Source organism: Melanostigma gelatinosum (assembly GCF_949748355.1).
Source record: "Melanostigma gelatinosum genome assembly, chromosome: 8".
NCBI classification, from domain to species: Eukaryota; Metazoa; Chordata; class Actinopteri; order Perciformes; family Zoarcidae; genus Melanostigma; species Melanostigma gelatinosum.
The window spans coordinates 10,265,456-10,553,392 of record NC_136641.1 but is presented as its reverse complement, the minus strand read 5'-3'; the positions used below and the strand labels follow the sequence as shown (position 1 = coordinate 10,553,392).

General features: G+C 43.1%; 11 protein-coding genes across 16 annotated transcripts; 1 reads left to right on the top strand and 10 right to left on the bottom strand.

The window, feature by feature from the left end:
* Window positions 1-51,936: 51,936 nt before the first annotated feature.
* On the bottom strand, window positions 51,937-61,808 carry LOC306780443 (acylamino-acid-releasing enzyme). Its single transcript, XM_079272828.1, has 21 exons — window positions 61,498-61,808; window positions 59,566-59,701; window positions 58,774-58,849; window positions 58,610-58,685; window positions 58,371-58,483; window positions 58,015-58,149; window positions 57,758-57,849; window positions 57,322-57,359; window positions 57,103-57,224; window positions 56,946-57,006; window positions 56,323-56,417; window positions 55,760-55,811; window positions 54,760-54,860; window positions 54,466-54,595; window positions 54,255-54,338; window positions 54,073-54,153; window positions 53,617-53,705; window positions 53,234-53,427; window positions 53,041-53,143; window positions 52,492-52,598; window positions 51,937-52,313 (listed from the first exon to the last, which is right to left on the bottom strand). The coding sequence occupies exons 1-21, from the start codon at window positions 61,613-61,615 to the stop codon at window positions 52,214-52,216; spliced, it is 2,103 nt and encodes a 700-aa protein (XP_079128954.1). The 5' UTR covers window positions 61,616-61,808; the 3' UTR covers window positions 51,937-52,213.
* An 838-nt stretch (window positions 61,809-62,646) lies between these two features.
* On the bottom strand, window positions 62,647-65,507 carry LOC306780880 (uncharacterized protein). The gene is made up of 2 exons (XM_079273397.1): window positions 64,819-65,507; window positions 62,647-63,906 (listed from the first exon to the last, which is right to left on the bottom strand). The coding sequence occupies exons 1-2, from the start codon at window positions 65,009-65,011 to the stop codon at window positions 62,915-62,917; spliced, it is 1,185 nt and encodes a 394-aa protein (XP_079129523.1). The 5' UTR covers window positions 65,012-65,507; the 3' UTR covers window positions 62,647-62,914.
* Window positions 65,508-66,720: 1,213 nt separating this feature from the next.
* Window positions 66,721-77,336, bottom strand: ifrd2 (interferon-related developmental regulator 2). 2 transcript variants are annotated; one of them, XM_079273270.1, is made up of 13 exons: window positions 76,717-77,336; window positions 75,544-75,600; window positions 72,795-72,911; window positions 72,269-72,353; window positions 72,009-72,133; window positions 71,726-71,883; window positions 69,978-70,031; window positions 69,503-69,681; window positions 69,273-69,381; window positions 69,002-69,136; window positions 68,753-68,881; window positions 68,399-68,491; window positions 66,721-68,208 (listed from the first exon to the last, which is right to left on the bottom strand). In XM_079273270.1, exons 1-13 carry the CDS (start codon window positions 76,757-76,759, stop codon window positions 68,128-68,130), a joined length of 1,365 nt encoding a protein of 454 aa, XP_079129396.1. In that variant the 5' UTR covers window positions 76,760-77,336; the 3' UTR covers window positions 66,721-68,127. The 2 variants fall into 2 exon arrangements, with proteins under 2 accessions (XP_079129396.1, XP_079129397.1); XM_079273271.1 differs by lacking the exon at window positions 75,544-75,600.
* Window positions 77,337-79,523: 2,187 nt separating this feature from the next.
* On the bottom strand, window positions 79,524-86,907 carry amt (aminomethyltransferase). The gene is made up of 9 exons (XM_079273437.1): window positions 86,722-86,907; window positions 85,059-85,226; window positions 84,749-84,829; window positions 84,153-84,284; window positions 83,972-84,050; window positions 83,307-83,452; window positions 82,105-82,285; window positions 81,762-81,917; window positions 79,524-81,232 (listed from the first exon to the last, which is right to left on the bottom strand). The coding sequence occupies exons 1-9, from the start codon at window positions 86,845-86,847 to the stop codon at window positions 81,057-81,059; spliced, it is 1,245 nt and encodes a 414-aa protein (XP_079129563.1). The 5' UTR covers window positions 86,848-86,907; the 3' UTR covers window positions 79,524-81,056.
* Window positions 86,908-88,566: 1,659 nt separating this feature from the next.
* Window positions 88,567-91,556, top strand: LOC306780475 (uncharacterized protein). Of its 2 annotated transcripts, XM_079272868.1 has the most exons (5): window positions 88,567-88,838; window positions 89,312-89,365; window positions 89,557-89,860; window positions 90,709-90,927; window positions 91,025-91,556. In XM_079272868.1, the coding sequence occupies exons 3-5, from the start codon at window positions 89,731-89,733 to the stop codon at window positions 91,159-91,161; spliced, it is 486 nt and encodes a 161-aa protein (XP_079128994.1). In that variant the 5' UTR covers window positions 88,567-88,838; window positions 89,312-89,365; window positions 89,557-89,730; the 3' UTR covers window positions 91,162-91,556. The 2 variants fall into 2 exon arrangements, with proteins under 2 accessions (XP_079128994.1, XP_079128993.1); XM_079272867.1 differs by lacking the exon at window positions 89,312-89,365.
* Window positions 91,557-91,638: 82 nt separating this feature from the next.
* On the bottom strand, window positions 91,639-94,411 carry hyal3 (hyaluronidase 3; the record flags this gene model as incomplete). Its single annotated transcript, XM_079273245.1, has 6 exons — window positions 91,639-91,949; window positions 92,045-92,134; window positions 92,224-92,350; window positions 92,513-92,660; window positions 92,847-93,282; window positions 94,163-94,411. 6 exons carry the CDS (start codon window positions 94,409-94,411, stop codon window positions 91,647-91,649), a joined length of 1,353 nt encoding a protein of 450 aa, XP_079129371.1. The 3' UTR covers window positions 91,639-91,646.
* Window positions 94,412-94,730: 319 nt separating this feature from the next.
* On the bottom strand, window positions 94,731-100,730 carry naa80 (N-alpha-acetyltransferase 80, NatH catalytic subunit). The gene is made up of 2 exons (XM_079273309.1): window positions 100,704-100,730; window positions 94,731-96,608 (listed from the first exon to the last, which is right to left on the bottom strand). Exon 2 carries the CDS (start codon window positions 96,593-96,595, stop codon window positions 95,600-95,602), a length of 996 nt encoding a protein of 331 aa, XP_079129435.1. The 5' UTR covers window positions 96,596-96,608; window positions 100,704-100,730; the 3' UTR covers window positions 94,731-95,599.
* A 377-nt stretch (window positions 100,731-101,107) lies between these two features.
* prkar2aa (protein kinase, cAMP-dependent, regulatory, type II, alpha A) lies at window positions 101,108-135,643 on the bottom strand. Of its 2 annotated transcripts, none has more exons than XM_079273005.1 (11): window positions 135,027-135,643; window positions 133,895-134,175; window positions 109,201-109,236; window positions 106,638-106,774; window positions 105,592-105,698; window positions 104,934-105,075; window positions 104,282-104,383; window positions 103,796-103,870; window positions 103,612-103,677; window positions 103,006-103,144; window positions 101,108-102,273 (listed from the first exon to the last, which is right to left on the bottom strand). In XM_079273005.1, the coding sequence occupies exons 2-11, from the start codon at window positions 134,136-134,138 to the stop codon at window positions 102,149-102,151; spliced, it is 1,173 nt and encodes a 390-aa protein (XP_079129131.1). In that variant the 5' UTR covers window positions 134,139-134,175; window positions 135,027-135,643; the 3' UTR covers window positions 101,108-102,148. The 2 variants fall into 2 exon arrangements, with proteins under 2 accessions (XP_079129131.1, XP_079129132.1); XM_079273006.1 differs by having other exon boundaries at window positions 133,895-134,171.
* Window positions 135,644-138,104: 2,461 nt separating this feature from the next.
* On the bottom strand, window positions 138,105-169,861 carry mgll (monoglyceride lipase). 3 transcript variants are annotated; one of them, XM_079273841.1, is made up of 8 exons: window positions 169,751-169,861; window positions 168,031-168,166; window positions 155,576-155,682; window positions 151,882-152,018; window positions 146,102-146,212; window positions 145,506-145,595; window positions 144,824-145,039; window positions 138,105-143,845 (listed from the first exon to the last, which is right to left on the bottom strand). In XM_079273841.1, exons 2-8 carry the CDS (start codon window positions 168,156-168,158, stop codon window positions 143,714-143,716), a joined length of 921 nt encoding a protein of 306 aa, XP_079129967.1. In that variant the 5' UTR covers window positions 168,159-168,166; window positions 169,751-169,861; the 3' UTR covers window positions 138,105-143,713. The 3 variants fall into 3 exon arrangements, with proteins under 3 accessions (XP_079129967.1, XP_079129968.1, XP_079129966.1); XM_079273842.1 differs by lacking the exon at window positions 169,751-169,861 and adding an exon at window positions 168,810-168,934; XM_079273840.1 differs by lacking the exon at window positions 169,751-169,861 and having other exon boundaries at window positions 168,031-168,242.
* Window positions 169,862-173,245: 3,384 nt separating this feature from the next.
* On the bottom strand, window positions 173,246-188,532 carry slc26a6.2 (solute carrier family 26 member 6, tandem duplicate 2; the record flags this gene model as incomplete). The annotated part of the gene is made up of 19 exons (XM_079274320.1): window positions 173,246-173,379; window positions 175,887-176,014; window positions 176,842-176,896; window positions 177,454-177,600; window positions 177,861-177,974; window positions 180,634-180,726; window positions 181,031-181,100; window positions 181,278-181,384; window positions 182,499-182,594; window positions 183,030-183,107; window positions 183,966-184,079; window positions 184,164-184,311; window positions 184,446-184,528; window positions 184,649-184,801; window positions 185,207-185,371; window positions 185,761-185,936; window positions 187,285-187,395; window positions 188,003-188,142; window positions 188,405-188,532. The coding sequence occupies 19 exons, from the start codon at window positions 188,530-188,532 to the stop codon at window positions 173,356-173,358; spliced, it is 2,130 nt and encodes a 709-aa protein (XP_079130446.1). The 3' UTR covers window positions 173,246-173,355.
* A 4,139-nt stretch (window positions 188,533-192,671) lies between these two features.
* Window positions 192,672-211,154, bottom strand: slc26a6.1 (solute carrier family 26 member 6, tandem duplicate 1; the record flags this gene model as incomplete). The annotated part of the gene is given in 19 exon segments (XM_079273081.1): window positions 192,672-192,701; window positions 193,018-193,142; window positions 193,403-193,457; window positions 194,528-194,698; window positions 202,032-202,121; window positions 204,001-204,070; window positions 204,530-204,636; window positions 204,785-204,880; window positions 205,135-205,212; window positions 205,413-205,526; window positions 206,264-206,280; window positions 206,283-206,416; window positions 206,999-207,084; window positions 208,290-208,442; window positions 209,219-209,383; window positions 209,959-210,107; window positions 210,211-210,321; window positions 210,721-210,860; window positions 211,009-211,154. Coding segments are annotated over 19 exon segments (2,037 nt in total).
* Window positions 211,155-287,937: the final 76,783 nt, after the last annotated feature.

The following is a 287,937-nucleotide window of genomic DNA, read 5'->3' as shown; positions in this document are numbered from 1 at the left end:
TTGTGCAACACATTAAAGATGGAACTTTGAATGCTTATGTACTTCTTTTTTTAAATTTCAGTCACATTTATATACCATGGTCCCTTTCTAGGCAAACTGATATGAAGCCGTTTAATGTCTTTATGAATGTTCAAAGCCTCAATTATGACTAGTAAGCTGAATGGATGATGCATTTGTTTATCGACAAGCCAGCAGAAACTTTCATTGAAGATTTCACACAAATTAAAAATAAGAATCATGACAAAAGACAAATCAATATGCGAAAGGGACACGATCAAATCTTTTCAGGGCTATTAAAGGCAGCGTGGATCTTTTCTTATTTGTAGTTTAAACACAAGTTCATTCCTTTGTCCTCTTCTCTCTTTCTCTCAACTCGTCCTCCCAAAGCAGCACTCCTGCCCATATAAATATTTCACATCCCAAACTTAAAAAGGTCTGGTACTTTACACTTCAAAGACCCCAGTGTATGCATCACTCCCTCATACACACACGCCTACACACACAAAAATGAAAACCTGTACGCTTGATAATGCACACGGACACGGTATATTTGCAGCACCGCACCAGACTCATATACTCACACATACAAACACACATTAACAGGTATACAAGCAGAAAGAAATACAACACATTTGCAAGCACACAGAGGTGGATTTGCACACACACACACACACACACACACACACACACACACACGCACACACACACACTGCTGTGCACTGCAGGCCCCGGACTGACCAGGAAGAGGTTCTGGCAGATACACACACCTCATTAATGATTTATGTCATGAGGATGAGAAGAGAGGAGCTGATAGATTCTGCCCTCCAAAACACTCCGATAGCTTCCTGCTTGACCAAAACACAGATACTGTGGAGGCTCTCATGTATATTCATGTTAATATCAAAAGAGGCTAAAAATGAATCGGCAAGTATTCGTTAACATAATTCTCTTCTGCATTTAAAAACACAATTCATTTTTAAAAAAGGCATTTTTGACCAAAGGAAAGCAAAAAATAGATTTGGAGAAGCTGTTTTGTACGTGAATACTGCCTCAGAAAGATAATTCAACGGACAATTTATATTTAGAACTCTGGGAGTGACATGGGGGGCCCAAACTGTTTAAAAACGATGTATTTTCTCTGTGCCTCTCTTAAAATCTTAAAAAGATGAACACTGAAAAAAGCTCATCACTACAGCAGCCGTGAACAAGAAAAAGTCTGATTGACCATGAAATATTATTTCAGTAACTTTGAGACTCAAAGTCAAGCAGGATTATTTTAGGTTCAACATATTGGTGAAAATTGAGATTTGAGTGACACACTCTTTTGAATCATTTCATTTTCAAGGCCGGTGTGAACCAAATCCATTTTACTGTGTACTCTTCTCTCCCATGGTCTGTAAAAATGTATTTGAATGTGTGCACGTGTGTTCACACATCAAGCAGGTGCCTATAATAACAGTCAAGCAGCCATCTGTCAGAGCCTTTGTAGGCAGATAGAATGAACCAGAACTCAGTGGTGTGTTAGATTCATCAAAGCCTGCCAACACTGGTCCTAAAAACCATTTTACTGCTTTGGAGAGCACACAGCTGCGGTGATTGAAAAACCACCTGTGTGTGTGTGTGTGTGTGTGTGTGTGTGTGTGTGTGTGTGTGTGTGTGTGTGTGTGTGTGTGTGTGTGTGTGTGTGTGTGTGTGTGTGTGTGTGTGTGTGTGTGTGTGTGTGTGTACAGCCCTCTGTGAATGACAGGTGGCAACAGGAAAGTATGCGTGCGCGTAGACTTGGACATTTTTACTTTTTTTAAAGTGAGTCTTGTGGTTAGACTATGTGCTTGTGTGTGTGATGCTGTATGTTGTATGTGAGCCTATGTGCCTCCACTGTTGTCCTGCAGTCTGTGGAATTGCCTGGCTGGGAAACCCATGACTTTCTGACATTTGAGCCTGCAGCAATCTGTCCCTCTCCCCCTCTCTCTCCCCCTCTCTCTCTCTCTCTCTCTCTCTCTCTCTGATCCATGAAAACAGACTGAGAGAGAGAGAGAAATGAAAATGAAAGAATGAGAACGAGAGAGAGAGAAAGAGAGAGAGAAATTAAAGAATGAGAACGAGAGAGAGAGAAATGAAAGAATGAGAAGGAGAGAGAGAAGGACAAAGTGTTTCCTGTGTTCTGGGCGACTCTCCCAGGATTTAGGGTCAACCAAGATCCAGAACCAACCGCCAGTGATCCACAGCACAGCACTGAAAGATAATGACACTTAAGGGAAAACACACTGGCATCGAACATTAAGTCCAAAGTGAGCTGAGCGACTGTTGAGAGCTGAATGGCATTGGTATCTTATGGCTCTTTTTGACGAGACTGAAGAGCCTCCAGGAATTACTGACAGTAACAAATTAAAGGGAAAACCTAAATAAATTGAATGCAGGTTAGATTCCTGAATTTAAAAAAAATGTTTCTTTGGTGGAAAGGGGTTATTTGGTATCTTCAATAATTACATTGTTTTTGGGAACGTGCTGGAGGAAAATATTTTCACTGCATATTTCTCACTCCCATTTAAAGGGAGGACAGGAGTCCTGAAGCGTCCGACGGTAAACACACTTGGCCGAGCATCCTTCACTCCCTCCATAGCTCACCGCACAGGGCCCCTCTAATTAGATGAACTGCCTGTCCAAACACTGAAATCAGTTGCTTGTAGTATCTGAACTCCACCCTTCCCCTGTCCTCAGCTCCTCTCCCCTCAATCCCCTATCCATCTTCATTGCACTCTCTTCAATTATCTCCTCAGCTCGCCCTGTAACCCCTTATTTCCCTTAAGAAGACCTTCTCAACAGAGCTGTCACCAAGTTATTTCAGCAACTGCCCTGCAACATATGTTTACGTTCATGTGACAAACGGCTGGTGTAGGAAACGAAGGAAGACGATGTTGTTATTGGGTGACAAAGTCCATGCGGGGAGGAGGTCAGGGTGTTCGGATGGGACAACAAAGCATCAGACTTTTAACAAATGACGTGGTTCGGCATTCAATGTGGAGGACTCGTACGTCATACATCCGTATCCTTATATGCTGTCTGAGTAACCAAAAAAACGAAAAGACAGAATCAGCAGCACACTTTAACATTTTCAAACTCTTGCCATACTTTTCCATTGCTATAAGTTGAGTTGACCACCCCAGGAGCGATTTATGAAACTCAAATCCAATGTTTTCAAAATAAATCTTGGTTGTCACCGCACACACAACAACTCTTTTGGTGATTGCGTATGTTCAACTGCAACAGATTGACTTGCAGGTCAGAGATATTTCCACGTTGGTTATCTCTTGTTCCTTCCAGACCTGGTATACTGGACAGGCCGGCGCTGTACACCTCTTTATCTCCTCCATGCCCTCACACATTTATCCATCATTGTCACTGAATGTCTTCTTCCTTCTTCTACTTACTCTTTGTCTCCCTCAGTCCATCTCCATCTGTATTTGTTTTCCCTTATCCACTCGTCTTTCTGTTTTGTGCTGCCTTCAAATGGAACTTTTGAGGTTGTACAAAAGTCCAAGAGGTATCAAAGCTGTTGCGAAAAAATGTCCCCTTACGGGATTAATAAAGCAAGTTTTCTATTCAAATGTATTGCAAAGACAATTTAAATCAACTGCTGTTGTATGTGTTACATGTATTCATTTGAGGATTGTCACAGCCTGCTTATCAGTCCGCACACATCTGATGTTTTCATCTGCTGCCTGTTTAAGTCACGTGCTTGATTTAATCGCTACGTCTGTTTCCATTGCACCAATTTTCTGTATTTTCACTCAGGTTTCCTGTATGCAAGTTGCAATTGTTCATAAAAATAGATGGATGGAAACACAGCAAGAATCTGTTCTCTCTTTCGCTTTTCTTTTCTTATCCCTTCCTTTTAAATATATTCGTTTCAATGATATATTGGTTGGGCACTGAATTTAAAACTTTAAAAACTGAGTATTTCAATTTGAACACTGCTTTTGTGTTGAAATAATAAATAATAAAGATGCAGGAAATGAGCATTTTAGGCACATAATGTCTGTGTTTGTCGCAGCAGATGCAATGAAGTCAAGAGTGGACCAAACTAAATTGCATAATTATTCAGCCTTTTCAAAGATGAAAGCACAACTTTAGGTTTAACCATCAACTTAAGTACTCATTTCAAGTATTTTTGATATTTCATTTGCCCAGTGTACAACTTCCTGCCACTTAGAAAACATGGCATCATAGCATTACAATTGACACTAGAGGGAGAGAGCCATAGTTTGCAGCCTATAGGGCCACTGACCAAGTATCGGTATTGAACAAGTATGTTTGTTATGTTTGTGTGTTTAGCTCCTACTTCCATTTTCTATCAGCTGTTAATAATGTAAACAGTTCCCCAAGCAGCCAATGAGGGATGTGCATGCTTTCCCTCATTAAACAATGGCAACACAGATGTTTTCAACAACCACTTGAGAACACCCCACCGAAACAATCATCTAATTACGATTTTAACAGAAGACCAATAAGGACAGAGGTGTGATAGTTTGGAGAAATCTGAAACGCTTTAAAGGTCAGGGTGTCCCCCTCTGGAAAGAGAGCAGCTTGTTAGTATCCATGTGTGATTTGGAGCATTTCTTACAACGTTGTGTCCTAAAACTAATCATTTGGAAGCTTTTCAAAGGAGGGAAGCTAATTCCCCATCATGTGTGTGTGTGTGTGTGTGTGTGTGTGTGGGTGTGTGTGTGTGTGTGTGTGTGTGTGTGTGTGTGTGTGTGTGTGTGTGCGTGTGTGTGTGTGTGTGCGTGCGCATCTCCAGCTCTTGTCAGGAAGTTCGGCTATCTGTTGCTGTATTATTACTTCCTGTGTGAGGCCATTTTGACCTTTTCAGAGGCCGAGTGCTGAAGCTGTTCTGCATGTTAGTGTATGTATACATGTATCTGCCCTGCATACCACACACACACACACAGAGACACACAGAGCTGTTATGCCAAGACAGACAGATAAGCATGGCGCTAGCAGACCAAATACACTTCCACTGCGCCGTGGGAAACAAGAGTGTGTGTTGAACTCCATGTGTGTGTGAGCCCATGCGTCTTTATTTTCCACTGTCCAACCAAATTGTCTTTGTCTGTGCTTTTTATTATAAATCATCACCTACTTCCCATCTTTTCTCTCAATGCTTCACCTCTTTTCACAAGTGAATTATGTGTCAATTTGCCTGTATGTGTGTATTTTTCAGTGTTACTCAAGGACACTTAGACGCTGATAAGTGGCCCGCCACAACAGCCCCACACCTAAACCTTGAGAGCAGTCAGTCCCATCAGTAACCGATAGACACACCCACTCACACACACAACACACATGTCTGTCTTTCTATACTTGTGAGGACATAATGAATTCCCTAGCCTCTTACCCTGACATAAACCTCATTCTGATCTTTAAAACCAAGTCTGAGCCCTCAAACAGCCCTTTGAAGATCAGCCGAAATGTCCTCACTCCCGAGGTCTAAAACTCACACTGGTCCTCACAAATATAGATAACGCAAGGAACATTTAAGGAAGTAAACGCTTATTATGGCAATATATACTGTGTATATATATATATATATATAAACTGTTTTTCAAAGCATTATTTGAGACACAAACGATGGGACAGCAGTTTATATAATTTGCACACGTATGTCAAATGGTAACTAGTTAATCTGACTAACACAATAAAGTGCATAAACACACTAAGGTGACACTCTGCTTTCTCTTTACCTCTCGTTGTTTCCAACTAATTCACCCTTTTCTTCCTTTTTAATTCTCTTCCTCTTCATCAAGCCACTGTCCTTGGCTTTTTTCTTTACCTCTCTTTTCTCATAACACATTCCCCTTCATTCTCTCTCTCTCTCTCTCTCTCTCTCTGTCCTGTCCTTGGCTCTCGTCCCACGCTCTCTGTTCAATCTGTTCCTATTATCATCCTTGGCTTTCTTACCGGTATATCCGTCTGCCTTCCCTACTTTATCTCCATATACAACCCGCCATGCACACTGAGAGTGCACTGTGCGCTTTTTTACTGCAGGTACAAAGGGTGTGTATTTTTATGTGTGTGCACATATGTAGGTAGGCTACACATTATTGGGGGGGGGGGGGGGGACAGAGAAAGGAAGAAGCATGAATATGTGAGAGAGCAGGGATTATATTTGTGCAAGTATATATCGACATATAATATATAGATATATAAAAACTGTTTTGTTTTTTAAAATAAATCCTCATTTAACTACTAGCAAATCAAAAGCTCTTTATCATATTACTCAGGATTTTGGAAATATTCTTGAATTTAGACGGCTGCAGTACAGAGGCAAGTAGGGCATCAACCCTACTGAATTAACCCAGTACCAAGTAGTATCAGAACTTCTGCAGTCAAACAATACCTGCAAATAATGCCCATATCTGCTGAACTGTTATCTCCAAACACACATTTGATAGGATTAAGGATCGACAGCTTAAAAGGCCAGATGAAGATAGCAATGCTTTTGCTGGCAATCATTTTGTTGTTGTTGTTTGCGTTTTTAAACACCGTGGTAGATTCCTTTAAGTGCAGGTCTTCTTTAAAATTCCACTTCTAATAGCAGTGTTTCAGTTTTCAGTGCTATCAATTTTGGACGGTAATATTGATATGCTTGTAGGTGGTTGTTAATTATTGGCCGCTGCTATCAACTTAGTATAATACCATTACACAGCTAAATAGAGCGGGTTGTATCGTAGAAGGTGTAGATTGTTAGTAATATGACACAATGCATATTGATTTTGTGTCATAAACATTGTTTATTGTCCCAGCAGATAATTAAACATTAACACTGATGTTGCCCAAATACCATTCATTTTCATTTGAACGCTTAAGGGGTGTATAATTCAGGGAACTCAGTTACCAGTAAATTAAGCTCCACTATCCGTTCCTTCGCTCCAGTTCTGCCTGGTCTCTCTCTCTGGAAGTTGAACCATCCTAAACTCCGAATACAGCTGCAAAGAGCTGTGCATTTTCAGAAGAGCGATATAGTCCTCCCCCTTCTCACGGCTGCAGTCGTGTTCACAGAAGTGGAAGCAAAAGGGGATTGAATAGGAAAGCAATGGTAATGATGGGAACATTCTGTGATGTTGGAGGATGCGGGAAGGTTCAAACAAAAGACTGAGGACACATGGAAGCATAGGGAACTAAATATGGGAAGTTAAGCAAATGAAAGGAGTGATGTGTATTATGTGTAGCATCCCGAAATGAAATGTATACATCCCAGGCTAAAAAGTGAATGATGAATAGAACTGAAGAGGGATTGAAATAATCCCCAAAAAACACAAACAAAGGGGGGAAATGAGGGAGCAGCTGGATGTAGGATATGGGAGTGCTGCAGGGAGAGGAGAGGATGGAGGGATAGAGCGCCTAAGTGCTCGAGGGAGAGGAGGAAGGTAAATGATGGGTGGGAGGGTGCATGGATAGAGGCAAAAGGTAGGCTGAATAGGGTTTTATGGAGGATGAGAAAACTTGAATATGTGCAGAGGGGATAAGAAAGTGACCTCGAGGGGAGAGAATTGGTGCCAGATGGATCAGATGAGAGATTGAAACGGTAGAAGAGATGGAAAGCGGAGAGACAGATAGATAGTGGTACTGGGGATAGACATCACCATTGTTCAAGACTGGGAACTTGTGCCAAACATGATTAAAGACTTGGCCAAAAGAAACCTTAAGCACAGGTAAAACCCTTCACTGAAGTCTGCACGCTCAAGGGATGAGTGGGCGGGTTAGTATAGGATCAAGAGAGAAAGCGAGAGGGGAGGAGGAAGTGAGGGGGGAGCAAGATGAGGAGGAAGGTGAGGATCCCCTTAGGTGGCTAAATAGGCTTATGTAAGGGCACCGCAGAGAGATACGAGAGTCATGGCCGTTTAAATGCACACGCATATATACACGCAAGACCAGTGACTAGCTGGTCAGCGTCCCAGACATCGCCCATGAGTATATATACTGTATGTACTCAGAGACTCAGACAAAGGCCAGGATTTGCAGACACCCTTTCTGTAAACACAAACAGAAATGCTGATACAGAGACATGGTGGAGGAATAGAATATAAATCAATCGCATGATAATAGCAAAACAAGCAGATAAACTGGACGAGGTTCCCATGCATGGATTAACCACAAACCTCAAGGTTTATATGACGAATGAGCGGCCAAAGATTACAACTCAGACAACTCGGTTAAGCACAATGTGATCAATTTTGTTAATGAGAAGCCTATTTATTATTTTTTACTGTTACAACATGCAGCTGATGTCATGCAACACAAGTTATGAGCATCAAAAACCAGAGCAGACAGTATGTATGAGGTATCATGCCATGTTTGAATGTTTGCTAAAAAAGAAAGATTTGTCTCAAAGCTAAAACTTGAATTTCATTAATGTCAAAATCTCATTTCCTCTTCTGTCATTTTAAAGGGGTCCTTTGCCAAATGTTTTCTAACTATCCTTACCTCATTTCCTCATCAGCACACCGGAGGTGAGAGGCGAGACAGAGCTACTGTTAAATGGTTCATGCTGTCATGAAACCGGCACACCTGCAGCAAGGAGACGGGCGCAGGTGCAGCCAGTAAGAGTGAGATTTAACAATAGGTCTTCTCAAGTCTTCTCGCCGACTTCTACGGTTGGAGTATACTGGCAAAGCTAACACACCTAAGTCTTACAAGTTAATACTGAGATGATCTTAAATGGCTTGAGGATAAAGCATGTGGAGCTGAATTGAAGTCAGCCTTGCCAAGACATTCTCCCTCCCTCCTTCAAATTTCACCGCTTGGTCATTGGCCCTTGGATCGACACACTAGGTACCCCTCTGGAGTTGGTTTTCAACCTGTCAATATACGCTTGTTACATTCATATGTCCTTTCAAACTTCAATCTTCCGAAGTCAGTTAGGTTAAGTCAACGAAATCTCTTATTGTGTGACGAACGACTCCTGAACTCAGGTGATTAACGACTGACAAAATGTCAACATTCACGATAAGATTCGCTCAGAAAACGAACGCTCAACGTTCCTAAATGTAAGGCCTGTGTTTGCTTGAGGCCAATCTCAACATGTTTTGCCCACAGACTTTATATAGGAAGCGGATGTAGTCACCATGATGTCACCCATTGGTTTTTCGACTACGGTTTTAAAGCATCGTGTTCACCATTTTTACTGTAGCCATCTTGATTTGTTTTGTACTTGAAAGGAGGAAATTAAGCACAACCGATCAATTCAGTGGGTGACTGAAAATCGTAATCATTTTACAAGTAACTTTCATGAACTGAAAACACACTGTGAAAGGGTAAAAGTTGTCAGATGGGATGCTGAAGAAGACTTTAATCTCCAGATTGTGACCTTAAAGTAATGTTTACAATGTTTACGAAGTTAAAAAGCTGACTTATTTTTCCAACTGCTCACTATTACAAGGAGTTTAAGATTAAGGCACTTCTGGATTGGCTCCACTTCTCAGAACTGGAGCCTGTTGCTTGGTTTCGTCCCTCTAGTGGTACGAATCTAAGAACAACAAAGTTGTCTCTCCATTTTTTTTATCCATCCAATACATTTCTTCACTGAAGTGTGGCAGTACTGGCTCACAGGGACACTAGCATGGAGGTCGACTTTTAGTCTTCAGTGACAATAAGAAGCAAACATTTTGTTTGACCGTAGGATGGAAACACACAGCTGATTCAATATGATTTCATTAAAAACTGTTTATTCGGTTAAGTGGCAGCTGCAAACCAGTGACCGCGGTGAAATACCAAGAGAAAGTTTCCATCACAGAAACAAGAAACATCAACATGTTTTCCACATCAAAAGCTCTTTTTCAAACACACACAGCCACATGAACAGCAGAGCTCCCACAGAGTAAAAAAAAGCCATAACAGGAGTGAGTGATGTCATTGTTCATGTGTATCAGAGCATGTCATCCATTTATTCATTAACAACTACGATCTTAAAATGGTCCTCGTGAATTATATGAGAAGCAAAGGCAGCTAGATCACGATAAGCAAAATATCAGACACTTTTTCTTATTTATTTTTCTCTTTCTCAAACACACACCCACACAATCCCTGTATTTACCATCTCAAAATACCTGCAGATAAAAAAAGATTATAGAGGACCTTAACAAAGACACAAAGAACTTGTGTCATCGTGCCACACGTAGCAGTGAGCTCATTCTTTTATTGAACTAGACGCACACGACTGACATGTCAACTGGTGATACACAATAGGGAGAGGGAGAGAGAGAGGGAGGAAGTTACAATGTCTGACCTTTCATTTTGGACAGCACATCCTGTATTTGTGAACGTGAAGAGTGTTACCTACAAAACAAATGTCAGAGTCATAAAGAGACACGCCTTGGAACTGGTGTCTTCTCACCTGAACCGCAGCATTGATCACTTATGACAAACCTCGTAAATATCTCAAAAAGCAATACAGCTGCACCAGTCATTAGTCAGAGCCACCCACTTCATTCTTGACCCATGAGACTCTGTCGTTTCTATTGCGTGTCCTCAGCAATTGGAGGGAACAATGATTCATTGAAGGAAGTCAAGTGTCTTTCTGTTTTTAGTCTCGCTGCAACTCACTTCACGCTTGTTCTATATTCCAATGTATACTCCTTCATCTCTATGATTCGCTCAAGGTCACCTCTTTCCCTGCCTGCAGCCCTTCAGGGAGAAAGAGCTGTGTGTGTGTGTACATAAGAGGGTGTTTTCAAATCAACCATAGCTTGGAAAATGCAAACAGTCAGTGTGTGTGTGTGTGTGTGTGTGTGTGTGTGTGTGCGTGTGCGTGTGGGTGTGGGTGTGTCCTCATGCACGTGTGCCATATGATGCTCACCACATAAAGGCAAGGCAAGGCAAGGCAAGGCAAGTTTATTTGTACAGCACATTTCAACAACAAGGTAATTCAAAGTGCTTCACATGAAACCATTAAAAGCATCAAAACATAAGGCAAAAGAAAAGGAGATTTAAAAACAATTAAGAACATTCATTGCATTAAAACATATTTTTTTTTAAACTAAGAAATAAAATACAGTAGTAAAATGCAGAAATGCAGGAAATTGATTAATATATGAATTGAATGTGGTTCAATTAAAGGCAGCAGCAAACAGAAAAGTCTTCAATCTTGATTTAAATGAGCTGAGGGTCTCAGCAGACCTGCAGCTTTCTGGGACTTTGTTCCAGATATGTGGAGCAGAAAAACTGAACGCTGCTTCTCCATGTTTAGTTCTGACTCTGGGAACAGAAAGTAGACCGGTCCCAGACGACCTGAGGGGTCGGGATGGTTCATAAGGTAGCAGCAGATCAGAGATGTATTTTGGCCCTAAACCATTCAGTGCTTTGTAAACCAACAGTAGGATTTTAAAGTCAATTCTTTGTTGGACAGGAAGCCAGTGCAAAGACCTAAGAACTGGAGTGATGTGATCCACCCTCCTGGTCTTAGTGAGGACTCGAGCTGCAGCGTTCTGAATCAGCTGCAGCTTTCTGACGGACATTTTACAGAGACCTGTAAACACACCGTTACAGTAGTCCAGTCTGCTGAAGATAAATGCGTGGACAAGTTTTTCCAAATCCTGTTGAGACATAAGTCCTCTAATCCTTGATATATTCTTCAGGTGATAGTAGGCTGATTTTGTAATTGTCTTGATATGGCTGTTCAGGTTGAGGTCTGAATCCATAACTACACCTAGATTTCTGGCTTGGTTTGTGGGTTTTAACATCAGTGACTGAAGCTGAGCGGTGATTTTCAATTGTTCGTCCTTGGTACCGAAAACAATTACTTCTGTTTTATCTTTGTTTAATTGAAGAAAATTCTGGCACATCCAGTTGTTGATTTGTTCAATGCAGTTACCCAGCCCTTGTATGGGATTATAGTCCCCTGGTGACATAGTTATGTAGATTTGTGTGTCGTCTGCATAATTATGATAACACACTTTGTTGTTTTCCATAATCTGAGCTAGTGGAAGCATGTAGATGTTGAACAGAAGAGGCCCCAGTATTGAACCTTGGGGAACACCACATGTCATTTTAGTCAGCTCTGATGTGTAATCAGCTACAGACACAAAGTATTCTCGGTCCTTCAAGTAGGATTCAAACCAGGTAAGTGCTGTGCCAGAGAGTCCCACCCAGATTTTTAGTCTTTCTAGGAGTATGGCATGGTCGACCGTGTCGAATGCAGCACTGAGATCCAGTAACACTGAGACTGAACTTCTGCCATTGTCTATGTTTCAGTGGATGTCGTTGAAAACCTTAACAAGAGCAGTTTCAGTACTGTGGTGCTGTCGAAAGTCTGACTGGAAAACATCAAAGCAGTTATTTACGGCCAAGAAGTTGGTCAGCTGTTGGAAAACCGCTTTTCAATTATTTTACTTAAAAATGGGAGGTTTGATATTGGCCGATAATTTTTTATCGTTGCGGAGTCTAAACTAGCCTTCTTTAGGAGCGGTTTAATAACTGCAGTTTTTAGGGCTTGTGGGAAGACACCTGAGAGAAGGGATGTGTTTACAATTTGTAAAAGATCAGTGGTCATGCATTTTTGAAAAAGTGTGTTGGTAGAATATCCAAGCAGCAGGAGGATGACTTCAGATGTTGTATAATGTCTTCTAGGCTTCTACAGTCGATTGAATGAAATTGTGTCATGATATTTGAATCGATGTTATTCAGAGATCGGGACAACACATATCCTGTGGTTGGTGTGGAGGCACTGACTGCTTGTCTAATTTTCTGAATTTTGTCAGTAAAAAAGGAGGCAAATTGATTGCATGCCCAGGTGGATTGGAGCTCAGCAGCTACCGACACTGGAGGGTTTGTTAGCCTATCGACGGTAGCAAATAAGGCGCGTGTATTGTTCTTGTTTTTGGTTATGATGTCAGAGAAGAATGACTGCCTTGCATTTCTAAGTTCCAAATTATAATTGCGAAGTCTCTCTTTATAGATGTCACAGTGAACCTGGAGATTAGTTTTTCGCCACCTGCGCTCAGCTTTCCGACACTCTCGTTTCTCTATTCTGACCAGCGTAGCATTTCTCCAAGGAGATCTTTGCTTACCCGAGACAACCTTCACTTTAGTGGGTACAATGGCATCAATAATATGTTTTACTTTAAAATTGAAGCCATCTACAAGCTCATTGACTGAGAGGCAAGATAGGGCTGGTGTGGAGGAGAACTTCTGAATAAATAGTTCACTGGTGTTTTCAGAGATGTAACGCTTTGTCACAACCTTGGTTTGGACATTTGTGTGCAAGGAGATTGCACTCTCAAAGAAAACACAGAAATGGTCAGAGAGTGCAACATCAGTCACAGCAACCTTGGAAATGTTTACACCTTTGGTGATGATTAGGTCCAGAGTGTACCCCCTGTTGTGGGTGGGTCCTGTCACATGCTGAGTCAGATCATAGTTATCAAGGACACCACATAGTTCGATAGACTCTCTGTCCTGGGGATTATCAACATGGATATTAAAGTCACCAACAATAACAACACAGTCAAAATCAATACAGATTACAGACAGCAGTTCAGTAAACTCATCAAAGAAGGTTGCACAGTATTTAGGCGGTCTGTAAATGTTTAGGAATAAAGCTTGAGTGGAATTCAGAGCCACATATTCAAAAGAACTAAAATGACCAAAGGGCATCTGCTTGCATTGAAGAGAATCATTCAATAAAACAGCAACTCCACCTCCTTTCTTATGTGCTCTTGTTTCACTCATGAAACTGAAGTTGTGAGGTGTTGATTCAATAAGAACAGCTGCACTGTTATCTTGATTTAACCAAGTTTCAGTTAAAAACAAAATGTCCAGTTTGTGCCTAACAATAAAATCATTGATTCAAAATGTTTTTCCTGACAGAGACCTGACATTTAATAAAGCTAAGTTTAATGTGGTTAAAGCTTTCTTTGCCCAATTTATTTGGACAGGCTGACGAGGAATGTATGCTAAGTTTGATAAGTTTGCATGTTTACTATTGTTTCTTTGCAGCCTCACCTTTCTTTTTCTATAAACTTGCAAGACAGGAATTGAAGCGGCTAGCTGCATACAGGGCCCCGACTTTTCCTGGAGAGAGTCATTGGTATCATTAGCCTTGTAGCCTGGACCCAGAAGATATCAATTATTTCCTTTATCAGGTAGGGGAGACAGAGGATGGTTGTGGAACCGTCGAGGAGTGGGGCGAGGAGTTTGTTTGGTTCCAGCAATGACCAGCTCTTTCATGTGGTCAGTGAACTCCAGGTGGGGGGAGGATGGGGAGAGTGTGAGAGAGGAAAGGGACCTGGATGGAATTTGGGGGGTGGAAGTAGGTGCTGGGGAGGGAGGTAAAGACTCCTCGTCTAGGAAGGGTGGGGAAAGTGGGAAATCGGAGGCGGTCCCTGATGATGAGGTTGGAGACTCCTCCTTTTGGCTGTCGTTAGGCGGGGGCATCCTTCCCGTAAGGTCTCCATGGCGATGCTGTGTGGTTATCTCTTGTTTAGACTCCTCTTGTGTCTTGTCCTTGGCAGTAGGGACAGACGGGTGACGCAGGGAGAAAAACAGGTTAGAGGTAAACAGTTTTACCCCTGACTTATTCAAGCAAACTCCATGCGCTGTAAAAAGATGTCTGCGCTCCCAGAAAAGGTAGAAATTGTTGATAAAATGTACTGAATGGTCAGTACATGCAGTTGACAGCCAGTCGTTCAGTGCAAACAGCCTGCTGAATCCTTCATCTCCTCCTCTGACTGGTGGAAGAGGGCCACTGATGAACACCTCAGCCTTGACAGAGCTGACTGTGTTTAACAGATCAATAAAGTCTCGCTTCAGAACTTCAGACTGTTGTTTCACAATATCACAGCTTCCTTTTAAAATGTAAAAGCAGCTTTTAATTCTAAAGCCCAATTCCAGATGACAGTTTTGCAACTGTTTAACAAGACCCCATAACAATAATTTCCTTTCGGGGTTTGACAGGCCTGAAAATGTGATCCAGGTCCAACCAGAACACCAACACCCCTTGTATGATCCTGTAGAGCAGCCTACTGCTTTTAATGAGCCCTAACCAACATCTGGAGTTCCCAATAATGTCATAGTTGTGCATTTTTTTTGACTCTCTCAATATGGTAAGTTCATCAAGTAAGCGTTGCAGCCCACATGCAGGGTCGATCAGCACAGGAAGTACATGGAGAGCTGCAGGAAGTAAGAAAAATGTACTCGGTTCTTGAGCAGCAAAGGCCTTGGTTCTATTCTTCAATAAAAGATCTAAGAGGACAGTACAGCTGAAATGTCATTTCGTAAAAGAACTGAACTCAGAAGTAATGACTCTGGCAACACAGTGACGGAAGGATTTCTTTACTTGCCAAGGTAATTGCTACAAAATATTCCAACAGAGTAGGAAAATGAGCAGCCAGACTGTAAACAACTAAGCTAAAGGTTACAGTTTAACCAAGAAGTTTTGTGATGTTTGGTTAATACTTTGGAAATGTACATTCCTCAATACTCAACCTTATGTTTGATATTTGTTTTGTGTGATTATGTTGCTGCTGATGTACCACTAGCTTGTCGATGCTTACGACAGAACATGTTGTTTGTCCATGCTTTGACAAAAAAAAGCATTTTCTGATCTACGAGCTTAAGCTTAAGTTTAAGCGGCCCAAATCCAGTTTGATGTCAAGTGGAAACCATTTTGCTTGAATGTAAAAGTTGAAACAGAAATGCCTTGAGATGGGTAGGTCTTCTAATGGTTGCAGACTGCATTCAACTAAAAATAAATGGAAAAAAAACTTCACTCAGGCTCAAACTGTTTTCCAAATTTAGATTGCCTGGTTCCGATAATTGACAATTTCAGTGGCAAGCACTGAACCCAAACTGAAGAATTGCACGTTTCATTATCTGACATCTCTTTTGTACTTTACTTTCCCAAAGGCTTTTATGTATGCATACTGTATGCCTCTCCTCCATCTGTGCTACTCCCTTCAACTCCCTGTTTAAAAATGTACTCCTGCTTCCCTCCCTGTGTCGTCCTTTCATCTGCTCCTGCGGTTTTCCTACAATTCCTCCATCTGTTCCACTTCCTCTATTCTAGCAGGTGAAAAGGTCTGTGACCCCATAGCATAGTAAACCCTCACTGTGACCTTCAGATCATCCCTCACACGCACAGCCTTCTCCCTCATCTCATCATTAGCCTCCCAACATTAGCCTGTCCATCCTCGCCTCCTCCTGTTATTACATTTTGTTTTTTGCATAGTATCCTTTCTTCTTCAAACTATACTGTTGCTTTCTCCCCTGCGTCCTTATATTAGCACTTGCCTTTCCCTCCCTCGGCTTACATTCTTTTTTTCTTTTTTCTTTGCACTGTACTTCCTAATCTCTTCACTATTTCTAAATAAAATAAATCCTGTGTTTTGAACCATGCTGCCTTTATTATCACAACATGGTAATGGAGTTTAGGTCACCCTTAATGACACTAAAAGTCTCTAGATTGCTGAAATTGAAATAAGCATTGCTATTGTTCTGCATCTAGCCTTGCAGATGCTGGTATCATGCTAGTTAAGAGAACAGAACATTAAAATCATTTATTATGTGGCAAAAAAGACAGTGATTGTCTTCGTTGGAAATGTAAAGAACATATTCAAGAAAGTTGAACTTTGTGTATTTATTAAAACCCAGATGAAGCACAAATACATTGGAACATCACTGTAAGGCTTAACAGAGTGTAACGCATGCTATAAATCTGCACAGACAGGAAATCCTCCCACTGTTGCTACCTGTCTCCCACTGACACTGACAAATGTAGAGTAAACAGGCGCAGACCTGTTCGGATGGCCTTGTAGAATACCTGACTCTGTGAGACGACCGTAACTCTCGCCCTCGCCGGCTGCAGTATGGTGCTATTACACGCTCTGCTGGTTTTTAGTTGGACATCTAGAATTGTTCCACAGTCAGCAGCTTCAGCCAAACCTCCTATTATTCGTCTATGTAGTACTTTTCACAAAGCTTTGCAAGAAAACACATTAATCTAAGTTTAACACAACATTAACTTTTCAACTCTTTACATTTGCTCTTTACATTTCTCATGATGCAAATTCAAAAAATGCACCACTGGAATGCACTACTGTTTATGTTTTGTTTGGTTTGTTTGTCATGTGTTTGTTCAGTTAAATATGGGTAACAATTGAATTTCATTGCGCATCCCTGTGTTGCATAATGATCTTACACATCAATCACAAGTGACATGCTATTATTTGAATCAAAGACATCATTTAATTTGGGCTGCACATCATGTTTGGGATGTAGTCGTGTATTCCATCTTCATGCTTTTCTTGGATCTTTATTTTAAACCTGTTGAACTCATTCCTTGTTTTCTTCTCTGGTTCTGTCCTTTTGGTTTATGTCACTCTTTCCACTTGTTTCTCCCTTTTTCCTTCTTCAGAGTGAGGCTAGACAGAACACGGTGAGGCCGCTAGGCGCCACTTGCCACAATTTGCAGTTTTTGGGAGGATCAATCGTGCTGTGAATCCACATGCTGTTTACTTTGTTTAAGTTAAAAAAAAAAAAAAAAGAGATCAGCTTAGAGGATGCATATGAATGTACAGTATCAGCAAGACATGAATAAGCTTTATTTAGATGAGTTGCCAGGTGTGATTGATTCATTCAACCTTGATCGTCCTCTGTTCAGGTCATTGTTTATTTCAACGGTGCCTCAGGGCAAAGTTAGTTTTTTGCTCAAGGCACAGCAGACATTCATGTCTCTGGTCTGTGCTACTGTATGGTTGCAAGTACACTGAATAACTGAGTGCAGATTTTAGCTATAATTAGGTGTGGAATGGACCTAATTCTGGAACACAGTATACCTTGAACAAACTAGCATGGTAGAGGAAGTGAGACTGGAATCAACTTTTCCCCGCCATCGCACACTGGCTAGCATAGTGCTAACTACTCCTGGAACATGAATTAGCTCTCTGCCTTTACTTTCCTTATTTCTCTTCTGTCCCAGTCCAATTGGCCCCTGCATGATTTTCTGTCTCTGAGTCAACTTCCCACATGTCTTCCTCATCACATTGTTTTCATAGTTAGCCTGCAAAAACAGTGAGAAGAGAAATACAGACATGACTTCACACTCCTCTCACCTTCTCCACTTGTTTTTCTTCTTCCTTCCAGCCCTTGTTTGTTGCAGGGCAAGGTTCCCAGTGATGGGAGTTACTGTGGAATAAGGTGCCAGGTTTGAGTCACTGAATCCTATTCATTATGTCAGAAAAATATCTGCAGAATTCAGTCTCCTATCAACTAAAACATTTGAATTTTGACACGTTTCACATGTTTGTTTTGAGCTTCGGTAGGTTAAACTGTTGACGCTGCCATTTATAGTTTCCCCTGCTTTTTATTCTTTGTGTCCTTGTGCAGCACTGATGTGTTTTTAACAGTCAATGTGTTCCCTAATTCTCAAACTCTCTCTCCATTCGTCTCCATATGGCGGCATCTCTGTGTTTTAACCATGAACTTGCCCTGTGACGACCCCCCACCCCACCCGCCCACACACGGTTAAAGCGGATGTTTACCTGCTCCAGCCATTAACAATAATGACAAAAAGTCACCATCCCTCTTTCTCCATTGTTTCTTTTTTCCATTTCCCTCTCACGCTTTCATTCTTTGTCTTCCCAAACTCCTCTTTCTGTTTGACCGGTGACTGTTAACAGCAGTGAGTCATCTGTAGCTGGGGATGTACAGTTCAGAGGCTAAAAGTAGCTCTTAAACTGGCTGAGTTAGGAGAAACTGCAAGAACATAAGGACATGCAGTTCAAAATATAGGACCAGGAGGTTTTGGTGAAAGAGTAATTCACTCATCAATTTAGCACATCAGAAGCAGTCCAGAGGACTCCCAAAGTCACTATACCTCATTACAATCAGTCAAATGCTGCAGGTTATTTGTCTCATTTTATCAGTTTTGAAAAAAATACAAAATAAATAACTTTCAAAAGTAGTTTCATATATGAAGTCTGTGATACAATTGAAGATTTAATTAGTTTACTTCACATTCTTTTTTTTATTTTTTATTTTTGCAATTTTAATCTTGACCGTTTTTAAAGTTTCTATTTGATTTAATTTGATTTATTTCACTTGTAACATTTGCAAAGAGAAACAAATATGCCTTGAAATTTTAAAATCCTTCAAACATAGTACTGTTTGTTGTGCTTATATGAAGTCTTGCACAAAGTCCTGAGTGCACACATACATGCAGCCAGACTCATCCATTACATGATGACTGAATATTTTATGCAATGCAAGTTCAGTCATGCATACGTCCATGCATGCATTCAGACAACTGAACAACGGCCCTCGGTAAAAACCGGCAAACAAGCTATCTCATGTCCCAATCAACCTGTCTAGACTCTGGTGCCTGTTTGCTTCTCTTGTATCATTTTTCATCCCTTAATCCATTTGCCTTTCTTTTCTGCCATGAGGGCAACTTCCTCACTGTGTCACCCTCACCCTTTATCCCAATTTGCTTTTTTTCGCTTTCCTCTCTTCTCCTAGATCGCTTGGTCATTACACCTCTAACCTCACTGTTACTCCTTTAACCCTCCCACCAGTCTGTCCTCCAGCTGTATAGATTAGCGTCTTTGAAAAACTCATTTTGATTTCAGTTCTATACGGTCAGTTCTATCCGTCGTTCAGGCCCCAACCTGCTGAACGTTCAATGACGCGTATGTCTCCGTCTCTCTACCTCCTCCACATCCAACGACACTGCTATATTTGTGCTGCATCTAGAGCAGACATAAATTAATGATTACATTACATCAATACACTGGAGAGACAAATACGTGTTTGACAGCCCATGATTTTAATCCTTTAAAAAGATGCATCTCTTTAAGGCCCTGTTTTCACTGAGGCTTTAAAACTGAACTACATATCACTCGCTGTGTTACTGCTCGTATAACCGCAGACGAGTTCAGACAAAACAACAATATTTTGTTAAAATCCTAAAGTTCTTTTTTCCTGGTTTTAAAATGTTTTGCAGCAGTTATAAAGGCTCAGTAAACCCGGCCTTCTTTTATCTCACGACATCCACCTTGAACACGGCACAAGAGCACTAATACATGCATGAGCAGGTCCGTGTACAACACGCACACACATGCCATTCAGTGTTAACAGCCCATGAAATGACCCGTGCAGGTGTAGAAATTAACACCCATTGACCACACATACATTGTTGTGTCTGAAGCCCAGAAAGCACTGAATGGTGTGTTGTCTTTGAGTAGAAAGGCAAGAATCCACTAATGAACAGTTAACGTCTATGATGAAGTGATTAATGTCCCTCTCTCTTCAAGGGAATTTGTCTTTCTTCATCCATTCAGTCAAGGTTTTAAGATGTATGTGTTCCCTTTGACTTCCAGTCTGTGTGACAGTTTGGTTCAGATTCTGCTCTATGACCGGGTCAAAAAATGGTTCGTTTAAATCATTATGAGAAATATGCAACATTGTACTTACTTACCCCAAAACCATGTATTACTTAGTAACATGTTACAGTCATGTGATTGGGCTTAGTTTTGTTTCAATAATGAGTAGATAAAGAGCCGCATGGTTGGACCAAAACTAAGCTAAAGAAGGTGAATATTGGACTTGCTTTCATCAAGTGACCAGAAACACAACTCCAAATGAATGACAAGAAATGATTTGATGATCCGCATGTATGTCAAGTCAATTATGTTGATCAAAAAATCAGATTTCCATCACGGATCGGTCGAGGCTTGGGTTATCTTTTATGGAAATAAGTGATCTTCTGTGGCAGCAGTGAAACAGCTGACAGAAGAAACCTTTGTCTGGTGCTGAGATGTAAGGCTTTCAAAAAGCTTCTATTTACTTCACTTTATTAAATGAATATATAGATTGCACAAGAGAGTTGCTATATTAACCTCCTCTGGCGTATGTGAACATCTAGCCTAATTTTTGCTTACGGTCCTGATCCCAAAAAAATTCACCAAAGCTCCACAGTCACCAATGTCTCAGTGAAAGCTCTTTGGACTGAAGCAATGGAGGACAATGTGACCTTATGTGCCCCCTACAGCAGGCTAAATGGTTCTGAAGAAGTCTTTGAATGATCTTCCCACTCAGACGGCCTCTGAAGTGAAAACATCAGACAGCCAAAGAGCCAACTAACTCATCCATTTTTCACTTCGGAAGCAATTTCAAATATGTGATTTGTCAGGATCTATTGTCGACTGTGTGGTCTGTAACCCTCCAGTTACTTAGGGGAGGTCTGACCCCGAGTTCCTGCTCTCACCCCTAAAACACACACCCCCTGCTTCTCCTTTATCACCTACTGTTTTCTTCCTCTCTGTTGCCGCTTACACCTCTCCGCTCTCTCTTTTCTGGGTTCAGACGGCCGTTCTGCTCTGATTGCGTTTCCTTTCCAAACAAACAGCGGCCATTTTCTTTCTCTTTCTTGTCGATTTTGAAAAGAAACTTTTCCTTTTTGTGGCGCACGCACAGTGTGCGTGTGTGAGCAAGAGAGAGCAGTGAACCTTAAACGACTCACAATATGTCAAATTAATGAAAGCTACACCTGCTTGTATTCATGTGTTGGTAAAAAAAACATATACAATAACAAACTACAGCTTTATTATACGTGTTTTTATACTGTTCAACGATTTCAATAGGCGTTCCCGAAACATCTTTCTTTTCTTCTTCCGAGAATGTCTCTGCCTAAATACCGTCAGCTGGCAAGTTAAGACACCTCTTTGAGCTCTCCTCAATTTTGGCAGAAATAGGAGTGATTCCTTACCTCAAAACATTTTATGAAAATAAGAGTTGTTAAGAATCTAGAAATTTGAATGTGATCATTTTGAATATCCAGGGGACGTCACGGCACACAAAGCTGAAAGCTATAGAAACAAACTGTGTGTGTGAGAATGTGTGCACCTTCACAAAAACTCAACAAACATTTTGAAGAAGCAAAGTGAAGCCAGATTGTAGGAATTAAGTATGAGAGGAATCATTACGTATAATTATATAAATAAACGCATAATGATGGACTTTTCCATATGCACTTTTCAATTGTAAAATATATAAGCCAACCTAAATCTCACATCAAATTCCTCATCAGCACATTTCCCACTCCCGGAGTGCATTTTCAAATGATATCTCAGGATGGGGGATACCAATGTGTACATGTTGTACACAAAAATGTAGTGTGGATTCTCTGCAAAGTTTAATAAATGACGTCCCTGATGTCGCAAGCAAAAACCACACACACACACACACACACACACACACACACACTGTGGCAAGCTGAATTGTTTAAAATGCATCGCTCCGTATGAGTTTAAATAAAGGTCAGGCTCTTCCAGCAGAGTCAGCGCTTTCTCGCTCTCACACACAGCACACTGCGTAATGGGGACGGAGTGGACAGGCCTTTCTGTGTAAACGAGTGTCAGGGAGCACTTTACATCAAGATTCATGTCACGTTGTTTTTCCTCCTATATTTATGTCTCTCTGACTCTGACAGCTTGTTGTATGCAGCGGCCTGCTGGTCCAGCAAGATGGGAGCAGCACAGAGGGATTTGATTAGAACTAAATGTATCTATACAGTGCAGCAGCTCAGATAAATCAGTGTGGTTGGTAAAGACGGTTTAAATCAAACGGGGGCAGCTGCAGTTTCCACAGAGGCTTTCATAAACATAAGAGGGTGTTTTCAAATCAACCATAGCTTGGAGAATGCAAACTGTGTGTGTGTGTGTGTGTGTGTGTGTGTGTGTGTGTGTGTGTGTGTGTGTGTGTGTGTGTGTGTGTGTGTGTGTGTGTGTGTGTGTGTGTGAAGTGGTAATTGCGTCCAGCATTTACACTATGTAGTTATTATAATCTTTATTATACCGTCTTCCCTACGATGTTCAGCTCTTTGTGGATAGTTATGCTGCGACTTTGTTCTTGGCATTTATTTGATGCTTTTAATGGTTTTATGTGAAGCACTTTGAATTACCTTGTTGTTGAAATGTGCTATACAAATAAACTTGCCTTGCCTTATACTTTTTAAAATATCAACATCTCACAAATGTTTACATGTAAGTCAATGGTTGCAGGTTCGATTGATGTCTACGACGAATGCTGAAACTACTGTTGCCCTACTACTACTACAACCCTGTCTGCTACTCACTACAGCTGTGTTCAGTGGTATTTTTAAATGATCACTGTTTCAAAGTAATATTTCATTCAGACCTATTTCTCTCTGTCTAAAACCGCACATGATTGGACCATTATTCAGGGCTTAGAAATGTTCCACATATTTCAAACATTATGGGTTTATTCTACTTTTATATGCATACACACACACATACTCATAAAAACACATCTTACACACCTCAACTCATTTAAGGGACTTAATGAATTACTACAAGCTACTTTAAGTGTGTTACCAGTGGGTTCAGTGGGGCAGATAGTACATTTTCTCTTAAATATGTTCATGTCGACTATTTTCTTGGAGTACTCGATAATTCAATCACTTTGCTAAAAAAGTATAACCCCCATGAAGTTCAGGCTTTATTACAGAATTCTTCGAATAAACTGCAAACGTTTGAGCTAAATGTATATTAAGGTGTATAATTAAACACAGAAATACCCACATTGGAGGATTAAAAAACGATTAATTGGCAGAAAAATGACTGGCAACTGATTATAGCTTACTTGCCAAGTATCTATCACCCCACGTATTATTGTTGTGTTTCGCGTTCGATAGATGTAAGTCTTTTACTGTGGGTGGTCCTCTTTTCTGTGTTTATTCCCTCACAGTGGCTGTCACCTCTGATGTTAAATATGCCGTAATTCCTCTTCTGTTTTGTACAAAACAATGTTGGGGGCTGCACAAAAATAATTGCTGTATCATTTTTCCTTACGAAGATCTACCAATGTTTGACAATGCATATTTGAAACCGGAGTGACATTTTATATCGTTGTGCTACAGGGCATTTAACAGCAAAACAGACACATTTATATGAAGAGTTGAGCAGATTTTCACTTAAACTGCAAAGCCCAAACCACATCACTCCATTCCTCCACTGCAGAAAAAAACACCTTATTCCTCCCAATTTAATTGCGACGATATGACCTCTTCTGCTTTTCTCTGCTTTATACCCTGAGCTTCATGGCGTACAGTCTTTATGTATGTAACGAGAGAGGGGGATGGAGGCAGGGAAGGAGCGATGGATATAAGGAGACGGTAGTCAATAAAGAAAGTTTGAGGTAAACCGGTTAAGGGGAGTAATTCAGTAGGAGAAGATGCAAACACAAACCAAAATACCTCATAACTGTTATCTAGTACAAACTGTCACTGAATTCAGTTTTCATAAAACAGTATGTCCCTGCAATTCATCACAACAAACATTCTAGCCCTGCATGCTTCTACATGTGTAAGTGAACACGCTGTGGCTTGTGTGCGTGTATATGTGTGTTTACGTGAAGGCACGAGCATATCTGTGCATGTGTATACATGTGAGGGAGTGTGTCCCCCCCCCCCCCCCCCCCCATCATCGATGACCCTCAGATGCATCCTCTTACTCATTCAACTTATTTCATCACGGAATGAGCTGAGCTGAGCCCACGAGGCTCGATAAACCTTTCACCACTGACAGGACTATGAATCTCACTGTGATGGAGAAGGTTGAACATGATTGATAACAGCCGGTACACTCACTGAAAAGCTGTGTGTAACTTAGTAGGCAACAGCTAACTAAAGAGTTTTGGCACTTGATTTATTGATGTGTTGATGTATTTATTAATTGCCTTTTGACTATTTTTTATTTTACTTTTTTAAATTCAAGAAAAAACAGAAAGTTTAGTCCAGTTTTTGTCCGTTTATTTGCGTTTTAATTTACGTGTTATTATTATTAGGGCCCGAGCACCGAAGAAGTCGGGCAAAGGCCCGATTGAAAGGTATACTGTTGCATTACAACAGCTACCTGTGTGCTCCACTACAGAGCAAACTATTATTCAGAAGCTGAATTCACTCTTAAATACTGTTTATTGTCTTGGTTTAGGTCGGGAGAAGAAGCTTAAACATCTTAATATTTCAATCAGGAGAGACAAGTCAGATAAAGAAAAGATAATTGGGTGTTATTAACAGATGATACGTGATGATAAAGTCTTGACAGACTCTTTGGCACTTGGACTCAAGGGGCGTCTGCCCTGAGCAGCAGCAAGATAAATCCCCCTGTGGGGTTCAGACACTGGTGGTGATGGTGGCTGATGAGGCTGGTAGAATGATGAGTTGATGAAGATGATGGATCTGCGAAGATTAGGCGGAGATGGGGAGGTGGACGGGTGTGTAATAGCAGCATGAACATACTGAAGGTAGAGAGACAATCATATTTAAAAAAGACAGCAGCAATATGATAGGCTGACAATGTAATTGTGTTGGATGGAGAGACCAGCTGATAAACAGCTGATATCGTGATTGACAGCCTCAAACAATGAAAACATGGAAATTATGAGTGAGCATGCGTGAGGAGTGAATGTCAGATGTATACAAGCCTGAGCTGACAGGAGAATAGTCTTACTGACTGAACTTACGCTAGAGCTTCATTTATTTAGCGAAAAGTCTCTTTTCATTTTTTTTTTACATTGATGAAATGAACACTGTATATTGAAAATCTCACTGTGGTTCCATGCTGTTTAAGAAGCCATCTTTTCCGAAAGCAATTCCAATGTCAGAGATATGTGATATAATCAAGTTTACATTCAGCATACTTATAAGGCATTTCAGTATATAAGATATGTTACTGTTCTAGGGTATGTTTTAATTTTGACAGCTCTATAAGTCTATCAATAATAATGAATGAATCATGATGAACCAACATTCATGACCAACAATAAGTCTGTGTATGAAGTTAGAAAATGTGTGAACGACAGTAAGAATAGAACCAGGAAAAGCAACAACAAAGACGAATGCCACGTTTGTGTCACGGACACTTAATAGTATAGGATGTTTTAGGTTGACTGTGGATCCATTTACACTTTATTACACATGCCAATCGTCAAACAAATCTTTAATGTCACATTTACAACCATCATGAAACAAAGGAGCTAGAAACAGGATCTGGGAAATCTTCCACAATGGAGCTTTCAACAGCATGACTGATAAAAGAAAACAGATCCGTTTACACTGTATTCAGGCCAGATGCCAATCACTGATGAAATTAAGAAACCTCTAGTGTGGAAAACTTGAAAGAAAGGTTGCAAATGCAAACATTAGGCTGGTCCTCAGATTTCAGAAGATTGAGTTGGCGTCTTTACTTGAAATGTAATAACTCAATGGAATTGATGTAAGAATGCAGAGGCTATGTAAACACAGTACACTGTGGATACAATTACATGTCGGGAATATATTCATCATCCATCTTTGATTTTCTTGACTTGTGTAAGTATAGCACAATACAATTTTGAAACTATAGCTGCCTGCAATTATGAAGCAGCTATGGATTGTCATCAATGTATCTAAATATGATCTATTTAGTCACATTAACTGCGATCTCTGTTCCATAGAGATATAGATCAAGTATTGACTTTGATTGGAAAAACGAGAAGAAATGTTTTTTTTATGTTCGATTATTTCAGTGTTTCAAAAAGCATGCGATGCCTGCTTTTGATATGTTTGGGTGCTAAACAACAAAACACACCTTTTTGTGGTCACTGTTTTCTATCCACAATATATTGTGAATTATTTTATTAAATTAAACCTGCATTTTCTAGTATTAGTTGCATTTGTACAGGATTATAAAAAATATAAGGATCACACATCATTTAAAGTATTTTAATATTTCTCTCAAATGATATAGTCTCTCACATCACCATTGTTTTTACAAAATGTATTTTCGGATATTGATTAAAAACTAAGTTCTGAGTAGTTAATGGTGTAGTAGTGACAAGACTATCGGCTCACCTGGACAAGTAGAGGCCTGTTTGGTCGACAGGAAGGGAAGAACTGGGCTGAAATTACCTGTGAGCTAATCTTGCCCCAGGGCAGCACGGTCAAAACTTACTTCACGTGGACCGAGCGCATGGAGGGGTAAGAAGTGGTAGCGGGTGTAACGGTAAAACAAAACAAATGTATAAACAGTTTGAAGACACCATTGACATTTGACTACGTGATTCATCCTGCAGTGTCAAAAATATTTGATGCTCAAGTTGAACACACTCGAACATAATCCCGATACATTTCTTAAATACATACAGTAGGTTTGTTTAGATGTAAGATCATGAAGCATAATTAAATGTTATGAAAAATATGTTGCAAAGAATACTAGCTGTAGCTTCTTGTATAGTACTTAAAAGCTAAAATTGGGAGCTAACAATTTGTTTCTGTTTACCAAGATGCTGAAAATAATATGCCATGCTCTTAATTTACGTGTAGTTCGTGAAATGAACCTGTCATTTGGCAGTCAGTATAAATGGTCAGGGGTTAAAGGTCAAAGGCTAAGGGTTAGGGGCCAGGGAGCAGGGAGCAGGGCAGTAAAGAGAGATATCTGCACAGGCACGCCTTTCCACCTCCAGGGCCTGATATCATGTTTATTCTGTAAACAAAGACATGGCATGTGAAGGAGGCAGATAATACACAATAGTGTTACACAATGCCCAGACACACACTAAACATCAAGGGACAACATGACAAAAAAAGCACCTGACACTCACACGTAGTGTGTTTGGGGATTATTTAGTCTGCTCTCTTGCAGCACAACACTGACCCTGACTACTTCTCTTACTTACATACATCTTACCCTTACATCTTTTTGTGAAAAAATACTTCAAAATTGAAAAAGGAGAAAATTGGGTTCAATTAATTGATTCGTTTCCAGGCATTGAAAACTTACAGTAGACGAGGTCCTGTATTAGAAACCAGAGGACGGGAGGAAAATCAAGCAAACGTGACAAATGAAATAACTTTATAAAGTCAACAGAACTGCTCAACTCAACGAAACAGAACCTAGTTTGAAGCAACACAGTGAGTGCTCCTGTGACCAAGAGACAAGTGCCTTCATCTCCTAATTATATACTCTATGCTGGCCAGTCCATAGTTGATTGCAAGGGAGAGACCACATTCCTCTTCTTTAGAAAGGTGTGGTTTAGATGTAGTGGCCCCTAAGAACACCCCTCTGGCTGTAGTATCTTTTAATATACAAACAAATCATAGTATAGTACATCGAAGAAAGTCATGGCATAGTATGTCAAAAAGATTCATAGTGTGTCAAAAAGAGTCCTAAAAATGTTATAATATAGAAACTCAAAAAAGTAAGAGTATAGTATGTTGAAGAATGGCATATTATTGTACGTCGAAAAAGTAATGTAAAAGCCATAGTATAGCATGTCGAAAAAGTCACAGTACAGCATGTCGATGAAAATAATAAAAAACATAGTATAGAATGCCTAAAGAAGCCACAGTATAGCATGTCAGAAAAAAAGTAATTAAAAAGTCAATACAAATTTAAATTTCAAAGTAAAGTTTGGCATTTTTAAAACATCATAATAAACTATGGCATGAAGTAAAAAAAATGTCATTGTATAGTATGTCATAAAAACATGTACGTATCAAAAGAATGTTATAGTGCGATATATGCCATAATAAATGTCAAGCTATTTGTCATTAAAAATGACAGTGTAGTAATTAATTTAAAATTTACTAAAATATGTCATATCATAAAACCATGTAATACCATAAAAAAATCTTAAATGTCAAAACATAAAAGTCATTAAATGTAATGAAAAATATAGTATCATATGCCATATGAAATATAATATCTAATGTAAAAAGCCATAAAAATGTTAATATAATAGTATGTCATAAGACAAGTCATTGTATGGATGCAATATGTCATAAAAATTGTCATAAAATATAAAAGTGCAGTCTAACATAAAAATGTGCTTTAAAAAAAATGTTTTAGTGTAGTATGTCATAGAAATGTCACAAAATGTCATAAAAGAAGACACAGTATAGTATGTAGTTACCAAAGTGCTGCCACGGGCCATTGGTAAAACAGTTCATGCACATCATTTCAATACTTCCACTTTCAATAGCTTAAATGTAACATGGGTTACGGGTCTGTTAGGGTCTGTTAGGTAGGAAAAAGCTACCAATTGCATGGCAACTAGTGGCACCGCGCAAGTGTCTCAGGGATATGTTTTGTCCTCAATGCGTGTGCTGTTAGCTAAAGTTGAACAACTCTGCAGTTTCATGTGGAAGTGAGATGTAAAATATAGGGTTTTTTTTAAAGATGTGTGGACTTTTCCTGTGCGGCCAGCAATCGTATGCTGGCTCCCTAAAATGTCTGTATGTGGATCCCTGATCTCGGCTTTTTGTTTCAAAATGCTACAAAATGGTCCGTTTAGCTGTTAAGTTTCAAAAATTGTACAAGTTACAAATCATTGTTGGAAAATACAATTTTTACGAGTGATAATAACACTCTGGTGAAGGTCTGATTATGTTTAGGCCTCAATTACTAATAATTACTACGGCCACCAGAGGACATTGTTACTTGAATCCAAACATGTCATTTTGGGGAACCCGCTGAAAAGACTGATGCTGTTGTTCTTCTTGGTGGTTTCTTGATTTTATGAGCTCCTACGTATTTTTACTTTTCACGTTTGTTGGTTGTGTCTCATAAAACTGGATTACGCAACCTAATTAGCCCTTGTTATCTATCTTAACGTTGTAATGTTATGAATTAGGACTAATACCAAACCTGCAACAACATACTATCAGGGTTAACATTGAGGTAAATGATAGGTTTCGGTATGTGCAGGTAAGGAATAAAGGTTAGGTTGGCATATCAACATGATTTATCGGAGAGTGGGTGTGTGTATTCATCAAGGTGCGGCAAACTGCATACTTCACCCTCAGAGCACACAAACCACAAGCTGGCCCACCTCCACATGGTAGAAGTCACTGCCAACACTTCCCTGTTACTCCAAACACAGCTGTGAACACACCAACACACATATGCAGAGTAACCTGGCAGAGCAAACACACCTTAGTGACGAAACGTACCAAACTCAGATCTGGTGCTCACACACAGCAATCGTGCCTGGTCCACCGGAAACACATGTTAGCCAAACTGAAAGGAGAAAGGGATCGTACCACATAGAAAAGGATTATTTGTTGGTTGAAAATCGTTCACGTCTCAAATAATCCCAAGTGTTTAAATTCTACTGAGCCCTTTGAAAGACTTGGGCATGAATGTGTGTGTTTGAGAGAAATACTTGCCACTTTGATCCAACTCCTAATCAAGCTCTGCTGGAGGTTTCGTACCTTGCGTCCCAAGACTGACCGATGGCACACAAGGTCAGCGTGCAGCCAGAGTGTGGGCCGATCCAATCAGAGGAGAGTACATCAGGGGGGCAACAAGGTGGCCAGAGGACAAGAGGGGGAGCAGGAGGAGGTGCATTTGCTCCGAAAAAGCCTTCACAAACTCTCATGATGAGCGTAATCGGATTTTGGGGAGCTGAGTGGGATTTTGCCCCAAGAAAGTGTCTTATTATTATTATTAGGATTTCTTTGTTTAGCGGATGCCCTGATCTCCGGCCTGAATTAGGGGGATTATTCCTTTATTCCATACTCCCACCCATAATGCTTGGAATCTGTTTCCTCAGTAATTAGGTCTAAGTGTCCTTGTTTCGTTTGCCACAGTAACTACAGTATTGTTAGCAAACTATATTTTAGTCATGTGGATATTGCACTGATTATACATGATTCAGTACACACTTTATAATTCTATTTACCCCAGAAATGTGTTTTAGGAAAAATATCTTTGCCAGAAATTATAGACACAATGACACCAACTCCAACTCAAAAACTGAAATGCTATTCAAACACACATTGTAGCGTTTTTAGGACTTTAACTCTTATAAGTTTAGGCAGTGCCAGACTGAGATAATGATTCAGGTTCCATACAGATTCACAACAGACCAGGTATACTGTAACCGTTGTGTTAAAATATCTTTAAAGTTTATGCCAGGAACATATCTTTTGTTTTAAAAATGCATCAAAAACCTGCATCCAAAATAGTTGATAACAGGAGAGCCAAGACTTAGTTGATTGCACCTCCGTAATTACGTGTACTAACTCCTAACTGGCCGGTACGGGCCGTAAGTGCACAACTGCTTTAGTTTAGAAAGCTAGGGATGACGAATCCACATTTGCACGCAATACTTGACATTTGCTTTAAAGTATTATTCCTGATCTGTTTTTCATCAACACTGTCTCAATAGGGCAGTGCGTAGTGTGTGTGCACCCGAGAGCGAGAGAGAGAGAGAGAGAGAGAGAGAGAGAGAGAGAGAGAGAGAGAGAGAGAGAGAGAGAGAGAGAGAGAGAGAGAGAGAGAGAGAGCGATGGGGTAGGTGATATTATGACATGCAATAAAGGGCCTCTCTCCGCACGTTAGTCTGTCATTTTGCACTTTCCCTGCAGGGCGTTTCTTCTTGAAATGCACTCCCTCTCTTCTTTTGTCTGTGTCTCGTTTTCTTTTTCTCCTGCTATATCTGTTTTTGTCTCCACACCGCTCCGCCACACAATTTACCAATTAATTTCATTGCATTGCATTTTTAACACTGGCCTTACACTCCGGTGCTCCCAAAGGGTAGGCTTGGTCTGAGTTGAGGACTTGGGACATGTGTGTTAAATATCGGGGCATGACACTTGTGTGATGTGCAACACAATTAATCAATTCCACCTATGCAACCAGCTCTGCTATGCTTGGTAAACTGATTTTTCAAATTGGAATTAATCAAAAAGGAATTTGAAATGAATGTCATCTCATGGTGACATTGGGTATGGGCCGGTTTTCATCTGTTCTCCAGACCACAGAGAGGGAAGGAGGGAAAGAGAGAAATTGTTTTTCGTGGGCAAATAAAAGCCGTTTAAGTGCGTTATCGCTTGTCTCATTGTCTCTGAATCCCAAGGACAAACTGTGGCAGGCAAACGAGCCTGGTCACAGTCTGCCAGCTTAAGCCTTGTTCACCCTGTAATGACTTCGGATTCAACATCCATCTCCAGCCACACCAAGGGGAACACACACACACACACACACACACACACCTTTAACAGCCTGAATGTCCCTCTCCTTCTGGAACAACATACACATAAACATGGACAATGTGCGCCCTTCCACAAATGTGACCATTAGTCTCCAGGTGGTTTTCAGTCCGAATGTGTTGATGCTAGTCGAGCAAGGACATGGTAAAGACACACTGCAGCCGCTGTTTTGTCTTTCTATCACATTCCTCTTCCCTCCACTACTTTTTCTTTCTTCACCTCTCATCTCTCTTGCTTTCATGATCCAACACTTGTCCCACTGCCTCCCTCATCTCTCGTGAGGATGTACTGCTGCTTCAAATATACACGGAGAGAGTGTCTTTATGACAGAAAGGTGGTCGGTTTGATTTCTGCAGTGGACAGTTGCAGCCTAAAAGCCTCTTCATGCAAGATTTGAAACCTTGATCTAATGTTTGTTGCTTTGGATATGCATGTAATAGCCCAAATGTATACTCTTTTTGAACCTACTGCTTGTCTTTTTAATCTCTAAAGCTAACACTTTACATCCTTCCTGTGGTTTACACCAGCTTGGCTCACTGCCATTAGAAATACCTGTCCTCACTGACATACTGGTCCACAAGCAGTTTCTGATGCAGTTGCCAAATGCACAGTCACACAACTGCTACACCATTGGACTTCTAACCATTTCTATCCACACTAGCAGCTCTGCTTCCGGAATGGAAATGTTGGTTGTTATTAATCATTACATTTTATGAAGCAAATGGAACCAGCTAATCTAACTCTGATACACAGCTTCCACCCACCAAATACACACACGCAAAGTGCCCTCACGTGAAACCAACCGCAACACAAACAAGGTGTGCAATATGCTACAAATGGAGAAGATAAAGTGGAGCTGAGCGACGGCGGAAAGTCTCTTTTCCTGACTTGGCAGGTGCTCCAACTCGGTACAAAGAGCATCTGTCACTCCACCGGAAAATAACAGGGTAAACTATAGAAAATGACTGTATACAGTCCAGCCACAGAGCTGACACAAAAACAGGCAGGTATCCAGCAACCTGGCACACACTGACATCTGAGCTCAGCAGGCGGATGCAAATTCACACACACATTCAAGATGTACAGCTTTCACGTGGTTGCGAAAAGGTGGAGATAAGGCAGAGAGAGAACCGTTTCCTTAATCAAGCTTAGTGCATCTGTCAACGATGCTGTGAACACACAGAGAGGCCCCTCAGAGTGTGTGTGTGTGTGTGTGTGTGTGTGTGTCTCACCCCTCCATCGACACGACACAAAGTGAAAATAAGGACACGTGTGCTATAGCCTGTTAAAGTCTGACTTTACAGGAAGGACTGGAATGGAGCATCTGTTAATGGTGCTAGATCTTACATGAAAGCCTTTTTGTAGTTATTATTAAGTTTGTTAAGAATATTTTTTAACTACAATTTGTTTTTCTATTTGCCATGATCTAAATGCACACGTAGTTGTTTACAGAAAACACACACACACACCGACAGGTTTCTCTTGACACACGGTCGGATGCAGACAGAGATGGTGCAGTTGTTTGATGTGGAAATCAAAGAGTTCTGAAAAGTAGCAAACACATAAAATGCATTAAACTGTCATGTTAGTGTATGTTTAAAAACGAGATCTATCAAAGTGTGATTGAAGGCAGACATGAATGGCTAATTACACAGAGAATTACACAGAGAATAGAGTAGCTCAGAACTGAAATCACGGATCAAGATAAAACAGAAATGCTTTCAACTTCAGCCGGTTACAGAAGCTTGTTTGTGTCCCTTGGTTCAAATAATGAATGCAGCCAAAAGCCAAAGGATGGGAGTCAAAACAAATATTAAAACACATATTTCAAATGCGTAGCCAGCAAACTATATTGAATGTCTAAATAATTCCTGGATGAAAAAGTGCACAAGTTGTTTTGCTGTGGTTGGAGCTGCAGTGTTGTAATCAGCATGTGGGCCAACATCCTGATTACAGTCCAGCATCGCATTCCACTTCTGCTACAGTCAGCTGTGATTAGCATGTGGGTAAGCCTGCAGGGTGTGTGCGTGTATCTCTCTGTGTGCACCTGCCCTTCAGCTTCTGTTTGTAAATGTGGGCATACTGACCTTTTTTGTATCTATATGATTGTCATTCTGCGACTTTGTGATGAAAATACACATCTGCAAACCACAAAATGAACTGAATACACGCAAATGCATTTGTTCTCCTTTTTTCAGCTGTTCCAATTGTCACAGCGGACCATCTGTTTTCATCTAGTTGGCCTTGACCGATCTGGTATGGAAATCTGATATTTTTTTATTATCCGCATATTTGATAGGTTTTACGGCGGATGCCGTTCCTCACATCATGCTGGTGCTGGTGTTGAGCTCTGTGTGGATGTGGGTTAAGGGATTACCTGCATTACCTCGACCCGATTCTTATCACCTGCTCTACGCAATCTCCGTGACTGACAAGATGAATGATGCACTTCAGCACAGTATCTGCATACCACAGCAACACCAGGGCCACTGTTGGAGGGAAGGTAAAAACGTTCAGGGGGCCCCAATTTGATGGGGTCCCTCTCAGAATCTTCTTTTCATCATTTTGGTCATCACTCCCAGTTGACCCAGATTGTAAAAAAAAAAAAAATGTATGTGCAAACATTGGTGACTTTTTGATGAAATGTGTTCAAAACATAAAAACAGATTTGGGAGTGCAAGATTTGGAAAGTGAAGTCCGACTTCTTCTACACTCTTGCACATTTTTTTTCCTCTGTTGGGATGATGTGATTGTGGTTCACAGCTATCGTAGTCCAGGCTTATGCAAGGCAAGGCAAGGCAAGGCAAGGCAAGGCAAGTTTATTTGTACAGCACATTTCAACAACAAGGTAATTCAAAGTGCTTCACATAAAACCATTAAAAGCATCAAAACATAAGGCAAAAGAAAAGGAGATTTAAAAACAATTAAAGAAACAGTGTAAGAAATAAAATTCAGTAGTAAAATGCAGAAATGCAGGAAATTGATTAATATATGAATTGAATGTGGTTCAATTAAAGGCAGCAGCAAACAGAAAAGTCTTCAATCTTGATTTAAATGAGCTGAGGGTCTCAGCAGACCTGCAGCTTTCTGGGACTTTGTTCCAAATATGTGGAGCAGAACAACTGAACGCTGCTTCTCCATGTTTAGTTCTGACTCTGGGAACAGAAAGTAGACCGGTCCCAGACGACCTGAGGGGTCGGGATGGTTCATAAGGTAGCAGCAGATCAGAGATGTATTTTGGCCCTAAACCATTCAGTGCTTTGTAAACCAACAGTAGGATTTTAAAGTCAATTCTTTGTTGGACAGGAAGCCAGTGCAAAGACCTAAGAACTGGAGTGATGTGATCCACCCTCCTGGTCTTAGTGAGGACTCGAGCTGCAGCGTTCTGAATCAGCTGCAGCTTTCTGACGGACATTTTACAGAGACCTGTAAACACACCGTTACAGTAGTCCAGTCTGCTGAAGATAAATGCATGGACAAGTTTTTCCAAATCCTGTTGAGACATAAGTCCTCTAATCCTTGATATATTCTTCAGGTGATAGTAGGCTGATTTTGTAATTGCCTTGATATGGCTGTTCAGGTTGAGGTCTGAATCCATAACTACACCTAGATTTCTGGCTTGGTTTGTGGGTTTTAACATCAGTGACTGAAGCTGAGCGGTGATTTTCAATTGTTCGTCCTTGGTACCGAAAACAATTACTTCTGTTTTATCTTTGTTTAATTGAAGAAAATTCTGGCACATCCAGTTGTTGATTTGTTCAATGCAGTTACCCAGCCCTTGTATGGGATTATAGTCCCCTGGTGACATAGTTATGTAGATTTGTGTGTCGTCTGCATAATTATGATAACACACTTTGTTGCTTTCCGTAATCTGAGCTAGTGGAAGCATGTAGATGTTGAACAGAAGAGGCCCCAGTATTGAACCTTGGGGCTTGTCATCTGCAGATAAAGGTCATGGGGGAATACAAGGAAGTGAATTGTGGGGGACGGTGTGGGAAGGAGGCGGTCAAAGGGAGAAAGCTAAGCAAGAGGAGTACAAGAGCAATGTCACTCAATTAAATTGAGAGGGAAAGGACATAGTGAGAGCACGATTTGTAGGAGGAGGGACAGAGAAACTGACACATACATCTGCAGCCTTTTAGATAATAAGCTGAGAGGCGAATGGAGAAAATGAAGAGTGAAGACTTTTCACTTAACCCCTCAGTTAATCTGTCCTCACCTAGAAATGGCTGCCTCTTCTGTCATTCAATCTCATCACAGCTCCAGGCCTCTCACTCAAACACTGCTCTCTTGCTGTCTATCACTTTATCTTCTTTCGCTTTCTTCCCTCATCCATCCATCCATCCATCCAATGGGCCTCCTTCCCTCCACCTCTGGTCACCGTCCAATGGGGTGTGGGATGAGAGGCAGGTTCTGGCAGGCCCTCTCACCTCCAGGCCTCGGTCTAAAAACATGATCACATATGAGGGATGAGTCACTTCACTAAGGCTTTGCACTTGTGTCATAAATCTCTAATCAACCATGTCTGGCTACATCCTGGAGGTCTACAGGTGGATTTGTTTTGTGCAAAGACTTAACCACGAGAAGAAGAAACTGTGTTCATTTTTTAAAAACTTTTTCTTGTGTCCTCTGTGACAGGTTACACACAACTCCAAGACAAAACATTGGAGAAGCACAAGGTCCATCTTCATCAGTAAATTCCAAACTGAGGAGGAGAAAATTATTTGAACAAGATGCTGGTACTTTAGAAGTACCAGTGGGAGCACTTTGGAATATCCATAATTGTCAATTGTCACAAAATATTCCACCGATTTGTTTTAAATCCCCACACATCAAGACAATTGATTCACACACACAACGCACACACACAAACAGGCAGGCATATGAGGTACTTGTATTAAGTAATGCAGAAAAATGTATGAAACTATACGAGCACCCACACAGACACACAGAAAAACACTCACACAGCTGTGTTATTCAGCTGTGTGCCCCACAGCTTCTCAGAAGGCTGGTTCTTCAGAAACCTCAGAGCTGTAATGCACTTCGGAGTAATAACTGTCACTTCTGTTGGAGCACGGAATTGATAAATAACCTGGTATGTGCAGTGTAATTACGTTTGTGTAAACGAATCTCGGTACATCTAGGTAAGTTCTCTTTTTTTTAGTATGCTGAGACACATTTTATATTTCATGTCATACTTTTTTCTGTTTCCTCTGAGCCTAGAAATCCTGACATGACAATTAAAGGAGAACTGATTTTTTATTTGCTCATAAATTTGAAATGCTAATCACAAACAGTTTACATGTGTCATGATTGAACTGGTAATGATCTCATCCGTCTTGCCTATTAAGTATCCATATGATTCTACACTAAAGTACACACATGCTTTAGCGCTGCCATCGGGCGACAATGTGCCCCTGCCCAACGGCATTTCATTGGCTCTTTAATGTATGCTGTTACGGTACCGGTGCTTGGAGCAGATAAAAAAATCGTTTACATTGAACAAAACAATTAGCACCCCTATTCAGTGCTACTATTGAGGCATATCACATTATAAAGGTGTGTTCTTCATTCTTCATGTAGAAAACCACAAGAAGCAGACCCGGCAGGCACTGGCATGAATGGACGTGTGTATAGAAGTGGTGTAAACCGTGTTCGTGAGCTGTAAATCTCTTCACGCCTCACGGACCTGACAGAGGAAGGAAAGGTGTGATGGATGGAGCGAGGACTGGAAGAAGAGATGGGAGGATAAGGTCATGGGTTCCAGAAACAACAGTTTGGGGAAAGAAACAGCTGACTCTGGGGCAAAAAGTGGAAGCAGGGTATTTTGATGATGGTGGAAAAGCAGATTTGGGAAGGCAATTTGTGAATGTCCAGTGTTGACAGAGTGCAGGTCATTTCAGATGACACATGGCATTTTGAATGTTTGGAAAGACTAATGGTTGAGGGTTTTGAGGCTGTTGTTGTTATTCCATATTTTACCCAAAATATTTATGTTATAAAACATCTGCTACAGTGAACACAGTAAATAAGACAACAGAGATGAGTCATAGGAATCTGAAATAAAATACATTTTATCGATCTATTTTTTTTTTCTCTTGAAGACAAATAACCGACTTGAATAGAGTAAAGCAGATGTTTACAAACTGTTAGTGCACCCTGGGGAGGCACGGGAGAGTTAAGGAAGGGGTGCGCAGTGAAAGACGTGAGGCAAAGATACTGGTTAAGGTGAAAGTGACAGGTGCACGCAGGTGCACTAGAAGCAATGAGAAGTTATTGTTGTTTGGCCTGTTGATTTGGCTGCTTATCAATGCCCAACTGCCTCAACTTGCATAAAAAAATCTGAACTGTCAAATCTGAACAAACAGGCATGATACACACTAGAATAGATTCAGTGTGACTTATATTTCCAAAGGTTATCGTTATTTCTTATGTCATGAAACTTGTAAAGGTTCAGTTAAGGCTCCACAATCTAGGCACATTTTAATAACAAAAATGTTTGGATATGTTTCTATTTGCCAAAGTTTAATCTGCAACAAATTGCAAAAATACCCTTCAAAAGCAGATGACTATAAACACACACACACGCACACAATGAAACCACTACAAAGACTTTGGCTGGAGCAGCTGATTGACACACAACTCCTGTTATTTAATGTGAAACAAGCATCCATCTGCTGAGAATATTACAAACAAGCTGCAGGAAAGGCTGCTTCAGGGGATATTATCTCTTTTTATGTTCCTCATTTGTCTCCCTTTCTTTCTGTCTCTTTTTGAAACTCACACACAGAGGCTGATACCTTAATAAACACAGAAAACAGGAGGATTTCACTCTCAGGACAGAGAGTACTGGACAGATTTCGCTCTGGGCCTGAGGACCGTTCAGAAACATGGACCAGTGCTCCAGAAGAATGTGCCAGGAATCGAAAAAAATAATATCATCATCCTTAAATGCCCCGAAGTATTCAACTGTGGACTGGTTTAGGAGAAAATATTCTTCGAGCATCTTGTTTCCATGTGTTTCTTGTGAATATATTCCTTGGGCAGAGGCACATGTTTAACTGCAAAAGTCTCAATATTTTCATGTTTTCCTTTTACATGAGTCCTATTGTTTTGACCCTTGCTCTTATTATTGTTAACTGCTTATTGTGGTATGTAAAGTACTTTGAGGACTGAACTTTTGAGTAAAGTAGAAGGCACAAGTTAGCAGATGTGACAACAGCACATACAAGCACAAATTTAACCTATAAATGTGGGTGAAATAATAATCTAGAAGGGACAAACAACATTGAAAAGGACAAAGAGACTTGAGCAGATTGATAATTCTCAATGATACGTCTTTGTAGTGCGATACTATATTAATCTGTCCTGTATCAATATGTATTTCCCATTACAGCTGACACCCTGAGCAGTGCTGCAAGGTATTAACAAGTGAGCATGTTGCAGGAGAAATGAGAGACCATCCATCCATCTGCAACACATATTAGCATTAAACCCAACCATATGTTCTGTGGAAGGATGTTTCTATTGACCATTAAGTCCTTTTCCGTGCACATTCATTCAGAAAGAATGCCACAGCTGCTGTTTTCTGGATTACTGTTATCCACTTTGTTACAATGAAACCTCATAAATCACACTATTCCTGTGAGATAAGCAATAAAGTAGTGTCATAAGAATTCAAAATACATTGATTTGCTCAGATACTTATGAAATCCCCCGACTTTCCATATTTGGATCGCAAAACTCAATGATATCTCATCAATTCCACGACCTCCAAGATACTTGCTTATTTGCAAATAAAGTAATTCTTTAGATAAAGCGCATGTCGCAAATATCACAATCAATATAGCAACTATAGCATGTATGCATGCGAGTGTGCCTGTGAAAAAGCAGAGTGTATTTTACCGTGTTTGCCAAGCATGACGGGCACCTTCACTGAATCCCAAGACAGATGAAACTCACACCAAAATGCTGATGACACGAGGCCTGCCGTGGCAGCTGGCAGGGGCCCATCACGACCTCTACTCATTGAGGAAAAACAACCCCAGGGTCTGCTCATCTCCATGTAGAGTTTCACCTGACACATGGAGAACAGTAACGCTACACCGACTACAAACACAATTGAAAGCTTGTTCAGACATGAAAGAATAAAATCACGCACGTGCATGTAAAGCCACACGATAAAATGGAACTTTATGAATGCCAAAGGAGAAATTGGGTTGTGCATTACATTAAACACACACACGTCCACGGCCATATTTTCTCCTTTTTAGTTCAGGAGGCTGAACCCTCAGGAGTTTGGCAAAGAAAGATCAGTGCTAATATCTTCTTGCTGACTCAGACGGCTCAGAGGCATACAGGCTAGAAATAAACACTCAATAGACAGAAGAAGGCTTGGGACTCTCAAAATGTGACTAAAAACATCAGTGTCTCTGTAGAGACACCTCTTACAGTATGTTTGAGGATGTCCTGCCAGTGCATGGGAAAGAACGGCAATGTCAGTCTAACTGTCCACACATCAATGGTATCTCATCAAATACTGGCCAATGAATACTCATCGTTCCCTATTCACAGTGGATGATTTTTTAATCATTTGGTGACCTCTGACCTTTCATCTTGTGCCACCATCAGGTATATGCCCAAAGTGTTTTTTTAAACTGCAATGTTATTTAATTTATGAAATCTTACTTATTCCAATACTTGAACAAGATGAGATTGCAGATACAAAAACAATCAAACCTTACAATTAATGTCTACTGAATGAAAAGATGGCAGTGTGTTGCTAGCAGCATAATTATCCACATATTAGGGCAACTGACCGCCCTTATGACACTTGTAGTCCAATAGCATAGCACTAGTTACATACTTCCTTACACACACACACACACACACACACACACACACACACACACACACACACACACACACCGAGCTTTCTTTATCCCCAGTGCCCTGCCACTTCTATTCAATCAAGACCTCAATCAGTGAAACCAATTAACTCAGCGATCTCTCTGACTAAAACCCCAAACTATGCTATCCATCATTTCACCAGTCTGTTTTTTGGACCACACAAGGAATTTACACGAATAAAGAGCCACACAAAAGCACACATCAGTGTTGTCAACATCAGCAACTGCTTTCCTTGCTCTTGGGTCAAGGCCATTAGATCGGACCACCCTGCTGACTGAACTACCATTCAAACCTTCACTGAAACTAAATCCAGCAGAGGCCACTACACAGAAACTGCCCTTTCTCAATCCCACTAGCATGTCAAAAATGTGTGTGTGTGTGTGTGTGTGTTGAATTAATAAAAAATAAATATTATGTGTTTATGCACCCGTATGTGTGTCTACATTTCGTATGAGCTGTACAACATCCATGTTTGTCTGAACAGACCCTTGTTAACATGGATGTGTGTGGGAATTTTAAAATGTGTCTACAGTAAGTGCCTGTGCAGTGTGTAAGTGTGTGTATTTGTGTTCAGTGTCTGTATTCAGCAGTGTGTTCGTGCGTGTGTGTGTGTGTGTGTGTCCTTAGTTTTTCCCTGACTCAGCGGTTTGAGCGATCCAGAGATCAAAGTGTGCAGAGTTAGTCGAACGCTGCAGTGAAGTTTCAGCAGCTGATGAATAAACATGAGGAGGGACATTTATGCAACGCACACGTACACACATCCCTTTTAAGAAGAGCGGACAATAAACACTGCTGCTGTGCATGTGCCGCCTGCTGAATCTTGATGCACACACATACACTGTACAGGGTCAACATACATTCATTAAGTGCACACTTCTATAGATTGTTCAACCTTTTATCAAAAACAAAGTAAGACCAAAAACAGGGCACACATACTGTAGACACATAATAGTGGTGTGCCTATGTATGTGTGTGTGTGTGTGCGTGTGTGTGTGTGTGTGTGTGTGTGTGTGTGTGTGTGTGTGTGTGTGTGTGTGTGTGTGTGTGTGTGTGTGTGTGTGTGCTTCAGTAAGTGGGACTTAGCTCCTGCCTGTTTGCCTTTTTGCAGAGAGGGCAACAGGGTAATCCTGCGGTTATGAAACACACACACACACACACACACGTTCACACAATGTTCTCACACTCCCTCACTGTTTGAGACCCACCCAACATACAAAATGAAGGCACAAACACACAGTGACGGACCCACATGAATGCATATGCAGCTTTTGGCAAACAGTCCACTGATGGATAAAGTGTTATGGACTTCAGCATCAACTCCTGCCAGACTAAACAATAGAGATAACGTGCTACAGGGTAGAAAACGAGAGGGAAGAAAATGTTTGCGACAGACAGGAGCAAGTAAAAATCTCGTTCAAAGCTGATTAATGGTAATTAGCAAGTCTGAAATAAAGCAAAGATGACTTAACATCTAGTGTTGCATTAGTGAAGTGGCTCGTTGCCCAGTCAAATATTTGAGAGTGACAAAACACAGACTTTCACCCAGGAGAACGCTGTTAGTGTCCTCTGTGAAACCAAAAGTTAAAGTTGACTTTTTGATTGTTACATGACTTTAAGAAAGTCTGCATGGGCAGTTGTTTTTTATGTACGTTGTAGTGGTTGTTATGGTTATTCCGTTGTTACAATATTATTTTAACACAAACCATGATCTTATTTCTGACCTTAACCAAGTAGTTGTGTTGCCTAAACCTAATCAATCAACAAACACAGGACATTCACCCAGGAGAGCTGAGTTTGTGTCCCGTGTGAAACCAAAAGCAAACTTTGACTTCATGCCGTTAAGTAACGTTGTCATGCTTCTTACATAACATTTTGTAAGAAAGTCTGAAAAAGGCGGTTGTTCTTGATTTACACAAGTTACGGTTGTTACGTTATGTTGTTACGTTACAATTTGAACACAAACCATGATCTTCAAATTCTGTCCTTGGGATGGCAGCCATGTTTGATAACTTTCTTTGTAGAATTAAGTTCATCACTTAGAGTCATTTACATGTGTGGTTTAATTATTTCAATTAAAATGTACACTGCATTTAGTACAATGAAGGTTCTGTAAATGTGTGACATTAAAAAGTTTCGATTGAATGTTACACTTTGCTAATGGTGCCCCAAACATGTTCACTGTCTTTGTTCAGCAGTGTGTGTCAGGATTTAAATCCTTGTTCCCAGAGACTCTCTGAGCAAAGCACTGACCTAACATCAAATATGTAAGTAGGTTAAATCATAAACACAGCAGCAAACAGCAATTATATGTATTTACATTTTATTCTCATATCCATTGCGTAGTTAAAGACGTTAAATTATATACATCGCATACTACTCACAATGGTACACACACACACACAGTGTGAATCACTGAGCAGTGTAATGACAGGTGTGCACGGCAGCATCCCTATTGGTTTGACTAATGAAAGAGCATCCCATCTCTTACCAATGAATTATGCATCACACGTATTACAAAATGCTCCACTGCATAGATTATTAATACAAACACACACACACACTCTGCATACATGTGTAGACAGACACACACATACATTGCTGACACAAACATGAAAAATGCTGAAATTAACTAAAAACTCTAAATGGTAAGAAAAAGCATGTGCAAACAATAAAAACATTTTTTTTTTAATGTGCTTATTAATGAAGGTTTTGATTTTAAATAATGTTGATTTCAGCTCAAAATAAATACTCGAGTGTAACTGACTGTATGAATAAATAAGTCCATGGTCGGAGAACGATAGAGTTAAGTTTCCTCATATGTCAATAAAGGCCTGAGGAGACCTGTGGAAGATGTGTGTGTTTTCATGTGGAGAGCCTGACCTGTGGTGAGTCCCAGCATGCTTTACGTTGTACATTAAGCAAGAGCTTAACGGCGAGGCCATTACCTGCTGACAGAAGTACAATCAGAGAATACCTGAAATGATTTGTGTGAAAAGAGACGACGCTTTAAGTACTCGCACAGATAACATCAGACAAACAAACTGCCCGTCGGTGTCTCTGCTCGTCATTCTTTTAGGTTCTCGGAGGGGAAAGCAGCCAATGGACTACATTCGTCTTCAATTCAATAGAAAATTAGGCGAGATGCAACAACAACACATTCTAATAAAAGCTAGCTGAGCTAAGCTAATGCATGGAGGACTGTGGTTATCTTTCACTTGCAATTGGTGAGAATGAGTGTAGGCTTGATGCAGGCTGTCAAACAAACTACAAGATGTTCTGCTAGATGTTAGCCACCAGCCTTTTAGTTGCTTATCTCATCAACCGAGATAGTGGACTGTGTTTTAGTACAGGGGTGAGCGCAGGGAGATACTGCCAGAAGTATGGCAATTAGTTCATCTCCAGGACTTCCTTTAAACCAAGTGATGGAGGGAAAAGAAAAACAGTTTGAAGCCTCACAGCGGTCAGCTATACGTGCAGCATGTAAGACAATCTGAATTCTACTAAGAGCAGCTTCATCTGCACATCTGTCGTGAAGTATTTTCACGAGTGTATTGGGACACATTTATCAGCTTCCAGAAGTTTTAACAGATGGCCAATGTGGGTTGAGTTTCAGAAAGACTTTGAAGCGACATCGTTATGAAAGACTTTGAGCGGAGAAAACAAATAACTATCTAAGCTATGTAGTGAATGCTTTCTGTTTGTGATAAAGAAAGGAAAGAGAGGAAATATCTGCTCAGGCTTTATTTACCATGTTATTTGTAGATAGAAACTAACCATTCACATATCATAAGCAGTCATAATTCATTAAGTTGCCAAATAAACCGATTACTTTGTCAAATACGTACAGTGTGAAAAGTGTCAAGCAAGTCCATGAATGAGGACTAGCTACTAGAGCGATTCAATACAACCCCTCAATGAGCTCAATCAAGCTACACTTTGTACTTGCACTTTGCTTTAGGCAACTATCTGCTGGTAAGGAAACTATATTTCAAACCTTATTATAGCATGTATTCCGTTGGCTCAGATGGTGCAGTAGTGTGTGATAGGAGAACACGTTGTATGCAGCAGGCAGTGACTTTACTGAATTTCTGGGATTCTGGCAAAAATATACATGTGATGTGATGTAAGTGTGCTGCCGAATGCATGGTTACAGTTCAATCGAGCATACTTTCAACCAAAACATGCCAAAAGAACTAGTATAGATTTTTTTATATTAGCATTTCCCCCAAATAAGTTCACTACTAAAAAGGTAAGTCATTTTCATAACAATGGGATATACAGTGCTACAGTGACAGAGAGGTAAGCCAGGCCCAAAGTGAGTATGAGTGGTTACATGTTTCGAGAAAGTTAATGTTTTTTAATTATCTGACAGCAGCATCAGAGGGTCAGAGCCTGCTTTGAGTTCAGGGAATCCATTAAAACTTGAGCAATAGGGAAGCTGAAGAGTTAACTTTTTTACAGTTTACCGGTGTTATGATATCTGAACGTGGCAGGAGCGTGGAAGACTTCACCACAGATGAGTAAGAAAGTGTACACGATGCATGTTTGAGTGATGAGGTGACAACTTTATTAAAAAGAAGGTTAAAAGCAAATAACAATTGTCACAAAAACACAAGTTCATACATGATTGAAAGATCTTTCAAGACGTGTTTGTATTTTTAAAGTTTGTGTAGTCCTTGCAATGCTCAGGGAGACTTGACAACTTCAGGAGCCATGAAAAACACTCATGGCTGTTGTTGTGAATTCTTGACATTGACATTTTGGAGAAGTAGCCTGTGGAGTCGTGGCAGTAGTGTTTGGGAGCATCATACATAATACAGTGAATGAACTTGACAGCACAGCAGACAAATGAATGACAGTGTCGAAATATGTCAAGAGGAATTCATTACATTTAAGAAAGATTTGGTCAATTCCAATGTAATATGGCACCTACTATGAAAAAAATCATATGAAATGGGTATTTAGCCATTTATGTAGAGATTGTGTAATTACATCACAAATTGAATGTACACCAACCCTAATATCAATGAAGTTGGGTTCAATTTGACTGATTCCCATTTTGCTCATTGACTTTATTTATTGTATTCTCTTCTCAGAGATTGTTCTTTGTGAGTTTTTTCAATGCAGCATAAGCTGCTAGAAGCTAAATAAAAGATGAGCTGAGAAACAACTCAAAACAAAACAAATAGAGGCAGAGGCCCAAAAGTTATTACTTCTGGAGTCAAGCTACAAAAACACTAGCTTCTCTGATTCCCATCATGCAATAGTGACCCTCTCCCTGGTACAAACCCATGTTTCAAAACACCCCCTCAGGTTGTAAAATAGGCTCCCTGTTATTAATTTGATGTCCGAGATAATTATTGGAGACATAATTGTTTTCTCAAACTTTATTCAGCTCCCTCCAGAGAGCCACAAGCAAGTAAACCGATCCATATGTGTGTATTCAGGGGGGTGCCCCATTAATTCTACTACCGACAACTCACTGAACTACTGTGAACTACTGTGAACTACTGTGAACAGCAAATATCAGCAAAATCAGGTGAAAGAATGTTGCATATAAACAAACACGGCTCTACATTTGATTATAGCACATTCTCTAAACTAGCAGGTCCTTTACACATCTAACCACAACAACAAACAGGAGCAGCAACAATCACTTCAAGAGATTTAACTATATCAACTGGATGAGGGGCTTGCAGCTGTCCTGTCCTTTTTGGGTGTATGTTGTTCTCCACAAAAGAGCGCCACGCTAAAATCATAATCGACAACTATAGGAGCCAAGAAATCCCCTCCTCATATTATCCTGCATGGCACCAGTACAAAAGTAGCTGAGGACGCAGCATGGGAATATGGAGATAGATAAACACGGGGAAAAAGGATGATGGAGGTGAGCCAAGAAGAGACGAAAGAGGCGTGTGTGTTTTCATGATCTGTGGAGTACTGTAGACTGAGATTGTACAGTAGACAGTGCAGCAATAGGAACCTATGATGATGAATACATTAGCTGCTCAACATGGTTTAAGAAGATTTAAGGTCACATTGAGGGACTCATCACTGCAAGTGATTTTTCTCTATTATAAGACAAGTTTCCATCCAATTTCTGTGTCAATTTTAAGCAAACCAGCAACGGAAAGGGAGAATGAATGTTTTATGTGCAAATATTGCAAGTTGACTTAATGTTTATTGTTTAGAAATCGTGATGGAAATATGGCATTGATGTTTTCTTTACATATTAATTTGAGAAACATTACTGTCTTACTGTAACCCAGATGAAAATGCAATACAGCGAAAGTTATATTTTGTTTGGATTTACTTTCACCGGGGATCGGTAGGTATTCGGGTATTTTTAAGTGAAAATTGAAAATGTGCATAAAATCATCCTGGAATCCTAAAAGCATTATTATCTGAAAAACAAGGGAATAATTATTGCACTGCAGTCTATTATTCCATCAAACCAATTTGTTTGAAGAAAAGATCACACCGCTAGAATCAAGAGAAATGACACATGATTCCAAATTTATGAAATAAATTGATTTCTTTCGATTGGAAATGGGTAGAAATGATGTCGCCATACAAAAAAAAGGACTGAAAAGGTGTGTATTGTATCATACATGCACACATCAGCAAATCTCTACGGAACCCCAAAGCAAACACAAATCAGACCCCAAAGCATAGAGCACCCTCATAACCACCAACACACCCCACCTCCCTCACTACATAGACAATAGCTCAACCTGTTATAGACAACAAACCCAAAGCCATCATTGTCCCAACCAGCTGCGTTGTAAACCCATCTGAATCCTAGAGACAAACCCACGGTTCTGCTGTGCTTCATCAGCATTCAACAAAGTAAACAGCAGGGGAAGATTTACCACAATAAAAAAGAGATAGCTGAAGTGACAGAAAGTTAGAGAAGGAATGGGTGAGAGAGAAATAATGACATGGGAAAAAGGTGAAAGGTCGCGGCACACGTAGCGCTGACATAACGGAACTCACCGTCCTTTCCTGAGCGGGGCCCTCGCCGTTCAAACAACTTTCAACAGTCAAAGGGAGACGCAAAATGCTGCTTCCCCCCATTAAGACCTGTGTTCACAGGCTTGTGAATGAACCCTGTGTACACGAACAAATGCTGTTTCGTGGTAAAAACAGGGACACAAAGAAAATAACGAGGATGGAGGGCATTCAGAGGAGGGGGGGGGGCAAGTGGACAACGCAACTAGAAACAAGAGGCTAAGGGCCACCTTTTAAAAGAATCATGGGAAGTCAGGCTGTAAGGGATCATTTTGACGACCGCATCTTTTCAAAAACACAGTCGTGAACACACACCCTGCGTCCACAAGTGAAGGTCATGGCTCAGAGGAGTGGATGGGAAGAGGGGAAAATCCCACTTAACCATGCAGATGTTTACTCTAAATCAACCTCCATCAAACTGCTTCTAAGTCTTCAGATTCAGATAAAAATCAATTCTGTTTACAGTTGCAACGTTGTTTTCTATGTCTTGTCTGCAACACAGCAGGAAGATCAAATCTAGTGCTGTAGCCTGCTGTGTTCAGTGGAGTCATCTTAAATGCTTTTAGCATATTTAGGAAATATGCTTTTTTGCTTTCTTGCAATAATTAAATAAGCTCTTGTGATTGGACAATACATAGCTTAGCACAAAGACTGGAAACAGGGGTAACCGGCTAGCCTGCCTCTGTTCAAAGGTAACAGAATCCTCCTACCAGCTCCTCTAAAGCCTTTGTGGAGTTTTGTCATCGCAGACAGACAGACAGACACTCCAGGACGTTAGTGCACACAGCCATATCAGATAACCAGTGGTGTATAGTAACAAAGTAGAAATACTTCCTCACTGTACTTAAGTCGTTTTTTTTGGATATCTGTACTTTACTTTACTACTTATATTTCTGTTGACTTTTACTTCACTACATTTTGCAAAGAAAAGTGATACTTTGACTCCGATACATTTCCCCTGAAACCTTCGTTACTCGCTACAAAATCAAATCTATCTTTAGAAACAAAATGAATCATGAGAGCAGCGTTGGGGACTTAGTTGTTTCCTGTGAAGATGGAAGTTTATTTTGAAAAGACAGTATGCATGTAACAAGCGGAAACAGACTCATGTTGCTGGACTTTTGCAGGAAAAACGCAGGAAAAATGAGGAAAAACTTTTCGTAAGATATCAATAAAACGGGGATGAATTTATATCATTGTATAAAGAGAGTGCCATGAGAAGATCAATCTCATGTCTGTAAGTTAAATCAGCTATAATCACTCTTTTAAAGTGATTAGTGACTCGTCTAAAACATTTTAAAAAGGAATAACTTCAATAGAATCATTCTATACACTGTAGTTTATTTACATTCTAACACAATGTAAAGAAGCTACATTCTAATACAATGTAGCTTCTTTACATTCTATTAGAATGTAAAGAATACATTCTAACACAATGTAAAGAAGCTACATTCTAATACAATGTAGCTTCTTTACATTCTATTAGAATGTAAAGAATACATTCTAATACAATGTAGCTTCTTTACCTTCTAATACAATGTAAAGAAGCTACATTCTAATACAATGTAGCTTATTTACAGCTAAGCTAAGCGGCTAGCTTCATATTTAGCATACAAACATGAGAGCGGTATTAATCTTCTCATCTAACTCTCGGCAAGTGTGTTTTTCAAAATCTCAAAATGTTTCTTTCAGGCAAACAGTTTGATCCAAATCATCTACCAGACTGCCCAAATATCTTTTTAGGGGTATTCATAGTGCTGCATAGTAGAGATGCACAGATACTGATATTGACCCGATACCGACTCAGAAAGCTGGATCAGGTATCTGTGCCAACAGGGCGATCTGGCATCGGACACCATTATTATTATTACACATAAAGGAATAATCTCAGTGACTTCCACACAGTGAGGCATACAGCTTTCACATTAAACACTGGCATTGCATCGGTACTCAGTCGATACAGATAGAGGTATCTGAAAAAGTTGGACCGGCGCATCCCTACTACATATCATATTTTGGTGATCTTCTAATCAACATCAGGACAGTTTCCACTTGTATGAAAAAATTAAAAGATAATTTGCACATTGCCATAACATTTTCCAAGCAAATTCATATTCCTTCCGGTTGCATGTTCCATGAGCTTCCCTCTCAAGCACCATCCTCAGGCCAAAATGTCTTCTGATAGGATTCGTCATGAAATGTGCTGAGTAAACGCATGCTGCCTTGGGAATGACGCCTTCGCTCACTGATGTCCGTTTTGTAGGACAATGTAACCTCCTATAAGTGTATTCATCTATTTTCCATGGTCCTCTGCTGTGCTGTTCTGTACTTTTCTGCTGTTGAGGGGAAGCACCAGAACAAACCAAGTCCAAAAGACTCTTTGTCCCCCAGCGTCAGAAAACACACTTGCACTCTTTCCTCCCTTTGTCTGTCTACCTCCTACATACACCCAGCATGAGCATGAGTCTTTCCCCTGTCTTCAGCTTTCAACAATGCTTCATCTCTGTGCCCCGGCCCACACACCAGAATACCACAGCGTGGCGCCGTGAACTTCTCCCTCTATCTGGCTCGTTCATTGTTTGGAACACCCGGTCGCCTCTGTCTCACTCCTCTTTCCTTTATCTGTCGCTTCCTCATCAACAGTCTCTCTCTCTCTCTCTCTCCATCCTTTTATCCCTCCATCTCTTAAATTGGTGACCTCACCCAACAACACCCACATTAGAGTGACTTCATCGGGCAGCAGCAGCTGCAGTCAAGGCCGCAGAGCAGAGTGTTGGTGTATGGGGACAATTAACACCGCCGCTGTGTCTGGGACACCAGGGTGAGACTGCTGAGAGGGAAACTTCTGGAAGATGTCAACCACCTCAGGCTCTCATCTCGGGCACGTACTCCTTCAGAATCCGCATCTGCGAATTTAATTTGTCGTCAGCATCAACTGAAGAAATGCCCACTTGAGTTGTCTGAGAGGTGAGAGTGGTGGGACTGTTCACGGCACTATCAAGTCTCAACATGGCCACCACAGATAACATTTTGTCCATATTCTTTGTTTTGTGGAAATAAAGCTTTGAGTTCTGGAGTTTGCATGGAGGTTGGTTTGCTGATTGGTAGAGAATAAAAAAAGTGCCAAATGGAGGAAAATCGAGAGCGACAGGAAGAGATTGCTCTGTCGGATCTTGTCTGTGACTGTTAACTTGTCTGAAGGGTTACAGCAGATTATTTGTTTGGGCAGTCCTGGGAGGAAGGTGGTCAAGAGCCTAAATGAAAGGCTCCAGATGAGGTTTCGCGCGGTTTGGGTGTTTTACAGCTCTGCAGTGGGCCTTTGTGGTTACTTCAGATGTCAAATTTTAAACGTGACTGTATACGTTATATGCATCACTTTGAGCTCAGGGTTTTTTCCCTGTTTCCTTTTTTGGAAAAATCAAGAGCGAGTGATGATAAGGCCGAGGCTGAGTAACTGATTGGCCACTACGAGGATCTCACTTGCATGGAACGGAGATATACGGTACTCATTTTAACGTGTATAAATTGATCTTTTGCCGACTGATTCACCCATATACATTTAATTTTGTTAAAGATATCTAAAACAGCCATATACAAATCATAGAGCTGGTATGATAAAAGTTAATCATGAATGGAAAAAAGGAAAACTGTTTGGACAGATAGAGACTGCCATCTGCTGGACATTGTACAAATTACATTTATGGTAGAATATCTTTGCCAGCCTGCTCTGTCTACATATTCTGTATATATTATACATCTGCAGAAAGATATTGTAAGACTGCAGACTTGACTCAATGTAAACAGGCTTAAAATCTAAGTAGGGATCTTGGGAGATGAGGGAGGAGTAATATAACATTTGTTTTATCATTGTGGGGAAAAAAATGAATCACTAATAGCTCGGGACCGTTTTTAGTATCACGAAAAGTATCACTGAGTAACCAAACATGACTCTAGGCATCAATACAGGTTCATAAGATATTTATTACATGCTTTGATTTGAAAACGTTTTTTACAAAATACATGATGAGTACATCATCACATGTACTGTAGATCAGTGGACATTTCTTTGTTGTCAAAAAGGCATCGGTATGTTCAAGATTGTCAACTGCTCCGATAGTAAACTAATTTATCCAGAACTCCTTCAGCAAAGCTTCATCACAGTTTGTGCATGTGTGTGTATGTGTGTGTGTGTGTGTGTGTGTGTGTGTGTGGGTGTGTGTGTGTGTGCCTTCATGCATCCGTGTGTGTTCAGAGATGCTGGTGCAGCCACAGCACTGTGTTGAGGAAGCAGTCGGCCTGCGTGTCCACTCTGGACAGAGAATGCCCGTCTTCTGGAAACCACAACAATCTGGATGGACAAACAGAACGATGCTGAGAGAAATCTGTTTTAATAATCACAATCTTTGTCTTGATGAGAGTGAGGGGTGGGGGGTGGGGGAATGACAAGAGTGCCTGCCCTGTCTGTTGCCTTGATCAGATTGTCCAGGTTTGTTTATTAAGTGCATTTGATGTTTGCGCTGCTGTACCTGACAGGTGAAGCTCTGCTCTTCAGTGCTTTATAGAGCTCCAGACCCTGGTGGGGAGACACTCGCCTGTCTCTGGCCCCCAGCATCAGTAACACTGGAACCTTGATCTGCAAACAAACACACAGAGATAAACACACCGCCATGAAACCAAGTGTGTGTCAGTAGAGCGCGGATCTCCTTCCAGGTCTGTCTGTAACAACATCTGCTGTATTGTTTGATTGAATGAATACAAACTACAATTGTCTAACCGACTCCAGACCGCAAGCGTATCATATGGATTTTTAACTTGCATGTCTCATGCAACAGCTTTGCTCTCATTGTGATCATTGCAGCTGTCTGCACCGGCTTCGTGTCTCAGCTTTGTCTCAAGGGCGTAACCGCGATCTGAAGCGCTTTAAGCGTCAGGTCTATTCTTTACAATACGTGCGCGTATCCTCCAAAGCCTCCGGCTGGCGGAGATAATAACTTCTGGTTTAAGAGTGTGTTGGTTATTATCTCACCAGTACGTTATGATTAAATCACTGTATTTAAAGTTGGTGTGTGTCTGACCTGAGCAGCATGTGTGATGGGTGACTTCTCTAACATGGTAGCCAGGGCTTCAGCAGTGGGTATCTGGTCATACGAGTACTGAAACCCCACACTGGTGTAACGCCTGAGGACACAGAGAGAGGATGAAAACATTAAAGTGGTTAGGATGTGTTGCAGTGGAGCTAAAGCTCATGTGTGTGTGTGTGTGTCTTACCAGTCTACTATGTCACTGGTGCCCAATAAAGTAGCAGCATTAATGACAGGGTTCCTGGCCGCGCACACTCTGTAGAACTCAGGGTACTGACCGACCAGATGACAAGACAGGAAACCACCGTGAGAACCACCGATCACAGCCAACCGATCGGGGTCGAGGGCGATGTCTCTCTGCAGCGCAGTAAGCACGGCGGTCTGGGCAAAGACAAATCATTTTCAATTCCAGGGCGACAATGACCTTTTTTATGGATATACACATGACTGACAAAAAAACAAAGTTTGTCAGCCTTCTACCTGCCAGCAATCTCTCCAGTCCGCGATATTCTTCTTACATACTAATTGGTTTGCCTACCTCACTCCATCCAGGACTGTGTAAGTCAGTACCTGCACATCTTTTACATCTTGGCTTCCGATCTGACCGATCAAGGATAGAATGCTGTCCTGGCCGAACCCCGTGGATCCACGATAGTTCACTAGATAGAGAGACAGAAAGAGGGAGAGAGAGAGGACGTCTTAATGAGAAAGAGACATGGAAAAGCCTTTGATCATGTGGATTGAGCAGAATTTCTGTTTATGTTTTTTACTGATTTTCATTAAAGTAAAAATAGATTTTCTTTTAAAAAGGGGATAAGTTTAAACTGTTTTACATACCCTCACACAAAGACGACACAGGTCACTTTTAGAGCAAAGTGTCCATCTCCATTTCAAGTGTAAGTATGCCGGTGTTTGTGCTTGTGTGAGTGTGTGTGTGTGTGTGTGTGTGTGTGTGCGTGTGTGTGTGTGTGTGCGTGTGTGTGTGTGTGTGTGTGTGTGCATGTGAGAGGAACAGAGGGATCTCACCCATGAGCACAGCAAAGCCGAGTTTAGCCAGTCCAGCTGTGGTGCAGTTCCACTCTGCTGGGAACTGGGAGTGAGGGCCACCTGGAGGAGCAAACAAACATTAAAATAAAACCATAATATAAATCAAGCAAAATGTTTCCATCCTGGAAAAGAGAAGTCAACAAACATAAGTAAACACAGACCGTGGATGAAGACGACCAGAGGTATCTCGGCTTCATTGGGGCGACGAGACGGTTTAACCAAGACAGCCCCGAAGTCTAAACCAGCTGATGAGACAGAGGAGAGAGAGACATCATCGCGAGGTTCATATTAACAGAGTGACTGATCTTCATCATTTTGACCCACTGTTTGTGTGTGTGTGTGTGTGTGTGTGTGTGTGTGTCTCATGCTCACAGTGTGTGTTGTCCTCCTCTGGTGGAGGTGTAACATCTAGAACTGTCCAGTGGAAGTCAAAGGTCATCATGGGCTGCTGCAGAGTTTGCCAGGTCACAGCCTCACCTGCTGAAGGGAGGAAACCCACCCTCTGCAAGCAAACACACACACACACACACACACACACACACACACACACACACAATCACACACCATTAAACAAAATATATCAATACATTTTCATCTGAATGATCTTGTTTAACAATGCAGTAAACTGTATTGTAGCATGATACTTGTGTTGACGTGCAGTCTGACCAGAGTGGGCGGTGTGTTAGGGCTGGAGCAGCAGACGACCATCAGGTCCTTCTGGACGGTCAGCAGCTTCCAGCAGCCATAAGCTGGAAGATCAGAGAGACCTGCAGAGACAGAGGCAGGCAACAACAGAGATGGGAGTAAAGACAGAAAAATAAGTGATGAAGACACAGAACACAGCAGAGGCACAATAGATGGAACGTGACAAAGAGATAAAGATCCGGTCAAAGTTCTTAAAGGGATTTTGAACTGATGTACCCGTATTAAATGGAACGCGTATTTATTGATGATATTATGTCCAGCAGTATATCCAAATCACAGATGTAGACGGCATGCAGGAGATGCATTTGAAATAAAATGATTTCACTTTGAATCGTTAAATTGTCTTAATTGTAAGTCTACTTTACCAGCAACATTATGCTCTTGCAAACTTACATCTGAGCACTTCTTAAAATTTAGATCCCGGGAAAAACTATTGTCGTTACTGCTGTGATGAAATGCAGTAATCCATTAATTGTATTTGTCGTTCATTTCGTGTCATCTTTGGCGCTCAGAGCATGCTCCAGTGGGGTTTCTGCAACTTTTGACTCATATTTTGAAAATCCTCGATACTATTTTGGTGACAACATTACACCTGTTGGTTTTGTCGTACCTTCCTGTTTTCCTGATGATGAAGATACAAAGGTGGAGGAGGAGGGACAGGAAGAAGAGGAGGAGGAGAGTGAGAGTCAGAATAAGGGGGAGGAACTGGAAGTGAAGGAAAAAGACATGGGGGAGGTGGAAGAAGAGGGGAGTATGAGGAGGACACGATGACAGAGTAGAGAGAGGAGCAGCGGGAGGAGGAGGAGGAAAATGAAAACGAAGAAGAGCAGGAAATGGGGAAGGAAGAGGAGGACAACAGGACAAAGGAGGAGGTGAAAGCAGAGGAGAGGATGAGGAGGAGGAGGAGGAGAAGGGAAAAGAAGAGAGGGAGGAGGAGGTGGAGGAGAGGATGGACTCTTACTATCAGAGAGGGAGGTAACTTTGTTTGATCTTCTGTCGACCATAAAGAGATCCTGAGAGAGAGAGAGAGAGAGAGAGAGACAGAGAGAGACAGAGAGAGAGACAGAGAGAGAGAGAGAGAGAGAGAGAGAGAGAGAGAGAGAGAGAGAGAGACAGAGAGAGAGAGAGAGAGAGACAGAGAGAGAGAGAGAGAGAGAGAGAAGGTGAGTTATGGAAAGTATGTATACGAGGTTGGGATGAACACAAAATAATAAAATAATATGTTAACAAAAGGTCAGGAAGTGTAGGTATTTTAATTTAAAGGAATAATTTGACAATTTGGGAAATAATCTCATTTGTTTTGGGGACGAAAGTTAAAGACTGCCGACTGAGTTAAAGACTGATACCACTCGACTGTCTGAGTTGATTAGCTGGCCTAGCTCTGCTCAAGGTTAAGAAAATCACTCACTCATCAACACAAACTGGGATTTTTACATTTTGGCTTGTGTACCGATGACACAAATCAGATAAAGCCTGTTGATTCGTGATTGGAGTCAAAGTATTCCTTACATATGAGGTGTTTACCTTCCAGTTTCTTCGGGCGCTGCTGAACACCACTCTCTGACCGTCTGCAGACCAGCAGCAGGGTGGCAGAGCTTCATACACACCTGCAAACTCACCTGAAACAAAGTGACATGGATAGACTTCATGTTTTACCTTTGATTTTGTTATATTTTTAAATGCTGGTCTTCCATCGAGCACTCCATCACTCCCCACATCAGCTCTTTTATCCTGCTTTGTTAAGGGCTTCACACAATTTATGCATTTCTGTTGGACGTGCCACATCAAGCAAACATAGACAGTAACTGAAACACTGCACATTTAGCAGGTCTTCATCATAATGAACATCTTAATTGAGCATGCTAACATTAGCTAAGCACAGCTGACATTGATGGGGACGTCATTACTTTTGCCCGATGTCTGCACAAGATGAAGAATCTGAGGGTGACCAAAGCTGCTGCAAGTCAAGCTGAGGGAGGCATGAATGTGTGTAATAAATATCCAATAGTTACTGAGACATTTCACTCAAAACCTCAACTGTCAACCTCATGGTGGCCCGAGAGGAAGAGAGGATCACCAAAGTCAGCAGGAACATGAACGTTTGAACCGCCATTGCCACACCGCTAGTGTTACAGTATGTAACCTACCAGGCTGTGGTGTGTTGACAACGTCCAACAGGGTGGACGTCCTCCCGCTCCTCAGGTCCAACTGTGGAGGAGTAACAGTCACTGTTAACAGAACGAAAACAAATACACACACATCGACACGGATACACACACACACACACACACACACACAGTGTACCTGCTGCAGACTGAGGCACTGATTGTGAGGTCCAAACACTCGACCCTGCAGGTAGATCAGCGTGGACCCGTCTGGACTGAGCCGGGGACAGGACACTGACAAGTTGTCCCCAGACAGACACTCTGGTTTGGAGGGAGGAGGAAAGTTCAGTCATCGAAGGAGCAGAGAGAGTGTGTGAGCGTGATTCATTAACAAAGACACAGAGACGAATGTGCTCACCGCAGTTTCCACCCAGGTCCAGCTTGAATAACGCTGACCTGGAACAGAATCATAAGAGTGAGAGACATGAAATGAAACTGTTGAGTGTGACCCCTGCTGTACAAAAACTTTATTCTGACACTTCTTCTTCAACTTAATGTTGAACATTGTTACTGCTCAATCACTGCTGTTCTCCATTTTCCTTTTCAGTTTGGATTCAGCACATCTCACACATAACAAGATGACCTCCCCTGCTACCAACATACTGTAACAATAACAACAATGATTGACTGATATTTTTCTTTTTTCCTTTTGTACTTATCCAAATCAAAACTTGTGATTTTTGGATATGGAGATAAACTTCACTCCACATAGTTTTTGTTTATTTCGGTGCTAAAGTCGCTGTTGTTTTTCATGCTGACTCTGGCTGAATCAGAAGACAAAGCATCAGTCTGACCTGCGGTTGGAGCAGAACCGCAGTCCGAGTCTGAAAGGTTCGTGGTACCAACCGGCAAGAAACACAGACAGACTGCCGGGAGCCCACAGAGCCTGGAGGACAGCACGCAAACACACACACAGTGTTATGAAAGACGCCATTTACACTTCGAACCAAAGGTCCAATGAATTCACACTTGACCTGCACACACTAGCGGTCCAAAAACATAAAGATCCTGTGGTGTCAGATGAAGTAGCTGAAAGCCTCTCTGTCCTCACCTGTCCAGGTGAGACATCACGCGGGACGCCCTGCAGGACGCTGACGGAGCCGCTCTGCAGATTCACCACACAGATCACCGGGACGCTCTTATTGGTCAGAGACTCACCCCAGTCTTCACAGTACACGCTCCTGTCCTGTTAGGGCACAATAACACACACAGACAAATAAGTGGCTTGCACACATTAACATGTTCCTGTGTAGTTAACAACATTAATGTGATTTGCTTCTCTTTGTTTTTGGCTGAAGAATTTATTCTACAAAATGTTCTATCCTTCTGATGTATTTACAATCTGCATGTTATTGATTTGAATGCACATAAAGAGCATAATCCATCTGGTGCAGGTGTGTGTAATACCTTCCTGCATGCAGATTCCCCATCATGTGTTTCTATTGATGTGTTCTTAATCTTCTCAGCTACATACAGCAGTTTGTTCTCACACTCCGACCATGACAGACAGCCAAACTGGGCTGGAAACGGATGATGCGACAGTTATGCTTTGGTATTTTTTTGGGTGGTGATGCATCAGATGTCTTTCTTGTCGGAGGAAACAAGAACCGACGCGTGTAAAAGAAAACGTGAAACGTCCGTCTCACCGTCGTCGTACACTCTGCCGTGTTTGTTGAGAGCAGTCAGGTTGAGGCACTTGCTGAGGCCGTGGCGGTCCCATATCTGAACAGCAACAACCAAAAACAACAACGGTCCGTCAAAATGCTCGATCGTTGATCTCACAGAGGATGCTGAGCTCTGCTTTTCTCACCTCGAGGAGCTGGTGGCCACTTGTTTCCCTGATAACGGCCCTCAGGCCTTGAATGGGAGAGAGTCCACTCAGCACCCTGAAGAGCAGGAGAGAAAGGAAAACTCTCGATCCAAGAGGAACTCAACAACAGGCTGAAAAGCAATGCTTCACTGGATTCTCTGGTTAAAAGTTTAGTTGTTTTACTTTGTTGCACCTGTAACTACACAGTGATGCCCCGCCTCCTCACGACTGCAGCAAGGTGAGAGGTTAAAGCAAAGACATGACTCAACCCCAAAATGGCCAGCAGGTTTTTTGCCAATTATCTAATATGTCCTGACAATATAAGTGCAGATGGTCTGAAAGAATGAATGGTGGGACATTTAATATTATTTTACAAAATTCAATAAATGAAAACCGTAAATGTGCAGATGTAGGTGCGGTACTTTCGTCATCAATGACAAATATGACCAAATTTTCATATGTGATGCTGCTCAGATATTCAAGCAGCAGCAGAGACAACAATATTATGAAGAAGTATTACATTTAAAGTTGAAACAAATCTGCCTTTACTCAACAAATGCCAACAAAAAAGATCTTAGTGAAATCTCAATGGGTTTTAGGGTTTAAATTTACAAAACATGAGCTTCCTGTTGAATGCAAGGGTCATTCACTTTCTTTCTCATAGTATTTTGTGAGTGCGCGCGTGTGTGTGTGTGTGTGTGTGTGTGTGTGTGTGTGTGTGTGTGTGTGTGTGTGTGTGTGTGTGTGTGTGTGTGTGTGTGTGTGTGTGTGTGTGTGTGTGTGTGTACTCACTCTCCAGACACAGGTACACAGGGTCCCGGTGGAAGGACAGTCCTGATGCTCTTGTGGTCGTTGCAGTCTGTGATCAGAGTCCACTGCTGCGAGTAGCGAAGTCTTGAGCCTCGGACCAGGTCGCTCTGACTCCACTCTGAGTGTGAACGCGGTGAGAAGTTTTCCAAGATGGGTTGAAAAAAAAAAAAAAAAAAAAAAAAAAAAAGATTTGATTATGTTTATTGTTCAACTTTAAAATGCCAAAGACATATTATTGCACCTCTGTAATAACTGGAGGATGCTCGCAAAAAGTATTTTCTGCCCTAACATTATGTAATGTTGATGTTATGAGAATGAGAAGCTCCACTTGTGTTCTGGATCCAATCTAATCTGATCTTGTTGGGTCTTCCAGCTGTCTCCGTACTCATCACATAAATCATTAACTCCTTAACCTCTGCTTCAGACCCCTGAACACTCAAACTGGCTTCCAGGGAAACAGATGGTTTACTCTGTAAACCCTTTTCAACCCTTATGACAAAGATCACTGTCGTCAGTAGCAGGGTGCCTTTGACAGCAGGTGGTCACGAAATGCTGGCGGTCGTAGTCATTCCCACAGGGACGTTTCTTTTCCTACTGGCTGGTTGAAATCTAAGAAAGTGAGGGTTTCTTTCATTGCTTACATAATGCACCAGCTGATTTAGGTCAGCATGCTGATAAGAGGAGAGAGGAGATGTCGAGATAACTACAGGCCAGACTGTGTTCCTCTTGTGCCGACATCAATCTAAAATGTCAGCTTTTGCACACAAGATAGCTTTTGAGAAAACTGGCATTCAGCTTGATATCTATGAGCTCGTGAACTTTCCTCAAGTGCAACCATCAGGACATCACTGGTAAGGCTCAAAGACGAGTGAAATCATCATATTGCCTTGTCTGCCAAACAACAGCAGGTCTGATAGGGATGGATGAGTATTTACATGAAACAGAGGAATAGATTCTTACAGCTATGGTGTAATTATACAGCATTCAAAGGAGGTATGTTCCTACCTACAAATAAATATTGCATATCGCGCAGCATACAAACCTAATTCAGACCGTGAATTCGAAAAGCTAGATAGTTTGCCCATATTTTCTCTTTGTGTGTGACTCTGAGGGGAAGTTCAACCTGTGATAGCGTCATGCTTCAAGAGGACAGTTTTTCTTTCATCATAGTCTCTGTTTAAAACAGTATATCACTGTTTTTCATTTACATTACTGCAGATCATTTTCCAAATAATCCCGTGTGGTTTCAGGTTTCTGAATGAGTCTTTTCTTATTTTTTGGGGGGGGGTTCCATTAATTTCCAAACAGTAAAAAACAAATCAGCAGACATTTGTAATCCATCCCACTCAAGTGCCACCATGTTTGGTAATACGGTTTCCACTGTTGCCTCACAACAACAGCAAAACTCACAAACATTAGTGCAAACCATAGGTGCAAACACACCAGGTGAGAGTGAGAGTGAGAGAGAGGGGTACACCTACAGCTCATGCAGCAATGCCAACACAGCAGCAATATTTGTCAGCTGTTAGAATATAACCAAGAAGACTGTCAGGATTCTTGCAATGACCATTTGCACTGTAAATAAACATAACCTACTGTACAGAACACACCTTTAAATCGGCTACATTTAACAAAAATAAATGTTGCAATAGTTACACAGTTCTTATTTGTACTCATATGCTGTAGCTGCCATGTCCACTTCAGTTATATGTATGTAGTATATCTTTAAGAGTTTCAGAAAAACGTATTTGTATTTATACTTCTCATAATAATGTTGTAATGTTACACCCCTCTGTTCACGCATTTCTGTATGCTAGTTTTATTTTTTGTCTTTCTTTATGTTCTTTCTTTATGTTCCCCATGCCAATAAAGCTTATTAGAATTGAATTGAAAGAGGGAGAGAGAGAGACACACCTGCAGTCACGGTGTATGTCCGGAGCTCCGGGAGCTGCTCTTCTCTCACATGGGCAGAAACAGGCGCAGGGAAACGGCTGACCTCTCCGTACACCCCGGTGACCTGTCCGGGCTCCATTTGGGTCCGCTGCCGTAGACGCGCACTGAGCTCACATTAAATCACCAACCTACCACACGAGCAGCTCGGACAAGCGCAACCTCGTGCATCAAGCAGAAAAGTTAAACCGTTAGCAGCTGCTCGGAGGGTTAAAATAGTCGCGTGGCTCAGTTTACAGAAGTTGCGTTCATGAATGTGTCCACAATACAAAAACACGACGGTGTTTGCACTTTGCTCTACCAGCGCCTCCATGTTGAAATCACGAACGGACGATACCACTTTGGCTCCATTTGGAGGGGTGTAGTAGAGAACGCTGACCACACGGGGGCAGCGGTCGATCACACCGATGAACTGGTTAATAGTAATACTAACACAAATTCAAATGTCATGATAGTTTACTTCTTGAGAAATGAATAACCAGCAATTCAGCATGTTTATATAAGTCGCTCCTGCTCATTTGTACTGTACGTTTTCTCCTCTGTGGACTACAGAATCTGCAGGGTGGTGGAGCCTCCTGCACATAGATTTACAAAGGCTGCATCTCCATTGACAGATTAACTAACAAGCTAAATATATTACATTCTAATTACCAGGTATATTCTGAATAATATATATATATATATATATATTCATATTAAAGTGCCTATATGGTGCGTACGCCAACAACCCAGTCATGAGCAAAAACATATTTTCCAAGCAAAGAATATAGATAGAATTCAATTTGATTTCAAAAGACAATTCAATTATACAAACATAGCACAAAAAGTAAGGAAATTTGTGTTTGGTAGATTATTTCTTTGTTGTAACAATGCTTCTTGTCAATAAATCTTATACTGTTGGAAAGCCTGTTTATTTCCCTTTCAAATTGTGCCACATTTGTAAGGAAAATGCAATTGTGGGATGAGCAGCAGAGCCGAGTATCTGGGTTGAGCCCATGAAAAATTTGCCAAATCTCTGCCAATGCCAAACAGCTTATTCTGCCACTGACTCTCATTTGGTGTTGTTTGGTGGATTGGATGATTTAAGTCTGAAGAAACAAGACATATTGGCAATTTAACAATTTATTAATTTCAACAAAGCATGGATCTCTCACAGCGATCAAGGTTTATTGTGTCACTAATCGCAAGCGGAGGCTAATTGTGTGTGAGGACAGGGCTTTGAGGGAAACAATTCAAAATCTGAACATGGAATCAATAAGCAACACTCTCAAATTAAAACATGCTTTTGAATAAAGATGGGATAAAAAGCACCAGAGTTCTTCCCCCTGTGTTATGTGCCATGTGGTGTGTCAGATTTACCTTTTGTATACAAACAGAACCACTAAAGCTGGTTGTCTTTTGTATGTTTAATCAAGTGTACCTTCAGAGCTGACTTGTCCCGAAATTTGTTATCACAAACTGAGCAACTGAAAGGTTTCTCTCCAGTGTGGATTCTCATGTGTGTCTGTAAAGATGAACTCTGGTTAAAAGATTTCTTACAAACTGAGCAGCTGTAAGGTTTCTCTCCTGTGTGGATTCTTATGTGCTTCTGTAAATTTGAACGCTGGTTAAAAGATCTCTGACAAACCGAGCAGGTGAAAGGTTTCTCTCCTGTGTGGATTCTCATGTGTTTCTGTAAATCTCCATTACAAATGAAACCTTTCTCACACACTGAGCAGCTGTAAAGTTTTTCTCCTGTGTGGCCTTTCATGTGTCTCTTTAAAACTCCCTTACAAGTAAAACATTTCTCACACACTGAGCAGCTGTAAGGTCTTTCTCCTGTGTGGATTCTCATGTGTTGCTTCAGATCTGCAATCTTGACAGTTGTTTTCCCACAATCAGAGCATTTAAAACGTTTCTCACCAGCACTACATGTTGAATCACTGACGGAAACTTCATCAGGTGTCAAAGAGTTTAAACCTGACTGAGGTTCTCTGGTCCCCTTCCAATCATAACTGTTATCAGTGACAAAATAGTCTCCAGTCTTCTCATCAGTATCTGGTCCTTGATGTCTATCTGGATCTGAGTTAGTGTATGGTTCTGGTCCTCCACAGTCCTCTCCATCAGCTTCTGTCTCCATCTGTTCAGTTTGTCTTTCATGAAGCTGTGAGGACTGAGCCTCCTCTTCATCATCTTCACTCTTCACAAGAGTGAATGAGAACTTGACATCAGCCTCCTCCAGTCCTTGAAGCTGCTCACCCTCCTGAGTGGTCCAGAGTTCCTCCGGTTCCTCTTTAATGTGTGGGGGCTCTGGGTCCTCCTGGTCCAGACTGGAGCTCCACTCCTGCTGCTCAGAGGGAACCTCTTCCTTTACCACAAACAGCTGCTGGACCTCTGCAGGGAAACAGAAATCACAGAGACGTTACAAAGAAATGTTAGTATTGAGCAAATAGTCTCCTGAACATACTTTTTTTTCCCTGCCATCAATCCCTCTTACACTCCCTGTGCACAGTTACCAAGCAGACATAACGACGCAAATTGTAAAGACACAACACACAAGCAGCAATGAGGTCATCAATAGTCACATGGCAAAAAAGTCAACTGTGGGCAGTTATAGTTGACTAATGTACATAAACCTGCCAACAGTGGCTAGAACCTTCAGAAGCAGCCACAATATAACCGTGGACGTGCATCATAGGTGCACTCCGTTTCTAAACCAACAGCACGCCACCTTGGTAGTCCGCCGTAGAGAACATCCATGTAAAGATGATGAAACTGAAATGTGACAACAACAATGACACAATCTGAACTAATAAACGTTGTCTAGAGACTGCTCTCAGGAACCTATAGGTCAAGGTTGAACCCCACCACCCCCTCCTAGACACACACACACACACACACACACACACACACGATGATTTGTTGCTTTTAGGTGGTATGCTTGTAATTGCTTGATATATGTTTGTTGATTTATAATCAGTACTGTTTTCTGTGATGATTTTGTGTATATGTGTTGTGATAATAGCTGGATGTTATCAATGGAACCAGATAATATAATCATTTAATCAACTCGTATGTGACCATGAACATATGAACCATTTTAGAATTCAACAAGCTGCAAAAACCATGTGGTGTTATCAAAGAGAACAAACTGAAATGTTTTCTGTCATATAGAAGCTGAGAGAACAGATCAGAAGAAGAGAAACATTCATTGTAACCGAATCTCACTCCAAACTAACTTATAAAGTTAGCAGCCGTAGCGTAAACAGTGTTTGATAACTGAGAGAATAAACAAAGTGAACCAACCTGCTCTTTGTTTCCGGACTACAGGGTTGAAAACAGCGTCCAGTAGTTTCCGTTGTCGCTCGTTCTCCTCTTTTGTACGATAAAGTTTCTCCTCGTACTCTGCTACCGTTCTTTCAAACAGACCAAATATATCTTCAGCAGCTGCAGTTAGTCGCTGGTTGACTAGCGATCTCAGCATTTGGACTTGAGACATGTTCACTAAATCACAGAAACGTTTCCTCCAGACAAACTAACCTCGAAACCTTGTTTGGCCACTCTGATCTGCGCAGTGTTTCTTAGTTATGTTCGGGTCCGCCCACCTCCTGCTAGCATGCTAACTTCATTAGCTCCGTAGGACACCAGCAGACAATCCGGACGTTTTAAATTAAGCGAAACAACACAGAGTCCACTCGGTTCAAAGCATTTGTACTTTAGACATTTTCACACAACGACAGAAACACTGTTTACTCTCCATTAAACTCTGACTAGCGCTGTGTTGCTAACTTCCGGTCCCCGTCGGTCTGTTTCCATCGAGCATGCTAAGCTAACTTCAATAGCTTTGTAGGCTACCGGGAGATGAGTCAGAGGAAAAACATCCAGGAAAAAGGTGAAGGGCTAAGAGCCCATTCAGACATGTTTATCCAGACATACAGATGGAGCTAACTGATACTTTCTCCAGCAACGCCGAGATCCTCCTGGTGTCACTGGCACCGCAGTCGCTCGTCTGTAAGCGTCAAGTTAGGTGTCACAACAGCGGCACGCGAGCAGCTCGTCAACTGTGTGAGCGACAGGTCAGCTGCCGTAAATCAGTTTATCATAGTATGGATTTTACATTATACATTTCACTTCAGAATATATATAATGTACCAGCCTTTTTTAAATTTAATTAAATGTGTTTTAGATTTTTTAACATGTTATACTGTCACTATGTTACTTTGAGGAAACTACACTGTGTAGAGACTAAAGCACAACACTGGTGTTATTTTTCCACCAGAAATGATTGTCATCAGTGAAGTTCCCATGGTCGGAGAGAGGACTGAATCCATCAGTTTGAGTCGATTCAATTTTCTTCAATAAATTGTCAAACTCACAAAGACAGTGGCTGTTAAAAGTCCTGCCTTTCCCATAACGGATACAAATTAGTGTTTAGCGCCGCTGTTGCGACACTGACCTGACTGACGCTTGCCACTGTCAGTGGTCACACTCGCTGTCTCTCGAGATCTGAGTGTCTGCTAACTATCGCATTTGTATGAGGGAGTGTTAGTTTGAAACATTTCAGAACTTAATATTCAAATCAACATTTACAATCTATGGCAGAGTAGAATCTGCAAGCTGTGGAAGCTAAATTCACAGCAATGAGCTGTTCCAATTTGTATCTTTGCTCGACTATCTGACAGACCATAAACGACAAGAATTTATTGTGTCCACTCACCGGTTTTATTATTTAAGTATGTTTAACATTCACCATCATTCTTAAATCTGTCAAACTCCTGCTTTTTGTTAAAAAAATCTTTGTCCAAATTTACAGCTTGTCATGTCTGTGCATCAAGCAAACTTTGACTTTTTCTTTAGGTTGTCATAATAGTAAAATCGCATTACTTTCCATCTTAAGATAATAATACAATTACCGGTAAGTTCAATATTTGCATGAACATTTAATTTCCCAACTGATAAGTAATTACACTTGTTTAAAGTACTGTTTGTCTGTGCACTTTATTTTGTATTTTAATATCTATTTTTTGCACTGTGTTGATTGTTTGTTGTGCACCATCCACCATGTCAAATTCCTTGTATGTGCAACATAATCTGGTGAAATAAACAGTTCTGATTCTGAATTCACCAAATTCCAGTCTTTCCAGGACAGAAACAACCACCATCTCCTCACACAACGACATTTGTTGACATTACAAAAGACAAAAGAAACATGCTTAAATAATCTTTATTTCATTTGATCCATCTTCTGTCCATGTGCCGTAACACCGGAACCCCTGATGAGTCCGTTTGGTGCTGCTGTAGCATGTCCAGGGGGTCAGACCTGCTTCAACAGCACAAACTGTGAAAGCTGATGAGGTTTTCACCAAGGTACTGAAATTCCCAGGCAACTGTTAAGTGTCATTTTTAAATTAAGTATAACCAAAAACAGCTGAACCACCATTACAAACAAACCCGTTCAACATGTGAACAGCAGCTTTGGTTAGTGGCCTGTATGTATTTACTGCTCAGAGGAAAGAAATCATTAAAATGTATCTAATGATTCAAGTACACATCTTACCACAAATCCCTATGCAGTCTATCTGCAATGCATGCACATGATAGATTGTACGAGTCACCCACTTGCATTAAAAAATATACATGACAAAAATTCCCCATTCATTGGTGTCCGGAAACAGTTCTTCGCATTTTTAAAGTTTCTTAAAAATCAAACAGTACTGCTCTTATAATAAATTACAATTATCCACCAGAAATAGTTAAAACGTTTTCTCCTCTCAAAAAATATCAATACAAATATGACATTACCTTCCTTAATCAGGCATCTTTTGTTTGTGTTTTGTATGCGTTTTATTTCATGATGTTAATTTAAAAAATAATTAAAACACTCTCTCTCACACACACACACGTTCTTTTAGGTCACATTGTTTGTAAAGTCAGTTTCTGGTTTTGGCAGTTGGAAGTAGCCACTCTGGGTGTAAAGACAAGAGGGTGAACGAGGGAATAATGAGGAACATTTAGCCGACAGTGGAGAAGAGTTTTCCAGAATGTCACCGTGGCTGTTTGTGCCTTTTTGTCACAGAAGTTTATGCTCGAACATTAAACTGCCCTTAACATTAAGCTTCCCTTAAGTGAACCAGATTCAAGGATATTAATCAATTTCCTGCATTTCTGCATTTTACTTCTTACACTCCTTTTTTGTGTTTTAAATGACTATTTTTAATGTTTCTTAATTGTTTTAAAATCTCCTTTTTTGCCTTGTGTTTTGATGTTTTTAAATGGTTTTATGTGAAGCACTTTGAATTGCCTTGTTGTTGAAATGTGCTGTACAAATGAACTTGCCTTGCCCAGTATTTGTGAAATATGATGATTGGAAAATGGATGGTTAAAAAAGGCGAACGGCTGCGAGGAGGAATAGTGAAATTGCCTTCAACAGTGGGAGCTAATAATATAAATGTTGGCCATCTTGAATCTCGAGAATTAGTTTAAAAGTAAGGAGCATGAGTGAAAAGCCCCGTTGAGGGTTTGTTGAGTCTTTATGTCAGCTGAAGTGTTGAAGGCATCATTATAGCTCAAGGAGTTCCTTGCATACCATCCAGTCGGTCCATCCCCATCCTTCTCTCACATGACGTCGGCCCGTTTGTCCCGGACTTTGTTCCTCTGTTTCGTCCTGGCCTTGAAGGCAGCAGAGTTGAAAAGATGCTGTTGAAGAAGAAGACTAACAGATGAGCGCAACAATGTTTTTCTTCTCAAGCTGTAATCACACTGGATGCCTTTCTATATTTTGCGCCACGTGTAGCTGAACAAGGATGCAGCATAAATGCAAAACTGAAAATTGCAATGACACACTCCGGGGTTAGGTTGTTGCAGTGAGCAGAAGAGATGCCGTTACCTTCTCAAATCTAGAGATCTTGTTGGCTTTGACCGCGGCGTCCAGGATGAGGGGCGGGCCGAGGCCAAAGATGTCTCTCAGTAGTGGGTTGAACTGCACCACAACAAAAAAACAAAAACACTGAAATTAAGTATTGTGTCCAACTGTGAAACTATTGATTTTGCCGTTTTGTGTTTATGTAATGGCGAGACCTTCAACAGTCAAAAAACAATTGTGGGGAAGCAAATGAGTGGATCAAGATGACAGCTTTGAAAATCTCCTATTCACCTTCAACAGCCTCTAAAATATGGAGAACGTAATGGAGTAAACTGTGTAAAGTCATCTTGCCTACCAAGGACCAGTGTGTTTGCTGACCTGTAGATGGTGTCTGACTCCGGACTCCAGGATCTCTTTGAAGGCATCGTAGATTCGTCTCCTCATCCAGCTGTCGATGTAAACGCTCTCCACTCCAAACCTGATCGTCTCCTCGGTGAAGTCCTCGCTCTGCAGGAGCAGAGAGGAAACATCACAAAGTCACACAACTGGAAATCTTAGGAACCATTTTATTAATACAGAAGTAGAATCATTCACTACAAATATCATCGTTGCAGCTATGAAACAAACCTCGATGTAATGTAGCACGTCTCTGAAGACGGAGCGCTGTTTCCGCCGGTCGTTCTTGGCTCGATGCTTATTGCTGTCTGTGGCTAAACTCTTCAGACATTCACACATACTTTCACTGTCCTCCACCTCAAAGTCCTACACACAAGAGACACAATTGTAGCATAGAAATCTCATATTAAGACCAGAAATACAACAGCTATGGGTTTAATGGTAAAAGAAAGGTACTCAATTGTGTGTGTGTGTGTGTGTGTGTGTGTGTGCGCGTGTTCACCTCGTCTATATCTCGTCTGAGCTCCACCAGCAGGGCGATGGTCTCTCCCACTGTTATCCTGTAGTTGACGTCACTGCTCTGCAGACACGCCTGCAGTTTGGGGAGGTGACTACAGAGAGGGCAAGAGAGGGAGAGAACCGCTGTTGGGATTTATCAAAATGTCACAACCACCAAACTAAAACAGAGCTAAACTGACGCAGAACAGTTTGGACACAGTTTGTTCCACTCACAGGTCAAGCAGCACAGCCAGTCGAGACGCAGGACAGAGGGTGACCAGCAGCGACCAGGCCTGCAGGGCGGCGTTGTGTAGGGCTGGACTGCCGGGTTTGGGTGTGGGCAGCGTCCCCTCTCTGTTGGGGTAAGACGCTGTGAACACGCTCTCCAGCAGGGGCAACGACTTGATCAAGTCCTGGAGAGGTTCAGTGGAGATGTTGAGGGGAAGAAGGCAGAGAAATGAGGGACGAGAAGACGAGCTGTTGATGTATAACAAACACTATTGATCAATACCACTATTGCATTATCCCAGATAATAGAGCACATTTGATAGGATTTTATCTGGGAGATTTTGCAGAAGGCTTTTGTTGCATGATATATTGTAGTGTGTGGAGGTAACAACAGGTTAACAGAACTATGTGCACCACTAGCAGTCAAACAAGAGTAATGAGATCATGATGGATTCAGCCTTTGAGAGCAAGTTGTTCTCACCTCTCCTTCTTCAGAGGTAGAGACATAACAGCACACCCCCAGAGCTCTGGCACACTGATGGAGAAAAATGAAAGTCAAATAACCAGACATTTACTCAAACAAGGACAAAGAGCGAAGCAGGGATTACCCAGATGCTAAGCTTGCAACATCAAAGCTCATATGACCATTGCAATAGAGTTGCTACCATGATCCTAATGCAATTTGTTATTCAAATAGCCTCGTCAACCCTGAAGTTCTTATGGTTTGTTAATGTTTTGCCTCAACAGACTACAACAATGGCAGGAAGAGTGAGGTCAGCTGGGTGGAAGAAGTGCTTTTCAGAAGTTGCACTGAATCAACTAGTACAGGGGTGGGCAAACTTTTTGGCTCGGGGGCCACATTGAGTTTTAAAATTTGACAGACGGGCCGGGCCAGTAGCAGATGAATGGAGTGTTTGTGCGAACTAACATAAATTACAAGTAAAAGCCATGTCCTAAAAAGTAACTTGCATTTAATTTCAGTGGGGACAGTGTTGTTGGTCACCCTTTTCAACCAGTGCGTCAACGTTTGGTGTCAGTTTGGTTGTGGCAATTCTCAGAACAGATCTGAGGTGTTCATCAGTTAACTGGGATCTTACACGGTATTTTTTTATTGCATAAATGCATATTTTATCAGGCACTTCCTTATTTAAGCAGTCATTTTTGACACAGAGTTTTTTGTGTAAAGGTTAATGACTGTGGTCTTTTTAGCAGTTTGATTCTTTGAAGGGATCATACACATCACTGGTCTGCAGGATCCTGACCAGCGGTGAACAGCTGTTTGTGTGGAGTGTCTTCCGTTTCTTCCTGTTTCATTCACCTACATTCCCCTGGGTCCTAAGCCCCTCCCTGTACAGATTCTTATCACCCTCTTTGCACCAATGTACATTTATAACAAATACCACGCATATGACACAGTAATCAGTGTTGCATATGTGTCAAACTCTATCGGTGCATCTCCAGTCTGTCTTTGTTCATCCTGCATCGCTCTGTTCTGTTCTTTAATGTAACGTTACTGGAGTGACGGAGCCTCTCCCAGCTGTTAGCAGACTGTTGTGCTAGCAGGCTCGCAAGCGAGCTGTACCGAGCATGCAGTTCGGCGGTGAAATTTTAGAAATGTACAATTATTAGTGTTATAAATTGTTTATGTGTCAGACTGTTGTGTGCTCTGGTGTTTTTCTCTGTTAAAGAGCGTTAGTTGTGGGTTGTTAATTGTTGTGTTATAAAGTTATGACCACTAGAGTTAAGACCTACTAGAGTTCCCTCTCAATACATATAAGACAACTAGCGCTGACAGCGGAAAAGAATACATTTAGCTGCCTGTTGAAAGCAGACAGCAGTTGTTTCGGCTGTGCACCGGTATAATGGTGTGTGAAGAATTCATACCATACCGGAAATAAAAAAACGGTATACTGCCCAGCCCCAGTCTTTATTATACTTTGGGCAATTTTGTACCAATATCTGACGGGCCGGATTAAAAGGCCCAACGGGCCGTAGTTTGCCCATGCCTGAACTAGTCGCTTAACCAGATGTTTTTGGCTTTGTTATTGTCACATTGCCGAGTTTTCAGCTGCAGTCCGTGTAACTCATTTAGGATCCAGCATTTGCACATGGCGTGCATATGTGCGAGCCGACGTGCGTTTCAGGTTCTATTTTCTGCTCGTCTTGTCATGTTTTTCCACGAGTTTCTGGAAATGAAAGATATCAGAGAATGTTTATGTGATGACTCACACTCTGGCGGACTGCTACGCTGGCACTGTTGTCAATTAGAATTGCGGTGAAGATGGGGCGAAGCATCTTGAAGCCCTCCTCTGCCTCGTCTCCACCCCCCAGCTGGATACAGAGCAGGGTGAAGACCGTGGCCGCCGCTGCCTGCTCCTCCACGCCACCTAAAAAAGGGAAAAGAAGGGTTTTTTAATCTGTTAAACTGCAGTTGTTTTTGACTGCGTTGCTGTTCCACCTTGGGAGACAGAGGATGAAATGTTGTATGCACTAGCAGGTTATTTCCCCTTACCCTTTTTAAGGCTCCTTTCCAGGCAGTCGCTGATGGTGAGGCGTCTCTCTGTCAGGAAGTCATACAGCACTCTGGAGGAGAAGGCCTGTCGCAACGACTCCAGACCTGCTAGACGCGTCTTAGCGCTGAGAGACCGAGCGACAGAGAGAGGGGACCATGTGTTAACATCTCTCACAGTCTGGTGTTGCAGCATCACGTTGCATGTCTTTCTGTTCATTCCTGACATTTCCTATTTCTAATGACAAAGAAACAACACTCGCCTCTTATCCATCAGGTTGTCTATGCACTGCTTTAGTTTGTCATCTGTCTCTTCCTGGGCCGTCAGCTCATCCACCTGCTCCCCTCCTGTGTTGGGCAAGTCAACACACAGGGTTTGGTTAACTGTATTCAACTGTAATGCTTCGATTTAGGGTCATGCGAGTTTTACTGTCCCAACACCAAAGAATGTGCGTTAGTGGAGAGCGGGGCCCTCCTTCAGTCAGAAGATCGTGGTTCGATCCCCGGCTCGTTGCATGTCGATGTGTCCTTGAGCAAGAGACTCAACCCCAAAATTGCTCCCGTAGCTGTTCCTACGGTGAGCGAATGTGATAGAATCTGAATATTAAGTCGCTTTGGATAAAAGCGTCTGCTAAACAACTGTAATGTAATGTAATGAATATGCTATTAGGAAGCGAAATGTAGTAATATGTTGGCTGTGTTCATTTCCTTTCGTGTATGTAAGCAGTACCATGGCCATCATCAAAAAATAAATAAACGTGTATGTATTATCTGCATTTATGTACAAACCTACGGCCTCTTCCACCACAGAAGTGCATTCGCTGGCACTGCTGCAGTGGCTGAGAATATCAGACGTCGGCTCGTCATCGCTGGCACCGGACTCTCCCTTCACCCCGTTTCTAACACCTGGAGACAGAAGAAGAGACGGAGGGGGAAACAGTGAGGCGAGGGGATAATAAGGGAGAGAGGACAAAATAGCAGAAACACTTTACACTAGAATGCCGTCACATAGAAGACAGACGTCTTCTATGTAGCATCGAACCACCTACTGAGAAACTACAAAGTGTCTACACAAGACTGACTGGACTCCACCGACGATGCTATATTTAAACTTTACTATATTTAAACATGACTCGTATCTGGGGAAGCTACACCTCTGCAGTTTGCAGGGTCTGATTATCACGGTGTTAATAATCAGGATAATCAGAAGGATATTCTATGTGTTTATTGATACTGGGCGGTAATTTGTGTTGTTATTGTTTCCACACAGCTCCGCCCCTGTGTGTGTGTGTGTAGTATGTCAGTTCGTTACACCGAGTCTGAGCCCAACACGGGGTAAGAGCCAGGCAGGCTAAGCTAAGCTAAGCAGGGTTCCTGCTGGCTCAGGACTTTCTACTGTGGGGGGGATTACTGGAGACCAGAGAGGCAATTCACTTATTCATTCATTCAGTGTGTACAATCCAGAATGGTCAGACTGTGTGTGCGTGTGTGTGTGTGTGTTCAGGTCAACCAGGACAGTCGAGGTCACTTTGAGTGTTGCAGCAATGCCACGTGGAAGTTGTAGTTGCAATTTACTTTCCCCATGAAAAACATTATCAGACAATAGCAACAGGCTCGACGCTAAATATACTGTAACTATGACAACTAGCAACATTTTGTCTGATATTATTCAGCTAAATCCATCTGTGCTCATGACAAGTCCAGAGAAGAGTTCAAAATGAGTGACTGGAAGCAGGACTACGTTTGAGCTCATAACGTGTAAACTGAGAAGACTCAATTGTCGTTGTCCGACTTGCTATTCTGGTTTTTCTTTTAATTATAAAAGTTAAGCATCCAGGGTGGAAGATGTTTTCAGCCACAAGACAAATACAGCTGAATGTCTGCTGTGTGTGACTAATTTACCACAATGCACTTTAATGTATTCTTCTGAAAACGCTATTGCGAGGAAAATAGTGACCGTAGCAGTAAAAACTGATTAAACCTGTTTGAACAATGAAGCTTTAACTCCTTCACACGTTACTGTTGGCTGCTGCTTTTGAAACATTTTACAAATGAGCTGACTGGATAATTAAATCAATGCCAGACCTGTGCTGCACTGTAATGACACAATAGTTGCGGTCCAATTAATAGCTACCGTTTGACTCACGTCAGCATATTACACTGGTTGTAAGTTAGCGTGTACTTCTGAACTGGATAACCAGCTTTTCATTGCCAGAAGATAAACCTAAATGCAGCCCTGACAACCCTGCCTTCCTTACGTAATATTCTGATTCCTGCAGCCGCTCTCTTTCACATCGCTACCGTTGGCAGAGGAGAGAACACAGGTGCGGGCCTGTATCAGTCATTTATTTCCCAGTCATCATCCTTGACCCACCGGCGGCTCAACAGGTCACTTTAAAGCTACGCAAACACACAGCTACATGGCTTCCCACGCAGACCTGCCCACACACAGCACAGTTATGATAAGCGTGAGCTCCCTGCCACGACTCACGCGTCGCCTCCGCTTTGCTACTTCCTGCTTACATAGCAATCACCGAGGAAGAGGATCTGCTGACGGACCCAAATCCCAAGTCCAAGCCAAAGGGGTGAGCTGGAGGTAGTTTGAGTCCCTTGGCCGTGGCCTTGTAGTACAAGCTGGGATACTAAATTAACCTGTGATCTCTCTACAAGCTGTTACCGAACGACAACTTCGCAAGTGCAACATCAGATACTGTCCAATTTGCCATCTGTAGAGATTTGTGGAAACTTGCAGATTTGAACTCGTAATCAACCAATCAATGAAACGTCACTTGTACAAGTATTAAAAACGAAATAAACACAAGGCAGCAGTAAGGCAATGTGGGATGGGGAAGCCACAAAGAATAATGACGACACAATAACAAAACAAACCAACTCCTCAGTGTATCGTGCAGTGAGGCCATTTGAAAACAGTGTCAAGAATGTCACACTGGCACGATATGCACATAATGTATTCACATAAGAGAGAGAGAGAGAGAACCAAGTCACTCCAGGAAGCAACGACTGCATGAATCCAAACTTTTCTGGTGAGAAAAAGAGGTTGGCTGATCGGAGAGATTTCAACCACAACGGTGCGATGGGTGCACACTCGGACTTAAGCAAAGTATACGGTGCCGATGCAAGACTAGATGAAAGCAGCCAATCGTAAGTGTGGGTAAACTTTCTTTACAGTCATGTGCCGTTTGTGTTTTAAACAGCCATCAAAAGCATGATGGTGGGGGAGGGCGTGTTCAAGCATGACATGCACGGTGACTTAAGAAACTCAAGCAATGAAGGGATTGCAAACCCACAAAGAGGCCGTGAGTAAGTCAACCAGTCAGTCAGTAAAGTGAGCAGCCAGGGCAGGTAATGTATGAGGAGGGTGAAGTTTAAACATGTCAGTGCAGCTGGAAAAACAACACGGGGAGTTTAGCACGAGAGAGGCCAGTGGGTTTACGGCATGCACTGTAGTGACGTTCAAGAGCGCCTGGACAAGCCTTAAGCGGGACGCGAAGCTGGGGTCAAGTGTCAGAGGAGTTACCTTTCGGCGAGGCTTTAGCCGACAGCTGCAGCTGAAGAACCTCCTGACGAAGAGAGCCTGGAGATGGCGTATGGACGATGAATGGATGGGTAAAGGGTGTATAGAGTGGCGCAAGAATGGTGGACGGAATGAATGCAAAGATAGGTCAAATGCAGGGATGACCATGACGGGGTAGAAAACATCAGAAGTGAGCACCATTTCCCTGGAACTTTGCATGAGAAAATACTGATGCATAATTAACAATGTTGAAAACTCAGAAGGCTTGAATCATACAATTGACACAGATGTGCAAATACTACTTATCGTAGTCAATGTCTGTTATAGTTCCCAATGAGTCTATTTTTAATCTGTAAAGCAATTAGCAGAAATCTATATCTCTCGAAACTGTATATGAGAGTTAGCGCGTGCGTGTATTTCCCGGGTTACGTAACTCCACGCAACGTGAGGAGGCTGTCACTGTTGGCTTTATATACATCCATGTCTGTAACACCCTTACAGGCGCATGCATGCATGGTCCGCAACACTACTGTACAACGATTGAAACGTGCAACTGTGTATTCCGAGCTGCAATTTAACTGCACGAAAACGAACTCGAATCATGTGCAATTAAAGACCCTGTTGTTGCACACATTGGTCCTCTTCATCGCAGTTTCTCCAAAGTTACGTTACCTGTACTAAGCAGCACATGGCTGCTAAAAATAACCTACAGTTAACTTTAACCCGGCAAGTGTAGCTTTAGCAAATCAGGGCCCTGAACGCTGGCAGATATTATCGGTTAACCGTAAACGAATCACACTTTCTTCAGCTCTTCAACGATGTTTTAACTTATTGTATAAACACAGTATAGTGAGTGGCTTCAACATAAATGTCACAAACACAAGCTTAGCTAACGTTACATCACTATGAGCCACATGGCAGTCTGGAAAACCTATTTAAGTCAAGTGGCTAAAGTTAGAGGAGCAACCAGCTGTGACGTTATCGCTGTTTTTAAATCATGCCACGTGGAAAAGATACCCAGACCAGTAATGTAACTGTTACAGCTAACGTTAGGTTAGTGTGGCTTAACGAGAAAGGTGTTGCATACAAGCTTTACAGCGAGCATTAGCACTTCAATCGTAAATGCCATATTCAGGCATTACATTCTTGGTGAGTTAGCATGGCTGATACACTTACCCGGCTTGCTGGAGCCACGTTTCCCTTTTTTACTCCGTGGCATTTTGAGTCGCGCTTCGATCCAGTTCACAACAAAGCTAGCAGAGGTTAGCTCGCGAAAGTTAGCCTGCTTTCAGTCAAACTGTGAAGTCTACTCCTCACAGATTTGACAGTAGGTGTGAAAGTGGCAGCAGCAGCGGGCTGTGTGTTCTCCGTGGTTTATCTTGACAGCTAGGTACATTTCACAGAATTACACCCTCTCTCACACTTTTGTTGACACTTCGGCTAACGTTGGCTAGCGTCCTTCACGAGCACCAACCACCGAGCACGCTCAGCAAACTCCCCGCTTTCTCCAGTGTTGGAATAAAAAAATGGCGAAAAAGTCACTTTCTTCAACAGTTTTCACGATGTATTATCTGTGATGGTCCCCCGCTAATCTATACCTAATACCAGGTTGGGAGAGTGAGTAATTGCCAAAGTGTTTGGGACGGAGTTTCGAGCACGTTGCTGTCGCCAAGCCCACCATCTTCCTCTCAGTAACTACTGATCAAACCGGCTGCCGGGGTTGCCAGTTTAGTTTTGCTAGCATCCCCCGTTTCCAGTGTTTAAACCGCAAAACTAACCCCATATGTGATGCATGAAGCAGGTTTCTAGATGAATGTGAGTTCAGTGATTAGTCTTATTCTGAGAGATGACCACATTTGAGTGAGTTAAGTCAGAATTCTGGGTAAATATATATATAGTAGAAAATCAAAAATAACTCATACTGTTGAAATATATATATATATATATAAAAGAATAGTGAATAAAACAATACTCTGAGATAGATTTGTAAATATAATATTAACTATTTGTGAAGCACCTTTCATGCAAGCAATGCAGCCCAAAGTGCTTTTAAACAAAGGGGGATAGACATAGAATTAATATAAACGAAAAAGTAAATAAATTCAGTGGAGGTCATTTGAGATTTATTAAACCGAAACTCTACAATTTGGAACCAGGCAGAAAACTGCCCTGGAAAAAACAAAGTGTGGTGCTGTGAGGGTTCTCATAACACACACCACAGTCCTTGCTTCTAAATCTACCACCCACTGAAAATAATGATAAAAAGTAACGTAGAAAATATAAAAAATCGGTGTAAATCACAACACTGACATCAAGTCTGCATTTTGAGCGTTTTTTGGTCATTGCTCTACCCCAAACCCATATACGCCACAATTTGATCTTTGGGAAAGTCAAAATTGTGAGACAAATGATGAGACACTCAGGGCTCTAATCTTGTTCCATATCCGTGGGCCAATTTTTTTGCCAGACTGACTGACCACCAATGTTCCCTCTAAGCTGCGCGCTTGAGCAATCGCGCACTGCTCGCACATTCTCAGCGCACAAGAAAATCTATGCAGCGCATAAAATAAAATTCAACATAAACGTATTAATTAATATCTAATATTAGTCCTAATCTTATCTAATCAATTAAACCAATAATAATAATAATAATTTTGTTTTCTGTACTATTTTGCAACGTAACTCAGTGAGTGACAGGTGTCCAGCCAATGATACGATTCGGTTCACTTACGCTACGCAGCCAATCATAGCATTGACACTATTGCCCTGCCCATTCACGCCGTGCAGGTTAGCTAGCTAACAACAGTGCGGCGGAGTTACGAGACGCAAATGCTAACCCCTTATCATGGCGAAACGAACGGGCAGCGACACATCCACTCACCAAGCCATTGGAAAAAAGAAATGTGGTTCTTTTAAGATGGAATGGCTGTCGGAGTATGTTCAAATAGAAGAACAAGCGGTGAAACTGGGTGAGATTTCTTCTTTTTCGAGGGGGAAGGGTCTACTCTGCAAAACATGCAGCGAAGCTAAAGTAGCAAATGAGTTTTCCGAGGGAAAAATGTGGACTGAATGGAAGTTGGACTACCTCAAGCGTCACATTCAGCAGAAAAAACTAAAAATAAAATCAAAACAACATCCAGAAATCGTCTTGAAGTGGCACATTTGGACCAGCTGATGCGCATAAAGTCAAAGCAAGAAGCAGACGAAGCCATCAACCTGGACAAAGTGTACAACCATTGGAGAAGTGAGAAGGACAGACGTGAAAAATAAGGTAAAATTTAAGTCAGATTTGTGCATATTCTAGTGACATTTATTAAGATGTTTTACTTATGGATATTAATCATTAAATTATGTTACTATTAGATAATTTATGGGTAGTAGAAATGATAATAAAAAACTGAGTAATTACATATTTTACAGACAGAGTTACAGGAATTTACACTGTATCACAAGCTACAGCACACGTCATTGTGCAAAATGTGAATGTTTTAATGTGAACAAAATGTTATGTCTGAAAGGTGTATATGTATCATTTCTTCCAGAACAGGACCCTCACACAGGCCAAAGCAAGACTCTTCCCATGGCCAAAGCAAGACTCTTCCCATGGCCAAGCAGGACTCTCACATAAAACATACTACACATCTCATGAACAACAAGATTTTTGTCTTTTTCCTTTAAAGTTTGTCAAATCACTTATATTAAAAGTAAACTAGTGAAAATTGCTGCTGTAATTTGATTATTTTAATAAGCCATGTAACTTGCTATGATCCAAGGTTTTGAACAGGTGTGATACTGGTGTGTGGCCACAGCGTACTCTGATCAGAGCACATCTGATGTTGCTCACAGTGGTCCTCAGTGTGCTCAGGGAGCTTGTGTGTATGCCCAGACACATGAAAAATTAGAGGGAACATTGCTGACCACAGTAATGTGAAGAAGTGTCTTGTATTTAAAAAAAATGCTATTGTATTTTTAAATCAGTCCATTCAAGGCAAGGCAAGTTTATTTGTATAGCACATTTCAACAACAAGGTAATTCAAAGTGCTTCACATAAAACCATTAAAAGCATCAAAACATAAGGCAAAAGAAAAGGAGATTTAAAAACAATTAAATTCAGTCAAATCTGAGAGTGGGTCACAAGAAATGTTAAATAAATTTGTGCTTAACAGACAAAAGATATTTTTTATTCAAATAAACAGCTCCACAAAATGTTTACATGAACATTCAATTCAACTTTCAAATCAACAGTGACACAAAAGGTGCGCCTTACAGAGATGACAAAAAAACAAACCTATAAATCAGTAGTATTGTTTTTATATTAAGTATGTTGTCATTTTAACAAAATAATACATTCAGAGCTCAACAGAAAGTCCAAAGACAATGAAATTACATTTCATTCGGTGCCAGACAGAACACACATAATCACAATTAACATATTTTCCAATTATTTCAAGTTATCATTGTGCCACATGTAGCATAAACCTCTCTTTCAGGTTCATCACATTATGATAAAATAAGAAAGGTTTTATTTGATGTGGTTTATGACCAAATCAACAGAGCAAACTACAACTCCCTCAATTTCCCGCCAAACAAGAACTCCGTGAGAAAATCTCCCAATTAAAACAAAAATGCCAATTTCACAAACTAGAACTGACACGTTTGTGTTAATTGGTATATTTCAAAAAGATGGTTTGTGTTGGAAGGATTAGTAGCTGACCCTGTTTGACCTCCGTCGACCAAGCTGTTTACGACCGACAACAAACATGAACAGAAAGTTGACTCTGTGGGATTCGGAAGGCCTTGACAAAATGCAGACATGCAGTGATTTAACATCAGAAGGACCATTTGGAATCTCTTAGTTTTGGTTCAGTGGAAAAAAAGTAAATAATGTCCCGTTTCATTAGCTAAATTTATATACGACAACAAAAAAGTGAATTAAATCATTGTGTTTCATGGATCCAGTCTCAATGGTTCTGTTCTTACTTGAATCAGTTTAACCTGCTGTCCGCTTAGAAAGCATTAAAAGAAAAAACAGAAATTGGTCTACAACTAATATTAACAGAGCATCTAAGCCCATGACATCATACATTCTCTGACTCAACAATGCTGTTTGCAATTGATTTCATGCGCACGCATCCATATGTGAAACCGTGTTACTGGATGATGTATTTCTTTTTTTTTTGGAAAAAGGAGCAGGTAGCATACTAGCTGTGTGTAGAGTGACAGCCTGCTGTTAGAAATGTTTACACTTTAGCGTCTCAAAGACAAACTATAATGCATTTAATGTGCCACACAATGAAAGTGTCTGATCACATCAGAGCAGCACACATACTGTATCGTATAAAAGTTTAGCATTTTTTGGATTATCTCCTCTCAGAGGACTCATCAATGAAGACGTTCAGTCTTACACTGGTGTTGTAAGGGGACGGCATTGGTACATCTGGACAGAGTGCAGGAATGGTCCAGTGTCAGTATATGTACTGTGTACGTGTGTGTGTGTGTGTGTGTGTGTGTCCCTCCTATCCAGAATAGTAGTTGGTGGGGACAAAGGGCATCTTGCTGACGGAGGCGGGCACTGCTTTTTTCCTGACCTCGACCTGGATGGCTGTTCCGTTTTTAGCGAATGCCGCATCCACGTAACCCATGGCAACATTCTTTTTTAGGCAGGGAGACGGGCAGCCGCTGGTCACTTCACCTAAATAAAAGAAGAGGTCACACTTTGGAAATTTCTGTCTGAATCCCTTTCTGGCCAATCGATACTCGATCTTTGGCTGCTTACACATTACATTTCACTCGCTCATTCATTACGCCGCTATTTTGTTTTCAATATTAATATACATCACAACATGTGAAAATATGTTACAAAAACTGATTACTAGAATTGATATGCATTACATTGATATGGTACGTTTTGTATGATTCAAATTAAATTAGAAATATTAAAGAGACAATGTGTGGAATTTCAAATTGCGAACCCTAGTGGTAGTACCATGAAAGATACAATGCCTGTAAAAATTCTACACAATGTGGCTTCAACATAGACTCTATTTTGTGTCAGTGATAGTGCTGCGTGTTATTTTAAAACAATACTTAGCTTAAATTCTGTTCATTTTATTTCACGTCTACTCCAGCAATGATTTCCTTTCACCCGTGTTGGGCCACTCTTTAATTGAAATACCCAAGCTCCCTCATGTAAACCACTTCCGCCGTGTTTGCTTTCTGACCTATGACCTTTCCATCAGGGCTGAGTATGGGTGTGTGTTGCCTGACGGGGGGGCCGGTGGACACCAGGCCGACTCTCTTCCTCGCCGTCTTGGCTTTGATCTGGGGCACAATGATGTCAGCGCCGGGGAAATCCTTGGTCTGACGCCGACGCTTTCCTGCGCGTAAGAAGACAAAGCAACAGAGTGAACACGCAGAAGTAAAGTACTGAATGTAGTCGCTAACTGTGTCTCTCTGCCGTTTTGTGTTGAGCAGGTAGTGTAGAGTGGGTTTTTAGGGCCTCTTCACTGAACGTGAACGTTAAATCTTCATGCAAATATTTTGTAACGAAAACAGAAATCTTACCTATGGTCCACACTAGGCTGCCCTCCACAGGTGTGGTGGTCTCATCTATGTCATTCCCATAGAGACAAAGCCCCGCCTCCAGCCGTAGACTGTCCCTGGCGCCCAAACCACACAGCTTCACCTCGCCGTTAGCCAGCAGCTTCTCCGTCAGCTCCACCACTCTGGACTGAGGGACGGAGATCTGGAACACAGAGACACAGACAGATTGTAGAGATGGGTCTCCATCCAAGGAGTTTTAACTGGAAACAGCATTTTAACGCATCAATATTTGATGCGTTAAAATTAAATATATTAAATATTCAATAAATTAAATATTAAACATTAAATATATATATAAAACAGATGATGGATACAAGAAATGACATAGTGCATAGTTGTTTTACTATGCTGAGTAATTAATTAGGATCTTATTTTTACAGACCTCAAAATGTTCATGGAGTAAAAACAGAGTGAAAGATGAGTTGTGTGAAAGGAAAAAAATGAGACAAAGAGAAACAAACTCCCACATTCCCTCTGTTAGCCATCGAGAGACCCGCCCACATCCATCCTGAGATCTACAGAGGTCCAGCAGAGAGGGTGAAAACAGATAAATCCACGTAGTGAACCATTCATCTGGAAGCAGGCTGCAGGGTCTTCCAAACTGAATATCTAAAGAGCGTTAACAAATTAAATATCAAGATGATTATCGAGTGACAACAAATTGGAATTGAAACAAAACTGAACACACGACTGAGACTTGAGGTCTGTGTTTTGCGAGACGTTACGCATCATGTGCTCGGGCAAGTTAATCGTGGTTCAACTATCAGATTCACAGAAACACTTCTTCTGAACAGTTTCATCTTGTGTTTTCTTAGAAATAAAGTGATTCCTCTTACGAGAACAATTACACACAGAAAGAGGAAAAAGTGTACGTACACAACACATGTATTATTGTTTATTATCCTGTGACTGGGCTTTGTGGATAGCAATGTCTTTCTATTGGTACATTAGTGTGTCTGCTGCTCCATCAGTTTGGTTCAGACTGAAATATAAGAGAAAGTAGCGGCTTCATTATCTCCGCCAGGCGTTAGTCTGGAGGGAGATCATGCGTTCGGACAGGTGTGCATATCTTTCTGGAGACCTGCAATCACTGAGTGCACTTTTATAGATATTTATATATTTTTTTAAGTGTAGGAAGGAAGCAAAGAGAAAGAGATGCTGACCTCCACCCCGTCTTCTCCGGTATATCCGCAGCGAGTGACCCTGCAGCCAGGAATACCAAACACAGTGGCCACGGTGGAGTTCATGAAGGTCAGCTTAGAGAGGTCCTCCTTTAGCCCCTCCTGGAGCACCTGAGCCATGGATGGACCTGACAACACACAACACAACTGATGAACTATCTACATATACCACGGCATGGAGAGTCCGACACAGAGGAGGTCAACAAGCCAGAAAATAAAACAGCAATTAACAAAAGATTCAGTGTGGGGCAAAGAAAGAAAGTGAGATAATATTACTGTAACTGGGAGGAGAGGAATTAAATAGTAGTGAAATCCAGATAGAGGCAAGGGATATCTCAAAGAAAGAAGAGTCATTGAGTTATTGTGAAACTACTCTAATTTCTCTGAATAATATAAAATAACACGAACAGTTTGATGGTTGGTTAGTTGTTGATAACAAAGACGAAGAATACTACCAGCTTGGCACTATTGTGAGTTCAGGGAGTTCCTTCTGTTATAGGTTCCTTGAATAAAAACGAGAAGCAGGGCAGAAATGAGGAATGATGGGCTGACATGCGGGAGGGAAAAGACAGAAAGAGAGGAAGGACAGACACAAACAACAAAATAAGAGGTGTAGGAAAGTAAAGGAGTGAGGAAGAAGAGTTTACCTTGCAGAGCAATCAGCGCCTCATCGAGGAACTCCAGATCCACATCGAAACCTTCAGCTTTGAACTCTGCCAGCCTGGCCTACAGGCAAAACACACACACACACACACACACACACCTTCTATCAGTCTACCACACCCCAGACCCGTATGTCTACTACACACACTCTCTGTCTGCTCTTACCTTCATATGAGCCGAGTCCTTGTCGGAGCAGCCAGCGTTGGAGACGACGTAGAGGTAGCCCCGGTCCGTCCTTGTCACAATGAGGTCGTCAATAATCCCTCCTTTCTCAGTGGTGAAGAGGGACAACGTGCCCTGAGGGGTGAGGGGGAAAAGATGAGCGGGTGAATGTGTTACCTATGCAAGGCCCTGTTCACAATAGATGTGTCTTAGATGATCCAATCACAAAGCTGGTTATTTCCCAGAAGTTGGCACTAGCTATTCAAAATAACCAAAATGTGGAAAATGGTACAAAACGGTGTGATCATTCAGATAAAAATGCATTTTCCTCCACAACCAGTTTCAGTGAATGTTATAGACTTATTTATTATCACATGTACTCTCTCTTGCGACCCAAAGTAGAGCCACAAGGAGAGTAACACCAAACTTATATTCATCAGTCGGCCAGACCCACTCCAAATAAATGCTAATGTATCTGTTGAATGTATAAATAGCCAACTGTTAACAAACAAGTCCCCCACATACCAACTTAAAAAGGTGAGAATATGTCTAAAAAGTGTGTTTTTGTAGGTTCAACATGAAACAATCCTTCATCTCACTTGGTTGTCCTTGAGTTCCGCGATATCTGCAACTACGAGAGACTCCATGAACTTCACCCTGTCTTTGCCGTGGACTTTGGTCTGAGAGAAAAAACAGAAAAAGGACATTTTCAAACACAGCAATGAGATCTTTTCTTTTTCCGGTTGGTTGCTTCGTGGATCAAAACAAGTCTAATTGACAAAGTGCTGCATTTTACGATGATGATGTGTACTCTGTGACGTGCGAGTTTGTACACAGGTGTATATCTGTGTACCTGGGTTCAGGAGTGTACTGTATGTATTCGTGCGTGTTCGTTTACGCTGATCTCACCTGCAGCATGTGGCTGACATCAAAGATGGAGCAGTGCTCTCTGGTGTGCATGTGTGAGGCGATGTGACTGTCTTTGTATTGGACAGGCATACTCCAGCCTGCAAACTCCACCATCTTCCCCCCCCGCTCCCTGTGGAAGTCAAACAGCGGAGTCTTCTTCAAGGCGGCCTGGTGGGGAAATGAAACGCTATGCTGAGTGAACCGGAGAATAGAAACATATGGAATGCAGTATACGTACGTTTTGATGTATTCATTATAATACAAAATGGCATCAAAAAATGCATCTCAAGGGTGCTGTAATTTGGATATTTTAGTGTTTTGAAAAATGACATTGTATTTGTACTTAATTGTTTTATGGTATTTTTCAATGTAATGACAATCCAACCACTGGAACATATTGTATCACAATCCCAAGAGGATGCATACACTTGTCAAATGGTAGCGTGGCAGGTCAGTTGTTTCTACACACCCGTGTTCTGTTCTTTTGTGCACTGCCTTCTGACCTATGAACCCGCCGGTGAGGGGGGCTTATCAGCGCAGCAGCAGAAGTGCATTATGGGCAAGAGTGTGTCGGCACTTTACAGAACACTCAATTGTTTTTTTTTACGAAACTGTTCAAGTCCAAAGTCAGCTGTTAATTTAAGTGAACAAAGGAGAGGTGGTTGTTCTGGTTGTAATGCGCACAAACACGAACACACACACACACACACACACCTACAATTAATGAACTATAGATAACGGATGGCCACATGGTTAGGAGAGGGACTTTAGTCTTTTTACCCCTTTTTGCTTTGTGCAACACTCAAAGATATGCTGACTGGGGCTTTATAAAAAAAAAAGGATATAAAATTTAGAACTTGTATTTTGCGTAATTTTACTGATAATTTCATTCATCACCTCCTCAGTGATGTCATGAGTGCATTGCTGAACGATTGAATGAATGATCGTGGGTAAGTTCACACTTCAAAGCCCCACATTTAGTCAGCAGAGACAGCGCTCACAGCACTGTGGAGTCAGTCACTCGTGGTTTAAATAAAATAAAATCCTGTTGTGCAGCACAGTGAAGTGAAGCAGACAGAGGGAGGGAGGATGGCAGTCTGCCGGGACAGATGCACATTATGTCTGCATGAAACCACTGCTGCTGTCATTATTGTAATGTAGCAACACTAAAAGGAGGATTCCTGGACTGACGTTCAAATGTAACGGCTCTAACATAGTCTCCATGAACTACATTTTAGATATCATCCAGGAAATAAAACAATATGGCATAAAGCATTCTCTTAATTCATATTAAACCTACTACTGAGAACAATTAACACAGCATATGTCTACAACCTTTATATCTTATGATAAGACAAGTAATTAAGTAATTAATGCTATTTTAGGCTGCCTTGAAACATCTGGCCGGGGACAGCAGATGGAAAATGGATGCAGATGGAAATTAGCCTCTGGCTCACTTACAGTGTAACTGTTGATTAGTGTGCATTGTCCCTGAAAAATAAATAAATAAACACGTTGCACCACTGTGCCCAAATGATACTATTGATGTCCTCGTCCAGTCAGAAAACTGTGCCAAAGCTGCTTCATCCAAAGAGACGCACGAGCACTTTGGACAAGTTGTCGCTTGTTTTGCCGTGCGGCGCATACTTCACGGTGCACTTACGTCTCCGCTGGAAGCGTGCCTCTTCCCCGCATGTCCAGCAGCAGCCGCCCGCAGAAAACCATCCCTGGAAGCCCGCAGCACGAGCCCCGAACCCCCGACGCCGACCAGCAACCGAGCCCACATCATGCCTCCTGTTTCCCCCGCTGAGGTCTCACGCGCGCGCCCGTCTGACTGGCAACACTTCCGCTGTTCCACTAAACTCTCACTTTGGGATTCCTGCTCGCGTTCTGGCAAAAATACACGAAGCGGTAGCGATTGGCGGAAGGAGCAAAGACTTGTGGGATGTGTAGTTGATGAGTCTCACCTGCAGGAGTTCAAAGTTTGATGGCTCGCCTCTTATCAAGCAGCTAAGATAATACAGAAATAATGCTTTGCTTGGAGGCATAATTCCCCTTTTGCTTTTTGACCACGGATAAGATTATATGGATTATCTATAAGAGCCTTGTTAATCGGCTAAAGTAGTATAGTGTCGTGTTTTTTCAGAAAGCTTGATTATTTTAAAGTGGATCCCATAAACGTGACACTGTTTATGGCTTGTTAATTGAGAGTACTGTTTTTAAACGTGTTGCTTTGTTAAAGCTAGTATTAGACAGTTATTCATGTGGCTTGTGAGGGACAAACCTGATTAACTTCAGCCGAAAACTGACCAGGTGTACACCATGTGGTCCAAATATAGTCTGGACCACATATGCAGATTCAGCACCAAATAATGGAACAAGAATAAGACAACACATCTGTGACTTTGCACAAATCCAATGGAGGGAGTTCATTGGTCCACATGTCCCACAGGAGACAAAAAGGATTTATACGACCAGTAGGCCGTTTGATCGCCATAGTGTCTTTGACAGGACATTTAGTTATACTGTAATTTATGTGTCTTGTATAATTTTATTGAAATGCAATTGTTCTTAAAGGATGTGATATAAATGTAAGATGTGAAGAGTTAGAAGACCATCTCAGTTACCATTCTTCCACTGATTTTCTCCTTTTGAGGGCAGTGCTCAGGGCTGGAAAACAGGGCAAACTGCAAACTAACAAATTCCAAATCCTGGAGGGTTTTAAATGGCTTGTGCCTTAGATCACAGAGCCAACAGGATCCTCACACACAGCTGTTTTTTATTGTAGTTTTTTTAAATGTTGTTTTTTTAGAGGCCTCTCCATGTTGTTCTGTGCATACTTTACACCCCTTTATGTACTTCAGCAGCATTCATGTTTAAGATTAAAGCAGATATTCGACCATAAGTCTCCATTATGCTCATTCTACATATTTAATTTACTAATTTTATCTTAATCAAGTGGAAATCATACATCCAAGAGTTGGATTTTGCCAATTGTTATTTTCTTATTTACATACTGTGGAAATCAAGACATTTAATCTCATCTGTCGTTATTTTAAGTTCCCGAAAGCATAAGAGTTGTCTTTGCCCAGATAAAGTTATTTGAATGATATTTGTCCATGTGAGTTTTTATGAGTTTGTGTGTGTGTGTGTTTATCCTTTTGTACCCCATCATGCCCTCCATCCAGGTCATTGAGTCATCCTTTGGCCTGAGAGACTAATAATACCCCCATGCCTGCTGCTATTTTACGCCTGGAGGGCCAGCAGTGTTGGGCGTGTGTGTGAGCATGTTGGGGGTGGGGGTAATATGGCTGAGAAGACTTGCTCTCTCTCTCGCTCTCGCTCTCTCTCTCTCTCTACATTTATCTAGCTCACTCTACCTCTTTAGCAGGGCAGCTAAATCTGAACATGGACACAACCAAACATACTCAGTCGGAGGGGGTGGCACTGTGGCGTCCTACAGTTGCTCAGTGACACACACACACACACACACACACATTCATGAGGAGCGAGACCCTGAGGTGAAACCTGGAGGTTCCCTTTTGCTTTCATACATCAAGGACTTTATTGGAAACTCTTAATTTGAGTTTGTTTGGATTACTTTAGTCACTGTGTGGATATTCAATGTATCTCATTGCTGCTCCTGTGGGTGCGCACACATGTTTTGGTCATCGGGTGTCTGAGTGTGAGGGGACTGGGTGAACAAGAAGAACGACATACTGACAAGAATAAACAAGCAGACATAAACCCAACGCAGCTCTCATTTCGTGGAGACAGACGGTAAGTGGGAAGAGAAGAACAGTCTCTAGACCTATCTTATAAGGTTGTAAGGTAAATCAGGTAGTCAGGCAGTTAATCATCCACTCATTTATTCAGTTAGTTGTTAGATAGGTCCTGTACTGTCCTTTGATCCTTGATTCAAATACCAGCAACATCGTGCCTTTATGGGTTTGATCACCAGCTATTAATAGGTCTGATGAATCAGCTATTCCCATCACCCGTTTGTTTTGTCTTCAAATAGAAACCAAGTTGTTCTGTTTTGTTGCCCTCTCACGTGATACGTCCTTACATGCCGACCCACTGCTCTGTTTTTATTTTAACAAAAGAATATCCTTGAATTATTTCCCTCTTTTCTCTTCCACTTTCAGAAGCAACCATATTCGCACCTCTAGTAATTGGCAACATGGTATTTGAGATTTAGTTGGCATGAAACTAAATCAAAATAGGACAAACAATTCCATTTTCTAATGCAGGGCAAGAAAATGCAGACAAAAAGCATCGGCAGTAGCTGCTGTGTCTCCTATGAAGTAAGCAAGAAGTATTTAGTATTTAATGGTTCCAAATTTAAAATAGTACCAACATCAAAATAATGTTATTTTGTGTAGCTGACATTCCAATTACTAACGATATCCCAACAAAGTCAAAAGCCAGTTAAGTTATTCAGAGCCCAATTCCCTCACACACCATCTTAGTGGATGTTTTAATTTCTTTTTTTTAGGTGTTTCCTCTCATGGCATTCGGAAGCTAATACTGTGGAAAGCTGCATGGCACACTTTAGGAAGATTAAATAGCCTCCAGATATATTCCCTGGAAAGAAGGCGTTGACCAGTGGAGTGCCATCTTGAACCTTCTGGCAGTCGAACCATCTGTCCATCCCTCAAGAGGAGGCGAGATGTCGAGGCCTCCGTCCTCCCAGACGACCCCTCAGTTCCACAGGGTCAGCGACAGAGATCTCACCGAGATCGAGCTACATTCTGTGGATTCTATCAACGATCTCCACCGAACACACCCCGAACTCAAAGGTACAAACACACCCCCAACTCAAAGGTACAAACACACCCCCAACTCAAAGGTACAAACACACTCCGAACTCAAAGGTACAAACACAACCCCAACTCAAAGGTACAAACACACCCCCAACTCAAAGGTACAAACACACTCCGAACTCAAAGGTACAAACACACCCCCAACTCAAAGGTACAAACACACCCCCAACTCAAAGGTACAAACACACCCCGAACTCAAAGGTACAAACACACCCCCAACTCAAAGGTACAAACACACCCCCAACTCAAAGGTACAAACACACCCCGAACTCAAAGGTACAAACACACCCCCAACTCAAAGGTACAAACACACCCCCAACTCAAAGGTACAAACACACCCCCAACTCAAAGGTACAAACACACCCCCAACTCAAAGGTACAAACACACCCCGAACTCAAAGGTACAAACACACCCCCAACTCAAAGGTACAAACACACCCCCAACTCAAAGGTACAAACACACCCCGAACGCAGCCACAAAGATGCACACGCACTCTGAACACAGACGACAAAAAGATAGACACACACCCCGAACTCAACCACAAAGGTATACGCAAACTATGGACACAGCCAGAAAGGTACACACACACCTGATGCAGCCACAAAGGTATGCACACACACCCCGAAAGCAGCCCCCTGAATGCAGCCGCAAAGGTACACTCACACCCCCCAAACGCAGGCACAAAGGTACACACACACAAACAAACGCATCAAACACAGCCACACCGGCCCCCCAAAAAGGCCGCCAAGAAGGTCAACGCACACTTCGAACCAGCTACAAAAGTACAAACACACTGACATTGATCCGCTGTCTATGATTTCAGGGATGAGGCCTCCTCGTCCTGCTTACTCGCCCTCCTCGAATGGGAATCTCTACACAAGCGACACGACAACTGTCAATGAAAGAGGCCGTCCGATCAGCAGTAAATGGCAGAGTCGTCTACAGGATATGTTAACGCCCAGTTCATCGCATGCCTACGCTATGGGCTGTGCTATCATCACTCTGCTTCTGCTGACAGTGTTACTCATCTTCTACTTTTTGGGTGAGATACCGTATTCATTCGTTTCCCCTGATATCTCCTGGATATTTTGTATCTAACCCTCAATAGAGAAGCTGACAGTTTGTCTTTTTGCCTCCAGTCCAGCAGGGCGGCGCAGTCCGGACGCTGACTGAGGCAGTGAAGGAGAAAGAGGCCTCAGCTACACAGCTGTCACTGCTGATCCAGGAACTGCAGGCATTGAGACACAACCTGACAGCCATGAGAGGCGGGACATAAGAAAACTTTGACTTTCAATTGATTTGTCCTAAATGTTATCTGTGTTTCAAACTGGTAACTGAGGAACCCATTTAAGGTTTCTGAAAACATTTCCACTCTCTCCGGCCCTGGTAACTGTGTGTAAAGGAGCATATCTCATGACATTACATTCAATTAGACACATTGTAGTATTTAGCAAACTGATGATTCAGCATTATTGCTCATAATCATGTGTCAAGTGTTGCCATTGTGTCACAGAAATCTGATTCTAGTTTGTGCTGTCAGTCATTCTACACCACTGAGAAGGTAACATGTGTAACAACACACAGTAACAATTATTAAAATCCCATTTTCATGCATATTTCATATTACGAATTGTTTTTTGAAATTCTTTAAATGATGCAAATTAAACACAATTCACGAATCCATTTGTTTTAATTGATTTTTTTACATTACGACTTTACATTAGCGACCGCACCTTGACAGTAAAGTTTGGGTTATGTGCTCTACTGTCTGTCTTCGTCCTCCTCTTGACATTCCTGCCCGGTCCAGCCCGGGTAGCACTGACACATGAAGTGGTTGTGAAAGTGTTTGCCGTTGAAGGAGCCAGTGAGGACGTTGATTTCATCAGAGTCAGAGGTCATGGCCGGACTGGAGCCGACCATGTGACTAGAGCCGGGGCGTCGCCTGGCGCAGCGGCCATTGTCGCGGCAAAGTTGGAGGCTGCAGCGCTTCATGTCGGACCTCAGTGATTGGACGAAGGGACCCAGGACAGTGTGTATGTAGTCCCTGAGAAGGCTGCACTGATGCTGGACGGTGGGAGAAGTTGAGAGGGTTACACACACATACACACACACACACACACACACACACACATCAATAACATTATTCTAACAATACTGACCTTGGATTTGGCAAATTTCAGCTCTCCCCACAGCACCACGCCGGCAGCTCCAAGCGCCGCACTCTCCCCCAATGTGTGCACCAGGTCTGTCTGCACACACACACACACACACACACACACACTTGCAATTGGTATATGTGTGTGTGTGAGTGTGCATGATTTTATGAGTTGCAACCTACCTTATTAAGAAAAGTGAGAGAGTGTGTGAACGCTAGCCTGGCATAGGGAAGGACTGGTGTGGCCCGTCTGGTATCATTGCCATGGCGCCAAACCGACGCCACCCTCAAAGCCTCCAGCAGTCTGTGTCTGAGTGACGAATGAATGAAGAGCGTCCATCAGTAACTCCTTTAACTCCTGTGTGCAGCGCATTTAGTTGACAGTGGTTTTCATGGAGGTTGAGGCTGTTTCTGTGGCCGAAGCGGGTTTGATGCGGGTGAACATTTCCTCATGCGTTTCAGTCTTCTGTACCTGACCATCAGAGCTGCATCCGGGGATCCTGCCAGCCTTTGCGGCAGGTAGACGCTGGGATAGAGAGCAGTGGACCGACGCCACAGCCAGGACAGACGGTCATTTTGGTCCTTGTTCCCCCGCTGGCAGCGTCCGGTGTAGCTTTTATCTGAGCACACGTGTGAAACAAGACACAAGCTCAGTTTTTATCATCAGTTATAAAAGACTTAAACTTTATGTTTGGAAATTGTATGAATGTTATAAAAAATGGTATAATATGGAATACCTTTTGGTCAAAACGTAAAAGAGATATATAGAGACCATGGAGGTCAAGACCCGTCAGTGTTCGTCCTACCTGTCTTTCTCTTCTGCTTATTAAAGCAGGCAGGAAAACCATAAAACCCCCAGAATCCCTTGGGGTGAACTCTGACCGCCGCCTCCAGCGTCTCCCCCATGAACCTTCGGGCGCTCTCCTCAAACCTTTGCCTTGCCAACGTAGTCGTTGCCCTCTCTGACAACTCCGGTCTCTCCTGTCTCACCAGCAGCTTGGACTGCCTCCGGTACTCCATCTTGGTTCCAAAGTTTCTCTCCCACAATGGCCGCCACTCTTCCCAGTCGATGACGGCTACACCGGTGAAGTTTGGCCGCAGCAACCCGGACATCTGCGTCATTGCAAGAGAAAGGTGGGCTGAGAGGTCGCTGAGCTGCGGTATCCCTCCGTTCACCTTCCCGCCGTCCCGTGAGAGGTACGGATATTTCCCCAGGCGGTCCCGGTAGAAGATGGTCATTTTCTGGAAAATGTAAAGGAGACAAAATGCTCATTTTCAAGTTTATACCTATAATTCTACCAGAACATGTTTATATGCTTTAATGTTCAAAAAACACTTTTTTCTTCAAACTGTCTGTCTGAATATACCTAATATCACCCTCTCTCTGAAACGCTCCATTTTAGAACCTGTCTCTTTAAGGCTCCCAAAATATGGCACACCTTTGCAAAGGTAGTTCTCAAACCTTGGGTGGAGGTACTCAGACGGAGCCGGTGTTATTACTAAGGAGTCTGTGTGACAGAGGAAGGGGAGCCAAATCTGAATCGCTTGTTGAATCAGATGGTTTCTGATGGAATACATCAGTACACACTCCAGATACCCAAATGTAGGTACACAAGCACTGATAACGTGTTTTCATGATATGTCCCCTTTAATCATTTTTGGAAACTATTACAACACTCTGCAGCACTACAATGCTTTTAGCCTCTTTTAGCTTGTTGTTTTGGTTTCAGCACCCTTCCCAAGCCTGTTTCTAACAGCAGCAGGCAAACACAGATCTGATGAAGCCACTTTACACTTCCTGTCAAGCGTCAAACATTAGAGACTAGTTACTGAATTTAGCAACACATATACCGGTAGCTAAGCCTGATCATTTTTCTAAGGAGTTAGTTGGAACAAAAGTAGAGTGGATAATGAAATACTGGTGGACGGAGACACCTGTGTATAAAAGGCAATGCTATTTGTTAACTCGTAAGCCATAAACAAAGAAGGGTGATAACTTATTTGGCTGTGTAATTGTCCCAAAATATACTGTAAATATATGGCTTTTATTTATTTTTTACTGCGATCAGTAAAGTATCACATCCCGTTGGTGACACTGCACTCCACCACTCAGGTCAGTCACCTGTCCCTGGAAGCGCTGCTGTCTGTTCTCCACGATGTCAAAGTGTCCGAGGTCCAGACGGACGTTGAAGCGCTTGTGACACCGAGCCGTGGGCATGTTCCACACCACAACGAAGGGCCGGCCCTGCAGGACGGGGCCTGCTGCGGCCACGGCCGGCAGGGGGGCGTGGGGGAGGACAACTCCTCCCATGCAGGAGAGGGGAGAGAGGAAGAGGAGGAGGAAGGGGAGAGGGAGGTGAGACAGAACCATGGCTGCTCACCCACTGACGTGTGCCGTCCTTCCTGACAGGAGAGAAATGGGCCGTGAGGTTTACGGATGAGGAAGATCTTGGTGTTGGAAATAGACTGAAAATCTAACACACAACAGCTTCTTTGTGCTCTGAGATCATTCTAACATCCTGTAAAGCCTTTGTTTGAATATTACAATCCCGACAGGCAATAACATGGAAAAACAAAGACAAATGAATATGTTAAGAAAAGCTCTTTATTCACAGAATGTTTCACAATTGAAAAGCTTTATAAGATCAGTTTTTTGAATGTAAAACATCTTCAGAGCTTTAAGACGTCAGTTCTCTGGCACTTAAATAAGGCACATTCACAACAGACATTACAGCAGCGTGTCATAACTTAATGGCAGCAGATATAAACTGGATTTAGGGAATATTTCCCAAAAGCAGAGCTGCTCAAAGGGCAAAAGCAACGTTTGGTTGTTTGGATGAGCCAAAAATGTTTTTTTTCAAATTACCTTCACTGAGCTTTCACAGTTAACCTGTACATCCAAACAAACACAGTCCTTGTCCTAATCCCCTCATTCATCTCAAAAGTCTTACTGCTGGACAGAGGATGTTTCCTTCTTCCACGAAAAGTCAATTCTCAGTGCATGAGACCTGGAGGATCTCATCTCACTTCTATAAGTTGCCTTTTGGACCAGAATTGGTTTCCTACCTAGATGTGATGTCACAAACTCCTCTTGAACATCTCAAACTAAGATGTAAAGGTGAGCGCAGCAGATGGATATGAAAGCAGCCGTCTAGTGTCAAACTGAGCTCTACATCGCTCTGCACAGTGAAGCCAAAACATCCAAGTAAAGGGAATATTAAATGGTGGGGGACTTGAACCATTGGCAATTTGCTGAAGTAAGCAAAGTTCCACCTGTTTTACAACCTGGGTCTTATTTTCTCAGTGCTGGCCAACATTCTGTATGTAAACTAGTTATTTGGAAAAACAAGAGTTGAGTGTACCCAGACTTCAACCAAGATTCAGGGTTATTTTGCATTTCTTTGTTTTTTTAAAACATTTCTGTCTTTCCTCCATTACTCGTTTTGTGTGTCAGAGACCATTGATGGTACGTGTGCTTACTGTCCTTGTACGTGTGTTTCTGTCTTTTGATGTGCGCACACATGTAATGCGAGGAAATGACTTCCCAAGTGTGTCTTTGTCAAATGTCTTTGTGCATCCAATAGATGGGAACTCCTTTGGCGTCTCTGTAGGGAGTCTCAGTCAGAGTCTGAACTACAAGCTGCACCGCAGACTGAGGAGGCGGAGGAGGAGGAGGAGGGAGGATGGAAGGTGGTGGAGGGAGAGGAGGAGGAGGTGATGGAGGGAGAGGAGGAGGTAGTGGAGGGAGAGGAGGGATGGAAGGAGGTGGAGGGAGAGGAGGAGGAGGAGGGATGGAAGGAGGTGGTGGGGGTGGAGGATGTAAACTAGAAGGTGGAGGAGACCCCACAACACAAGCACCTCCTTGTGGTACCTGAGCATTCATCTTTGTCCGTGTTTGTGTCTTTGTGTTCGCCTCTTCTTCTTCTTCACTCTGTATTCTGGATAACCTCAAAAGCATCTCCATGGGAACAAACGCCGCCATGCCGCCTGCGTTCTGAACCGGCATCGACAGCACGTAGCCGAGGTGGGAGTAGAAGTGCTGCTTGTCGTGGGTCGTCAGGCACAGGCGCTTGAACCCTCGGCTTTCGGCGTAGCGCTCGGCCTCCTCCATCAGAGTCCGGCCGTAGCCCTTCCCCCGCTCGGCGTCGGACACCACCACCGACTCCACGAACAGGCTGCTGCTGCGACCCACGACCTGGGACAGACGGGCGTGGCCGAGCAGCCGCTCCGTCTCTCCGCGGCCGCGCAGGAGGACCAGGCAGACGGGGAACTCTGGGCAGGACTTCTGGAGGGAGTGGACCCGGGCGGCCTGGCTCCTCTGCCACTCGGAGTTGACCAGGTCGGCGCAGGAGGCCAGCAGGTCCGGACGCCGGTGGATCGGAACCGCACAGATTCTCTCTGGTCGTTCAGAGTCGGTGTGCAGCTTCTCTTTAACTTCTCCATCCATTGCTGGGACCTCACGGACTTTCTCAACATGCTGTGTCGGACGGCGTGACGTTGAGACGGGGTGCAGGTCGACGCCCAGCTCGCCATCGGTCTCCGGTTTGGAAATCATCGATGTTAGTGACCTGTGGCGATCAGGGCGTAACTAAAGTCAGTCTTCATTCAACTCCTGCGGCTCAGTGTAAAATATAGACGTTAGAATTGGTTTGGAACGTGCGGCTCCTCAACTCTGTGGTTAGTCTGATCACAGTCTGAGCCAGGAAGAGGTCTGGCGCTACATGGACACTCAGCCTGACATTTTTAGCTCAGTTCAGCTGTAAGAAGAGACGCATGCATGAGGATAAAACTAGAGAGTTGATCTCCCTCTAATCTCCGTCTATACTCCCTGTTTCCACCGCAACCTTTACTGTCCTCTTGTTTCTGTGAAAGACTGCTCGGGTGTTGGGAGTTGTGTGCCTTGCTCATAGACAGCGGTGGATACAGATCAAGGGGTCAGTGTTCAGGAGTGACTCATTCACTTCCATGCAGGTCTGGTTAGAGAACAGAGGGACCTTCAGTCACCATGCAATTGAGCTCTGAAGTAGAGCTGCAGCCATTCACTTCATTACAGAATAATCTGACGATTCATTTACAAATTCACATCGTTAAATTGCTCGTTTTGTCCGACTAACAGTTAAAAACCCAAAAAGGTATTCGGTCAAACATTGTTTAAGACTAGGAACGAATAGATTCTTGGCCTTTCCTCTTTGAAACTAAATGACTTCAATGATCATTATAATCACTTAAAAGATGAAGTAACAAATTATTGCTGAGCAACTTTGTTGCCATCGACCAATCGTTTCAGCTCTACTCCAAAGGTCGGGACTGACAGAGGACTTCCTGAGTGATTTTCTTTTCAATCGTTCATAACACACCGGGTGCATGACCATTAAACATTTTTGGCATTTTGGCAACATTTATCATCCACAGTGAGCATGAAAGTGTCCTTTGAGCTAACCGATACTAAAGCTGAGCCTGAGTGCAGCTAACACTGAGAAAGGGAAGTTGAGTGTAGGATGTCCCGCTCTGAAATAGAGGAGGACATCTTGAATTTTTTTTGAAGTCTTTTTTTTTTTTACACCCAACAATGTTTTCTGGTGTGTAAAGAAAATGACAGCCTGACCAGGCCGCTAGCATGGCTCTTCCATGCAGATGTGCGAGGGAGCATGACTGCCTTCGTCTATGTATGTGTATGTGTGTGTGTGTGTGTGTGTGTGCTGATTCATTAATGTCCACCTACAGCTTCCCTCTGCTGTTGACCACAGCTGTTTTAAGGACCAACTTCAACATAAAGTCACACCTTTTTTTTCTCACACTGCATGTTTCAACAGTGCGAATGTGAACATGACATATATGTTACAATTCAGCCTCAGCAGAATTACTTGATGACTGACCGCATTGATAATCGCAGGTATGATGCGCAGATGTGTTTGTGTCGAGCTTTTAATCCCCCTCATGCAGTAACAACTGTAGTCGTCCTTTGATTATACTGTAACTGCTGCCTGTAGCATCATGGTAGCTTTGACTGAGCGGGTATAACTGCGGATGGAAAGCTGATAATAATCAACAATAACGGTGAAAATGAAACCTTCCTTACACACGAGTGGTGAACATAAAATACTGTATCACACTTGTTTTTATGCGTATTTGAGATGTGTCATCGAGCCGAGTTATCAGCCTGAATGGGGAAGTATTTTATGGTAACACATCTTACCACACAGTTTCTTGAGCAAGCTGATCTGGAGTGCAGTGACGACATCCATAAATGTTCTGTTTTTTTTTTTTTTTGCTAATTATTCAGGCATTCATGGTCTCACGCTATGCCCCCATAATCTAATATCATGTCATGTTATTAGAGCATGGTGTCAAACGTTGGCTTTTTGATCATACATCGCAAAGGCGCCATTAACTCTGTTTACGAGTACAGTTCTTTGTGCTTTTTCACGAGTCTGAAACTGTATTAAGCCTTAACAACAGTTGAAGAGGCAGAAGCACAGAGTTGAGTTCATCAGTGAACTGAAGGAGGAGTTTCTCTATTTTCAGTCTGTGAATCCTCAAAGACAAAAACAATACAAATGTAAAATGTTCCCTGGGATTCATGTTGGTATTGCAGAAATAAAAACAAAGTAAAAAAACTCACCCAGAGAGAACAGCTGAAGCCAAACGCCTGCCTGTGAGCTATGAACCTGGTACTGCCTACTACTGCAAGTCAATGCACAGTCTCCAAAAAAAGGATGTTGAAAAGATGCAACAGGAAACTGACAGTTGACAGATAAACACAAATGACACGATGACCTCAATAACTTCTCATTTCCCTTTGAGATGATGACCATCACTATGAATATGAGACTTCAGATAGACTGGTTACACATGAGCTTTTCCTACTGTGACATGACTACAGCGCAAAAGGCATTTTTAAGCTTCCGCTACACTTAAGGACTATTGAGCAAGGCATCAGATGTCAATAAAACAGTAATGTTACAAACAACATATAGTGCATGACACATTTAGCTCTCATTTTGTGGTGTTTCCAATTTAACGTATGTACCTCTCCAGGTAGCCTTGTTATGCCAACATGAAGCTCCTCGCTCACCTTCTGTAGGATCGTAGAGGATGTTTTATTCCAATTAAACATATGTTAAGCTTTTCTGATTCAAGAAAGTTAAAGACAGACATAACCGTGTGTGTGTACATATATGTGTATGTTATACATAGTACTACATGACGATAGATTTTGAACTGTCACTAGATGTGCAATCCAATGATGTGTTTAAAAGTAATGTTATTGTTTTACAAGAGAGGAAGCCCCGCACTGAAGCAGGGCATCAAAAAATTAGTTTATACTCTTAATGTTCCTCTCCACGGAAATCTTTAGTAAAAGGCGAAAGATTTATGCGATCTGAAGAGAAACGAGAGTGTACTGAAGAACGAACGACAGAGTGCAGCATGCCTATCCCCGTCATACCTTCCTCTGTTAGGTTTCATTCATAAAAGTTTATTTGTAAATAACATTAAAAGCCTACAGGACCACAGAACAAAGTGTTTGTATGATCTGGCAACTGCATCGCTGCATTGTGAGTGAAATATAAGTGTAAATAGTTTAGATTATACGGTAACTGCTACGAGCACGCAATGCATTATGGGAACATGGCGGCCACGGTCACGCCCCTACCTTATGAACATGTTTTCTTTAGTTTAAGATTAAAGATTTATCATGAATACGATTGTAATTGGGGGACGTCTAAACGAATTTGGGATGTGAAGCTTTTAGTTACACCGAGTAGTTTCGCTACTTTCCTCAATTTTTTGCTAAAACTGTGCGCCGGGACGATCAAAGATCAAATGTATCAAGAGTATTAGCCTGTGCGCCGGGACGTTAAACACTCCAAAGATGAAATGTATCAAGAGAGTAATCGCCTTCCGTTCAGACTTAACAAAAATACATTTAAAAGTTGTATGTTTCAAACATAATCCATTTATTTGCCATGAACATTGCGTGACCGCATATTCTGAATGAATCACATTTTACTCAGTACGTTTTGTAGTCAGCTATTTCTTAAAAAACGGGATAGAATATATCCGTATTGTTCATGATCCAGATGACCCTCGTAGCCTTCCGTCAGCATCTTTGGTTTCCAAATAACTTATTTGTTAGAAAACACACTGTAGCCGTGTGTGCAGTAAAATAAAAGTATGTGGTATCGTTACACACAAATCCCATATTTATATGAACTGTAACACACCGAACGTAAGGTAAGTAATAACACCTGGTAGCCTCAAACAGGAGGACCTGTGTTTTCGTTCCCGAAAGTAAAAACTAACTCAAAGCCTTATAAAATGTTTGTGTGGACAATAACAGGCTAATTCTATTATTTGAGGTGTAGTGACTTGGCCTGCGGCCTAACGTTGGTCAGAAAACAAAAAAAAAAACGACGAGCGTTTTATTTTGGACAGACTTCAGTCCACCGCCTCCCTTCTTTGCGTCCACTTCCATGTAGGTAAGACTACACACAGACAGTTGGAAGTCAGAGCTGCATGCTAGCTAACTCGTTAGCTTACTTTTAGCTTTGCATGCAGTGCAGTGACTTGTGTTAGATATTAGGAGGAACCGCACGTTCACTTGTTCATCAGCGAACAAAACTCTTCATTCTGGTTCGTTTCTCACCACACTGTAACGTTACCTACATCTTTAGTCTCGCGGCTCGTCGTCGGCGCTCGTCCCCTCAAGAGTGCTCGTGTTTGACAGACAGCTGATCTGCGGTCGGCTGTAATTTGTTGCAACGCCGGACAACAGCTGATAACAGTCAGTGGTGTCTGCTCCACGGTCAGTTTCAAACGGTACGTGAATGCTGCCTTTTCTGTAACAGGAGATGTTGCAGGTGCTGTTACTGGTCTAAAGGGACATGTACGCCACCCTGCGGATGGGAGTGGTATTACATCAGATACAGCTAAACCTATTACTCGTACTAGGTATATCATAATGCATTACAACAATCATGCAGTAAATACCAACAGTTACCACATTCTCAGGTTGTTAGTCAAGTTTCAGAAGAAATTCAACAAAGAGGCAAGACTTAACAAAATTTGCTTTATTTTTTTTCAGTTTTTTTATCCAGGACAACTCATTCAAGGATAAAGGAGAAATAAGCACTAATGTTTTTTTATTAGAATTTTTTTTTCTGTTTTTACATTTTGTCAGAGATGGATGGTGAATTTGAACAGAACTGGTCAAAGTAAAACAAAAAATAATAAATGAATATATAATAATACATTAATAATTAATTCAATACAATGAAGTGAGGCATCAATGATAGAACAACAATGGCCCAGAAAACGTCGGGTTTTTATTGTTTTCACTGCTTCTTCTGTGGTACTGCAATAATCACCAGCACTAACTCAACTCAATCAACAACAGTAGAGGAAGAAATGGAGCACGCTCACAAAGTTCTGCACCCCGGCCTCCCAAAGAGGAAACACTTTTTTTAAATTTAAATAATATTTTATCAAAGCTTCCGTTTTTTTTATCTTCATAAAACATTTCTAAAACTTATCTGTTCTCTTTAAACTTCTCTCTTTTTTTGCATTTTGATTAATTTTCCTTTTCAGAGATTTTAAAAGTTTTTTGTCTCCATTTTACCACAATGTGTCCGTTTTTGCAAGTGTGGTTGCCTGTATGTTTTTGAGAAGCTGTATGTGTACCTGTGTGTGTGTGTTGATGTGTCCTTTGCTAAGGCTTTGTTTAAATTGTGTGTAATCTCATGTGAACACAAAGCCTGCACATATGACACCTGTGTGTATTGTATGCCCTTACACTGCGCTACCTGTATTATGGACATTGCAGCGAAGACATTCATACTGAGAGGTTGAAGCTGGCTCAAGCAATGAGGTGTATGGCCTTTAGCTTGCTCCGTCTGTCTGTGTGTGAGCCTATTAATGAGCGTGTTGAACTAAAATGTGCACGAGGATGAGCAGACTGAGTGAAGTGGGCGTCTCAGTGCCTGCATAAGTGTCGATGCTTATTATGAGTCTGTATAGCCACTGCACGATATGAGAAAGGACATATGTCGGTGTGTGTGTGTGTGTGTGTGCGCGTGTAATAGAAGGCACGGAGGGTGGTGTCGGAGGTTCAGTCTCTCAGGTCCATGCTGGAGCCGAACAGGGCCACCAGCTGCTCCTCATAGTGGGCGATGTTCCTCTTCATGATCTCCTTACAGGAACCCAGGAGGCGCTCAAAGGCCTGAATGTCTATTACTGCGCAGATAGAGGATGAGACAAGAGAGATGTCAGGTGTGTCTGTGGCGAGACATCTCAGGTACTAAAACACAGCCCAGTCCTTACACAGCATACACAAAAAAACATCCGTTTTGCAGCTGTTCAAGGCAGGCTGTTAGTACGGTACACAGAAGGTGCGCTGGACAACAACACAGACAGGTAGGTGAGCGTACCGACAGGAAGAGCGTGGGGAGAAAATATGGGAGCAAAAAGGGAGATGACTGAGAACTACATCTATGACAAAAATAACAAATAAAGCGGTGTAATTAGCGACAGAGAAACACAGCTCAACAGCTGTTAAAGAATCCTGTGTTCATTTTGAGAAGTGAAGAGCTGTAGAGCCTGAAGTAGTGCCTCCACTTTAAACTATTACTGAACAGCCTTTAATCAACAGAGTACAAGGTGACGACAGACAAAAAACGGGAATTAATCAGAACTAAAATGCCACTTCATATCTCATGACAAACCACTTGTGACAGAGCAATTAGTAGGAAATGAAAACCACAGACTTTGTTGTGAGGTTGAGTGGTTTAAATAATGCTTATTAGATGAAAGTGTCATTTGATTATGATCACATGAAATGTTCTTTTCGATGCAGGTGTCACGTTCCCTCATGTCGATGGAAACAGAGCTGCTTTAAACGCACATCTGAGCAGCATTAGCCAGGATGCGGACAGACGAAGCGGGTGAAGCGGGTGTATTTGGTCTTACCCACACACTTGACATTGCCCACTGCGTAGGCCGAGGCGGCCCGGGGCTTGTTGGTGACCAAGGCCAGCTCCCCGAAGTAGTGACCCCTGCTACAGCGCGTTAGCTCCACCTCCACATTGTCTGCATGGTCTGCCTTCGTCTGCAGGGAAGAGAGGATTAAAAGGTTAGGAACCACTGAGCACCGCACCGCTCTCCCCACCCACCCAGAGGGAAGCACTCATTCCCATCCTCATTCCAACTGTTGCCGGGCAAAACCAGGAAACACGTTTGTACTCTGGTGGTCTCTACCGGGGAGAGCGGGGGGTCGGAATGCTCGGCAAGGAAACTTCTTGGTGGGAGAAAAATAACCAGATTTGATATATCGGTGCATATTCCTGTACCTATAAAAACATTTTTAGAATGGTTATCAGCCAAGAGTGGCTGAATCTTTTCTTTGTTTTTTTTACAGCTGGAAATATGTATGGTAGAGGCAGTAGAGGAACATGTATTCCACTATCAGGTCTCTGAGGGACACACGGGCAAATGAATTCACCCTAGCGGCAAAAAAGTTAATTGAACTGCATGCACAGCGGTGAAACAGAGAGACGACTGTGAGGAGCATCTTACTTTACTCTTCATCATGATCTTGACCTCCCCAGATTCTACTATATAGAAGCATTCAGCCTTGTCTCCCTGAGGAGAGAGAAAGAAGAGCATCAACACATTTAAATGGTAGTTATGTACCGTATGTTGAAATCCTTAATATTTCATTGCTGTATGAAACCACATCAGCTTTTTTCCCATGTCGTACCTGTGTGATGATGCGCTCACCGTCAGGGAACTGCTTCGATCCTAAAACATCCACAATCTTCATCCTCTCGTTAGCCTGCGCCAAAAAAGAGAGCGAGAGGAGACAGGAAGGGTTAGGGAAGAAAAATAAAATGATTAACGTAGGGAGCAGAGAGAATTGTTTCATTGACTATGCAGGCAGATTACAGCCATGTAAACTCCTCTTCATCAGACTTCCTCCTCTCATACTGTGCTCTTGCCCATCTGGACCATTCACTCCACTTGATGGTTCAACAAAGGGTCTGTGACTGTTCATCAAGCAGTGTTGTACACGTTTAGCCGTCATCTGAACTAAATATACAGAATGTTATTCAGTGTAGAACAGAGCTTCTGCCTTCATTAACTGGCTGATATTTAGCTGTTAGCTAGACGTCTAGCTTCACAGGTGATGCTGTTGCATCCGCTGTGTAGCGGGACTCTGAAAAAGAGCCTGTGAAGGAGAACTCACCTCCAGTGACTTGAGTAAAGGCACGGACTCGATGAAGGTCTCGTACACCCTCCTCTTCTTTGCATTGTTCTTCACGATGAGTCTACGAAACGTGGCACGGTCCTAAGGGAAAAAACAAAGGCGAGTAAACAAACACCTCCCGGAGGCAGACGGACGGACGGAGGCTCTCCGACCGCTGTGACTGCTGCTGGTCCTTCCTGTCCTCGGCCACAAGGAGGCGCTGCAGCAGCACGGACCGTCGGAGCAGAGCCCGGCTCCATTCACAGATAACAGGACTCCATTCTTAACATGTCTGAGCGTCACGGCTCAATGAGCTGTAGCTGGTGACTGTACCGAACCTGCTCACAATGCAATCCTGAGAAGACAACTCGAGGGACAAACAATTCAAGACGGAGCTTTTTTTAAGATTCACAAAAGGTGACGCCTGCTTTCTAAATATACTGATAAGAGAGAAATAAAAATATGTGACTGAGTACTTCCAGTCTGCTAATTGGATCATGTATGATTTACAAACAATTAAAGAAACTCCGGGTAATTAGGCAGTTTACTTTGACATAAAAGTGTGTTTTATATTGGGGGCATTCTTGCAGTATTTTGTGTCGCATTCAAATCTACAAATTCTGTGTCTCTGCAGGTTTGTCTCCGTTCTTACCAGTCCCCATAGCGCCCCCTCCTCGGTGGCGACGATGGTGGCTGCGCGTGGCGTGTTGTACATGAGTGCCAGCTCCCCGAAGCTGCCCTTATTGTCATACTGACCCACCGTTGTTCCCGTTACCATGATGTCATACACCCCCCTGGAGACAGAGAGAGGAGAGAGGCAGAGAGAGGTAGGGAAGGAGACAAATGAAGGAAGCAGGGAATAAAAAAAAAAAGACAGAAATACAAAAGGCAACATGGAAGAACAATGAACTAGAATGACTTTTGATTTCTGCAAATGAGCCAAAAGAGGTGATCAGTGTTTTGTTCATCGACCTACTGACTGGTTGAAACAGACGTCTAATTACAGCTCATCCGTGGCCTCTGGGCAGGACCCTGTGTTGGTTTGGCAGACGGAGCGAGCTAATGGTTTGTGTTGTGTGCATATTTCTATTACAGTAGATGCTTTTCACACATTTGAAAACTGTGACGATATGTACAGCGGAGAGCAATTCAGCCCATATGCGAACGCTGCTGTATGTACAGCGTCAAAAAGTTTGTCATCACGGTTGTGTATGTTTCTGATAGTGATTCTCTCTCTCCCCGGTGCAGCTTTGACACGAGCCAACCTGTAAAGACCAGCGACACGGGCCGGCTGTTTGACGACCTCCTACCTCTCTATGACGTAGAAGTTGTCTCCGTCGTCGCCCTGGTCGATGACGTGGTCGAGGGGCTGAACCCGTAACTCAAACATGGCGTCCAGCACCTGCGAGAACTGCTCCTGGACGGGAGACAGAGAGGGAGGACGTCATGCACAAATGACACGAAGGAAGAAGGAGCTACAGTGGAAATGCGTGTCTGGAGTTCAACTCGCAGCTCAAAATGGCATCTAGCTCATGCGAGTGCTGCTCCTGAGCGAGAGCAAAGTTAATTATCCCCGAAGGGGAAAGTACACAAGAGAAAGAAGAGGGGACGTTTTCTTCATATCATGCGCATGTTTGTGCAATGTCAGTAAAATATGGTTGTCACTCGGGGTTTAAGTTCATCGTAATGACATAGATTCATCATAGTAGAGTGCTACATGGCTCACAATGGAAACAGAAATAGGTTTTAAAAAATATCAAATTCATTTAAGCCAAAACAAACGGGGAAAGATCAGACATGTGATTTTTGGAATTGCTTTTTGCCAAGCAGGCCAGACAATCCATGTCCAAATATAGTAGGTTAAAGCCCAGTGGTTGTGTTACACCAACAAACAACAAGCACATCATAAGAACATAGTAACACAGGCTTCTATGACTTTAGAGGCAATAAGACGAGCAGAGTCTGTACCGGGTCTGTACTTCAAGTACCCGACCCGTACATTTCTTTGTCCCTTTTCTCTACTGTTCATTTAGTGAACTGCATTTATATCTTTTACTAAATTGTCTTTGTATTATGTAATGTCTCATCTGAGCTGCCATAAGAGCAGATGCTTTTATGTGTAGTTCCTGAGGAGAGTAATGTGCTGACCAGGAGGGAAAAAACCCTTTAAGTAGATCCAATGCAACACATCTACTGTTAATATTATTACTGTAATGAAAACCTGAATCAATGAATGGAGAAACTTAATGAATGCAGATGGTGTCACACATGACACAAGCAGTCACTGAAGCTGTAAGCTGGTCATGCGTTGGTGTGTGTGTACGTGTATCTCTTCGTGTGTGTGTGTGTGTGTTACCTGTTCTAGTGTTTTAAACAGTAGGATGTCTCGGCAGGACTCTTGCAGTCTGAGGCGCTGCTCGTCTGTTTTCGGGTGAACCACTCTGGGCTCCGTGTCCTCGTCGTCGTCGTCTGGGTTGAATGCCTCCGCACACACTGGAGGGAGGACATGTAAACCCACTTCACACATTGCACCAACATGTCCTGTTTGATTACACTGCAATTAGACTGAGCAAACACTGCAGGTTAGAGAGTTTTCTACAGACAACATATAGCAACAATATCTATCTATCTATCTCACACACACACACACACGGCCTAAAAGGAGGAGGGAGGAGATCATTACTGCAGGACACAGAGGGAGCCCAGAAGTGAGGAAATGACACGCCATGTTTCCCCACACTGGCTGACAGACACTGATGAGGTCACTTCAAAGTGTCACTATGTGTCCGTGTTTCTCCAAACTGTGTCGCGACACACTACAGCCCTCACATGACATTTAGCACAAAACACCTGGAAGTCTGTGTGAATGCGTGTGTGTGTGTCTCATCTCTCAGCATTCACACCAGTCATGTTTGGAGCAGTTCGGCCTCTGGAGTCGCAGCGCGGTAACTCCTTTAGTTCCGCTCGATCAGGCCGGTAGACACAACGGAGCAAATAAATAGCTGTTAAAATTTGAGCCTCTGCACTCGGTCAACCAGAATGCGATGCGGTTAATTAAGCGTGAGAACATGATCTGAACCGAGGACAAGAAGACACCCAAAACACAAGGCTTTTATGAGTGTCAGGACACCGATGTTGGCATAAATAATCAGCTTGGTGTGTTCTTCATTAAAATGTAAGATAAGGCAGAGAGCAGGTCCATCATGCTGAGCTTAAGTTGCAGGACTCAGATGTGTTTTGTTTCCTCCGAGCTGCCAAAGCCTCCATCTATCCCTGGCAGGATGACAGGACACACGAAAACACCTGCCAATACACACTACTTGTGAGCCTGTGTGTGCTTTGTTTACAAGTTCACTTGTAACAGGGCAACGTGATCAAAGGGAATGCAAATATTCTATCAAGTCATCATTTCCACCCTGTTGTCAGGCCAAGGTAAGTAAACTGTGGCTTCATGTTTCTTGTGTGAGACAACACAGACTCCTAATAGCGTTGAAGCCGTCCTCCTTCCTGAATGTAGAGAGCACGTGTCCGTGTACTTTCACATGAGGACTGTGAAACAGATCACTGAAGCCACATCACAGGTTCAGCTCTCCCATAGCCTCTCATCTACAAATTCACTGACTGCTTTTCTACAACTCTTAAAAGGCTTTCAGAGTTATTCTGTGGATACGCACTTCTCTCTCTTAAGCCAAGGAAAGGCACAGGACTGAAGACATCTGTGATCACCGGGGTAAATAACTGAACTTTAATATTGAATTTATGCAATATTAGAGATAAACCTTCTGTGATGAAAGCTCTAGCTCGTATAGAAATAAGCAGATTTACTGATTGTTTTCTCAATAGAAAATGTATTGTCTGAAATAATGAAGCAAGTAAACAACAGCAGTGTAAAGCTGCCCGTTAAAAGTTCAGTTAGAAAGTAAAGAACCGCCGTCAACCATAAGGCAGTCCAGCATAGTACCACTACAGACACACATTACAATGATCTGATTTACAAAACTTGGATCTTGGATTACATTACAATGTACGAGGACCTCTTGGTTTCAGCTAAGTGTGTCATTGTTTTTCATTTAAGCTTTAATGAGCCTTCTTTCCTTGGGAGAAGTTTAAATGTGTCGACCTCAGAAAACACCACACTCACACACACACACACACACCTGTAAAAACCTACTTTGTACGACTGGCAAACTGAATAAGGAGGTTTGTAGTCACATCTCTGGGAAACATGATGAGCACCATGTTTACGCTCAGTCTTTGTTGTTGTATTAACACGATGTCTTCTTAAGGATCATCATGTCTGACAACATTACCTCTACAGAGAAGGTCTACGTGTACCACACAAAGACACTTTGTTGACCACATCATAAAGCAAAGACCTCTATACATACAGATGGATGTTACATCTACAAAACGGTCCAACAACTTGTACATATTAACAGCACGGAGTCCACACCTTTACGACACCGTGGTACAGACAGCAGGGTCAACAGTGACGGTAGGACAGAAGTAAAGATAAACATCAGCAGACACACCCAGAGCCTAATCAAAGTGCAGTGCTCTGTGACGACTGACGACATTCAATTACTCATGTGTAAACACTAGACGGGTACGAGGAAGCGTGAGAAAACAGAACGCGCCGTACACACAAGACCACAGGCGCCGAGAGAGAAACAGTCACACAGAACCCCAAACCCTGTGTTTTTAAATCCAAGAGATAACGCGAATACACTCATTATCGAAACATCAGACAAACCGGTGAGTCTACTACTAGCCTCAACGTGCGCGACACGCATAACAACGCTGACGCTGAGCCACCGTGGCAGTGATGTGTGCAGTGTCGTCCCTGGTGTGGATTACACTGAGGGGACATGACGTCAAACATATGCATGAACACAGACATGCTGGGGAGCATTCCTTACCCGACACTCTCCTGTTGAATCTGCTGGGTGGTGGAGCTATGGAGAGAGAGAGAGAGGTGACATTAACAGCATTGTTTTTACATAATGACATTTAATACGATTCTGTGACCACCATTATCTATGAACAGACGGTGTACAAAACAATAACTGTTGCGAAAAAAGGAAGAAAAAGGCAGACAGTGAGTCAGAGAGAAAAATACAGAGTCAAACAGATAAAGGCAACAAGAGGGGAAGCGATAAAAAGTAGGACACAAAGATGTAGGCAGACAAAACAGAGACGGAGCACAATCACTCGGTGAGAAAACAGGAGCTGAGAGAGAAACTGAGAACCAGTATTTTCAGAAAGTGCATGTTTTCTTCACACACATGGATGCTGCTGTGAGCCGTGGCTACAGCCTCCAGCGTGACACACAGTACCTCTAACACATGGCAGCGGCACATTTTCATGACTGCAAAGTGAAAAACTACTAAAACAAAAACATGATCAAACTCAGCAGCATTGATCACACAATGACAGATATGAGCAGATTTACAAATAACTTAATACGAGTCCTCATAGCTGTGTGGATAAGAAATAATGTGTTAGGAGACAGAACGGTTGAAAGGGTAATGGCAGTTATGGTAATATCAAATCTGTTACACTGTGGCTCCACTACACCATGTCTTAAACAGCTCCCATTAAATATAATCAGTCAGTCCGTCTGAACCACAGATTCACGGTTTGGTTGCGTTTTGTCTGTGCCAGTGTAGCCGGCCTCAAGCAGCTGCAATGCACATGTCACAGATGCTTCAAAACACAAACATTAGCACTCAGATATTATTTGAGATAATAATCTCTTTAAGTTGACCCACGAGAACGCTATGTGGCTCTTACATTAAGCCAGAGGAGGTCATACACTGATGTGACATCCAAATGTGACATGAGCTAGGGATGAATAGCATATAGCTTAAATGTATCATCTAGTTATGACCAACGTTTGCAACAACATTGAACCAAAACACAGGAGAAACATCCAGTGCAAGGCAGAGGATGCTTCCTGGAATATGTGTCAACAGGAGCTGTAATCATGTTTAATTTCTGGTCACGATTTCACTCGACGCTCAGCGGTATTCATCAGAGTAGCAGCAGCCTGGAAGGACACCGCTGGATATGAATATGCATCAGGGATACTAAAGTGGCATGACGGGAGAGAGAGAACTGTGTGCACGAGAGAGAAACTGCACACGTGCGAGTGTGTTTGTACAGTATGTGTGGTTGCACAGTCAACGCAGTGCGTGTCTGCATTCTGTGTGCATGTATTCCGGCCTTTGGCAGCGCTTGGAAAGTATCCTGATCTTGTGAATGTGTGTTAATGTACAAAGAGCAAAGAGACTGAGGTCAGGGTCCTAAACACCTGCTTTCTAACACTGGGCTGTTACTAGCCAGCATGGTCACACCTCATATGCCCCCCCCCCCCAATCTCTTACACACACACACACACAGGGTGTCCATTGCTATCTTATTACCATCCAGTCAGAGCCTATTAGATGTAGACTGTGAAGACGGGAGCCGGGGGGGGGGGGGGGGGGGAACTCTCACATACACACCACTTTCCTCTGGTCACATGGGGAGTTTAACACTCTGCTCTCCGTGGAGATCACGCTTTGCATCACTCAACACAGATCAAGCAACAGGATGATCTCGACCACAGCTGCAATGACATTTGCGCGGTCTGCAAGGGAATTTATTTTACTGTTCTTTTAAAGGACCTAAAAAAAAAACCTGGTTGTACAGAATTACACACTGCATCTCAGCTCTATTTTTAAGCACGAGTTAACGATCACATACTTAACGCACATTCAAACTTGTTTACCTCTTCTCTCATTCTGCTCGACCACATATTAGCCTTGTTGACACACTCATCTACAACATGGTAACTGCCCAGCCGAAGCGCACCAAACAGCAGCTCAACTTGGCAGATTATTTGGATGGCAGGTATAAAACATACTTTAGCTTGTCAGTTGTTGGCAAATCCAAAAAGTTCACTGTTTACATGCTTTACTGTCTCTAAATCACAAAGGCTCTGCTCTCTCTCCAACAGTCTATTCATCAGTATCATGCAAATATGCATCTGTAAGCCAAGTCTCAGGGCAGAACCTATAGACCTCAAATTTTAACAATTGCTTTTTAAGTATCGAAAGTAACCTCCAAACCGTGTTTGGTTGCCTGCCAACAAGACTGGCAGACACATCTACTAGCCACAGCCAAACTGGAGTGTGAAATGAGGCAACAGAGTCAGTTCTTTGAGTCTTCTTCTCCCTTTAGCTCTTGCTTCTACTTTAACCTCATCCCAGCAGTGTAGTCCACACCGCGGCAGTGCAACCAGAAATGCCTCTGCCCATTACAACCACAAGGCAACTGTTCTTTGTCCAACAGCAACTTCACAAGCCGCTACAACACAAACGCACGTTTAGATATCGTTCATCAGCGTGATTCTTCATGTGCATATAGAAGATCACAGTCTGTCCACCCTTAAGCAATAGTAACAGACTCCAATGAGCTCTATTCTCTCCCCTCTGTCCCCCCCCCCCCCGTCATTTATTGTATAGCTCGCCCCCTCAGCTGTCTCGAAGGAACAGACCTTCCTCCCCTGTACTGCTCCCAAAGTTTCATGACTCCTCTCCCTGCCTCCATCTTCTCTTTCTCCCAGAGTCTGGTTTCTTTCTTTATCTCCTTAACCTCAAGACACAGATTGGCCCTTTGAAGTTGGTTGTTTAGGGATTGTTAAAGCAGACAGACAACACGAGGGACTGTGACATTTTTTATTTCAATGTCTTAATCAGTTTATGACCAAGATGAAAGTAAAACAGTAAAAAAAAGGTCATCATCATTGTCATCGTCAAATCAAGCGCTTCCTAAACTAATAGGCAGCCACCAGGGGGCCATCGAGATGTTCTGGTTTCACTTTCATTAAAAATCTCCTAACAGTAGCACCACGTGAAATTGATAGTTCTCTGGTGATTTCATTTTGGGTAAATAGTTTAGCTACAAGTTCATTTTGCTTCTAGGAGATGCTCTGTAAATGAGGAAGGACCAGTCTTACTCTAATGCAGGGATTCCCAAAGTGGGGTGCGCGCACCCCTGGGGGTGCGCGAGCTGCCTCTAGGGGGTGCGTGAGAGGAAAAATGTAATGGCGGTGCAGTCCTGTCTCCTAAAAATTACGTTCCCCCAAAACTAAAATGCATTCTCAATTACGTTTTACCACGAACGTATTTTCTCCCTGATTACGTTTGTGTTTGACGTACAAATACGCTTCTCATCAACATATCTTTACCATACTCTAGTCTTTATGTTTCTGTGATCTGCCTCGCCTCTACCCCGCCACCCACAAGTTATTGACCCGCGGCCTGTTCCGAGGGCTGACAGACCCGACGATCGGGTGCCTCACGGCGGGGGCGGCTGGAGACCTCGCGTCCCGGCGCCAACGAGTGAGCGCCGCCACTCGGAACCATAAAACCAAGTCCCGGATTTCACCCGGGGGACATTCTGGAGGTATTGTGACCGGGTGATGTGCCTCGTTGCTGGGGAGGTATGAGCCGAGAGTGGCGGGGTGTTATGGAGGTTTATATTACAACTCGGTGTTGTTCCCGTGCGTGGATGAGCGCATTTCTGCCGGAGACAGGCGGCGTGTTGTGGTCGTATTCTGACCGCGTAATAGGGAGAAGGAGAGGCGGTGGTGGAGAGGGAACAATGTTAAAGAGATGGTGGAATGTATGATTGGAGAGAGAGAAGCGAAAAGGTTGGACGTGATCCCGGTGTCCAACAACACTGTCGCGCGCATCGATGCTTTGTCCGAAGACATCCTGGCTACATTGGTCGGTCGCGTGAAGAAGAGTGAGTTTTACTCTCTGCAAGTAGACGAGCCTACAGATGTGGCCAATCTGGCCAATCGTCCGTTACCTTCGTAACGTTACGTCCGTTACCTTTTCGAAGGCACGGTGCAGGAAGAGTTTTTGTGTTTTTATCTCGTAAACAAACGCCACGCGCGAGCAAACTGTTCTCTCATTAGTCCAATTTTTATGCGTCTCTGTTGCTTTTTTTTTTTTAAGGTGTGTGTGTGTGTGTGTGGCGGGGGGGGGGGGGGGGGGGGGGTTGGGGGTGCGTGAACCCGGTCGGGATGTAGAAGGGGGTGCGTGGCCTAAAAAGTTTGGGAACCGCTGCTCTAATGCAAAGATGTGTACACCAGCAGGAATGTAGAACAGCACAGATGTGAAATGTAAAATTCAAATCAGAATGTGAAATTTAAATATTTTGTCCGTATAATGACTTAATTGTGATAAGTAATGATGATCTAAATAATGGTGACAATCATTTCGGCCATTATCTTACTCTACACTCATGCCAGCCCAGCCAAGCTGTGTGGTGCCAAAATATTAAACACCAGACTATTGTGTCTGGTAAATAACTATATGTTCACATGTTTTCAAGGCCAATGAGATGCAGCTAGAGCCTCAGCGACCAAATCACACCTGTGGACCTGACCCTGACCTTTCACCTCCCTGTATGGACAGAAAGAACACTAAAATACAGAAGAGCTGGGCTGATATGACTAAAAACTACACAGCAACATCCTTTAACATCACTGAACAGTTCAGTTTTTCTGCTCCACATATCTGGAACAAAGTCCCAGAAAGCTGCAGGTCTGCTGAGACCCTCAGCTCCTTTAAATCAAGATTGAAGACTTTTCTGTTTGCTGCTGCCTTTAATTGAACCCCATTCAATTAATATATTAATACATTTTATGCATTTTACTACTGCATTTTATTTCTTACTGTTTAATGTTTGTTTTTATTGTTTCAATGAATGTTGTTTTTAAATCTCCTTTTGCCTTATGTTTTGATGCTTTTAATGGTTTTATGTGAAGCACTTTGAATTACCTTGTTGAAATGTGCTGTACAAATAAACTTGCCTTGCCTTAAACCTTCCACTCATTAGTCATCAGCCATCTATTCCCTGGTGCTTATGACTGCCGTTCTAACTTGAACATCTCTTCATCTTTCACAGTAGACATTCTTTCACACAGTGATTATTTCATCCACCTCTTCCCATGACACCGATGTATCCACTCTAACATCTTCCAGTTTCTGCTTGTGGAAAGCCATAGGTAGTATATTGGTGGATGCACTACAATGCAAACAGTGTAGTTCGCAGTGAAACGGATCACAGTACAAATAGGAGGAGGGGGGGGGAGAGAACATCAGGGCCTGTGGCACCGGCCATGAACTACAAGGTCAGGTCCCGGTTTGTGGCTGGGCGGGGCTTCCGGTCCCTCTCTCCTCTCATTGGCTGTCATCACTCAAAGAGAATATGGGCTTGAGGAAAAGCAGCACGCTGTTTAGTGTGACTAATTAATTATCTCGAAAGCAGAAAATGGATTTCTTACACATACATGACATTATAGAAAAATACATTCATCCCTTATACAGCTTTAGAAAATGGCGAGCAGCAATGAGAGTGTACACAATGTGAGAAGAGTGGAATGAAACATGCAACACCGGTGTACTTTAAAGAGGTTTCCACAGGTGGTGTTAGGGCTGGGCGATAAATCGATTTAATCGATTAATTCGAATGTGTGCTTTAAGGCGATGTGTTTTATTGAAAATCGAGAAAATCGCCCCCACCCCTTTTTCCCGTAGTAGAGTGCGCGCGCATTGTTTACAAACTAAAACAATGGCGGCCAGCAGCTTCACTGCTGCCGCCGCCACCTCACAAAAACAACCCAGCATTTTGGAGACATTCACCAACTGTACTCCGCATGAGAAGAAGAGTGCCCGGTGGAAAGCCATCACGGATGCAGTCGCGATGTATATCGCAAAAGATATGGTGCCCATATACACCGTGGAAAAGCCGGGGTTTATTCACCGTCTCAAAGCTTTGGACCCCAGGTACGTGCTACCAAGCCGTAAACATTTTTCTGACGTTGCCTTGCCTCGGCTGTACAATAGTACACGCCAAAGGATCTCTGCGGAGCTGGAGGGGATGTCATTCTACTCCGCAACAACTGACCTGTGGTCCAGCAGGTTGACCCAGACACCGATCCACTTGACTGGTGGAAGCGTCACCAACTTAACTTTCCAAGGCTAAGTACTTTAGCAAAGAAATACCTCTCTGTGCCAGCTACAAGTGCCCCCTCTGAGAGGCTTTTCAGTGTGTGGGGGGGGCATTGTTACATGCCACCGTGCATGCCTGAAGCCAGAGGTAGTAGACAGGCTTGTCTTCCTGGCAAAAAATATTTAGAAAAAACATGCACTACTGTTTAATACTGTTGGTTATGTTGTGAATGCACTTGATTTTGTTTACATGCACTTATTTACTGTGCAAAATATGTTATGTTGATGTTAGATCAGATGTTGCACTTTTGAAAATGTGAATGTTAAAGGGTCATATACATTTTATTTCATGCTGTGTTTGTATCAGTGTATTCAGTTAGAAAAGCTTACTGTAAAAAGTTACATTTGCACAGTTGTTTACAATGGAAGGCTACTATTTAATGCCATTTAATGTTATGTTTAATTTAATTTTATATTTAAATGATTCAGGCAAACAAAAGAGTGACCAAATACTTTTTGTATACTACAGGCACCTTTCTACAATGTTCAGGTTTTGTTTGCACTTTATTTTTATCAACCTACTTGGGAAAATCATCACAAAATAAAAGAAAAAATTGTTTTCAACAGCTTCTGTCATCTGCAAAAAATTTTGGGGGAAAAAAATCGATTTAAATCGTGAATCGGATTTTTTGTAAAAAAATCGGAGATTTTTTTTTTAGGCCATATCGCCCAGCCCTAGGTGGTGTTATCATGATTTCTGTGAGTGATCATTTAATTTCCACTCCCCTAATTCCACCTTTTTAGTTTCCTTCAACAAAGTCCCCTATTCCCCCTAAAACTCTATTATTCGCAGCATAACCACCTCCCAGGAGGACACATTCCAAACTGCTTAAAATGATTTGCTGTGATCCACGTCAAACCCATGAACAGGGTCAGATCTCTGCAGCAAAGAGGCACAGAGACCAACAGAAATGCATGCACACACACCAGGGAGCACTGATTTGACTGAATGGAGTTGTTTTTTTGGAGGCCGTTTTAAACCAAACGCAGAAATAAACTGTCTTGATCAACGCGTGTTCAGTCCCAGTGTTGAAGCCCATTTGAAATGAATCATGGATCGTCTCTATCAGGCACATAAAACGCAGTTGTCTGTCAAGAGCAAGTGGATGTAATAAAAGTGTGTGTGTGTGTGTGTCGATGTGGGGGCTGTAAGTCTGAGTGTGCAACGTGTGAAGCGCTCTCCCTTCAGTCATGTGGCTGGGGGAGGGGGTGGTAGTGATAGTGGCTGTATCAAGTGTACGGCTGAAGTTGCCTTGGAAACCTAACACAAAGAAGATATCATCGCCATAACAACGCTACCCCCCCCCCCCCCCACCTTCGGCCACCATCCAGCCCCTTCTCCTCTACCCAGCTAACAAGTGGCTGAGCATCCCCCCCCCACGTTCTCCTATATGTACACCCACTCACTGCCATAACAGCATTAACAGATGGAGAGAAAGGGGAGGACAGAGAAGGGAGGACAGAGGGACAAACAGAGAGACAGACCAGAAGGGGTGAGAGGGGACAGAAGGAAATAAAGAGATTAGTTATGTGTTGAGGAAGCAGATAAACAAGGTAATAACAGGACTATTGCATGTGCTCCCATTACTGGTGATTCAGACAAATAATGAAGAGAAGCAAACAAACAGAGAGAAAATAAATCATTGAGCGAGAGGAAGAGATCAAGCCCCCCCCCCCTCCCTAAGTGAATTAGGGGGGGAAAAAAGGAACCATTCCTCAGTCCTTGCCTGGTGTTTTCCATTGATTTCTCTTACAGCCAGTCTCAGTGTGTGAGTGTCTGTCAATACACCAGCCAGTGAGCTGACTGATGCATCTTAAATCTTTCCACTTTTGCGTTCACAAAATGGCCAGAGTGGTGGAACTGGTAAGATGGATGAGACTGAGGGGAACACATGACAGAGATGTCCAGCGACACGTTTAGTGAGGATTAAATGAAGCCGAACTCAAAAGTGCAGAAGCGACGGCTGGCTTTCAAGTGGGCGAGTTCAAGGTAAACTATATAAACTATGTTGTGAACAGGTCTGTTATCTGTCCGTCCACCTGTTGCTGCTCACACCTCCTGGTTTCCCTCTCACCACTCACTGCTTCCTTGAATAGAAACGGTGAAATGCAGGATAATGTTTGGCTTTTAAAAAGGCTTTGGAAGAGAGTCAACCACCATTTGGAGCCTCTCGTCTGTTCGACAGAGAGTAAAACAGGGACGGGGTTGGATCAGGTTTGGGGGATGGGTGTGCTGTCGCTGGTTTTTCAGAACTGAAAATAGTCGCTTCTACTTGGACAGTGCCCGACAATTCATTTGTTGCGTTAAAATGCAAAAGATTAAGCTGTTTGACTTCTTAATTCTTATTCTTTCAATACCCATGGACGCTCTTGAGAGAACAATTCATTTTAGACTGCAGATATAATAAAACACAAGCCTGTGAGGAGTGGAGGCACAGTGACATTTCTGTCACCTAACTGGCCAATTTGTGTCCGTTTTGAGCAGCATCAGACAAAGTTCTCCGTTATTGTTCTCTCATCTTTGATTCTCAGACAGTCTGGGGCACCGTGACAACTTCAATCCACTGAGGTTTGTGCAAAACGTTTACAACAATTCTTAATTTTATACCTTTTCAGTTCGTCCAGGTAGCATAACTATGATTCATAGCAAAGTGTTGAATAAGAATAACAATCCACTCAATCATTTTTTATTTATTTTTTAAAATCAGTTTTAAAAAAAAAAGTTTAAAAAAGTAGCTGGTTAGAGTTCTACAAATGTAAAGCTTTGATTGTCTTCCTTTAATATGATTAAACTAAATGTATACTTTGGGAGTTTTGGGCCTGCTGCTGAGATGCATGCAAGGGCCTCCCTTCCTCCATCTATGCCCCTTCGCTCCGTATTTCCCCAACATTTCTCTTCCTCAATAGCAGCCCTCGCCATCTGTTTCTCCATCACTTCTCCTCTCAAGGCCTGATTGATAACAGCAGGGTCATATACTGTATGGAGCTTCCCTCACGTGGTGCCTCTCCTACAGAACTAGCAGCTTCAGACATCACACACACGCGGGCCAACAGTGAGGCAGGCAGAGAACACACACACACACACACACACACACACACACACACACACACACACACACACACACACACACACACACACACACACACACACACACACACACACACACACACACACACACACACACACACACACACACACACACACACACACACACAGAGAGTTTGATAGCAGACTCAATACAAGTACATCAGCCTCCTACTGCACACCCACATAGAAGTCCCTCCAGAATCAGGGGAGAGATGGAAAAAAAGTGGGCAGGGACCGAGATTAAACAAGGTCCGCTTCCTTCTAGCAAAAGCCTCGACGGCTACAGGAGCTTGGATAACAGGGATGTGGAATGGGGCACTGCATTTGATGAATTTACTGTTGATCAGGCCACAAATCTCTTAATTTCTACCGCCAGATAATCAGACCATTAACACAGATTTTGGAATGTGCTGATGGCTTCATTTCCAGTAAAGGAGAGAACAGGCTTGTGCTCTGCTGTGATTGTAAATGCAACACAGTGGTTACGGAAAACTAAAAACGAGTCGGGGTATCCAATTAGAGGGCATAAACATCATTGTTTTTAATGACTTAGATTAGTACCAAACAGTCGACTCTATCTCAGATTTGTCTTTGAAAAATTAGGGCTCATTTAAAACAGTAGATGGCGCTTTGAGCACTTTTCAACCATGAAATGCTGATTTCTTTATAAATTTGGAAAGAAATGTCAATATTAACAGCAGCATTGATGCCTTTCATCCCATTACCTTCATATAATGTATTGTCCAAGTGTGCAGTTACTCTTTAACCTTAATAAACTGAAATTACACTGTAAAAAAGTTGACTTAAGACTAAAACAATCCCAGACCGGACAATGCCGTGGCAGCAACCTGTCAATCACAAGTTAGCCCCGCCCTAAAGCATACCCTGCTTTATCGTCTATGCTACTCTAAATGGGACCATAATGCTTCCGCATTGGCTTGACTTTTCAGACCCGGAGCTTTACATTGCAAATAGTTGTTTGATGCTATATCAATACTGTACCTTCTCCCTACTGGGAGCCACTGTTTATCAACATGATCAGTTATCAATACATCCTTCATCTTTCCATCTTTTTCCTTCTGCCCGGTTTCATCTCTCCCCCGAGCAGAAAGGAACAAACATAAATCCTACCCTGCGTGTCCTCCTCCGCAGAGAGGATGTACATAGTCCGGCTCTATATGTCGATGCATGCTGAAGTGCTGACCTCAGCAGCAGCAACCCCAGCTTTCACCCCATTATCGGGCTCATGTGGAAATCGAATCACATAATGCCCGCACTACATTAGCTATATCAATTCGCACACAATTACACACGCAGGTCTCTAACATGCAGTATTTGTAGAGAGACACAGACAACATAGGAGGTACGCGCACACACACACACGCGCGCATGCTTTCTTTAAAAAGGAAACATTTGCCCGGAGACAGATTTCACATGTATTACATAACTGATATATTTTACTGAATAATTACAATGTATGTGTGGCAGCACAGCACAGGTGAATCATTTGAGCAGAAACCATCTCAAGAGTGCCGCGAAAAGTTGCCGTTAGAGATTGCTTTGCTTGTGGCTCAACAGACGGTGGATTATGAACCTGGTGAAAGCCTCCGTGTCATTCCTGGTATAATGTGCAGTGCAGGTATCGGGTCTGCTGACGTATCACGTCTGCTGTGAGTCATGTTAGAGTCAAATTATTGGTGTCAAGCAGCATGTCAATTATTGCCTCCAGCAAATTGGAGCCTTACCAAAAAGGGCTTGAGCACACCCTCCAGATACTGAATGTTAAAACTGTATTACGGACAACACCAATCAGGATCATGTTCTGCGTTGGAATTGTCATTTATCATAATCACAGGGAGTTGATGAAAGTCATCAGTGCTGGCTGGTTTCATGCCCCGTGGCTGTTTCTCCTCATATGAGAGTCAGCTGGGAAACGACACATCATTGAAGTAGGTTGTTGAGAAACACTACATGGTACTGTGGGTGGCGGTCGAGTATTGGTCACAGAGAGCTTGTGACATTTTTCCTACCGGTTCAAATCGTAAAAACAAGCATCACGGCAGCTCCCTTTGAGCAAAGCACGAAGCACAGATGAGCTCGTCGAAGCTCTGGTTGGTTGACAACTTCATATCAAATGTTGTGAAGTGGTCGGCTTGGCATCAGCTGTTCACACATTAACAAAATACAGACGGTTGTTTTGTTAGCTAGAGGGCTGCATAAGAAGAAAACTTCCATGAATCAATAATCCGGGCTCTAATATTTGACAGATGTTTCAGGAGATAGCAGATATTTTACAACTGCAAACTTGTGCCCCAGAGAGAAGAAACTGCACCTCTCCATTTCTGTTCTATAGACAGCCAACAGGATGACCTGGTAGCGTCAATTACACATTTAAATGTAATTGTTTATACCTTACACTCCCTCTCCTGTACTGTCACTTAAATGAATAGGAGTGGAGATCTCTCCCTCCCTCCCTGTGACTGAGCCTGTAAGCAGAAGCAAAGCATGATATGGAGCGTAAACACGAGGAGAACAGACATACGAGCTCCCGGGGCCAATCTACAGTTTTCTCGGCTCTGTGATTTATGGTTGTGAGAACTTGTTTGAATGTTGAATTTATTACACAGAAGTTGCAAACAAACAAGAGATATGAGGCTACACGATATTAACAACACTCTGTACTCCCAAGTCTAACCGGGGTCCATTAGAGTACTCAAATAACAGCTCGTCTCTCTGATGGAACCTCAATTTATTCATCTCTTTTCTTGGCTTTTCCATCATGCTGCACTTTCCTGCCAAACAATGCTTTTACGACACATATATATCTTTCTCTTTGCGTTGCAGCAGCTTCCTTTCCCTCTTCATTTGTCCCTTTCCTCTCTTTCTCATGTGTGCGCTCTCATTTGCTGTAGCCATTGTGCATCTTTCTGTCCTCTGGTCGAGCCCGTCTCATTCTTTTCTCTTCATCCCTGCCAGGAAAGCGGTTACTCTCGTCATTTCTCGCAGCCTATACCCTCCTCTTCCTATGTCATCAAGCTGCAACAGTTATTCTCACGCTCGGCACCGTTTCCCACCATGCGATTCCCTTCTCGCTCTCTTTACCTTCCCCATTATCTAACTCTGTCCTTTTCCCTCCCACAAAAACTCTGTTGTTCCATCTCTATCCCCTCATATTGGACTCTCCCCCTTTCCCAGTGTCTCCCCCTCTGCAGCACTCTCCAGAAGACTTAAGTCCTTAAAAGGAAGTAGGCCCGTCCTGCTTGTCGCCGCGCTGAAAATATCACAAGAACTTCATTATAAAGAGGGCAGTGAAGCAGCTTAAAGGACTTTTACACCAGGGGAAGAACACTCCAGTATTTCTAGTGTCTATAATCAACTGATGACTTTACAGAACAACTTGTTTGTTTGTGTCCATAGCACCATGCAATTCTTAAAGCTCAGGTTGGTAATCTTGAGAAACTAGAAAGAGAACGCTCGATGAAAAAAATGATCCAATCAAAAAACCCAGTCCGGTGTTGCCAACTCTTATCAGGCCTCTGTGCAAAGCCACTCACACAAACTGATCATTATGAACATAAACAACAAACATGGCTGCTGTTAGTACAGCTGTCAGGCTAGCAGTTTGAGTTAGACTCCGGTGACGTGCACAGAGTGCACGGAGGCAGGCTTCAATCCACACTACAGCAGTGGAGCAGCTACCATTTCATGCATTGGTAGCAGCAGTAATGGCAGTCCACACATATGCTATTTTTTATTGAAGTATCTGAGAGCATCATGATAAAATGCTTCTTTAGTATCTGTGGAAATCCCCCCATGACCCCGATGGTCTTAATACTATATGCATTAAGTTACACAGGCCACCAGCAGTTGCAGTGAAAGAAGCAGAAGTGACTCGTTTACAAATAGTGGTAATATTCTTCAAATACTGGACAAGTCAAAAAAAGACAGGACACAGACAAGCTACGCCGCATGGACGCAAGACTAAACAGCTAAACAGGGGGGGGGGGGCAGTAAAAAGTGTCCCGCGGGTAGGAGAGCGCAACACGCTCTCATCAAACCACGAGAGTGTAACGTAAACAAGGCCGATCTGCTCTGTAAGACATGACCATTTACAGTCACAAAAGAACTCCAAACCTCCACATTCTCCAGCCTGTGTTTAGAGTCGGGCCATTAAATGCAAAACCATCTCACTCGGACCTTGTGGATACCGCTTGCAGTGCCATGGAAACTAAGAACGTATGCTTACTTTAAATCTGACCATAACAGTGATGTCTATGTCGTGTTAATGAGGTTTCAAGTAATGCCGGCTAGTACAAGAGGAAAGGCGGTTAATACAATATACAACCTAAAACGCACGGACAGAAAAAGTCTCTCTCTCCCCCCCCCCCCTCTCTGACAGACAGTAAACAGTGCAGCTGCCCTTTAAGAAGATAAATAACAGAGGGTTACACAAACACTCATTATCAGAACTGCAATACAAAGACAGTAATATGAAAATGTGTCATATCAAGGCTATGCACATACACTGATAAAGATACTTGTTAAAGAGGGGGGGGGGCTGTGAACTACTAGTAACCTCCCAACCTTCTTTATCTGAATGATGAAGCGAGGCCGCTGACTATCACGGTCGCTTCCGCCAGCGAACGGCTGAGAGCCGTTTCAAGGCCAGTGGTTACTATGGTGACCATGGTCGTGGCAGTTTAGGGCCCTGTTGATGTTAAACCCACAATCTATGCCGCGTTAAAATTAATCTTTCTTTGAAAGGTAGGGTTCTTTAGCGTCTTCCTTTGTACTAGATTTAGTGTTATGTAACAACGAAAGAAATTAAAACAATGATAGATAGATAGATAGATAAGACCGACGCAACAAAACGCGTTACTGTGACCTGTTTTCACCAGCTCTTCTTGTGTCAGGTAGAAAAGGATAATAAAAAGCAATGCTAGGTAACCAACTAGTCCCGGCACCCTCGGTCAATTCTCTTATCTCACATTGCTGCCTTGGGAAATGCTGACAAACAAGAACTGTTGTTGGCAATGTTCCCTCTAAGCTGCGCGCTTGAGCAATCGCGCACTGCTCGCACATTCTCAGCGCACAAGAAAATCTATGCAGCGCATAAAATAAAATTCAACATAAACGTATTAATTAATATCTAATATTAGTCCTAATCTTATCTAATCAATTAAACCAATAATAATAATAATAATTTTGTTTTCTGTACTATTTTGCAACGTAACTCAGTGAGTGACAGGTGTCCAGCCAATGATACGATTCGGTTCACTTACGCTACGCAGCCAATCATAGCATTGACACTATTGCCCTGCCCATTCACGCCGTGCAGGTTAGCTAGCTAACAACAGTGCGGCGGAGTTACGAGACGCAAATGCTAACCCCTTATCATGGCGAAACGAACGGGCAGCGACACATCCACTCACCAAGCCATTGGAAAAAAGAAATGTGGTTCTTTTAAGATGGAATGGCTGTCGGAGTATGTTCAAATAGAAGAACAAGCGGTGAAACTGGGTGAGATTTCTTCTTTTTCGAGGGGGAAGGGTCTACTCTGCAAAACATGCAGCGAAGCTAAAGTAGCAAATGAGTTTTCCGAGGGAAAAATGTGGACTGAATGGAAGTTGGACTACCTCAAGCGTCACATTCAGCAGAAAAAACTAAAAATAAAATCAAAACAACATCCAGAAATCGTCTTGAAGTGGCACATTTGGACCAGCTGATGCGCATAAAGTCAAAGCAAGAAGCAGACGAAGCCATCAACCTGGACAAAGTGTACAACCATTGGAGAAGTGAGAAGGACAGACGTGAAAAATAAGGTAAAATTTAAGTCAGATTTGTGCATATTCTAGTGACATTTATTAAGATGTTTTACTTATGGATATTAATCATTAAATTATGTTACTATTAGATAATTTATGGGTAGTAGAAATGATAATAAAAAACTGAGTAATTACATATTTTACAGACAGAGTTACAGGAATTTACACTGTATCACAAGCTACAGCACACGTCATTGTGCAAAATGTGAATGTTTTAATGTGAACAAAATGTTATGTCTGAAAGGTGTATATGTATCATTTCTTCCAGAACAGGACCCTCACACAGGCCAAAGCAAGACTCTTCCCATGGCCAAAGCAAGACTCTTCCCATGGCCAAGCAGGACTCTCACATAAAACATACTACACATCTCATGAACAACAAGATTTTTGTCTTTTTCCTTTAAAGTTTGTCAAATCACTTATATTAAAAGTAAACTAGTGAAAATTGCTGCTGTAATTTGATTATTTTAATAAGCCATGTAACTTGCTATGATCCAAGGTTTTGAACAGGTGTGATACTGGTGTGTGGCCACAGCGTACTCTGATCAGAGCACATCTGATGTTGCTCACAGTGGTCCTCAGTGTGCTCAGGGAGCTTGTGTGTATGCCCAGACACATGAAAAATTAGAGGGAACATTGGTTGTTGGTAACCATCTACTCTCGCCAGTGTTGAGTAACCGACCATTGTTTCATTGAAAAACATCTTGTGGCCTGAGAGCAGGATAGAGCTGACCGATGTTTGAATCCAATCACGGACTGTATTTACATTGCCTTCAACGTAAATCTAAAATCACCTTATTTGTAAGCGGTATACATGTATATTGCTTCCATTCATGTTCATTCTCATCGTGAGCATAGCCTCAACGTATCCACATTACAACATCTCAGTTTAAATTGTTCTACTCTGGCTTACTCTTAATACAAATATGCAACACACTACTCACAGACCCCTTAAAAAAAACATACGTGTGCATGAGTATATTCAACCGGTAGATCGTTAGCAAAGATGGTTGAGGAAGGACAGTATTTGGAAAATGGCTCCACTGAAAGCATTTCTGTAGAGACGTATAAAGAGGAAGGAGTGCTTGTAAAAGGACAAAACCGGGGGACATCTTTGGCATGCATTGTAAAACAGTTATATTGCCGGATGTGTGACAAAATGCTGTGAAACCACCACCACACAATCATAGTTCAGACAATGAATCTGAAACATCACTGTAGCTTGTGATAATGAAACCGAATAATGACCTGTATTAAATGACGCCGTTCCTCAAACAGGGTGTAAAGGAAAAAGCTTCTCAGGAAGGACCGAGGATTCTAAACTCTTCAGAACCCCAGTTACAGTCCTCAGACTCGAACATGGAGCCGCTCTCACAACGTTGATTGCTGGAGGACCGATTCCCAGATCCTCATCCTGTAATGTGAGCACTCTCGGCCCAGCTCCTCCTCCTCGTCATCAGTCGTACTCTGCATGGTGTTTCTTGTCTTTTTCAGTTCCCTCTACTTCTCTCTGCCTAACGTTGTTCCTATCCTGTGTCCTCCCCTCTGAACTCCCACTTCTCTCCTGGGAGAAACATCAATACATGGGCACACAGCCAGTATGAGCACTGTACCAGTATTATACCAGCCCAAGGTTACTTTTTGAGACATTATTATTGTGGAATTATCTAACTATTATCTCCTGCATCTGCATGCAGTAAACAAATAAGCACCAAGATACAAATTGCAATATGTCTATGTTGTAAGTTATACTGAGACCCTCCCATGTCCCTCATGTTCTGTCACTCCCTCTCTCAGCACGGAGAGGAACAGGGGTCACTTTGGGGCCACGGCCTTCGAGTGTTTCTCTTTAAACATCACCAACATGAAGGCTTTGATGAAAAACCTTAAATCTCAGAGCTGCAGATCTCCATCTGAATGTCGCATTGGAAGCATATTTTCTTTACAATTAATAGTTCTCCTCAAATCATTTGCACTCTGATCCCTCACAGTTTAGTAATGATTCATCTTACAATGCAGTCTGAGGTGAGAGGTACATTCACAATACCAACATAAAAGGAGAAAGTGTAACAAATCATCTAATGCAGATGATTGAGTAGGAGGTGAACACATTTACATAAACGTTTGGGTTATAGTCATTAAGGAAACTGGTTCGAGGCAGTGGTCTGTGTGTGTTGGAGCAAGAGGGGTCTGTGAACTCCAAAAAGGAGCAGCAGAAGCGGACGCATAGCCACTGGCTAAAGGCCTGCCCACCCCCTCCATTTCCTCATTGTTCTGCAGTGCCACTAAAGATAGCTTGAGGGCAGAGAATGAGGAACTACCAAAGTTCAAACAATCAGTAAATGCGAGCGAGCCAGATTGTACCACAGCCTCATCTGTCTTTTCTCCTCTCTCATGATGGGCTTCGTCTTTCTGTTTTGTCTATTTCAATTAGTGTTTTCATGTTCTTCCTCTCTTCCGGTTTTGTCTCTCTGTTCTGTTCTCTTGCAAAGGAAGACCATCTTTCCCCTTATTGCATTCTAACAGGCTCCCTAATGACAAACAAACAAAAACACGTCGCTCCGTTTGTGTCCTTTAGTGGATGCACAGACACGTCTCCTTACATGGCAATTAGATAAAAGGCAGCTAGAGAGCGACAGACTGTCAATTACCGTTCACGGCAATGTCACGAGAACACGCGGCTCGATGTCACACAATAATTCCATCTGGTCAGTCTTCAAGGAACGCGAGTGTGTCCAGTAAGCCAGAGCACGGACCGATCGGTGACGACACACAGAAGCGACAGTTTGTTCAAAACAACCACGGCGGCTCCTAAAGAGGTACAGTAAGTGTAAATGCTGCGATAGGATCAGAACTGGAGAGAATGGAATTCAGGACTTTTTTCAACAGAAAAGAGGTTTTCACTCTTCTCTCGACTCCCTTCGGTAAGAGTGCGATTGACAGATGGTTCGTTCCAATCCCCTGCCACGTATTTTTTTGAAAGTGCCTGCTCTACTTCAGACAGCTTCCAGTGATGACTTCTCGGGTGGTTCTGTGTAACAAACCATCTGGCGGGTCAGGTTCGACGTTCAATGCCTCACTTGCACACGATTTAAGGACATGTCTTTGTGACTTGCTAAACTGCTACGTTGCACTGGTTCAAGTTGTTTCGCTTTATCTCCAGTATCTCAGTGGCACAATACAAAATGAGTCTCTCGCCATCACTGTTAATGTTTTCAAACACACTCCTTACTTCAATAAACTGATATAGACAAAGGAAGGGATACAACGATTTGTGTTCACAGAAACATAAGATGTAGAAAAATACAGGAGAAAAAGATAGAAGGACAACTAGGGAGGTGGAGAAACAGGTATATAGACGTGTAGAGAGATATGGCTACAGAGAGATTCAAAGAAAGAGCCTCAAAAAGATAAGAAAGGCAGAGGAGGATAATAGCAGGCGGGTTGGCAGGAAGGCAGACAAACCAGCAGACTGGCTTTCAGAGGAAGGATCGTGATTCGTGTACTTTGTGAAGCAGAGGATAAGTGTAAGGGAAACACACAAACACACAGTAAGACATAGAACCAGTTCAGCTAACAGACATACAGGTAAGGCAGAGATAAAGACAGTCAGTACCCTTGAAAAGACAAGGCAGGAGGACAGACAGGTACTGTATTCAAAACAGACCGACTTGCATGAGCCGTCTGGGGGCTTTTCCACTTAATGCTGTCAGTCAGCCAGTCCGGCAGCTCTCTGTAGGGACGCTAGGCTGCATTAGATTTGCCTGCAGGCTAAAAGCACACTGGACACACTACAGCCTGCTAATCGGGTCACCTGTTGCACAACACTGAACTGAGACCAGCTACACACACACACGCCTATACCAATATACACACGCCTCATTTTGATAGGCCTTTTTCACGGCAGCCATTTAGACATGAAATTGCAGGGTAAACACAGGTGTGATTGATGGTCCCATTCTATTTAGTGTCCCAGGTATTACAGTGGGCCTGCATGCACAACAACAGGGCCCGGCCCCAACTAAATGGAACAGAGCAATCATTTATTTTTTTCAATCACACGTGTGTTTACCCTGCAATTACATGTGAGAATGGCCGCTGTGAAAAGCACACACGCACTTCTTACTGACTATCGTTATCCGCTAATATTTAGTAAAATATGCGATCAGGACATCCGCATTCATGCGTTTCTAGTCGCCGATCTCTGATGATGCTACATTGTAAACAATGTGTTTGAATTGACAGGAAGCTGATGTGTTCAAATGTAATCTCGTAGAATGTAGTGTTGGTGAGGAACTTGAATAAATCCAGTTGTTTGAAAGAGATGTTTCCACAACATAAATAGATATTAGAGATGAATTATGACCCGTTTAACTTCCCAACACCAGCTCTAGGCAGCGTGTAACACATCATTAAAACCACTCATGACAAGATTTCTTTTAATCAATACAAATTACAAACTTAATAATAGTCTGGAGCCTTGTAGACCAGCTGCTATAATCAAACAACAAAGGGATCCGTGTCTGTCAATACAGTTCATCAATGCTCGGCAATTAGTATCGGCGGAAAGAAAACGTGATCGGGGATCTCTAAAAGTTATATTTGCGCTACTAAACAGCCTAATCGTTACTGTATTGGAGAGCTCAAATGAGCGAGAGAAAGGATGAGGGGAAAGAGCGAAAGGTAAAGTGAGGGACAAAGAGAGGAAGTCAGGCCGACAGGAACAAAGTAAGAGTGCACAACAACGAGGAGGAGGAGACAGAGTGAGGGAGGAGACACAAAGGTCAGAATCTCACCACGATGTGCGTGATCAGGCCTCGAGAAACAATAACCCTCAGGGCTCAACAATAACTAAACATATTTGTCTAATCCACACACAAGCTGTGGTTGTCTCTGACATTCAGACTGAGGGTGTGTGGGGAACGATTTTAGCTTCAAACTTACTTTGACTTACTTGAAAGAACGAGTGAAAACAACTGGTGACACACAATCTCTCACCAGAAGAATGCTACACATCAACTCCACAGAAACTGAACTTAAGGTGTACACCCCTAGTTTATACTGCATTTCAGGCCTTCAACAGAGTTCAGACATTTTTTAAACTTCTCCAGGACTCCCAGACATCCCGCCATGTATCATGGCCACTTTCAAGGTTATAGGTAAAGGCTTTGGTTGTATTCACCAAGCATCGGAGCAGTTTGTCATAACTGTAGACCGTCAGTTCAAAACAAAAACCAAACCATCTGGGGAAAATGGGCGCTTACTGGTGCGATGAAAATGAAACACCGTCTTGTGTTGATGTTATGAGTCTTCCCAAGACCTCTGTTTCAAAATACCAGCGCTCACATAATTAACACACACACGGAATATTTAGAAAATACCAACATGTGCTTTTCAGGAAGAAGAAATAACACTCCTCCAAACAGATTGCAGCATTTAAGAGGTAAATGTAAAAATCTGTGGTAAATGCTGCACTGTTCAGGATGAATAGGAGCTAAGCCTAGAGTCTGTTATGTGACAAAGCTGTGTGTTATGCTCCGTTGATAGCATTAGCAGATTTTTCTTCTTTAAAAGACTCCTGTGGACATCATTTATTGATATCCTCTGCTTTATCCCTGCTGTCGTTCTCATACAAACACGTGTAATTCATTTCTATTATCTCTGGGACTCATCAGCTCCTCGATGCATCTTTTAATAAAAAGTCACACTTAATTCAGTCACGGAGGCCTCCATTCATCCCCTTCTGGTTCTCTCGGTGAACGTGCACTGACAGACTGAAACTAGACAGGCCAGCTCCAAAGAAAAATAACGTGCACGGAAGACGTCCTTTGTCTTGCACCTTTTTTGTTTTTTTGCATAAAGCGTGTACTTTCTTTCATCTACCACCGCCTTTTGTAACTCCAGTGAACGCTGAGTAAAATGGAAAGATCACACATTTCCCCTGGATTCACAAGGTAACTTTAGCTGCACTTTACAGAAAAGAAGAGCTCTGAACTAAAGGTACATCTCAATCAGACAATATACACTTTCTGTACTGAAGCTCAGCCTCAACATATAAAGGGTTACTTGCAAATCTTCAGCCAAACATCACAAGGTATGATGGAGGTACAACAGAGGTACAACAGTTTCTATCCAAAACAACCGTGCCCCCCCCCCTTGTTAAGCAGTTTAGGTCTGTGTAGTGATCCTGTTGTGGATTACGGCAGCAGCAGTTTACAAAGCATGTAGAATACGAAGTCATGCTTTAGGTGTACTGTACAGTCCATGAGTACATTACCAGCTTCCTCACTCATTTACATTACAGGTGTTTAACTATCACACATACACAGCGATCTTCCTGCAGCACAAATTAAAAGGTAAAGAGCACACTGGTGAATCATTGTAACTGTAAGTAGCAGAATAACAAAAAGAGCGTCAAGTAGTTTAAAACAGATGCAGATCATTTCCATGTTACACTGCTGACGCTCTCTAGATTTTTTAAAATAAAATACCGTCTTCCTCATCATAGGTCCAATAAAACTTATTCTCTCATACAGAGAGCTGTTCTATGCCTTCTCAGCTGAATATATATATTTCTTAATAAAGAGGTCAAAACTCAAAATGAATCACTGGCATACTGATAGTGGATCACCCACCGCCTGATAAAAGCAGCGTTATGTTTTCATGTTTTCATAAAAGTGGGAAAATGACTTTTCAAACCTCTGAGAGTGAATCAAAGTACGGCTTCGGCGAATGTGCTCAATACTGGCACTAGAACTCTGACACAACATGGTGAATATAATACGTTACTATATAAAGTATTATATTTCAAACTAAATATAATGTCCAAGTTGAGCCAAACCAGTGGAGTCGTGATTACATAATCAGAGTCCTAAAGCACTAGGTCACCTCATACAACTGTACTTCTGACACGCTTGCATTGAGGCACACCCTTTGTATTCTAGCATTAGTGGTTCCGATACTGTCAATGTATTGACTTATTGTCTGTGGTTGGTTCAGTGACGTAAGTGTTGTATCTAATACAATCAGAGTGGATGTTTGTGACCTTTGGAAACAATGAATATCCAACACTCTTCTGCTATCCCGAGTTCAGAGAGTATTTTGGTGTTTTTTTTTTCACGAGACCAAATTGATTTGGAGCATGTGCTGTTGAACTACAGTAGCAGCACTATAATTTATAACTATGGGCTACAACAGTGGTCAGGGAAGAGCACATGCCGTCTTTCATTATACAGGCCTGTGTTGTTCCCGTCAGAAACGAGTGTCCCCTGGGGGCCCTGTATAGAAGCCCGGCTAGATAATCTACTGTCATGGATGTCATGTGTGTGACCCACAGCATCCAGGCAAAAGCATGAAAATGCCAGCTCCCTGTTCATCCACCTTGGAAAAACACAACAACTGATCGCCAACCAAAATGTACGAGGAAGAATTGCTTCACCAGGCTGTAATTTGAACGGGCCGTGAAATCAAGTCATAAACATCAGTTTGCCTAGACATTCACACACTGACACAGCATGTGCACACACACACACACTGCTCCCTCAGCTGAGGTCACAGCTGTCAGACAGCGGCGAAACCCCACTTGTGTGCGCACAGAAACACAAACTGTAATCCCCTTTTTACCCTGAGCCAGCTTGTAACAATCTCCGAGGTTGGCCAATGGGGCATGATAAATATGGTTAACCTATAAATGCAACAAACTAGGACGAGAGACAAAGTTTAGACAGAAAAACACTGCCCACGTCGTGGGACATAAATCTGAAGGATTCCTTTTTTTACTTCACTTAGCACCTGGATGTTCCAGTGCTTTAGTATCTACACTAGCAGGAGAGAAACCATGCGAGACATAATCATACTTTGGAAGCATGTAGATTTCCACACACATAAGCCTTTAAGGCCAATTCATACTTTCTGCGTCTGCTAGGTTCCGCTTTGGTCTACGTGACGTAAATGTCCTCATCCGGCCCCAGAGTCTGCGCGAACCCTATGTGGATGTCTGTGTGCAGCCGAACATTTAGGACCGTGCACCCTCTACGCACGCCAACAGCGAGCTTGCTGGTTCGTTCCACAGTCCAGTCCAGGTGGTGGCATATGTACCCCGAGCTGGCTTGCCAAAGAGAAGATGATAACAAAGTGGATGCTTGTTGTGCAAAGATCCACCGTTACCAACATTTATATAATCTGCCTATGAAGGAACACAAAGGCAGCCAAATGGCGTTGAACTCCTGGTAAACACGAGTATGGTCTATTACCGCTATGAACTGGAATAGAGTGTGGATCGAGAAATACGCACGAGTGGCAGGCCAGACCGACGCTGATCCTCATTTGTTGTATGAACGGAACCGCATGCGCGACCGGTACAAGTCGCCAGCTGTCCGCGGAATACAGGAAGTATGTCCAATGCTTTGACCGTCATTGGCTACTTGCACATCAGTGAATTGGATTAGATACACCTACGATAGGTTCACAGATCCTCGCAGCTGATCACAACAAACGATGAACTCATTGAGAAAACAGAACCTCCATTCACAAGGTAACAGCCCTTGGCTCCACAGCACACGGATGTGATCTAGGCCACGCTCTCAGCAGCACAGAGGGCTATGGAGCAGCTTACATCTTCTGCCAGTCTCTCTCTCTCACACACACACACACACACACACACACACACACACACACACACACACACACACACACACACACACACACACACACACACACACACACACACACACACACACACACACACACACACACACACACACACACACACACACACACACACACACACACACACACACACACACACCTTCTGCTGAAGGTAACGCACTGTGTGGGACCTTGATATTTAGAGGTGCAAAGGACAGTTCATGAACTCTTAAATTTAAAGGTGTACATTGCAGGTAAGAAAATACTTTTCTTGGAAATATGTGCATCTACTTAATTGAATTGAAACTCTACTTTGATTGTGAAGTTGTAGGCTACATGTGGGCCTATTTCAGTTTTCTGGCAGTATGTATTTAACATTCAGAGCATATCCAATCATTTAAATGGTACAAGTAACAACTTATCATATTCAAATTGCAAAGTGGTAAATAAAAGCCGTTGACCAACAGTCATTGTAAAACATCAGGAACTATAATTATATGTGGGATGCCTCTTGTTATATTGCAATGCTTGCTGGAATGCAATATAAGAGCTTTTCAATTCAACTTAAGTGAAAAGACAAGTGTGGAAAGCCTCTTTCAGTTTCTGCAATGATTTGAAGGGAAAGCTATATTTAATATACGAGATCTTTTAAGGTGTTGAAGCTTTGTGGTTCGAATAATCAACGGTCAGACATAATGTACTATTTTAGATCCTAACAGCCAGATAGATGATCAGAGTGGAGGAGCCCTAAATTAGATGGGTGACAGATGAGGGCTCTTGCTGAACTCTGCTCAGTGAGATCTTCTGGGTTCAAGTATAAGTAAGTATGGCCGGCCTCACACACTCTCAGAAATCAGTTCCTCAGGGGGGGGATGAGATAGATTCTGACTACATCAGTGACAAGGCCTCAAGCCTCACCTTTACTTTCTCTCTGCCACTCTCCAACGCAACAAGTGACAATCACGACAACAAAACATCCACTTACGCTCAAAGTCAGAATCATCGTCGTCGTCATCTCCGTTGGACTCAGTTTGCATCGGCTCCCCATCAAACACGACTCCTTTCCCCAGCTTGACGCCGGCACCGGCCCCATCCTGGCTTCTGGTGTCCTGCAAACGGGTGAAGTACTGTACTGCAAAATCCACCAGGTCCGACGGCCTTTGTCGCAGCACCTCCACAGTGTAGCCCTGCAGCAGTTCTGTCAACCCCACCGGTATCTCAATACTCATGGCTGTGTGTGGCGCGGTGGCGGCGTTTGCTATCTATCTACAGAAGGAGGGAAAAGGAGTAAGAATTTGTTTTGGTTAAGAGTCATACCTGTGTTTCAGTACTGGGCTGTGATGTCATTAAGGATAACTTCATGAACGAACAGCAGACTTTGACTTTTATGCCAGAGCCCTGTGTGCCCTGTGAATGTAAAGTGGATAATGACAGCTCTGCATGGCAACTGGAATGCACTGCTACAGCCTGAGTAACTAAAGGAAAAAAAACCATCAAGTTTGACAACTTAACAGATACTACACCACCACTACAGGTAGTGTAATGACGTGCGTAAAGGGTGGCTGTGACATTGTCACTGAGCGGCCACTTTATCTAGGATTGAACACACGGTTCACACAGCTGCACCAAACAGATATGCGCTTAGCATTTGAGACAGATAACCAGAGAGGCATTCGCTGGGTTTCGGTAACATTAACTTAACTACTTAAACTGAAGCGTAAACGTGGGGTTGGTGGCCAGCTGAAACCGGCTAGCAAAGCAGCTAATTAGCTAATATTCATTCAAACTGGTTTTCCTGCGCTGTTCCATCCACAGGTAGAGACTTAACGTACCTATCCAAATTGGCTAACAAGTAATGACTGCAGCCAACGTGGAGTAGCTGCTGTTCAAGCGCAGTCTCGCTTTAAACCCATCGAGTGTTAGCTCTCTTGCTAGCTAGTGTGCCACCTTCAAGGGAGCCTTAACCGTTAGCTGACGCTGTATCATGGCGCACTGGCTGAATGAGCTAAGCCACAGATAAGAGGCTGGCTGGATAACCGGGGCCATGCAAGCACAGCAAGTTGTACGGAACCGGTAATCCGTTTAGTAAGCTAACGTAACGTTACCGTGTCACTTACAAACTAGCCAGTCCCCTCCTTCTTGGTGTCTTCCTTGTTTTCTCTTATTTCGTCTCTTCTTTTTAGCCAGTCTCTTTGCCAGCGTAGCGGCCGGATCCCTCCACAGAAGACACTTGTCCAACAGTAAAGCCAGCAATGTTACGTTGGCGTCGCCTAGCTTAACGTTGAGATGTTTTAGCTTTGCCAGCTAGCTGCAAAGCGATGCTGGCTAAGTTGAGAGGAGAAAGCACTCGACTTCACCGCTGCAGCCTCTTCTTACGACGTCCACGCACTCGGTGAGGGTGGGACTTGATGTGGCGGTACGGAGAGCAGCCTAGCTGACAGGCTAACCGGCTGAGTTGCTAACTACTTGTTAGCAAGTGCCTGTTTTCCTTCGGCAACTACCGTAATGACACCACTCACTTGGAGTAACAAGTCAGCTGCTGCAGACAGGTGACCAATCCTAAACTCAGCATTTGCTGCGTAGCGCCACACCGCGGTTAATTAAGTGCAACCCGAAGTGCCGACGAAAACAAATTTCTAACGTTATTCCAGCAGTGTGGCGGCTTATCGCAACAGGATAAGCATGCAAAAAAATAACAAAACACACGTTTCCTCCCTCCCGGTGAGGCACTCCACAGCTCTTCACGCACGAATGAACCTCTGCCTCCAGCAAGCGTGAGGAGGCGTGGTTACTGAGTGAGCCGAAAGCGTTTGACATTGATTGACAGAAAGCCCGCCCAATGATAATACAAGTTTAGAATACCCCAGCCAATTGGATATAATCATCTAACTATAGGCGGGATTCAGGGCAGAACCGTATTTATACACTCAGCATTGGACCACACCCACAATCATGGCGTGACAATTTGGTAGAGACTATTAATATTAGATCATAAAAAATATAACAAATTCCAGCCAACGTGTCTGGATCTGTAAAGACTGTGAGAAGATGTGTTTTAATTTTAATTCATTTTCCAAGAGAACAGTCCTACATAGAGAAAATGCTCAACTTTGTTGCACTTTAATCTGAGGAACCCATCAATCCAACACAAATGTTGCTTCTAAAGTGTGTGTTCAAAACATATAGATCAGACAGCTTCATACAGTTGCAAGTCTGCAACAGAATGCTTCTCTTGAAAGGTATAAATCCTCTTGTATTAGGTGTAAAACAAGTCCTCAGATTCTCTTCTGTCCCAGTTCCCTTCCTTGCCCTCATCCCTCACTAATTCCCTTGTCTAACTGCCATTCATCTCTCATCCTTTTCCTCCTTACAGACTTCCAAGGCTCTTCGTAGGTCTGTTCGGATAAGACAGCACTCTTTGCTCTTATCCTCTGAATGCATATAGGCTACTGTATCAAATCTTCATGTAACCCTCTAAATTGCATTTAATCTGAATAAATCAATCAATCCCGTTTTTTTTTTTTTTTTGTCTATTTTTGTACACACCGCTTCAGTGCATTACTAATGAGTATTCTTGTTTCCCCTTCCATCTGCTGCCCTTACTTATTTGTTTGGTCTACAGTCAGTTTTCCCCTGCAGAACTGAGACAGGCGAAGTGGAGCAGGGGTTGCTGATGGTGGATCTACAGGTACCTATTCTGAGAGGCTTCCTAAGCACCACCACAGACCATGTAGCATCTCCTCTCTTCCATTTCCATTCCTTAGCTGTCACAGAGGTAAAGCCGTTGCCATGGCCACAGCAAGCCCGGATTTAATTCCTCGAGCCAGTTTCTGATTGGTTTAGGTATTTCCAGATCTCCAGGCTCCCTTTGCTGGGAGAATAACCTTTGGAAATAACACATTCTTAAAATATGTATTGTTGATGTTTTCACAGAGTTTGCAACCAATTCCAAACTGTGTTTTTTTTGCAAAAACAGATCAAACTCCTCAAAATATATCACATCATCAATATGACATTTCTCAGTCCCACAGGGATATGGTGGAGGTTGTATTACACTGCTGAAATCAATTAGCTTGTGAACCTTACTGTTTTCAGTGTTTGTACAAGAGTCCCAAAGTTCACCCAGAGTTTTGAAAAGTCCCAAAACCAAATAAAATATAAAATATAAATTATTGTATTTAAAATCTTCAGCCAAAGCCTTCGCTCATTCATGCCTTGCATGTGTGCACTGATCTGGAGACAGCTCAAACTCTACATTCATACAACTGAGGCTGTCTTCAATGAGTTATGTGATGCAATACCGCCACCTAATGGCTGATGTGTGCTTTTAATCTCCCGAACAACCAGGTCACCTGCTGGCACGATTTGAACCATATGAGCAGCGTTGTCCTGCATCGTTCTTGGGGTATACTGACCCGTGTCACATTCAACTTCACTCTGCTGCATGCATTTCATTTTGTAAATTAACTTTTCAAACTTCATGTTGCAGCAGGAGGTAAATCCTTCACTAGATGGTCTGCATCCAATGATTGGTCCCAAAAATGATGCCAGTAATAATAGTTTCCTCTATGAATACTTGAGATATTTTCTTGGAATTAGGGTGAAAACACAACAAAATGACGAACAAAAAGTTTCTCCCACCTGATGCTCTTTCCTTCTTATAAAGTGATTAAAACGTTGTCCAAATATGATTTTTTAATAAACTGAACTATCAAACTAAACATTTGCCTTCTCACTGAATCCATCATGAAGAGAAGCTGTAAAAGTATTCCAGTCAGACTGCACAGTTAAACAGTCATAAAGTTTATTCTGTATGAGTGTGGACATCATAGAATATCCAAGAAGTTCAGTGATTCAGAAGTACTTTGATTATTACATTTTATACACAATATGTTGACACACTTGACTAAAATAGTCTAATGCTGATACTCTACTTGTTATGACGGGTGTATGATTCTGACAATATTTAATACATAAATCTGAGTTCAATTAAAGGTTATACTGGCCTTAGAGCTGTAGAACACAAAAGTTGAGTTTGTTTTGTTTTGTTTATTTGACAATTTATTTTAAAAAGACACTTACATGTATTTACTTGCAACACCAATGTACATGCTCGATGAAAAGAACATCAGGGATAACTCAAAAAGGTCACGGGACTTATTACCATCATTGTCCTCGTAGTTAGAGAGGTTTGTGTGCGTGTGTGTGTGCGCGCGTGTGTGTACGCCTACCTGCCCGTGCAGACAGTGGAGTACGCCATTAGCGGCGTTAAAAACCTTGATATACAAAAATATACAGTTGATACTTGAGTATTAGCTCAGCTTTTCAAATAGTGTCATCCAATATTTAGTACACTGTTAAAACAAGCAATGCATTAATGTACAAGAAAGACTCAAGCCTGTGATGCTTCAACGTAACGTTGTGGTCAACGATGTCCAGTTGACTTCATACTTTGTCAACGCATGATCATATTCAAGTTTGATTAGCATCATTTCCCATAACATAATTAAAATGTAGAACTATTTTCTCATCATTTATTCTGTATGTTTTTATGGGATGATTAACATATTGCTTATCCTAACAATTCACACTTCATTGCCCTCCATTGACAATTAAAATATAGATCTTTACCAGTATACCAGTAACTAAGGCCAGGATTTTTGGTTCACGAATATTACGACACCCGACAAAAGTGCAGAGTAACTGCACAGTACAAGTAACAACAAACCGTGTTGAAGTTTGTCTCCAGTTCTGCCACATATACAGGAGCCAACTGGGACTATTTTGGTGTCTTGAGTACAGCACATTTGCATTATTTTACAAATCCTTGTGTCATTGTCATGTAATGGACGGAACTTCCTGTTTTCAATTGGGAGGTGTTTATGAGCTGCATCTCAGCCTGTGCTGAAAGATTTTGGACCGACACACCGGTAAATAGAAAGAGAGAGACAGGAAGACTATAAGCAGACAGACACAATTACCGAAACAGAAACAGATGTGACAACCAGACAAGCAGAGCAACAGAGACGCTCATCTGCTTAACGCAGCCCTGTGCAGTTTATCCATATCAAAACACACAATTGTCACAGTAATAAGGCACAAACAACACGAGACCACAATCCAAAAATAGACGTACGATACGTATTCCCATAAAAATCTTTTAATTGTGTGTAACGCTGAAACATGCTGCTGTTGGACGAAAACCTGATACCTGCAATTTAGTCCTCAAACATTTTGACCAAATTGTCTTTAATCTAAGAAGTAACACAAGATGTTATGAATGCAGAGCGCTACATTAAGTTGCTCACTCATGTACATATCATTTAAACATGTTTTAATAGGAGATGCCTTAAGATTAAAGAGAAAGTTAATTTCCCGAAAAAAGCTAATTTGGGATAAAAAGTACAACATTTTCCCAAACCGGTAGCAATTACACCCTGTTGTTAAGATCTTGTTCTGAAACATTTTGAAATCAGACGGTTTGAACATGTATAGTTGTGTGACACACAGCACAAAGACACTTCAACACAGTAGTAAAATCATATCAGACACATCGTCATACATTTTTGGGACTGCTGTACATAGATACAACCTTGAACCAGTTTCCATCTCAAAAAGTATTATGGAGCTTCATGTAACCGAGCATCAACAGTAGAAATGACAGGATATGACTGGTTTATGGTATAAAAGTGCCTTGTCACGATGCGTAATCAATATTTAGTAGCCTATACACAAAATTAAATCCTATAAATACTCTAAAGATAAATAAAGAATTTGAAAAATACATCAGGGGCTTGTTTTTTGTACTTCCATCTAGTATTGTTAGAGATACTATTCTATTGTACAGTGTATTACAGTTACGTTCAGTAATCAAGCAGTCTGACCTCTAGAAGTAAATCAAATCAATCAGCAAGATTTGAATGAGGTTTTTGCTCCAAAATGCAATAACCATTTTAAAATGGCATCTGCATTTTCAAATGAAATATTTTTAATGACCCGTGTGTAATTTAAGTTCCTAGGGGAGGAAATGGTGACAACAACTTGGATCATCTGTATAATGTTCATGCATTTACAGCATTTTGGAGAAGACTTCTTCAAGTCTTGCTGTCCACTCGAGCACCGACGCTAGACTTCATTCGTGCAAACTCTCCACTGAATATTTCCAGTGCACTTTAATCTCATAATATTAAAGAAAGACTGGCTTGTGACCTTCAGTCCTCCACTCCATCATACATAGAACAGCTATTTTCTTAGAAACAGTCATAAAGTTGAGATCAAAATAAAAAGCACAGACCCCATTCACAAACATGTCAGCAAAGCTGCAGCCAAATTAGTTTCCCCCTGAACATTAACTTCTGTCCTAAATAAAAACGATATTAACAGTCGATTGGATTATTACATATTAACAGAGCAATGCTTCTGTACATGGCTATCTCTCAGTATGGCAGACCTGCATACACCTCATGCGCGTACAAGTCCACACACCAGTAGAAAAGGACATTGGAATGACCAGGGGAGGCTTACAGTAAATGCCTTTGCACAACATGAGGGTTGTGTCAGGGATCACACACACACACACACACACACACACACACACCTTTAAGGAATGAATAGGAGTGAACTGAAAAGTAAAGAAAAGTGGTGGATTCCTCTTTAATTTCACTTATAGTGCTTTGTACACCACTTTTGAATCAAGGTGGGGCATAGATGGAGGAAAAAATACACAAAAACATTTTGGCCTTAATATTGCAAAGAAATCATTCTTTGCAAAAATGCAAATAGTGTATTTTCAGTATAAACAGCAGACCAGCCTGATTTGAATTCAGTGTGTGTGTGTAGCAGCTCTTGTTACACTCAAAACGTCAAACTCCATGGTTACTGACAGCTTCTCTCTCTTACTCCAGCTCCGTCCACCCCCATAGCCAACGATATCAGTAATATGCACTCGTGTAGTCTGACAGGTGGAGCTTTTTAAATTGACTGAGTCCATTGTGCAGCCTGAATCCCACTGGGACTGTGCAGCCTTTGTGTGTGCCGTGCCTGCTGCAGCTCAATCAGGAGTAGATTGTGTTTGAAGTGATGTGATACGAGGTTGAGGTTAACGGCTGGACTCCCACTGGGACCGATGAACACATTACATCTCAATCTATGTCTGCACCCAAGGTAATGTAACCTGATATTTGGTCTGATGCACTTACATCCTCAACCTATTATCTGATGCATTTTACCTAATCTGTCAAACACTTTGCTTTGTCTAGAAAACGTACACTATAAATCTGCCAGGTGTTCATTTTTTCTCTCGTTTTCCAACGCAACTCCGTGGTTTCAACACCAACAACAGAAAACAATTTGCAAATATCAGAGACATCCATCCGAACCGTTTTTCATATTCAGCGGACATTGGGTGAAGGCAGGGTGCACCCTGGACAGGTCACCGAACTGGCACATGGAGACCCTCCCTACACGGGTCCCTTTGAACTCTGTCTTTGGACTGAGGGAGGAAACCGGAGAACCTGGAAAAAAACCCACGCTGACAACATTCAAACTGAAGGACCGTCCAGCCATGGGATCAGACCCAGGCCCCTCTTGCCCCCGACTCAGAAACGTCAAGTTTTTGCGTCCCTGAAGGAATTCAGCGAGTTTGTTGCAGCATTAAGCCGAGCAGGGTCAGTGGCAGGTTAAGCAACGTGTTCCCTGTTAAACAAGTGTCAGTTCTCCGGCCAAAAGATTGACCACTAGGGACTGATAGAACAAGATGTTCGAATAAGCAGTAGAACAAGGGGCTCTGTGATGGACAGAACAAAGAGCGCTGCTCACCACAGAGACTTAAAAAAAAAAAACTGGGTGACACAGGGTGAGATAGGGAGAGACAGAGGGAGGTAATAGAGAATTAAAAAAGAAAAAGAGACTGAGCAGGCATGAAGCCAAAGATTCTTGTAGTGATCACCGTGGTTACACCATGTTCCCCTACACTCTCTCCATGAGGCCCTTTGAACTCTGTGATAAAGAACAAAAAAACAAACTCCACAGTCGAGTCTCTTTCCAAGAACTGCACACTCGATGTTTTTTAGGACATGTTTGAACGGCCACAGAATGTTTGATCCCTCTCCGTGTTCGATGTCGGGGGTGGACGAACTTTTAAAACTCTTGACTCGTGCAGCTGAAACTTTCTTATGCAATGCCTGCTAATTACAGTCTACCTGACAATATAAAATGGCGAGCTCAGTGTGTGTCGGTCTATCGTATAATTAACGGCTACCAGAAATATAGGCTACTGAGACATTATTGCTGTGGTTTCGTTGAAAAGCTATTTGACGCCAGGGCTGACTTTTAGTTCTGAAGTGACAGGTTTATACTTTGGGAACATAGAAAATAGATTGAGAAATATTAGCTTGACCACTGCTTTAGCCACTCGCACTGTAGATGGGATTCAGAGGTAACTTACAGCACACTATTCCTGTTACTACCTACAAGGCATAAAGTCTATCTTTTAAATTATTTGGATTTTTTAAGTTTTCAAATCAAATCAATCATATCCTATACATCGAATGTCTTTAAAAAAAAAAAGAAGAAAAAAATCACATTTGTTTTGGGCGGCGCCGAGCACAGAATGCAGCGAGGATGCTACAGCGTGACATACAGCAGGCGTATGTTGCATGTCCATGTTACGTAAAGGAGATTTGGATAAAATTGTCTACCAAATGACAGATGCTGTTGAACAGAGGAGATCCACTGTTTTGTCCATGAAGTTATAGCCGCAGAGGTCACACACACACACACAGAGAGAGAGAGAGAGAGAGCGAGAGCGAGAGCGAGAGCGAGAGAGAGCGAGAGCGAGAGCGAGAGAGAGAGCGAGCGAGCGAGCGCGAGTGAGCGAGCGAGAGCAGCTTTACCTTATTAATCTACCACCTCGTCATGTCCATATACACCATTAAGGCTCACTGAAAGAACGATAGTACTTTCCATGGAGAGTGGTTGTGTCCATTGGTAACTCAGTCAATAAATGGAGGTGGTGGGGACGTAATGCAATACATCCGTGCCAAAGAATCGGGAGATGCGGAAGTCAGGAGAAGAGAGGATTTGTTATAGACTCACAGTCACATGTGCTTACAGAATAAGTTTATAAGTTACTATACAAGTGTCAAAAGACGCTATCAAAACAGTCTCCATCAAATCTGTTTTGTATCCACTGATGTTGCGTGTTACTCATACACTGGTGACAGTAGAGCTACGCGAGGACCGACCTCTGACCAGTCTCCTCAGGGTGGATGAGCAAAGAGGAAATGTGCCTGTGCAGATTAATAATGTACAACATCAGGTTTGCCATTACTTCTTAAACTTGTGTATAAATGTGGAGGAAACTTCATTATTGCACGTTGAACCCCAGCACACTGTAGCTTACATTTTAATTAACTTGAGCTGCACCCCAGTGAGGTCCAATGGAGATGATCACATGGTTGCCAAATAAGCCCGCTGACTGTAATACATGACACATCCCTGTTCAAATGCTTTGCAGGGAAACTGACCTTCAATAAGACGTGGTTTCTGACCCCATCATCCAATTTAAATCAGAGTAACTTCGTTTGAGGTCGACATATTTAGTTGTGTACAGTTTGTGCCCAGAGGATAAAGTCATTACGCTTTTTATACAGAGATAATAAAGTCTATATGCCCAAATGTATTACCCAGCCCAGAGAGTGTAGTAGTTGTAGTGTTGTTTTGCATGACTGGAAAGTGAGCAGGCCTCTTGGAATGAGGTTGGCAGTTCCCTTGGAGCCCTGACCGGTTTGTCAAAGTCCCGATTCTAGGAGCCTTGCGGTTGTGGCGATGTCGTAGCGGGGAGGCGCTCTGTGATCCAGCCGGTCACCTCCTTCAGCACGGACTCGGCCACCTCTGGGAGGTCGTGGTGAAGGCAGTGGTAGCCTCCCTCGAAGACCTGAACAGGAGCGAGAGAGCCAAGAGAGATGACTTGTTTGAAATCTAAGTAATTTGGTGAACACGCGAGTCTCCGGCCTATTTTAAATTAACTGCAGCGCAATGTCAGTCAGAGACAAATTCATCACGCTGAGCTCAACCTTCAAAGAAATACTGTGAAGGTAAATAAACAGATTATTTTCTGTGATAAACCAATTTCCTGATACTAATTGTTCAGGCATTTAATACATCAATTATTTCTTTGATGAGAAACGTGATAAAGCAGATCCCTGCACCTCATGAACACCACCTGATTCAATAGACAAGAAGAAGATCCACAAAGATAAGAAGTGAGCAGGACCTCTCTTTTCACCTCTCAGTTTTATTTTTTTGTCCATGAAATGAATAACTACGTAAGAAAAAAAAAATGTGTTAACATAAATGCACATACTTCTGCAAATGACGAAGAATCTAAATAGCCTCTAGTGTGTCTGTCAGTGAACGCACCCTGATGGAGTCAGCCAGGTGTGTGAGTAAACGTTTTTGCTGAACGGTTTCATTGAATAATGCACTTTATTTTTTATTAAACTTATATATACACACACACACACACACACATATACATACATACATACATACACACACACAACTGCCAGCACAGCTTAGTTTAGGCATCGACCTTCATCCCAAAAGCTGAATTTACTGAACCGGGATTTCATGTATCAAAGGCAGCAGTTAACATTTCTACACAACTTGAAGTTGTACTTTCTGTATCAGTCATAAAAGCATGAACTGTTTTGTTAACTGTAGCAACCTCCCATACAGCCAATACAAGTGGCAATTGGGTGATCCATGAAATGAAGCTACTGGATACAAGTTTGTGTGAGTGTGATTATTTCATTTTCAGTGGCAGTCCCACTGGAAAAAATAATTTGAAATAAAAGAAAACAGTTTTTCCAAATCATTTCCATACCATTTTCTGTAAGCAACCCATCCTCACCTTGATTTTCTTGTCTGAGGCCGGAGCGTTGTCGTACATCATCTTGGAGCCTCTGATGTCGCAGAGCTTGTCGTCGTCGCCGTGGAGGAGCAGGAAGGGCCAGCTGATGGACGGGATCTCCCTCTCGATGTGCGCCGCCGCCCCCATCAGCTGCATGGCGAACGACACCCGCATGCCACCGTGGAAGTTCAGCTCATCGGCGGCATACATCTCCACCTGGCAGGAGAGAGAGACAGATGACAAAGGGTCATGGGGCAAAGTGGACAACACTCGAGTTTATTACGCTTAAGCATCTATATCGAACAAGCACGATAAACCAAATATGGAGGAAAGTGCCTCCATGGGAGAAAACAGGGCCATGAAAGTAAGAAGGATTCTGGGAAAAACCATGAATGTTGGAAAATTGGAGTAAGGATTATTAATAAATGGGGGGCTTTTATGGACATAAAAATAAGAGTTACAGAAAGCAAATGTGACACGCTACATTAGTTTAAATCACAGTTGAGCAGACGGCACACCCCGTTTTTCTTACATCAAACATGAATACTTCCATATGGTCCATACATACACACACCCCCCCCCCCCCCTTGAGACCTGGTTAATTTATTTTCCGCGAGGCCCTTCCCTGATATTTCAATGACGGATAACACCGCTCTCCCGCACACCAACATGCGTCTCTCACCTGCTTCTTGTCCCGTGAGATCCATTTGGAATCGATGGAGCCAAGAGTGATGCTCGGCAGCATGTGGTTTAGGACCTTCGCCATAAAAACCTGCAAACAGCGAAAAACAAAACACAGAGCGTTCCAGTTTATTCTCACACATCAACACCTCCCTGGTGGATGTGTCTATCCCTCTCTATTATTATTTCTCTCACCATCTGACTAGTGTTACAAAGACATACAGTGATGAACATTTTCAGTATGCACTGTATAATCCACCCGTTTGCATGGAAAATAAAAGCCCTCTTCTCCTTCCATGCAGATCGTCTTTGGCCTTGACACTTGGACACACTTGTATCTGTGAGATTCAGAAAGAGACAACTACTGCTGCTCAAGTGGCACTCACACCGATTCTCACCTTTGAAACACACACAAATAATAAAATGTAGTATTATAGTAATCCCCCACAGCAGAGTGCTGAGTGGAGTAAGACTAAAGACTCCTGGGTAAACTGTGTACTTGACAGAATAAAGTGACTCAATTATGAAGGAAAGAGCAGAGGAAACGAGAGCGCAAAGGTTAGAGGATAGAAGAGTGGACGAGCGATTGTGTGGTACCTTGAACGGAGTGGCCGAGTCTGGGTTCATCTGGACCATCGGAGCTATCAGAACCACTCCGGCAAAGTCAGCGGGCCTCTCACAGGCCGTCAGGATGGAGATCGCACCACCCTGAGTAGGAAAAAGCACAGAATGTACATCTTGTAAATTAACTGGGAATTAAATTGATGCGATATCTCTGAATGGGAGGAACATATAAAAGTTTTCAGTTAGTTTGAAACTTGTTTTTCTGTCAATTTGAATGCTTTATTTTTAAAGGTGTGATGGTCTTCAAAGCAGGAGGCATGAGTCAGAGGCGAGGTGCAGACGAACCAGGTGTTTTTCATACATCGACAACAAGGCTGAGCTCTCTGAGAGGAAGCTCTACAAAACACAGCAAGTCATCAATACACACACACAACACAGAAAATCACTCATTCCTTGTCGCAGTTAATTTATACAAATCAATACAAACACCTGTGTTTCAAGTAATCAATGCAATCAATGCCATGTGTTATAAAGAAAGCAATATTTCAAGTTTAAAGCCAAAGAAGTGTGTGAAGAACCTGATGCTGATTACTTGGTTGTGTTGGTTGGTTTCAATAAACATGAGTCATCCACACATCTAGAAAGTGCTCCATCATGTAGATTTCACTTCAGTGGCTCCATGTCACAAGCTGTTTGATGTCCGTTGGTTTTTGTGCCGTGTGGTAACAGCTCAAGTCATGTGACCTGATCTCAGCACTTTGACTGGTTGTTATGTAAAAACAGTGTTGCATGCAGCATGTTCATTTAAATAGTTCAATACTAAAACATAGTTGATATTGACAATGGTATTTGATATATCTTGTGTATATTTATACACATTTGATGTATTTGATGATATTTAAAAGCTGCCACTGATGAAGAATAAAGCATTCCAGTCAGACAAACCGATGACGAAGAATTACGTAGAAACAAAATCATAAAAAAGAACCACCGGCAAGAGGTGCAGTTTTTCAAGATCAAAGCAACTTGAGGAGTGATAAATAGAAGAAAGAGCGTGTCTCAATGAGGGGAAGATGATATGCGCTCCGTCTTCGGCCTGTAACATAAGACAGGGAGCGTCTGAGCGAAGTAGGCGTGAGGTTCTGCCGCGGGGAGCAGTGGGAAAACTCCTCGGAGGTCAAGACGAACAGAAAACAATCCGTCTTTTGTTCAGACGGGCATGAATCTTGACCCTGCTCTTTTGTTGGCGTTGCTCTACACAGACTGGGAGAGAAGCGCACATGTTAACCCACGGCTCTCGGGGCACAGCGAGCACTGTGGAGCCGCGGCGAACAGCAGCTCGAGGCCACACCATGGCACCCGTGATGACAATTGAGATTGTGATTTAAATCCTGTGATGTAGGGCCGTGACAATTAACGGCTCCGTGGCGGCCGAGGTTCAAATCAATTCATCATGGTTCACTTTGTCTGGGTTTCTCTTCTCGAACGCAACAAGTGTCTGTGAGGGTGCACACAGACACACACACACACACACACACACACACACACACACACACGGGCACAGGGATTCTGAATCGGTCTCTCTCTCTCACTCTCTGGAGACTAATTGGCTTCAACTTTGTTTATGAAAGCGTTCTTTGTCACATGTATGAATATTCATCAGGCTGGGGCCAATGACAGGCTCACTTCAGGAAAGAGGTACCGGAAGACAAAACATTTCCCACCAGAAAATCTCACTTTCTAAAGCACACAAGCGCACACTCACTCACTGCATATACCCACACAAACAACACACAAGTCAAAAGAAGAGGCTGGCCAGCGCCATACCTTTTTTTTTCTAGTTTACACACACACACACACACACACAATTTCTCCTGGATGATTTAAGCAGCCCAAACTGGTTGATCCGTTCATCTGATACTGTTTGAATATACAGAAAGGTAAAAAAAGAGAGGCCATTCTAGGCCATGCCCTTACACACAACCACATACTGTACATTTTGTCCAGTTGGCTCCAATGATAGAGAGAGATACCTTTGAATAGGGACAAGGAGGGAGGGAGACTGAGATAGAGAGACAGGATTGGGACAGAGAAGCCCTTTAAGAAGCCTTCTTCCACGTTCTCTCTCTCTCTGAACTTTGGTTGAGAGGATGAATACTTGTATTGTTTGTCGGTCTGCTGACAGCGGGTGAACTAGAACTGTCAAAGATTCTCTGAGGAGGCGAACATACTGACAACATATGGACTATACAGCCAGCATACTCGCATTGCAAAGGCTAATGTTGTCAGTTTCCCCATAACATTTAGAAGTGAAGTTCTGTTCAATAAAAAGTCCAGTGATTTGGATTCAACTCTCTCCAATTCAACAAGATCAAACTATTCAGTAAAAAGTAACAAGTGACAAACTAAATGAATGGCACGATGTGAAAGAAAAAAGTGAAATATGGTTTAGCGTAAGAAGAAACTGAATGAGAGATGGAGGGTTGACGAGTGGAACAAAAAGGCCGTAAAAGGCCCCGAACAGCAACAAAGCATTACATAAAACTCTGGCACTAAGGAAGTAGGTGAAAGGAGCTTCAGCCAGAAACACTAATGAGAGGAAGAAAAACGGGAAGAGTGAGAATGAGCCAGAGCTGAAAGCATTTGTCAGAATTCCCATGAGCTGATACAACACCAACAAACTGCTCCAGTTCTCGACTCACTGCTTAAACAAATAAGATCCTGAAAAAGCTGTGAAATAGTCAGTCTGGTCGATCGGACCCAGATTCTACAAAGGATCATCAACGTTATTAGGATCCATTGACTGAGCAATCCAATCCTAATTTGTGGATGTTGAGATACTTCACCACATTCGTGAAAACTCTGAGCTGCTGGCAGGTTTCGAGGATCACCACAGTCTTCATTAGGATTCCTCCCTCGGGTACTACGGATGTCTGCACAGAATTTCATGCTAATCCATCAAGTAGGTGTTGAGATATTTCACTCTGGACCAAAGCGGAAGGCCGACAAACAGGCCGACATTAGCCGGCTGTTAGCCTGGCTAATGATAACAAAATGCTAAAGAAACTTGAATCTTACACCATCCATGACCATTTGTTTTTTCAGCTTATGACTGCTCAGTGTGAAATATTCAACAAACTTTTTAAATTAAAAACAACTCGGTGCAGCAGTGCAGGTGATTTGTGAGGAGTTTGACATCTTTCTTCACTAAACCTACAGTGTTGGGCTCTGCTAACTGCTCCACCGTCTCCTCAGGATGTTATCTTTGGAGCAGCGCGTCTGCACACACTGTAGAATCTACAGGGTGTTCCCATGGTCTTGAAGTTTCTGCGTCATCCTGGTCCTGTTAAACAAAGATCCATACAAGCAGAGGAACACGCTAACAGAAACAGGATGAAAGAGTCACAACACTGGGAAGCTGGGAAATAACGCCTGTAACAACATAGCAACACAATATGGGATTTGGGTTGGGTTTCCCAAAGTCAAGGTCTGGATTTAATTTGTTTCCATAGTAAAGGAAAGTAATATGAGAGGAGATGAAAATAAAGAAACGCTATGAAAAAGGAAGGGCAGGAAGGATAACAATAAAACAGGAGTTTAAAAAAAGGAAATGAGAAAATTTAATAAAAGCAAAACAAATGAAAGGAAGGACTGTGGAGGAAAGAAGACAGGAAATGAAAGCGGGGGACGGTACCGGTGCACTGGCTTACATGACAGCACAGAACAAACATCTGATAAGATGATGCCGATGGAGGGATGGACAGAAGGAAGGAAAGAACAGAGAGAAAAGAGGGAGGAGGGGATGGGAAAATGAAGAGGGGAGACGGAATAAAGGAGGGAGGTGCTACCGTGACTTCGGTCAGCTCTGTATTAATATTTACAGACTCTGATGTCTAAACACACTCTTAGCCTCCATCTGGGATCCCACAGTTTAATTTACACAACACTATTTGCGTCCGTGCTCATACGACCTCGGGTTGTTTTGAATGCAGCGTGAGTCTTTATATAAATACAGTACTGCAGCACGGTGAAGCACAAGCCATAAAAGGGTTGCAAAAATAGACTCGGGAACAGAGTGCTGTTTGAAACATATGAAAATATGACAAATGAGTTCAAAGGAGCACAAATTGACCGGACCTAGAAACACTGACAGTTATTTTTTTATTATATCCCTCATCAATACTGTTTGTGTTCTGTCAGCTGCAGTGAGAGTCAGTGGGTCACCGAGCAAAGCAGTGAGAGGGTGTGATGTTGAAGGCCGCTCTGCGAGAAACTGAAAGGTTAAAAACAGTTCCCTGCCCGGCCTTGATGCATTTCGTGTCCAGGCATTATGTCATTTTTCTCAATGACAATTCTGGTAGATTTCATACAGCCACATTTAAGGTGTTTTTGCTGCTGTCTGCATCGAATTTAACACAATTTGAACTCCCTAAATTGAACTCAGTCGAACGGATGACCAGGAACATGTGGATATTAATTTACTTGTTTTTGTATTTGCAATTTTTTTTGCATGTTCTATGATAAAATAGTTCAACACACTAGCACACTACAAATTCCTACTAATACCAGCAATTATTTGGGCTGTGGGAAATCTTTTTAAGCAAAAGTTTAACATTTTGGGTAATAAGCTTACTGCTTTCTGGCAGAGTTAGAGAATATTGGCACCACTCTCAGGTCTGCACATGAAATGTACGGCTATACAGCCAGCAGCCTGTTAGCTTAGCTTAGCACTAAACTGGAGTAAACAGCTCTACCTTCCTCTGTGTGAAGGTAAGCAGCACTTCTAAATCTCTGTCATCAACATGTGCTGGTAGGTGGATTGTGTTATTGTTGGACAGAGCTAGGCTAGCTGTGTCCAGTCTTTATGCTAAGCTAAACCAACCAGCTGCAGCTCAGATACGAGAGAACTAAATAATCAATGGATTCATTGAAAAAGAATTAATAAATAATCATACGTTGTATTTACTGAAGAAATCTTTTATACATAGAAACTATTAGGACACCTACTGCTGTATTGACCATATTTCAATACTCACTGAAGCCTGGAATTGACGATAAAGGTGAAAACTGCCACCGACACAAAAGGTCAGTTTACCATTACATTACAGTGTCTTTTGTACGACAAATAGACCCACATTGCCCTTGAGCCGGTCACTGAACCTGTTAGCGGTTTACAGTCACCAGCAGCAGCAGCTGCTGCGCACAATCTGTGTCACTGTGTGAAAGGTAAGTTTACTGAGAAGAGGCAACGGAGCAAACCATCCCTGAACTGTTTTCCTGCAGGTGGATGGTGGAACTACTTCATCACACCAAACTAAACCAAATAAAATATCAATGAAACATGGTGTCTAAGCATTTCACTGCATTATACAGTTCTTTCTTGAAAGTGCTCGTAATAATAAAACACCCTGGTATTCTGTCAGATTTCATGCAGAATACCATGTTCTGTGTTTTTTTATGGCCGACTATTTTGGGACATAAAACCCCTTCATACTGATAGAAGAGCGTGTTCCTTTTCTTTTTATTTGAATGTCACGTTTTCACAGTAAACACTGATCTCAGTATTTTTCTTTCCTGTGCTTGAACAAGGCTTGCACATCAACTTCATGCAGTTGTCCCTCTGCGTGTGTTTGTGTGTGTGTGTGTGTGTGTGTGTGTGTGTGTCAAGCACACTGTACCAGGTGCTCTGAAACAATATTATGTCATTTCACACCAAACAAAACATCGACGACGGTGAGAGTTTCACTGTCCACAGAATGACCCCCAGTTGAATCTGTAATTAACAGCATAATGCTACATGGAGAGTGTCCTACCATGGAGTGACCCACGATGAAGACGGGCAGGTCTGGGTGGCGGGACTTCATCAGGTCAACGTGCTGCAGGGAGTCTCTGATGTAAACCTGGAAGTCTTTGATGTTCATCCTCTCTCCTTCACTCTGACCATGGCCAACTGTGTCGGAAAAGAGGGAGGAAACTGGCTCAAACAATAAACTAGGAATATAAGGGCGGATGGGGGATGGAGGGAGAGACAGCAGTGAGGATGAGGAGGGACGAAGTAGAAGAGAGGAAAGCGATGTAAACGTGAGAAAGGGGAGGAAAGGAGGGAGCAGGTGACAAAGAAAGACACTGAATGCAACATGAAGCATTTCTAGTGGCAGCAACACCTTTGATGATTTGCATTATTGATATTCTGCGTATAAATTCATTATTCAGTGAACCCGGCTATGATTAGAAGCATAAGTCATGTAAATATATCTTACCCTAAACAACTGTATTTCTACCTGACGAACAAGGATTTTCAGCCTCACTTGTGACGACTTAAATGTGTTTGTTACTGAAAGACAACAGACTCTCCCCATCTCCCTGACTATATGATTCACGATATAGATTGAAATGGGAAATAATGGATCATGAGGAGAATCAAGAGGAGGAACCTTCTATGGTTCTTTTGTCAATTAAACCTACCGATGAACTATTGTATGTTATCTGTCCGCTCCAGTATAAAACTGCAAGGTAGTATCAGAGCTGTACGATCAGCTGCAGCATCCAATCACTAACAGATTTCCAATAGAAGAGGACCTTCATGATGGCGGACCGGAACGTCGTCTGGGTCAAGGACGCTGCATCATGATGAAGAAGAAGATGACGAAGACGAAGAAGAAGACGACGAAGAATCTATGTATCTATGCATACATAGATTGTGTGTCACCTCCTCCAGCTTTCTGCAGCAGTGGTTGAGGCGAGGTGGGTTGCCATGGCAACCATTGAACCAATATCACCACTGAGCACCTAAACATGTGCAGCTCACACCTTCCTGCTCTCACTCTGCAATCTCAAGTGTGTATTTTATAAATACTGTGCATGTGCACCGTACATACGAAGATATCTTCGCGCGACATGTTTTTTTTTTTTCTCCCTCGTCGATAGCGAAGTGATCATCACAGCGTGGAAATCAATGTCCAATCACGGCAGCAGAGAGTGACTGAGCGCTGCAAACTCCAGTTCGATGCTCACTGCATCCCCCCCCCCCCCCCCCCCCACATGAGATCAATGACCTCACACTCTACGGCAGGGGTCTCAAACTCATTTTCACTCCGGGCCACATCAGCATCATGGTCGCCCACAAAGGGCCGGTTGTAAATGTAACTACTCGTAACATATTGTTAAATAACTGTCTGCATTCACAGTTTAAAGTAGTCTTCAATGTGCTCACAATACATTTCCATGTTAAATGTACAGTAACCAGCCAAAGAGCTGCTTCTAACTGTTTAAGTATCTCATAATTTGACTTTCTATTTCATAACTTTGACTTTCAATCTCATAATTTTGACTTTCTATCTCATAATTTTGACTTTCTATCTCATAATTTTGACTTTCTATCTCATAATTTTGACTTTCTATCATAGTTATGACTTTCTATCTAATAACTAGTTTTTTTTTAATGTCTAAAATAAACTCAATCAAACAAAAAACAATTATTATTTTTTCCCAGATAATGGCCTCTTGAGGTAGCTTCTCCAATCCGGTCATTGTAGGAAATAAATCTTTGCACGCACTGATGGATGCAGAAACGCCGATCTAATTAACTGTCACAATTCCACTACTGTCCATTGACGTAATGGGAGGACAAACATGATTTGAGCATCTCCAAACAAACACTCCATTGTGAATATTTCACCCGTGCTGCAACGTGAAATATCACTGTTGGTGTAATATGAGTCAAGTGCTATGCATCCATCATCGCGTCCACAGTCTACAAAAGCCTCAATGTTTCATGTGTCTCAGCTATCAGTGTGGTGTTTTGCTGTTACATTCTGAGTGAATTAACCCATGCAGCCACCGTGCCATATTTGGAGGCTGTCATCTGGTAAATAGCTGCAGTGTGTGACAGATGGAACAAACCTCCGGTCTGTGCAGGCTGCGAGGGAAAAACACTTAAAAGTCCTATAATTAGAAAGAATTACATGAGAGACAGACGAAATTGTGAAAGAGGAAGAATATGTGAAAGATCTCAACTGCTGAACTCTATCAGGGGCTGCCCGAGGCGGTGTGTGCGTGCGTGAGAGATAGATGGAAAACTAGTGTCTACAGGGACTTGTGCCAGTTCAGTATTTTCCATTTAACAGTGTGACATTTGACTGCGAGCCACTGAACAAACTGCTCCTGTGTGAGCAGCCTCAGTCATCCTCATCATTGCTTTTTTTATCATCTCTGCAGCTCTTCATTGAGACATCTACCGCTGCAAATATTTCTACATTTACAGCTGCGACGTTATGTCTTTGCCTTCTCACAGTCTATCTCTCGGTCTCTCCTGCTCGTCTTTGCTGCACAGTCACACACTCCTGCTGTATCTAAGACCAGCAACGCCACACAGCCTCGCCGAAGAGCACCTAGTTGGAGGAATGTACCAGAGAAGAGATTGCCAATACCTAATTACTACTTCCTATCGAGCTAAAACTTTTAGGCATTGTTCTGTTTCTATTAAATCTCTCTTTTAAAACGCATTTTACATTTTCTGTTCCAAGTTACCATTTAGTTGGGGAAAGGTTTCGTTAGTTATATCCATAGAAAAACATGCCCTGTGCAACCTGAGAAACTGGATAAGTCACCAGCCACGGTAATGGCTCAGTGGGACAAGAGTCCTTTGAAATGAACGCTATCATCATCGTGCTAACAAAGAACCAAATCATCATGCTGATGTTCAGCAGCTGGGCTACAATGTTCCCCAACTTAGGTTAACATGTTAGCACACATGATCTGATTAAAAGCACAGCTGAGGTTGAATGGTTTTTAGATGTAAAGCATAAAGTATTTTGGTATTAACGTGATGATGACACCAGATGAAAAGTTATTACAATTCATCCTGATGTATCCTGTGTCTTTACCAAATGTCATCTATCCAAACGCAGAATATCAACCATGTGATATTTAAAAGTTATTGAGATTCATTATCTGGAGATCATGAATTTCTTCACCATATTTTAAAGTCCATCTAATATTTGTGGACCTCCATACAGAGATGCTGCTAGTGTGGCAGATTTCAACCAAGTCCATCATAAAAACATCAACAGCTGTACTGATTAGAATCCTTTTGTAATATTAACTTTTACAACTTGATGTTCGGTTTTTGCCATTTCCAGCCTTGAGAATCAGCTAAAAGCTGAAACACCAGTTTGTTGTGTGACTGTTGTCTGAGCTCACAGCCAGTCTGTCCAGTGCTGAGGACTCACTTGAACATGAACAGAGCCAGAAGTTTCACTCACACTTCAAACAACGGCATTTGTGAAGTTTTCCTCGATGTACCAACATAGAACAATGTACCCAACGAGCCTAATTAAGCTTTGTTCACTCAACACCACATAAGGACTGGAATCAGGCAGCGAGGGGGATGATGGGCTTTCTTTGAACCGATGCGTAAGCTGTGTTTGAACTACAGATGGGGCACCCATGAGTGTAGGTGCGAGTGTATTAATGTAATGTAATGTAATGTGTGCGTTTGTGACTCACCGTGGTCGTGTGCAAACACCAGCAGCGACAGGTCCTTCAGCTTCTGTGCGATCTCATCGTACGGCCCACAGTGCTCCCCGGCCCCGTGGACAATCAACACCAGAGCCCTGAGAGGAAAGGAGAGGAAAGAGTTAAGTCATGTGTTCACAGAGACAAACAAACCAATGTTCGCATTTCCATCCTTGATTTAGCCGACTATTACGGTTGAACCTTGAAGATTTCTCTCCAACAGTACAGGGCTTTATTATAAGAGGCTGGAGGGGGAGGAGGGCTGTGAGATGTTCAGAGCACAAACGCTGATGGAAGGAAGACATACGAACAATCTGACGCAGTGATTGTCTTCACTTACAGTCTGCTTTCTCAGGTAAAATACCAATTGATCTCTGAACAGCATTGCTTTTGACTACATGTGCGAAGAGACAGAGATGACAGCAAAAAAGAGGTGCGAATGTTTTCAGAGATAGCAGCCATCATCCATCTGTCCGTCTATCTGCCTCAACACAGCCCTTCCTTCCTGACTCAAAACAAACACTGAGGGAATCCAGCAAAACACAAAAAGAACAGCTTTGACATTCCTGCTTTTCATGAGTGTATCCATTAAAACCTGTACGCAAATGCTTCTTCAGAACAGAGACTTCAGCGGCTCACTTTCCAACCAAGTGCTTAAAAAAAAAAAACAAGATTTATAAAGTGTTCACTCAATGAGGCTGCATGGACATGAACACTTCAGATATCCTCAAGGTTTCCAGCTGGTTTGAGGCAGAACCATGTCGATGAGGAAGTTATATGTACAGCAGTAAACTGCCCTGGAATCTCATTTCTTAAATAAATGACACGGTTCAAGAAGGACCTTTTGGGGGTTGTATTTTCTGATGTGGAGTATCCGTTTTGTTTGTCCCGACCCTGCTCATGGAGACATATTGTATTTTGTGTTTTTAAACGTTGGCAGATGTTTCAATCATAATTCAATTAACAGTCGCTTTACCTCCGAGGCAAACTTGTTTTGTTTTGTCAAAACAAAGCTGGCTTTCAAAGAGGTTTTGGGAGTTTCAGCAGTATCAAGAAACAGATGTGGATAATTGAAGTGGCTGCCAAATCATTTATGATGATGATGATGATGTACCAAATAACAAAACAACATGGAAGGTGTCGCTCGTAGTGATGAACCTACAGAGAATTAATAGACTATCTGCTCTGCACTGCTGTCCGGACCTCATCTTTACTGTATTTATTGAGACTCGCCGCTCTGATAGCATCGTTTCCAGCTTTTCTCTGACAAAAAGCTCTCCAGACTCAATGTACACTACCTGCTCGGCACCAAACAGCAGGCGGACACAGTCAGCGACTAGCGGGTGAACACAGTGGAGCATTTAACAGCTTAAGAGCCAGATTGATTGAGGTAGAGTATTAGTATTTACTGCTTTCTTTGTGCCTTATACCAACTGGGGAGGTGTTTTAATATTTCCAATATGCAAATGTATGATGTGTAATATATAATTCGTCTACCTTTCGTTTGAGGTACCTCAACGGTCTTTGCCACACATGCCCCAAAACATATAGCCACAACAGACACTGAATGTCAAAAACATGTGATCATCACGTAAAAGCCTGCAGGATCATCCCTTGTTCATTTCATCTCTGACGTCGGGGTAGAGAAGATATCATGAAAAGTATATTCTGGTTTAACGTCATGTTAAAAGAGAGACCTTTCGCTAATCAATGCACCGGCTGTGAGAGCAGGTGTTTTTTTAATTTTCAGGTTTTATTTCTTCTATCAGCGCATATTAAGCAGTGGAGCAGCACTGAAACGCTGCAGTGTTCTTTCTCTGAACAGCAGCGCAGCTGAGAAGCCTTGCGAGAGCTTCAATCAGCAGCAGACAATTAGCCCAAATGTATTCAGCGACAGAGGAAAAAGGGGAAGCGAGTGAAAAAAGGGAGCAAGTGAGCGAGAGTGTGAGGCGGGTAGAAGAGCTGAATAAGAGTATCTGTTCATCAGGCCTCATTAGCAAACGGCTCTGATTTCACTCCTTTTGGAAAAAGCCATCGCCTCGGGCTAAGACTTCCTCTGCACTTGTTGGCTCGGAGCAAGTGTGTGTACTGTATGCGTGAGCGCTTTAGTATGCAAGTGCGAGTGTGTGTGTGAATGAGTGTCTTTGTATAGGAACAATGTTCTGTAACACACATGCCGAGGGCCAGCAGGGGATTAATGGGGCTAATCTGGGTTCATTGTTATGGCGACAGTACGGTGAACAACACACTGCAATGTGACATTTTTTTCTCGCAATCCGTTATTCCCTTAACACCTCGCTTGTCTGCCTGATCACCTCTCTTACTTTATTTCCCTCCCTTCGTTCTCCATCTTTTCTCCTTCTCTCAGTTTTTCTTCCCGAGTTGCCAGAAAGAGGAAATACAAACTGGATGAACGGCAATACGTCTGGTGACAGTGAACAGTCTGCATTGCTGTTGAAGGATTTAATTGCCCAGAGATCTTCTGCATTCAATCATATCCAGGCATCTGCAGACAAGTGACATTATTCAGTCATCGTCAGTATGTCGTGCTCAGCCGTGCAGAGCCAGCCCACTGTTGCTTAAAGTGGTCTGGCAAGGCCCAAGGCTTGGGACGAAGTGTTACTTCAATAGGCTGTGACATTTAGCCGTTATACTACTTTACTCAAACTCCATCAACCTGAAGCCGTCCGTCACCAGGGTGGACTAATGCACTACACACTATGGCTGCTTTAAGACTAATGACTGACCTGTAAAAAGACTAAACATGGCAGCTTCGAAAATGTCTTTTAAATGTTATACAAAATAGTTTCTGGGTACATTTTAGGCTTAAAGTAGGCCACGTTGTTATAGAATTATACTTTACAACACCTACAGTCCTTTAATTACTTCTCAGGTAAATTACTTGCAGCATTTGAAGAATTGTGAGCTGTGTTAGTAACTCACAGTAGGACTGCCGTAAACACAGATCAGGGCTAACATGCCCCTTACTTTAAGGAGCTTCTTTTAGACTTCTGATGCTTTGTGAATATGGCCCCTGGTATTATGAGGCTAATGCCAACTTCCTTCTGAAGGCAAACTAGCATTGACCAATCACAATTAAGTGGGGGCGGGACAGGGAAACGTCAATGACGGACACATATCCCGACCAACTCCTTCAAAGTATCTTCGCCTGTATATTGTACAGGGACGTTTGTTATTAAGGTCTGCAACTATTGGTTATTTCAATCGTTGAAATAGTCTATGAAAATGATAAATAGTAAAAAAAAAAAAAAAAAAGAGCTAAAAATACTTTAATCTTCCAGTAACAAGAAAAGAGGCTTTTCATTTTCCTCTCTCATTATCTCTTCACCCTCTCTCTCTTCACCCTCTCTCTCTGTCCTTCTCTCTCATGGGAACTGGAGACCCACTTGTCTCCCACACCAGTTTCAGTTGCTGGAACAACATGGCTGATAACCAGCCTTATTAAAACATTCAAAGAGAGTGAGAGAGAGAGAGAGTTTAGTCCTCCCTCTGGCTCGACTCTGAGCTTCTCAAAACAACCACAGACCCAAAACAAAGCCAGGACCTTAATCCCCTTAATGCAACGCTGTTTGGCTACTCCAAGATTATTAAGGAACTCGCAAACCTCAGCATCAGGACTGTGTTAGCGTGCACAGGCAGAAAGATAACCTTTTGACATTGTGACGTGGGAAAGCAGGAAAAGCACAGGTGTAAGTAATAAAAGGAAGGAAGGCTGCATTCCATTTAGATGCTTCAGTTTCAGGCTCCTGGTATCGTGCCGGCTGGCTCACTGCGGCTTTCTTGAATAGAACGGAGCCATCGTTTTCCCTGCAGGACAAGTCAAAATGTCTGCTGGTAAAAGGCTCATACCATCCAGACTCTCCTGTTCTGCTGCACTTGATTGGGCAGGACACCGGTAGAATAATGTAACAGGTGTTATATTTGACTTTTAAAAATCCTGATTGTGACATGTCTCTGGGGCAATTGTTCAACACTGTGTATATTTGTACAATTCACTTTTGCTGATCTTATATAAACATACTGTCTAGTTAAATTAACGCTGAAGGTTTTAGCGTCCACGTGTCCAGACTAGACAGGATCCAGAGGACGAACATTAGCATGTTCATACGATTAATAGACTTAGACTGCTCAGAACTTAATGGAATGCGTGTGTGTCTCTTTAAAACTAATCTCACTGCGAGTATGGGAGAACCACACGTCTGAGCTTTCTTTGAAGAGCTGCCCAAAGGAAGTGATGTACATGCTGTGTGTGTGTGTGTGTGTGTGTGTGTGTGTGTGACCATATCAGTGCTGTTAAGTGCAGACGTACAGTTATAGGGTGTGTATAGAAACAGAGGCAAAGATTAAAAGGAAAAGAAAAAGAAGAGCGGACCAAAGATAGAAGGAGAAGATACACATGAGACAGATTGAAACACGACGTCATCAGCAGCTTTTGAAAAAACGAATTCAGTAACTTTTTAAGATTATAACTCCAAAGTAAAGAAACCGCATGACCAGCCTGCCAAATTTAAACTGACTGAAGAGTATTCCAGGTGCAGTGACTGTACTAGAAACAGATTGTATTTAATTATAGGCCAGGTCACAGCAGCATGGAGAATGACCACATTTTAGAATCTGCCCAGCGTCAGCATGTCAGTTACAGTAATTCACCAAGTAGCCCTGCGGGTAGCAGTTGCATTGTAACTGTACTCTGCTGAATATTAAGAACTTTCTATAGTGTTTAAGACACCTTCAGAGATCGTGAGAGGCCGTGAATTCCCAGGTCACAGTGAGATTTGATGCACTTGGAGAAACCCAAAATGGATTTGACAGAAAGAACAACGTGACAAGTGGAAAATGACGTGGAGGCTGAGAGAGGAATGAAGTGTGACAAACCGGTATAGTGTGTGTGTGTGTGAGTGAGTGAGTGAGTGAGTGAGTGAGTGAGTGAGTGTGTGTGTGTGTGTACTGTGCAGAAAACCCCCCACAGCAGAGCGAGACAGAGGGAATTGCTGTGTGATGGAGAGAAATGGAGGCAGGCAGACAGCAGGCATCCACAGAAGGAAAGTTTACACCAGTGAAAGTAAACCAAAGATTATTGAAAATGTTCCACTTTCATCTTTGCAGAGTGCAGAATTGGGCCAAGAGCATATGGGAACCACAAAGATCTCAGCTAACAGTTAGGATCGATCTCCTGAAGGCAGTAAAAAAAATGAATGCGTGAATTTATAACAGGGCTTTAAAAAAAAAAAACATGCCCTGGCCAGTAAAAGTAAAGAATACAACTTGCAGAGCTTATAACAGTAGAGCTCAGGGGATTTTCATTTGCGGTGCAAAAAAAAAAAAGAGCGTAACAGAAGCAGCAGGGAAATTAAATGGCCTGACAAACACAACTCATCGAGACACCATCAAGGATAACGTCAATAACAGCTTTGACATATTTGCACAAACTGCGTGTGTTTGTGCGTGACTGTCAATCGTATGATTGTACTGTGAATAAACAGGTGTGCAGTGCTTGTACGGCTGGTATGCTGGTCTCCATGAGGGTTCAAAGCCCCAGTTAAACATCTCTTGGAAGATCTGTCAATCATTGTTGATACTCCTCCCCTCCACCTTTCACCTACTTCCTAGTTCTAGTGGTGAATGGGCTCTTCAGGAGCTATTGACCTTTGACCCCCCCATCTCATTCTCATCCCAACAAGAAATATTTCAAATTGCATATTTTTGGAGGTTTCGTCGCTGCATCTTTCAGACTCCTCAATTATGCATTTGTCATGTAATTCCTACAGAACACAGAGTGTTGGCAACATGGTGGACATGAAAAAGACAACAGCAGACAGGTTCGTCCTTTCTTCCTGAGAATTTACTTGTGAATAGACGCAGATTCTTCCCCTGCCGACGGTTTCATGCTCATATACCCATGGGAAAACTTCAAGGGTTCATTTTGTATGTGAATTGACTTCTGATAGGTATTCTGCATGTTTACAACATTTAAAAACATGAGTACTTGACCAAAGAAAAAGTATTCTTACGAATAATTTCCCAACTTAAGCATTTAAGTCTAAACAAAACGACTTTGGAAAGGAGGTGAAAGGACACATTTAAGACTTGAACTGCACAGAAAGTGAGTGTAACGACAAAAATCAATATCAGGAAGGTTATGCTTCACACTCAATGTATGTCAGAGGCTACGTTCGCGTACCGCCCTCTGTTGAAGTCATTACTGTCCTGAAAGGACATTTACAACCTTTAACAACCAATCAATATTCATCCGAAAAAGACTCTTTGTAAGTGCTACTGAAGAGCAAAGAGTGATGTGTGTTTTTAGTCCATCAGCTGCTGTTACTACAATGTTCTCTCATTGAACTACTCGCTATATGTTGAGCTGTATGTTAATCAAAAGACATATTTGCAAAATGGCCACCATCGCATGTTTGGAAGCTTTGTCCAACAGCAACAGATTTATTGATTCCCAAATCCATAGTCAAACCATTAAAAAGACATGTTTTCTGAAATAGACCCGGATGGCTGACCGATGGCATTGATGCTGAAATCCTGAGAAGAGCAAAAAAATAAAAACTAGGTCCTATTATAATCTCTCCACATAGTTTGCTCCAACATTTGTTGCCAAAGAGTAACGCAACAATCAACCAAAGTCATCAACCCTCTCCGAGGCATGAGACCTTTCCCTTCCATTTGGTGTGAGATTTAATATCAAACAACTTCCGCCTTTTTTTGCTCAATAAATAGCTCAGTTCAGTTCCTTGAGTCAATAAGTGTAGCACTGGCACTCTCAAGCTGCTGCCGGTCCCCATAGTTGCAGCCAAATCACATCACAGCTTAAATTGTGTTGACTATGATGGTGAATCTTCGATAAATCATTTAAGCAAAAACAATATGCAAAAACACACCCTAGTTCCAGCATCTCAACTGGACGGCTATGGTGCTTTTCTTTGCCTTACGCGATAGTAAACTAAACATCCTTGGGTTTTGAACAAAACAAGCAATGTAAAGATGCCATGCGGCATTTTATAGATGAACCGGTTGATCAATAAAAACATTTGCTTAATTGATAACGATAACAAAATGTCAATGATTGTGAGCTGCAGCCCTGTTTCGGTTTGTTTTTGAGTTATCATGAACCAGATGTCTTGCTACCTACAAAAAGATATTATCAGAAGTCACAGTATGTTCCAGTCATGCATAATCTCAATTATAAAGAAATCATGAGTCACTACAAAACATTTTATGATAAGTGTGAGTCGTTAATAAACTGTCAAACAGCAAATTCCCTTATCTGGAGATTGCTTTGATCGTCAAAGTTTATCACTGCACCAGCTGCTACTGCGGCTGATATCAAACTATGTATCCATCCTTCCATAAATGATAGCATGGTCGAGATGTAGCTTGTGTTTTAAAAACATCCACAGTGTATACTAAGAACTTCAAATTCATATTTCCCAGTCATGCCGATGGTCATAGCCAGTTTTTTAATTTTTTTACTTAAATTCATATAATGCTATAAGCTTCTGGCTGAGCTGCAGCTGCAGCTACAGAGATTTCATAAATTGGACTCAGACACGCTGTGTCACGTTAAATTACTAATCTGAGCGCTGCAGTGAGTGGGTCGCTGTGAGTCTGGAGGCTGCATCCATCCCGACCAAAGAGAACTGGGTTTTTTTGCGAAACATCGGAGTGCAGGAGATGCGCATCAGAGTATCTCTCTCACGGTTAAGTGTAGGCTGTATGACAGACAGCAGGCTGGAGAGTCTCAGTTTGTGACGCTTGCTCAGCAGTTTTACTCTGATGACACTGTGTGTAACTTTGATTGTGAGAGATTAAGGGTGTTCAGGAGAGGCTGATTTCCCCTCAGAGCTACAAACTATTATAAACACAGACGACAGCATATTCAGACCAATACGGTAAATCAGTTTGGGGTAATGGTGGCAGTGTAACGTTACTGAAACGCTTCGGTTTTGTCAGCTTGTAAAAAAAGAGCAACAAACCTGCCACACAGCTTCTAGGAGCTGCTAGCTCAGCTAAAATGATTTAATTAGTCTGGGCTTCAGTGAAGAATTTAAGTGTCCTGTGAGAGTCCAGATGCAACTTCTAAAGCGTTTTTTATTCGAGTACAGCGCACATAAAACGACCACAGAATATCTGCTATTATCAGCTATCAAAAGCACACGTTGGTCGACCGACAAACGCATCACGACTGCCACACAACATTTCACGGAGTCTTGCATGCCTCCCTGTAACATGACTGCATGCATCGCTAGCATGGTCGCGAACTGGCCTCCTGTGAGAACGCTGTTACATAAGCCATCCAAAGCCTTGGCTCTGAACACAACACAGAGGGATCTGCGGCTATTTTAAGCCTGCAGTGATTCAGCTTTTTACTTCCAAAACAACATGATTTGCAGAGGGACAGTAAAGCTGTTATGGTATGCCAATCAAATTTGTCATTTTGGTTTATTGATTCTTTTGGCAGCTGGAGTAGGACACGTTTTTAGAATTGGTTATTCATTTACCGAGACTCTTTGTTGACAAGCTTGAAATATATGATACTACAGGTAGTAGATTGTCTGTTCATGGGGAACTGTGGGGGATGAGTAAGCGACCTCAGCATGGCCTCAGAGGCATTGTGGGTAGTTATAAGGTCATGTTTGTCCCACTGCCTGAGCAGAATCATGTACATTTTAACAAGAGCTGCCAGAGTGCATCTGCATCAGGCAGAGAAGTTCAATCCAACGTTTGCTACTCACATACACAAATATCTGCACACAGGTATAAAAGCATCTGCATGCTCAAATACAGAACAAACAACTATTTAACTGCACGAATAAACACACATGCTGCAGTAAACTATGAGCCACGGTTTATGGAGCTATTATGCAGCGGAGGCACGGACACAAGTGTCAGTTAATGAGTCACTGCTCGACTGAGATGCGTGAGCCTTGTGTGTGTGTGTGTGTGTGCGCGAGAGAGAGATCATCTTGACTCCAGATGTTTTGTGGGTGTCTGTCACTTCCCTTCTTTGCTGCATGTAACTGTTATTTGTAGGCGAGTCTAAGTGTGACATCTGTATTCTGTTTGGTGTCCCGGCCACGGTCGAGAGAGTTCACAGCAGAGGGGGCCTCCGACAGCAGACACTAGCGCCACGTGTGTTTTTCATAAACTGGACCCATTAGTCATCTTGTTGTAACGTTTGATGTCTTTTTGACCAAGAGACAACGTTGCGATTAACACTATTTCAGACACCAGAATGCCCAATGAGTCAGCATCTCGGGCCTTTTGCAGATGAACTATAACGCTGTAAGGTTGAGAATACCATTCGAATCAACTACAAGTAGCAACCTCGAAACACAAGGGTTTATGGGTATGAGGAGACAGATGTTGTCATTTGATAGCCAGCATTTTCCCCGTGGTTGGAAAGTTGGGTTTTTCAAAATAAAGCGATCGGGGAGACCACTGCCCGCACTTTTCATCCGTTTCCTCGTGTGCTGGACTGATTTCGTGAATCTAAGTGAGCCATACACACAAAGTGCAACTGAGCTGAAAGAGTAACTTAGTGCATTCTGTTGTCCTTCCCACTATGGAGTGGTCTCGTGTGACGTCACAGTTTAGCTGTCGGCCATGTTGGAGTACACACAAAGCCACTGGCATGCACGGCTGAGTCGCATAACCTATCGGTGGTGAACTTTTGTGCTGTCTTTGGTTGTGGCAGCAGAGCTGATAGAGACAAGAAATCATTCTTTCGTTTGCCAGCGGTCATTACACATCAAGGAAATAACACGAAGGAGCTATCCAAGCGACGTCGCGAGAAATGGCTGTCACGCATCTCTCGAGATATAAAGGAATGGAATTTGGCGTACACTAGAGTATGTGCGGATCACTTTATAAGTGGTCAGTGATTTTATTTACAAATTCGTTTGTGAACAGTATTTAATAAAGGAAATATAAATTAAACTTTTACATGAGAAGGTTACCGAAGCTTCATCGGCCCGTGACAGCAGTCGGTACCAGAGACGTGTCGAGCGCGTACAACAGGCGAAACACAGAGATGCAGCCTCAGCATTGCTTGATATGAGTTTAACGTCGGATCATATATATATGTATGTATATATATATGTGTGTGGGGGGGGGATGAAGTTAGGAGTTAGTTGAAAGTGAATTCCTACACACACGCACACAATGACGTGCATGTACAATGTAAACAAACACACGTGTCTGTTTGCGCTGAGTAAACATTGAATATTGCTAAATATTTGACCAGATCTGTATATATTTACTCTTCCAATGACGAGATGAGAATTCCCGACGACCGTTGCTTTGACGTCTCGGACCCATCCACTGACAAACTGATTATAAGCGTCGAGCCCTTTGTAGCACTCCAGCTCGTCTTCTGTGTGAGGACTGGGGGTGTTCACGAGATACGTGTAGATGTTGGCGTAGTTTACCGATGGAAGATAAGTAGGATCGGCACTGAAACGCTCTGCACTCATCGTATAGGGATCCAAGTTACCAATAACCTTCAATTTGGCCAGGTAGCGAACCTTTGATGCACTATCCAGTGATTCAAAGTATTGTATTTTCGCCGCACTTCCTTGTTTACGCGCCGCCATGTAGGTTCTGTATGTACTCCAACATGGCCGACCGACCTCGTAACTAAGGAGATCGTGACGTCGGTGAGACCACTCCATAGTAAAGTATAAATAGGGTCTGCAACTACAGGGAATGTCTGTTTGACTTATTAGGTAAATGTTTTAACTTGTTTAGTGGGTTGAACCGGTAACACTGTTCCTCATTTTCTTAAAATGGGGTCATGACCCAGTATGAGACACTGGTGCATCTGGCAGTCCCCACTACGAGGAGATTAACATAATTATAATGTATTTTTAATGAGCTTGGGTCACAGAATGAGACTCAACTGTCCAGATTGACTGCAGGTTGATTATATTTCCTTTCATTTTGTCTTACTGACGTCATGTTGTCTCATTTTGACAGAGGGATTTTTTGTGTTGCATCTATCAGCAGTAAACTGATTACATACATAAGGGGGCGGCCCAGGACTTTCACTAGACCAAGAACAAAGATGTGAGGATTTTATAAACATGGATTTGAGCCAAATGCCTACATGCATATTTACTACTGTTGAGTTACTGGATTACAGCTCATCAAAGTAGGCTTCTTTTCTGCCAGTGCTACTCTAAAATAACGAGTAAATTATGAAAACAACACATTTACAGGTGTTGACTTGAGTGTGACGGTCTATGGAAGATGAGTGCTGATTGGTGAGTGTTTGAGCAGTCACAGAGCAGATATGACTCCTGGTTGTGGGTGGATGAAGGCCTAACCTTCATACAAAAGAAATGAACTTTGATGAGATAGGGCTGGGCAGTATACCGGTTCAACCGGTATACTGGTTTTAATTTCCCGTTTATCACAGCCGAAACAACTTCTGTCGCTGTTCAACAGGCCGCAAGATACATTGTTCGCCGCTAGTAGCGCTACAGTCGGAGCTAGTTGTCTTAACTGTATTGAGAAGGAACCCTAGTCATAACTTTATCACCATTAACAACCAAACGCTCTTTAACATGGCAAAACACCACGACACAACAGTTTGTGACAGATAAACAATTTGTAGCACTAATAATTGTACATTTGTAAAAATTTCTGTTTTGACTCTGACGTAAAAGCACGTACCGTTCGGCACGCGGGAGCTGCCATGAGCCCCTCCGCCGCCTCAAAGCACTCAAAGGCGGTTAGTCTCACAGTAGCCCCTGGCACAGCAGTCCCAGCTGCAGAAAGAGGAGACCCACACTCTCCGTGTCCAGACTGCAAATGAATCACGCATGCGCAAAGCATTTAGCGACTTCTAGCGACTTTTAGGCCAGCCAATATCTACTTTCCTTACTGAGGAGTTGGCAACACTGGAGCACGCCACACAAACAGCTGTTCACCGCTTGCTGGCCAGCAGTTTCTTTTTGGCGTTAATTAATTAATGCTTTAACGTGGAAAAAAAAATACCGCGATATACCGTGAAACCGCCAGAATCTTACAAAATACCGTTTTGTGCATTTTTGGTCATACCACTCAGCCCATACAGCTGTTGTATGTTGTTGGTGGTTAAACAATGTCACGACATACATTTGCACTGAAGGGGAAGAGAATACCCAGCTGTGCACTTTTAAACAGCCTCCTGGACCACACCCACACACACACACACACACACATGATTAACATGCAGGAAGTTGAAGTGCTCATGTGACTGCAGGACCGAAAGCAACCATGTCAGTCGAAGCACTTTCCTCACAACTCAGGATAATCACTTAAAATAAAGACACTTCTTGTAGTATAAACTCCATCTCTCACGCAGCCCACTAAACGCATACACGTAAGGGCCGATGCTGTAAACACGTTTTCCTGCTTCGTTCTCCACTGACCTTGGCGGGGCGGCGGGCTCCCAGTAGCGGCAGAACAGGTGCAGTCCGTCGGCGTTGACGATGTGCGGCAGGTCGGCGTAGGGTACTCCCTGCGGGCTCCGCCGCGGAGCAGCTCCCGGCTCGGGCATGGAGGGGTCTGCAAGAGAGACACGGAGCAGCGATAACAAGACATCGCTGCCGTACATATAGCAGCTGAAGCCGGCGACGAGCAGGCAGGTGGCGGCGGTCACGGCGTTCATTGCTTATTGTGGCGCGTGTTTTGCGGAATGCATCAGACGGTTTGTTGGGTTAGGATACATCGGGAGTAATCCTGAGCAGCGCGCGCACACAAACACACACAGGCAGTGTTGTCAGAACGTCTGCAGCGACCGGCGTTACGTCACGAGACCATATGCTCTGCTTTTCACAGGCCCCCAGTCTCTCCCTTCTCTCACACTCCCTGACCATCAGTGTCGTAATGCACTTAAGAGTGTAGTGCAGTGTAGTGTTGCCAAATGTTGTAACACAAAGCAGCAACTGGTTTGCACATACTACAACAACAACAACTGCATTACTATACTGCAAGTATAGAAAGAAAAAGAAAAATAATGAGACATTAACAAGATGGAAGATTTAACAGGTGACTGTTATTTAGGGGGACACAATTAAAAAAAAAAAAAAAAACAGAAGGCAGATTTGAATGAAATACTTTTTAGATTTATTAACATCACTAAATCAATATTTTTAAACTGAAAATTAAAGTGTTTCTACCTTCAGTCCATGAAAAGCCACACACACACCTTCAGGTCCAGCTGGATATACTGGATCCACGTCATGTTGATGGCATGTGTCACCATTACAATGAAGAGGGCATACTGCCCGGTACACCGCCGAAGGCAACAAATTGGTGTGACGCGATTACCTGAGGTGATCCGGTGTCGTCTTTCAGGTTTAGTGACCCGACAACCTGAAGCCAGTGACAATTTGAAAACACGAGTGAACAATGTGGCTGCCTGTTGCTGAGCAATATAGAATGATTTCATCCAGGAGTCTTGCTTGAAAATGCGGGTATTCTTTTTTTTTAATCAATAACAGGCAACATTTCTGCATTTCGGCGTGGGTAAATCATTTCACCTGCCTTTGACAGGATCACAACAAGACACACGAGAAGTGTGCATCACGCGTGGAAATAAACGTTCACACTAAACATAACTATATGCGGGAGCAGATCATTTGTGACTGCTCTCATGACGTGTGCGCAACCCCCCCCTATTTTCATCTCTGCTGCAACCATCCAATTCCACATTCATGCACATGGAAAGACACTGCAACTACTGGTCAGCAGGGTGATCAAATCCCCTGCATGCTCCCAGGAAAAGCAAGCGTTTGTCATGCAAGTGTCTGTAATAAACATTATAGCCTTGCACAGAATCGATTCATCTGGTTTGATATCGATGTCAGTGCGCCAATAGTGGGCTAGTGGAATATACACGCGCTTTAACGCAAATATGGTCTGCGGGTTTTATTTAAAAAAAAAGATGAGTGGGGAGAGAAGATGCAGCATGTGCGAACATCAGGGCAAAACTAAGAAGTTGCATTATTTTAAAGCAAAGCGTAAAGGATTATTTGAAGCTGGAGTGTCCATAATAAGGTCAAAACTGAGTCCCGCAGACGCACTGTTAAGTCCCCATGCAGAAATATCACAGTAGTGTTAAAATAATATCATAGAGATGGAACCAACCTGAGCAGGCGCGTCTGCAGTGAAGTTTCAGCTCCTTCTCGGACGCTCTTTTCTCTCTCCCAGCAGGCTATGTCTCTCTCGCTCTCGGATACTCCGCTCGCGCCACCCGTCAAGAGAAGAATGCAGTCAGCGACGTTTGGGTTGAAACTAAATAAGTATTTTCTCTCTCTCTCTCTCTCTCGCTCTCTCACACACGCGCTCTCCCCAGAGGCGGAGATACAGCTCTTCCTCTCGCCCTTTCTGTTTAGCCTAATTTAAAAAAGACTCACCATAGTTAAGTCCACATGGTTCACATTTTCAACGTACCAGAGCCACTGGTATTCATGTGTTGAGAAGATCTGTCTTTATTTAGCTGATTGTGAAGCTTCCACCTGATGAGAGAAAAGAAAGGTCGTTTTTTTCATTGTCTTCCAAAACGATGTGGTCCAACTTGGTATTTGGTGGACATTGTTTGCCATAGAGTGATGCTTTTTTAAAGAGGGATTTTAAAGATCAATTTTATGATTTTAGAAGCTTAAATTCAATTGCCAGAAGTAAAAAGCTAACGTTGAGCTTTAAACAAACTACAACATGGTCACATGACACATCACCACAACTAAGCTAGAGGCAGAGGCGTGATGATGTTTATTCGTATAAATTTAGCCACTTGTTAACAACCAATTCACAAAAAAAGCCACTGACTTTGAGATGAGAGAACCTAAAGTGCAAAAATGGCAACTCATTTCTGTGTTCTAGGACTCATTCAGAGCCTAAATAATAAATGCTAGTATGTGAAGCAAATGATACATAGTGGCCAAACAGTGGAATTACAACTTACGTGGACTGAGCCCACTATTACAAACCACCCATACAATGATTAATATGTCGGTTTTGTGAACTGGAAAAACGACTTGGTTAGGGAGGAAAGATACACAGCCTACAGTAGGCTGCCTCCAGATATAGTATCTAATGTGTGCCAAGGTCGGGTGCAAATTGTTGGCTACAGACACCTGTGTGCTTGTCTCTGCCATGATATGTACACCTCAGTGTAAATAGCCTCACTGGCTATTCTGCCAGTGTAACATAACATTGCCTTGTTATGACCATATAAAGTTAGGGAATAAGACGAATTGTCACGGTTCAGGGCTGAGCTAAAACTCAGGAGCAGAGACAGACACTGGAGACGAGATAGAGTTGGAAATAAGGTCTTTTACTGGTCACCAAAAAAGTAATAAACAAAAACTTAATGCGACTCCAACCGGGAGCGAGCCAAAAACCAACAAAAAGGCAAAGACATAAATCAACACGAGGAAGAACAATGACGATCTGACAACTTGAGCGGGGAAAGCAGGGGATATGAGTGGTGTGATGAGAAGATTGAAGGCAGCTGGGTGGACCTGGCAGGTGAGTAGGATGAGTGCAATCAGGGGGAACACACGCACACACACACACACACACACACACACACACACTGAAACTAACGGGATGTTACACAAATATTGCAAGTCAGTCAACATTGATGTAAACACATTTTTTATGGAGTTTTTTTTTAACAAGTCTGTAAGAACTAAACACAATATGTTTTTGGTGATTAACACTGAATGTAAACACGTCTGTTTGTTCACAAGAAAACTCCACAAGGCACTTTTAAGTTGAAGCAAGCTTGTTGGCAAACAGTATATTAGCACATCCAACCAGCACAGAGCGACATTAGCACTCACCTGGTCGTGCCTCTGGCCACCTGACAAATGTCCAATATTCACTCTTAACTCCGTTGAGCTCTGGTCCATCGGAGCTTCTACAGTCGATCACAGCTGTGAATGAGGCCGATCAGAGCAATGAACTGAAACAGTAAAGTAGGCTAATGATCCAAAGACTAAAATGCACCTTAGAGCCGAGGGGAACTGCAGAGCTGGTTATAATTCTCTGTGGGTTTGTCATTTGATTATAAACATATTAGTGCAGCTTTAAGTTTAATCATTTTTTAACTGTTTTTTTCTTTTTGTCTCACTTTTTGGACTAAGTAAGTAAATCCATGGCAGACCAGGCAAGGCATTTTAAATAATAGCCATTACTGTAAAATGGATGTTTTATTACGACTGTATATGATTCAGTGTTCCTGTTCCAATAAGCAATGTCATTGAACCTGCGTTTAGTTGACAGATGACTGATGTGGTGGAAATAATGTCTTCACTGCTTGCAGAAAAAAAATGGAGCACACAGTGAACATGAAAGTTACATTTTAGTTCCCTTTTTCATGGGTGACTTTAAACTTCCTGATCAAAACATGGTGAGTTGTATCTGTAAATGTGCAGTTTCATGAGTGGCTCAGGGTCTAGACAGCTGAAAAAAATGATTCTATCTACGCTACAATATGACATCTGGGGTGGTAATGGTTAGTCGGGGTGTAACGATACGCGTATTCGTATTGAACCGTTCGGTACGAGGCTCACGGTTCGGTACGCATGACGAACAGAATACATTTGAAAAAAAAAAACAACTTTATTTTTTAGTTTTTTTTAAAACCTATATTTAACCAGGTAGTCCCATTGAGATTAAAAATCTCTTTTGCAAGATGTAAGTAATAATACTACATAACATTAAGGAGCAGTTTTTGTTTTTTATGCTTATGTGTTGCTAAGAAGACACCCCAGAAGATGGGTCACTCAGGTATAGTTCCATCATTGTTCAAAGTCAAAGAATAACTTCATGATGTTAGTTGTAATGAATAAATATATTTTAAATCAAGTACATTTCTCTGGCATTTATAGTTTTCTACTGTACGGAAACGTGGCTCCACTGTATCGTACCGAACCGAACCGTGAATTTTGTGAACCGTTACACCCCTAATGGTTAAGGTTGGGTTCCACTGTCCTTACTGCTATTCTCTGTGCTTGATCTACTTTACTGAGCATCTGCAACATCTGGCAGAAGAACTTGAAAATGTCTCAGAACAACTCCTTGCAGCATAAACAAACTCACTGAACAAGTCCGTAGATAAACAAGGTGTGGACTGGAGTCTGAGTGTGAAGGAAGCAGCCGGACCCAGCGAGACAGGAAAGGAGAACACCCTGCATCTATTTTTGAGGCATCAGTGTCATCAGTCCAGATCTTTTCAGAGGTATTTTGAGATTTCCTGTCATTGCGTCACCAAATCAAAATGTCTTAATTTGGAATATTCAAATAAACACTGTCTGTGTTTGGAGAGGAAATGAACATTCCCATTCAATGAGACGCTTTTGACTCAGTAAAATAATATTTATTTTCCTTTCTTAGTACATTGGCAGATTTTTTTGAAAATACATTGCAGAAAAATACAAGTCTGTATTAATGTGCTGCACGTGCGTATGTTTTGTGTCATTTTTCCATGGCTTTGATCTGTACACTCCTCCAGCGAGGCATATCATTGTATGACTCCGGGTGTGTACTCTGTTCTAATTTACATGCATCCTGTTTATTTTGTCTTCATGTATTGTATGTGCTACAAAGAGCGGGTGTCTGCAGGTTTGAGTGTCTGCGATCGTGACACGGGCAGTCCCAGAAATCCGAAGCTCACAGGATACACTCCTCATACAGACAAGTGTCTGGCACTTCTTCATTATATCCTCCGTCACTGTTTTCGGGACTCACAAATGTGTCGCTGTGATCACCTGTGACACAGAAGTACAGATGAGATCAAAACAGAGAACAGCGAGAAGACGAGAGACACACAGTGGGACGATGGAGGGAAGATTTTCAAAACATGTTCCAGATTTTTCTTTTCCCTCTCCAGCGGCGTGAAAGTCTCAGCGGCGGTTAATGAGGAGGAACAGAACGGGAATGTAAACACGCCACCTGAAACTTTGGCTCAGCAGGCCGCAATCTCAGAAATAATGGTTCCCAGTCAAACTATTTTCAATCGGACATCTTCACTTTGCACCGTGTGGATTCTTGCATTCACTCCATTCTGTTAAATGTCATATATTGTAGTTCTGATGGGCCTCGGGGGTGAATGTAAGGCTCTACTTGCTTGCTGATATGCTGAAATGCTTCTGTGAAATTCAGTGAGCTGGAGATAAACTATGGGCCAGATGGATTTCCAAACTAACCGCTTGCTTACCTCATGTACAAACCATGTCCTTATGAAATACATTCATACATTCGGGCTGCATGTTACTGTGTTCTTGTTTCTTGCACAGCTCTCTCAAACCAACCTCATGCTCATCTTACCATCCACTCGCTTACATCCTAAGTATTTTTGTATCCCTTTGTGTGTGTGCCAGTGACTGTGTGTGTGTGTATGTGTGCGTGTGTTCCCTAACTCTCCCATGGAGAGCGGTAGCTCCTGTAAACTGTATTTCATGGATCAGTGCCACGTCTTTGTTCTCTGTTAGATTTATCTTATGGAGGCAGAAACATAAAGTCACGCACCCAACTAAACACTAAAACAGAACAGGAAGAAACAAAACCACACACGCAAAACAATATGCAGACATCCATGCACGCACAGGTGTCTAAATGAGATTAAGACGGACACACACACACACACACACTCTAAGGAGATTGAGGGTGTGTGCTGGAATCTGCAGTATTTCTGATGCATAGAAGAAAACCAAAACGCTGTTTAGGTATTTGTGTCAAACTCTGTATGAGGAATTTGTATCAAAACACATCAAAATATAATTTTGTACTTTACTGTCATTCTGTAATTCCATTTCCACCCGACCCCCAACCATCTCACTGTGTGCAATCAATTTGCAGTCCAGGTCACGCTGCAGAGTAAGGATCAATGAACCAATCCAGAATGAACATTTGAATCATTGCCCATTAAGATATTAAGAGCTGAGCACATTCCCACACTCCAGGCTGCTGAGTGAAGTTCACGACTGTGAACATAAGTACTCTAAGCTGCTCTGATCAACATGTGTATATTACTGTAACAGTAGATCAAATGACAATAAAATAAATAAATGCATTAACAGCATATTAAATAGCCGAATATTGTGTGACCCATAAGATATGTTGCAGAGACAACTTCAATTTAAACCTACCGGTATTCTATAAAAAATGTTGTCGTTATATTTTATGACTTTTTTTGACAACTGTGCAAATGTTTTTGAAAGTCTCAGCGCCAACAAATAGATTGAAGAAGAATATTTTCTTTCGTAAATTATGACATTTATCTTCTTTCAATAACTTACGTTTGGACTGATGACTGAGACAGTGACAGAGCCCAGGAGCACCGCGGCACTGGTTTGTGTGTGTGTGTGTGTGTGTGTGTGTGCCTGCTTAAGAGAGACAGAGAGAGGGGAAGAGGAGGACTATTGCACCCAAGTTGGTGAATATAATCACCAGATTATAACTAATATTGGGTCACTGAATGCAGCACAAAACCCAGACACCGACACAAGACACTATGGAACAGTCTTTAGTCATTGATTATGTTCCGGCATAACATGTAAATTTTTTCCAGAGGCCAAACTTACTTGGCGACCCCTGCTTTACTGTTTTGCATCAGTTTTACTGCTCTCCTTTCTTCAGCAGGCAGCGGTACTCATTGAAAAAGCGCTAAAAAAACAACTGGATGCTTCCTGTCCAGCACCAAACAGCATTCATTCCACCTCTATATGAACAACAGACCCAATATGTATAAAGGCAACTGTTCGCTAACACATTCGTCATATCAACTGAATAAGATGATGTCACGTCAGCGTTGTGTGTCCATGTTGTTACGCTGCCCACGGAGGAAAAAAAATGAATGAATGCAGTTTTAAGAGTGGTTTCAACAATTAAAGTCAACTATGAGTTTCAAGGAGCACAGCAGTAAGAAAAACTAAAATAACCTTTCACACCTACCTTGTTTGGTCTGGACTCTCTAACTTTTCAGTTTGTTCCAAACCAAAAATGACAAGTAAAAATATCCCTGGTGTGACGCTATGCAATGTGAAACCCAAACTAACCGCATCAAATGTACACAATGTGACAAAAACGAGACCCTCGGTTGAGACCAAGTTCAGCCTTTCAGGTGTCAAACGGCCCTAAAATTCTGTCACACGTAATACACCCGCCTCATTTACGATTGGATAATGCCCGAAACTGGCACACTTCAGTACTCTATGCTGTGGTGTGTGATGACGTGTCTGTTTGAGGGCATGTGTGTATGCTCACAGTACATCACCTTATCTTGGCTGTGTGTTCTGGCAGACTGACAGTGCAGAACAGCGTCATGGACGGTGGAGAAGAGACAGGACTTTGTCACTTTCTCACTAAAGAAACCTCCAGTCTGCAGGTTGTCCACCACACCAGCTAGAAAGAGAGAGAGAAAGAGAGCGAGAGAAAGAGAAAGAGAAAGAGAGAGAAAGAGAAAGAGAGCGAGAGAGAAAGAGAGAGAGAGCGAGAGAAAGAGAAAGAGAAAGAGAAAGAGAGCGAGAGAGAAAGAGAGCGAGAGAGAAAGAGAGAGAGAGAGAGAGAGAGAGAGAGAGAGAGAGAGAGAGCTTGTGTTAATTAAACCGTGTTATAATTCCTGGCTGTGTAAATATTCTTTGCAGTTTCCTTTGCCCATCGACTTAGTACAGGCTAATAAGAGCTGCTGATCCTCTGAAAGAAACATGACGCCTCTTAGCACGGTGGATGTGAGATGAATGTGTGGGCGTCTATGTAATAATAACCAAAAAGAGAAGGAGCTTTATTTCAGTAAAAACAAGACCCTCCCTGCCTGATATCAGTATTTCCTCTTTTAGCTTTTCTTAGGACTCACTATATTCTTCTCATGACCCAATATTGCATATCATACCAGACACAGCAAACCTGGAATAGTGTTTTCTGGAAAACATTGTTATTTCTACCACAGAAGATCTCAAAGTTCCCTACTGCTTCAGGCAAGTTATATTTAAAATTGTTTTATTGCCACTCAGAATAAAGTTTTACAAACTTTACAACAACCAAAATTGAAGCAATCAATTATCGTGTTTTAAGCACTTCCTGTACAAACTACACCTCGCCAGTCACACGGACAGCTGTCAACAGTAGCATCGCCGCTCTGGCATTGATCTCCAAGAGATTTTCAACTTTTCTTATTAATTTCATTAAACAAAAATAAAATTCTATTGAATTAGTGATGTAGAGGGACTTACTCAAGCAGCCAGCGAGAACCACCTCTATACAGATTTCCCCATAGTCCCTCTGGATCTGAAACAGAACACAGAAGCAGCGAGCAAAGGTCAGTCGGGATCATTTCATTAGTCCGACAATTCAATTTAGAGAAATTGAATGTCAGAGGAGCTAAATGATAACAAAAGTGATAGATGTATGGAGGAAAGCTCCAGTTGTTGCACCAAGAGATGAGAAAGGCAAAGTTCAACAAGAAGAAATGTAGACAACAAAAATAAAAGGATCAGAATCAATAATCTTGTATTTGACTTATTCTCCGAAAGCCAGTTATTTAAATCTATTTCTGGGGATTGGTTTCATTCATAGCTAATCAACTGCCTGCCAGCTTTATTCTCTAAAAGAGCAATTTATATCAAATTTAGATGACGAAAATGTAGAAATTCTTTATCGTAACCTGTTAATGTTGTCGAAATATTGAGATACACAACATTTAGATTTGGAGAACAACAAACTTGTAGAAACAAATGCACATATACAAGAGGTAGAATTCCTAATGTGTGCAAGTTACTTTGACTTTGACTGAATGTGTCCCCTCCTCTCTTTGTACAGGTGTAAATGTGATGTCATATACGTACGCTGCGTAGCGTCTTCACTCCCACAGTATCCAGGAAGTTGACTGGGCTGAGGTCGAGGATGATGGCTCTGGGGAGTGAGGGGTCGGGCTCAGCGTCCATCTCAATGATGGCAATCTCCTTCTGCGCTTCCTTCTCTGGCCCCCCCTGCTGTACCGGAGGAGACATGACATTAAAATGTTACGCTTTTATACGATAAACTGCAATCAAAGGTAATCGCACGACCAGGAATTAAAATGAACGTCACGGTTTAGGGTCAGAAATGTTTGGCTATTTATTTTTCTTATATTTCTGTTTGACCAACAAAAATACTTTTGTATAAAAAGACAATTCTAAACAAGCTCTGTACGTTTTAAAAAAAAACCTCCTTTTGCATCATTTACAGTGACTATGTCTCTGGTCGTCCTCACCACGTCCACTGCGTTCCTCTTGGCAGCTTCCTTGGCATTTTTCTTCTCGTGCCGCTTCCTTTTGGCCTCTAGTTTCTTCTTCGCTGACAGGAGTTTGGTAATGTCAATGCCAGACTGAAAGAAACAAGAACACAACCACAGATGGTAATAGTGAAGCTCACGTCAAATCTTGCCTCCTCCTGAGGAATCCACTTTGACTGCAATGCACCACTATTTATTCTATTCTTTTATGACTATTTTATCTTAAGCAGAAAACACTATTCCAAATTTAAATTTCACAAGTTCTTTAGGACACGAGTACTTACTTCAGAGGAATTAAAGAATATATGCATCGAAGCGCATTAAAACCAATGTGAACCGACATACCGTGTCAAATGTTATCCTGCTATGAGTAATATTGGGAGGTAAAGCTCATTACAGGAACACAAATGTTTATCTTTGCTAGTTACGCCAGTTCAGTCAGTCCAAGTTATCTAATTCCTCAAAACAAAAACAAAACACATAAACCAGCGGAGAAGGTCTTGCTTGTCTGTATGAGACACAAAGTCTTACTTGCTCAGGAAGCTTGGTTCTTTCGCTTGAGGGTGTTTCTATAAAGTTAACATTAAATGAACTGTTAAAGTTTGTTCTTGCGTTCCACAACTAAAGAACACAAGTGAATCAAACTTTTTCAGACTAAGTTTTCCTCAAGCATGAGACAAAATTGTAGGCCCCAAATCTGTTTGTTTTTTTAAACTTAAATGCTGATAATTAATATTTCTAACAGTTTGAAAACCTGATTTAGACCAAATAATACAAATAGGCATTAGCGCGAATAAAAAAAGACTGCACTGTATGCACAACAGGCCAAGAACAATTCAGTCAATAGCACAGCTGCATATCGTTTCAGCTGTCAGAGTAAAATTTGAGCTGTTTACCTATATCCTGTATGACAAGAGAAAACCTGTTTTCACATTCGTAAATACCAAGGGCATCACTCAGCATCGTCATCATTGCGCTTGCTAAAATAGTTAACAGATGGGCAAACCTGTGAGTAAATAAATAAAACAAATACCAAGTGAAATACAATGGAATGAATAAAATAAGAGGAGTGCGTTAAAGATACATTTAACGCACATGTACACACTGTTCCTACCAGACTATTGTTTACATGCAAATCATTCAATAATTGAAATGTAGAAGGACCTCTGGAGCTTTCCAGTCGTTGAATTAAGTCACTTAGATCATTGGGTAAGTGATTTATCAGTGGCTGCTATACATTTATGAAGCTGTTCTAATTCCCTTTTATTTTGGCACTAAGTATTTCCATGTGTAGTACTCTGAATATGTCTTTATACCATCGTGTTACCGATGGGAGTTTTTCTTGAATCCAATTAGATATTATGCATTTTCTTGCTAGAAAAAGAAGTTTATCAAGAAATTAAAATATTTGAGAGTCGAAGTCTTCTGCTCTGGACGGCAGTGTTTTTGTGATTTTAATCCCATGAATACAATGTCTCTCTGGCATTTGCAAAGTGGATCAGAATTTCGATAACAGCCATTCGTGCCTTCCTACTTCTCCAAAACAAAATTGATAGCTATTAGCATCTCAAAAACACAGCCTAGGAGTTTGTAGGACATTTGAACTCATCAAGACAATATAATAGGGTGATAGGAACGATAACTCATGCAAAAACAATATACGAGTTACTTCTCAAAACCTTTCTTGCTGCGTGACATTACTGGTTCGTGCAATTACAGCATCAGTCTCCCCTTACACAAGTGCAACCCATCAGCTTAATCGCTACCGGTGAGGACAGCCAGTAAGTGATCCCATATTTCCACAGCAACTTGCACTATTTCTTGGAAAGTGCAAGTTTCCCCAAATTTGAGTTGTCTGCACGCCACAGCGACTGGTCGAGTAAAAGCTCTTATCATCCAGATGGAAAATTACCATAATTCATCGAGTGGCAATTTCTCACCTTGTAAACAGACACGCAGCCTCTGCCAGTGAACAACAGCTCTATGAAAGATTATCTGTGCGTCAAAGATAAGCAAGAAAAGAGCGACCCTGTGGCTGTGACATGCTGACATTTTAGTGAATGAGCCGCTCCATTATCTCCCTCCCTTATTCAAGCTCTGCCTCTCAACCTCCCTCCATCTTTTGTCATCTTTTTTCCTACCTTCCCTCAATCCGTCTTCCCATTTCCCCCAAAGAGACGTGACAGAGGAGGAGGGACGGGGGGGACGGGGGGGACGGGGACGGGGGGGTGTTCAAACAAAAGTTTAGCGGAAGAAAGGAGAGGAGAAAATGGTGGGATGACATTTCGAACAATATCTGTCACGGTCGTGATGTGTGAATTGGTGAAATGGCGGGTCAGTTATTAGTGTGTCAGAAATAATGTTTGCAAGAGATTTAATTGCACGGAAATTGTGACAAAAAGGATTTTTGCTGCAGGTGGTTGTTTCTTTTTCTCTTTATGTGTGTGTGTGGGTGTGTGTAGCTGTGGTGTGTTCATCTGTATGTTCATATAAATTGGGGCTTGTGTTTCCATTATGGTGTTTGTATGTCTGATACTGTTTCTTGGGGGGGTCCACATTAACATATCAATGTGCATTAATATTCTTGTGTTTGTTTTCTGATCTTTGTGAGGACTCATTTTACTTTTAGACCTTTAGTGTGAGGACATTTCATCAGTCTGCACTTCTTTAAAGAGCTGTTGGGGATTAAGACCTGGTTTTAAGGGCCGGATAAGGTTCAAGGTAGGTTAAGGGTGTGTGTGTGTGTCCTCACCTTCTCTCCGAGTGCTTCTTGGTACATCTCAGCATTGGCGAAGTAGAGGGTGGCAGAGGAACGGAAGATCAGAATCCCTGGCACCTGCTTCAGCTGAAACCAATCGCTCAGTTAGTGAGTTCATCAATTAAACAGGCTTTGAGCTAAATGCTAACGTCAGCATGCTGGCATGGTCACGATGTCAGTGCTAACATGATGTTTAGCAGGTATTCTGTTTAATGCACTCACCATCTTAGTGTAGCGTGTTACGTTCACAAAGTTATTTCAGTTCATCTTGAGAGGGACATGAATGGGTGTACCAAATGTAGAGCAAACCATCCAATAGTTTATATTTATTATTCCATTCATCCCTAGACCAGTACCCGATTTCAAGTTATTTAAATTGAATGTGCCATACCTGTTCGTAGTCCTCTAGTGGCCTGTAAATGTCAGTGTCAGGGACCTGCCCTAATATGGAGTATTTAGGTCTGGAATACACACAAAACAAAGAACAGTATGAACAATTTGTCATACTTTGTGTTTGGATATGGTCTGCAAGAGAAGGACTGAATTCATTGTTTGGTGTGGTGATTGATGGTTTAATTGTCACACTGTGTGTGTATATTCGTGTATAATTGGGGGTGTGTGTGGCAATGTATTCCTACAGCTGTGTCCTGAAGATGACGGTGAGCATGGAGAAACCGATGGCAGCAGCCAGTCCCAGGTCAGGGTTCAATAGCAAGGTGAGGATGAAGGTGACCACCCAGATCACCTGGAGATAGAGAAAGAGAGTGATCATGGTAAAGCAAGACAATAAGTCTAGCGACCATTAAATGAAGCAGGGGAAAAAGTGTTGCAACTCTGCTATTGTTAGATGCTGGAAATGTGAAGTTTGACTTGATGGTGGCACCACAGGGAAGGCAGTCACTTAAATCCTCGAAGTGGCCGAATTAGTTTAAGCATACGAGTCAGCCTCAGGTTTATTTCATCAGCTATATGGACTTAGACTGCATTCACACGGTCGCCAGAATGGGAAAACATCCCATTTTGTGTTCACGCATTTTTTCCGTGGGCTTGAAGACGTCTATCCCTGTTGCTAGCTTTGTTCTCACGCTAGCCTAAATTTGCTATTTTTATCGTGTTACATATTTCTGCACAAGTGAACCATGACAAACCAAACAAACAGTGTACAGCGCCTTTTTAATTAGTTTTCGTTAACATTCAACATGTAAAGTTTAACCATGTTAGCAGTAGCATGTTAACATATCAATACTGACTTAGCATGTTAACAAGGTCAGAATGATATTTTACCTTAATGACAAAGATGGTAATTTGGTCATTTTAATCTGTCGTGCTTATTTATTTATTTTCATTTATTGTGTCACCTTTGGGAGTTAAGAGGTAGCTGCATTGCTTTTCAGTCATTAAATGAAAATTTCATTTCAAAATTGAACCAGCAGCTTTAGTATAGTGAGGTATGTATGTGTAAACATGCTAATGCTTAACATGCAAAGTTTAAGCTTTTTATCAGTTTACATGCACACAGTTAGGCTAGAGTAGAGTCACATCACATGCTAGTGTAACATGCTGATATTTAGCTATCATGCTAACATTATCGAGTCCCAATACAACTGGCTGTGAGCAGTAATATCTGACAATAGGTGAGGCTGACTGATGAAATATTCATCAGTTTTAGGAGTTTCTTGTGCTGGAGAAGTTTTCATGAAGAATGAACTGTTTATCTGTACGTCACAAATAGCTTGTGAAGATCTGGGATTTAAAATAATATTTAATCTGTACAGAAAAATATATGGATATGTCAGTGCAGTACATCCTGTTTCCAAAACATTAACCATTTCCTTACCTATAGTTGTCAGTACACTCACCATGTCTATTCTGTTGCTCCTCCACAGTACAGGGATATCCATGAATTGCTTCATCATGCCATGGAGGTTGACAAAGATGATGGCAGCCAGCACTGCCTGCAAAGTGAGTCGAGTATAATATAGTTTATATGGAGAGCTCCAGTTTTGAGGCCTAAAACATGAAGATGAGTTGGTTTGCTTGAGATAAACCTCTCATGTAGGATGTGAAAGTATTATGTGCCCTCGTTAAAGAGGCTGCAAACAAATGACGAAGAGTGGTCAGACCTGAATTCACATCATTACTTTGCTTTACAGCGTCTGATTTAATCATCGCTTTCAATGTTTTAAAAAAAAGAAAGCCAGATGCTTTCGTAGTATCTGGTGTTCTCAGCTGTTGTCCATATTTTGGGAAGGGTGGTTCACAATTTAGCAAAAACATTCACTCTGAGACTTGGACACATGTGTATGCTCATGCACAGATGTGAAGGCATTCAAACCCACCCCCCCCCCCCCCCCCACACACACACACACACACACACACACACACACTACCTTCGGCAAATCTTCAAAGAGAGTTCCAATCCAGAGCGTGATGAAAAGGATAACTATTGCTGATAGAGCGCCAGCAACCTGCAGTGAAGAGAGAGAGAGAAGATAGAGGCATGATGAATGGAAATCAGGAGAGAGAGAGAGCGAGAGATCAGAGCAAGAGAGTGAAAGAAAAAGAAGAGGAAAAGATGAATGATGAAGTGATTATTAAAGAGAATTGGTACATGATTATGAGAGGAGTCAAGGCACCGTCAGTTAAAGCCTCTCCTCTCCTCTGTAATGGGCCTTAGCTGACTGATGGTGTTGTCAGACTAAATCAGTTTAGCCTCTCAGCCAATCTGTGTTTGTGTAGGTGGACTTCAACGATGTGAGCGAAAATCGATTGCCTAAGTGTTTTTTAATGACGCCACTTCAGAGTGACGTTAATGACAGTTTTTTTCCACATCGTTTAACCTTTGAGATGGCCCAAGTGTAGTCGCTATGGGCAGAGTTGGGAGGAAAATACTGATCTGAATAATTCTCTCATGAAACGGCCTGGTGAACTTAAAACAAGGTATGAAAACCAATCAGCATTTTTCTAAATGTTGCTGAAATGGTGTTCCGCTATTTGGAATAATCTTAGGAGAAGCAACAATTATCATGTAAACTAAATAAGAAAAACAGTTAAGTACAGAAGTATGAAGTATAAATAAGTGGTTTAGCCATGTAGATCATTTTGATTTGAAGGGTAAGTGTGAACATATAGGACTTACTTTGTGAAATGACCCTTTAAAATCAAACTATCCCGTTCATTTTGTAAAATGTAGTCGTCTCAAACCAAACCTTCTTTGCTCACTGATTTCTAAAATCATACTAAATGCTCTCTGCACAGAGATAAAGGCACCCTAATGATGAATCACTCAAGGCCAGTTCAGCAGGATAACGTCCACTCATACCAACCTGAGTCTTCCCGCCTGTGCTCTCCTGAACCATGGTGCGAGACATGGAGCAGCTGGTGGCGAAACACTGGAAGATTCCTCCGACGGAGTTACTCAGACCCAGCGCGATCAGTTCCTGAAACAAGGAAACTCAGACTATTGTATATATATCAACTTTAAAAGAGCAGCTCATCCTGGATTCCCTCCATCACCTCCCCACCTGGTTGCTGTCCACCTTGTATCCATATTTTAGGGCAAAGATTCGTCCCAGTGAGATGGCGATGCCGTAGCCAACCACCGCTATAGCGAAGGCATCCCCGATCACCTGACTAAACAGAGAGGCAGTTGGGAGAACGGGCGGCTGGAGGCTGGTAGACATGGACAAAGTGGAATACATCGCCCATTACAAACACTTTCACTTTTCACTTGTGTAAACACACATTCCTGTACGATTGGTGTGTGTGTGTGTGTGTGTGTGTGTGTGTGTGTGTGTGTTTCTCACCCCGAGGGAATCAGACCCACCACATCCACTCCATATCTCCCCGCCAAGTTAACTTGCCAGGAGATTACTGTAGCAATTACAATCTGGAGAAACAGATAATAAGAGAGTGGGTATTAGTGGGTTTAAGTGGTGTGTGTGTGTGTGTCTTAGGAACTAACCTTCCATAGAGTATATTACAAGCACATATACCACTGTATACTCACACCAAGCAGCTCCACGGGTATAGGAACAGGTAGTTTTTTACTCAAGTATGAGTTGAGCTCCTTAACGAGGATGAGGCCGATTATAGCGACGATACTGATCACGAGAGTACCAATGTTCGTCTTTGGAAGGAGATAGCATATCTCCAACACAGTCTGCAATGAAAGAAATAATATCATTGTTGCTTAAATGCTTATAGGAGGAAGCATGAGTGAGAGAAGTAGCACAACATTTTATTCAAGAACAGACAATGCTCATGTCAGATTCTTGTCCATCACGCAGAAGACTGTCAGCGGGCCGAAGTAAAATGTCTCAGTCATGGCTGTTATGTTGTGCGGAGATAAAAGCATGCTCACAAGAAGGACACAGATATGTATTACACATTTTGTAGCACACTATGCTGGATGAGGTTTAATTCTCTGACCTATAGAAATCACTCAGGTCTGTCCAAAATTATAATATGCTTTGGAAATAATTATGACTTTCAGCATTACTCTTTAAAATAAATTTTAAAAAACATGTAGAAGCCAGCAGGTGTTGACGACTGGGTTTGTCCTCACGTATATCAATGACAAGGGTCCACCGTGTCTCACAGGGCTGATGCCAAAGGTGTATTTGAGCTGGGACACGATGACGTGGATGGCAGCGCCTGTGGTGTAACCTCGGACCAGCGGCTCAGACAGGTAGGTCACAACGAAACCAAACTGGACTAGACCGAGCAGAATCTGCATACATGTGGAAAAACACATGGAGCGTCACATTAACAAGAGGGGGGAACAAACAGGGACACAGCAGCCATGCTGTCACAGTTAATAATATCCAGGTTACCAGAAAAAGCTATTTACTCCCGTGCATGAAATTAAAATGTATGGAATTACAAACTGGTTTACTCACAGATGACAGCCAGTGTGCAGCTTTACAGCTACACAAAGAAATACACCTGCCTAAGCCATCATAACTAATTAATTACCTTTCAGCCTGGACAGGGGAGGAGCCAAGAGTTTTTCTTGTATTTCTTGCTAGCAGCATGTGCCTATTGATAGTGATGCATTCTGTCCCATACCCAATGGGAGGATTACTCCCAAATATTTGACTTCCAGTAACTCTAATTCACCTGAAATAATCCAGCCAAGAAGGTGACGGCTGCAGCCACTCTGACCCTCTCTGCATCCCGGGGGATGATGTCGACTGCACTGCGGTTGGTCACATTGTCCCATGTCATAAAGTCCGAGTCTGGAGCTAATCGCTCTGTCACCCCTCCGATCATCACACTCAACACGGCAAATGTTCCTAAAGAAGGGAGACAGAGACATCAACACATATTTGTGTTGGACATGAAACATCATATTGGATATTTTGATATTTTGATAGACATCGTTCTCAACGCGACCTTGGTACTAAAGCCCAAAGTGGTAACATTTGTAACCATTTGGGTTATTTTACTCTTCGCTATTTCACTGGTTTGACATCTGTTGGCAGGTAATGTATTTACACCTACCAAGCAAAAATTAGCAATTAAAAAAAAGGCAGTAGTAAAGTTGGATGAGCTTTTTCGGGAGGTTTCTGGTTCCAGAGGTAAACATCGCTTTCATTTTCCTTTAGAAAATGTTGCGTTACTCACAGTTGGAGCACTTCCATGGCTTGGATCGGCATCTTCCAGATTAACCATCAGTACAAAAGATTGACAACCGTGTTGGAAAATATTTGCTTCTTTCATAAAAACCGAAAGGTCAAAGCATGTGTTCATAAAAACTTTGGGGAGGAAGTCAATGATCCCCAAGGTACATTTGAACAAAGACACCTCCAATAAGGAAGTTTAAAAAGGCTGTTACATGCGCCAGTAACAGTGTGTGGAAGCCAAAGACTGAGATGTTAAATCTGTTTACTTTTGTGAAAATTGATGAATTTGAAGAAGATGAATATAAGTTTGGCGCTGTTTTGTTCACAAATTCAACTTCAAATTGTTTTGAATTTGCTGCCTTAAACTGGCTTCTTCTCAATGGCATTGGTGGCAGAGGCTCAGGAATATTGTCGTATTTAGACAAGTTCGCCACACCAAACAAAACATGATGTCTCAGGATAAAATGTTGAAATAATTAAAACTGGTGGCCATGGCATGAACATATATGAACGTGCTTGGGACTGCAGAATGGGGAAAGCACTTCCAGAACCGGTTCACATCGCTGTGAATCTGATTGAAGTCGTCAGGTTTTTAGCTCGTGTTGACAGAGGGATGCCACTGTCAATCAAATCTGATCAGACCACATGTTTTTTCATTTTCAAACTTTATTTACCACGGATTTACTCATGCACATTAAAAATTATAGCTAAATAATTAAAGTTATGAGAACCGTTTTTCAGGTGCTTTAAAAACAAACATGGCAAACGTTTTCTCATGACTTATGGTCAATCAATCAATTGAAGGGCTTCAGCTAAAAAGATCATAGACTGAATGTCTTTGCTTAAAACCTGAACCTGGTAGATTAGAGACAATAAAAAAATGATCTCTCAGTACGTTAGTAATCCTGCTAATATCACTTGTTCTTCTTTTTCATACTATCCACACAACTGCATGGTGGATTAATCCCCCTTGTCAAAATGACTCGTGTGCAGACACAGCAGGTGTTGAAGTACAAACCGATTGAGATGTGCTTGGAAGTGCCAAAGATGAAGTAGATGAGGACTGGATAGAAGGAGGAGTAAAGTCCAAAGACTGCAGGAACAGAGGCTAGCAGGGCATAGGCCATACCTGTAGTGATAGCAGAGGATATGATTTCCAACAATACAGTAACAGTTAAAAGCAGGAAAGTTATAATGCAAAACCTACAGATTACCATTTAAAAACAACAAATAACTTTATATAACTTCTACAATTAAAGTTACATGAATAAACATTGTGAACATTATATTTAAAATATTTCAACATTGAAAAAAAATCGATTTAATGGCAATGTCTCCTCTATTTAAACAGCAAGTCTGTGCGTTAACGTTATTGCCTTATCTTTAAAATCACAATCATATCCACAACATGAACTACTCTCATGGAGCGCAGAACAAAGTTTAGTTGAGCTGACACGTGGAGAACAGAGATGAAGAGTGTCAGTTCAACGCAAAAGAGACGGCAAACTGGTTTGTAATTCAGGATTTAGAAAGTCACTCAGCGGGCGGACGTACGCTCCACCAGAAACATCTCTATATGCACTCACAACATTCTGATGACATCTTAGCTCTGATGGTGGTCGGTTAAAATCGTTTTTGATATCGGCGTGGGGAAAAAACAATCGTCAATCATCCATTCAGTTGTCGATGTATACGTTCTGGTGGCCTGAACTGATCTTCTCAACCTCCATCCTCACCCTGCGGAAGGTGCATGATCCCCACACTGATTCCAGAAACCAGGTCACCCAGGGCGTTTTCTCTGATGGAGTAACGAGGCAGCCATGACACGACAGGAACACTACCCAGCAGGCAGCTCTTCAACCTGGGACCAGAACACCTGAGTGTGTGTGTCAGAGAGACAGACAAGAGAAAGAGAAGGTCCTGTCATGTGATCATTAGGGGACTCACGAAACAGTATTCTTAACATTTGGATAGACGTGACTTGCTGATTTTGAGACTTTTTCTCAGACGTTTGTGTAGCTCTGTTTTATCTCTCTGTATATTTCTACATTTGCTGACTTTATAAAGGTACTTTGGCCAAATGAAAATCGAGAAAAATCTGTTGAGATGCGCCGTAGATCAGACGTGGGGAACTTTACCTCATTGACTTTTTGATCTTCTCAGACAGAGATGGCTTCGAGTCAGACTTTTTTGCCAACTCATCCACTGCCTCTTCGTCCAGGATCTCCCTGTGCATGCTGTAGCCCATCAGTCTCCTCTCGGCCATGGCTTAAACAGGCTGCAACATCAACAGAAAAACAAACTTCTCTTCTATTCCTTGTATTTTTCAAACATTATTGCCCAAATGCTGCCGTTGTAATTTCAACAATGTTTCCATCTTAAAATCATTTCCATTTTTAGAAAAGACCGAAAAATAAATCTTAAAGAAGTATAACGTATTACTACATCTATAAGATCTTAATCTAATTATTGTTTATGCACATCAACAGCTGTTAGTTTCATGTTCATGTCAAGTCTTGATCACGATACCTCTGGGACTAAACTGAAACATTGGATAATAATTACCTTGTGTTCCGGCCGTATCAGAAAAATCTTTTTATTATGTTGAAAAGATGTCTTTTACAAAAAGCCCAGAACCTTCTGCAGCCCTGAGATGAACCATACGAGTTCAGTGTTGGTTTACAGAGGAGTGATATACTGTTGAGTCTTCTATGCTGATGTCTTTTGTCCGTTTTTCCAGTTCAGAGGAAATAGATCCAAGTCCAAGTCTATTGCTGGTCAAGGTTGTAATGAAACTCTTCCATCTAAATTTAAAAAGAAAGTTCCTTCAATCACAAGACGGCACATCGCTCTTCATGAAGAATTAATCCTCTCTGTGTGAAGTGGTCCCCGGGCTGCAAATTTAATCTGGTGTAGAGTTTGCCACCAGATAGAAGTGGAACCAAACGACAAGTCGTGATTGCTTTTTGTTTCGCTGAAATCCACGACGGTGAGGATTCTCTGACACAACAGGTAGATATATAATTTCCTCTTCGTCTCCTCTCTCCCTCAGTTGTCTGGGGGTGAGACAGTCATGTCGTGGCTCCTCTGCTGTTCCTTGAGACCTTGAAGGGAAATCTAGACATTTGATATTGTTGTCGAGGGAGAGGGCAAAGGTCTAACGTGCAGCTGTACTGTCGGGGTGCTAACACAAGTGGCAGAAATTAGAGATGTGACGCATGTTTGAACATTTACAGAGTGAGGTCACTGTTTTTGTAATGATTGTCATCGATTTTTTATGTATTGTGTGAATTGACCTTACAGGAACACAGCATGCTATAAATAGATTCAGGAAACTAAACAAATGAGCGGTCAGATGAATGCAGACAAAAGTGTAGAAAATACAATGGTATACTCTTCTTATCTGAGTGTGATTAGATTAGTCAGCCATTTCAGCTCAGTCAGGGTTGTTCCTGTACCAGAGTGAATGGGAGGGCTTAATCATTGGACAGACAGATACCGGTTAACTAAGCGGGACAAACAATATGCTTTTGTAAAGACAAATGTGTTTTATAGGTCGATCAACAGGCATTCGTGTTACTAGTCAGACCTTTGTCTTAATAGTCTGTTTTTCCCTTTGAACATTCCTTATTTCTTTTGAGGTTATTTCTTTTGAGGTATTACTATTAAATGAGTCAGTTGTATGTGTTTGAGAACTCAGAAAAAAAGCACAAATAAAATTCAGGGATGAACGTTAATATTTTTAAGCACTGGCCACAAGGCCCACCAAGCCAGTAAATCTGGTGAGCAAAGTACATTTCTGGTGGCTGAAATGTAAACTTGTAAAAAAACCAATACATAAAAAGGATATTTAATTGTAAGCCGGCAATAAGAATCTTATCTTGAACGAAAAGCAGCAAATTGATTGTGATGTCTGTGGAACTGTAATGTTGCATTGGTTGAAGTTCGCATTGTGTTTTTTTAATTAGCCTTTATTTGGACAGGTAATCTCATAAATTTGGTGGTCACCTGCAGGGGATATTTGCTGGCCACAGAGTCACGTTTTGTGGCCACGAGCCATGGTTAATGTCAAACCCTGAAGTGGAATCCTCTTTAGTTAAGTTTAAGTTAAGTTGGCTCCTACCACGCTCTTGTCAGATGTCAGAGTTTGAGACAAGAGGCCACAAGCAGCGATCCAGATGGCAAAGCAGCTCCACACTGTCAACAGAGAGAACGCTCCCTAAAAAACAAGTGTGCAGAACAGCTATCATGTAGTCTGAGTTTACAATAACTATATCAAACAATTCTGAAATGTGTCGTCTCTTTTTTCTTTTTTTTTTACATTTTCTTAGCACATACCGATTCAACTCTGTTGCAACGTAATATCAATGTTAACCAGCCAACTTTCAGTAACGTTTCCGTTAGCTAACTCACCACAAGAATCCACTTAATTGGAAAGAAAACGCCCTGAGCACATGTTCCCTCTCAACAGCCAGTTTAGTACCGGTAGTTTTCTCTCCCTGACCTCCCTGCCAGCTCCGCTCAGTTTCACCTATTTGAAAGCAAACATTAGAAACATGTTTTTGCACTCTCAAACCTCACGTTAACCTGAAATGAGCCTCTGTAACACACACACACATACACACACACACACACACACACACACACACACACACACACACACACACACACACACTCTCTCTCTTTCTCCAGCAGCCTTGCATTAGGGGACACTTGTAAATTTAGGCTGCAGACGATAAACCTGGCACATTTCCACAGTAGACCTAGGAATACACCACTTGTGCTCAGGTATTTATGTGTTTGAATTTATATGTCAGCTCCCCAGCAGAGTGGCGCAGCAGAAGCGTGCTGGGCCCATAACCCAGAGGTCGATGGATCGAAACCATCCTCTGCTAAGTATTTTTCCTGGCAGTTGAGCGGTGCTTTTCCTTTGACCTACATATGGACTGATGTTTTGAAAAACAACCCTTCACTTTTGAGGGTCGAGCGCTACACTTAGCCTGACCGTGTAAAACCAGCAATTATAGATAATAAAAATGACAAAACAGACTTTAGGAAAATGACAGTGGCGAGGGGCGGAGGCAGGAATGGGGGAGGCTGTGTGTTTTTCTTGACGCTCAATGAACGGTTCACAACTGTCTGTACAAGAAAATGTTTTAATGCCGTAATCATGTTTGCCCGTCGTTAAAGAGTCATTTTCTATCTTGATTTTGGTGACATCACAGTTGGGCGTGTCTACAGTGCAACAACAGAGTTCACTTCTGATGACTGTGCTCTTCTTGCTCACATCTCCAACACTTCATGTTTAGATCTGATCTGACACAGTCTAACGCAACATGTTTTTATTAATTTATTTTTGCCAGTAAAAGTTTTTAAATATATTTTTTAAGGTCAGATGATCACTCGTTTTTCGGCATATTCACTTTCATACACCTTGCCTGAGAATGACTAAAACATAGTTCATAGATATTCGTCTGCAAACTGCTGTCTTGAGCTCATAATGTGTCTTACATATGAAGACTGTACATTGTTATGTTCTGATTACAAATAGTTAGAAATACAGTTTGTATTTTTAAGATAGCGGGAAGAGAGGGACATATTTGTATTCACATGTCTGTCTGTGTCAGCTACAGCACACGTAACAACGTCATTGTCACTTAATCCAAAACACATAGAGTTCAGCAGAGAAACAGGACAGACGGAGACTATGACTCAATTCGGAAAACAAAAGTCAACTCCCGTCTTCGGTATGTAACCACAGGAGTGGAGATTTATTTTTCTTGTTGTGTAACTGTCTGCCATTCTGGAGGCGGAGCAACACATTAACCGTTTCAGATGCAAGGTTATTATATCTCTACAAAGTAACTGCACAACACAGATTTAACAGTTTAATATTTGTCTTGTAATATCTAGTGCTGTTCTGATGTGGTGGGCCGGGGCCCTGGTGTTGCACATGTTGAATAGAACACTCAATAGAATGTGACTGTAATTAATTCTATCAATTACAGACGTGTTTACCGTGCTATGACACAGTGGCTGCTGTGAAAAGGGCCTTTGAACAGCAGCGTGGTGCAGTGGAAGAAAGCTGCACCTATAGGCCAGAGGGTGATGGATTGAAACCTAGCTAATGATGCTTTATTGGAAGCTGGGCAATCTTAATCAAATCTCAAATACTTCATGACAGAGAGGTCAGAAATGGTGCAAATTGTGGAACAGTTACATTTATTGTCTGGGAATGTGTGAGAAGTGTATGCCTATACACAGTGGAAAGGTGTTGAAGTCTTTCTTTCAAAACTAAATGTTGCGGTGATTGTTCCGTCGGCCATCTTAAAGCCTTAACTGTCACCGCAGGATTTATTTCCGGGCCCTGTTGATGCACTGAGATGACTGAACTGTCCTGTAGGTTCAACATTCACTTGCATCTGGGTTGATTTCCTGAGCAGAACAAAGAAACAATTAATATTTCTTGAAACGCCATTGTACACTTTATATTCAGTGAGATGTCGTGTAAAAGCATTAAGGGAGTCCTCCACGGATTTTTGCATGGCACTCTAATAACAGTTTAAAAGTAAAATCAAAATCAATGCAGCAGAACCGCAGATTCTTCGTCCGAGAAAAACTCAACGCCACTCAACTTATTTTCATTTTCTATCTTAACTTCTTAAATCTTCAGCTGCAAGCTGACCCCGACTCAAGTGATATCCTTTGAAACTCTAAAAACTGATGAACTTGGAAGCGAGACAACGTGTACCTCCAGAGGCCTTGGCAGGGTGCTGAGGCAGCGCTGGACAGCATGATGGACCGACGGGAAGAGACAGGAAGTGGACAGGCTGTCTGTTCTACAACTCTGAGTCTGGAGCTGAGATAAAATTATCTCTGTTGACATAGAGAGGGCATCAAGATCGCACACTTAATGCTTTGATTTGAAGATTTCATGGTATTTATTCCATGCACACCGCACAGACCGTTTGGGTGCGTTCAACCTGTCTGATCGCATGTGTTTTCTGTGACATTAAAAACTGTTACTGTAGCAGTTCAGAAAGGAATAAACAGCTTCAAGAAGAGGTGCAGTATGGGAGGCGTGGTGGGAAACGGACAGCAACAGCCCAACGCTAGACAAAGTGTGTGAAGCTGACCTGGACACGCTGCCAGACACACGCCGACACCTTGAACTTCCAAGTCTTCTGCAACCTAGTGAATACAACACACACACACACACACGCGCACACACACATCATGAAAATCTTTTTTTTTTTTACACTTGTAGTTATATTCAAGCACGTGTTGACTCCATGAGTCTAATGAATGAATTTACTTCTTCTTTTATCATGAAGGTCAAAGAGGAGGACGAACTCTATTCGTATGACTGGTCTATGAGTCAAAAGGTGTTAGAGAGGCGTGTGTGTGTGTGTGTGTGTGTGTGTGTGTGTGTGTGCGCGCGCGCAACCAAGAGGGTGTGTCTCATCTTTTCATTCTCTCACGTGCACTTACAGGACCTCTAGTCCTGCTCTCTGCTCTAGATGAGCAGAAACCCAAAGCTGATGTTTCCATCAGATCAAATCAAACTGCAACATTTAGTCAAGGCTAAAAATAACAACTAGCGTGTTTCATTGTTTTGTTTTTCAGGCTTTATATACTGTATACATAAAGGACTATCATATTCAACATTACCGAAGGATATGTAAAATGTACATATACATCTTCTGCATCTGCACATGTACTTCATCTAGCATACAAAGCAATAAACTACCATATAAAACAGTATTATTAACATCTGCTTTGCTATTTCTGCGTCAAATAAGACGTTATCATCGGTATTTGTTGCCCGAAACATGCAGTACTTTATGGAAGCCTGTACCCAAATGGAAAATAAAAACATTCAGGAAAAGTATTGTAGAAATATTCATGGTAGGTAAAAAATTTGTGACACTTTTAAAAATCTTCATCATACATAACTTTTCATCTTTTTCACCAGTAGAAAAGGGCTTCTATAGTAGGTCTGTTCTAGGAAAGATCATTTGTTGAATAAGAGATTATGTGCGTTAAACTCCCGGTGTGAGAAAGCAAACTGAAGTGAAGCGAAGCTCGACAAGTGACAGACGTCTCAGACAAAGAAAAGAGCAGCGCCTGCAGACATCAAAGTAAAGATTCCAGGTGCAGATGCATCAGTAGCATCACCCACACTGTTTGATTGACAGAGCTCAAATGAAACTGAATATATAAACTATATTAAAGACGTCACTCCAGTTCTCTTCTCTCACCTTGCAAAGTGACGACATGGCCACAGAGTCCATGAAGGTGACTGAGCTGAGATCCAGAACCAAGCAATGAGTGTGTGTCGATGTCCGGCCTGAGGAGGAGGAGGAGGAGGGGGAAGAAGAAGAGGAGGTGTGGACTCCAGCTGGGTTCTCCTTCTGACCACGACTCACTGTCTGGATGTGGTGAGGAAAAGTTACACAAGGTTAGTCAGAAACAGCAGTACATTTCCCAGTGTATGCTGGCATTGAACATATATATTGATTGATTCTGTCTGTCACTCAAAATCGGCTCTTGTTTCGCTCTCTTCTTTCTCCCAAGTCATAATTATTCCATCCTGTGTATGTGTGTGTGTGTGTGTGTGTGTGTTGGCACCTGTTTGATCTGTGTTGTTGAACACGGTGGAGATTTTGCGAAGTAGTGATGTCTCTACCAGCAAAACCGTTGTTTAAATCAGGCATATGACTCTGAGGCTCTTATAATATTGCACCGGGTAGACAGACAGGTTTGTGTTGTGCAAAACCCCTGGTGCCCTGAAGTGGACGGGGGAACACATACACACATACACACACACACACACACACCCTCACCCCCCCCCCCAGGCGTGCTTCTCGGTTAAGGGGAAGTCCCAGAGCTGAGCCAGCACATTACTGAGACGCCACCTAGTCTAGGGGAGAAGGAGGGGGGGGGGGGCAGCCATCGCAACCCCGTGAAGTCCGGGAGGCCGGAGGCAGTGTGAGGCATGAGAATATAGGTCATTAGTCTGGAGAAGACAGAAGGGAAAATCCCAGCCGAATTCAAAAAAACCGAGTCAGCGTTTTCAAGGAAAAACTATGGGGCGGAGGGTGAGCATAAATAACGTGCCCTTGACAGTGGCGACATTAAGTCTGCGAGGGAGCTCTTAGCGACACACAGAGAGACCCGGCTTTCTGAAAAATACGCTGATGTAAGGGTTTTTGTGTCATCAATCAAGTGATGTGAAGGGTAGGAATCCGTGTGAAGTCAGACATCTGAAGCCCGTATTAGTATAAATACCAGCAGTTTTGAAACAGCTAACGCACTCTTGGAGCAGGACCTGGAAGACGCTTTTGGAGAAGGAGTCTCTAATCCCGTGCGGGCTCCGGCCTGCACGGAGGAAAACTTTAACTTTTTACAGAATCTCCGGACTTTGACTGTCGGAGGTTTTTAAGAAAACTTAGAAGGTTTTTTGAAGTCTAGTCAGGAGAGAAGGCTCACTCTGTCCAGTCCTGCGCTGGGTGAATCATTAACTTTTTCCTCCGTAAGCTACACAGCCAGCCCGTCTGCAGGCTGAGTCAGCTTTTTACAGATCCTTTGTCTGTAAACTGCTCTGAAGGGGTTTTTGAATACTTAGGTGATGTTTTCTTATATTTTTCAGTTAACGATTTTCCTCTGCATTTTGGACCAAGAGACTATACTTTGATTTAAATGCAAATAAATAAATAACAAATTAGTTTCTTCGACCAAGTCCTTTTCTTGATATTTTCCTGAGAAGTCAGCCCTGGAGAGGGGTCACACCTCAGATGATCCCCTTCAGCCCCTGAGGTAAGTTGTGTTTGATCCAGCTCGGTACACTACTGATAAGCATTCCTGACATGCGCCAAACATCCTAATACTTATTCAAATTATTTTCGCTCTAGTTTAAGAGAAGTCGCCCGGGAGAGATCAGCTTGCGTTTGAAAGAGCTTTATATCTGTTTTGGGCTCTCAAGCAGGATCTTATCAATTGCGAAAGGATTAATAAAAATCTAAACAAAAGAAATAAAAGAGACAAGTAAATACTAGACTCTTATAAAACCAAATAATAGTCCTAGCGACAGACTACACTGTCTATGAGAGTCGCTGCGGATCGAATCAGATAAGACAGTAAGCTAGCCTTGGACCAGGCTGGTGGTCAAATAATTAAAGAATATTTGGTACAATATTATAGCCCGGTAAAAAGATCAATCTTAGAGTAAAGCAGTACGCGAGGCAAAATCAGGGAGAGTTCTGAAACCCTTTTCTTTTCTCAATATCTCCCGCACGGTCAGATGTGAAAATCATATAGGGAACGGAGTAAAAACCTATCCTCTCCTTCTAGCCAGATCTTAAGGCAATAAGGAGTTCACACAGGGAGGGGCCGGATCCACCGGGCATGAGTCACGTGGAGTCTGGCTCCCTCTGGTGCATCGCAAGGGTTGATGTATCACCAGCTGGCCCCCTGTCGATCTGTGCATCAATGATCGATACGGAGATCCGTCGGCTCACTCTTTTATGCGTTTCACATAAAAGGCCTCCTATTTGCTTATTACTAATTATTTCCAGATGAATTGAAAAGATTTACATAAGGAATATAGTTTTAATAACCCAAATAGAAATTAAAAAAAAAATTAAAAAAAATTAATAATTATTAATTTTTCAATTTTTTATTATCGAATCAAAAAGTCGTGAGGGGTCACCCCCCAGAAATCACGCGACATGGCGCCCAACGTGGGGCTCGAGAGGGATTAGATCCTAGAAACACTAGAACGTGTATTCTGGGTAGAACAGAGGTTCCCTCTCGGGTTAAAATACACGGACCCTCCCAAGGAGAAAACAGAAAAGTGATGTGAATTCAACCAGCGAAATCAAGCTGAGGTGATATATTGAACTCTGCCAGAAGTGGTAAAAAAATCGACAATCCTCGACCGACGTTCGCAACACTCGTCCGTCAGTACCGGCAGTCAAGGAAAAGATTTTATCACTCTGCTCTCTCTATTAGGAATCGGTACCAGGGATCGAGGCAGTCAATAAATCCTCTAAAAAACTTGACCGTCCTTCTCACAGGAGAAGGAGTCGTTCAGTTAAAACGGGACAAATAGACAGATCCTTAGTGTTAAAAAACTTAGAACCAAGTAGAGAGGAAACCCTTAAATTAAAAGTACTTCACGGGAGGGCATTTAAGAGATTTAGTGGACAGAGATATTGATCGCTGCGCATAGGTTTAAAGGATACCTAGCTTGTCGACACAGAGGCCCGGCGAGAGCATACGATTTTAAATAAAATAGTATAGTATCCTCCCCCGTCTAAAAACAGGGTGCCCTTTTTAGCACACCGCTGTAACACAGAGAAGGTCTAGTTGGGCTGATCACTCAATGCAATTAACGACTCAGGCACTGAAGAGATGAAAAAGGGCAAAATCCTTCCTTAGTCAATATATTGGAAGATTATATCATAGTTATATAATAGAGAAGTTCCATGTATTGTTCGTAGTAATATTACAGTAATATTATTGCAGGGCTTAATGGTATTATCAGTATATGATTCTAGCATTTAGCAGAGACCTGAGAGAATGAGGCTCTGAAACGCCAAGACGTGTGGAACAGGGGAACTGATTGATTTCTCTCAGGATAGAATCAGGGTGTATGATATTACCGCAGTGGTATCGCAACACGTTGTATTTTATTGCTGTTATATATTAAAATAATAGTATTTCGAAAATGGAGGAGGAAGGAACGGAATGGGGTTCAGATAGTGAGGACCCTCCTCATGGGGGGGTTATCTCCCCCCCACTTTGAGCAACCGCGGAGGACATTATGTCCAGATCCCCGTAAATACGCTGATCCGGGTAGTTATTGCAGGGAATTAAGGAAAGCCCTGGAGCCCAGTGCTCCGCCACCATATAATCAGGAATGCACAGTATAGACCATGAATACAAGATATCGGTTTAGAACATCCGTGTTTAAAACACTAAAAACGATTTATAAATTTGCAGTGTGGGGTAGTATTACAGTGTTGATTTTGGTTAATATTGATAAGTGCAAAATTTAAAAAGCCCCCCCCCTTGCTCCTAGCAGAGAGAGCAGGCGGAGGGGAGGGGGCAGTTCCCCCCCTCCTGGCTCCGAGCAGAGAGAGCAGGCAAAGGAGGGGCGGCCCCCTCCTTTTTGCTCAGAGGAGAGAGAGCGAGCGGGGGAGGAGGGGCAGCCCCTCCCCTTTGCTTCCCTTGCTTTCAAGGCAGCTCAGAATGAGCTAGAATAAGGAAAAAAAGCAAACCGCTCGCCCACACAAGTGGACTAAATGGCCCAAAGCCAGGCCGAAAAACGGCTAAACTTTCCCTAACTCCTTCCACCAGGTTGGAGAGGGAAAGATGCACTCACTGAGGTCCTGATTGAGCAAGCCTCTCCAATAAGGACCAATGTGCATAAGGGATTACGAAATGAGGGACACGACAAGGTCAATAGGTTTTTTGAAACAGAATCTAGTTCCTCTTCCTAACCTTAGAACACATCCAACACAAAGTGAGGTCACGGGTCAACAGTGAACGATGGTTGATGGCTTCAAGACAGCTACACCAGGAAAAAAGGAAAAAGGCAAGCATGAGCCTCACGTTGACTTCTGTGACCTCACACGTTACATTCCACAAACCGGCTGGATCATCAACGCCTCAGGGGACAAGATTTTGCCTAGAATGAGCCTGGACAGCCATCTATTGGCATTCAGGGGAACTCCAAAATCACCGTTTCTCTAAATATAGTTAGGGTCTTTAATCCTTTAAAAGTATATCATTTTTTGTTTGTTACTTTACCAGTTCAATTCTTATCAGCCGTATATTTTATACGAGCTTCTCTGATTTTTCAGTTTCTCCTGCGAGGACATTTTGTTCATTTCTTATTTTATATTTTTTACGACCTTATCCTTTATATTAAGTAGGGATTATATACACATCGTTTGAGTGTTTTATGCAGTTGTTACGGACTGAGCATTTATTTTTAGTTTTAAAACTTTTTCAAACTTTTTTAAGTTGAATATTCTAGTTAAGGAAGGAGAGAGCCTTTTCAGATTTTTAGGTTTTGATTTCTATACGATTTCTACCCTGGTCATTGTGTGAAAATGAATCTTGGACCAGATGACTGGCCCAGCCCAACGATCTATGATCCTGATCTGTGCTTTCATATGGCATACAGAAGGGCGAGGGCAACAGCAGCTAACAATATCCTTCACGATTGTATAAAACTTAATCGGCTGCGAGATAGCACGCTTCAGTCTAGAAAGGACAGGTTGAAACAGGTAGTCATTTAAGGTTTTCTCTTTCTTTGATACTTTACTGCTATTTTTGTTGAATACTTTTATCCTCATCCCCTGGATATATTGGGTTTAACCTCTCATCCCTGAGGTCTCCAGGTTAACCACACCAAATCTCCAAGCTCGGGGCAGGTCCAGTTGGACCGGCGGGTTGTACCACTGTCGGACTCGCCAGAATCACCCACTGCTATCTCTCCCTCTCTGTCTCCCACGTCAACATGACCCTGACCTCTGTCCACTCTGTGGACGAAGAAATCGATCCCCGAAACGTGTACGGGCTCTTACGTGATGCAACGGACCTGATGGACCATCAGCCCATCGGGGGAGAACCGGCCTACGCTGACCTGGGTCCTTATCAGTATCCAAATACTGAAACTGGACTTTCCGTGGGCCCGGGGGCCTGCATCGACTCTAACAACCAGGGGGTAGAGGAATATGTCCTCTGGGACAGAAAGCGGGCTGAGACAGGTGGCGTCTTGGACGGGAGATGCTGAACTATCGACAGTGACGGGTACTGGCGTGGCTCGCATGTGACTCTGGACATTGACTTTTCTGCTCTAGGAGAGAGAAGAAAAGAAAAAACACAAAAACAAAGAGGTTGTGGGGGTATTTTGTGTTTTCTGATATGTTCAACATTTTGTATCCTGTACTTTTATGATATCTTTGAGAGGTGGCTTTTGTTTTTGGGGATGGGGAGTGTTTTACTTTTTAGCGTTGCTTTTTCTTCTTTTTAAACTATGTTTTCAGATAGGATTCATTTTCTTTTTCCTGTCTTTATTTCAATGATATAATTTCATGTGTTGTGTTTCAATATGATTCAGATTCCCATTGTTTTTCTGGGAATACCTGCTTTTGTGCATTTTTGACGATACAGAAGTTATGATGGACCTCTACTGTGAGAGTATGAGATGTTCTATTTTTCGTGTATCTGGTGCCATTCGAGAGAGGGTGTTAGGAGATGTGGCGAATTGGCCCAGATCGCATAGAAAATGGTTGATCTTCCGTTCACTGAGATAGACATTGTCAAAGGTTGTAGCCTCAATTAATCCTGGTAGCTACCTTTTGTGTGATACAAGAACGGAGGTAGAGACAAGTCACGATTCGCAAGAGAGGGTGTTGAACACGGTGGAGATTTTGCGAAGTAGTGATGTCTCTACCAGCAAAACCGTTGTTTAAATCAGGCATATGACTCTGAGGCTCTTATAATATTGCACCGGGTAGACAGACAGGTTTGTGTTGTGCAAAACCCCTGGTGCCCTGAAGTGGACGGGGGAACACATACACACATACACACACACACACACACACCCTCACCCCCCCCCCAGGCGTGCTTCTCGGTTAAGGGGAAGTCCCAGAGCTGAGCCAGCACATTACTGAGACGCCACCTAGTCTAGGGGAGAAGGAGGGGGGGGGGGGCAGCCATCGCAACCCCGTGAAGTCCGGGAGGCCGGAGGCAGTGTGAGGCATGAGAATATAGGTCATTAGTCTGGAGAAGACAGAAGGGAAAATCCCAGCCGAATTCAAAAAAACCGAGTCAGCGTTTTCAAGGAAAAACTATGGGGCGGAGGGTGAGCATAAATAACGTGCCCTTGACAGTGGCGACATTAAGTCTGCGAGGGAGCTCTTAGCGACACACAGAGAGACCCGGCTTTCTGAAAAATACGCTGATGTAAGGGTTTTTGTGTCATCAATCAAGTGATGTGAAGGGTAGGAATCCGTGTGAAGTCAGACATCTGAAGCCCGTATTAGTATAAATACCAGCAGTTTTGAAACAGCTAACGCACTCTTGGAGCAGGACCTGGAAGACGCTTTTGGAGAAGGAGTCTCTAATCCCGTGCGGGCTCCGGCCTGCACGGAGGAAAACTTTAACTTTTTACAGAATCTCCGGACTTTGACTGTCGGAGGTTTTTAAGAAAACTTAGAAGGTTTTTTGAAGTCTAGTCAGGAGAGAAGGCTCACTCTGTCCAGTCCTGCGCTGGGTGAATCATTAACTTTTTCCTCCGTAAGCTACACAGCCAGCCCGTCTGCAGGCTGAGTCAGCTTTTTACAGATCCTTTGTCTGTAAACTGCTCTGAAGGGGTTTTTGAATACTTAGGTGATGTTTTCTTATATTTTTCAGTTAACGATTTTCCTCTGCATTTTGGACCAAGAGACTATACTTTGATTTAAATGCAAATAAATAAATAACAAATTAGTTTCTTCGACCAAGTCCTTTTCTTGATATTTTCCTGAGAAGTCAGCCCTGGAGAGGGGTCACACCTCAGATGATCCCCTTCATCCCCTGAGGTAAGTTGTGTTTGATCCAGCTCGGTACATTACTGATGGCATTCTTGAAATGCCCAAACCACACTGATACTTATTCTAATAAAAAAAAAAAAAATAATAATTAATTAATTAATTTTTCAATTTTTTATTATTGGATTAAAAAATCGTGAGGGGTCACCCCCCAGATATCACGTAACAGTGTGAAGACCAGTTCAGAGTTGGCAAAGTAAATAGGACTGGAATAGGAGAGTATAGTCACCCCGGGAACTGGCTTTGCCTGTTAAAAACACCCCACACACAACAAAGACACACATGCAGTTAATGTATTTAACATTGTGCAGGGACTCCATTTTATAACTTGGCACAATAGTGACGTCCTGGAAAGAAGGCCAAGGACTTACAACAACCAGTACGGTACATTAATTAGCGCAAAAAGTTCTTGGACCAAACAAAAAACAAGTTTAATGAATATCTAGTTCGGAGATACAACAGATCTTCTGTTTTCCTGAACTTGTCTGGCTCTAAAGTGCCAGATGAAAGACAATAATAAATATATGCAGATTTAATTCATGAGGCGGGGGGGGGGGGGACTTCTACAAAGAAAGCCACTGCATACACCATCACTAATGCATGACAGATACTTGACGAAGTACACAGAGGGAAGTGCTGCAGCAGCCAGCAGTGAAACAGATTGAGGAGAGAATCAAGCGGAGGGAACAGAGAGCGAGGAGTTGACAGGAATTCACTGACGCTCGGAGCACAAACAGATTGCCTTTGGTGACAGTTTGGTGTTTTTGATGTGTGGCAGATGGTGGTTTTCAGCCAGGGATGTATTTTTACTGTGTTTTGGCTGCGTGACAGTTGTACCGTTCAGAGTGGTTCATTAAGTCGATAAAAGACTGACCTTCACTGGAGAATTTGGTTGGCTTGGTTCTTCGTCTACATGTTGGGGACACACCGCAGTTTAATGGCCTGCTACATAAATACCAACTCAAATCATTTCCAAACCCATTTTTAGTATAAACTTGAGGCTAAATGTATTTTTTTCAATTGCTTATTTATTCAGATTGATATTGATCTACATCCTGCACATTCGTACCCATCAAACGCTTGCTGTGTTGATGTTCATTTGCATTGCGGATGCTGTGATCCATTTGGAATAGGGCTGCGTTTCACGAGCAGATACGGGACAGACTGTGGAGAATTCATTAGTGACTGTGTTTCACACTGATGGCATTTTAGATATGCTAGTCCACAGCCTGCAATCAGCTAAGATCATCGGGTGTCATGTAAGGTTAGTGTGATTCATCTTCCGATCTGGAAAGCGCCATGAGTCAGGCCATGGCATACTGAAGGTGTGTGATGAGCTGCTGCCCAATAATCAACGATTACATTAAATTATTGTTGAATTAGACACACCTACAGACATTGGTCTTTTTCGCTGCATTACTTTTCTTTAGTGTCAAAAGTGGCTGCCTCTAATTGACCTGTAAAAAAGGCACCAGCTGGTGCAATGGAAGAAGGTTTGGGGCAAGTTTGGTAAAAGGTTTCTGTGACTGGGCTGCAGAGAAAAGGTGGAGGAAGAAAACATTAGAAGGTCATAGTGTGGTAGCAGGTTGAAATAGAACAGACTAACTGCTTTTATCTGAGAATATGTATTAAAGAGCATCTATGACAAATGGATTTAAGTCGAGAATCGGATGTTTTGGGTTTGTGACAACTCATCATGACACCAAAAGTTTGAAGAAGTGAACAACAACTTAATAGAAATACTGCTACATTTTTTTGGAAATAGGCCTTTTCGCTTTCTTGTCAAGAGGTGATGATCAATAACTCCGCTCTCATATCGCTAAGAGAAGAGCATTAAGCTGCAGTTCCTCTCATGGCCACGAGACGCTGGCTTCCAGATAACTCCCACTATGTTAGTTCAGTACAAATGACACCAGAGCTACACTTCACTTAGTAGTTTGTCTCTTCCCTGCTGAAATAGAAGTACGTTTTTTGGACGCGTATTCCTCGATGAAAAGGTGTGTTAGTCGGCTCAGCGCCATCTACTTCTACCTAGTTTACCTTGAACAACACCAAACGTTAACCAAATTGTTGTTAAACCAAGTTGTTTTTATTCTCGTGAGACCTGTGAGACGGATTGATCTTACCTCAGTGTAGAGTCCCACATCTCTGTAACAGTCTGTATGAGGAATACGACCCAAAGCAACAGTGGAGGAGCTGAAAGACGTGGACAAGATGAAAGTAATAGACGGGGGAATATTAATGACAGTGAGAGGAGGGAAGGAAATACAACACTTTTAAGATGAAAACACTATTCTCATTCTTTGTCTATTCCCCGCTTCCTACCCCTCTAACACAGGTGCCCATCTACACCCATCTTCAAACTCTGCCTTCAGTTTCGTGACGGCATCTTGTACGGCTGTGACGCTATCGCGGTGAGCCACCTACTGCGGTGGGTAGTTCCCGCCACAGTAGGTGTCTCCAGGACCACATTTGGCCATGATGACTCACACACAGACTCCCCTGTTGAAAACAACAACCAGCATCGCTGTCACGGCTGGTGAAAACCCCCGTCCTCCTAATGCTACCCTGATAATCTCTGAGTAAATGTACAGTAATGATGTTACATTGATGTAAAATGCCCCATGTAGCGCCTGTAAAATGATATGAACTGACTGTTGCGTCCTGTAGATGAGTGTGAGTAGAGAGAAGATGACCGCCACAGCCAGACCCAGGTCCAGGTTAAAGACCAGCGTGGAAATCAGCGTGGCGACCCACACCAGCTGAAGGAGAGGAGGGAGGAGAGAGGACCAGGATCAGATCTGTAACTATGGCTCTGTGTGTGTGTGTGTGTGTGTGTGTGTGTGTGTGTGTGTGTGTGTGTGTGTGTGTGTGTGTGTGTGTGTGTGTGTGTGTGTGTGTGTAGCCCACCAGGTCTAATCTGTCAGACTTCCAGAGCACACACAAATCTTTGAACTGAGCCATTAACCCTTGCAGGTTCACCACGATGATCACTGCCAACACCGCCTGGAACACACAGCAAGGCATGACTGAACTAAGACGAGTGAATCATACCGACAGTGAGTCTCGTCCAGATGGAGTATGACTTGGCATTTCTTAAAACATCTTCGCTGGTATTCTCGATCATTCCGTCATCATTCTGTGGTGGTTGATGGCGAGCCAAGCTGGCCGGAGAACCGGCAGCACGAACTTCTGGTGCACTTGCTTAACAACATATATGATGAACATAAATAACGTTTGTGATCTCATATGCATTTTACCTTTGGCAGCTGTTCAAAGAGATGACCGATCTTCAACAGGATGGTTAGAATCAACAGAGCTGATACCAATCCGGCCATCTAACACATGAGATTAAGACACAACCGAAGGACAGTACGGAAAGGAAAGCAGTCAATAACAAAGAGGACGAAAGATCAATTAAGTAAGTTATATGATGCACTGTATGAAAAGATTAGCTCATGTTGCTTCCCTAGACAGTCTTTGACACAGTGCAAAGACAGGGGTGGTGTTTTTATGTCTTTTGGAATAGATGACATACCTGTGTTTTGACACCAGTGCTATCCTGGATCATACTGCGAGAGAAGGAGCAGCTGACAGCGAAGCAGTGGAACATTCCTCCTATGGTGTTACACAGACCCAGAGCCAGCAGGTCCTGGGGCCGAGACAGACAGCAGCAATTTGAGAAGTACGCAGCTAGGCTGCAGCCCAGCTCAGGGATCCTGCTGGAGTTTACTCAGGGGGAACTGGATGTCCAAGACCTCAAATAACTTCTTGGGGTAAGGGTGATAATATTTAACAGATACCATGAAACTTCCCCAGTTGGTAACTTACATGAAGGTAATTACATGTTTTTGGAAATGTTTGATTTAAATATGCAAATGAGGCACTATCTTATTAAATATGTGATCATTTGAATACATTTCAGATCAGAAATCTGAACATTGGATAAAGCAAGGTTCAAAATGATTGTGTCATTTTGGATATTTCTTATTTTATAAAAGAAAATCACGAATAGATATCACCATAGAACTTCCCGAGTTCGAGGACTTTCTGTATTAGAAGTTTTCTGAAATTGTATGTTTGAATATGAAAGTGAGCCGAGTGCTCACAAGTGCACATTTTTGGTAAATATAGGAGGAGCACAAAATATTCACTCTTTATATTAAAACATGCAGATGTTGGAGGATATGTTCTTACTGTTCGAAAAAAGCTTCTCTCACGTTTTATACACATTATCAGAATCTTCATAATTATGCATGTGTGCATAATATGCACTGTTATCCCTTTTTTTTTTTGCAATTTTCTAACATGCAGACCCGACGACAAAAGCTTGATCTCTCTGTGGTCCCTGGCTGAAATGCGTGAGAGTTGCAACTGCCATGAATGTACCTGACTGCTGTCCACGTGTAGCCATGTTTGTGTGCAAACACTGAGCCCATCGCTGAGAGGAAACTGAAGCTGACCAGAGCCACTGACAGAGCTGGAATGAACAGCTCTCTGGCCTGAGAGAGAGAGAGCGAGGGAAGTACTGGGTAAGACCGGCTAGAGGAGGAGGAGGAGGGGAGGGAGGAGGAGGAAAAAGAGATGGCAGCTTGATCAATTGAATGACTAACTGATTCCTCAAAGAAAATAAATTAAATATATAGTAATATAAAGAATTATGACCACCAGTTAAAGGTAAATCACCCATGATTCTCTTTAATTCTCTCAAAGCTATCAAGGACAACGCAAGAAAGCTAACTTGCATATTATGTGTGATGAGAACAGAAGTGTGAAGGATGGGAAGTTAGAGGAAGGTGAAAGTGTCAGAAAGATGAAGAGACATTGAGCCGTAAATTGTATGGGAAACAAGCAATATATTGGTGTGCCAATACACATACAGCATATTAAAGACAGTATGTGCACGTAGAAGTCAAATAAAACGCACCATGTTACTGATCAATGCTTTGTAAAAGACTTTGAATTGAATCTTTAAAAGCAGTACTATATCACAGTCTATTATGAATACATTTACAATCAAACATCTCCTGAAAGCTTCAACAAAATAAAAATCAACACAATAGTCATGGACAATATATTTAAGAGATAGCAAATTGAATGACAGGGAAAAAGAGACAATGAGACAGTTCACTGGGTATGTCTCCCACCACCTGGACGGTGTGCTGTCCAACCAGATCCATCTGCACCGACAGGATGGTGGCCAGGACAATCTGCGGGAGGAAAACAATGAACGTGACGTTTTCTGCACGGAATGTCCAGTTTGGAAAACAACAACATACAATATTTTACATCTAAATGTCAAATCAATCAGTGCGTATTTTGCAAATCAATGCGCATGAAGGTAACACAAACACAATCAGATAGTGTTCATCCACTGATGTAGAAGGTTTGTCAGATGATCCAGTGGCGGTGACAGTGATGGAGATAGTGTTCTCTCATTGGGCAGCTTCTCCCTGTCCAGATCCAAGTTCTGTATTTGCTGAGCTTTGTCTTCATAAGCGATGGATGCCAGTACAGCTGGACGATTACGAACCCCTTTGCCGTTCTCCAGTTTTAGCGCTTGTGATGTGCAGTACGCACATGACAATCTAGTTATTTTATTATTAGTCCTATCAAGCTAAATATTATTTCAGCCTTCCTTACACATCTCAACGCTGATTGGCCAAGACTGGACACTTCAAAGATGTTTTATTGTGAAGATATCGACATCACCTTTTCTCCTCGTCTCACTCCAATCTGAGAAACGCTGGATGTCCAGTTGACACATTGTAGCATGTAGCATCGTGGGCATCACTGGGAATCAAAACACCGCGGCTTTGAGAGCACTTGTTTGCAATTGTGCATTAACGTGACAAACCAATGATTTAACTTGCTCCTAGGACCACTGATTCACCAAACCTGCTTGCTTGCAGTCTGTGTTCCACCACAGTCCCCGACGCTGCTCTCGTGATTCATTTTGTTTCTAAAGATAGATTTGATTTTGTAGCGAGTAACGAAGGTTTCAGGGGAAATGTATCGGGGTCAAAGTATCAGTTTTATTTGCAAAATGTAGTGAAGTAAAAGTAAAAGTCAACAGAAATATAAGTAGTAAAGTAAAGTACAGATATTCAAAAAAAACGACCCTTGTACAGTAACGAAGTATTTCTACTTCGTTACTGTACACCACTGCCTATCAGCTTATGTAAACATACACACATATATATGATATCAAATGAAACAAAACACCATCAGAAGACAGAACAATGATTCATCACAGGACAGGTGCAGATATGTATTACATGAGGGGATTTGTGGTTTTGGTGATATAAACTAATTATTATGTAACTGTGAGTCATTCATCAGTTCATCACTGTGGCATCTGTCCATCTGGGTGCGTCTTATAGACATGAGTCTACTGAGTGTGTGTATCTCTCACCAGTATAAGTTCCCATGGTATGACGACGGGCAGCTTGTTCTTAAAGCGCTCATTCAGCATTTTGCCTCCGATGAGTATCACCATGGAAACCCCGGAGACTGACAGCGCTCCTGGTACAGCACTGGTCACTCCGTGGAAAACATAATTTAATGTCTGAAAGAGAGCGCGCGCACACACACACACACACACAGTTTAAAAAGTAAAACCTTTAAAAAACAGAAACACATCTTTATTTTTAGGGAAGACGGTGTGATTTTTGTTCAAGGTGGTAACTGCTCCAGTGCAGACTGGAAGTTATGGACCAGTGAAGCTGGATGAAAACCGGCAAAGCTATCGCTGACTCACAGCAGTCAGAAAGGCACTTTTATTGCCAAGACAATTAATTAAATCATTAAAAAGGGTGAGGAGACACGGTTAGGGTCTGCCAGTATTGGTCCAGGAGATGGGCTATGACCTCCAGTCTAATGAAACAACCACAAGTCATCATCATAATCATCCTTCTGGCCTGCAGTGTGCATAAAGCTTGTAAGTGAGGCTAGCGCTCCGTCCATCCATCATTTCTTTCTGCTTATTTTTTAGCAGGGTATTGCAGACATCCCTCTAAGAGCAGTGGACCAGCTCTTTACCCTGCCAGGGCTGTTGGAGGGGTCATGGGAGTTTGCTCATCCACTCAACATGTGTTTCGTGGACTCAAAGAAGGCTTACGAGCAGGTTGTTGCCACGAGTCACCCGGTAACCAAAGTAAACACGCATTACTTTTCATTTAGCTGATATAATGACAGAAATCCTCAGGACCATGTTTCAGCTTTACAGGCATACTGACTAAACCCATATGAGAAAATCCAGAGAGGACTTCAGAGGTCAGGGGTCAGCCACATAACAGGAGCTGATGTGGCTTAAAAGTTGAAGCTTGGGACGTTTCAACTGACCCAAGCTGAAGGCAGCAGTCCAGTGTGTCTCTGTGCAGGTATTCCAGTCATCAGTGGCAGCTGCAGGGTCATCACATGCAGACCAGCTGCTGTGGTGTAGCCTCTGATTACAGGTGCAGACAGCCAGCGACCCGCACCACCTCCACGCAGCAGGTACATTAGGAGCTGAGGGGCAACACACACACACACACACACACACACACATCTTTGATTCTGAGAGACTAATACAACATGATCATTTGTGTTTTACATCACTGAAAATGTTCCGCTATAAATCTCCACTTTAGCTACAGAAAACATGTTGATCGATTTGAAGTGCATGGGTGGCACCGGGTCTAAATCTTTGCCCACCTCCACAGAGAGGATTTAAATCCACGGCAGCGTGGGAACCCAGTGTGGAGAGGAAAGAATACCAAAAAACAAAACGTTTTTTTCTCTTTCCAGTTTTCAAGCTTTGGAGCAGATTGTTCATTTTAATACCTCAAGTTGACCTGTGATGAAGAAGAGTGAGAGTTTGGGAAACTCAGCAGGTTGTGTATGCTCAACTGTAGATGAACTATAATAAAAAGAAATGTGATACTTTAGTGGATGTCTGCACTGCAGGGAAGATCTCTTTTCTCCTGCTGGTCTCCATGAAGGCGCCGGGGCAGGTGAACATCAGCGATGCGTGTGAGCCTGTGCGGTTTGTTTGTCCATGTATTGTCTACAGTGTGTGTGTGTGTATATGTGTGTGTATATACCTGTATGAGGCCACAGAGGAAGGTGAGTTGTACAGCCACGTTCACTTTGGCTGCTTCCACATCAATCTGACTCTCTTCAACACCATTGTTGAGCAACTCCACTTTGGCCGTCTCAGACCCAATCATGATGGCCAGGATGGCAAAAGTACCTGTCACACATAAACAGACACACAAACCGTTACACAACTACTCAGCTCCCCTAACACTAGAGTGTTAGATGCCTATTCCAGAAAAGTAAAGGTTGACGGTCACCAATGGAGAGGTGTCTGGAGGTGCCGAAGATGAAGTAGATGATCAGAGGGTAGAAAGAGCTGTAGAGACCAAACGCTGGAGGAACTCCCACCAACATGGCGTTGGCCATACCTGGGGAAGAAGAAGAGAGGCCGAGGTGAAAAGTGTGGCTTGAATGAGCAGCTAGAGCCTGTTACTAAACGCTAAGAAAATCCCTGTATCATTAAAAAACTCAACTTTCTTGTCAGAGAGGTTTTTAGGAGTTTTAGGACGTCTCTGCACTCATGAAACATTCCCTTCCTACCAAGGTACACGGGCAAATAAAGAAGTGGGAAAAGATGAATAAAAAGTATCGGCTACAACGCGGCAGTTTAAATACATGATTTAACATTCATTTAAGCATCATCGTTGCAGCTGGAGTTTCATGTATGGCTGCATTCTCAACTTGCACCCTTTCAACCTGCAGTTCCAGTTGAAGTTGTTGTGGCAGCATGTGGTTGTTAAGGCTCTTAATGTGGTTATCATCCTCACCCTGTGGCAGCTGTATGATCCCAACACTGATGCCAGACACCACGTCCCCGACAGCGTTTTCTCTGATGGAGTAGCGAGGCAGCCATGACAGGACAGGGAAAAAACAAAGCAGCAAGCTCTTCAACCTGGGACCGGAACAACTGGAGGAGCGCGCGCACACACACACACACACACACACACACTGCTTTAGATCAAGTGCCTTAGACATCTGTTAGCCCTTTAAAAATGGCGGAGGGCACAAACTGACTCACAGAAGGGCAAAAATACTAAACCCATCCTTTGACTTACCAACATTGTGTCTTCACCCTCTCCAACAAGGACAGGGACTGCTGCTCTACCCGTTGCCCAAGGACATCCAGCTGCGCTTCGTCCAGGGCAACAGTGAGATAAGGTTGCCTGTAGTGAGGAAGGCCATTTGGCTCAACGCTGTCCATCTGAAATCAATGTCAAAGATTACTGGCAGTACAGTCTAGTTTCACTTTGTTATTGTCACAATGCTGTGTGTGTGTCTTGAATGTGTCTCATGCAGTATGAAGTTACATGACAAAGACAACGGGCAGCAGTAACTAACGCAGATACAAAACAAACCACGGCAGTGAGAGAGAGAGAACGGCTGACCTATTCTGTATCACCACGAAGCGGCACACATGTACAAAAAGTTGACATGTGCGGCAGTGTGCATGTATGAGGATAACACACACACACACACAGCTCCACACACTCTCACACGTGAGTCAGGGAAGGTTGAGAACAGCCTTGAACCCTGCACATTACAGGGAATTACAACTCTTTTTCTCTTCCCATTCACCCCCCATTCAGCACGTCTGAATGCTTCTATTATCACAGCTCAGCTTTCAGAGACTCATGGTCTGACTGTGTGTGTGTGTGTGTGTGTGTGTGTGTGTGTGTTTGTGAAAGAGCGAGCGAGAGAGAAAGAGACTAAATGAAAGAGATGTTCTCTGTTTTAATCTACTTCAATGTATTTTGCACAGTTGCTAATTCATGAAAGCTATTACAAATGTGAAATTATTTGAAAAGAAGACACGGGGGAAATAAAGAATAACCGGCACATGTACAGTATAAAAAAAAGAAAAGCCAAATGGAATGAAGAGAGAGAGAGACAACTTCATTTCCACAGTTGTTTCTATTTGTCCTTTTAATCTCACCACAATAAGAAATTGGAACAGCAAACTTCAAAAAAACAAATTGTACAAAGAGAAAAGGCTGCAGAGCCTCAGGTCATTAAAATAAATAAAGCCTTCAAAAGAAACTTTATAAACAGAAACTCCAAGAGAGAGAAGTCTAACATCTGCCCACAGTATTGAACTGCAAGCTTACAAATACAAATGTAATGTTTGCAATGATTAACCAGAACATATAACACATTTATTTTACCATTGAATACTGAAATTATAGATGATGTATTGTGTAATACTCATCATAATGTCAAAATCGGTTGTAAAAGTGTCATTACACGTTTTGACATGATAAACATTGAATGTATGGTAAAGTTATTGATTACATGTGGTACATTTTACATACATAAATGTGAAATAACAAAAGTGACCTCGATGTGATATTTATGTGAATTTAAAGGATATATCAAGACTCTCAAACTTACACAAAGAAAAGTGATAAAACGTCAGGCTATATTGTTGCCTAACGTGAGGCCTGAAGGTACGATCGTTGTTCTAGTTGCCAGATATAATTAAGACACAATAGATACAATTACGACTGTATTAATAACTCCAACATAAACTAAGGTTGTAAAGACACTTCTCAGGAATAACCTCAAAAGACCGATAATAACCAGGTCACATGTAGTGTTGAGCAGATCTTATTTCATTCTCTTCACTTATCAAACAACATACAGCACAAAATAAATCAATCTAACTTTTATTAAAATTCTTCTTTGTCAAAATCACTTCCAGACAAACTTAAGTTCATTCACATTTTCAAAAGAAAAACGTTCATCAAAACAAAGAATTGCAACGTCCCGTTACTCCTCCTGAGTTATATCGGAGTCTCTTAAACCGGTGTCCCAAACAGATGAGTTACAGATGTAGTTCCTGGTTTGTGTGTGAGGGAACTCAGTCTCATTAGAGGAGTCTGGCAGGTGTATTGAAGAGAGGAGAGAGTCAAGGCTGGGAGAAAAAGCAAACGTCCAACAGAGGTGTAAATATGAGACTGCAGGATCCAATAACATGAATCTCCAGGTGTCGAGCAGCTCCAATCAAACATCACAAGAGTCACGAGGAAAGAAAAAAACAATCAAACCCGCTCACGATGTTTAGCCGGAGTTCTGATGCAGCTTCAGGGATTCTGCACTCCACCAAAAGCTGGCTTCTAAGTCACGTCACTCTTTACCGGAAATGTGTACGTCTCTTCTCTCTCTCCCCCCAGCTGTCAGCGACGTAGGAATAGATAAGATCCAAAGGGTGTTAATACCCTAACCCCAGCCACAGCCTGTTCACCATGCCGCTGACTGAGATACAGTGTCAGTTCCCGTACCTCAAGACTACAGAGCAGCTTCTGTCCTCGGGCTGAGAGACTCCTTAATTCCATGTAATGTCGTTTTTTTCCCGTGTATTTTATTGTGTTGCGTAACCCTGTTGTACAAGGACAATACGTGAACCTTGTACCTTGAATGAGAGTAGAGCAGACATTGAATTGTTTGCTGTGGTCATGTGATTAAAGGAACACGCGATAGTTGCTACACGACAGACATCAGTGGGGCCGTAATGTGTGTCACACATACCAGTTTCAAGGCTTGATAGGCCTACATACTGCTCGAACAACACAGCATAGATCTATCTCGCTGCATCAGTGTTTTGACAGTCAGATTTCACAATGGTTTCAAATGCAGCACTAATAAAACAGAGTCTTCAGTAGTGTATCTGTCTCAGGAGCAGCAGAAGGTTTCTGACGCGCTCGGCACGGCAGCGAGGCGACTGGTGCAGCGGCAGCTCGAAGAAGGAAAAGGTGAAGCTCCGGGAGAAACTCAGGTTGGTGACGGGACGCAGCGGCGGGAGATGGGGGGGACGAGGCACTCGACACTGAGCATGCTGGGGCATCAACCTCCGCCTCGCCCGCAACCCTCTCCCCCCTCCACCTGCAGAGACAGAGAGGGACCGACATGGACGGATAGAAAACTATGAAGGACAGGACTCATAATCCTCAACAGGCTTACTGTTTTCATTTGGCTGATTAGACGTGTGTGTGTGTGTGTGTGTGTGTGTGTGTGTGTGTGTGTGTGTGTGTGTGTGGACATGTGTGCATATGGTTTTTGTATTCGATCCTTTATTCTCTTTATGTCTGCCTTGTAAAGTACTTTGTAATTGCTCTCCCTTTGAACCTTCATAATTATTATTATTATCAACAACCCTCCTTGCAGAAAATCTGAATTTTCTGCAAGGTGTTTGTGGTCTTTGATCAGGGGACAGCCAGGTGTTTCCAATCATGTCCTGGGTCGTGCAGTCGATGGAGAGCAACTGTGGCCCTTTGGCTCTAAAAAAAACTGCAGCGGCCTCTATCTCATGAGGCTATCATTACTTATGTGTGCATGACGCCAGAGCAAGTCGGGATCAAGCCCCCGGGAAGGATGCCAGGCTTTGAAGAAAGTTTTACAAAGTGGTCAAACGGGAACATTGGGAAAGAGACGTCTGTTTTCAACGGATTCTTTTTTTGAGGCAGATCAACTTCCCAATACTTTAATAGCCCTTGTCTAAATTATTAAGTCCTGAAACATTTATTTTTATCTCGTAGTATTTTCCAACTTTAACTTTTTTTTTCGTGGTCCTGGTAGTTTAACTGACTAGCAGAGACCCAGGTGGAGTCAGGCTCCGCGCCTGGCCCAATATAGGACCTACAAATTGGACTAATTACACCACCTACACCGCCTGGATGAATGCATGGCTGGTTTTATTTCTAAGTATTTTCAAACTTTAACTTTATTATTTTTGATCCTGCAATACCAATGTATGTCCACAGGAGGGCGACCGAGACAGCGGTTGTTTGCTGCAAACTTATTCGCCTGCAGGAGCATCCAAAGCCCCAAAACCGGCCTCATTCACCACAGACAGAGCCTGGATGAAATCAAGTTTTCCAATCTATTTCTAAGTTTTCCAATCTATTTCTAAGTTGTCCAATCTATTTCTAAGTGTTTTCGGTGCCCTGGTAGTCACAGAGACTACCGGAGGGGGGTGGGTGGGCCCCGCGTCCGATGCCCACCGAGGCTCTACTCACCGGCCGAAGTCGGCTATCCGGGGCAAACCGACATGCTAGCTTCGCCCATTGGCTTCTCAGCCAAGGGCACTCACACCAAATGTCTGAACATGCGGTTCCTCACGACGGTCTAAACCCAGCTCCCGTTCCATATTTCGTCTTCTCGGCTCTCTGCCAGGGCCGTTTCCAACTCCGGAGGGGCATGGCAAACCCTAACACAAATGTTGATAACTTTCTATCACTAACGACGAGATTACGACAGGTGTTTATAACTCCACCTATTCAAACCACAGCTCAGACTGCTGTACCCCAGGTGAGTGCAGTCAACAAACATTACTATGAACTAGAATGTCTTTTAGGGCAGGTGCGGACCAGAGTCATCTGGGATTCTGGCTCCGTTGTGTCTCTTATAACTGAGCGTTGGCAGAGACAATATCTGCCAAAGGCAAACATTAATTCCTCAGCAACATATAAAATTAAGTTGGCTAATGGACATATCGTGCAGTCGATAGGCGAAATCGAAGTGTGTTTTCAATTTGCTGGAAACGCACCACCAAAGACGTGCCCTACAAAATGGGCGAAGCAACATCCATTCAAAATACAGGTGATGGACACAAAGGATCAGGCCAAATGGCGTAAACCTTTAATTGGGATCAACCTCATAGATGATTTGGCTTACGAGTACAGAAGTAGACCTATGAGGGAATGGTTTACCCGGAGGAACATTGTTACAAAATATAAAATTCCATGTCGGATGAACGGCTTCGAAACGGAAGCAAAATTTGATTCTGGGGCCGCAATGTCATCTATTGATCACCAATGGGTTCTAACACATATGCCGCACGACATTCGACCTCTGCATGAATTGCGGCCAACACTGACATTCGTGGCACTTGACGGCAAGCATATCAAAGTGATTGGATGGGTCCAAATCAAGTTAGAAATTGATTCATTGAATGTTCCCCACGTTAATGTGCCAATGATTGTAGAAGCTAATTGTAAATTGGCTGTCCTTGCAACTGACGTGTTGCACTGCATTAGTGAGCTGAAGCACAGAGAGTCTGAGAAAGACGGCTGCATCGACAGGTTCTTCGCGGCTGTGAGTCAAACCATCACCAACTTCCGCAGGCGAGGAGCGAAAGTCTGTGTCATGTAGGTGTCTGTCTGTCTGTCTCTCTCTGTCTCTCTCTCTCTCTGTCTCTCTCTCTCTCTCTCGGGTTTTGGAGACCATCCTAATGAGAAGAAGATGGGGATGGATAGGACATGTGTTGAGAAAAGATCTTGCTGATATCACAAGAACAGCCTTACATTGGACACCAGAAGGGAAAAGAAAAAGAGGCCGACCAAGAAACACATGGAGAAGAACTGTGGAGAAGGAGATGCAGAGCCTAAACCACTCATGGGGCACCATCCAGCGACTCGCCCAGGACAGACAGGAGTGGAAGACTTTTGTTGCTGCCCTACATGCCAAGAGGCATAAAGGGAAATGATGATTGTTCTTCAAATCTTTATTGTTGGAGGAGGATCGGGTGATCCGTTCCCCCCAAACACATTTTAACATCAACAAATAAAAAGATTTAATTGAATGTGCTCATCTCACTTATCATTTTTCTTTGAGAGCTGGAATTACTATAAGTTCAGATGATTCATTTGTATAAAGTGCAATAAAGACTTTTGTTGTTCTATTGTAAAAGTTAAATTATTCACATAAACTATAAAGCATCACTGTTTCTCTTCTGTATCTTCTTCTATATTCTATATCTATGTGAAAAGCTATTTGTTGCCCTTGTTTTTGGCTGAATCAAATATATTTACCACATATATACGTTTTTTGTATGTGTTGTCCACAATAAATACATCAATAAAGTAACAATGGAGGTTTTCCCATTCACTCCTCTCCAATTGGTGTCCTTGGTGGGGGTGTTTGTGATGAGGTGCTTCATGAGACGCCAAACTGTATCTTTCACATCACTTCCACCAATCAGGCTGAGGTGGTTTAACTAAAGTATGAAAAAATAATGTATACATGTGCCTCTTATCAGAAAGAATACACTCTCACTCAAACCCAATAAAAAAAAAACGATTGGAAATCAGTCTTGGGGAGCTTTCCGGTCGAAAAAACCCTGACGATAGGCTTTTCCCTGGTCCAAGATGCTGAACCAGCAATAACCACCAAGTGTGTCAGTCAGGTCTTGGATCCTGGGTAGTGGATGTTGATCAGCAACAGTCTTTTGGTTTAACAGACGACAATCTATGCAGAGGCGTAACGTTCCATCTTTTTTTCGAACGCACACCACTGGGGCAGAGTAAGGAGACTTGGATTTCACTATCCATCCCTTTTCCAGAAGGTCCTGGACGTACTCCTTGACTTCCCTGAGTATTGGCTTTGGCACAGAGGAGCATGCTCTCTGAACAGGAATATCATCTTTGAGATTGGTCGACATTTGCAGACTCTGAATACAGCCGATATCGTCACCATCTTGTGCGAAAGCTGCTGACTCCTCATATAACATTTTCTTTACTGCCTCTTGCTGTTCCTCTTCCAGGTGGCTGGTATCAACTGGTGGGTGCCACAATGATGGGCTTTCACCAGTAGATGGAGCAGTGGCTCTGTTTGTCACATTCTGTTTCGAGTGGTCTTTTGAGTCCTGGTCAGGTGAGTAAGTTTCAACTACTTTTGCGATTGGTTGAATATTACCCAGAGCTGTCTTTTGTCGCAGGTGATGTCATGTTTTGTATTGTTCCCTATGGCACAGCTAAATATGGTCACTTCCAGTTTTGGACTTCAAGCAAGCCTTCACCCACATCTAGCTGTTCTAATGGTATGCTGTCTTCATCTGGTTCAAACAAGACAAGGCGGTCAGATGGACCGCCTGCGGCTTAATCGATCACGCATGACCTTTTTTTGCCAGGAGCTGGCTGCCCTGGTGTTCACAAAGGAGGTCCTTGCACTGTGCACCCTGACTGGGAAGTCTGGGAAAGTGGGACCTCCTAAAAGACAACTGGACGTTGCCAAAGTGCAGGCCTTAACAGCTAGGTTATTGTCTTGAGTCGTATGTCGACAATTTAAAGCTTCTGTGATTTGTAAAGCAGCAGGATCACATGTTCGTGGTAAACATACCACCCGTGATGAAATATGTTTGACCTGCACTGGTATGAATTTTGGCATATCATATTGATATAGTTCCTTAATGTTAATCCTGATTTACGGTTCAAAAAATAATTTTGGTTCAACAGGATTTCCTGTGGAGTCAAAGTAGAAGAAAATGTCGTATGAATATGCTGTGTGACATCATTTCTCGTCTCTTCTCTTAACAGATGCTGTTATTCAAGAGTTTCCGCAGACGAGTGCCTCGGACGTGCGAGCGGTCATCAGACGGAAGTGTAACAACGAGCAGCTCAACCAAAAGAAAGGAACATAATGTGGAGCATGTTTGTTTCTATTTAGTGAGCGAGAGTCTGCAGCGGTGCAATTTGTTTCGATGGTTCAGTGTTCTGTGTTGTTTTAATTTGAAACATGGTCATTCTCTTTTGTTTAGTAATACATGTACCATGTAAACTTCAAGCAGAAATTACTTTGCTCTCTGTTCAGTATATTTTTGTTGTATTTCTCGGAAATGCACGATATCACAATTATTTGAAAGTGTGTGACCCCTCAGAGTGATCTCTGGAGCTGTAGGGGGATGCAGACCGTCAGGCTGAATTGAGTTGGGAACCAATGCAACAGACTACCAGCTCTTTAGCATGTTGGACACACCAGCATGACACTGTCTCGTAAAATGAAGTTCCCATCCAATAACACTGGTCTGCAGAAGACTGCTGTGGGAGGAGGCCTGTTGAAAACTGCGACCGTAATATGAGAGAAAAACATGTCCCTCGCAATGTAATTGAAATTGCAGTTTAATGATATTGGAGTGTCATTATGTAGGAAAAAGGAGTTTCAAAACTGGTTATTTCTAGTCAAATACAATATTAGTTTCCTCTTTCGTTGTAAATTTGATTAATTTGCTCTGTCATCACGAAAGTCAAAGGTCACATTGTGCCTGAGTACACTGTGTTGGCCTTCATAGTGGTTTAAATGATCAGATCCCCTTCCAGGTAGCAGGTGCTTGTGATTCTATACAGGCAGTATGACATGCTCCAGTTTCAATGAAAACACTTTGTGCTTTTAAAGCACCTATAATTCGACAAAACTAGGTTCAATAGATATTAGAGATAGATAGATATTTAATATTCCATTTAACAAAACGCTGAAGATGTCTTCATAAGTGACAGATGTCTCCAAGTATACTTTGATTTTTACAAATGATTCATTTTTCAGCTGTATGCTGCAGTTTTTGGGCGAATTTCTACCACAAACATTTAAGTAACAACCTATACGTCCTTCTATTGGTTGCTCCTCTCTCATGGCTTTTGAATGTTGTATAACAGTGTTACTGAAAGATTAAATGTTTTTTTCCCCCTTTGAGTCAAACATCTGCGCACACACTCAAATATCTCTCCTCACAAATGATCACTCATATAAACACCCTGTAAATATCAGTAACCAGCTCTTATACACACGTTTGCATGAACATATAAGGTTCAGATTGTTTGGAAACAAACAGAAGGGCTGTCATAGGTGCAATGACTTTTTCGGTGGCTTATTGATCAACATTTGAACTCTTGCTCAGCAGTGACAAAATGCGGAAAAAGTCAAGAACGACCTCTCCCTCAGTAGTCAGCTTTGGAGTGAAGACTTTCCACAAATGTTGATGATAAAATCACAATAACTACACCGTCAACAATGTTCGTCTTTGAGCAACTCAGTTTGGATTTTGGGCATTTATGCTTGCAACAGCTACCGACCAGCCAACCCTGTCTCATAAAAATTACGTTCTCCCGAAAATAAAATGCATTCTCAATTACGTTTGACCATAAACGTATTTTCTCCCTGATTATGTTTGTGTTTGACGTATTACAAAATACGTTTCAAATCAACATTTTGACACTAACCTTTTTTCCCCTCTCCACCACCGCCTCTCCTCCCTATTATGCGGTCAGAATACTACCGCAACACGCCGCCTGTCTCCGGCAGAAATGTGCTGATCCACGCACGGGGGGACGTGGTTATGGTTCGGGTAAGAGTAAGGACAGGCTTAGGGTTAGTAAATAAAGGCAAGGCAGATCACAGAAAAATAATAAAGAGTAGAGTATGGCACAGATATGTTGATTAGAAACGTGTTTGTAATACGTCAAACACAAACGCAATCAGGGAGAAAATATGTTTCAGGGAGAAAATACGTTTACGGTTAAACGTAATTGAGAATGCATTTTAGTTTCGGGGGAACGTAATATTTAGGAGATAGGGCTCGACCAGCACACCGACGGTACTGCTGTCGGACCACAGGGTCATCATCATTGGCAGATTAACGTGGGGAGCATTCAGTGAATCAATTTGTAATTTGATTTGGACCCATCCAATCACGTTCATAGCGTTGTTAATGTAACGTCATGTTGTGATGAAGTCGGCGATGTGCGCTGCATTCGTAGAACGGTTACGTCACAGCGCTGCTACAAATTCTGGAACACACAAAAGAATTCCGTGACGTCACGAACCGTGACGTCACTAAGCGATGTGCTTGAACGTTCCATGAACCAGGAGTATCCTCTGTGACGGATTTAATCCTAATATAACAGTCAGTCAGTCAGTATAAGTCAGTCAGTAAGTTCTCAGAGGTCAAGATCATCGACCACAATACATTAATAAATCAACAAGAAATCAACAATTATGAAGATATTCAAGGTGAAAGAGGAGTTGGAAGAGTATGAATGTCCGATTTATTTTGTTGTGTATGACCTAGAATATCTTTCCTATGACTGGATAGAGTTCCCAGACAGCGACAGCCACATTGAGGTCAGAGGCAGCCCGACTGAGACAGAAAGTATTCCATCTCCTGAGGAAATAATTAGGGAAAAGTTTAGTAACATCACTGATCCTCTCTTTGGTGACATGTCAGACTCTGATTATGAGAGTTTGCTAATTTCCCCTCCCCTGAATGAGCATGCTATTCGGAAAGTTGTTAAAGAACTGCAAGAGAAAGCCAAGGACACGGACTCAGGAGGATGCAAACTTAGTACAAAGGACTTCGCCAAGACATGTCTGAGTCGCTTACTGGGACACCTGGAGACCAGATTCAAGCAGTCCAAAAGAGACGTCAGCGTAGCTGATCTACGTGGCCAGTTTGTAGAACTAGAAGACTACGTCGACAAATTGGTTGATGACCCACCCTATGAACACTATTTTTTTAGTCTTAAGAGGCAGGATGATATCAGGACATGGACGAGGAAGCTGAGTAACATCCTCTTCACACAAATTACAGGACGTTTGCCGCCCACGGTCATCTCAAATGAGGATATGAACCTGTCATATGGCTTAAGGAAGGGCCTGAGGGTATACCCTTTACATGTTCAAATGTACGCTGAGATATGGGCCAAATCCTGCAGCTTTGTGAAACTCGTGGATTGGTATGTTAATGACATTTGGACAGAGGAGGAGTCACCGGTCTCCTCGGTTGACTCTCCGGTCAACCGACCGGAGAGTGTTCCTCAATGGACATATGCACAACCTGCGTGGGAAGAAAGGAAGAAATTATTCATCAAGCTCATCTTGGGTAAGCTGGTTTCGCGGGCATTCAGGAAATGCGAAGTGAACTTGAGCACCATAGAACCCGAGCTCACCAACATCATTCAGCGTCTATTGGAAAAGACGTGGGCCGAAGTCGAGGGCATCAACTTTAATGTCGCATCAAAAACCTTGAATGACCTCGACAAGACCATCTTTGACAAACTCTGCAAGGAGATGGGCAGTGCACCAATGGTGCTGCTGTCTTTGAGATGTGGGGACACGGCACTTGAAAACTCCATCGCCACCGCCATCAAAAAACACTTGATGCCACCAACAAATAAGAGCTGCAGCATCTGCAAGTTCTTCTCGTCCGTGGGCCGAGCCATCGTTAATGTCTGCAGGCGAGGAGAGAAGGTCGGTGTCAAGTAGGTGTCTGTCTGTCTGTCTCTCTCTGTCTCTCTCTCTCTCTCTCTCTCTCTCTCTCTCTCTCGGGTTTTCTCCGGGGACTCCGGTTTCTCCCACATTAATAATTCAAGTTTTGTTCTTCAAATCTTTATTGTTGGAGGAGGATCGGGTGATCCGTTCCCCCCAAACATATAAATATAAAAAATATCAAAATGTAAAATTCCATGTCGGATGAACGGCTTCGAAACAGAAGCAGTATTTGATTCTGGGGCCCCAATGTCATGTATTGATCACCAATGGGTTCTAACACATATGCCGCACGACATTCGACCTCTGCATGAATTGTGGCCAGGAATGAGATTTGCGGGACTTGACGCAAGGATATGAACGTGATTGGATGGGTCCAAATCAAATTAGAAATTGATTCATTGAATGTTCCCCACGTTAATCTGCCAATGATTGTACAAGTTAATCGTGGAATGGCTCCCCTTGCAACTGACGTGTTGCACTGCATTAGTGAGCTGAAGCACAGAGAGTCTGAGAAAGACGGCTGCATCGACAGGTTCTTCGCGGCTGTGAGTCAAACCATCACCAACTTCCGCAGGCGAGGAGCGAAAGTCTGTGTCATGTAGGTCTCTGTCTGTCTCTCTCTGTCTCTCTCTCTCTCGGGTTTTGGAGACCATCCTAATGAGAAGAAGATGGGGATGGATAGGACATGTGTTGAGAAAAGATCTTGCTGATATCACAAGAACAGCCTTACATTGGACACCAGAAGGGAAAAGAAAAAGAGGCCGACCAAGAAACACATGGAGAAGAACTGTGGAGAAGGAGATGCAGAGCCTAAACCACTCATGGGGCACCATCCAGCGACTCGCCCAGGACAGACAGGAGTGGAAGACTTTTGTTGCTGCCCTACATGCCAAGAGGCATAAAGGGAAATGATGATTGTTCTTCAAATCTTTATTGTTGGAGGAGGATCGGGTGATCCGTTCCCCCCAAACATATAAATATAAAAAATATCAAAATGTAAAATTCCATGTCGGATGAACGGCTTCGAAACAGAAGCAGTATTTGATTCTGGGGCCCCAATGTCATGTATTGATCACCCATGGGTTCTAACACATATGCCGCACGACATTCGACCTCTGCATGAATTGTGGCCAGGAATGAGATTTGCGGGACTTGACGCAAGGATATGAACGTGATTGGATGGGTCCAAATCAAATTAGAAATTGATTCATTGAATGTTCCCCACGTTAATGTGCCAATGATTGTACAAGTTAATCGTGGAATGGCTCTCCTTGCAACTGACGTGTTGCACTGCATTAGTGAGCTGAAGCACAGAGAGTCTGAGAAAGACGGCTGCATCGACAGGTTCTTCGCGGCTGTGAGTCAAACCATCACCAACTTCCGCAGGCGAGGAGCGAAAGTCGGTGTCATGTAGGTGTCTGTCTGTCTCTCTCTGCCTCTCTCTCTCTCTCTCGGGTTTTGGAGACCATCCTAATGAGAAGAAGATGGGGATGGATAGGACATGTGTTGAGAAAAGATCTTGCTGATATCACAAGAACAGCCTTACATTGGACACCAGAAGGGAAAAGAAAAAGAGGCCGACCAAGAAACACATGGAGAAGAACTGTGGAGAAGGAGATGCAGAGCCTAAACCACTCATCGGGCACCATCCAGCGACTCGCCCAGGACAGACAGGAGTGGAAGACTTTTGTCGCTGCCCTACATGCCAAGAGGCATAAAGGGAAATGATGATTGTTCTTCAAATCTTTATTGTTGGAGGAGGATCGGGTGATCCGTTCCCCCCAAACATATAAATATAAAAAATATCAAAATGTAAAATTCCATGTCGGATGAACGGCTTCGAAACAGAAGCAGTATTTGATTCTGGGGCCCCAATGTCATGTATTGATCACCCATGGGTTCTAACACATATGCCGCACGACATTCGACCTCTGCATGAATTGTGGCCAGGAATGAGATTTGCGGGACTTGACGCAAGGATATGAACGTGATTGGATGGGTCCAAATCAAATTAGAAATTGATTCATTGAATGTTCCCCACGTTAATCTGCCAATGATTGTACAAGTTAATCGTGGAATGGCTCTCCTTGCAACTGACGTGTTGCACTGCATTAGTGAGCTGAAGCACAGAGAGTCTGAGAAAGACGGCTGCATCGACAGGTTCTTCGCGGCTGTGAGTCAAACCATCACCAACTTCCGCAGGCGAGGAGCGAAAGTCGGTGTCATGTAGGTGTCTGTCTGTCTCTCTCTGCCTCTCTCTCTCTCTCTCGGGTTTTGGAGACCATCCTAATGAGAAGAAGATGGGGATGGATAGGACATGTGTTGAGAAAAGATCTTGCTGATATCACAAGAACAGCCTTACATTGGACACCAGAAGGGAAAAGAAAAAGAGGCCGACCAAGAAACACATGGAGAAGAACTGTGGAGAAGGAGATGCAGAGCCTAAACCACTCATGGGGCACCATCCAGCGACTCGCCCAGGACAGACAGGAGTGGAAGACTTTTGTTGCTGCCCTACATGCCAAGAGGCATAAAGGGAAATGATGATTGTTCTTCAAATCTTTATTGTTGGAGGAGGATCGGGTGATCCGTTCCCCCCAAACACATAAATATAAAAAATATCAAAATGTAAAATTCCATGTCGGATGAACGGCTTCGAAACAGAAGCAGTATTTGATTCTGGGGCCCCAATGTCATGTATTGATCACCCATGGGTTCTAACACATATGCCGCACGACATTCGACCTCTGCATCAATTGTGGCCAGGAATGAGATTTGCGGGACTTGACGCAAGGATATGAACGTGATTGGATGGGTCCAAATCAAATTAGAAATTGATTCATTGAATGTTCCCCACGTTAATCTGCCAATGATTGTACAAGTTAATCGTGGAATGGCTCTCCTTGCAACTGACGTGTTGCACTGCATTAGTGAGCTGAAGCACAGAGAGTCTGAGAAAGACGGCTGCATCGACAGGTTCTTCGCGGCTGTGAGTCAAACCATCACCAACTTCCGCAGGCGAGGAGCGAAAGTCTGTGTCATGTAGGTGTCTGTCTGTCTGTCTCTCTCTGTCTCTCTCTCTCTCTCGGGTTTTGGAGACCATCCTAATGAGAAGAAGATGGGGATGGATAGGACATGTGTTGAGAAAAGATCTTGCTGATATCACAAGAACAGCCTTACATTGGACACCAGAAGGGAAAAGAAAAAGAGGCCGACCAAGAAACACATGGAGAAGAACTGTGGAGAAGGAGATGCAGAGCCTAAACCACTCATGGGGCACCATCCAGCGACTCGCCCAGGACAGACAGGAGTGGAAGACTTTTGTTGCTGCCCTACATGCCAAGAGGCATAAAGGGAAATGATGATTGTTCTTCAAATCTTTATTGTTGGAGGAGGATCGGGTGATCCGTTCCCCCCAAACACATAAATATAAAAAATATCAAAATGTAAAATTCCATGTCGGATGAACGGCTTCGAAACAGAAGCAGTATTTGATTCTGGGGCCCCAATGTCATGTATTGATCACCCATGGGTTCTAACACATATGCCGCACGACATTCGACCTCTGCATGAATTGTGGCCAGGAATGAGATTTGCGGGACTTGACGCAAGGATATGAACGTGATTGGATGGGTCCAAATCAAATTAGAAATTGATTCATTGAATGTTCCCCACGTTAATGTGCCAATGATTGTACAAGTTAATCGTGGAATGGCTCTCCTTGCAACTGACGTGTTGCACTGCATTAGTGAGCTGAAGCACAGAGAGTCTGAGAAAGACGGCTGCATCGACAGGTTCTTCGCGGCTGTGAGTCAAACCATCACCAACTTCCGCAGGCGAGGAGCGAAAGTCGGTGTCATGTAGGTGTCTGTCTGTCTCTCTCTGCCTCTCTCTCTCTCTCTCGGGTTTTGGAGACCATCCTAATGAGAAGAAGATGGGGATGGATAGGACATGTGTTGAGAAAAGATCTTGCTGATATCACAAGAACAGCCTTACATTGGACACCAGAAGGGAAAAGAAAAAGAGGCCGACCAAGAAACACATGGAGAAGAACTGTGGAGAAGGAGATGCAGAGCCTAAACCACTCATCGGGCACCATCCAGCGACTCGCCCAGGACAGACAGGAGTGGAAGACTTTTGTCGCTGCCCTACATGCCAAGAGGCATAAAGGGAAATGATGATTGTTCTTCAAATCTTTATTGTTGGAGGAGGATCGGGTGATCCGTTCCCCCCAAACATATAAATATAAAAAATATCAAAATGTAAAATTCCATGTCGGATGAACGGCTTCGAAACAGAAGCAGTATTTGATTCTGGGGCCCCAATGTCATGTATTGATCACCCATGGGTTCTAACACATATGCCGCACGACATTCGACCTCTGCATGAATTGTGGCCAGGAATGAGATTTGCGGGACTTGACGCAAGGATATGAACGTGATTGGATGGGTCCAAATCAAATTAGAAATTGATTCATTGAATGTTCCCCACGTTAATCTGCCAATGATTGTACAAGTTAATCGTGGAATGGCTCTCCTTGCAACTGACGTGTTGCACTGCATTAGTGAGCTGAAGCACAGAGAGTCTGAGAAAGACGGCTGCATCGACAGGTTCTTCGCGGCTGTGAGTCAAACCATCACCAACTTCCGCAGGCGAGGAGCGAAAGTCGGTGTCATGTAGGTGTCTGTCTGTCTCTCTCTGCCTCTCTCTCTCTCTCTCGGGTTTTGGAGACCATCCTAATGAGAAGAAGATGGGGATGGATAGGACATGTGTTGAGAAAAGATCTTGCTGATATCACAAGAACAGCCTTACATTGGACACCAGAAGGGAAAAGAAAAAGAGGCCGACCAAGAAACACATGGAGAAGAACTGTGGAGAAGGAGATGCAGAGCCTAAACCACTCATGGGGCACCATCCAGCGACTCGCCCAGGACAGACAGGAGTGGAAGACTTTTGTTGCTGCCCTACATGCCAAGAGGCATAAAGGGAAATGATGATTGTTCTTCAAATCTTTATTGTTGGAGGAGGATCGGGTGATCCGTTCCCCCCAAACACATAAATATAAAAAATATCAAAATGTAAAATTCCATGTCGGATGAACGGCTTCGAAACAGAAGCAGTATTTGATTCTGGGGCCCCAATGTCATGTATTGATCACCCATGGGTTCTAACACATATGCCGCACGACATTCGACCTCTGCATGAATTGTGGCCAGGAATGAGATTTGCGGGACTTGACGCAAGGATATGAACGTGATTGGATGGGTCCAAATCAAATTAGAAATTGATTCATTGAATGTTCCCCACGTTAATGTGCCAATGATTGTACAAGTTAATCGTGGAATGGCTCTCCTTGCAACTGACGTGTTGCACTGCATTAGTGAGCTGAAGCACAGAGAGTCTGAGAAAGACGGCTGCATCGACAGGTTCTTCGCGGCTGTGAGTCAAACCATCACCAACTTCCGCAGGCGAGGAGCGAAAGTCGGTGTCATGTAGGTGTCTGTCTGTCTCTCTCTGCCTCTCTCTCTCTCTCTCGGGTTTTGGAGACCATCCTAATGAGAAGAAGATGGGGATGGATAGGACATGTGTTGAGAAAAGATCTTGCTGATATCACAAGAACAGCCTTACATTGGACACCAGAAGGGAAAAGAAAAAGAGGCCGACCAAGAAACACATGGAGAAGAACTGTGGAGAAGGAGATGCAGAGCCTAAACCACTCATGGGGCACCATCCAGCGACTCGCCCAGGACAGACAGGAGTGGAAGACTTTTGTTGCTGCCCTACATGCCAAGAGGCATAAAGGGAAATGATGATTGTTCTTCAAATCTTTATTGTTGGAGGAGGATCGGGTGATCCGTTCCCCCCAAACACATAAATATAAAAAATATCAAAATGTAAAATTCCATGTCGGATGAACGGCTTCGAAACAGAAGCAGTATTTGATTCTGGGGCCCCAATGTCATGTATTGATCACCCATGGGTTCTAACACATATGCCGCACGACATTCGACCTCTGCATCAATTGTGGCCAGGAATGAGATTTGCGGGACTTGACGCAAGGATATGAACGTGATTGGATGGGTCCAAATCAAATTAGAAATTGATTCATTGAATGTTCCCCACGTTAATCTGCCAATGATTGTACAAGTTAATCGTGGAATGGCTCTCCTTGCAACTGACGTGTTGCACTGCATTAGTGAGCTGAAGCACAGAGAGTCTGAGAAAGACGGCTGCATCGACAGGTTCTTCGCGGCTGTGAGTCAAACCATCACCAACTTCCGCAGGCGAGGAGCGAAAGTCTGTGTCATGTAGGTGTCTGTCTGTCTGTCTCTCTCTGTCTCTCTCTCTCTCTCGGGTTTTGGAGACCATCCTAATGAGAAGAAGATGGGGATGGATAGGACATGTGTTGAGAAAAGATCTTGCTGATATCACAAGAACAGCCTTACATTGGACACCAGAAGGGAAAAGAAAAAGAGGCCGACCAAGAAACACATGGAGAAGAACTGTGGAGAAGGAGATGCAGAGCCTAAACCACTCATGGGGCACCATCCAGCGACTCGCCCAGGACAGACAGGAGTGGAAGACTTTTGTTGCTGCCCTACATGCCAAGAGGCATAAAGGGAAATGATGATTGTTCTTCAAATCTTTATTGTTGGAGGAGGATCGGGTGATCCGTTCCCCCCAAACATATAAATATAAAAAATATCAAAATGTAAAATTCCATGTCGGATGAACGGCTTCGAAACAGAAGCAGTATTTGATTCTGGGGCCCCAATGTCATGTATTGATCACCCATGGGTTCTAACACATATGCCGCACGACATTCGACCTCTGCATGAATTGTGACCAGGAATGAGATTTGCGGGACTTGACGCAAGGATATGAACGTGATTGGATGGGTCCAAATCAAATTAGAAATTGATTCATTGAATGTTCCCCACGTTAATCTGCCAATGATTGTACAAGTTAATCGTGGAATGGCTCTCCTTGCAACTGACGTGTTGCACTGCATTAGTGAGCTGAAGCACAGAGAGTCTGAGAAAGACGGCTGCATCGACAGGTTCTTCGCGGCTGTGAGTCAAACCATCACCAACTTCCGCAGGCGAGGAGCGAAAGTCGGTGTCATGTAGGTGTCTGTCTGTCTCTCTCTGTCTCTCTCTCTCTCTCTTCCTCTCTCTCAGGTTTTCTCCGGGTACTCCGGTTTCTCCTACATTCATCATTCAAGTATTGTTCTTCAAATCTTTATTGTTGGAGGAGGATCGGGTGATCCGTTCCCCCCAAACACATTTTAACATCAACAAATAAAAAGATTTAATTGAATGTGCTCATCTCACTTATCATTTTTCTTTAAGAGCTGGAATTACTATGAGTTCAGATGATTCATTTGTATATAGTGCAATAAAGACTTTTGTTGTTCTATTGTGAAAGTTAAATTATTCCCATAAGCTATAAACTTGCGGTGCAAGGCTGGTATGGTAACTCGACGTCCACAGCCTCTCACTCTTATTGTCGCTCTGTCCCGTAGAGACTTTTATACCATGATATCTGCATCACAAAAGAAATGTCGGTATAATAATCACATATAAAAAATTGTCCCGGCAGAAAAAATGTCCCCTCCAGCCAGGACGACTTGGCTCAAACGTACAGCCTGCACTGTATGATTGATTATCCCTCTGCTACGTGTATTGTCATTGAACAAAGACTATGAGCCAATACATCCTCTGTTTGTGTTTTTGCTCACACTATTAACACTCATTGATTATGCCAGATGCTGGCTTTAGTGAAATATCTATCATGTAAATTATTCTTTAATGCAGCTCTCCCATTTAATTGTAATTGACATGCACACCTGCTCCAATGCGACTTCTCCTGGTTTATTTAAGACTGTTCATCACGATGTCACACTTTGTTTTTAATTGGATTTACTGACGTAACTACTCTAACATGCAGTGCGTCCTGCTTCCAATCAAACGTTCCTATGCTGCATCAGTCATTGTACAACCATGTTACTCTGGTGCTACACTTTCTCTACAGTGCTGTGTAACAATTTAAAACCTTGCCAACTGAGCTCTCCTAATTAACAGATCTCAACAAACTGTCATTCTTCTTGGGAAAGATTTTAAATCATGAGCTGATTCGTGCACAGCTGCTCTGTTGGAGAAAGCATTTGAGAGACTATGGAGCAGTTACATTAGGTCTAATTGGTATGCAATATGAGCATGGTGATGTCTGACATTAAGTGTCACACTAACCTTCAGTTTATTCTGGTCTTGGTGAAACCTGCTTGAAGGGTCCGTGTGATAATACTGCACCATTATTGGTTTTTTTTTGAGAGCGGGGCTTATAAACAATCCATTACCTGCAAATGTCGCAACATTTCATGTCACGATCTGTAATCAATGTTCTTTACACCGTGAAGCATTTAAGGAGGCCAAGCTGGGTTACGATTGTCGGTCTCCGTTCATGAGAAAATGCAATGATTTATGACATAATGTGGGTTGCTACTTGTGTCATACATCTGAGTGTCACAGTATTAGACCTAGCATGATACAGTAGGAGGAAAGAGAATTGCAGAGTCAACATAGATGACATGTGTCACCACTCAAATATGAACACCACATCAGAAATTCCATGCCAGGAATACATAATTCGTTGGTTCAGTTAATGGCATTAAGGAAGAAAATTATACTCATGATGTAATTTTTTTTTTCACAGTCAATATTGTTTTAACATTCATCCTCAGCACTGATGATGTGACAATGTGACAAAGTGTATTGTTTTAGTGTATAATGAGCACATTATAAGCCTATTTCTGGGGAGTCTCAGCCCAGTGACAAATGCCATATCTTTCGTCATATTTCACTGAAACACTACATCATGTCAACTGCAGCTCTCCCACATGGATTTAACTGATGCTGCTTGTTTCCTAAAGGCAGGAACTCGGTCACTGTGAGTGGCTGGACATACTGAGGAAAAGCTCCCTCATACACACTCATAGCCCTTTTCTACAGTCATTTTCTTATGCGTGATGGAGCGTGAAAAGAATAAGACAGCGCGGCCTTGCAGTGCTAGAGGCTAAAGCAGCAGGTCTTTCATTTCACAAAGGCTTGTGCTGCATTGTCTGGCAATAGCCTCGAGGGCAAAACAATTTGCCCATTTAGCCTGATGTGGTGTCTATACCACCCGCTTTTTTATTTTTTAATAAACACAAACGGAGACAGGGTGGCACAGTGAGTGGGAGCACAGAAATGTGTCTGAATGTGATGAAAGATAGCCTAGATATGAATCAATATTGATCTGTCGTATCTCATTGCTACAGCTCATTGGTTACCATTTATCCCAAACACACTAAAGTTACAGCCTACTAATGATGACTTTCATTTTAAATGAGGCAGTGACAGATATAGACATAGCCATACATACGTAGTTTGCTAATCTACAGCTTTCCCTTGAGAGCAATTACAGCGTATCATTAAATTAAGGAGCACACAGGTTATATCGAGGTGTTGTATGTGTCTGACAATAGATCTCCCCTTTTGTATGGTGCTGGTTATACCATTGATGCGTCTGCCAATGTCATGTAAGTAATAAACATCATTGCCTGATGTTAAAGGGGGCTTTAGAGGTATGCAAATCCAGAACCAGACGCCCCAAACAGCCTGCAATGGCTCCCTCATTCCTCTGCCGATGATTTATTGTCAGATTCTTCATGCCTGAAAGACACAGAAGATGGAGTTAAGGAGGTCTCCAGAGCCTAATTTATGAATTCTCCGCACTGCCTTGATTCTGCACAACCTAGTTGTATTGCTCGCTGTGCAGATTGGGAAATTGTGTTTAAGTGTGGCTTGCCTTTTTGTTTTTGAGCGCAAACTCAATCAATACAGTTGGAATTGTTTGATTGTGTGTGCAGTGCTGTGAGAAGAAGAAGGCAGTTATCTGGAATCTGTTTGTAAGGAGTTTAATTTACGCTTCCAGTCCGATAATTGTGATTCCTAAGTTGAAATGATGGTCAGAATAGGTCTGCATAGAGGTGTCATACTTGGCAAGAAACAGTGTTCAACTGAGGTTGTCTTCCTATAAGTCTCCTTCATGGCTGTATTCCCAATATTAATTGTTTCCCTCTGGACCATGTACCACTGTACACCTTATCGATTCTCTCGTTTGGTTGAGTTAAAAATCCCCTCGCTCTGCTGGCAAACAGAAGAGCTCTCGCTTCTCCAATGCAGTTTTGCATGGTTTGCCAAAAAATCCTCTCAAGGGGATTCCTTCCGTAATCATAACTGTAAGAGACATTTTCTTGTTTTTGTTTATGTACAACCTCCCACCACATGGGGCCGTAGTGGTGCTGTGAGTCAGGCCACAGGTAATATAATCATTGGACACAGGTGTTGCTCATAGGTAGAAGCAAACCGTTTTTGACCGTGCAGATGTAACAAAGGCAAGTGTTATGATTTAATGGAGAAATGCATAACTGGAAGAGAAAGTGGTGAACTCTGATTATGTGAGGAATAAAATACCTATATTCGAAACGGGACTATGTTATTTATGGCACGCGTCAGAACAAGCATTACAGCAACCACAGTGACTTTTTTATTGGGAAGCAACGGTCACTACAATAAGTCAAAAACTGCTTCATTGAGTAGATCTCTGCTAGCGTTTGACTGCGTTGGAGGGCAGCTGGTGGAGGCTACTGATCATCTCGTCCGTTGGGCCGGAGCTGTTGGAGCGCCGGAGAGAGTCGGTGAGCCACGGAACCGGAGCTGTTGGAGCGCCAGAGAGAGTCGGTGAGCCACGGAACCGGAGCTGTTGGAGCGCCGGAGAGAGTCGGTGAGCCACGGAACCGGAGCTGTTGGAGCGCCGGAGAGAGTCGGTGAGCCACGTGTAGCAGAAGGGAGCATCGGTGTCCCTTTAATTACCAGGCCAATCGCAGTGGGCGGGCATCGCATAAATGCGCCAGGGATCCCCTCTGCTCCCTCCTGACGTCAAACGCGTGTCCCGCTTCCGGTTTGCCGGACATCCGCCGCTGTGCAGGTATGCAGGAATGCAGCAGCATTGTTTCTCCCAGTCATACTGGTCTGGCGTTATATTGGCTTTCATTTAGTGATGGCGAGATGAAGCCTCATGAGGCCTCGCAACACTTCAGCCAATTGGTTCGAGAAAGGGTTCATTACTCGATGCTTCATGTGCACACGATACCACCTACTGGCCAAGTGTATAATCACAGGCAGCTGTATCTGAACCACATAATGTGATGCATTGAATTGTTGTGTCTGTTATGGCTGTTGGGAATGACTGAATTACAAAAATGTATGACCAAATAATTTCTGTACATAAATGATCACATATGTGCGTAATAAAATATTTTTATATATTTTTTTAATGTATTCTGTGTGTGAATTTTCCCAAAATGGGAGTATCATATGATATGGCAGGTTGTGTAATGATGTTATTATGTCACTTTAGGAAAATGGCATGGGCTTAAGCAGGCAGAGGACAGTGAAAGTGCTTGTGGAACGAGGAAGAGGGGACTGAATATGCTTGTGTAACTTGGACAGTGATGTACAGGACACGGGACATTTTATTAATTTTTATTCAGAAATAACAGTTTCTCAACAGTGTTTGGTTTTAAACGATTCCTTTTTTTGACACGACCGCTCCGGCCTTTGAAAACACCCTTTCACAGGGTACAGAAGATGCTGGCGTGCACAAAAACGCAAACACAAATGCCCTGAATCCAACATCATCCACAATACTGAAGGGCTGTGTGTCCTTCACTATCATGGAGACGAGGGCTTCATCCAGCTCTTGTTTTCTGGTGGCTGGTTAAAAGAGAATAAATACAGTGTATGTTACCTGTCTTAATTTGCACAATAAACAAAAGTGAACAGGGAAAAAGTGTGATGGTGCATTTGTAATATTGTAATGACTTCCCATGGCTGGGTGAAGCTCCAGTTTCCTCCTCATTCTCATGCAAGGCACGGTAATGCCTTAGCATGGATGAGGTGTTGTTATTGTACCCCAACTCCTTGGAGCACAATAAACACCTCACCTTTGAATAAAATAAGAAACTGTGAAAAATACAGTTCTTGATAAGCAAACCTAATGTGTCTGAAATAGAGTTAGCTTTAGCTTACCTTATTAGGAGTTATCAAATCAAAGTGTTCCCACACAGGGGAAATCCTCCTCTTCCTAGCTGGCTCCATCACCTATCCTTCTCTCCTAACTCTCCAAACTATCTCTCTCTCTCTCTCTCTCTCCAAACTATCCAAACTCTCAACTGACCGCAACTCTCCACCAACAACCCACATTTTGAATGGAGCCTGAGTGGTTTATATTGCTGTCGAACCTCCCGGCAAACTCTGAACCACTTCCCGAAGCAGTCACGTGGTACAGCCGGGCAGCGAGGCTTCGGACGTCATCATTTTTGGCTCCTCCCCTACATGAAGCAAGCCTCGATACGCGCTTCAAGGAAACGCCCCCTCCATTACTCGACACACGCTTCGAAGCGTCGGCACATCTCGTAACATCACTACTTTCATTCTTTTTTTAGACTATCTCTGGGGCTCCCCTCGTCCTGCACAGGTGATTCACCTGCGGAGCTGTCGGTGAGTCTCGATTGGGTCCTGATTTAAATATACTCGTGTTCTGTTAGTGACAGTGCTTTGCTTGTATAGCTGCCAGTAGCTACGCTACATGCCCTCCTCCCCCCCCTTCTGGAGCCGACGCACATTGCCTGATCGGTAAGGTGATTTTATTCTGTTAGTTTATATACTGTGACAGCCCCCGGGGTGGCAAGGGGGTTTCACGACAACACGGACCAATAAACACAACCAGTCGGTAGATAAATGGTGCAAGTGAGGTTTTTACTGAAGATAGAGAGTGGATAGAGGTAGGATAGACACTCAACAATACACTGTCCGCTTTCCAGAGGGATGGTCGGGGTTCACTTCCACGGTTCGGTGCACAACGGGTATTCCTCATACGGTCCAGGGCGCGGGCAGGAGCAGGGTAGTCGTACAGGCAGGGGTCGGGAGCCGGGCGGGTAGTCAGACGTTCCAGGGTGATCAAGGGGTAAGCCAGTTGTCTCCAATGCGTTTGCTGTGTCTCCGTCTCTTTCCACTCCTACTCTCTCCTAGTTTCCTGTGTCCGGGGCCCTTTTATAGTCCCCTCCTCCTCCTCCGATAGGGTGTGGTCGCTCCCTCGGCTCTCCTCCTCAGGTGTTGCTTGTTTGGGCTGATGGTGGTTTGGCGCTCTTTTCCACTCCCTGACATGGGGCTCCGCCTCCATGTCCGGCAATATCGTCCCTCTACCACTTCTCCTCTGAGGTTGCCCCTCCGGCTGCCACATACCCCCCCCCTTAAATCCGACCTGGGGGGAGGACTGCTCCAGGAACCTAGGGCGTCCCGTCTAGACAGGGCGTCCGCGTTTCCATGAGCGGCCCCGGATCTGTGGACAACAGAGAAAGCATATGGTTGAAGGGATAAAAACCAGCGTGTGACCCGGGCGTTATTGTCTTTTGAACGGGACATCCATACCAGGGGGGCGTGGTCCGTGACCAGGGTAAAGTGTCGTCCCAGCAGATAATATTTCAACTCCCCCAGAGCCCATTTGATGGCCAAACATTCCTTCTCGACCGTGGCGTATCTCGTTTCTCTCGGTAATAATTTTCTGCTTACGTATGTGATCGGGTGCTCCTCTCCATCCCTCAGCTGGGACAGGACGGCACCCACCCCGGTCTCGGAGGCATCTGTCTGTACCACCAATGGTTGCGTAAAGTCCGGGGTCACCAGCACTGGTTCAGAACAGAGTACTTCCTTCAGCTTCTCGAAGGCGTCCTCGGTCTCTGCCGTCCATACGATCCGATCTGGCAGCCGGTTTTTTGTTAGGTCCGTCAGGGGTGCTGCAAGAGCAGAGAACTGGGGAACAAACCGTCGATAGTAGCTAGCTAGCCCAATGAATGCTCGTACCTGTTTCTTTGTGCGGGGGCGGGGCCATTCCCGGATCGCCTCGACTTTCCCTACCTGGGGCTTGACGCAGCCGCGGCCGATGGTGTACCCCAGGTAGTCAGCTTCCCGGAGGCCGAGGCGACATTTCTTGGGGTTGGCTGTCAGCCCCGCCCCTCGCAGAGCTTTCAGGACGGCTTCCAGTCTTTGGAGGTGAGCCCCCCATTCCTCCCCGTGCACGACGATGTCGTCCAGATAGGCTGCCGCGTATTCTCGATGGGGACGTAGTACCTGGTCCATCAGTCTCTGGTACGTGGGGGGGGCTCCGTGGAGACCGAACGGCAGCCTCTTATAGTGGTACAGTCCCATGGGCGTAGTGAAGGCCGTTTTTTCCCTGTCTTCGGGGGCTACTGCCACTTGCCAGTAGCCTTTAGTCAAGTCGAGGGTGGTGATGTATCTGGCCCTCCCGATGCGCTCTATCATCTCGTCCACCCGGGGCATCGGGTAGGCATCGAATTTTGAGATGGCGTTGAGCTGCCTAAAGTCATTGCAGAACCTGACCGAGCCATCGGGTTTCGGAACCAACACTATAGGGCTGCACCACTCGCTCGTCGAGGGTTCGATGATGTCGGCCTCCAGCATACTCTGTACCTCCCTCTCTATCGCCCCCCGGCGGGCTTCGGGGATGCGGTACGGCCTTAGCTTCACCTTCTTCCCGGGCTCGGTGATTATCCGGTGTTGCACCAGTGTGGTGTATCCGGGGTCCGGGGAGAACACGTCCCGGAACCGATCCACCATTTCCCGGACGTCCTGCTTCTGCCGGGGGGTCAACTCTTCTCCCACGGGTACCTCGACTGGCTCCGTTTTTCCTGGGAGGGTAGAGAGAGAGAAACAGAGCATGGCATCCCTACGCACCCATTTCTTGAGCAGGTTCACATGATAAACCTTCGTCGGGTGCCTCCGACCTGGTTGCCGGACTCGGTAGTTTACCGGCCCCAATTTCTCCATTACTTCATACGGCCCCCTCCATCGGGCTAGAAACTTACATTCCGCCGTGGGTACCAGGACCAACACCCGATCCCCTGGGTTAAACACTCGGGGTTGGGTTCCCCGGTTGTACACGCGGGCTTGGGCCGCCTGTGCCTCGGCCATGTGTTCTCGGACGATGGGCCAGAGGGATGCCATCCTCACCCTCATCTCCTCGACGTGGTCCACCATGGTGCGGTAGGGGGAGGGTTGGTGTTCCCAGGCTTCTTTGGCCAGGTCGAGTAGCCCCCGGGGTCGTCGACCGTACAGGAGCTCGAAGGGCGAGAATCCGGTAGATGCCTGGGGCACCTCTCTGATGGAGAACATCAGGAAGGGTAGCAGTTGGTCCCAATTCTTCCCGTCCTGGTCCATGGTTTTTTTCAACATTTTCTTCAGTGTCTGGTTGAATCGTTCTACTAGTCCGTCCGTTTGGGGGTGATACACCGACGTCCTCAGTTGGGTCACCTTCAGCATGCCACACAGATCCTTCATGATCCTAGACATGAACGGGGTTCCTTGGTCGGTGAGAATCTCCTCCGGTATTCCGACCCTGGAAAGCAACATCACCAGCTCCCTTGCAATGCCCTTGGTGGCCATAGAGCGTAGGGGAATGGCTTCGGGATACCGGGTGGCGTAATCCACTATCACCAGGATGTACCTGTGTCCCCGGTTGGTCTTGGGTAGGGGCCCCACTAGGTCCATCCCGATCCTGCTGAAGGGGACGGTGATGATCGGCAGGGGCACCAGCGGGTTTCTGTGATGGGGTTGTGGGGCCACTTGTTGACATTCGGGGCAGCTCCGGCAGTAATCCTCCACGGCTTTTTTTATTCCGGGCCAGTGGAACCTGGCCCTCACCCTTTCCAGGGTTTTCTCCACTCCTAGATGGGCACCTAAGATATGGGAGTGGGCTAACTGGAGGACAGAGGGTATGAAAGGACGTGGTACCAGTAACAACCTGAGGGGGGCCCCGTCCTTTATTACTACCTGGTAGAGGAGCCCGTTATAAATGGAGAAATGTGTGGGAGGGAGGTCTCTTACCCCGTCCAGTGGTCGTCCGTCTACGGCGGCCACCTGCCGAAGGGCGTGGGCTAGGTTGGGGTCCTCCAACTGGGCCGTCCCAAACCTCCCTGTGAGGGGCCCGGGTAAGATGGGCTCCTCCGGGTCCTGGGGGAACAGCCCGGCCAGCTCCTCTTCTTCGAGGGAGGGGGTATCTGCCTCCTCGGGGATGGGTGGCGCCTCTCCTTCGGGCTCACTGGGGCTGGAGGGTCCGTCGTTCTCGACGGCTGTGGCATATACGTCCTCGGGGTTGGGTTGGGTGGCCTCCACCAACGCCCGGGCCACGGCACTGGCGACTCCTTCCGATAGGGGATCGGTGGAGATCTCCTCCCCCAGCCCACAGATGGCTTTCTTCTTGGACTTTCGGTGAGGGGTCGTACCTGGTTTCACCACCAGGCTGCGCCACAGCTCCTGGAACACGGGCAGGTCTCGGCCGACCAGCACCTCTACGGGGAGTCCTTCCACTACTCCTGCAGTGCCGACGTATCTACCCCTCGTCGTGTATATTTCGAGGGCGGTGGTGGGGTATTCGCGGGTCTCCCCATGGATGCACGTGACCGCTCGGGTGCCGGTTAGGAGCGGGTACTGAGCAAACGTAGGTCTCACCAAGGTAATCGCGCTCCCGGAATCCACCATTGCGGAGGCGTCGCGGCCGTTTACTTTGACCGGGGTGAGGGGCATGAGGTCCTCGTGAGTGGCCCAGCATCCGGTAATCAGTCCGCATGGGCGACTCCCCTCACTGGCCGTGGGCATGGGTGCGTCCTGGCGGTGAGGACATTCCCATGCGATGTGCCCGATCTCGCCGCAGTGGTAGCACCTCCTCTCTTCCGGTCCACCCGCCGGCCGACGTCGGGGAAAGCCTGGGGGAAAGGAGGGAGACACATAGGTAGTTTCCTCCGTTCTCATCTTTTCTTTGCGGGTGGACCCCTCCACTTTCGGGTTTCTTCCCCCACGCACTAACGCTTGTGCTGCGTGGTAACCCTCCATGATCTCTACCAGTTCCTCGAGGTTGCGGGGGTTTCTCTGGCCGGCCAATTTTTTTGCCTCATACGGGAGGGATCTGAGGAATTTGTCCATGACGACACGATCGGTGGGCGACACCTCGGTGGGCTCTGCGTGCAGCCAGGCCGTCGTAATCCTCTTGATCTCATGCATCTGGGCTCGCGGAGAAAGGGAGGTGTCATATGTCCATTCATGAAATCGTTGTGCCTTTAGTACCAGCGTGACCCCGCATCGCTGTAACGCTTCCGCTTTCAACACCCGGAAGTCAACTTTTCCAGCGCGCTCTAAGTCCTGATACGTTACTTGCGTTTCGTTGATCAAAAAGGGGGCTATCAACTCAGCCCAGTGCTCTTCTGGCCATTTTTCCCGGAGTGCCGTTGTCTGGAATATCTGAAAAAATATTTCCACATCGTCAGCTGCCGTCTGCTTGAGAAGGAAGCGCGCTGGGTTGGCTTTCTCCACGGTACGTTGCTCCTGTTGTGTCTGTAACATGCCCTTGATGTCGCTTTGCATCGCCTCCGCGCGTTCGGTTTGTACCGCCATATACTGCTCCATGTGTACTTGCTGTTGGTATTGTTGTTGCTGCTGTGCTTGGAGGATTTGCATTTGTACTTGCATGGCTTGTTCGTGGCGTTTTTGGGTTTCCTGGTTGCTAGCGATTAGCCCCGCTAGCAGCTCTTGAAATGGCACCGGGGTGGCCATGCTTACTGGGTTGGTCGGTCTATCGGTCAGTGTTGCCAGAACCGGACTGTGCCCACATTCTCCACCAAATTGTGACAGCCCCCGGGGTGGCAAGGGGGTTTCACGACAACACGGACCAATAAACACAACCAGTCGGTAGATAAATGGTGCAAGTGAGGTTTTTACTGAAGATAGAGAGTGGATAGAGGTAGGATAGACACTCAACAATACACTGTCCGCTTTCCAGAGGGATGGTCGGGGTTCACTTCCACGGTTCGGTGCACAACGGGTATTCCTCATACGGTCCAGGGCGCGGGCAGGAGCAGGGTAGTCGTACAGGCAGGGGTCGGGAGCCGGGCGGGTAGTCAGACGTTCCAGGGTGATCAAGGGGTAAGCCAGTTGTCTCCAATGCGTTTGCTGTGTCTCCGTCTCTTTCCACTCCTACTCTCTCCTAGTTTCCTGTGTCCGGGGCCCTTTTATAGTCCCCTCCTCCTCCTCCGATAGGGTGTGGTCGCTCCCTCGGCTCTCCTCCTCAGGTGTTGCTTGTTTGGGCTGATGGTGGTTTGGCGCTCTTTTCCACTCCCTGACATGGGGCTCCGCCTCCATGTCCGGCAATATCGTCCCTCTACCACTTCTCCTCTGAGGTTGCCCCTCCGGCTGCCACAATACTTTGTGTTAATTATCATTTTATTCATTTTTTTGCTATCCTGTATTACAGGGGACTTTTGGTTGGGTTCAAGCGGAACGCCGCCAGAGCTGCGGCTACAGCTAACTCTGCGTAAATTAAGGACGCTGCTGTTTTGTGTACCGGTGTTTTGTCTATGGCCTTGGTTCAACTAACTGCGTTGGCCTACGGGATTGGTGTACTTTGACCGGCGCTGTGTCGCCTACAGAGTCTGACGCTGCTGTTATCAGCACTGCGCCCCTGTCTTGTGCTGTTGTTAGCAGCACCCTTGTTTTAATGAACCACCTCTTTTTAGCCATTCACAGCCATTCACTTCGTGTATTCTGACCAACGGATGCGAAGGCCCACTTTGGCTTTTAGTGTGTATAGATTGGGTTACTGATCACCCCCCGTGGCTGATCAGCCAACCCGAACTATTGTTGTTGTTGTTTTCCTTTTTGCTTTTTGTTTTGTTTCCTTTCTTAAGAACCAGAGCCTTTTTATAATTGTGTTCTTTGTCCGAGTAGGAGCTGCTAAGCCAAGGTGGTGGGGTTGGCTTTCCAGGTGGTGGTGTCTCCCTTTGTGTGCTGTGTCGTTTGGTGTGCCCCGGGTTGAGACCCTCACGTGTGGTTGTGTGTGTGAGTGTTGTGTACACGGGTGATCGGGGTGCCTCTTCTTTCGGGATCCTCACCTGCGCTGGTCCACCTCGCCGAGAGACAGCGAGATCCTTCTTGTGGCACTGGCACCTCTGCGTCACTCAGCGTCAGTCTGTGTCACGCATCGTCAGTCTGTGGCACGCAGCGTCACACAGCGTCCCTCTCTGTCACTCAGCGTCCCTCTCTGTCACTCAGCGTCACTCTCTGTCAGTTCAGCGGAAAGATTCAGCTGTGGCACGCGAGCATAGTTCGGCAATTGTCAAGAAGCTGCGGAGCTGAGGGGGCGGAGCAACATTTCCTGAGACATTTCCTGAGAACACCCGTTGTTGTTACGACAGATCAGCTTCCATAAATCAGTTTTATGATTTTAGTTGAGTCACCGGAGCCCCCTGTTCTCTGTATGCATCCTTAGAGTAAGTACGTTGTACTTTTTTGTTTCTCATTCATTTTATTTCAGTATGATTTTGCTGCTTATGCAACAAAATGGAACATAATACACTTTCCAAATTATTACTTTTATAGTCACTTACAACAATCGGCTAAAATAATGAAAATAAATCATCCGTTTTAGAATCATTTAAAAGTATATATTAAAATTAAGACATAAAATGTCCAATCCACAAATACATGTTTGAAAATATCTTCACTCTTCCTCTGCTTATATGTATATGTATGTCAGTAGGACATATGTTAACTGTTAACAGTTTACAGCATACTTAAATAAATATAAATAAATACAAAACACACACACACTTTGTACACACACTGCAGCAATTCTTTTGCAGGAATATGAGCATATTTTCCCCCTCTGGCAAAATACAACACGTCTCATGCCTTATTTTATTTTACCAGTTGGTGGCGGTAATGCGCCAATTTGTTTGCCAACCGCCAGTACACCAAAAGGGAGGAGAAGAAGAAGCTTTCCCGTGCCTGTGTTGTTGTGCTCATGAGCGACAGCGCTACGTACCCCGTTGTAATAATACTATGAGTGAGGAGCGGAGGACCCAGTCCTGTTGCCAGGACGGAGTCATCAGGGTAGTGTAAAAAAAGTATTTCAATCGGCGCAGGGGGACAGAGGGTTACGCAGAGTGACAGAGCGTGAAGCAGTGTGACGGAGCGTGAAGCAGTGTGACGGAGCGTGAAGCAGGGTGACGGAGCGGGACGCAGGGTGACCGAGCGTGACGGAGCGTGACGGAGCGTGACGGAGCGTGACGCAGAGTGACAGAGCGTGACCCAGGGTGACAGATATGTGATGTTGATGGTTAATTTGCAACCAAGTTGTATACATCATGTATTTACTTGTTATTTGTATGTAATAGAAAAGTGAGCATGTGTAGTTCATGAAGCAATAAATAATGACAATTGAAAAATATAGAGAGATGTTTGGTTCATTCTTTTCAAACACTAAGCCTAATTTACCTCAGTCATTGATTTAATTGTCACACTTAAATCCTGAATTGACTGGTGAAACAGAAGAAGTTAAAGGCCAAGATGAGAAGATATAATGTTGGTCAAATACTGTGGTCCAAATTCAATTTATTCAGTTGTATTGTATATTAATGTTAGACAAACTGGAGTATCCACTCTATTATACGCATGGCTAACATACAGGTAGTACAACAGCAATACAAACAGTGATACCAATCGCTGGCCTCTACTTGTCTGCAGAAGGTAACGATGGCTCGGCCCACGGAACAGAAGAAATTGCCGATGCGCGAGAAGAACTTGCAGATGCAGCTCTTTGTTGGTAGCATCAACTGTTTTTTCATGGCGGAGGCGATGTAGTTTTCAAGTGCCGTGTCCCCAGATATCAAAGAGTGCAGCACCATTGTTGCATTGCCCATCTCCTTGCAGAGTTGGTTGAAGATGGTCTTGTCGAAGTCCTTCAAGGTTTCAGGTGCGACATCAAAGTTCATGCGCTCGACTTCGGCCCACGTCTTTTCAAGTAGACGCTCTATGATGTCTGTGAGGTCGGGTACTATGATGATCACTTTGGATTTCTTTAATGCCCGCGAAACCAGCTTCTCTAAGATTATCTTGATGAAGAATTTCCTGCTTTCTTCCTGCGCAGGTTGTGCATATGTCTTCATAATTGTTTGATTTGTGGTCGATGATCTTGAGCTCTGAGAAGAAAAAATGGATTAGCATGAAATACTAAAACTGTAAATATAAATGAATGTCATTTAGCCTTTCACATAAGATCCATCATGAAGGTATTGTCTGTTGCATGATCATAAGACAATATATTACATTCATTACAGCAATTTTGGGGTTAAGTGTCTTGCTCAAGGACACATTGACATGCGACTAGCAGAACCAGAGCCAGGGATTGAACCGCCGACCCTCTGATTGAAAGACGGCCCTGCTATCCCCTTAGCCACAGTCGCCCTATATAGAATCACTTCACTACTTAAATTAAGCAGCTTTTGTGAACTCACAGGATATCTAATAAGATTGGTGCTTAATTATGTGCATGGATTAAGCTCTGGCTAGAATTGGTTTGCAACTATTTATTGTCAGCATTAATTTACATAAATAAATACAGGTAAATCTTATTATATACTGCCATTCAATTTGAAAGGCTCTCGATGGAACCCATCCAGCATTACTGTTTGTTCTTTGTTGCTTATTTCTCTAAATAGAGATTTGACTTTTAGATGTTGAATGACACTGTTGGGGTCTGACTCTGACCATATGGCTTCAAAATGTGCTGTGGACAAAGAAAATCAGGCCTTAACTTTTTCAAGCAAAGGTCTCATCCTGATTTGTAGTTGATAAGAGCAAAGGGATTTCACACTCGGGTGTGAATTCCCCCCCCCCCCCCAAATAACCATGGTAACCGCGGCAATCTCATTGGCCGAGAGCCAAGAGACCCGAGGACCCCTGTGGTTCGGCCACTGTTCTATAAAACTCTCTGCTGCCCCCACCTCATGGCTTTTACCAATCGACCTCGGTTGAGTTAGGGAGCACGCAACCGCTCTTCACCCGGACCTTCGTCCTGGACGCATGAAGATACATCGGCCTCTCCTCCCCCCTCCAGCACGACGGAGGCCACGAGGACGCAACGGCCCTTTTCCCCTACTCAAACCCTGACAAGCCATTTCGTCATGGACAAAACAGCCCGCGATAACGAATCTGCTTCAGCGATCCATTCAGTGCTTTTTGCTCCTTTTTCTTTCCGTGCACAAACCGGCACAGAGGAGCCCGACGAAGCCTCGCTCCTCTCCTGACCGATGATTACCGGTAAGACGCACAGACCACGTCGTCTCAACCGAAGTTAAACTGTCCTCCCTGCAGCGAGGATCGTCTGCGTTTCGCTCCAGAGCGAGCTCACGCCACGACGGCACAGCGCCCGCTGCAAAGCCGCGCTGCAAGCAGCCTAACCCCCCCCTTTCTGCCGAAGAAAAAGGACAAATTTGCCACGAACACTTCCACGTTGCAACGAAGCATCTACAAGTAAGGTTCTTGGCATTTGGGCATAGCTTAGCTTAAATTAACGTAAGTTTAATTCAGGTCATTCATTTATATGTTGATATTCCCGTGTTTTTGTGTGTTTAAGTTACTGTCGCGTGATATTGAGGTATTACGCAATCATTACGGCGCAGAGAAGCGCCGCTGTATTCGTGTATTAACTGCTATGACTGTTTCTTTGGGATTATTTTCATTCATTGTCTTCCACTCCGTGTGGAAGTTCTCTTTTCATTGACTCGACTCGGTGAGTGAGCTGAGGTGCGTGGTTTATCACGGCATAAGTTACCGGCAGTTCAAAGACGACAGCGGTATATTTATGCATGATAGAACCAGCAAGCAGGCTCCCTACCACATCGCACGCCGAAGCGTGATTCACTTCGAGTTCTCGCTCCTTTTTTCTCTTTCCTCCTCTCACGTAACACACACAGCTCCTAGCTCTACACCTGAGAAACCCCGTTGAAACGATCGCCTCACAACACACGTGCTGCCCAGGCACACGTGATTACATACAGCAGTCTCACTGCCATTTTGGTCCGAGTCACTCGACTCCGCCATCTTTGTAGTTTCTAGCTGTAGTTCTTAAGGCCCCTCCCCCTTTGGCCCGCGTCACTCGACGCCGCCATCTTTGTAGTTTTTAGCGGTAGCTGTAAGACTCTCCTTCCTGTTCACCCACAGACCCACACACACACATACACACACAGACATACACCCTCATCCATTTTATTCATTCTTTAGTTTAGGCATATAAAATTGTATGATAACGTTTGTTGGTTGCAATATTAATTGATTTGATCATTTATTATTTTGATTCAATAAACTCTGTTATACTTTCAGGAGCAGTCGTCTGTGATTACTTGTGCATATGTATTTGATAAGACTGTATGTAGTAGCCTGTGCTCGAACTTAAAACCTTCACTGTCACTGAATGTATAGTCATACGCAGACTATTGACATTATGAGTGACTACTAATTATGAGACTTAGTTTTATCGTTTGGTTATTGGTCCCTGTTCGCAGGGTGGTGCCCCGTTTATATTAATAATCATTAATAATTGTTACATACATCAATAATTCTATTGATGTCAAGAATTCAGTTTCTTAAATGCTGATAACCCAAACACGCTCCTTTAGATCCCAACAACACATATGTTGACAAAGACAACATTTGTTGTTACAAAACATCTATTTGTTAATTAGGTACTGTAAATGCTGTACAAGTTTGAAGTATTAGTTGGTTACAACACCAATATACAATAAATACTTTGAGTACACTTTATTCTTTACTGCAGGTAAATGTTCTTCTGAGAGACAGCCTGGCTGCAGCTGACTGGTGTCTCAAGACACAATTTGATGGAGGGTTTAAAGTTCCCGCTGTCCTTTCCATGGATGAAAAGGAACAACAGGAAGTGTTGTGACAACCCACACGTTATATGGATTGCTATCACTCTAAACAGTACAATGCATATCCATCCATATTTATAATTTGCATTCCTTTAGTCTGCAGCGTGAAAGTGTTTATCGTTGCCATGGGTAACAGGTTTCAAGTGAAGTTAGCCCGCAATTAGCTTGTTGACAAAAACGAGTGGCCATACCATGATAATTCGGCCTTTTTTTAATAAACTAATTACAACTACCAACAGTCATGCCTTCAATGACCTTAATGTATGTAATGTAAACTACGGCGGAATGCCACAAGATGCTAGTGGTACCAGTCGCAAACAGTCTCGCTAGTTTAGCATTTCCAACTGTAACGTTAATACTGAAAAACAACACGGCGGTTATTTTTAGCTCACATGTTAGCAAAGATTAGCTAGCAACAGTTACCTACCGATTCGGTGCTGGAGAAATGTTGAGCCGCAAAAAACCTGTCGGTGGTGTTTTAACGCAGAAATGTTGTTTCTTTCAGCAGGGCCGAGATCCTTCTTGTGGCACGCGTCAGTCTGTGTCATGCAGCGTCAGTCTGTGGTACGCAGCATCACACAGCGTCCCTCTCTGTCACTCAGCGTCACTCTCTGTCAGTTCAACGGACAGATTCAGCTGTGGCACGCGAGCATAGTTCGGCAATGGAGTGGTCTCGTGTGACCAAAAAGGAGAGTATTCAAAAGAAAAACTGCTTTTAATTGAATCCCCTTATTATGGATCTTTAGCCACAAGGTGGCAGTACACATGCTGTACCCGATCATCTGCTTTAAATGTCACTGACCCCATCATGTCGCTCACACATTGTTTTGCTCCTCTTCCCTCAGTGAGTGTGATAAGATTAAAGTTGCTCAGGGTGTCTCTGGAGCGGTGCAGGACAAAGGCTCCATCCACAAGTTTGTTCCCTACCTGCTGGCTGGCATCCAGCACTCCTGTCAGGACATCGGAGCCAAGAGCCTCACACAGCTCAGGTAAAGACACATAGAACCGCATGCACTCCGGGTAGTGAAATACAAGGTACACCTGTGCTATCAATTGCATTTCAACACAACGGCCATAAATTCTACCATTACAAGATGCACTGACATCACTTTTATCAGACCATGCACTTTTCCATACAGAGTACTTAGCAATACCACTATGGTTCTAACAATGGCTTGAATATCTTGTTTTATTTAAATCAAATGTTCCTCTCTTTCTGCCTGTGAAAATGAAACGCCATTATGCTGTTCAAATTTCAACATAGTTTGCAGTAGGGATGTTATTAACCGTGCTGAGTAAAGCATAGGAGGGGCTGGTCCACCCAAGCTGTTTACTTCAGGGCTAACCGCCCTTCACTTAAATCAACAGCTGGCTGACGAGCAAACTCGGGTCTCACGAGTTTTGAGGAGTTGTCGCATTTATTCACCTGCAAAGAAAACATCACAAACAAGTGAACATTATAGGTATTGTAAATATAGACCTAAGTGGCCACAGGGTGCTTTAAATATCTGGTTTGCTGAATAGAGTATACTTGACATTAAGTATAGAGCTATTCCTATGCCCTTAAAAGGTCGTAGTATAGTGTGTCGAAAGTCCTAGTATATTGTGTCAAAGAAGCAAAACAAGTCATAGTATAATATCTTTAACAATAGTTTGTCGAAGAAAGTAAAAGTCATACTATAGTGTCTGGAAAAAGCTGCAGTACATGTCAAACGTCACAGAATAGGTTAAAGAAAAAGGATTAGTATGGTGAAAAAATACATAAAGAATAGTGTAAATCTAAATAGTATAGAATGCTAGTCATAAATAAGCCATAATGTAGTAGTAATAGTATAGCAGGCCACAACTGCTAAGACTTTATCTATGATGACAATTATGAAACACATTCTGAATAGAATTAGAATGATTTGGGACACTTTAGACATACTTGCCCAGCGCCTATGCTGCACTGTATTCTCTCCCTTGCAGTCTGATGTGGGTAACAGCATTTCTTTCCTCTTTGCAGAGCCATGATGTATTCTGGAGATCTAAAATTTGAAAAGAGAACAACTTCGGCTCAAGCGGAGGGTGGAGTCCACAGCCTGCACAGGTACACACACAACTCACCTAAGTAGACTACAGCTTTGTTGTAATTTGGTTTCATATTTCAACATCTTCCTCTTTCTCCCCACAGTTATGAGAAACGGCTGTTTTGAGAAGACGCCAGACAGAGAATCCTTCCAACAGACACATTATGCAAACACACTTCAAGCCAGACCCTCTTTCATTCATGGCCACACCCACACACACACACACACACTTAACTTTTCATACAATTCAGTCTTTAAAGATGAGCTCTTGCCCCCTCTCTACTCTTCCAAGGATCCACCAAGTCTTCCTGCCAGTGTCATCTATGCATTGTCTGTGTTTTGTGTGTATGAAGAATGGGGATGAAGCATTTATCAATCAGTGCACGTGTGATTGAGTCCCTCAATGCCTTTCAAGTAGATGTCTGGAATGTCCATGTTAAGGCAAAAAGAAAAGTTGTCCAATAATAAAACGTATGTTTTTCCACACGCTGCTGTCTTCGTATTTGTCACCTCTGCTTTTATATTTGTGAATATCTAGTACTTTGAGACAATGTAACAAAATGTACTTTCATCGACACATTGGTCCAAGTCATAATCTAGTAAATCCAAAATGGCTAAATATACCATGTCTACCAAAAGCCATAGTTAAGTACATTTGAAAAAGTAATTGTATAGTTGAGACAAGTCATAAAGTACTGGTAATAGTAAAATGTGTCATAGTATATAGCATGTGGGGAAAAAAGCAATAATGCAGTATCTCAAAAAAGTATTAAAATAGCCATAGTATGTTGGCAAGTCATGAAAGAGCCACAGTATAATATATCCAGAAACATCTTACTCCTGTGGTTAAGTTGGATGTTATCAAAGCTAGCGTTATAACTTCATAACCCAGCTCTGTCACTTTGTGATTTCTATTGCCAGATAAAGGCTGTGTTGGTTTAATTTACATTTAATTCATGTTAAATTAAAGGTCCAATGGGATCCCATATTGATGTGTTGTAAAATCTTTGCAGGTTAAGTGCTGAGGCTGTATACTTTACCACTTATGGTGGGGCTAGTGTTATATCAAGTAAAACACCACTTTGATTAAGGGACTGATTTTTAATGTCTATCACTATACACACAATTTCCTTTGTAGTTTTGATACCATTGTCTATGTTCTACAGATGTCTGCCACTGCACCGTGACCCTCCCAGCCCGTCCATGACTCGTACTGCTGGGCGTCACATAAGTGTCACATAAGCAAGTGTTTCTTTTCTTAAAAGGATGAAATTGTTTCTCTAAATAAGATGATTCTCTCATAATTAGAAGACAGAGGTCATTGAGAACTTACAATTTTTTATTTGTTGAATCCACCCGGACTCTGTGTTAAGCACAAACAATCTTAACTTATTACATCTAATATCTTACAAGCTTTCTCTGTTATTACATTTTTTAGGCGCTTCATTGGTCTCAACCCTGAGAGGGGAGAAGACAGGGCAGCTGTGAATCCCCATGTTGTCACCTTCATAAAGAACTCCTGGACTTTGATTGGGGCGTTAAGAAGCCCACATCACCTCACAGGAGCTCACGCAGCCCACGCTGCAACCAGATGTGCCTGTTGACATTTTAAGGTAACAAGTCTCAGAATTGTGTTCAGTTCGGTTCCATAGTTGTCTCAATTGTGCAATTCCAGATTTCAAATACTAATGTGAAATGGATCTTGTAGGCACGATACATGAAGTAAGGTCTGTACGTTTTATACAGACGGTTGAGAACATTGTTCTGATTGTATTTTAAAAGAGTCATAATTTGAAATAAGTTCGTGATGGAATGCGTTTGATGCAGTGGCTTTAATGTGTCTTTTTTTAATGTAATCTTGTCGGGCCATCTCTTATCATATTTCAAGATAAAAGGGGGAAACACTTTCTATGAAGCGCATGTCTATAATGCATTATAAACACACTTATAATCTTATAGCACTGGATAATTATTGTTACAACCACTCATAAATATTCACAATGCTTTACAACAATCAAATTACATTATAAAGGATTTTATACATTATAATGCCTCTATAATCACTGTTATAATTTATTATGTGGTTAGAACGTAACTAAGTGGCCATTGTTTGCTTCATATAGGAGGAATAATCTTGTGTTCCTACATATATGTAATGATATTTATTCACTTTAATAAAAGAAAACAATCATTTATATTATGATACTTGACCTTTAGGCATTAGAAATAGCTTTATAATGTGTTATGAATATTGTTATAAAGCATTGTGAATATTTATGAGTGCTTATAACCATGACTATACAGGACAGATTAATGCATTATAGACAGAGAGGAAATCGTATCAGAAAATGGAAACTAAATTCAGGGTACACGGACTCGGACAGATTAAGAACCTGTTCAACACAAGGAACGGTGATTGTGTTAATTGTATTATGTCGAAATGCAAACACTTTCAAATTGTTACTTAATGTTTTTGATACTGTATATTGATAAAGTCTCTTGTCTGAGTCGTTTCTATGCTCGCAATTTTCAGCAGTTTTCTTTGCAAAATGTAGTGAAGTAAAAGTCAACAGAAATATTAATAGTAAAGTACAGACATCCAAAAAAACGACTTAAGTACAGTAACGAAGTATTTCTACTTCGTTACTGTACACCACTGACCTACTAAAATTCACCTTCCCATTCCCCGTTCTTTCTTCCAGTTTATTTCCTGACAAATGGTCAACAAGCGACACACCGATGCAGTCTCCCAGGACGCCGACAGCAGCGTTGCAGCTTTTTGCCAATACAACTGAATAAATTGAATTTGGACCACAGTATTTGACCAACATTATATCTTCTCATCTTGGCCTTTAACTTCTTCTGTTTCACCAGTCAATTCAGGATTTAAGTGTGACAATTAAATCAATGACTCAGGTAAATTAGGCTTAGTGTTTGAAAAGAATGAACCAAACATCTCTCTATATTTTTCAATTGTCATTATTTATTGCTTCATGAACTACACATGCTCACTTTTCTATTACATACAAATAACAAGTAAATACATGATGTATACAACTTGGTTGCAAATTAACCATCAACATCACATATCTGTCACCCTGGGTCACGCTCTGTCACTCTGCGTCACCCTGCGTCCCGCTCCGTCACCTTGCTTCACGCTCCGTCACACTGCTTCACGCTCTGTCACTCTGCGTAACCCTCTGTCCCCCTGCGCCGATTGAAATACTTTTTTTACACTACCCTGATGACTCCGTCCTGGCAGCAGGACTGGGTCCTCCGCTCCTCACTCATAGTATTATTACAACGGGGTACGTAGCGCTGTCGCTCATGAGCACAACAACACAGGCACGGGAAAGCTTCTTCTTCTCCTCCCTTTTGGTGTACTGGCGGTTGGCAAACGAATTGGCGCATTACCGCCACCAACTGGTAAAATAAAATAAGGCATGAGACGTGTTGTATTTTGCCAGAGGGGGAAAATATGCTCATATTCCTGCAAAAGAATTGCTGCAGTGTGTGTACAAAGTGTGTGTGTGTTTTGTATTTATTTATATTTATTTAAGTATGCTGTAAACTGTTAACAGTTGTTGGGCTCTGATAAATGGCTTCAACATGTGCTGTGGACAAAGACAATCAGGCCTTCGCTTTTTCAAGCAAAGGTCTCATCCTGACTTGTAGTTTGAGGAGAGCAAAGGGATTTCACACTCAGGTGTGAATTCCCCCCCCCCAAATAACCATGGTAACCGCGGCAGTCTCATTGGCCGAAGGCCAGGAGACCCCAGGACCCCTGTGGTTCAGCCGATGTTCTATAAAACTGTTTTTAGTTCACACTCCTAGGCTTTCCCCCTTCGACCTCGGTTGAGTTAGGAGGCACACAACCGCTCTCTTCGCCCGGACCCCCCCCCCCGTCCAGGCCACAGAGAATCCAGCTTTTCCAACTCTCCCTCCGGGGTGAACAGGGAGCACACGCAAACGCTCTCTTCGCTCGGACACCCCCGTCCAGGCCACAGAATAACCAGCTTTCCCCCCACGAGGGAGCCCCTCGAACCCTCATCAAACCCTGTCAGGTCACGAGCCATTTCGCTGGACGAAACAGCCCGCGATAACGAATCTGCATCAGCATTCGTTCAGTGCTTTCTGCTTCTTTTTATTTTGTGCACAAACCGGCACAGAGGAGCCCGACGAAGCCTCGCTCCTCTCCTGACCGATGATTACCGGGAGACCTACGGACCACGTCGTCTCAGCCGAAGTTAAACTGTCCTCCCTGCAGCGAGGACAGATCACGTCTGCGTTTGCTCCCGAGCCACGCCAACGGACCGAAGCCGCACCAGCAACGCCGTGCGACACACAGCGCCCGCTGCAAAGCCGCGCTGCAAGCAGCCCCCCCCCTGTCCCCCTTCCCGACGAGGAAGACGGACCACTTTGCCACAAACACTTCCACGTTGCAACGAAGCATCTACAAGTAAGGTTCTTGGCATTTGGGCATAGCTTAGCTTAAATTAACTTAAGTTTAATTCAGGCCATTCATTTATATGTTGATATTCCCGTGTTTTTGTTGTTTAAATTACTGTCGCGTGATATCGAGATATTACGCAACTCCTCGCGGACGAGAGAAGCTCCGCTGTATTTGTGTATTAACTGTGACTGTTTGCTTGGATTTATTTGATTTCTTTTCATTGGTTTTACGACACTTCGTGTAGTATTCTCTGCTCATTAAATCAGCTCTGTGAGTGAAGTGTGGAATCTCGGCTATCGTACATAACTGCTGGCAGTTCTACCGACAACGGCACGTTATGTACGATACGCCAGACACCCCCATTATCACTACAACGCGGACAGCACGCAGAAGCTTGATTCATGACCCCCACCTTTGCTCTCTCTTTCTTCTCTCTGCCCCGGGAGAAACCCCATTGAAACGATCGCCTCACATCACGTGCTGCCCAGGCACACGTGAATTACATACAGCAGCCCCATTCTGCCATTTTGTCCGGGTCCCTCGACTCCGCCATCTTTGTAGTTTTTAGCTGTAGTTCTTAAGGCCCCTCCCCTTTGGCCAGCGTCACTCGACGCCGCCATCTTTGTAGTCTTTCGAGTAGCTGTAAGACTCCTTCCTGTTCACCCACAGACCCACACACACATACACATACACACACAGACATACACCCTCATCCACTTTATTCATTCTTTAGTTTAGGCATATAAAATTGTATGATAACGTTTGTTGGTTGCAATATTAATTGATTTGATCATTTATTATTTTGATTCAATAAACTCTGTTATACTTTCAGGAGCAGTCGTCTGTGATTACTTGTGCATATGTATTTGATAAGACTGTATGTAGTAGTCTGTGCTCGAACTTAAAACCCTTCACTGTCACTGAATGTATAGTCATACGCAGACTATTGACATTATGAGTGACTACTAATTATGAGACTTAGTTTTATCGTTTGGTTATTGGTCCCTGTTCGCAGGGTGGTGCCCCGTTTATATTAATAATCATTAATAATTGTTACATACATCAATAATTCTATTGATGTCAAGAATTCAGTTTCTTAAATGCTGATAACCCAAACACGCTCCTTTAGATCCCAACATAATGGTGCCCCGTGTGAGGCTACGTTATTCCAGTTTTGTTACAGTATATATGCACAGTAATCCATAATTATTTTTGAATAATTAATTTTCCAAAAAAATATTTTTTTTCGAAAAATTATTTTTTTCCCTCTTTTGAATGATCCAAATTCCTAAAACTTATTTCCCAAAATAGGTAGGCTTTGATCTTCAAAATCTTGTCTTATTGTAATTCAATTTTTGATTTAAAATTTTGATTTTTAATCTTAATCTTTAATTCCCTTCTCGAAATTTTATTTCGTTTCCTTTCCAGGTTTAATAATTCATTTCACTTCTTAAACTAACAGCCAGCTGTGTAGTAGATTTGATCATTTATTTGTAATACCTTGCTTGTTTCTTAAATCCCTCCAAAGAAGTTACACACAGCTGTCACAGGCCCAAAGTGCTAAACCACATTAGCATTTTCGCACCTCTGGCTGCAAAGCAGTAGTGATACCTCAGAGCAGCAACAGTAGAAACGTAAGTCATAGAGCTAGACATTTCACTGTGCGCCTGCATGAACCGTAACACTAACAGTAATTAACATCTAACAGTAGAAATCCTAAGTCACAGAACTAGACATTTCACTGAGAACCGTAAACACTAACAGTTCCGTTCTAACACTAGGGAATTAACAACCACTGGGAGTCGCGCTCATCAGAGAGAATGAGCGACGAGAAATCCCCCACTCCTGGAGCTGTAGCTCCAGAAGACACCGCCTTACGAGATGCGGTGGCTGATGTCCTCGGACTCACAGCAAAGGAAAGAGAGTACTTTGCAAAATACACTGCTGTCCTATGTGACGAGCAATTAGAGCAGCTGGTGGCTTATGTAAATAACCCAGCAGGTAACAGAGAGCGCCTGATTCAGGACGTAATCGGCGAAATACTGCTCATCTACCATCAGAAAATGCAGCTGCAAGCTGCCCGAACCCGGGCACAGAGCGACGAGCAGCAACGCGAGATCTGGACACTCCGAACAGAGGTTCAGGAGTTGTCACGTGACTATAGAGCCCTACAGTCAGAAAATAGTAGCCTGCGCAGTGACCTCAGAGAGGTCAACCTAAAACTCTCTAAAGCATCAGAGAGTGATGACAAACTGAAAGCGCTTCAAGGTGTTCCAGCAACCCCGGTAGGTACTGCTACCCCCTACCGAGCCTTTCAGCCCAGTCATTTCTTGGTCTCGGCTCCCTCATTCCCCGAGACCCGAACCACCTTGCATTTCGTGAAAGCGACATCCCCAACCAGGAGGAGAGAGGACCAACACCAGGTCCTAGTCGGCCCAGGTGGCTTCAAAACCACCTCAGGCGAACGCAATCCTCCACGCAGTTCACGCGCGCGACAAGAACTGACCCCATCCCCCCTCAGGGAGGGAGGATGATAGTCGTTACCACCATCGCGAGTATGGAGACTCAGACGACTCGGACGGCCCAGGCCCCATCAACCTAGGAGGCCTGCGCACTCGACAGATTGAGTCTCTGGTAAAAGACGTAGAGCGCTTCAATCCCGATAATCACGACTCGAGCATCGATGACTACCTAAGGGAGATCGATCGCTGCCTCCTCGACCTATCGCGCCCCTCATCGCGCGAAAAGCTAAAGCTAGTGTGGAAAACCACAGCGCGAAGCGTCCACGCTTTCGTGGAAACGCTCCAGCCGAGCATCCGCGACTGCTATTCATCCCTTTGTCACGCCCTTAGGGAGGAGTACTCCCTGTACTCTAACCCAGCTTCTGCCATCCTCTGCGCCTTTGCCATTTCCCAGGAAAGGCTAGAGTCTCCGAGAGACTACTTCAGGCGCTTGAGATCTGCGTACTTCCAAGGACGTAACGCCCCAGGTCTAGAAGAAGACCATGCCTTCAAGTCGCTATTCCTGCACAATCTCCACGACAACGTGAGATACGATGTTACTATGCACTGCAGAACGAGTAACCTCACCCTGCCAGAGATTAGGAAATACGCGCAACTTGCATGGGAGACACGCGGACGGCCGACAAATCGGTACGAAGACACCGCCATAGTCTTAGGCATCCAACAGTCGAGCGACTCCGACCTAGCGTCGGAAGACGACGAGAGGACTTGGCCTAGCGAGCCCTGGTCACCCCCGAGGAACAAACGACCCTGGCGGTCGAAAGACCAACGGAACCAGGGGGGTGAAAGACACCCTCAAGGGCAACACCTCAGGTAACGCTGACTCGCAGCCCACCTGACTAAGCCAAGTGACCTTTCCCCCTGCTGCCAAGTCGACATGGTAGGGGGGGGGAAGATAACTCAGCACACTTCCGGAAACGACCACTCCCATTTTCGCACCTCGTTCTTCAACCTTCTTGGGCGACCTTGCTCGCAAAGGCAATGCCCGTTATGTATAAATCTATACATATTCTTCAGTCCTACTGGGGGGTCATAACACTCTTGCTCTACCCGACTCCGGGTCAGAAACGAGCCTCATGTGTTCCCCCACCTTTTCGCATACACCTCTAGGGTGCCACAACCTTAGAGGCCCTTAGAGGCCCTTTCGAGCACCCTAGCTCGTAAAACCTTTTGTCAACTAAGCCTTCTTCTCCTGCTCTGTCAGCATGAGCCACCTCCAGCTTGTTCAACGAAGCCACCGCCTTCTTTCAGCCGAGTCATCGCCCGGGCCTGTCAAGTCGCCAGTGCCGTAGGTAACTGAACTTGACCTGTGCGCCGGACCTGTCTCCATCTCTAATTAGGAGGGTGGGGGGAGGGAGATATCACCAGCCCGTCATGACACACTCCAGAGTGAAACTGTTCGCGACGTTTCCCTGAGTGCTGACGGTAACGTGGGATATCTGCCCTCGCCACTTGAACAGCGCGAGGGGGGTGGGATCTCTGACAACAGAAACTTAGAGAGATGCACTTCACAGGAAGTACACTCTAATCTCGCCAGTGCCGAAACCAACCGGCAGAATGGCAGCTTACTATTGACTACTAACGTTTAACTGCATGCTCCAACTCACCCTGTAGACATGCACTAACCGCTAACACAGCCAACTTCAACCAGAACAGTTGCATGACCTGACAAACCATTGCGACTGTAAACTGATGCTCCACTCTCATAGAGAACCCTTTGCATGCTTTATAGACTCTACCAGAAGTAACCAAAGAAGACATAACCTCTGCCGTAGCAGTCAGATTTAACCCAGGACCTCATCCGAGAAGGCTCAGCTGTCAACAGCTGGAGCAGCGAAGGACCAGCCTAGCTAGTCACACTAGCCGTGCTAACGAAATCTGTAAATCTGCTACCACTACTGTTATGCAACCCTCACAGGTACCTCTGGCCTATAGTCTTGGCAACGCAACTCCAATATCGATAGATTCTAAAACTTAGACACAGGACTCGCTCCAATACCGATTAGAGAGAGGTAGACGCACATATCATGTACCAATAGATCCAGAAGCGACAGACTAACTGGATTCCCTCCTATTCATAAGACCACGTAGCCAACCTACGACTGCTCCGCCGACGGACTCCAGTCCTGTCTAGGAGTTGAACCAGTAACCACTGTTTGCCCCTCACCTGCTTCTTGTCTTTCTATTCTTTCCTTCTCTCTCTTTTGTGTTTTGTTTTGTTTATTTGGGTTGTTACTTTCTTTGACACTGTGCCGCAATGCTAGATTATCACAACATCATAATAGCGATTGAATTATTTGGGAATAATGTTTTGCTCACCTATGATTTGAATTGTGTATGATAGTAGATGTAGGTAGAAGTAGTTAAAGTCATCTGCCCAGATGCCACCTTAGTCATCTGCCCAGATGCCAATGAACTCTGAACTTGACCACTATGGCCAATGAACTCCGAACTTGAACACCATGAACTTGACCAGTATGAACCTTGAACTCTATGAACAATGAACACTGCCTGTTTTAACCACTGCTTTTGGTCTCAGGAACACTTGGACTGTCTCACCTCTTCAGGTTTCCCCACCACATGGATGCACATGCCAGCCCTTGGTTTGCTCTAAAGACCGAAGCCAACATCTCGCTCTTCAGAACAAAGGGGGGATGTTGGGCTCTGATAAATGGCTTCAACATGTGCTGTGGACAAAGACAATCAGGCCTTCGCTTTTTCAAGCAAAGGTCTCATCCTGACTTGTAGTTTGAGGAGAGCAAAGGGATTTCACACTCAGGTGTGAATTCCCCCCCCCCAAATAACCATGGTAACCGCGGCAGTCTCATTGGCCGAAGGCCAGGAGACCCCAGGACCCCTGTGGTTCAGCCGATGTTCTATAAAACTGTTTTTAGTTCACACTCCTAGGCTTTCCCCCTTCGACCTCGGTTGAGTTAGGAGGCACACAACCGCTCTCTTCGCCCGGACCCCCCCCCCCCCGTCCAGGCCACAGAGAATCCAGCTTTTCCAACTCTCCCTCCGGGGTGAACAGGGAGCACACGCAAACGCTCTCTTCGCTCGGACACCCCCGTCCAGGCCACAGAAGAACCAGCTTTCCCCCCACGAGGGAGCCCCTCGAACCCTCATCAAACCCTGTCAGGTCACGAGCCATTTCGCTGGACGAAACAGCCCGCGATAACGAATCTGCATCAGCATTCGTTCAGTGCTTTCTGCTTCTTTTTATTTTGTGCACAAACCGGCACAGAGGAGCCCGACGAAGCCTCGCTCCTCTCCTGACCGATGATTACCGGGAGACCTACGGACCACGTCGTCTCAGCCGAAGTTAAACTGTCCTCCCTGCAGCGAGGACAGATCACGTCTGCGTTTGCTCCCGAGCCACGCCAACGGACCGAAGCCGCACCAGCAACGCCGTGCGACACACAGCGCCCGCTGCAAAGCCGCGCTGCAAGCAGCCCCCCCCCTGTCCCCCTTCCCGACGAGGAAGACGGACCACTTTGCCACAAACACTTCCACGTTGCAACGAAGCATCTACAAGTAAGGTTCTTGGCATTTGGGCATAGCTTAGCTTAAATTAACTTAAGTTTAATTCAGGCCATTCATTTATATGTTGATATTCCCGTGTTTTTGTTGTTTAAATTACTGTTGCGTGATATCGAGATATTACGCAACTCCTCGCGGACGAGAGAAGCTCCGCTGTATTTGTGTATTAACTGTGACTGTTTGCTTGGATTTATTTGATTTCTTTTCATTGGTTTTACGACACTTCGTGTAGTATTCTCTGCTCATTAAATCAGCTCTGTGAGTGAAGTGTGGAATCTCGGCTATCGTACATAACTGCTGGCAGTTCTACCGACAACGGCACGTTATGTACGATACGCCAGACACCCCCATTATCACTACAACGCGGACAGCACGCAGAAGCTTGATTCATGACCCCCACCTTTGCTCTCTCTTTCTTCTCTCTGCCCCGGGAGAAACCCCATTGAAACGATCGCCTCACATCACGTGCTGCCCAGGCACACGTGAATTACATACAGCAGCCCCATTCTGCCATTTTGTCCGGGTCCCTCGACTCCGCCATCTTTGTAGTTTTTAGCTGTAGTTCTTAAGGCCCCTCCCCTTTGGCCAGCGTCACTCGACGCCGCCATCTTTGTAGTCTTTCGAGTAGCTGTAAGACTCCTTCCTGTTCACCCACAGACCCACACACACATACACATACACACACAGACATACACCCTCATCCACTTTATTCATTCTTTAGTTTAGGCATATAAAATTGTATGATAACGTTTGTTGGTTGCAATATTAATTGATTTGATCATTTATTATTTTGATTCAATAAACTCTGTTATACTTTCAGGAGCAGTCGTCTGTGATTACTTGTGCATATGTATTTGATAAGACTGTATGTAGTAGTCTGTGCTCGAACTTAAAACCCTTCACTGTCACTGAATGTATAGTCATACGCAGACTATTGACATTATGAGTGACTACTAATTATGAGACTTAGTTTTATCGTTTGGTTATTGGTCCCTGTTCGCAGGGTGGTGCCCCGTTTATATTAATAATCATTAATAATTGTTACATACATCAATAATTCTATTGATGTCAAGAATTCAGTTTCTTAAATGCTGATAACCCAAACACGCTCCTTTAGATCCCAACATAATGGTGCCCCGTGTGAGGCTACGTTATTCCAGTTTTGTTACAGTATATATGCACAGTAATCCATAATTATTTTTGAATAATTAATTTTCCAAAAAAATATTTTTTTTTCGAAAAATTATTTTTTTCCCTCTTTTGAATGATCCAAATTCCTGAAACTTATTTCCCAAAATAGGTAGGCTTTGATCTTCAAAATCTTGTCTTATTGTAATTCAATTTTTGATTTAAAATTTTGATTTTTAATCTTAATCTTTAATTCCCTTCTCGAAATTTTATTTCGTTTCCTTTCCAGGTTTAATAATTCATTTCACTTCTTAAACTAACAGCCAGCTGTGTAGTAGATTTGATCATTTATTTGTAATACCTTGCTTGTTTCTTAAATCCCTCCAAAGAAGTTACACACAGCTGTCACAGGCCCAAAGTGCTAAACCACATTAGCATTTTCGCACCTCTGGCTGCAAAGCAGTAGTGATACCTCAGAGCAGCAACAGTAGAAACGTAAGTCATAGAGCTAGACATTTCACTGTGCGCCTGCATGAACCGTAACACTAACAGTAATTAACATCTAACAGTAGAAATCCTAAGTCACAGAACTAGACATTTCACTGAGAACCGTAAACACTAACAGTTCCGTTCTAACACTAGGGAATTAACAACCACTGGGAGTCGCGCTCATCAGAGAGAATGAGCGACGAGAAATCCCCCACTCCTGGAGCTGTAGCTCCAGAAGACACCGCCTTACGAGATGCGGTGGCTGATGTCCTCGGACTCACAGCAAAGGAAAGAGAGTACTTTGCAAAATACACTGCTGTCCTATGTGACGAGCAATTAGAGCAGCTGGTGGCTTATGTAAATAACCCAGCAGGTAACAGAGAGCGCCTGATTCAGGACGTAATCGGCGAAATACTGCTCATCTACCATCAGAAAATGCAGCTGCAAGCTGCCCGAACCCGGGCACAGAGCGACGAGCAGCAACGCGAGATCTGGACACTCCGAACAGAGGTTCAGGAGTTGTCACGTGACTATAGAGCCCTACAGTCAGAAAATAGTAGCCTGCGCAGTGACCTCAGAGAGGTCAACCTAAAACTCTCTAAAGCATCAGAGAGTGATGACAAACTGAAAGCGCTTCAAGGTGTTCCAGCAACCCCGGTAGGTACTGCTACCCCCTACCGAGCCTTTCAGCCCAGTCATTTCTTGGTCTCGGCTCCCTCATTCCCCGAGACCCGAACCACCTTGCATTTCGTGAAAGCGACATCCCCAACCAGGAGGAGAGAGGACCAACACCAGGTCCTAGTCGGCCCAGGTGGCTTCAAAACCACCTCAGGCGAACGCAATCCTCCACGCAGTTCACGCGCGCGACAAGAACTGACCCCATCCCCCCTCAGGGAGGGAGGATGATAGTCGTTACCACCATCGCGAGTATGGCGACTCAGACGACTCGGACGGCCCAGGCCCCATCAACCTAGGAGGCCTGCGCACTCGACAGATTGAGTCTCTGGTAAAAGACGTAGAGCGCTTCAATCCCGATAATCACGACTCGAGCATCGATGACTACCTAAGGGAGATCGATCGCTGCCTCCTCGACCTATCGCGCCCCTCATCGCGCGAAAAGCTAAAGCTAGTGTGGAAAACCACAGCGCGAAGCGTCCACGCTTTCGTGGAAACGCTCCAGCCGAGCATCCGCGACTGCTATTCATCCCTTTGTCACGCCCTTAGGGAGGAGTACTCCCTGTACTCTAACCCAGCTTCTGCCATCCTCTGCGCCTTTGCCATTTCCCAGGAAAGGCTAGAGTCTCCGAGAGACTACTTCAGGCGCTTGAGATCTGCGTACTTCCAAGGACGTAACGCCCCAGGTCTAGAAGAAGACCATGCCTTCAAGTCGCTATTCCTGCACAATCTCCACGACAACGTGAGATACGATGTTACTATGCACTGCAGAACGAGTAACCTCACCCTGCCAGAGATTAGGAAATACGCGCAACTTGCATGGGAGACACGCGGACGGCCGACAAATCGGTACGAAGACACCGCCATAGTCTTAGGCATCCAACAGTCGAGCGACTCCGACCTAGCGTCGGAAGACGACGAGAGGACTTGGCCTAGCGAGCCCTGGTCACCCCCGAGGAACAAACGACCCTGGCGGTCGAAAGACCAACGGAACCAGGGGGGTGAAAGACACCCTCAAGGGCAACACCTCAGGTAACGCTGACTCGCAGCCCACCTGACTAAGCCAAGTGACCTTTCCCCCTGCTGCCAAGTCGACATGGTAGGGGGGGGGAAGATAACTCAGCACACTTCCGGAAACGACCACTCCCATTTTCGCACCTCGTTCTTCAACCTTCTTGGGCGACCTTGCTCGCAAAGGCAATGCCCGTTATGTATAAATCTATACATATTCTTCAGTCCTACTGGGGGGTCATAACACTCTTGCTCTACCCGACTCCGGGTCAGAAACGAGCCTCATGTGTTCCCCCACCTTTTCGCATACACCTCTAGGGTGCCACAACCTTAGAGGCCCTTAGAGGCCCTTTCGAGCACCCTAGCTCGTAAAACCTTTTGTCAACTAAGCCTTCTTCTCCTGCTCTGTCAGCATGAGCCACCTCCAGCTTGTTCAACGAAGCCACCGCCTTCTTTCAGCCGAGTCATCGCCCGGGCCTGTCAAGTCGCCAGTGCCGTAGGTAACTGAACTTGACCTGTGCGCCGGACCTGTCTCCATCTCTAATTAGGAGGGTGGGGGGAGGGAGATATCACCAGCCCGTCATGACACACTCCAGAGTGAAACTGTTCGCGACGTTTCCCTGAGTGCTGACGGTAACGTGGGATATCTGCCCTCGCCACTTGAACAGCGCGAGGGGGGTGGGATCTCTGACAACAGAAACTTAGAGAGATGCACTTCACAGGAAGTACACTCTAATCTCGCCAGTGCCGAAACCAACCGGCAGAATGGCAGCTTACTATTGACTACTAACGTTTAACTGCATGCTCCAACTCACCCTGTAGACATGCACTAACCGCTAACACAGCCAACTTCAACCAGAACAGTTGCATGACCTGACAAACCATTGCGACTGTAAACTGATGCTCCACTCTCATAGAGAACCCTTTGCATGCTTTATAGACTCTACCAGAAGTAACCAAAGAAGACATAACCTCTGCCGTAGCAGTCAGATTTAACCCAGGACCTCATCCGAGAAGGCTCAGCTGTCAACAGCTGGAGCAGCGAAGGACCAGCCTAGCTAGTCACACTAGCCGTGCTAACGAAATCTGTAAATCTGCTACCACTACTGTTATGCAACCCTCACAGGTACCTCTGGCCTATAGTCTTGGCAACGCAACTCCAATATCGATAGATTCTAAAACTTAGACACAGGACTCGCTCCAATACCGATTAGAGAGAGGTAGACGCACATATCATGTACCAATAGATCCAGAAGCGACAGACTAACTGGATTCCCTCCTATTCATAAGACCACGTAGCCAACCTACGACTGCTCCGCCGACGGACTCCAGTCCTGTCTAGGAGTTGAACCAGTAACCACTGTTTGCCCCTCACCTGCTTCTTGTCTTTCTATTCTTTCCTTCTCTCTCTTTTGTGTTTTGTTTTGTTTATTTGGGTTGTTACTTTCTTTGACACTGTGCCGCAATGCTAGATTATCACAACATCATAATAGCGATTGAATTATTTGGGAATAATGTTTTGCTCACCTATGATTTGAATTGTGTATGATAGTAGATGTAGGTAGAAGTAGTTAAAGTCATCTGCCCAGATGCCACCTTAGTCATCTGCCCAGATGCCAATGAACTCTGAACTTGACCACTATGGCCAATGAACTCCGAACTTGAACACCATGAACTTGACCATTATGAACCTTGAACTCTATGAACAATGAACACTGCCTGTTTTAACCACTGCTTTTGGTCTCAGGAACACTTGGACTGTCTCACCTCTTCAGGTTTCCCCACCACATGGATGCACATGCCAGCCCTTGGTTTGCTCTAAAGACCGAAGCCAACATCTCGCTCTTCAGAACAAAGGGGGGATGTTGGGCTCTGATAAATGGCTTCAACATGTGCTGTGGACAAAGACAATCAGGCCTTCGCTTTTTCAAGCAAAGGTCTCATCCTGACTTGTAGTTTGAGGAGAGCAAAGGGATTTCACACTCAGGTGTGAATTCCCCCCCCCCAAATAACCATGGTAACCGCGGCAGTCTCATTGGCCGAAGGCCAGGAGACCCCAGGACCCCTGTGGTTCAGCCGATGTTCTATAAAACTGTTTTTAGTTCACACTCCTAGGCTTTCCCCCTTCGACCTCGGTTGAGTTAGGAGGCACACAACCGCTCTCTTCGCCCGGACCCCCCCCCCCCCGTCCAGGCCACAGAGAATCCAGCTTTTCCAACTCTCCCTCCGGGGTGAACAGGGAGCACACGCAAACGCTCTCTTCGCTCGGACACCCCCGTCCAGGCCACAGAAGAACCAGCTTTCCCCCCACGAGGGAGCCCCTCGAACCCTCATCAAACCCTGTCAGGTCACGAGCCATTTCGCTGGACGAAACAGCCCGCGATAATGAATCTGCATCAGCATTCGTTCAGTGCTTTCTGCTTCTTTTTATTTTGTGCACAAACCGGCACAGAGGAGCCCGACGAAGCCTCGCTCCTCTCCTGACCGATGATTACCGGGAGACCTACGGACCACGTCGTCTCAGCCGAAGTTAAACTGTCCTCCCTGCAGCGAGGACAGATCACGTCTGCGTTTGCTCCCGAGCCACGCCAACGGACCGAAGCCGCACCAGCAACGCCGTGCGACACACAGCGCCCGCTGCAAAGCCGCGCTGCAAGCAGCCCCCCCCCTGTCCCCCTTCCCGACGAGGAAGACGGACCACTTTGCCACAAACACTTCCACGTTGCAACGAAGCATCTACAAGTAAGGTTCTTGGCATTTGGGCATAGCTTAGCTTAAATTAACTTAAGTTTAATTCAGGCCATTCATTTATATGTTGATATTCCCGTGTTTTTGTTGTTTAAATTACTGTCGCGTGATATCGAGATATTACGCAACTCCTCGCGGACGAGAGAAGCTCCGCTGTATTTGTGTATTAACTGTGACTGTTTGCTTGGATTTATTTGATTTCTTTTCATTGGTTTTACGACACTTCGTGTAGTATTCTCTGCTCATTAAATCAGCTCTGTGAGTGAAGTGTGGAATCTCGGCTATCGTACATAACTGCTGGCAGTTCTACCGACAACGGCACGTTATGTACGATACGCCAGACACCCCCATTATCACTACAACGCGGACAGCACGCAGAAGCTTGATTCATGACCCCCACCTTTGCTCTCTCTTTCTTCTCTCTGCCCCGGGAGAAACCCCATTGAAACGATCGCCTCACATCACGTGCTGCCCAGGCACACGTGAATTACATACAGCAGCCCCATTCTGCCATTTTGTCCGGACTCCGCCATCTTTGTAGTTTTTAGCTGTAGTTCTTAAGGCCCCTCCCCTTTGGCCAGCGTCACTCGACGCCGCCATCTTTGTAGTCTTTCGAGTAGCTGTAAGACTCCTTCCTGTTCACCCACAGACCCACACACACATACACATACACACACAGACATACACCCTCATCCACTTTATTCATTCTTTAGTTTAGGCATATAAAATTGTATGATAACGTTTGTTGGTTGCAATATTAATTGATTTGATCATTTATTATTTTGATTCAATAAACTCTGTTATACTTTCAGGAGCAGTCGTCTGTGATTACTTGTGCATATGTATTTGATAAGACTGTATGTAGTAGTCTGTGCTCGAACTTAAAACCCTTCACTGTCACTGAATGTATAGTCATACGCAGACTATTGACATTATGAGTGACTACTAATTATGAGACTTAGTTTTATCGTTTGGTTATTGGTCCCTGTTCGCAGGGTGGTGCCCCGTTTATATTAATAATCATTAATAATTGTTACATACATCAATAATTCTATTGATGTCAAGAATTCAGTTTCTTAAATGCTGATAACCCAAACACGCTCCTTTAGATCCCAACACAGTTAACATATGTCCTACTGACATACATATACATATAAGCAGAGGAAGAGTGAAGATATTTTCAAACATGTATTTTTGGATTGGACATTTTATGTCTTAATTTTAATATATACTTTTAAATGATTCTAAAACGGATGATTTATTTTCATTATTTTAGCCGATTGTTGTAAGTGACTATAAAAGTAATAATTTGGAAAGTGTATTATGTTCCATTTTGTTGCATAAGCAGCAAAATCATACTGAAATAAAATGAATGAGAAACAAAAAAGTACAACGTACTTACTCTAAGGATGCATACAGAGAACAGGGGGCTCCGGTGACTCAACTAAAATCATAAAACTGATTTATGGAAGCTGATCTGTCGTAACAACAACGGGTGTTCTCAGGAAATGTCTCAGGAAATGTTGCTCCGCCCCCTCAGCTCCGCAGCTTCTTGACAATTGCCGAACTATGCTCGCGTGCCACAGCTGAATCTTTCCGCTGAACTGACAGAGAGTGACGCTGAGTGACAGAGAGGGACGCTGAGTGACAGAGAGGGACGCTGTGTGACGCTGCGTGCCACAGACTGACGATGCGTGACACAGACTGACGCGTGCCACAAGAAGGATCTCGGCCCTGCTGACCTCGCCACTGGTAAGCCGCAGTCCTCCTCTTTTTAAATGTATAAACGGCTCTTTTAGGATTTCGTGTATAAACTGTAAACCGTGCATTGTTTAGCAGAATAAAGATAATTTTGTATTGGAACCACGTCTCCTGCTCATTTGTATAATGAACCTGAGTGTCTTTGGGACCCTGATACAGATCAGGGGAAAGTGAATCTCTAGGTGCAACTCCTAGGGTGGCGTTGTTGTGCGCTCTAAAACAGTTTGTCCACGTTTCGCCACAAATAGATAAGATCCAAAGGGTATTAATACCCTAACCCCAGCCACAGCCTGTTCACCATGCCGCTGACTGAGATACAGTGTCAGTTCCCGTACCTCAAGACTACAGAGCAGCTTCTGTCCTCGGGCTGAGAGACTCCTTAATTCCATGTAATGTCGTTTTTTCCCGTGTATTTTATTGTGTTGCGTAACCCTGTTGTACAAGGACAATACGTGAACCTTGTACCTTGAATGAGAGTAGAGCAGACATTGAATTGTTTGCTGTGGTCATGTGATTAAAGGAACACGCGATAGTTGCTACACGACAGACATCAGTGGGGCCGTAATGTGTGTCACACATACCAGTTTCAAGGCTTGATAGGCCTACATACTGCTCGAACAACACAGCATAGATCTATCTCGCTGCATCAGTGTTTTGACAGTCAGATTTCACAATGGTTTCAAATGCAGCACTAATAAAACAGAGTCTTCAGTAGTGTATCTGTCTCAGGAGCAGCAGAAGGTTTCTGACGCGCTCGGCACGGCAGCGAGGCGACTGGTGCAGCGGCAGCTCGAAGAAGGAAAAGGTGAAGCTCCGGGAGAAACTCAGGTTGGTGACGGGACGCAGCGGCGGGAGATGGGGGGGACGAGGCACTCGACACTGAGCATGCTGGGGCATCAACCTCCGCCTCGCCCGCAACCCTCTCCACCTGCAGAGACAGAGAGGGACCGACATGGACGGATAGAAAACTATGAAGGACAGGACTCATAATCCTCAACAGGCTTACTGTTTTCATTTGGCTGATTAGACGTGTGTGTGGGTGTGTGTGTGTGTGTGTGTGTGTGTGTGTGTGTGTGTGTGTGTGTGTGTGTGGACATGTGTGCATATGGTTTTTGTATTCGATCCTTTATTCTCTTTATGTCTGCCTTGTAAAGTACTTTGTAATTGCTCTCCCTTTGAACCTTCATAATTATTATTATTATCAACAACCCTCCTTGCAGAAAATCTGAATTTTCTGCAAGGTGTTTGTGCTCTTTGATCAGGGGACAGCCAGGTGTTTCCAATCATGTCCTGGGTCGTGCAGTCGATGGAGAGCAACTGTGGCCCTTTGGCTCTAAAAAAACTGCAGCGGCCTCTATCTCATGAGGCTATCATTACTTATGTGTGCATGACACCAGAGCAAGTCGGGATCAAGCCCCCGGGAAGGATGCCAGGCTTTGAAGAAAGTTTTACAAAGTGGTCAAACGGGAACATTGGGAAAGAGACGTCTGTTTTCAACGGATTCTTTTTTTGAGGCAGATCAACTTCCCAATACTTTAATAGCCCTTGTCTAAATTATTAAGTCCTGAAACATTTATTTTTATCTCGTAGTATTTTCCAACTCGGGTTTTGGAGACCATCCTAATGAGAAGAAGATGGGGATGGATAGGACATGTGTTGAGAAAAGATCTTGCTGATATCACAAGAACAGCCTTACATTGGACACCAGAAGGGAAAAGAAAAAGAGGCCGACCAAGAAACACATGGAGAAGAACTGTGGAGAAGGAGATGCAGAGCCTAAACCACTCATGGGGCACCATCCAGCGACTCGCCCAGGACAGACAGGAGTGGAAGACTTTTGTTGCTGCCCTACATGCCAAGAGGCATAAAGGGAAATGATGATTGTTCTTCAAATCTTTATTGTTGGAGGAGGATCGGGTGATCCGTTCCCCCCCAAACACATTTTAACATCAACAAATAAAAAGATTTAATTGAATGTGCTCATCTCACTTATCATTTTTCTTTGAGAGCTGGAATTACTATGAGTTCAGATGATTCATTTGTATAAAGTGCAATAAAGACTTTTGTTGTTCTATTGTAAAAGTTAAATTATTCACATAAACTATAAAGCATCACTGTTTCTCTTCTGTATCTTCTTCTATATTCTATATCTATGTGAAAAGTTATTTGTTGCCCTTGTTTTTGGCTGAATCAAATATATTTACCACATATATACGTTTTTTGTATGTGTTGTCCACAATAAATACATCAATAAAGTATCAATGGAGGTTTTCCCATTCACTCCTCTCCAATTGGTGTCCTTGGTGAGGGTGTTTGTGATGAGGTGCTTCATGAGACGCCAAACTGTATCTTTCACATCACTTCCACCAATCAGGCTGAGGTGGTTTAACTAAAGTATGAAAAAATAATGTATACATGTGCCTCTTGTCAGAAAGAATACACTCTCACTCAAACCCAATAAAAAAAACGATTGGAAATCAGTCTTGGGGAGCTTTCCGGTCGAAAAAACCCTGACGATAGGCTTTTCCCTGGTCCAAGATGCTGAACCAGCAATAACCACCAAGTGTGTCAGTCAGGTCTTGGATCCTGGGTAGTGGATGTTGATCAGCAACAGTCTTTTGGTTTAACAGACGACAATCTATGCAGAGGCGTAACGTTCCATCTTTTTTTCGAACGCACACCACTGGGGCAGAGTAAGGAGACTTGGATTTCACTATCCATCCCTTTTCCAGAAGGTCCTGGACGTACTCCTTGACTTCCCTGAGTAGTGGCTTTGGCACAGAGGAGCATGCTCTCTGAACAGGAATATCATCTTTGAGATTGGTCGACATTTGCAGACTCTGAATACAGCCGATATCGTCACCATCTTGTGCGAAAGCTGCTGACTCCTCATATAACATTTTATTTACTGCCTCTTGCTGTTCCTCTTCCAGGTGGCTGGTATCAACTGGTGGGTGCCACAATGATGGGCTTTCACCAGTAGATGGAGCAGTGGCTCTGTTTGTCACATTCTGTTTCGAGTGGTCTTTTGAGTCCTGGTCAGGTGAGTAAGTTTCAACTACTTTTGCGATTGGTTGAATATTACCCAGAGCTGTCTTTTGTCGCAGGTGATGTCATGTTTTGTATTGTTCCCTATGGCACAGCTAAATATGGTCGCTTCCAGTTTTGGACTTCAAGCAAGCCTTCACCCACATCTAGCTGTTCTAATGGTATGCTGTCTTCATCTGGTTCAAACAAGACAAGGCGGTCAGATGGACCGCCTGCGGCTTAATCGATCACGCATGACCTTTTTTTGCCAGGAGCTGGCTGCCCTGGTGTTCACAAAGGAGGTCCTTGCACTGTGCACCCTGACTGGGAAGTCTGGGAAAGTGGGACCTCCTAAAAGACAACTGGACGTTGCCAAAGTGCAGGCCTTAACAGCTAGGTTATTGTCTTGAGTCGTATGTCGACAATTTAAAGCTTCTGTGATTTGTAAAGCAGCAGGATCACATGTTCGTGGTAAACATACCACCCGTGATGAAATATGTTTGACCTGCACTGGTATGAATTTTGGCATATCATATTGATATAGTTCCTTAATGTTAATCCTGATTTACGGTTCAAAAAATAATTTTGGTTCAACAGGATTTCCTGTGGAGTCAAAGTAGAAGAAAATGTCGTATGAATATGCTGTGTGACATCATTTCTCGTCTCTTCTCTTAACAGATGCTGTTATTCAAGAGTTTCCGCAGACGAGTGCCTCGGACGTGCGAGCGGTCATCAGACGGAAGTGTAACAACGAGCAGCTCAACCAAAAGAAAGGAACATAATGTGGAGCATGTTTGTTTCTATTTAGTGAGCGAGAGTCTGCAGCGGTGCAATTTGTTTCGATGGTTCAGTGTTCTGTGTTGTTTTAATTTGAAACATGGTCATTCTCTTTTGTTTAGTAATACATGTACCATGTAAACTTCAAGCAGAAATGACTTTGCTCTCTGTTCAGTATATTTTTGTTGTATTTCTCGGAAATGCACGATATCACAATTATTTGAAAGTGTGTGACCCCTCAGAGTGATCTCTGGAGCTGTAGGGGGATGCAGACCGTCAGGCTGAATTGAGTTGGGAACCAATGCAACAGACTACCAGCTCTTTAGCATGTTGGACACACCAGCATGACACTGTCTCGTAAAATGAAGTTCCCATCCAATAACACTGGTCTGCAGAAGACTGCTGTGGGAGGAGGCCTGTTGAAAACTGCGACCGTAATATGAGAGAAAAACATGTCCCTCGCAATGTAATTGAAATTGCAGTTTAATGATATTGGAGTGTCATTATGTAGGAAAAAGGAGTTTCAAAACTGGTTATTTCTAGTCAAATACAATATTAGTTTCCTCTTTCGTTGTAAATTTGATTAATTTGCTCTGTCATCACGAAAGTCAAAGGTCACATTGTGCCTGAGTACACTGTGTTGGCCTTCATAGTGGTTTAAATGATCAGATCCCCTTCCAGGTAGCAGGTGCTTGTGATTCTATACAGGCAGTATGACATGCTCCAGTTTCAATGAAAACACTTTGTGCTTTTAAAGCACCTATAATTCGACAAAACTAGGTTCAATAGATATTAGAGATAGATAGATATTTAATATTCCATTTAACAAAACGCTGAAGATGTCTTCATAAGTGACAGATGTCTCCAAGTATACTTTGATTTTTACAAATGATTCATTTTTCAGCTGTATGCTGCAGTTTTTGGGCGAATTTCTACCACAAACATTTAAGTAACAACCTATACGTCCTTCTATTGGTTGCTCCTCTCTCATGGCTTTTGAATGTTGTATAACAGTGTTACTGAAAGATTAAATGTTTTTTTCCCCCTTTGAGTCAAACATCTGCGCACACACTCAAATATCTCTCCTCACAAATGATCACTCATATAAACACCCTGTAAATATCAGTAACCAGCTCTTATACACACGTTTGCATGAACATATAAGGTTCAGATTGTTTGGAAACAAACAGAAGGGCTGTCATAGGTGCAATGACTTTTTCGGTGGCTTATTGATCAACATTTGAACTCTTGCTCAGCAGTGACAAAATGCGGAAAAAGTCAAGAACGACCTCTCCCTCAGTAGTCAGCTTTGGAGTGAAGACTTTCCACAAATGTTGATGATAAAATCACAATAACTACACCGTCAACAATGTTCGTCTTTGAGCAACTCAGTTTGGATTTTGGGCATTTATGCTTGCAACAGCTACCGACCAGCCAACCCTGTCTCATAAAAATTACGTTCTCCCGAAAATAAAATGCATTCTCAATTACGTTTGACCATAAACGTATTTTCTCCCTGATTATGTTTGTGTTTGACGTATTACAAAATACGTTTCAAATCAACATTTTGACACTAACCTTTTTTCCCCTCTCCACCACCGCCTCTCCTCCCTATTATGCGGTCAGAATACTACCGCAACACGCAGCCTGTCTGTGTGCTGATCCACGCACGGGGGGACGTGGTTATGGTTCGGGTAAGAGTAAGGACAGGCTTAGGGTTAGTAAATAAAGGCAAGGCAGATCACAGAAAAATAATAAAGAGTAGAGTATGGCACAGATATGTTGATTAGAAACGTGTTTGTAATACGTCAAACACAAACGCAATCAGGGAGAAAATATATTTCAGGGAGAAAATACGTTTACGGTTAAACGTAATTGAGAATGCATTTTAGTTTCGGGGGAACGTAATATTTAGGAGATAGGGCTCGACCAGCACACCGACGGTACTGCTGTCGGACCACAGGGTCATCATCATTGGCAGATTAACGTGGGGAGCATTCAGTGAATCAATTTGTAATTTGATTTGGACCCATCCAATCACGTTCATAGCGTTGTTAATGTAACGTCATGTTGTGATGAAGTCGGCGATGTGCGCTGCATTCGTAGAACGGTTACGTCACAGCGCTGCTACAAATTCTGGAACACACAAAAGAATTCCGTGACGTCACGAACCGTGACGTCACTAAGCGATGTGCTTGAACGTTCCATGAACCAGGAGTACCCTCTGTGACGGATTTAATCCTAATATAACAGTCAGTCAGTCAGTATAAGTCAGTCAGTAATTTCTCACGGAGAGGATCGGACAATACAACTCAAAGACAACACCATGGCAAACCCTAACACAAATGTCGATAACTTTATATCACTAACGACGAGATTACGACAGGTGTTTATAACTCCACCTATTCAAACCACAGCTCAGACTGCTGTACCCCAGGTGAGTGCAGTCAACAAACATTACTATGAACTAGAATGTCTTTTAGGGCAGGTGCGGACCACAGTCATCTGGGATTCTGGCTCCAACTTGTCTCTTATACCTAAGCGTTGGCAGAGAAAATATCTGCCAAAGGCAAACATTAATTCCTCAGTAACATATACAATTACGATGGCTAATGGACATATCGTGCAGTCGATAGGCGAAATCGAAGTGTGTTTTCAATTTGCTGGAAACGCACCACCAAAGACGTCCCCTACAAAATGGGCGAAGCAACATCCATTCAAAATACAGGTGATGGACACAAAGGATGAGGACAAATGGCGTACACCTTTAATTGGGATCAACCTCATAGATAATTTGGCTTACGAGTACAGAAGTAGACCTATGAGGGAATGGTTTACCCGGAGGAACATTGTTACAAAATATAAAATTCCATGTCGGATGAACGGCTTCGAAACGGAAGCAAAATTAGATTCTGGGGCCACAATGTCATGTATTGGTCACCAATGGGTTCTAACACATATGCCGCACGACATTCGACCTCTGCATGAATTGGGGCCAGGAACGAAATTCGTGGCACTTGACGGCAGTCATATCAAAGTGATTGGATGGGTCCAAATCAAGTTAGAAATTGATTCATTGAATGTTCCCCACGTTAATGTGCCAATGATTGTACAAGTTAATCGTGGATTGGCTCTCCTTGCAACTGACGTGTTGCAATGCATTAGTGAGCTGAAGCACAGAGAGTCTGAGAAAGACGGCTGCATCGACAGGTTCTTCGCGGCTGTGAGTCAAACCATCACCAACTTCCGCAGGCGAGGAGCGAAAGTCGGTGTCATGTAGGTGTCTGTCTGTCTCTCTCTGCCTCTCTCTCTCTCTCTCGGGTTTTGGAGACCATCCTAATGAGAAGAAGATGGGGATGGATAGGACATGTGTTGAGAAAAGATCTTGCTGATATCACAAGAACAGCCTTACATTGGACACCAGAAGGGAAAAGAAAAAGAGGCCGACCAAGAAACACATGGAGAAGAACTGTGGAGAAGGAGATGCAGAGCCTAAACCACTCATGGGGCACCATCCAGCGACTCGCCCAGGACAGACAGGAGTGGAAGACTTTTGTTGCTGCCCTACATGCCAAGAGGCATAAAGGGAAATGATGATTGTTCTTCAAATCTTTATTGTTGGAGGAGGATCGGGTGATCCGTTCCCCCCAAACATATAAATATAAAAAATATCAAAATGTAAAATTCCATGTCGGATGAACGGCTTCGAAACAGAAGCAGTATTTGATTCTGGGGCCCCAATGTCATGTATTGATCACCCATGGGTTCTAACACATATGCCGCACGACATTCGACCTCTGCATGAATTGTGGCCAGGAATGAGATTTGCGGGACTTGACGCAAGGATATGAACGTGATTGGATGGGTCCAAATCAAATTAGAAATTGATTCATTGAATGTTCCCCACGTTAATCTGCCAATGATTGTACAAGTTAATCGTGGAATGGCTCTCCTTGCAACTGACGTGTTGCACTGCATTAGTGAGCTGAAGCACAGAGAGTCTGAGAAAGACGGCTGCATCGACAGGTTCTTCGCGGCTGTGAGTCAAACCATCACCAACTTCCGCAGGCGAGGAGCGAAAGTCTGTGTCATGTAGGTGTCTGTCTGTCTCTCTCTGTCTCTCTCTCTCTCTCTCGGGTTTTGGAGACCATCCTAATGAGAAGAAGATGGGGATGGATAGGACATGTGTTGAGAAAAGATCTTGCTGATATCACAAGAACAGCCTTACATTGGACACCAGAAGGGAAAAGAAAAAGAGGCCGACCAAGAAACACATGGAGAAGAACTGTGGAGAAGGAGATGCAGAGCCTAAACCACTCATGGGGCACCATCCAGCGACTCGCCCAGGACAGACAGGAGTGGAAGACTTTTGTTGCTGCCCTACATGCCAAGAGGCATAAAGGGAAATGATGATTGTTCTTCAAATCTTTATTGTTGGAGGAGGATCGGGTGATCCGTTCCCCCCAAACACATTTTAACATCAACAAATAAAAAGATTTAATTGAATGTGCTCATCTCACTTATCATTTTTCTTTAAGAGCTGGAATTACTATGAGTTCAGATGATTCATTTGTATATAGTGCAATAAAGACTTTTGTTGTTCTATTGTGAAAGTTAAATTATTCCCATAAGCTATAAACTTGCGGTGCAAGGCTGGTATGGTAACTCGACGTCCACAGCCTCTCACTCTTATTGTCGCTCTGTCCCGTAGAGACTTTTATACCATGATATCTGCATCACAAAAGAAATGTCGGTATAATAATCACATATAAAAAATTGTCCCGGCAGAAAAAATGTCCCCTCCAGCCAGGACGACTTGGCTCAAACGTACAGCCTGCACTGTATGATTGATTATCCCTCTGCTACGTGTATTGTCATTGAACAAAGACTATGAGCCAATACATCCTCTGTTTGTGTTTTTGCTCACACTATTAACACTCATTGATTATGCCAGATGCTGGCTTTAGTGAAATATCTATCATGTAAATTATTCTTTAATGCAGCTCTCCCATTTAATTGTAATTGACATGCACACCTGCTCCAATGCGACGTCTCCTGGTTTATTTAAGACTGTTCATCACGATGTCACACTTTGTTTTTAATTGGATTTACTGACGTAACTACTCTAACATGCAGTGCGTCCTGCTTCCAATCAAACGTTCCTATGCTGCATCAGTCATTGTACAACCATGTTACTCTGGTGCTACACTTTCTCTACAGTGCTGTGCAACAATTTAAAACCTTGCCAACTGAGCTCTCCTAATTAACAGATCTCAACAAACTGTCATTCTTCTTGGGAAAGATTTTAAATCATGAGCTGATTCGTGCACAGCTGCTCTGTTGGAGAAAGCATTTGAGAGACTATGGAGCAGTTACATTAGGTCTAATTGGTATGCAATATGAGCATGGTGATGTCTGACATTAAGTGTCACACTAACCTTCAGTTTATTCTGGTCTTGGTGAAACCTGCTTGAAGGGTCCGTGTGATAATACTGCACCATTATTGTTTTTTTTTTGAGAGCGGGGCTTATAAACAATCCATTACCTGCAAATGTCGCAACATTTCATGTCACGATCTGTAATCAATGTTCTTTACACCGTGAAGCATTTAAGGAGGCCAAGCTGGGTTACGATTGTCGGTCTCCGTTCATGAGAAAATGCAATGATTTATGACATAATGTGGGTTGCTACTTGTGTCATACATCTGAGTGTCACAGTATTAGACCTAGCATGATACAGTAGGAGGAAAGAGAATTGCAGAGTCAACATAGATGACATGTGTCACCACTCAAATATGAACACCACATCAGAAATTCCATGCCAGGAATACATAATTCGTTGGTTCAGTTAATGGCATTAAGGAAGAAAATTATACTCATGATGTAATTTTTTTTTTCACAGTCAATATTGTTTTAACATTCATCCTCAGCACTGATGATGTGACAATGTGACAAAGTGTATTGTTTTAGTGTATAATGAGCACATTATAAGCCTATTTCTGGGGAGTCTCAGCCCAGTGACAAATGCCATATCTTTCGTCATATTTCACTGAAACACTACATCATGTCAACTACAGCTCTCCCACATGGATTTAACTGATGCTGCTTGTTTCCTAAAGGCAGGAACTCGGTCACTGTGAGTGGCTGGACATACTGAGGAAAAGCTCCCTCATACACACTCATAGCCCTTTTCTACAGTCATTTTCTTATGCGTGATGGAGCGTGAAAAGAATAAGACAGCGCGGCCTTGCAGTGCTAGAGGCTAAAGCAGCAGGTCTTTCATTTCACAAAGGCTTGTGCTGCATTGTCTGGCAATAGCCTCGAGGGCAAAACAATTTGCCCATTTAGCCTGATGTGGTGTCTATACCACCCGCTTTTTTATTTTTTAATAAACACAAACGGAGACAGGGTGGCACAGTGAGTGGGAGCACAGAAATGTGTCTGAATGTGATGAAAGATAGCCTAGATATGAATCAATATTGATCTGTAGTATCTCATTGCTACAGCTCATTGGTTACCATTTATCCCAAACACACTAAAGTTACAGCCTACTAATGATGACTTTCATTTTAAATGAGGCAGTGAGAGATATAGACATAGCCATACATACGTAGTTTGCTAATCTACAGCTTTCCCTTGAGAGCAATTACAGCGTATCATTAAATTAAGGAGCACACAGGTTATATCGAGGTGTTGTATGTGTCTGACAATAGATCTCCCCTTTTGTATGGTGCTGGTTATACCATTGATGCGTCTGCCAATGTCATGTAAGTAATAAACATCATTGCCTGATGTTAAAGGGGGCTTTAGAGGTATGCAAATCCAGAACCAGACGCCCCAAACAGCCTGCAATGGCTCCCTCATTCCTCTGCCGATGATTTGTTGTCAGATTCTTCATGCCTGAAAGACACAGATGATGGAGTTAAGGAGGTCTCCAGAGCCTAATTTATGAATTCTCCGCACTGCCTTGATTCTGCACAACCTAGTTGTATTGCTCGCTGTGCAGATTGGGAAATTGTGTTTAAGTGTGGCTTGCCTTTTTGTTTTCGAGCGCAAACTCAATCAATACAGTTGGAATTGTTTGATTGTGTGTGCAGTGCTGTGAGAAGAAGAAGGCAGTTATCTGGAATCTGTTTGTAAGGAGTTTAATTTACGCTTCCAGTCCGATAATTGTGATTCCTAAGTTGAAATGATGGTCAGAATAGGTCTGCATAGAGGTGTCATACTTGGCAAGAAACAGTGTTCAACTGAGGTTGTCTTCCTATAAGTCTCCTTCATGGCTGTATTCCCAATATTAATTGTTTCCCTCTGGACCATGTACCACTGTACACCTTATCGATTCTCTCGTTTGGTTGAGTTAAAAATCCCCTCGCTCTGCTGGCAAACAGAAGAGCTCTCGCTTCTCCAATGCAGTTTTGCATGGTTTGCCAAAAAATCCTCTCAAGGGGATTCCTTCCGTAATCATAACTGTAAGAGACATTTTCTTGTTTTTGTTTATGTACAACCTCCCACCACATGGGGCCGTAGTGGTGCTGTGAGTCAGGCCACAGGTAATATAATCATTGGACACAGGTGTTGCTCATAGGTAGAAGCAAACAGTTTTTGACCGTGCAGATGTAACAAAGGCAAGTGTTATGATTTAATGGAGAAATGCATAACTGGAAGAGAAAGTGGTGAACTCTGATTATGTGAGGAATAAAATACCTATATTCGAAACTGGACTATGTTATTTATGGCACGCGTCAGAACAAGCATTACAGCAACCACAGTGACTTTTTTATTGGGAAGCAACGGTCACTACAATAAGTCAAAAACTGCTTCATTGAGTAGATCTCTGCTAGCGTTTGACTGCGTTGGAGGGCAGCTGGTGGAGGCTACTGATCATCTCGTCCGTTGGGCCGGAGCTGTTGGAGCGCCGGAGAGAGTCGGTGAGCCACGGAACCGGAGCTGTTGGAGCGCCGGAGAGAGTCGGTGAGCCACGGAACCGGAGCTGTTGGAGCGCCAGAGAGAGTCGGTGAGCCACGGAACCGGAGCTGTTGGAGCGCCGGAGAGAGTCGGTGAGACACGGAACCGGAGCTGTTGGAGCGCCGGAGAGAGTCGGTGAGCCACGGAACCGGAGCTGTTGGAGCGCCGGAGAGAGTCGGTGAGCCACGGAACCGGAGCTGTTGGAGCGCCGGAGAGAGTCGGTGAGCCACGGAACCGGAGCTGTTGGAGCGCCGGAGAGAGTCGGTGAGCCACGGAACCGGAGCTGTTGGAGCGCCGGAGAGAGTCGGTGAGCCACGGAACCGGAGCTGTTGGACCATAAGATGTGCAGCAGTTGAATAGAGCTCTGATGAATGTGATGAGTTTTGCCATAAAGGTGCCTTTGAAGCACAACACTTCCCCTAACATGAAATAAAATAATCTCTGTCTTTAAATAAGAAACTGCTGACAATATAAAAATACATGGCCTTGTACCATAGTTCATGAAATAAATCAACAATTCATATAGAAAATATTATATTGACGTGTATAAAAATATGCCTTACAACTTTTTGAAAAGTGTAACAGCCGTAAGCTTTTTGTCTGCCACTTCAGAACACACAGTCGACCACAAAATTCCAACATATGTACAAACAATCAACTAATAATCAGGAAATAAATACTGTAGCCGTCTGTGTTCACCCAGAGCTCTACAATACCTCATATCAATAGAGACCGGACCAAACTATGTGTATACATGTGTGTGTAAACCATACGGTACAAACAATGAATAGACGCGGCCGTATTTACGTCTACGTGACGTTATTGAGTGCTGGTGGAGCTGCTACGATGTTAGCATAGCCTAGCACCGATCCATCAGAGCTCCATTGAGAAGACAAGTAGCCTACAAATCGGCATCATTACGTAGTTATTTCGGAGTCCCTTTTTGTCGGTTTACTGCCGTTGAATCACAGCCAAATCAGTTTATTTTGTGTTCCTACAGCTGTAGTAAACAGCGACCGGTGGCTTGCTAGACAGTGAATACAGCTCGATACAATCCACGGAGCTCCTCTGAACAATATTATGAACCAGACATGACGGCGTTTAGTTTCCCGGGATATCTGTGACTTCCACAACACGTAGAAATATAGGTTATTTTTTCCATGGTTAATGGCGGACAGTTGAACGGATCCAGGTCTATAAACCAAGCCCCCTCTCTGGCGATTTTGCGGCATTTGGTGTGAACACGACCGGCGGCGCGTTGGACGCGTTTTTGCGGCGCGTCAAAAAATCAACGCGACCGGTGTGAACACGGCATGAGGGGCAAACCGAGCCGCAGCCTCGTATACAGCAGCATTGGAGCCTTTCCCGATCTGATTCCCGATAATGTAATCCTCCAGTTGATACCCAGAGGTGCATGGCTTGAATGGGCTCTGGAATCTTTTCTTCCTGATCACCGCCTGCAAATATAATTTTGCAGAAAAACAAGAAGATGCATTTTAGTATTATTGTCGGTACAGCGCTGAAATGTAATTCATAATAATGTATAATTTGTACAATTGTACCATGTGTTGTGGTAAACAAAACAGCTGTTACTGAGCATGCGCGAGAATAACAGGTGCCGAAGATGACGTATGTGCGCTCCATGTCATGGAACATGACATCATCATGGAACATGGAACCATGTCATCATGGAACACATCAACGGATTCCCACATGAAAGGATTAAATCCGTGACGCACAAATCCGTGACGCACAAATCGATGTGGGCTATAGTCATGTCATCAATTTAAGACATTTAAAAACTGACTCAGATTTCTGTTATAACTTTTAAACTCAGGAAGTTCTCACGGAGAGGATCGGACAATACAACTCAAAGACAACACCATGGCAAACCCTAACACAAATGTCGATAACTTTCTATCACTAACGACGAGATTACGACAGGTGTTTATAACTCCACCTATTCAAACCACAGCTCAGACTGCTGTACCCCAGGTGAGTGCAGTCAACAAACATTACTATGAACTAGAATGTCTTTTAGGGCAGGTGCGGACCACAGTCATCTGGGATTCTGGCTCCGTTGTGTCTCTTATATCTGAGCGTTGGCAGAGACAATATCTGCCAAAGGCAAACATTAATTCCTCAGCAACATATAAAATTAAGTTGGCTAATGGACATATCGTGCAGTCGATAGGCGAAATCGAAGTGTGTTTTCAATTTGCTGGAAACGCACCACCAAAGACGTGCCCTACAAAATGGGCGAAGCAACATCCATTCAAAATACAGGTGATGGACACAAAGGATCAGGCCAAATGGCGTAAACCTTTAATTGGGATCAACCTCATAGATGATTTGGCTTACGAGTACAGAAGTAGACCTATGAGGGAATGGTTTACCCGGAGGAACATTGTTACAAAATATAAAATTCCATGTCGGATGAACGGCTTCGAAACGGAAGCAAAATTTGATTCTGGGGCCGCAATGTCATCTATTGATCACCAATGGGTTCTAACACATATGCCGCACGACATTCGACCTCTGCATGAATTGCGGCCAACACTGACATTCGTGGCACTTGACGGCAAGCATATCAAAGTGATTGGATGGGTCCAAATCAAATTAGAAATTGATTCATTGAATGTTCCCCACGTTAATGTGCCAATGATTGTAGAAGCTAATTGTAAATTGGCTGTCCTTGCAACTGACGTGTTGCACTGCATTAGTGAGCTGAAGCACAGAGAGTCTGAGAAAGACGGCTGCATCGACAGGTTCTTCGCGGCTGTGGGTCAAACCATCACCAACTTCCGCAGGCGAGGAGCGAAAGTCGGTGTCATGTAGGTGTCTGTCTGTCTCTCTCTGTCTCTCTCTCGCTCTCTCGGGTTTTGGAGACCATCCTAATGAGAAGAAGATGGGGATGGATAGGACATGTGTTGAGAAAAGATCTTGCTGATATCACAAGAACAGCCTTACATTGGACACCAGAAGGGAAAAGAAAAAGAGGCCGACCAAGAAACACATGGAGAAGAACTGTGGAGAAGGAGATGCAGAGCCTAAACCACTCATGGGGCACCATCCAGCGACTCTCCCAGGACAGACAGGAGTGGAAGACTTTTGTTGCTGCCCTACATGCCAAGAGGCATAAAGGGAAATGATGATTGTTCTTCAAATCTTTATTGTTGGAGGAGGATCGGGTGATCCGTTCCCCCCAAACACATTTTAACATCAACAAATAAAAAGATTTAATTGAATGTGCTCATCTCACTTATCATTTTTCTTTGAGAGCTGGAATTACTATAAGTTCAGATGATTCATTTGTATAAAGTGCAATAAAGACTTTTGTTGTTCTATTGTAAAAGTTAAATTATTCACATAAACTATGTTGGGGTCTGACCATATGGTTTAAACATGTGCTGTGGACAAAGAGAATCAGGCCTTCACTGTTTCAAGCAAGGGCTTCATCCTGACCTGTAGTTTGATGAGAGCCAGCTCCTCTGGGTGGAATTTCACACTTGGGTGTGAATTCCCCCCCCCCAAATAACCATGGTAACCGCGGCAATCTCATTGGCCGAAGGCCAAGAGAACCCAGGACCCCTGTGGTTTAACCCCTGTTCTACAAAACTGTCTGCAGTTTCACACTTCTCGGCTTTTCCCGTCGACCTCCGTCGAACAGGGAGCACACCACGCTCTCTTCGCCCGGACCTTCGTCCTGGACGCATGAAGACACATCGGCCTCTCCTCCCCCCTCCAGCACGGCGGAGGCCACGAGGAAGCAACGGCCCTTCTCCCCTACTCAAACCCTGACAAGCCATTTCGCTGGACGAAACAGCCCGCGATAACGAATCTGCTTCAGCGATCCGTTCAGTGCTTTTTGTTTCTTTTTCTTTTGGTGCACACATTCCGGCGAAGGAAAGACGACAACGCCTCCCTCCTTCACCGACGATTCCCGGTAAGACGCACGAACCACGCCGTCAGCCGAAGTTAGATCATCCTCCCTGCAGCGAGGATAGATCACGTCTGCGTTTGCTCCAGAGCGAGCTGCGCCACGACGGACCGAAACAGCGCCAGCTCAAACGCCGCGCTGAGAAGCACCCCCCCCCCCCTTTCCTCTCGAAGAAAAAGGACAACTTTGGCACGAACACTTCCACGTTGCAACGAAGCATCGACAAGTAAGATTCTTGGCATCTGGGCATAGCTTAGCTTAAATTAACGTAAATTTAATTCAGGTCATTCATTTATCTGTTGATATTCCCGTGTTTTTGTGTGTTTAAGTTACTGTCGCGTGATATTGAGATATCACGTAACTCTTTACGGAGCAGAGAAGCTCCGCTGTATTGGTGTATTAACTATGACTGTTTGCTTGGGATTTATTTGATTTCTTTTCATTTGTTTTACTACACTTCGTGTAGTATGCTCTGCTCATTAAATCAGCTCTGTGAGTGAAGTGTGGAATCTCGGCTATCGTACATAACTGCTGGCAGTTCTACCGACAACGGCACGTTGTGTACGATACGCCAGCGACCCCCATTATCACTACAACGCGGACCGCACGCAGAAGCTTGATTCATGACCCCCACCTTTGCTCTCTCTTTCTTCTCTCTGCCCCGGGAGAAACCCCGTTCAAACGAGCGCCTCACATCACGTGCTGCCCAGGCACACGTGATTACATACAGCAGCCTAACTGCCATTTTGTCCGAGTCACTCGACTCCGCCATCTTTGTAGTTTTTAGCTGTAGTTCTTAAGGCCCCTCCCCTTTTGGCCAGCGTCACTCGACGCCGCCATCTTTGTAGTCTCTAGCTGTAGCTGTAAGACTCCCCCTCCTTTTCACCCACAGACCCACACACACACATACATACACACACACACACACACAGACATACACTCTCATCCATTTTATTCATTCTTTAGTTTAGGCATATAAAATTGTATGATAACGTTTGTTGGTTGCAATATTAATTGATTCTATCATTTATTATTTTGATTTAATAAACTCTGTTATACTTTAAGGAGCAGTCGTCTGTGATTACTTGTGCATATGTATTTGATAAGACTGTATGTAGTAGCCTGTGCTCGAACTTAAAACCTTCACTGTCACTGAATGTATAGTCATACGCAGACTATTGACATTATGAGTGACTACTAATTATGAGACTTCGTTTTATCGTTTGGTTATTGGTCCCTGTTCGCAGGGTGGTGCCCCGTTTATATTAATAATCATTCATAATTGTTACATACATCAATAATTCTATTGATGTCAAGAATTCAGTTTCTTAAATGCTGATAACCCAAACACGCTCCTTTAGATCCCAACAACTATAAAGCATCACTGTTTCTCTTCTGTATCTTCTTCTATATTCTATATCTATGTGAAAAGTTATTTGTTGCCCTTGTTTTTGGCTGAATCGAATATATTTACCACATATATACGTTTTTTGTATGTGTTGTCCACAATAAATATATCAATAAAGTATCAATGGAGGTTTTCCCATTCACTCCTCTCCAATTGGTGTCCTTGGTGGGGGTGTTTGTGATGAGGTGCTTCATGAGACGCCAAACTGTATCTTTCACATCACTTCCACCAATCAGGCTGAGGTGGTTTAACTAAAGTATGAAAAAATAATGTATACATGTGCCTCTTGTCAGAAAGAATACACTCTCACTCAAACCCAATAAAAAAAACGATTGGAAATCAGTCTTGGGGAGCTTTCCGGTCGAAAAAACCCTGACGATAGGCTTTTCCCTGGTCCAAGATGCTGAACCAGCAATAACCACCAAGTGTGTCAGTCAGGTCTTGGATCCTGGGTAGTGGATGTTGATCAGCAACAGTCTTTTGGTTTAACAGACGACAATCTATGCAGAGGCGTAACGTTCCATCTTTTTTTCGAACGCACACCACTGGGGCAGAGTAAGGAGACTTGGATTTCACTATCCATCCCTTTTCCAGAAGGTCCTGGACGTACTCCTTGACTTCCCTGAGTAGTGGCTTTGGCACAGAGGAGCATGCTCTCTGAACAGGAATATCATCTTTGAGATTGGTCGACATTTGCAGACTCTGAATACAGCCGATATCGTCACCATCTTGTGCGAAAGCTGCTGACTCCTCATATAACATTTTATTTACTGCCTCTTGCTGTTCCTCTTCCAGGTGGCTGGTATCAACTGGTGGGTGCCACAATGATGGGCTTTCACCAGTAGATGGAGCAGTGGCTCTGTTTGTCACATTCTGTTTCGAGTGGTCTTTTGAGTCCTGGTCAGGTGAGTAAGTTTCAACTACTTTTGCGATTGGTTGAATATTACCCAGAGCTGTCTTTTGTCGCAGGTGATGTCATGTTTTGTATTGTTCCCTATGGCACAGCTAAATATGGTCGCTTCCAGTTTTGGACTTCAAGCAAGCCTTCACCCACATCTAGCTGTTCTAATGGTATGCTGTCTTCATCTGGTTCAAACAAGACAAGGCGGTCAGATGGACCGCCTGCGGCTTAATCGATCACGCATGACCTTTTTTTGCCAGGAGCTGGCTGCCCTGGTGTTCACAAAGGAGGTCCTTGCACTGTGCACCCTGACTGGGAAGTCTGGGAAAGTGGGACCTCCTAAAAGACAACTGGACGTTGCCAAAGTGCAGGCCTTAACAGCTAGGTTATTGTCTTGAGTCGTATGTCGACAATTTAAAGCTTCTGTGATTTGTAAAGCAGCAGGATCACATGTTCGTGGTAAACATACCACCCGTGATGAAATATGTTTGACCTGCACTGGTATGAATTTTGGCATATCATATTGATATAGTTCCTTAATGTTAATCCTGATTTACGGTTCAAAAAATAATTTTGGTTCAACAGGATTTCCTGTGGAGTCAAAGTAGAAGAAAATGTCGTATGAATATGCTGTGTGACATCATTTCTCGTCTCTTCTCTTAACAGATGCTGTTATTCAAGAGTTTCCGCAGACGAGTGCCTCGGACGTGCGAGCGGTCATCAGACGGAAGTGTAACAACGAGCAGCTCAACCAAAAGAAAGGAACATAATGTGGAGCATGTTTGTTTCTATTTAGTGAGCGAGAGTCTGCAGCGGTGCAATTTGTTTCGATGGTTCAGTGTTCTGTGTTGTTTTAATTTGAAACATGGTCATTCTCTTTTGTTTAGTAATACATGTACCATGTAAACTTCAAGCAGAAATTACTTTGCTCTCTGTTCAGTATATTTTTGTTGTATTTCTCGGAAATGCACGATATCACAATTATTTGAAAGTGTGTGACCCCTCAGAGTGATCTCTGGAGCTGTAGGGGGATGCAGACCGTCAGGCTGAATTGAGTTGGGAACCAATGCAACAGACTACCAGCTCTTTAGCATGTTGGACACACCAGCATGACACTGTCTCGTAAAATGAAGTTCCCATCCAATAACACTGGTCTGCAGAAGACTGCTGTGGGAGGAGGCCTGTTGAAAACTGCGACCGTAATATGAGAGAAAAACATGTCCCTCGCAATGTAATTGAAATTGCAGTTTAATGATATTGGAGTGTCATTATGTAGGAAAAAGGAGTTTCAAAACTGGTTATTTCTAGTCAAATACAATATTAGTTTCCTCTTTCGTTGTAAATTTGATTAATTTGCTCTGTCATCACGAAAGTCAAAGGTCACATTGTGCCTGAGTACACTGTGTTGGCCTTCATAGTGGTTTAAATGATCAGATCCCCTTCCAGGTAGCAGGTGCTTGTGATTCTATACAGGCAGTATGACATGCTCCAGTTTCAATGAAAACACTTTGTGCTTTTAAAGCACCTATAATTCGACAAAACTAGGTTCAATAGATATTAGAGATAGATAGATATTTAATATTCCATTTAACAAAACGCTGAAGATGTCTTCATAAGTGACAGATGTCTCCAAGTATACTTTGATTTTTACAAATGATTCATTTTTCAGCTGTATGCTGCAGTTTTTGGGCGAATTTCTACCACAAACATTTAAGTAACAACCTATACGTCCTTCTATTGGTTGCTCCTCTCTCATGGCTTTTGAATGTTGTATAACAGTGTTACTGAAAGATTAAATGTTTTTTTCCCCCTTTGAGTCAAACATCTGCGCACACACTCAAATATCTCTCCTCACAAATGATCACTCATATAAACACCCTGTAAATATCAGTAACCAGCTCTTATACACACGTTTGCATGAACATATAAGGTTCAGATTGTTTGGAAACAAACAGAAGGGCTGTCATAGGTGCAATGACTTTTTCGGTGGCTTATTGATCAACATTTGAACTCTTGCTCAGCAGTGACAAAATGCGGAAAAAGTCAAGAACGACCTCTCCCTCAGTAGTCAGCTTTGGAGTGAAGACTTTCCACAAATGTTGATGATAAAATCACAATAACTACACCGTCAACAATGTTCGTCTTTGAGCAACTCAGTTTGGATTTTGGGCATTTATGCTTGCAACAGCTACCGACCAGCCAACCCTGTCTCATAAAAATTACGTTCTCCCGAAAATAAAATGCATTCTCAATTACGTTTGACCATAAACGTATTTTCTCCCTGATTATGTTTGTGTTTGACGTATTACAAAATACGTTTCAAATCAACATTTTGACACTAACCTTTTTTCCCCTCTCCACCACCGCCTCTCCTCCTTATGCGGTCAGAATACTACCGCAACACGCAGCCTGTCTGTGTGCTGATCCACGCACGGGGGGACGTGGTTATGGTTCGGGTAAGAGTAAGGACAGGCTTAGGGTTAGTAAATAAAGGCAAGGCAGATCACAGAAAAATAATAAAGAGTAGAGTATGGCACAGATATGTTGATTAGAAACGTGTTTGTAATACGTCAAACACAAACGCAATCAGGGAGAAAATATGTTTCAGGGAGAAAATACGTTTACGGTTAAACGTAATTGAGAATGCATTTTAGTTTCGGGGGAACGTAATATTTAGGAGATAGGGCTCGACCAGCACACCGACGGTACTGCTGTCGGACCACAGGGTCATCATCATTGGCAGATTAACGTGGGGAGCATTCAGTGAATCAATTTGTAATTTGATTTGGACCCATCCAATCACGTTCATAGCGTTGTTAATGTAACGTCATGTTGTGATGAAGTCGGCGATGTGCGCTGCATTCGTAGAACGGTTACGTCACAGCGCTGCTACAAATTCTGGAACACACAAAAGAATTCCGTGACGTCACGAACCGTGACGTCACTAAGCGATGTGCTTGAACGTTCCATGAACCAGGAGTACCCTCTGTGACGGATTTAATCCTAATATAACAGTCAGTCAGTCAGTATAAATCAGTCAGTAATTTCTCACGGAGAGGATCGGACAATACAACTCAAAGACAACACCATGGCAAACCCTAACACAAATGTCGATAACTTTATATCACTAACGACGAGATTACGACAGGTGTTTATAACTCCACCTATTCAAACCACAGCTCAGACTGCTGTACCCCAGGTGAGTGCAGTCAACAAACATTACTATGAACTAGAATGTCTTTTAGGGCAGGTGCGGACCACAGTCATCTGGGATTCTGGCTCCAACTTGTCTCTTATACCTAAGCGTTGGCAGAGAAAATATCTGCCAAAGGCAAACATTAATTCCTCAGTAACATATACAATTACGATGGCTAATGGACATATCGTGCAGTCGATAGGCGAAATCGAAGTGTGTTTTCAATTTGCTGGAAACGCACCACCAAAGACGTCCCCTACAAAATGGGCGAAGCAACATCCATTCAAAATACAGGTGATGGACACAAAGGATGAGGACAAATGGCGTACACCTTTAATTGGGATCAACCTCATAGATAATTTGGCTTACGAGTACAGAAGTAGACCTATGAGGGAATGGTTTACCCGGAGGAACATTGTTACAAAATATAAAATTCCATGTCG

Bases quoted from the DNA above. Each gene is read 5' to 3' on its own strand.
- LOC306780443 (XM_079272828.1), bottom strand. From the start codon at position 61,615: ATGGAGCCCGGACAGGTCACCGGGGTGTACGGAGAGGTCAGCCGTTTC. The intron at 59,702-61,497 runs GTGTGTCTCTCT...GTTCACACTCAG, and splicing joins GACATACACCGTGACTGCAG to AGTGGAGTCAGAGCGACCTG. The intron at 53,428-53,616 runs GTACTGACTTAC...GTCTTTGCCCAG, and splicing joins AAGATGTAAAAGATGTGCAG to ACCGCCGTGCTTACTGCGCT.
- LOC306780880 (XM_079273397.1), bottom strand. From the start codon at position 65,011: ATGTCTCAAGTCCAAATGCTGAGATCGCTAGTCAACCAGCGACTAACT. The intron at 63,907-64,818 runs GTTGGTTCACTT...GTTTCCCTGCAG, and splicing joins AGTCCGGAAACAAAGAGCAG to AGGTCCAGCAGCTGTTTGTG.
- ifrd2 (XM_079273270.1), bottom strand. From the start codon at position 76,759: ATGCCACGGAGTAAAAAAGGGAAACGTGGCTCCAGCAAGCCGG. The intron at 72,354-72,794 runs GTTTGTACATAA...TGCCCAACACAG, and splicing joins TGTGGTGGAAGAGGCCGTAG to GAGGGGAGCAGGTGGATGAG. The intron at 71,884-72,008 runs GTAAGGGGAAAT...TCCCTTTTTTAG, and splicing joins GGAAAGGAGCCTTAAAAAGG to GTGGCGTGGAGGAGCAGGCA.
- amt (XM_079273437.1), bottom strand. From the start codon at position 86,847: ATGATGTGGGCTCGGTTGCTGGTCGGCGTCGGGGGTTCGGGGCTCGTG. The intron at 84,285-84,748 runs GTGAGATGAAGG...CTCACCCCTCAG, and splicing joins CGGAACTCAAGGACAACCAA to GGCACGTTGTCCCTCTTCAC. The intron at 82,286-83,306 runs GTCAGCATCTCT...TCTGTGTTCCAG, and splicing joins CCGGAGAAGACGGGGTGGAG to ATCTCCGTCCCTCAGTCCAG.
- LOC306780475 (XM_079272867.1), top strand. From the start codon at position 89,731: ATGTCGAGGCCTCCGTCCTCCCAGACGACCCCTCAGTTCCACAGGGTC. The intron at 89,861-90,708 runs GTACAAACACAC...CTATGATTTCAG, and splicing joins AACACACCCCGAACTCAAAG to GGATGAGGCCTCCTCGTCCT. The intron at 90,928-91,024 runs GTGAGATACCGT...TTTTGCCTCCAG, and splicing joins ACTCATCTTCTACTTTTTGG to TCCAGCAGGGCGGCGCAGTC.
- naa80 (XM_079273309.1), bottom strand. From the start codon at position 96,595: ATGATTTCCAAACCGGAGACCGATGGCGAGCTGGGCGTCGACCTGCAC.
- prkar2aa (XM_079273005.1), bottom strand. From the start codon at position 134,138: ATGAGTATTGAGATACCGGTGGGGTTGACAGAACTGCTGCAGGGCTAC. The intron at 105,076-105,591 runs GTAGGAGGTCGT...CTCTGTCTCCAG, and splicing joins AACTTCTACGTCATAGAGAG to GGGGGTGTATGACATCATGG. The intron at 103,678-103,795 runs GTACGACATGGG...CTCTCTCCTCAG, and splicing joins GTGAGCGCATCATCACACAG to GGAGACAAGGCTGAATGCTT.
- mgll (XM_079273840.1), bottom strand. From the start codon at position 168,215: ATGTACGGCAGCGATGTCTTGTTATCGCTGCTCCGTGTCTCTCTTGCA. The intron at 155,683-168,030 runs GTCAGTGGAGAA...CTTTCCTCTCAG, and splicing joins GAGCCCGCCGCCCCGCCAAG to GGCTCTGGTGTTGATTGTCC. The intron at 143,846-144,823 runs GTGAGGATGGGT...GCTCCTGTTCAG, and splicing joins CCTCAGACAAGAAAATCAAG to GTCTTCGAGGGAGGCTACCA.